This window comes from Vombatus ursinus, unplaced genomic scaffold, assembly GCF_900497805.2.
Source record: "Vombatus ursinus unplaced genomic scaffold, bare-nosed wombat genome assembly UNPS02015175.1, whole genome shotgun sequence".
Classification (NCBI taxonomy): domain Eukaryota; kingdom Metazoa; phylum Chordata; class Mammalia; order Diprotodontia; family Vombatidae; genus Vombatus; species Vombatus ursinus.
This window is the reverse complement of record NW_020954953.1, coordinates 8,491,053-8,765,342: the sequence shown is the minus strand read 5'-3', so window position 1 is coordinate 8,765,342 and position 274,290 is coordinate 8,491,053. Positions and strand designations below refer to the sequence as shown.

Sequence of the window (274,290 nt, the reverse complement as noted above, 5' to 3'; positions counted from 1 at the left end):
CTTGATACGTGATCCCAGTATTCCGTAAATATTTGACTTATTGGCCCAAACTTTGCTTTTATACTAAAGTATCCACATTTTATATTCTACTTAGGCAGATGCGAGAACAAAAGGGTATGTTCGTCATGATCTGAGCAGTCTCTGATAGTAGCTAGCACTTAAAGCACAATAATATTTGCAAAGCACTTTACAAATATTATCTCATTTCATCATGACCACAATCCTGGGAGGCAGGCAATATTGTTTTCTCCATTTTGTAGGTGAGGGAACTGAGGTAAACAGGGTTAAGTGACTTGCCCAGGGTCACACAGCTAGTAAGTGTCTGAGACCAGATTTGAACTCAGGTCTCCCTGATACGGGTCCAGCCCTCTTTCCACTGTGCCACCCAGCTGTCTCTGAGTTCCAGAGAATACTTAACTCACAAGTGTCTTTTGAGACAGTTATTATTATCCCCATTTTACTAATAAGAAAACTGAGGCTCAGAGAGATTTAAGTAATTTGCCAATGGTGACACAGGAAGTCGTAGCATCAGGACTAAAACCCAAGTCTAGTGAATTCAAGGCCAGCACATGATACACTGACTAGCATAGCATCTCTCATGCCAATTTTCTTATTCTAACCACTCAGTTACATCACAGGGATCACAAATCTAGAGCTGAAAGAACCCTCAAAAGCAATCTATTTCAAAGTAATCATTTTAAAGACAAGGACTGAGATCCAGGGAGTTTAAGTGACTCGTCACTTGGACATCTGTGTGACCAAGGTCACATGGGTAGAATGTGTCAGTAGCAGGATTTGAACTCAGTTCCTGGAACTCTAAAGCCAGTATTCTTTCCGCCGCAATATGCTAACACTACTACCCATGCTCTCCCACCTTTTCCTTCCCTCTCTACCTTAAAGGAGCGACTTCATTTAATTAAGAAGCTCCTTGTCTGGTGTCAAGCAATTTTTGGAGAGGTGGAGAGGAAAATAAGACTGAATTTGCTTTCCATGTGATCATCACTGGCCAGCAGAGCCACCACCTTCAAAGAAACAAGACTCATCTCTCAAAGGCTGGCTTAAAGATATGGAACATTCTGGAAGTTCAGCAACATCCTGGCTATTGTTATTTACTCACTGATGCACGCATGGCATCTTGCAAGTCTGCTTGGCAAAGAATAGTTCTCTTGATTGTTCCATCAAACATGCAACTGGAGGCTGGGATTAGCAAAACCAATGCCAGAAACAGATTAATCCAACCCAAACACTCAACTAATTGTGGAATTTATGTGCTGGAAAGGGCAGAGGAGGATACCCACTTAACTCTCGTCACTCAGCCAAACACTGTGAGATGCTATCAGACCCAGTTACGAGGTACTAAATGCTGAAATAGGCAGCAAATCTATTAATAACCATTTACCCCCCTAAAGGCCATTAAATATTTTTACTCTACATCATTTTGACATGTTAGGCCACTCTAAAAGCAACCTGGTACAGTGGATAGAGTGCTGGACTTGGAGAAAGAAGGAAGACTAGGAGAATCAGGCTCCCCAGTGTGCTGATTCCACCCCTACCTCAAGATCTTGGGGAACAATTCCATTTCTTACCCTAGTCTGAAGGGTCCTCCCCAGCAGGATAGAGGAGAGGATGAAGTGAAAAGGGCACCCTAAGTAAAAACATGAATAAGGTATAGAAAAGGCTATTCTATTCCCACCCAGAAAAAAGGAGATGTTTTAAACAATAGTAAGAGAATGATTACAATCACTTGAGAAGCGGGCATTCAAGTTTCCTCTGTACATTTGCTTTTGTTTTTTTTGCTAGGCAATGGGGTTAAGTGACTTGCCCACGGTCACACTGCTGGTAAGTGTCCAGTGTCTGAGGCTGGATTTGAACTCAGGTCCTCCTGACTCCAGGGCTGGTGCTTCTATCCACTACACCACCTAGCTGTCCTTCTCTACATTTGCAACAGAGATACTTGTTAGCTATTTTATATTTCAACTCTACTGCTAAAAGTCTGATCCACACCAAGTGGGCTCTTTTCTTATGGTGGGTTCTCCATCTGAGAGCAATTCCTTCCCCTCCTTGACCAGTCTTCCACTGCCTCTACTGTTGTTGCTCCAACCGCTCCCATAGCCAATATGGCCCCAGAAGTAGGGGGGAGGTGGAGATAGATGCCAGCTGCTGTTTTAATTCTCACAAAGTCTGTACTAAAGGAAAGAACATACAAACAGAAGGCAGCACCAACCCTCCTAGAGGCTTGCCTACAAGACCATGAGCTCATGGGACCAGGAGACTGGAGGGAAGGGCATACCACCCCTCAAGCCTCTATAGCTATGAGAGCCATTCTTACAACTCAAAGTCAGCAGGAAGAAGAAAGACCTGAGGGATAGAGTTTGGCAGCCAAATAAAGATGTCATCGTGCCTGATAAGAGAAAGCAACTCAAGGATATCTACACCTGCTCTGAAGGTACGTCTTGTTCCTTCCCCAACCTATTGGGCAATTGCATCTCTGACACCTTAGAAGGAACTGGAAAATTTATTGTCATTCATAAATGATAGATTTAGAGCAAGACAGGACCTTGGAGGCCACTAAGTGTCAATCCTTCATTTTACAGAGGAGGAAACTGAGGCACAAAGAAGTTAAGTGACTTTCTCAAGGGCACTTAGCTAGTAAGTATCTGAAGCAGGATTAAAACCCATGCTTCTTGCCTCCAAGTCCAATGCTCTATTTACTGGAGCCCCTCTGATGGTGCACTGGGTGACAGTCATAATGCCTGGTACAGTTCTTTGTAGACCTGCATGATTCCCTCTATCTCTGGGTCTCTGACAGCAGCAGCCCCCAGCCACATGTTCTGGTCTATCTTTTAAAGTGCCCCATTTACTGGGATATTTTGGCACCTCTTCGCACTCCGGGATGTTTTCTCTTGTTGCCTTTTGTTTCTGATGTGGAATGCATAGGTCCTGGTCAAAAATGAAAATGGGAGAATAAAAAAAAAAATGAAAATGGGAAGAGAAATTAGCTAGCATTTCTTTATACAGTGATTTAAAGCTTGAGAAGTGTTGTACATAAGGTATCGCATTTGACCTTCACAACAACCTTATAAGGTAGGTGCTATTATTATCTCCATTTTACAAATAAGGAAACTGAGGCTAAGAGAGGTTAAATGACTCGCCCGTGCCCCCTAAGCTAGTAAATGTCTAAGGTAAGATTGAAATTCATTTTACCTTTCTAGTATTCCTATACCTTTGTCCCCTTATGCTACAATAAATGACCGTTGTCAACACTTCATCTTCCAACTCCAAGCATTTTCCTTGGCTGCCCTTATGCTTGGAATTCTCTCTCTCCTCATCTGCGTCTATTGGCCTCTGCGGTTTTAAGTTCTAGCTAAAATTCCACCTTCTACAAGAAGCCTTTCCCAGTCCTCCTTAATCTTGGTGCCTTCCTTCTGGGATCATCTCCAATTTATTCTCTGTATATCTTGTCTCTCCCATCACACTGAGACCTCCTTGAGAACAGAGATTGTTTCTTCACTTTTTTTTTATCCCCAGTATTTAGCACAGTGAGACACATAGACTAATGTCTGACTCCAAATCCAGAACTGTAAGATTTATCCTCTCTGTCTGTCTGTCTGTCTCTGTCTCTCTCCCTCTCTTCTCTCTCCCCCTCTCCTCTCTCTCTCTCTCCTCTCCCTCTCCTCTCCCTCTCCTCTCTCTCTCTCCCTCTCCTCTCTCTCTCCCTCTCCTCTCTCTCTCTCTCTCCCTCTCCTCTCTCTCTCTCCCTCTCCTCTCCTCTCTCTCCTTCTCCTCTCCCTCTCCTCTTTTTCTCTCTCTCTGTCTCTCTGTCTCTCTCTCTCCCTGTCTCTCTGTCTCTCTCTCCCTCTCCTCTCTCTGTCTCTCTGTCTCTCTCTGTCTCTGTCTGTCTCTCTGTCTCTCTGTCTCTCTGTCTCTGTCTCTGTCTCTCTCTCTCTCTCTCTCTCTCACTCTCTCTCTGTCTCCTCTCCTCTCCTCTCCCCCATTTGAATCTCCCCCTAGTCCCATTGTCTTTGCTGAACTCCAGTCATGTATTACCACCTGGCTGCTGGATATCTTCACCTGGATTTCCTCTGGGCATTTCAAATTAAGCATGTCTGAAAGGAAATCAATTCTATTTCTTCTTAAATCTTCCTGTCCTTGGACCATCCCTACTTCTTTTGAGGGTGTTACTGTCCTTTCACTAACCCAAGCTCACAATCTCAAAGTTATCCTTAACTCTTCCCCTCCTCCGTGATCCAAGTAGTTGCTAAGTCTTGTCTATTCTACCTCCACAACATCTCTCCCATATGCCCCTCATTCTTTACTCACAGAACCACTATTTTACTCTAGTACAGGGGTGGGGAACCCGGGGCCTTGAGGCCACCTGTAGCCCTCTAGGTCCTCAAGTGTGGCCCTTATCCAGACTTCACAGAACAAATCACCTTAATAAAAGGATTGGACTCAGTCAAACCTGGACTCAGCCAAAGGATTGCACTTGAGGACCTAGAGGGCCACAGGTGACCTCAAGACCGCAGGTTCCCCACCCCTGCTTTAGGACTTTCTGGGCTGGGCCTGACTCCAGCAAATCCCCTAATAGGTTAAGTTCAATACTGCAACAAAATGAAATACTTAGAATTCATTCCACAGTTAACAAAAGGGGATATTTACTTAGTCCCAAAAGAAGTATATTCAACATTCTGTATCAGTAGAAAGCCAATTGTTCAATTTTCAGTGTGAACATTTACACCTCAGAAGTGCAAATGCTAGATATCAGGGATTCATTCATTTGCTTTGTTGATTGTCTTGATGTAAGAAAGTGATAGAAAAAATACTAAACAATTAAGATTAAACTTAAAAGTGTGTTCATTTTTTTCTGGAGATCTGGTTATTAAATATTTACTAACACACTACTGATAGGCATTGAGGACACACCAAGTGGATTCAGCTGAATGAAAATCACGTGATCCAACAGCCAACCCTCCAAGTGTTTCTCTCCCCTCCATCACAGGTCCTCGTGACTGCTTTGTACTCAAGGAAAGAGGAAGCGACTGCAACAATTTGAATCCTTAGTCCCCTGAGCCAACCAAATCTTGAAGACTGTCTCAATACATTTTCTAAAAATTTAATTTTTATTTAATTCATTTAATTAAACTTTTAATTTAATTAATTGATTAAAAATTTAATTAATTTATGTAAATTTTAATTTAAAAAATTAAAAAACTGGCCTAAGGTGCAGGAGGGGAGATGCTAAGACATTTACTTCTGCCGCATAGGCCCGCATCACTTCTTCCCTAAACTATTGCAGTAGCTTCCAGTATCACCCTTCATGAATCCACAGCTTCACACAACTGCTAACCTGATATTCCCAAAACAGATTTGATCACGTCACTCCCCTACTCTCAACCTTCAACAGGCCCCTATAGTCTCTAAAGTAAAATATAACATCCTCATCTGGCATTGAAAACTATTTACAATCTGGTTCCCACCCTCTTTCTCTACATTGCATCTTCTACCTCTATGATTTTGCACAAGTGGTCCTCCATTTCTGAAATACATTTCCTTTTCATATCTACTTCTCTGACTCTCTAGCTTTCATCAGGTGGTGTCTCCTAAGAGAAACGATTCTTTTTTTGTTTTGTTTTTGGTGAGGCAATCGGGGTTAAGTGACTTGCCCAGAGTCACACAGCTAGTAAGTGTTATGTGTCTGAGTCTGGATTTGAACTCAGGTCCTCCTGACTCCAAGGCCAGAGCTCTATCCACTGCACCACCTAGCTCCCCCAAGAAACTGTTCTTGACTCTTCCCTACTTTCTGGTTGTTTGAGCTCACTCCTTTGAAATTAGTCTTTCACTTTGCAGAACCTTTGAATGTGCTTATTTGAGTATGTATTGTGTATTTGCTTCCTCCTACTACCCCAGCACCACACATACACACTTAGTAGAATGTAAGCTTTTTAATTGGGGGGGGGGTGGCACAGCTAGATGGTACAGTGGATAGAGGGCCAGGCTTGGAGTCAGAAAGAGCTGAGTTCAAATCTGACCTTAGACACTTACTAGCTATATGACCCTGGGCAAGTCACTTAACCCTGTTTGCCTCAGTTTCCTCATTTATAAAATGAGCTGGAGAAGGAAATAGCAAACCACTCCAATATCTTTGCCAAGAAAACCCCAAAAGGGGTCACAAAGAGTCAGATATGACTAAAAAATGACTAAACAGGAGTACTCGTAATATAGAAATCTTGACATTTTCACTAAAAAATGAAACTAGAAGACAAAAGAAAGTTATAGATAAATGGAAAGATGTGCCACAGACTCTTCTTGGAGATATAACTAATGAAGTTGTTGGAGTTGGTTATCTGATGCACCCAAGGTCAACAAGATATCATTTCAAGGGATGTTTTATCATCTCACATTGCAGTGTTTAGGATAAAATTTTACAAGACCACAGTGAAAATAACTGTGGTTTATACACCAAGATCTGCTATAGAAGACAAAGAGGTTAAAAAAAATCTTCAAAGAACTCTGTAAGACCCTCTAAGTTAAATCAACATATACTTTTATAGTGAGCAAAGAGTGATTAGGGACATCAAATCTATTGAGTCAACGAGGTTTTAAGGGCTTTACCCCTTTCAAAATTTGAGTGGTTACATTACAGCTTATATAGGGCATGAAATCTTTCCTAACTCACACCCTTTGTGGCCTATTTATTTACACACTGTAAAGGTCATGAAACTGGGAGTGGCCTATTCAAAAGTTGTAAAGGAGATACAATATTGTGAGTATAATTCATTGCTCATTTACTTGTGAAATCCCTCCATCCAATACGTGGGATTATAGGACAGCTAGACATTGTTTATATGAAGGATCAGCCAGTCAGCTAGTTCTTTACACATTCTAAGGGAATCTCTAAGGGAATCTGGGAAGAGAGAAGGCAGAGGAGGAAGAGGGGAAAGGCAAAGAGAGAAGGAAGGTGAGAGGAGAAAGCAGGGAGGAGAGGGGAAAGGAGAGAATGATTCTTCATTTTTCCTTTTGTACCTCTTCAAGAGTACTGCAATCAGTAGGGGGTTTCTCCTCCATTCTTTCCCCCTCCCCCATTGACCATGGAGCAACTAGAGAACTCTGAGCTATGGAAAAGAATAGCTTCAACATACCAGCAAGAGTTAGAAGGATGACAAGACATGGTACATTCTTTTGTTGTTCAGCCATTCCAGCCACGTCCGACTCTTCTTGACCCTTTTGGGGGTTTTTGGTAGAGATTCTAGAGTAGTTGACCATTTCTGTTTCCAGCTCATCTTACAGATGAGAAAACAGGCAAACAGGGTTAAGTGACTTAACCAGGATCACACAGCTAGTAAGTGTCTGAGGCCAGATTTGAATTCAGGAAGATGAGTCTTCTTGACTGCAGGCCTGGCACTCTATCCACTGGGTCACCTAGCTGCCCTCTCTAGGAGCAACAGAATGAAGAAACCGAAAGACCCTACAAAGCCAGAGGTACAAATTGCATTAACTACATGTATTCCCTGCACGTGTGCCTCTCTGTTTGTAAGATCTCTATTCTACTGATTCCAGGGAGATTGGTGAGAAAATGTATCTCGGGTCCATGGAGATGCTTTGCTACTTCAGTAAATGTCTTCACCTTGAGCTAATTGTGTCTTCTGTCTGACTAGAATAAAGAGAAATGTACTGTTTGGTGCTCATGAGGTTTAATTTTAGGAACACAAAACTATAGAATATCTTAAACCTAGAGTTAGTCATTCCCTGGAAAACCCAAGCTACAAGTGCAGGTTGAAGGTATGAGGAGGTGGAAGAGGAGATCACCAAGAAGAGATGTTTTAATGCTTGATTACTTCATTTCAAGGATAGAAATATGGAAAGAATGGTGAAAAATACATTGGAAACAGCTGTGTGACCCTGGGCAAGTCACTTAACCCCGATCGCCTCACCATAAAGCCAAAAAAAAAAAAAAAATACATTGGAAAACATGGTTTGGGGGTAAGAGCAAATTCAATTCAACAATTCAAGAAACATTAATTAAGTACCTACTATGGCACAGGACTCTGTGTTGGGTGCTAAGAGTATAAAAATGAGAAAATGATACATCTGCAGCCCCCCAAAAAACTTAAATTCGAAATGAAATGAGAGATGTGGGAGGTTTATAGATGATACAGAAACATCTCACCTATATCTCATGATGGGTTACTGATTTGGGAGTCATTTTAGAATCAGGTGTCTGAATGGAGTCACACCACCAATGCATTAGAAAAAAAATAGATTGCCATTGATATCAAAGATGGTCTTCTTCCATTTGGATTCTGCACTGGACAACTTCTATCACAGTGCACATATATTTGTTGAGTATGTCTCCCTGTTTTATGCTTTAACTTGTATTCTGTGTACTTTTCAGTCAAAGGAAAGATGTGTTCTGCTAAAAGGTATAATTTGTGGAAAAACTGTACTTTTCTCATTCCTTTTGTTGATAACAATAAAGTTTGAGATTTTCTCCTAGCCTCTGGTACTGCTGATACCTTAAGTAACTGATCCCTCTAAGCCCTCTGAACGTCACCTCTAACATGCACCTTCCCTGTGAATTCTTGGTTTACCACTACTGCTCTTATCTGTCTTTTTCATTAGTGTCATTTCTACTTTAATCAATCAATCAGTTAATGCCTGCTCAGTACACCTTGCCAAGCACTTGGGATACAAAGACATAAAAGAAAGACTTCCTGCTCTCAGGATCTTACTTTGAAATTTATAACTGGAAAATTCTCCTAAAACTCTTTGATGGCTATGGGCCAGATAGATATTACCTAACTATCTTGTGGATAGCAAAAATTTGGATCTTATTTTATCATTGTGAAGTAGAGGTAGCCTTGTTTGCCGATAACATTGTACCGATTACAACAAGACTTAGAACATTGCCAAGACTACCAAAGAAGAGCCTGAGTCACTCAGAAATAATATATATATTGTACATATTGATATGGTCTTTCAGTCAATAAGCATTATCAAGCACTTAATTGCTGCTAAGTCCTTGGCGAGACAAGAAAAAAAACATTGTGTCTGCCCTCAAGGAGGTCACGTTCTAATGGATGAAAGCAGCATGGAAACTACTATGTACATACAAAATACACACAGTGTAAATGGAAGGTAAGCTCAGAGAGAAAGCACCTTGGTTTGGTTTTTTTGGATTGTTTTTTTTGGGGGGGGATGGTGGGAAGGGTCTTCTGGGGTGGGATTTGAAGTCTGTCTTAAAGAAACTCAGAAATGAGAGATAAGGAAGGAGATCATTCCAGGAATGGAAAACAGCCAGCGGAAAGCTGTAGAGTTGGGAAAGGGTATGCCCTGTGCCAGGAACAGCAAGAGAGCCTATGTTGCTGGATCATAGAATATTATAGAGAGAAGTAAAGTATAAGGAGATAGGAAAGTTAGGAGAGGTACAGGTTATTAAGCACTTACTAAATGCCAGACACTGTGTAAAGAGCTGGGGATACAAATCTGACCTAAGATACTTCCTGGCTCTGGGACCCAGGGCAAATCATTTAATCTATGTTTGCCTCAGTTTCCTCATCTGTAAAAAGAAGGGTAATAATAGCACCTACCTCCCAGGGTTGTAAGGATCCAATGAAGTAGTATTTTTAGTGTTTAGTACAGTGTCTGGCACATAGTAAGTATTACATAAATAGAAGCTGTTATTATTTCAAAATCCTTCTTTTGTCATGAAAGGATATTCTCAGTTGTACAGTCAGCATAATCAATTTTAAGATGAAGACCATTTTCTCTTGTTTTATTGGGGGGGTGGTCTTTTCACCTGTTTGTTTGTTGCTACCTGTCATTTTAGGCTTTCCATTCATTTCTATTTTTCAATAGGAAATCCTGTCTCCTCCAGATGAGTGCTTTTTAATATGTGATTTTTCTTCTTGTATTGCTTAAAAGATTGTCTCTCCGTTTCTGAAGCATTCGAGTTTGATGAGTACATCTCTATGTAAGTTAAATTTAGTGTTCTTCTCTGACAATGTCGCATACACTCTAACTAGTTGTACTTTGCCCTCCATTTTTAACACTTCTAGAATTTTTTTGTGTTCAGATCCTTTGTTTCTTTGTATTTTGGGGAGAACAATAATTCTCAGATTGTCCTATAGAATTCGGTCCTCTTGCCCTCATTTATTTATAAGGACCTTCTTCCACTTATAGTGCCATTTTAAAAAAAATTTTACTTTATTATTTGTTCTATCACCTCTGTGTTTTTGTCTTCTACCTGGGCTATTCAATTCTTCATAAAATTTTAAAATTCATTGAGACTCTTAACAAACTATTCCAAGTTTTCAAATCTCTATTTCTGTTCTTTCAGAACAGATTTTCATTTTATAGGGTTCAGATTTTGCCTGATTTCTCTTGTTGAGTTTATTAGCCACTTTGAAGGCTCTTGTGGCCCATTCCATTTCACTTCCTAGCTCCTTGTTATTGTTCATTCCTTCTGAAGACATATTTTAGCTTTGTTTTATACCTTCAATAGTTATTCAGTGCATTATATATTCATTTTCTTTTTTTTCTTATATCTTCAATATTTCTTCATCTTTCTCCATATTAATTTTTCCTGGGAGAATTCCTCTTCTTTCTTATTTTTGGTTATTATTTTCTTTACTTTATTTCACACATTTGTTTTTGTTTTGAAGTGAGGAAAAGGAACTTGAAATAGTCACAATCACCTACTTGGCATTCTTGCTGAAACTCCTAGAATTATCTCATACTATACCCCTTCACCTACTCTATGTCTAGTCAAATTGTACTACTCTCTTCCAAACCCCACTCTAGCCTTGCCTTCTCACATCTTGATCATGTTGTATTCTACCCTTAAAATGGACTCCCCACAAAGTTCTCTTCTTTCATGGCCCAGCTCAGGTGTAACCTTTTCTGTTCCAGGAAGACTTCTCTAATACTGGCTCTATGTTGCCAGTACAGGTGGAAATCAATTTCTCCACTCTAACTTGCTTGAAATTCTCTTTTGCACTCATCTCATTCTCCCTTCTATCATACTTGCTTGTGTACATGCCTTCCTCCACACACACCCCGTGACTATGGAAGCTCCTTGAGAGAATGGTCTGTATCATATCTATCAATGTCTAGCATTCTGCTTTGCATATAATAAGCTCTTTAAAAAAAATTTAGGAGGAAAAAGAATTAATGAATTCTGGAGATCATAGGAAATAAAAAGAAGTATAAAATATTATCCACAGTCTTTGGGAACTTATAACCTAGCTAGGAAGATCATATACCTACAGAAAAAATTGGATGGCAACACAAAACTGTATACACATTGCATGTCAAATGAATTAACTAGAAATAATAAGTACTATCATATTTCAGAAGAGAGATTCTACAAGCATAAATGATGAGGAAGCCTTTATGGATAAGGTGGGATTTGACCTGCATCTTGAAGTACAGGTAAAACTTGAGGAGGGGGAGGAGATATTCTTGATGATAGGGATGTGGAAATAGAAAGGGAGAAAAATCATGGACAGAATAGTGAATAGAACATTCATATTGCGGAGCTGTAGGGAATTAAGATTTGAAAAGCATGTCAGAACCAGATTATGGAGGGCCTCGAATGCCATGCTAAGATGTCTGAACATTGTCCTGCAGGCAATGTGGAGAAATAGTTTGCTTGCCATTCCTCAAATCCACCTTGTACCTTCCTGGCTCTGTTTTTTGCTAATGACATTCCCTCTGGCTACTATACTCTGCTCATTTCTCTGCCACTTGCTTTTTGTCAAAATTTAATCATTATTAAAGGGCCCAGTTCAAATAACCCCTCCTTCATGAAGGTTTCCTTGATCACCCCAGGCTGCAGTGATGGCACCTTCATGGAAACTTCTAAAATGCCTTTTTAATAATACATATCACATACAACCTTTTATTATTGTAATGCTTCCACTAGAGGGGGCTAAGAATAGTCTGGGCACGCATAGACACTTGGGCTACGGAGGCCTTTCTGTTCACCTCTTGAGGCAAGGAAATATCACATGGAACTAAAACGAGACTCTGAGAAAACAGAGAATGAATGGGGGGGTGGTGGTAGGACTGTCCTTCAGATATGTGGAACACAACCTCAGGAGCAACAGTGGTGATATCAGCAGTGATCTCCTCAAACCCATGCCTCTTCCTGAGACAGGAGGATGCCAAAGGGGACCAGTGGTAAGGTAGAAGATTGTGATTTGTTCTGGTTCTTTTTTTATCACAGACACTCAGGTAGCTGGAGCACTGAGGGGGAAAAACAGACATGGCAGATCAAGTTGTCTTTATCCTCCCCCCTTTTGCTGTACTTCCAATGGGTGGGACCAGCACCCATTTCTAACCTTCTTTTATTCTGTTAAAGACTTCATCTGACTGATCTTTTTTTCTCATAAACTTGTGTGGTTGACCCTGTTCTTCTGTCCCATTGTTCATGGTATAATATTGTAGGACTGCTTTGGGAGCCACAAAAAAGAGAATGACCTTTCCTAGCACAGGGCTAGAATCTCAGCCCCCGCTCCACTGTTAAAGAGTCTTCTCTCTCTAACTGGGGACATAGAAATGTTAGGCGGCTAAGTGGCCCAATGGCTAGAACACTGAACCTGGAGTCATGAAAACCTAAGAAAAATCTAACCTCAGACACTTATTAGTTGTGTGATTTTGGGCAAATCATTTAACCTCTGCTTGCCTCAGTTTCCTTAACTATAAAATGAGACTAATAAGAGCATCTATCTCCTAGAATTGTTGTAAGGATTGAATGACGTATTATTTGCAAAGTGTTCAGCACAGTATCTACATAGTCGATACTATATAAACATTAGCAACTATTGTTGTTGTTATGACGTTTCATTATACTGTTCTTCCGACGGCGGTTATTACAAACTTGACTTTTAAATCTGCCCCATCAGACCATAAGCTTATCATAGTGACCCCCTCGGATTACATTATAGTTATTTTTCTAGGTCATAACTCCTCAACTAGACTAAGCTCTTTAAAAGTCAGAAACTTCATCACATACGTTATCTAGCATGGCGCCCTGTACATGGTAGACACTCAGATATTTGATGAGTACGTGCATGTTTTTGAACAGGACACTGACATGATGAAGGCCACGTCTGAGGAAGATCAATCAGACTGAGCAGGACAGAGCAAGGAAGGAGGAGGTAGAGATAGGAAGGCCAATTTAAGCAGCTGTAGCAATAATCCAGGAATGACGTAATAAAGGCCTGAGGAAGAGTTTTATAGTAAGGATAATATGTATAAATACTGCCATCTCTTCAAGAGAAAGACCAAACACAAAGACTGATGTTCTCCACCTTTTTCCTGTTTTGCTGGCCAATGATTTAATACAAGACCCATGAGTAATTTTATATTGTGAAATTGAATGACTTCAATTATGTTTTGGAAAAGAAAATGACTTAACAAAGTTGCCCTTTTCAAAGCAGATACAACTGCGATTACCTCATTGGACAACTTAGTGTTGGCTGTGTGTTCAAGTTAAAACGTGACTGTCTTCATGCAAAGACAATTTGAAAAGTCTAAATTTAGCCTACCATTTTCTTGGTTGGTTTAATTTTCAAATCTGCAACATCAGTCATCTTTCTCCCTAAACTTTCTCTAAATAAGGGCCGAGTAAATCCCACTTCATTTCTTAAAAAAAAAAAACACCATTTAATAAGAATCTACTAAGTACAAAGCACTGTGCTAGGAGAAACACAAAGTTTAGGTCACAGATAAGGCAGAGATAGGTAAAACAGTCAGTCCTTTCCCTTATGGAGTTTACAGTCTAGCAGGAGCATGAGGTATAAACAGATAACTGCAATACAAAATAATATGGTCAATGTATAAGAGAGAGGCAAGAAAAGTGCTATGTGAGATCTGAAGGGGGAAAAAAACATTGCCCAGTGAAAAGATAGGGAAGGCTATTAACCATAAAAAGAGAATACCGAAACTATAGCAGTATAGTGAAAAGCACACTTGATACTGAGTTAAAACAACATCGGTTTGAATCTTTGATCTGCTTAGTTACCAGGTAACCCTCAACAAGTAGCTTTACCTCCTTAACCCAAGATTCCACGTTTGTAAGTTGAGTCCAATACCAACTAATTCATGGTACCCTTTCAGCACTACTCAAAGTATACCTCTTTTTTGGGGGGAGGGGGGTGAGGCAATGGGGTGAAGTGACTTGCCCAAGGTCACACAGCTAGTAAGTATCAAGTGTCTGAGGCCAGATTTGAACTCAGGTCTTCCTGAATCCAGGGCTGGTGCCTATTCACTGCACTATCTAGCTGCCCCCAAAGTATACCTCTTGGAGAGCTGCCCTAGGGTATAGAAAAGGAATTTGATCTAGAGTCAGGGGAGCTGGGCCTGAATCCTAACTCTGTCACTTGCTACCCCTGTGACTTTGGGCAAATCACTTTCTTGCTCTGAGCTCTCATTTCTTCATCTGTGCAATAAAAAGGTCAGACTTATAACCAGTCCCCTACTGTCTTTCCAATCTTTTTTTTCCCAGCCTCATATTCTTCAATCCAGTGACACTGGCTTCCTGGATGTTTATGAACAAGATACTCCATCATTCGGCTCTAGGCATTTTCTCTGGCATGCTCTCTCTCTTCATCTCTGCCTCCTGGCTTCCCTGGCTTCCTTCAAGTCTCAGTTAAAATCCCACCTTCTACAGGAAACCTTTCCTCACCCTTCTAATTCTAGAGCCTTCCCTCTCTCAATTACTTCCTTATCCCATATATAACTTGTTTTATATTTCTGCTTACTTCTTGTCTCCCTCTTTTGCCTCTCTTTGTATTCCCAGAGTTTAGCACAGTGCCTGGCACATAGCAGGTGCTTAAGAAATGCTTATTGACTGGTTGAATGACTGACAGGCTAGATCACTTCCAACACCCCTTCTAGCTCTAAATCCGGGATCTTAAGTCTCTCTATGACAGGGTATAGTGGCTATGTACCAGATCCCATTATGCAGGTGGTGAGGACACAAGATAGAAATGTTCCATCAGTCTATACCATCTTTTTAAGGGTCCCCCCCCCATTGTAAACCTGGATTCTAATAACCTGTTTTCCCTGGGAGAAGCATTAGCAATTTCCTGGGATGAGGAAGTGGTTCAAACCAGAAAATGAGAGCAGGAACAAGTACCTAATGTACATCCAGGGTGTGTCTGTTGGCTCAGCTTGGCCAATGAACAGGAAGCTCAAGGCAGGTTGCGAGGGTCAGAACTGAAATAGAAGCCCCATCTAAGAGGGCTCAAATTAGGAGTATTAGAATATGAGGCTCAGGGAAAGAGAGGAGCATTGGAATGAATCCCCCTCTAGGTTGGGACCTGTCATTCTTTCCATCCTTTGCCTTCACATTCCTAGGCTTCATAAATTTACTCTGGTCTCTCCATGGTACTCCTGGGGGTTGTGAGTCTGTCCCTGCTATGGGCTTACTTTTTAACTCTTTATGCCTATGTTCTTCATGTGTCCCACTTATCAAAGTGAGAATCTTCTCTCACACACCTTTTCTATCCCTCTAAGAATTGCCTCAAGACAAGGGAATGATACCATAGTGTAGCAGAGAAAACACTGAGCTTGGAATCAGGAGGACTTGAGTCTGAAACACCTTAGGTGTTTATTAACTGTGTGAGCCTGGGCAATTCACTTAAAACTCTGGACCTCATTTCTTGTTCATTTGTTTTTTCTGTAAATGAAGCCATTGTAGTCAACGACCTTTCAACTCCAATATTGAGCTGCCTGTGGGATTTATATGATTTTCTTTTCTTTTCTCAATCATTAGATACTATTCCCAAAATCAGTTCTTCCAGAAGAAATGAGCATCACAGTAAGCAATATGAGAATAAACGAAAGCATTTTGTCAGGTTGTAGTTCTTCACTGTAGTACAGATATTCCCCCTAGAGTCACAGAGTATATGAGCTATTAAAAAAAAAAAAGAAAATTAGTATCTCTTGTTAAAAGAATGAGCTCCCTGCAACTCCAGGTGTTCAAGCCGAGTTTGACTGACCATTTGTAGATGCACTCCTTGCTGGACTAGATACATGGGACCTCTTCTAACACTATGACTCTACTTTTCATCTTCCAGTTTTCTTGATAATGACCCCTTCCAGATCTAGATCATTTATATGAAGAGGCAAAGAGGAGATAAGACACTTACTGTGGTTTCGCTAGCTCCAGAAAGATTCCTCATCAGGGTGAGGTCTTGACTAGCATCTGACTTAGATTTAAGTGAGGCAGAGTTGCACAAAGTCCCCAGCCTCACTCTCCCAGGTTTATCAAAGTCCAGCAGCAAGATAAAAGCCAAGCTAACTGGCAATGGCCCAGAATGCAGTGGATGATCTTGGCATCTTCGATGTCTGACCAAGCTCTAAGCAAATAACTCCAGATTAAGAAACTGAGGATCAGACAAAGTGATTCCTTATCCAACCAAGTTAACTCACTTTCCACATCTCTACCAATCCCATTATTGTATTCCCTTTGTTAGTTTGCCTCTATAGTTTACGAAATATGCTCAGGAGCATCTGGATGTGGTTAATATTTCTTCATCTCTGCTATCTACCTCAGTTGCACCCGTGACTCTCACTTAAAACAACCTCCATATCTCATCGTATTTCACAAAACTAATTTTCATTCTTAAAACTATGCCTGCTGAAAATGAGCTTGCCTAATGAGTCCACACTGAACTCACTCACAGGCTTCTGAGAGATGTAGTCAAAATCAGTCAATCAAGAAACCAAGCATTTAAAAATTCCTGCCTTCAAGAAGTTTACCTTCTAAGGAGGGAGACCATATGTACATACATAGATCCATACCAGATACTTTTAGAGAAATATGAGGTAACTTTAATGAAGAAGACACAAGGAGTTGGGACAACCTGCAGCATATAGACTTTCAGCTGAGTCTTAAAGAAAGCAAGGGATCCTCAGAGGCAGTGGGTGAGAAGAGAGAGACCATTCCAGGAATGACAACTGGCCAGTGTGGAGATGGAAGATGGGATGTTATGTGTGAGAAACAGCAAGGAGGCCAGAATGGTTAGACCATAGAGTGAGTGTAGGGAAATAACATGGAAGAAGACTGGAAAGATGGGGAGGGACCAGATCGTGAAAGGTTCTAAATGTTGTTGTTTTTTTTAATTAATAAACTATTTATTTTTAATTTTCAATAATCACTTCTATAAGATTTTTGAGTTCCAAAATTTCTCCCCATCTCTCCCTTCCCTCCACCCCTACATGGCATATAAATTGATATAGGCTCTACACATACATTCAGATTAAGAAAGGTTTTAAATGTTAAACAGAAGAAATTATATTTGATCTTAGAATCGCTAGAGTTTACTAAGTAGAGAAGGAGGTGATATGGTCAGATCTTCACTTTAGGAAAATTACTATGACAGCTAATAGTGCTAGGCCTGGAATCAGGAAGAACTGAGTTCAAATCTGGCCTCAGACACTTACTAGTTCTATGACTCTGGGCAGGTCACTTAATATCTGCCTACCTCGACTTCCTCAACTGTAATATGGGGATAATAACAACACTTATCTCATAAGGTTGTCATTGTTAGGATCAACTGAAATATTTGCAAAGCACTTTACGTAATATTTTGTACATAATAAGTGCTTAATAAATGTTTCTTTTCTCTCTTCCCTCTTTCCTTCTTTTCCTCTCTTCCTCCTTCCCTCCTTCCCTTTCACCTTCCTTCCTTTGTACAGCACAGATTGGAGTGGAAAGAGACTCAAGTAGGAAGCAACTGAAATAGTCCAGACGAGAGGTGTTGAGAGTTTTAGTTAGGACGTGTGAGTGGAGTGGTTGTGTGAGTGGAGAGAAGGGGATGGATAATGAGGTGGTGTGGAGACAGAAATCACAAAGTTTGGCAACTAATTGAACATGTGACATGTGGGCTGACTAAGAGTAGATGACCATGGATGACCCTGAGGTTTCAAACTTGGGTGACTAGAAAAATGGTGGTTCCCTTGAAAAAAAATTAAAGTTCAGAAGAGGAATAGGTTTGAAAGGAAAGATAACAAGATCTGTGTTGTAGAGAGTAAGGCAACCTCCTCCTCTTGTATGATTTCCTCTTCTTTTTACCAATGAGAAAGCACAGGGAGGTTCAAAGAATCAACCTGTGATGATATCAACTGTAGCTTCGTGGCATGCCCAATTCACTGCAGTCCTGATCCTGCTATCCAGATGCTAATGAATGTTCCTGCTATGAATTATCTAAGTTAGAAATAAGGGATATCATCAATCAGGGAGCCCCATTATGGCAATTTACCATTATGGCATTTTTAAAAAATAATTTTATTTTTTGAGGTACAGCAGAGATGGCATGTGAACCCAGGTTTTCTGACTCAGCTTTAAGTAATAAGTGCTATTCCACCCTTCCTCTCAGTGACTATGGCAGAAACTGGGAGAAAAGATGAGAACTGTGAGCCAAGGCCTGAAGTCACATGGAAATGGGCAGATAAACGCCATGAGAATTAGGAGTTTCAAGCTGGTACCAGCTGATATTTGTGTCCCTTTGCTCTTTGGCAAAACAAACGTCTGTTTCTCAGAAAATGAGGTACGTGGAAAGTTTCCTGAAGATTATTTGACAGTTCTCACAAAATAACATTTTGGGGAGTTGAATATAAATGTCAGAGACATATGATTCAAATTTCCATCTAGGGACATCCAGCCCAAAAAAAAAAAAAAAAAGGAGAAAAGTACTTGGACACAGAACAGTTTAGGCTATTTGCTGAACACTAGCAAGGTCATTGAATTATTTAAAGGCCTTACAGTTTGCAGTTTGTTTCAGTTTCATTATATGTTCATGCACACACACATGTATATATGTGTATGTATATACATATAATATTTTCCCCAATTACATGTAAAAACAATTTTTAACATTCATTTTTTGTAAAGTTTTGAATTCTAAATTCTGTCCCTCCCTCCCGCCCCTCCTCCCTTCCTGAGACAGTAAGCCATTTGATACAGGTTTTACATGTTTTGCTTCAGTTTCTTCATTGTGATTGCTATGCCATGGCCTTATGAATGTAATTTTTTTAATTCTTTATTAGGAGAAAAATGTCTAACAAATAATCAAAACTGAACAGCTCATGAACAATCACTCTTATACCAAGAATAGCTGTGGTACATCACAAGTCTAATTTTAGCTGTGAAAGTGTTTGGATTGCCTCCTTAAGAATGTGACATATGTTGGTTGTGTGGCCCTGAGCAAGTCACTCTCAGTGTCCCAACCTACTGTGCAAGATTCTAGGTGGCAGAGAAGGTGCCAACCTGCATTGGTAGAGGGAGTTTCCTTATTGGATATTACCAAGGAAATGATATGTCCAGTCCAAAAAGTATTTTTGAGAAGTAGACTGGCTAAACTCAGTAAGGAACTCTTGCTAAGTTAATAAGATTTGAATTAAAGGACCACCTCAGACACACACTATCTATGTGACCCTGGGCAAATCACTTAACCTCTCAGCACCCTAGGCAGCTCTCTAACACCAGAAGTCACAAAAGAGCTACTAATCTGGATCAGTAGAAGAAAGTTTTGCAAGACTGGACCCATGAAACCACAGGCCCTAACAATTTTTTAAAAGGCATAGTGTACTAGTGCACCCAAAAACAATATACCATTGAGTATCCTTCCTACATTTATTGTTCATTTGTTTTGGTTATGTCCAACTCTTTGTGACCTCATTTGGGGTTTTCTTGGCAAAGATACTGATTTCCTTCTCCAGTTCATTTTACAAGTGAGGAAACTGAGGCAAACAAGGCTAAGTGACTTGCCTAGGGTCACAGAAGTAGTAAGTGTCTGAGGTTGGATTTGAACTTAGGTCTTCCTGACCCTAGGCCCAGCACTCTATCCACTGACCACCTAGCTGCCTTATCCTTCCAACATAGGGCAAATAAAAATTAAAACATTAAATCATCAATTTCCCTTCTCTCTTTCTCAATTTTCCATTTTTTTCAAGCAATAAGTTAGAGGCAAGGTGCAGGAGCAAAAAGACCTTAGAAGAAGGAGGTAAATCTACCTTGAAATCCTGGCTCTGACCCTTATAAGTTGTTTGATGACCTTGGCCAAATCACTTAACCACTCTTGTCTCATCTGCAAAAATGGAACTGATGCTTGAACTAGCTACCTTACAGTGTTGCTGTGAGGAAAAATGTTAAAGGATTCCAATTCATTATCATCACAGTTAGCTGTAGCTGCTGCCCTCTGCTGCTGACTACATTCCCACTTTGATCACCAGCCCTCTTGATAACCAATGTATCAGGAATCCTTAAATCACTGTGAGTTCATTTTTATTTCACAGCTCCCCTGTGACTCTGAAGCTGAATTTGAACAAACGGTTAGTCACCCTGGCTTCTTTGGAGGAGGGCAAGGAGACGACTCCCTTTGGTACCTGCCACCCAGCAAAGGCCATGGCAAATGAAATATCATGAGTGAGGAACAGAGAGAAAGCCAGTTTGGTCAAATTACATAGTCCGGTAGGAAGAGTAACATCAATGAGGCTGGAAGGATAGGTTGGAGTTAGGTTATCTAGGGCTTTAAAAACTAAACAGAAGAGTTTGTAATTTATCTCAGAAGTAATAAGAAGCCACTGGCGTTGATCAATTAGAGGAACAACATAATCAGATCTGTGCCTAAAGAAAGTTAGTTTGGCAGTATTGTTGGAGGATAGACTGAAGTGAGGAGAGATTTGAAACACGGATTAATTAAAGGAGGATGTTGCAGTAATTTGAGCTAGAGGTGATGAAAGCCTGATAGCTGTGTGTGTGGAAAAGAGTCGGACACGAGACATTTTGAAAGTAGAAATGGCAAGATGTGGCAACAGAGTGGATTAAGCAGGGTCAGGAAGAATGAGGAATCCAGGGTAATGCCAGGGTAATATACCTGTTAGAGAGCAAAATACATGCCCCATTTCTGGGATTTAGAATCACAGTGCCATCATTATAATATGAGGAGGCTGCACAAATATGTGCTCCCTTCAGCTTGTTTCATGCTTGACTTCTTGCCTTTTCCCCCAATCTCTGCATGTCTTCCAAGAAAGAACTTCCTCCAGCCATATCTGGGCTACATTAGCATAATTCTTCCCACTCCTGCCAAATATCACACTCCCCATAGTTAGAGGACTATAAAAAAATTTATGTACATTACATCAACAGTCCAAGACCTCCCTTCCTCTGCCTCCATTCAAAGTACCCAGCAGAGCTCCTTTCCTTACATGCACTGAGCAAAGACATTGAGTTCCCATGCAAGTGATTTAACGGATGGACATCTGTGAAGGAAACACATGCTACTTGAGTTCGAATTTGTTGGCCAAGGGACTCTGTCTTTTTAGTTACATTAGGAAATAGTGTTGAGTCACTCGAACCATTAAGCCCTCCATCCCTAACCTGACTGGATAAAGTGAATTATTTGTTTTATTCATTCAGACCAGTTGATGATAACCTATGCTTGACCAAACATTATTTGAAAATCAGGCTTTAAAATAACTTGCACTTGCTTTCTTCAAGATATTTACAGAAAACAAAACTCTGTGTATTTACAGCGAGGGGGAAATGTCACCTGCGCTGGCTGGGCTTTAACTACGTCAATGGGATTTGGCAAAAAATAGCAAGCAATCTTTCAAACCCCAGAAACTAGACAGAATAAAATTTTATGTGAAAGGGCCTTCCAAGGTTTATTCTGGTGATATAGATGAATAAATATTCTGATGCTTCATTCTGGGGGATTAGAGCTTCAGGGAGACAGACATAATTAATGGACCCCAGAGTTATCCCATGGCCAGGAGATGGGAACCAGGGAAGTACTCTGAAAGCAAACCAGAATTCCAAAGAAATGTGAGCATTAGAAGCCTCTGATAAAGACCAGAGCATGTGAATATTAGTCAACAATCAGCCAACAGTCAAGACAAGTCTCTTTTGGATGTAATTCAATCTACAAGGTAAATTTCACTTTATCTTGGAGAACTTGTAAATAAGCCTCAAGAGAAAGAAAGGATGGCAACACTCACCTCTTGTTTATTTCTCATGTTACCTGGAAGTCTGAAAAGTGTATGGAAGGAAAGGTGGAGGCCCCACCAGGTACTACTATTACCTGGGGTGGCTGTGTAAGGAATTCTATCGTGTGCGTGTGTGTGTGTGTGTGTGTGTGTGTGTGTGTGCGTGTACCGGACAAAACTAAGTAGCTCCTCTCACTGTGTCTTTGTGCAAATAGTATCACAGATTTAGAGCTAGAGAGGATCTTAGAGGACATCAAGTTCTCCTCCCTACTTCATTTTTACAGTTGAGGAAACTGAGGTACAGAGGGGTTGTTGGCAATTGTCAGGTCTTCTTGACTCTGTGTCCTACACAATCCACTACTCCATGTCTTTTCTAAATAGTTTACCAAATTCTAAGGCATTTGGGGACAAGGAACATTTCTTATTTACCTTGGTATCCAGTGGGTTACACATAGTGGGCATTTAAATGTTGTTGAATTCAATAAAGTCAATTCAACAAATGTTTGTTAAATACCTACTATGTGCAAGTGACTGTGTTAGACAGTGGGGCTACAGGGAAAAAATCAGTCCCTGCCCTCCAGGAGTTCATATTCTATTGAACAGATGAATGTACAAATGAAGTGTTTAGTGTACAATTTATAAGTATTAATTTTGCTGTTACTCCTCGACTTCTGATGCCTATAAGTAGAAGTAAAAGAAGATTGCTAAATACCCATCTACACTCAAAACATCAGAATTAGAAAAAAATATTTATAGGTTCTAGTGAGGTTTAGGAACCCAACTTTTCAATGCTGGGAAGGGAAGGAAGCGATTTTGTGAGAATTTTAGTCCTAAATGTTCCCTCACTTCCATCCCCTTGCTGACACCGTGATGTAGTAGACCCAGAAGGGCTTTAGAGGCTATACAATCCAATTCCCTCATTTTACATACGAGGAAGCTAAAGTCCAGGGAATTTAGGTACCTTGCCTGGAGACCCACAGAATATTGCATCAGAGGCAGTTCTTGAAACCAGTCCTGGCCAGCACTCTTTCCAATGTACTGCACTGCCTCCATATTGATGATGGTGTTGACATTTCTTAGGTAGCTTCTCTTTCCTTATGACAGACAGATGAGGCAACTAGTCATTCTAAGGTATGCGGTGTGGGGGAAGGGGGGTCCATAAGTCAGAGCTGGAGTTGAAATTCGATTCCTCAGACCCTTGCAGAGTCCTATGATAATATGATATTAAAAAGCCCACGTGACGAGGAACCATCTGTGTCCAGGAAACCCCTTTGTAGATTGAGAGGAAAGTTTATGTTGCAAAACACATGAATACAGATTCTGTCCATCTGCGTAGGTTAAATGGAGAGTGAGGACTCCAGCCAAGGGGGCTGCCTTGCTCCCAGACTCCCAGAGGAAGGTAAGCCCGGACTGGAGTGATTACAGTTAGTTTGGGGCTTGAGTTTTAAATGCTGTCTCACACAGTTGTCATAAGGGAGTGGTGTGTTGTCTATAATCTTAACTCTCCGCACAGAGGGAGAGCCAACACTAACACTAAAGCAAAGGTTTGATGCCACTACCTTTAAAGCTCTGTTTTTTAAACTGTTACTTTCCTTGTTCCCTTTGGATGACAATATGCAGAATTAGAGGGTCCTCTGTGTAGAAGGGAAAGCCTTAAATTGTCTCAGTCAAAAGGGAAAGAAGACAATGGGTTAAATCCGTTGGCATTTGCAGTGATGCAAAACAGGGAGGGAATCAAACCAATGAAATCTTATCTTCATGGCACAATATTTGGTTGCTGCAGACAACAACCAGTTGATCATAGCCAGTGATAAATGTGAAAAACAATTTAACTGGAACTACTCAAAGTGTGAACTCAGGGAAAGCCTTTGGTGGGGGCCTTTCACAATACTCTCCCATAGGTTTTTGGGTGGCCAATAGAAACAAGCATCATTAAGTGTACTCCAAAAAAGACTGAGATGCTTAACTCCCTCAGAGAAACAGCTGTGCACATGTACACACTCACTTACACACAGAACCATGAACTACTCATCACAGCTTGCTCTAATGATGCTTCCTTCAACTCCCTTAAGACATCTGTGTAAATTAACATTTAAAACCCAAGCCCCAAACTAACTGTAATCACTCCAGTCTGGGCTTACCTTCCTTTGGGAGGCTGGGAGCAAGGCAGCCCCCTTGGCTGGAATCCTCAGGCTCCATTTAACCTACACAGATGCACAGAATCTGTATTCGTGCATTTTGCAACATAAAGCAAGAGAGATTGGGTAACTCCTAAACCACACAGGATCTTGATCCAGGATTGTTTTAATTTAAAAACAAAAAACAGAGGAGGTAAGACAATGTACCCTCAGAGGGCCCACAGGAAGGATTTGTTTTTGGTGAGCTGTGATGTCAGCACAATATACGTGCCACACCACTGAGACAAGGCACTGTCTTCCTACACACATGTCTGGCGTTAATCCAGGATAGCACTTAGCAAGCTCTAATTTTCCTAATTAGGAAATAAATAGTGAAGGTCAGATCCCCACCAACAGACACTGACACATCTATTATCTCAGCCAAAACATTTTTCTCTTTTTAATGAAGAGTATCTCTATTAGATCAAGAAGGTGTTGTTCTGGGTGATATATTTGGGGGGAGTCTAATTTAGGAAGGAAAAAATCTCCAGATAAGAGAACCTTCTGGTCTCCTTTCTAATTCAGCTTTGGTAAGATCTGACGCAAAGATTAGCAGAACCTTTGCTTCTAAAACACCCTGGATATATCAGGGAAAAGGTGTAAGGATAATAGCTAGGTGCTCCCAATTAAATAAAGTCTCATTAAAACTGATCTGTATTTACAGATATTCTTAGTCTCTTTTACTGGGTCTTCATCCACACCCATCCCACTAAACGTGGGTGTACCAGAAGGCTCTATCTTGGGCCCTCTTCTCTTTTCCCTCTCCATTCTCTCTTTTTTTAAATCTCATCACTTCACGTGGGTTTAATTACCAGCTCTATATAGATGACTCACATGTCTATATATCCACTCTTAATCTTACTCGAGATCTAGTCTTGCATAATCACCTTTATGATTGGACTAGGTGCAATCTTCTCAAGGCATCTCAAACTCAATATGTCCAAAACAAAATTTACTATATTTCCTCAAAAACTCAACCCCTTGTGGATAGAGCACAGGCCCTGGAGTCAGAAGGACCTGAGTTCAAATTTGGCCTCGGACACTTGACACTTACTAGCTATGTGACCCTGGTTAAGTTATTTAACCCTGATTGCTTCACCAAAACACACAAACAAACAAAAACAAAAACAAAAACCCCTCAACCCTTCTCTGAACTTACCTATTACTGTCAAAGACACCACCATCTTCCTTGTCAGGTACACAACTTTGAAGTTACCTTGGACTTCTCAGTTTCATTCAATCTACATATCCACCAGATGTCAAATCTTATAATCTCCACGACATTTCTACTGCTCAGTATTCTAGTTTCTGGATTTTTTTTTAAGTTGCTATTTTTTTCATTCAGTTTTATTTTGTTTTTAGTTCTAAATTCTCTCCCTCTTTCTTCTCCCTTTATTTTAATAAATGTTGTAAAAATGAGGTAGGATAAGGAAAAGGATTTACACCTGATAGAATCCAAAATAATCTGTAAAATGAGTATAATAATATTTATACTAGACCTGGGATGAGGAAGACCTGAGTTCAAATCCTTTCCAGACATTTACTAACTATGTGATCCTAGACAAATCACTTAATCTCTATCTGCCTCAGTTTTCTTATCTGCAAAATAGGAATAATAGCACCTACCTCTCAGGGGTGTTGTGAAGATTAGATAACAATTTTAAAGTGTTTTGCAAACCTTAAAGCATTATATAAATGTTAGCTATCATTACTACCACCACCACCACCACCGCCACCACCACCACCACCACCGCTACTATCACCAGCTAGGTAGCACAGTGGTTAAAGCACTAGGCCTAGAGTCAAGAAGATTCATCTTCCTGAGTTCAAACCTAGCCTCAGACATTTACTAGTTACGTTGATGGAATCCTAGTAAAGCTGTTCCCAGCCCCAACATTCTAACTTCGTTATGGTCTCCAATGAACAGCAGTCACGTCCTGATTTAACCACACAATCAGGCTTTAACCACACCTCAGGCCCCTAGACTCAATATAGCCACTGGCCCTAGCTATCTATTGCCCCCATATCTAATTCATGTATTTGAACAGATGTGTCCTTATACTCTACCGCAATCACATCATCCATTTGGCCCAGGTCTGCACAACATTCAGCCCATTTGCTGCACACCATTTGAGCTTGCACAAGGATTTCTGGCGGTCCTGAAAAATGTAGAAGATGTAACTACAAATTAGGTCATCCTCAGGCCCCAAGGCTGTTCTCAGACCGAGCTAATAGGGCACACTGGCCCTTTAAGAAGAAGTGATTAAGAGGCCTAATACCCTTGGGCAGGCCTGCACAACATAACCCCTCGGGTCACTTTGGCCAGCCTCGTGTAGGCCTGTTTTAGCCCAAGACAGGACCACAATAGCTAGGCGATCAGAAAGCAGCAGAGCAGGATGTTTGACCACCAAACCATAGAAGGGACCCCTCCCCATTACCTAAACCCTTAACAAATCCCTCCTGCCTTTTTAATATTCATTGTTTCTGTTGTGTAATCAGCATCACCACACTATAAGTTTGCTTGTGTTGTCTTACCGAGTGGCTGGTCCCTCTTGGAACCTAGCCTGCTTCTGAGGGGCGTCAATCCTCCATAAATGCCTATACTTGGATTAGAGGTGATCTGACTGGATTCTTTGAGAAGGTGCTGCCACAACACACACCATGAAACCACAACAATGTGACCCTGGGCAAGTCACTTAACTCTGCTTACCTCACTTTCCTCATCTATAAAAAATGAGCTGGAGAAGGAAATGGCAAACCACTCCAGTATCTTTGCTAAGAAAACCCCAAATGGGGTCACAAAGAGTCAGACACGGCTAAACAACAGTAAAAATTTAGGGATGAAGTTATTCCTTTCAATTGCCTTGTACTGGCAATATAGTATTAACTCTTTGCCTGTAACTGGAAGATCTGCCTCCAATTTCACTATGACATAGTACTGGCACAGAATATCGGAGGCAAGAAGAAGTGAGTTAAAATTTTGCCTCAGCATCAGTGTCCTGACTAGGTATATAATCCCGGACAAGTCATGTAACTTCTCAGCCTCAGTTTTCTCATTTGTAAAATGGAGCTAATAATAGCACCTACCTCACAGAGTTGTTGCAAGGATGAAATGAGATAACATGTGTGCTTTGCAGACCTTAAAGTGCTACTAGATATAAGCTATTATTAATCATAATAAAGTATTCATGTCTTTAGTCCATGTCATGCATACTTAAGACATGACAGCCTTAGCAGTCATCATCATCTACATTGAAGCATTTCCCCTAGGTGGGAGGGGGGTGGTATTGCTAATTTGTTCCAATGCAGTTTGCCTTCTTGTGGCACTATAACACAAAGGAACAGCACTCCCTCTGCCATCCTCTATGTCAAGCACATCATTAGGACAGATCTGAGTAAGGTCATCCTACACCCCTATGCCCCATCTCAACAAGGTCCTCAACTCTTAGGACCACAACACTTCCTTGGAGGGCTAATGCAATCAGTAATTTCACCTGCGCCAAGTTCACCGATGTTTCAGGGCTCCTGTCAGGCCTTTGGAGCCACCACTCAGTCTCAGGACGCCCTACGTCAATCTGGCTGACATCCTCCTTCGGTGCCATTGCCACATGCCCCACGGCATGAATGCTGAATTGGACTTGGAGCACTTACTATTATTATTATCATTATTATCTTATTTTGAGGATGAAAAGTTCTAATGTCTTTTCAAGGCTTATGAACATAAGGAGAACTGTTTGAGTAATGATCGGACAACAACAATGAACAGCTGTTACTAGGACCCAGGAAGCTAAATAACTTGATGGCCAACAGTGGCAGGAATACGTCATTTCTCTTAGCCATCTCTACACCTGGAAGATAATTTAAATTAACTGGTCAATGCCCTGACCTTTATAAAGATGCCACAGGTGGCTGATAAAACCTGGGCTCATTCTTTCTTTTCACAAAGTTCAAACTAAACCAAATATGGAAATGATGTTAACAATCTTTTCTGTCCTACAAACTTGGACAGAAAATGGAAATTAGGAATATAGCTATAGTTACTCTCAAGAAGCACTTTCTTCTGTGAGAGAGTTTAAAACATTTCAACATTCCTTTTAAAAAATGCAGAAATTATGTCCAATGTCAATGACAGTTGTTATTGCCTGAACTGGTTCAGCCAGAGCAGGTAAACATTAAATCTACTTTCAGCAGCTAAGTAGGGATTTGAATGTGAATGCCGGGAGATAAATTGCAGACCTTGATTTTACAAGCACCCGCTGTTTATCTCAGGGAAAAGTGATTTCGGGCTAAAAACCAGACATAACGGAGACAGACAAGTGAGGGCAAACTGAGAGTCAGAGAAGGGAGCGATCTTTTTAATTCAGTAAGAGAAGACTCCCAATAGGATGGGTAAAAGCAGAAGGAGGTTTTTGTTCATTGAAAGAAATTAAAGCATAATTATTCTAAGGATTTTTCCCCCAATGGGGTATGTTAGAGGAAGAGAAAATAGATTCTGTTAATTGATAAAAATTAAAGTAGAAAACAGAAGTTTTTCAGAAAGAGGGTTATTTGATTTAAAAAACAAAAGCAAAAACAAAAACAAAAACAAAAACCTAACTCCAAAATGGTCCAGAGCCATACTCCCTCAGTTATACCAAAGAATAGATTGACCTCTGAGGGACCTGGGATCAACATATACTCCAGCAAATCCTCCATATGCAGCACCAAGATCTGAGTAATTGGAATCTGTAATGAACAGGGTAATTTGGTTTTACACTAATTAAACTATTGTTATCTCTTTTCCCAGGACTGCATTAAATCCACCCTAACTTGTTCCCCTCCCTCTCCTTTCTCCTCCACCTACCACTTTTCTTCATCCTTTCGTTATTTTTTTTTTTTTGGAGGCAATCAGGGTTAAGTGACTTGCCCAGGGTCACACAGCTAGTAAGTGTCTGAAGCCAGATTTGAACTCAGGTCCTCCCTGGCACTCTATCCACTGTGCCACCTAGCTGCCCCCATCCTTTCATTCTTTAACCATGGTTGTCTTCAAGTGCACACTCACATAAGCACACTCCTTTGCATTTGGATGGGATAAACCCATTCCTAATAGAAAAGGAGCTCATCGTTTGAGAACAGTGATCAGAGACAACATGGTACAGTAGAAATAGCACTGACACTCCCATCACTTTCTACTTCTGTGACTTTGGGTAAGTCATTTAACCTCTCTCTGGGCCTCGGTTTCTTCATCTGCAAAATGATAAGATCGGACTAAATGGCCTACAAGGTCCCTTCTGGCTCTAAATCAAGGATCCCATGTATGGCTTCTCATGAAGATCCAGGTATAACAAATATGGCTCTAAATTTACTATACCTATCCACAGACTTGGACATAGGAGGTAATAGTTTGGGGGTAAGAGCTTTTCTCACACTCCCTCCAATAAGTCTCCTTAGTTCTCCTTAGAAAGATGAGCACCTACAAAAATCCTGGGCATGTGCTATGACATGGGTAACATATTCTCCATTTTTTTAGCACTGCCAGGGAAGTAGATTCTTCTGAATCATTAAATCGAGGGTTCTTAAACTGGGTTCGTGGATTTGTCTTTTTTTTTAATATTTTGATGACTATACTTCAATATAATTAGCTTAGCTTGTAAATCTATGTATTTTATATGATACATTTAAAACATTATTCTGAAAAGGAGTCCAGAGGTTTACCTAGACCATCCAAGGGGTCATGATACAAAAATGGTGAAGAATTCCCCACTCAAATAATTAAATGGGTCCAAGAGAACAGATTGCACCCAATAACAGCCTCATAAATGAGCCTCTATTTGAATATATCTAAAATGTCTGTTTTCCTTTTACAGAAAGGCAAAAAAAAAAGTGATGGACAACTCAGACAAGAACTTGGAGTATGACCAAGAACACTTGTTAAAACTGGAAAGAACAAATCGCAAGTGAGGGCAGGATGCTTGGAACTGTCCCCTGCCGCAGGATCTCTGAACATAACCCAAAGTGAATTGAAGATTCATCTTTGACCCTCCATCAACTGAAATCGCCTTGGGCAAGGTAGAAATTAATCAGCAAGACCTAAAACAGGTTTTAACTACACCAGGCCCTAACAGTTCCTCATTTGGAAAACAATCCACTGAACTGAGTTCAGGCAAATGCTTTATAGGTAGTGGGGATAACAAGGCAAAATACTGAGAATGAGGGGCCAGCCTTTTGAGGAATGCCAACTTCCTGCAAGAAAGTTCTTCCAAGGTCCATTTTTCCATTTGTTTTTTTCAAGTGTTATGTCATCTGTCCATCCTTCCTAGTGCTTCCTGACCATAATGACATATGGACTAAGCATGAGGAAATAGGAGATTTGGGTTGTATTCTGGCTCCGATACTAGGTGCATGACTGTTGGAAAGTTGCGTCCCTCCAGGGAGTCTCAGTTTTCTCATCTGTAAGAAAATAAAAGGGGGCATTTGTACTCCCTGCTTCTATGAGTTGTTAGGAGAGCACTTTGTAAACCTTAAGGAGCTGTATAAATGTTCACTCTTATATCTTTAAAAAAAAAAAACAGGACTTGAGATTTTTTTGTACCTATCAACATTCAGTAACATACAGTCTTAGCATTGACTGCAACACTGATTTGTCTAAAGTTACATTACTAATAGGTGACAAAAGTGAGACTTGAGCCCAGGTCTTCCTGACTCACAAGCCAGTTCTCTATTCCTTCACATCATGTTATATCATACTGGCAAAAAAAAAAAAGATAAGATTTAGGGCTAGAGGGAGCATTAAAATTCATCTAATCCAGGAGTTCTTAGCATCGTTTGAGTTATGGATGCCTTTGGCATGAAGTCCAAGATGCCTTCTCAGAATCATGGGTTTTTTTAGTTTATTTCATTTTTAATTTATGGAATAAAACAAGAATTTTCATAATATAATATAATAATAGAAAGATGATTGTACATGAAACTGCAAATCTGTTAAGTACAACTTGCTATTTGTTTTAAATATATAATGTCATCATGTAAATTTCTTTTTTTTCCTTTTTTTTCTTCCTTTCCATCATCATGTTTCTAAGTCGTTGAAGAAAATGTCAGATTTCAATTAGAAGTTACTGAAAATAAAGACATAAATTTTTCCCCCAAATCCAAGCTCTCAGATTCCCTGAAATCTATACACGGATCCCAGGTTAAGAAGCCCTGACCTAGTCCAGTGACTAAGGATATATATGACTAGAAAAGAATATAGGCCAATCAAGTGGTGAAAGTAATTTGGTCTCCATAGCACTAAGTTGAGTGTATAAGATAAGCATTAGTAGCACTTCCTGCTTCAACCTTAATGGAACTGAGGGTTTGGTTTGGTTTTTTAAATTCACAAAATACATGCTTGAAAAAGAGAAACCTTAGCTTATTTTTTTTTCTATATAACACTAAGAAATAGAAGTAAGGGGAAAAGAAAGTTTATTTAGATCACAAGCAAGGAAGTTCTGGAAGCAAGACCAAATGAGAAATGGGGCCACTGTTTCTCTGAAACCCTTCCATGCCCCTCTCTCTTCTCTACATCTGCCTCTCTCTGTCTCTCTCTCTGTCTCTCTGTCTCTGCCTCTCTGTCTCTGTCTCTGCCTCTGTCTCTCTCTCTCTGTCTCTCTCTCTCTGTCTCTCCCTCCCTTCTCAACTCTTCTTCCCTCTTCACCCTTCTCTCCTCCCACTTTTCTCTCTGCCTCTCTCAAATACACATAATCAGTTCAATTTAAGATTACTCCAAGGACATCGAGGATTATAAATAGGCCATAGTATTATTACAATTATTTGAAATGGCATAAAAGACATCAAAGAGAAGGATGACTGGAAAGGGAGGTGAACCAATCATGTGGCAAGAAAAATGATATCTAAGAGGCCTCAGAGGAAACTAACTTTATTTTGTTTCCCCAATTTCTAACAATCTAGTGAAGATTTCCTGTTGGAGTAGATGGATAGAGATAGATAGATAGATAGATAGACAGAGTGAAAGGGATATAGATGTATATGTAGAGCTATAGATAAAAAGCTTTATGTACATATGTATGAATAAATATATATAAAATGCATACACACAGGCCTATATTGTATGTGTATACACACGTATATGTGTGTATAGATAGATATAATCACAGTGGCCAGAGGCAACCACTCTACTGAGGCCACAAGGGCTGATGAATCCACCAGTACTGGTTTTTTACTGCCCTCTCAGTTTGCCCTAAATTCATCACTCTGGGCTTGCTCTTTTCCATAAGGAGATTTTGTTCCCCGGTACTTCATTCTGACCCTTCCCAACCCTACATACACACACACACACACACACACACACACACCTCATATTCCCAAGGAACAAATCCACCTTTGTCCCAAGTCTAGGACCCTGCCCCCAACGTGAAAAGTAAATTAATTATTCAGTATGGACAAAATGTACCACAAGTCTTAGTGCAGTTTTAAGCTACTAAAGCTTAAATAAGATCTGGAAAGGGGAGTTTATTCCCACACAGAAAGGGAATTCTAAGCAATTAAAAAGTCACAGAATGATTAGAACAGAGTCCAATGACTTATTACTACTAGTATAATTCAGCCTTTATTGGGACACAGTTTCTTTGCAAAGCTGCTAATTAGTCATTTTATATTTCATCTGACTGTAGTACTGTCAAACACCAAAGATATCTTCTTTCCAGTGGTTTTATTTTGTGTGTGTGTGTGTGTGTGTGTGTGTGTGTGAAAGCCAGTCTCTACCCACTTCTGATGGTTCTATTGTGGCTTTGTACGATCCAGGGTTGCTGTGAGGATCAAATAAGAGAATATTTGTAAAGCATTGTGCAAACTGTAAAGGGTTATATAAATGCTAGTTATTAACATCATTGTTATTCTATAAATCCCTTGCAATTTTTCATTATTATGGTTCTATCTAAAGCTCTGGTGCTTTTCATGCCCTCTGATGGCTGTGTCATGAAGCATTTACCACATGAATGTGTAGTTCTTGATAATTGCAGAGAGCCAGATTTCACGTCAATATCATTGGAAGGATTTGCCTGTTTTGGACCCTGACAAATCTGTAGGATATAAGTGGCAAGAAAGAGAGACAATGACATGAAAGGGTAGGATTATTCTGTGTCCCACTTAGATTACATTTGCACCTAAGGCCTTTTGAAGGGTAAATGAATCACTGAACACCTTGGAAAGGTTCCAAGGCTGTTTTCTCACTTCTATCCTTAGGCTTTGAGTCATAATATGCCCGATGCTTTCTTGATTGCACAGGCAGATATTAACTCGTGATCAAAATCTTTTTACAAAAAGAAAACACTTTAACAAGTATCAGACATTCTTTGTTCCACAAAGAACCTCAGTGCATGTTTTTGTTCTGTGCTGAAACATAAGAAATCCTAATGTAAAAACAATGTACAGGAATACTCTGGTCACTTGTCTTAAGTTTTCTTCAGAAATATTGCCAAAACCTAAACAAATTGTGATGTGTGATTGTAGAGGAATATTATTGCACTGTCAAAATAATGAATCTGAAGAACTGAGTAAAGAAAGGAAAGACTCATGTCAACTGATACAGAGTAAAATAAGCAGAACCAGAAAAACATACACATATGGCTGCAACAATATAAATGGAAAAAAACAACAATAAAACTGAACAATGTGCACTTACAATGACCAAACTGGGCCCCAGGGAAGAGTTGAAGAAAATACATTTCCCTCCTTCCTTTGCAAAGAAGGAGAATTATGGTTGTGGAACATCATGTATGCTCTCAGACTCAGTTGATGCCTTGGTTAGTTTTGCTTCGCTATTTTTTTTTCTCTTTCTTTTTGTTTTTAGAAGCATGGCTCACTGGAGAAGAGGAGGGAAGGATATATTTGGAAATGAAGGGAGTGTGAAAACAAAAAAGAATCTATAAAAATGATTAGAGAAATATTCACAAAAAAAATCAAGGTAGCTGAAACTCATTACATATTAGAAAAAAGGCTCCAAAGTTTTGAGTCAAATGTTTATTCTTAACAAAGAAAGACAATCATCAAAGATCAGAAATCCAGAAGCAATGTATGATGGTAAGACCGAGTCTAACAGACCTGCCCTGTTCTTACAAAACTTAACAAAATAGTTGCATGTTCTTCATGTAATCCCATGGGATTTTATGTTTAGGATCATAGGTTTAGTGCTAAAAGGGAACTTTAGACGTCATTTAGAGTCTGAAAAACAAAATAATTTTAAAGAGAAAATTCCATTATATATCCTCAAATGGAAAACCATATTACCGTTGAATCAAGATGTCCATTATCTTTGACTATGAGTTATTCATACCAAAAAATGTCATAATCTAACCACATTTATTTCAAAATACCTACATTTTAGAAGGATTCAAAAGAAGGAAGAAGCCCTAGATTTGGAATTTCATCCTTGGTGTAGAGACCTCAAGAAAAAAACAGCTCTCGTTACCAATGCAGATTGTCATTCCCTCTGGTAATTTATAGACTTAGAGAGTTATCTGGGAGTTATGTGGCTTGCCTGGGTCACAGAGCTAGTGCCTGGTACATAAATGCTTATTAATTGACTGATAATAAAGTTATGATCACAACCCAAAGATCTTGATTTTTTTTTAAGATAAATAGGTAAAAAGTCAGTGCTGACTTCAGTGGGTTAGTGGAAGAACATCAACAAAACCAGAAATGATTTTTTAAAACTGTCACTGCCTTCTGGAGAGCTGAGCAAAAAGCAGATGGGCAAAGTATCAGAGAAGCAACAATAGAGCAAGACTAAAAGGAAATGTGTGCTTCTCATCGTGCATTTCTGATGGTTAGTCAATCTTCCTTGACCCAAAAAACCATTCCGACAAGGCTACATCTCTTTTCGAGGCTACATCTCTTTTAGTTGCCCATTTCCTTGGATTTTTCTATCTGAAGGAAGATCTTGTTTTCTTTGGGCTTCCTCTTCCTGTAGCAACCACACAAAACAAGACAAAATCAATCAACCTATTAGTAAAGGAGTAGTTTAGGAATTAGAAGGAAGAATGAGTCATTCAGGGAGCAAAAAGGAAAGAACTAAAATACAATAGACAAAGCAGAATTCTTAGAATGGCTTTGTAAATGATAATGATAACAGTAACAGCAGCTGACACTGAACTTTAAGGTTTACAAGGCATTTTACATACACTCTCATTTGATTTAATCACAATTTTTTTCAACTGTTTTTCTGCAGAATTCGTAGTATTATCTGCTTTCATCCTATTAAATAGACTAGGGAAAGATATTAATTTAGAAAGGCCAAGGTCACCCGCTGCATCCTGAACCATCACCAGTCATCTTGATTTTTGTCTTGCCACTGGACTTTGATGACTCTGGAGGAGAGAGTAAGGCTGATGACTTTGTGCAGTTCTGCCTCACTGAAATCCGACTCACATAAAAGTCAAGACATCATTTTTGTGATGTCATTTCTCTTCTTCAAGAAGGAAGGACAAACAATAACAATATTAAATATCTTTAAGCACCAGACATTTCTTTGTCCTTTATAAGCGTAATGAGGCATTTTCAGCTGGAACCTGTCCAAAAGGAATGGAATGCCAGAGTATTTTGCATGTTTTCTTATGTCATTGGGGGGGGAGGAACAATTGGAGAAATATTACCATGAATGAATGATAACCAGGACAACATTTAGAAAACTCAACCCTTGAGATGTCAGCACATTGTCACACTGATGGAAAGTGCTCATGTTCAAGGAGAAAGGAAACATAGCCTCAGTTAACTTCCCTTTCAAATCAAATCAACAAATATTTATGTCCTTTCCCTTGGCATTTTCCCTTGAAAGTAGATGAAAAATGGAAAATGATCTCTTTAGCAATGGGTTGAGAAGAATTGATATGGATTCTTTATTCCATTCCTGAATCACTCATTTGGTCCTTTGGGACTGACTGAACGAAATAACTGAAATTGCCATACTAAAACATTAAGAAGTAATGATTGAGTCATTAAAGGAGGAGTAGTACCATGGAAAGGGTGATGAACTTGGGGTCATAAGACCTGACTTTAAATCCTGGTTCTGACATTTACTATCTATGTGACCTTGGTCACTTTAGACACTTTACCTCTTAGTGCCTGATTTTCCATATCTGTAGAATAAAGGGTCTAGACTGGATTATCTCTAAGGTTGCTTTTAGTTCTAGACCTATGATCCAATCTGTGTTCAGATTCTGTCTCTAACACTAGCTGGGTAGTCTTGGGATGGTCATTTAATCTCTCACCCACAGTTTCCTGTCTATCAATGACAGCACCTACTTCCCAGGGTTGTTATGAGGACAAAATGAGACAATATATGTAAAGTGTTTTCCAAACCTCATAGTGATGATATATGTTAGTAATTATCATTAAAAATTATTTTTTAGCTCATACAACAAAAAGACATTAGAACTGAAGAAAGATGTATTAGCAGGAGTTAAGAAGTGAGTTAATCATTAAAATAGACACTCTTCTATTATCATTCTCCTACAACACATCACCATAGAATTTGCATGACCTGCCAATGATATCGTTAGATGCATGTTGTCCTGACAGAAAGGTTGAGAATTTATTGTAGTCTTCCATAAAATACAAGCTGTCAGTTGTAATGAACGACCTCATTTCTAGAGAGCTGATGGTGAAATAGACCTCCTTTTCAAAAGTCGAGTAAAGGATTGAGGTGTGGAATATGATATATGCTATCAGATGTCACTGTATCTGCTGGTTTTTAGTAAATGTTTTTGTTACAAGAAGGTGTTCATTTGTGGGTAAAAGCCATAAAAACAAAAAGTAGTAATAAAGTTTTTTAAAGGAACTCAATCAGTATAGACAAAGGAATCAGAATAACTCTAAAAATTGAAGAAGAACATCGTTTTCAATAATGTGCCCAACTCAGAGTTTTGTAAAACTTTTAAGAATGTAAGCTGCCTGAGGGCAAGGGCTGCTTCATTTTTTTCTTTGAGTCCCTAGTGCCTGGCACGTACTTAATAATAAACGGATGATAATTAATTAATATTATAAATAATATTACATTCAGCTTAATAAATGTTGGTTAATTGATTGATATAATCTCTCAACACTCACAGTCACAGTGTAAATACTGTCTTACTGTCTTTCCCCACTTTGATACATGCATTCTCCTTTGAAACACTAAAACCACCAGGGCTATTAACTACTTTTTCTGGGTCCTGAAAGATAAGCTTCTTTTGAAGATGATAAGAAGTTTTACAAACATTTGGGGTCATTCTCATAGTAGATCAAAGGGTTTTGGTTTTTTCTGCCACAGATTTATAGCCTCCTATAAATCAGGAGGAAACCTATCCCACTTGGACACAACAAAAGTTCCCACTGGGCTTCCTCACCCTGTTGCCTCAATTTCAAAGGATGATTGCCATCAGTAAATATGTTCCTGCCCTGACACAAAGACAGGTCCACCCTCTTTTCTCCCCAACCCCTTACCCCATATCACTAGTGAAATTAGATAAGAGACTCCTATCTCCCTTCTCCACCTGGGAAGCAGAGAACCAAAGATTCAGAACTTAAAGCCTGATCCTTTGCAGATGGCATTTCTGACGAGGGTTTCCTGTCACTGAAGGACCTGAGGACCACTGAAGCAGCATCTCACCCCAGGTTCTCAGCATCTTCAATGGTCTCTGGTAACATCTTCCCCTTTGTCTCTGGTAGGAGCAACACCATTCCACTGGCAAGCACGCCAATCACAGCTTCAAACAAAGCACATTTAAGAGAACTAATGAACAGCAGATATTTCTGAGATCATTCTAGATTTGATGATAAAAATGTGGGTCACATTATGTGAACCATTGTGTTTAGACACTTAAAGCTTTATCATGCCCTTACACTGATTGCATTAAATTAATTAAGATGGGGGCCTGGAACTCACCTCTTGCCAATGAATTAAAGTCAATGAAACAAGGTGTGGGGAGGAGGGTGTGTAGTACATAAGAAAATTGTAGTTGTTCCTTCCCCCCAAAGGAGGCCTTTTTTCACAACACATAGGGGGATAACTGAGATAGTTTTGGGATTAGAAGGGTCAATTTCACGTTCTTTTCTCCCTCCCACATAATGAGGAAGGTCTCTAGCGACCTAAATGCTAGGAAATCAACCCATGGAGTCTGACACCTCACGTGCATCCTTACACAACCAAGGCTGGACAAGCCAATGTCCTCAACCAGATGTAATTCATTACACTCAAGGGCAGCTGAGCATAAAAGGCCTGTCTGAGGCTATGAAAGTTTCTTGCGTGCTTGGCCTTAACATTTAGATAGGCTCAAACCCAGGAGGTTTATGACAGCTCTAAAAAAAGGCTCACCCTTGCTCTCAGCCCCCAGCCTTCTCTGACATTGAAGTAAGTAATTAAAAGGGGCAAAGTCAAGGCTCCAGAACACGGCCCATCGCTTATAAACGTCTTACTTTCCCATTTGTCCTTGGTAAATTTCAGAATCAGGGCTGGGGAGGAGGTTGTAAGGGACCACAGAAGGGATCTCCAAGGCTGTCTAGACCAGCCCACACCTGAAAAACCATCCCTTCTGTGACGCACACAAGAAGTGGCCAGCCTGCCTTTGCTTAAAGACCTCTAAGCAAAAAGAAACCCAAGAAGCAGAGCCCCAAAGCAGCCAATACCACATGTGAATCATTGCAATAGCCGTGAAGTTTTTCCTTCAATCCAGACAAAATTCTTTGCTCCTAATTTTGCCCCCTAGGGCCTAGCAGAACAAAGCTAATCTCTCTCGCACCTTAAGAACCTTTCAGGGGCAGCTAGGTGGCAGTAGATAAAGCTCTGGCCTTAGAATCAGGAGGACCCGAGTTCAAATACAGCCTCAGACACTTGATACTTACTAGCTGTGTGACCCTGGGCAAGTCACTTAACTCCAATTGCCTCCCCCACCAAAAAAAAAAAAGAAGAACCCTTCCCATACTTGAGGATTGCTATCACAGACCCAATATGTCTTCTCATCTCAAGCTAAATATCGCCCCTTCTTTGTACCCCAAACATTTAATAAGTGTGTACTGACAGACTCACAGGTCCTTCTACATCTCCTCATGTTACATGATGTCCAGCCCTTTGGCAGCCTGATCCTCCTCTTCTGACATTCTCTGGCTTATCAGAGACCTTTCCAAAGGCAATAGTGCACAGACCGCTGATGGGAAATGTGGAAGAACTGAGTTTAAGATCTGCCTCTGACAGGCACTGAATGTGTAACCTTGAACAGTTTGGCTAACCTCTTCCCCCAGGCAACTAAGACTGTCAGTTATGTGAAATGAAGAGAAGAGAGGAGAGGACAGGAGAGGAGAGGAGAGGAGAGGAGAGGGGAGAGGGGAGGGGAGGGGAGGAGAGGAGAGGTAGAGCAGAGGACAGACGAGAGGAAAAGAAGAAGGAAGGAAAAGAAGGAAAGCGAGAAAAAGAGAGAGAATAGAAAGAAGAAAGGAATAGATAAGATGACTAAATGAATGAATGAGTGAATAAATTAAGTAAGCTCCATTGGTACTTGCAACTGGATGGAGAAACAGTCCAAAACTACAGACTGGTACTGTCTTCAATTTTAATTAAATCTGCTAACAGGAAAAAAACTTAATACGATAAAGGTTATAACCACAAATGATGATGACTCAATAATAATCTTGGTGGGGAGGACTGGAATATATGCATGGTCCCCTATGTATTGTATTGTTAATAATTCTTTAAATGTGGAGTTGATGCTAGTGCTTTAGCATTTTAATTTATAGATGTCTTAGAAAATACTGGCGTGTTACTTACTATGGTTACCAAATATTTGAATGTAGTGAAGCAAACAGCAAGAATATTGCACAATTGAGAAAAATATCCCAACACTGTTGCCCTCTGCAAGGCCCAGCTCGCTGTAAAATGGTGCTGTGCCTCCCCCGAGTGTTTGCACGTCAGTGAAATCAGGTTAAAACCACCAGGGCAGCTTGACGGAGAAATGAGAAAGTCAAGCAAGGGCAATGTGAAGTCTGAGGGCTGGGTGAACCAGTTAAGGAGAGATCTGCCTGCAGGCTGTGCTTTGGTGGGGACTGTAGGAAAGGCAGGCAAGTGATGCCGAAAGATCAACAGATTTGTCCACAAAGGACGCACCTTATTTTAAAGCCAAACCTGGCTTGTGCCACTCACTCCCTGAGGGACCTTGGGTAACTCATTTCCCTTTAGAGTTGGAGTAGGTGACTTCGAGGTCCTGTCCAGCTCTAAATCTAAACTCCTATGACTTCTGACCCATGTTCCTTCTAGCCAATTCTATTTGCACATGAATCTCAGGTCTCTTCAGCACCAGAGAGCAGGACAGTCAGAAGTAGCTAGGTGGCATAGTGGAACTATCTGTAAAGCAGCTGGGCCAGAAGCAGAAAAACCCAAGTTCAAATCCAGCCTCAAACCCTTACTAATTGTGTGACCTTGGACACGTCAAACAGCTTCTGTCTGCCTCAGTTTCTTCAACTGTAAAAGAGGATGATAATAATGCCATTTACTTTCCTGGGTTATTGTGAGGATCAAGTAAGGTAATATTTGTAAAGGGCTTTGTACGGTGCTTGGCACATATAAATGCTTAATAAATGCTTGCTTCCTTTTTCCCTCCGGCACTGATTGCCTCAATGAATCATTGCCCAAGTAAGGAGGGAGAAGAGTGAGATAGGTTCAACCTATAGGTAATTATAAGATCATACAATTTTAACCCAACCATACTATGTAGTCAGAGGACCTGGGTTTAAATCCCTTACTAGTCATGTGACATTAGGCAACTCACTTAACCCCTCCTGGGCCTCCATTTCAAATGAAGGGGTTGAACTAAAAACCATAACCAGAGAGGTTAAGTAATTTGCCTATGGTCACATAGTTAATTTGTAACAGAGATGAGAATAGAGTCACTCAGTGAAAAAGGTGCTAAATTTGGGATTAGTGGACTTGAGTTCAAATCCTGGCTTTGCCTGTTACTACTTGTGTGCCTGGGCAAGTGATTTAACCTTTCTTAGCCTCAGTTTCCTCATCTGTAAAAGAAGACAATCAAACTAGATGATCTATAAGTCCCCTTCCAGTTCTAAATTGATGATCCCATGAATCCAGATCTCTTAATTCCCAATTCATTACTCTTTGCACCATGATACACTGCCACTTTCTAATATTACTTCTCAGTATCCTAGGGACAACTCTGCCTTTGACCTAATTCACTGTGAGCTTCTAGACCCTTATCCTTTTGTCTTTCGGGGAAGGGAGACAGAAGAAAGAGGGAGAGAGTGAAGGAGATGCCTAAAGGAGGCCTTCCCACCTCTCATCCCTTTTTCCCTGGGCACAGCTAAAAAGACAGTGGAATCCAACTGGGTCACATAACTACCCAATTAGAATTGGTAAATTTCTGATGGCAAAGTTTGTGAGGGCAAAGGGTACTTTCTTGATTGTCCCTCTCTCTGCAAGGACTAGATGTCAAGCCACCTATTAAGAACCAGGGCCTCCCACAAACAAAGCCTATGCAACCAAGATTAGAAGGAAGGTAGAAAATTGGGAAAGAATTTTTACAACCAGTCTCTCTGATAAGGGTCCCATTTCTAAAATACATAGAGAATTAAGTCAGATTTATAAGAATACAAGTCATTCCCCAATTGATAAACGGTCAAAGGATATGAACAGGTAGTTCTCAGATAAAGAAATTAAAGCATCTATAGTGATATGAAAAAATGTTCTAAATCACTATTGATTAGAGAAATGTGAATCAAAACAACTCTGAGGTACCACATCACACCTATCAGATTGGCCAACATGACAAAACAGGAAAATGATAAATGTTGGAGAAAATGTGGGAAAATTGGAACACTAATGCATCGTTGGTGGAGTTGTGAAATGATCCAACCATTTTGGAGAGCAATTTGGAACTACGCCCAAAGGGTTATAAAAATGTGCATACCCTTTGACCCAACAATAGCACTTCTAGGGCTATATCCCAGAGAGATCACACAAATGGGAAAAAGACCCACATCTACAAAAATATTCATAGCAGCTCTTTTTGTGGTGGCCAAGAATTGGAAATTGAGAGGATGCTCATCAATTGGGGAATGGCTGAGCAAGTTGTGAATGTAATGGAATACTACTGTTCTATAAGAAATGATGAACAGGCTGACTTCAGAAAAACCTGGAAAGACTTGTATGGTCTGATGCTGAATGAAGTGAGCAGAATCAGGAGAACATTATACACAGTAACAGCCACATTGTGCAATGACTAATATGACTTAACCTTTCTCAGCAATACAAGGATCTAAGACATCTCCAAAGGCCTCATGATGGAGAATGCTATCCACAAAGAAGAAAGAACTATGGGGTTTGGATGAAGATCCAAGCATACTATTTGCTATTTGTTTTCTTCTGCTGTGTTTTGTTTCCTCTTTCTGGTGGTTCCTCCTATTGGCTCTAATTCTTACTTACAACATCACGAATGTGAAAATATGTTTAATAGGAATGTATATGTATAACCTATATCAGATTTATGCCATCTTGGGGAGGGAGATGGGGAGGGAGAGGGAGAAAATGTTGAAGCTCAGGGGCAGCTAGGTGGTGCAGTGGAAAGAGCACCAGCCCTGAAGTCAGGAGGACCTGAGTTCAAATCTGACCTCAGACCAAACACTTGACCCTTACTAGCTGTGTGACCCAGGGCAAGTCACTTAACCCCAATTGCCTAAAAAAAAATTTAAAGCTCAGAAGCTTATGGAAGTGATTGTTGATAATTCAAAATAAATTAATTAAAAGAAAAGAAAAGAAAAGAACCAGGGCCTCAGGGGTCTAAGAGCTCTCTCTAAGAGCTAAGCCAGCACTCTAGAGTACCCAACATAACACTCAAAGTATAGTTTCTCCACTGGAAAATTGACTGTTCACTTGACTGTTCTTTTCTTTACTGAAGAAACAGTGGCTCTGAGATTTAAGGGATTTGCCCATGGTCTTACAGCCAGGAAGTAACTGAGGTAGGTGTTGAACCCAGTGCTCCTGAAGTCAGGTCTGTCTCTGGATCCATTGCCCCCTGTTTACTTTCACTAAGGTATCACCCATCTTCAAGGCAGTAGCATTGTAAAAGAAGACCACAGACCCAAAGGAAAGAACTGCTCATGGTAGAATTTCACGCACTAGCTGGGAAGATATTTTGTGACAAAGGAGCCCACCTAGAAATACTCAAATCATATCATGGAGTAAGAGGACATGGGTTCAAATTTTGACTCTACTAATTACACTCATGTGACTTTGGACAAGTCACTCAAACCTGTCTGGGCCTCACTTTCCTTATTTTTAAGAACAATGGTAGATAGTAATTTTCATGAAGAAACAACAAGAAAGAAGGTTGGGAATAGTAGTCATGGCATCTGATGTCTCTAAACCAATGTAGAATTATAAGTTAAACTTGGCATTTTAGTAAAAGAAGAATAAATTTGATTTCTTAGGTATCACCAAGTTTTGTGAGATAGGACTCTTAACTGGAATATGGCAATGAAAGAGTATACCTTATTCAAAATAAATTAAGTCAATAAAGGGGGTGAAGGAATAGCACCAGGTCTCATGAATGTTTAGATCTACATGGAAATTCACAAACTTGGCAAAAACAACTGAGCAGGGTGAGGATAAAAGGAAAGAGAAACAGTGTTATTATTGTCAGAGTTTACTACAAACTGTTTAGCCAGATGGAGGAAATAGATGATGCTTTCAGCACTCATACTGGCATAGAGAAAAGAAAGTAAAGATAGGAGACTTCAGTCATCTAAATATCTACTAGGAATTTCATCCCACTAAAAAAAAACTGATCATTGACAAATTCTCCACTTGATATCCTTCAGAAGATTAAATAATCTGTGTTGAACTATAACTCTGTATCTAATTCTAAAAAAGAAAAAATAAGTCAATGAAAAATAATATTAATAGTAACTAGTATTCATATAGTACTTTAAGGTTTGCAAAGTGCTTTACAAATATTATCTCATTTTATCCTTAGAACAAACCTAGGAGGCAGGTATTATTATTGTTATTATTAGCCTCATTTTATTGAAACTGAACCAGGCAAAGGTGAAGTGCCTTGCTCAGGATCACACAGCTAATAAGTACCTGAGGCTGGATTTGAACTCGGGTCTTCCTGATTTTAGGTCCAGCACTCTATCCAATGCACCCCCCAGAAAAGGAAACAACTAGAAACTGGGAAAATTACAGTTTGTTGCTGTAATCTACCAGCTACCAGGCCACTCTCTCCTTTCTCAAGTTCAGTATCTGGTTCACAATCTACTTCTGCATCCCAACTCCTGCCTTTATACTTGGAGATTTCAACAAACACACTGATGTCCCCTCAAATGTACTAGTCCCTCATTTCATCAATGACTTCAGCTTCTATGACCTTGACTCCATCTCAATCACCTATAGATCTGACTATGCTTTAGATAGCACCATAATCAATAAATAACCACGCTAATACTCCCGCCATTCTTAATTCTGAAATTTCCTTTTCTGGCAATAATCTCCTATCTTTCCAACACTCCCTCTGCCTCACTCCTCTAAATATATTTTTCATCCTTGCCACCCTTTTCACCTCTCCCTACTCTCCCACCTATTTCTTTCCTTCATAACCCTAACCTTACACTCAACTATGCATTATCTTCTACCCATGAACTCCTCCCTTTGTCCTGTCACATCCACATCTTACTGAATCCCAATCCTGATTCTTGTTATTATTGTTCAGTTGTGTCCAACTCTTTGTGACGCCATTTGGGGTTTTCTTGGCAAAAATACAGGAGTGATTTGCCATTTCCTTCTCCAGCTCATTTTACAGATGAGGAAACTGAAGCAAACAAGGTTAAGTGACTTGCTCAGGATCACATAGTTAGAAAGTATCTGAGCCCAAATTTGAACTCAGGAAGATGAGTGTTACTGATTCCAGGCCCAGCGCTCTATTCACTATGCCATGTAGCTGTCCCAAAAGTTGCATGCCCTGATTTACCCCCATGAGTTTCTTTCTCTGCTCCTATTCCCATGCTGCTGAACATGTCAGGAGGAAATAATATAATCTAAGATTGGGATTAGATTCACTAGAAATGTTAGTCATCTAACTTCAGCTGGGCCTCATTGCTATATTGTGGTCTTTTTATTCTGAATTACTCCATTTCTCATTTCCAACAGGGTTTGTTCTAAACTTCCTTCACATCAATGTCCTTCTTTCCCATTTCTGGCATCTCAGGACCTCATCTCCAACTTTCCTGGAGAAAACTGAAGCAATTTGCCCTGAGTTTCCTCTTCTCCCTTACTATGCATCTCAAATCTTCTACATCTCCCCTCCCCATCTTCTATTCATTTGCTCCAGTCTCTGAGGAAGAGATGTCCTTTTTGCCACAGCCAATTTGTGACCTTGATCCCTGCCTCTCCCACCTCCTATAGGTATTTATGCTTTCAATAATTCTCTCCCCTTCCTTACTTCTCTCTTGCTCACTTTCTTTCCTTCTCACTCTCTTCTTACTTATTAGTTCTTTCCACAATGCCAACAGACATGCCCAGTTCTTTCTCTTTCTGAAAAAAAACCCTCTACCTATTTATCATTTAATCCTATCTATCCTGTTAAGCTATTGTTCTGCCTTCTTTAACAGCTAAACTCCCAGAAAGAAACATTTAGACTTGCTTCCTTCACCTTCTTACCTCCCATTTGCTTCTCCATTCTTTACAATCTGACTTTCAACCCCAATTGACTGAAACTTCTCTTTCCAAAGTTGCCAGCAGTCTTGTAATAGCTAAATCCAATGACCCTTTATCAATCTTCATCCTTCATGAATTCTTTGCATTTTTTCAGCCATCCTCTGTACCTTGGTTTTTGTTATATTCTTCCTCTCCTGATCTATTTGCCTAATCATTCATCATTTCTCTATATATACTTTCTGTTGGCAATCTAATCTGCTCCCATGATTCAATTATATTATCAATTGAAATAACTCTCAAATTTTTGGTATCCAGCCCTAATCTCTTTCATGAACTTTCTGAACTCCAGCCACACATTGCCACTTTCCTGGTAGACATCTCTATCTGTATAAATCCCAATCAAATTTAAATTGTCCAAAGTAGAACTACAAATGAACTTTCCCCCAAACTTCCCTCTTTCTGTCAAGGACACTATCATTTTAGTCACCCAGTTTCATAGTTTCGGTTTAATCTTTGACTCTTCCATTTCTGTCATGCCCTTGTCCTCTATCCCCTACCCCCCCCCATATCCAACCAATTGCCAAATCTTATTGATTTTGGCAATACAATAAAAAAATTATCCCAAGGAAAGAAAAATAAGAATTCTTGAGCAATGGAAACATTTCTTATTTACATTTCTAATTCCTGTGAAACCCAGAACAAGGTATCATGTGTGACATGCTCTTAATAAATGTTTGTTAAACCAATACTGAACCTAAAGGGAAGACATATAATTGAAGGGATATTCATTGCACATGGTTAGGCTGTACCAATGTAATATATTTTAAAAAGGATAATGACTCAATTAATTTGCTGATTTAGTGCTATACCAAACCACTCTTGGGTTACTTGATAGACCTAGACCAAAAAAATTTATTTGAAACAACCAAAGCTCTTAAATCTTAAGGGAAATAATGGAAAAAAAATAGGAAAGAAGGAGACATAGAACTTCAAGACTTCAAACTTTGTTATAAAGCAATAAACATGATAACTATTTGATAATGATTAAAAATAGGAAAGTAGATCAAAGGAATAGATTAGATAAGTAGGAATTTGAAACTATTTAATAGCAGAGCCCATTGCTCAATAAATGTAATAAAACCAATCTCTAGGGGAAGGACACCTGGAAAATTTGGTAAACAATTTGGAAAAATATGGGTTTAAATCAGCCTCTTATATGTCAAAGTAAGTTCCAAATGGTTACATGATCTAAATATAAAAGGTTATATCATTAAAAAATTAGAGGAGAATGGAAGGCGGTACTTTTCACATCTCTGACTATGAGGAGAATTCTTAATCAAACAAGAGATAGGAGCGATCATAAAAGAGAAAAGAGAAAAAAATTGACTGCATAAAATGTAAAGTTTTGCTTCAACAAATGTAACTGAGACAAAGGAAATTTTCAATTGGGAGAAAAATAATCTTTGCAGCAAATATTTCTGATAAAAGTCTGATATCTAAGACATATAGGGAAATGGCACAAATATATAAGATTGAGAGTCTTTTTCCAAAAGATAAGAAAAAAATATAAAATGTTTTCAAAAAAAACTGCTAACTATCAATAACTAAATGAAATGTTGCTTCAAATAACTATATAAGAGAAATTCAAGTTAAAACAACTCTGAGGTTTCAACTCACAACAAACAAATTGTCAAAGATGGCAAACGTTGGAAATAGCCAGTGTTGGAAAAGTCATCGGAAGATGGGCACACAAATAAACTGTGAAGCAGTCCAACCATTCTAGAAAATAATTTGAAATTACATAAGAAAAGTCACTAAACTGTTGCTTTGATCCAGAAATTCCACAGCTAGGTATATATAGTCCTCTGAATATAATAGAGTATTTTTAATTAAGAACTGATGGACAAGGTGCAGGTAGGTGGTACAGTGAAGAGAGCACCGGCCCTGGAGTTAGGAGGACCTGAGTTCAAATGCGGCCTCAGACACATAATACTCACTAGCTGTGTGACTCCGGGCAAGTCACTTAACCCCAATTGCCTCACCAAAAAAAAAAAAAAAATTTTATGGATATAAGGAATTTAGAGAAGACTTGAATAAATTCATACAGAGTGAAATAAACAGAATCAGGAAAATTATTTACACAATGACTACAACAATATAAATGAAAGGAAGATGGGAGTAAATGTTGAATACTATATAAATGTAATATCTTGATCCATAAGGAAAGTGGGGGAGGGAATGCACACACTTTCTTTTTTTCTTCAGAGATGTGTGGGATTATGGGTTCAAGAAGTAGCACTTACTATCAGATGCTTGCTGTTGTCTTGCTGGCATTTATATGGAAATGAGTGTGATAAAACAAAAGACACCAATAAAACAGACAGACAGACAGACAGATAGATAGATAGATAGATAGATGGATGGATTCTGAAAAATCTAGTGATTGATGATAGCAACTATTTAGTTGCTAATGACAGCAATAGAGGTTGTTACCTGATGTACTCCAATTGTGGAAGGACATGTACATGAGATTCATATAATCAAGGACAAAGACAGAATACTGGCACAATTCTATAAAAATAATACCAGAAGAGCTTTCCAAAATAAACCAAAGCTGTGGAAAATGCTAAGGACAACAAAAGTCTTTTAGAAATTGTTTCTCTTCTATTCCTTAGTAGGACAAATAAGATAAGCCTTTTCTGCCCAAGATAAATGAGAAAGTTGGTGAAAGAAAGTCTTGATGTTTTAAACATATTCACGTCTCTGAAGGTGAATGTATTACATCAAAGAGGACTGAAATACTAGCCAATGTTATTGTTAATCTATTATTTTTAACTTTGAGGAATTAATTATACAGAGAGAGGTACAAAAAGATAAAAGATGGGCAAATTTCCTGATTTTCAAACATGTAAAATAAGTATACAATAGTTCAGAACCCACAGGTTGGTGATCTTACTTCAATTCCTGGGAAAATTCTAGAACAGAAAATTCAAGACCATAGGTAAACACTTAGGAGAGGAGACAATGATTCTCAGGACCCAGAATAGGTTCACTAAAAATAAATAATGCCAACCTCTTCTAATCTTTTGTTTTTTGGATAGGGTTACTAGAATAGCAGATCAGAGAATATTGTAGGCTATCTTAATTTTAGTACATCTTATTAGTACATCTAACTCTCTTATGATATGTTTGTGGACAAAATGTAGAAATATAGACTGAATGAGAATAGTTAAATGGACTTTTAGCTCATTAATCAACTCTACCCAAAAAATTAATAGATCATAGAATAATGATATTTTATAGCTAGCATTCATATAATACTTTAAGTTTTGCAAAGCACTTTGCATATTTAACTCATTTGATCCTCACAACAACCTGTGAGGCAGATAAAGCTATTATTCTCATTTTACAGATGAGGAAACCGAGGCACATATGAGTTGAGTGACTTGCCTTTAAATGTCAAAGGAGTTTGCATCTTATCCAGGGGGTGATAGGAAACTGCTGAAGCACCAAGTGAGTGACATGGTCAGACCTGGACTTTAGGATATCAATTTGGCAGCTGTGTAGAGGATGACATTCAGAGAGAAGAGGCTGCATATGGTAGGACCAATTAGGAGGCCATTGCAATGGTCAGGATGAGAGACGGTGAGGGACTGAATAAAGTTAGTTATGGTATGAGTGAAAAGAAGAGATTGAACACAACAGATTTTGTAGAGGTAGAACTGAGAAAACTCAATAACTGGATAGATGTGGGGATTAAGTGAGAGTAAATAATTGAGCTTAGATTCAAGGCTTTGAATCCAGGGAACTAGAAGAATAGTGGAACACTTCACAGAAATAAGGAAATAAGAAGGAGAGGAAGGTAATAAATTCTGCGTTGGACCTGTTGAGTTGGAGATATTGAGATATCCTCAGGCTCTTCAGATAGAGATGCATGCCATCTGATTAGCTCCTATATTAACAAACTTTTCTTGCTAACTAGGTGCTAGGTTCAGTATTTTTTGCTCTGCTGCTGCAGTATTGCAAATGTTATCAACACCCTCTAAATTTCAATGCACTGAAGAAAAGCCCCTGTCACCTCACCTTAGTTATGATTCTGATGACTGTCCTGGTTACTTGAAACATCCCTAGGCATTGTCAATTGTACTAGGCAGAAGAGAAAGTCCATCTTCCATGGCATTGAATGAAATCTTACCAAATAAAATAAGGGGTAACTTGTACCAAATTTCTGTCAGTCTGAAGACAATAAAAGGGGTTACAATTCCACCCACATCACACAAGGAAGAGCAGACCATCACTCCAAGATTCCTAATAAAAGGAAGAGAACAAAAAAGATTAAGCCCTTAGGTTACCCAAATGTCAAACTTACACAATTAAATAAAATATCTACATCTTTGAAAAGCAGATATGAAAATTAATAGAAAATTGCCAGTAAAATGAGCTGAAAGCTTAGTAAAGAATAGTCACCTAATGATAAAGGAAAGCCTGTTTCCTCATCTGGAAAATGGGAATAATAATAATAATAATAATAATAATAACAATAATAATATATGTGCTACCAAGGCAATAGAATGTACTGGAAAGAGCATTGGATTTGGAATCAAAGGACCTACTCTCAGTTCCCAGCTTTACTACCTGGTGTGACTGAGCAATTCACTTAATCTCTCTGGGCATTACCTTCTTCATTTTTAAAATGAGACAAGCAATTGGACTAGATGAATTTCAAGGTCCCTTCCAGCTCAGCAATCCTATGATCCAACTTCACGGTGGTGTGGTAAAGAGAAAACAAGATTACAGAAGTAACATATTCCCCAAAGCATAAAGTGCTGAAGAAATATGAGCTGTTATTGTTATCATCCTATATTTTTATTTATTTTTTTCATTCTTTATTACCGAAACTTAAATACATAATAAAAAGAAAAAGAAACATTATAATCTTAAATGTTGAAACTTAAATACAAAATAAGAAAAAGAAAAAAAGCATGCCATATGCACAGCAGAACAGAAGAAAGGATTCAAAATATATAGCAATAAATTTCCATTTCAAGAAAGCCTATACAATAAATACTACACATTGTGTAGAGCATCCTATATTTTTAAAAAGAACCCTTGTTAAATCTAGACATCAACAGACTTTATTCACAAATGTTCAAAGGTCCTTTAGGGGACTGTATTACTTGATTTTCCTCCTTATAAGACCAAGCTCTAGGAACCTTTGAATTTTTAAGATTTAAACAAGCCCTTGGGGACCAGTGACCATGACAATGGAATTGTTTTTGCTTTGCTGCTTTTAGACTTCTGGCTCAGATCTTCAAGAGAGGCATTGAATTCAAGAGAGATTTTTTGTCTTCATTTAAACTTTGTAAGTTTCCAGTCAGTCTTCCCTCCCCTTCATAAGCACTTCAGAGAGGAATACGGAGGAGGCAGGAAAATATTAATAATAATAATTCATATTCGTGATACTTTCTAGTTTATGAAATTATTTCCTCCTATCAACTCTGCAAGGTAGCTGGTCAAGTATTATTATTCCCAATTTACAGCCAAGGAAACTGAAACTCAAAAAGGTGAAATAAAAATAATATTATTAATAATAATAAAAGTAGATAACATTTATATGATGCTTAGTAGTTTGTAAAGTCTGTAAATACTATCTCATTAGACATGTACAAAGTCAAAGGGCTGGTAAGCAGCAGAACTCAACATGGACTCAACAGGTCCTACTATACACTATTGCTGTACTAGATGGGAGCTTAGGAGAGGGTTAATAGAAACAAAAATTGAAAGCAGAGATAGCCAAAGAGTTGCCCATTACAAGTTCTCCTGGTTTTCAAGTCAACTCACATTCCAAAAGACTCATGATGGAAAATGTTATCCACAGCCAGAGAAACAATTACTGAGTTTGAATGCAGATTGAAGCATATTATTTTCTCTCTTATTTTTCTTCCTCATGGTTTTTCCCTTTTGTTCTGATTCTTCTTTCACAACATGACTAATATGGAAATATGTTTAATATGATTGTGTGTGTGTATATATATATATGTATATATGTGTGTGTATATATGTGTGTATATATATATATATATGTGTGTGTGTGTGTGTATATATATATATATATAGCTTACATCAGATTGCATGCCATCTTGGGGAGGGGGAAAATTTGAAGAATCAAAATCTTATAAAAGTGAATGTTGAAAAATAAAAATTAATGAATTAATATTTTTTAGAAAAAAGCTCACAGAGTGGTAAGGTAACACAGCAAATGTGAGCCTAGTCAACAATGGTTTTTTTTTAAATGGGTATAAATGGACTTTCCCCAGACTGACAGCCTTATGAATAACAGGATTTTGTTTGTACTTCTCTGGGTCCAAGTCCAAGTTCATTTGCCCAGTCATTTGCTCACTGTGTGGCTTTCCAGGAGTCACTCAGCTTATCTAGGTTTCAGAAATATGGGGGATGATGTTTAAACAACCTGCCTCGCAGGACCACTCTGGAAATTAATTTATTTTGACATAATATAATGCAGTATGGGCACTGTGTAACCTGTTAAAGACTATATATATGCCATCTATTGTGCAGTATAGGTATTGGTGTGACAGGTATAAGTCAACTATGGCACATTTTCAGTGATGGGAGAAGGGTTATACCACAAGATATATATGGTCAGAAAAGGCAGTGGGCTAATCATGGACTGAGATCAAGATATCCGGATGAGCAGCTCAGGCATGGTACTGATGCTCATAACATGTTTAAAAAGAAAAAACCTTGAGAAGACCCTTCAGTAGCTCTATTAAAAAAAAACAACAAACATATGGGAGAATATAGACAAGGGTTATACAAGATGAGAAGGCATGGATGAGTTGCTATCCACAGTAGTAGAAAGAATGCCTGCATAGCTGAGATCATGAATCCATTAAAATATTAAAGTGCATATGCTTTATCTTCCATACTTGATTATGAGGTCCCTCAAAATTGGAACCATGTTTTCTTCAGTATTGTATGCCCCAAGAACACCTATCATTGTGCCCTAGAACATAGTAGGTCCTCAGATTTTATCAAGTGAATTCAATTCTGCCCATTGAAACCATAGACAAACCACCCTACATAAAATACTGTATATATGGGTTAAAAAACAAATATATATGTACATGTATACATACATAAATACATACACATATACATTTATATTATGGAGGGAGAGAGAGAGCATTCAACATCGGCCATCTGTCCTACTTCAGAGAATTACTTCTAAATATCTAAGTACAAATCATTAAACCTGACTAGCACCCATGTTATCTACCAATTTCAGTAGCCACACCTCACTCCACACAGGTTCAAAGAGAGTCACTCACCTGACAAATGTGGGATATAGTTCTGCATTCACTAAACAAATCAACTGAACTGCAATAGTAATTCCCAACCTGCTAAGGCATGCCATAGTCACTTTTAACCAGTGCATATCTGGAAAGAAAATACAAAAAAATTGTTTGAAATGTGAAAAGGGATTCTGCCCTTTGGGTTATGTTAAGAAACCATATTCATCAGGTTTTACTATGAACACTTCATAACTGGTTCAGAAAATCTAAGAATCCATGAACTAAGAAATGACTTCTTTGATTTCTTCAGAAAAATTTCCCTACTGATTCAAAGCTGCTAGGTGGTACATTGCATACTGTTGGATATGAAGTCTGAAAGACCTGAGTTCAAAAACTACATTATAAATTATTTACAAGCTTGTGTGCTTGTGTAGGAGCTACAATTTTGTAGAGACCTTAACGTAAGTCAAATTTTGGTGTTTCTAGAGGAAGCTATAGAGAGACACCAGCCTCAGTTTCCTTATCTATAATATGGGGATGATAATAACACCTACCTCTTAGGGTTGTTGTAAAGCCCAAATGAGATAATGTATATGAATAATAAAAAATCATCAATGTATTAATTATGCTAATCACAATGATTGATTAAGTTAATGAATTACAATAAAAACAATAAATTATAAATTATTATCAATATTATCAGAACTTAAGAGCCAAGTAGCCCTGGGACTATGATCAAACAGATCACTCATAAGATGTAGAGAGGATACCAGACATTATTTTCCCTTGGCCACAGCAACCCACTACTGATATAAAATTTGATTCATTCTGCTCAAGGCTTCATTTGAGAGACGAAATGGTGTCTGAGGAATTTCTTTACTCTGCTGAATTCAATGCACTCTAACTTCATTTGTCTTCTTTCCTCTGCTTTTTATCCAAGAAGAAATTTAGTTAAGAAACCAAGGGCTTGAGAACTCTTGATTGGGACTAGACAAGGACCCAAAACAGCAACCCACTATATCTCTTGTGCCAGAAATAAGATGTTTAAAATCTAGAATCTATGGGGAGATATTTGTTTAGAAAGTCTAGACGATATCGTCTAGAACTGAAAACTCCCTGAATCCTTAATAAAAATACAACCAATGCACTAGAGAAGTAAACAACTCTAGAAGCAGATTCTCTTCTCTGTTACAGAGTTCCCTAATGTGTATTCAGTTCTAAACCTACACTAATTTGTCACCTAGGACAGTAAGGGCCACAAAGGCAGCATGCACCATCTTAACTAACCTTTGTCTTTTCCCCAGCACCTAGCAGAGTACCTGCACACCGTAAGTACTGAGTAAATGTTTGTGCAAAATCCAAGTATTATAATTTCCAAAAAGAGAACTACAATGCCTGCCGAATGATGACATAGGGAAAATTAGTCCCTAATTTTTAAAGAGGGCTTTAATCTCATTCCACTGGGTAATCAACCATTCCAGGACACCCTCTGCTCTGTTTCCTCTCTTTGTGGTGTCTTGCACATAGGAGGTGCTTTATAAATGCTTATTGAATTGTTTCCTTCAACTTATTTTGAAAGGAAGAGAAGAAGGGAATTTGTGACTTTTTAAGGGAAGGAAAGGGGAATAAGCATTTATAAAATGCCTACTATGTTCCAGGCACCATGCTAAGTACTTTACAAGTATTATCTCATTTGATCCTCACAACAACCCTGGGAGGTAAATGCTGTCATTATCCCCATTTACAGTTGAGGAAACTGAGGCAAACAAGGTCAAAGACTTATCTAGGATTACATAGCCAGTGAGGCTAAATTTGAACTCAGGTCTTTCTGACTCTAGGCCTAATGCTCTGCACCACCTAGCTGCCACAGAAGGCTTGAAATTGAATTGAACTAAATTCCCCCACCTCCAAGTTTACCTTTTTTTTTTTGTCTAGGCCTTTGATATCATTCGTATAGGGAGCTTTAGTCAGAAAATTCTCCTACCACGAAATCAGCATCTGCTCTATACCTTCAGCATTAGTGTCTGTGGCATCAGGATCACATAGTCATTATATGTTTAGAGACAAGATTTGAATCAGATCTTTCTCACTCTAAAGCCAGCTCTCTATTTACTATGCCACACTGCCTCTCAAGCCCAAGATAACCAAGATAATGTTGTTCTCAAGAACTCAAATTTTATGGGGCAGTTTCTAGAATACTGTTCACAGAAACTATGTCGAATGACCCAAGGAGCTAATAGGTCCAGTAAACAGTTCATGAAAACTTAGAAAAATAATAAATTTATCTTGATGTTAATTTGAAAGAATTAGAATTGGCAAAGAATGTGGGAGGAGGTTTATTTGCTGTACTTAAATTTGGGAAGAATTTGCCCGGTTCTATTTAGCTTGGATCACAACAGTGTGTAAGATATTACACATTACTTTGTCTCTGTTCTAGTTCCAAAAGCTTATCAAAGATAAAACGTGATTCCCCAAAATGGACAAATGGGACAAGAATGAAAACAGACAACTCACCATCTGGGATAAATATCATGATAAGACAAGCTACCCCTCCAATAAAATTTGAGGTAGCTAAAGGATAGCGGCGGCCAACGCGATCAATGGTGAAGATGATGATGAGGGAAGCTGGGAATTCAACCAAAGAGGAGTAAAAGAAATCCAGGTAAAGGTTAACAGCTGTGGCCCCCATGTACATAATGAGACCCTGATAAAGCACAGCGCCTGAGAACCTGAACAAAAAAGATGCTCCAAGTTAAAGTTAGGCTTCCAGAAAGATGAGAAATTTGTGGTTTTTGTTTTTTAAGAGAATGAAAAGGGAATCAACATTTATGGAGCACCTACTATGCACCATGCAATGTGCTAAGCATTTTACAAAATTATCTCATTTGATCCTCACAATGACCCTGTCTGGTAGGTGCTATCATTATCCCCATTTTACAGTTAAGGAAACTGAGGCAGACAGAGGTTAAGTGACTTGCCCAAGGTCACATAGCTAGTAAGCATGAGAGGCATTTGAACTCAGGTAATTTCAATTCTAGACCCAATGCTCTATCTGCTAGAATGACACCTTGCTCCCTCCTCAAAGAGGAGATAGAGGAGCATTTTATAAACATGATTTATGAGAATAACTGGAGGGAAAATGAGCTTCAGATCCTATTCAGAATATAACAATAATCAGAGAGGAATAACTGTCAGAAATTTTAAAACAATTCTCAATAGAGATAGGAAGGATATGAGATACTCCCAGACTCTCTTTAAGATCAAATGTGTTTTAAAAAGCCATTCTCTCTTTTATCCTGTAGCATTTGCATCCATATTTGTGGTGAATGAGACAGTGGGCTCTAGTCTATGGCACACAGATTTATTATAGAAACAGGTAAGATACTCTAAGCATTAGGGAATTAAGGGAATTAGGGAATTAACATTAAGGAAATTTACCAAGTTATTGTAGGGAGAACCGTATCTGTTTTTTAAAATGTTATTTGGTTAGCTAGATACACACAAAGATACATACATACATAAATATATATGTACACATATACATGCGTACATATATGCACATACACACACATATATATGTTGATTATAGTAAACCTGATAGAAGATTTTCATCAAGAGAAAAATAAATGCCATTTCCAAGCAACCAAATTTCACATCAGCTCCAAGAAAAATTGAGATTCCTATTTTTAAATCTCTCTATTTTGGAAACAAAAATACCTAAAAGTAAGCTCTTCAGAATGTCCAGAAAAGCTCAGAAAAACAAATTCGTTAGGAGCTAGACTAACTTCTACCTCTTGCAAAAGAGTCATAGGAATGGGGAGGAGGCAAAGAGCTCGTCATGACTTAACTCAGGGCTAAGAGCAGGAGCTGTGACAGGTGTACCTGCCACTCAGTTGAGCACAGCTCAACAGAAAGATGAAGTATAGTTACCCCTTCCACATCTCAACTTTCCCTATCATGGTTTCAATGTTTCTCAGGTCAGCATAAAAAATTAAATGGGATTTTTGCGAAAACCACAGATGATGACACACGAAGGCCAGCAAACACAGAAAAAGTATTTCTACATAACATTAACCTACATATAGCCTATACCCAAATACTTAACCCAAATTTTACAATAAGGCACTGTAAACACCCCATTAAAGAAAAAATTCAGACTTCTTCTCTGGGACAGAGGGCCAAAAAATTTTATGTGGATTTTCTAGATCATGGGGGCACTGTACCCATCAGGAAATGGAAAGGAAAGGCTATGGTTCCAACTAAGACTTCAGGGTCAGCTGTGACCCACTGTAAGACAAAGGTAGCAATGGTGGACATAACAGGCAGAAAGATGCCCAGAACTGCCCCACGGAATCTTCTAAGGTTTTTTTGCTAGCTCTTCAAGTGGGTATCGAAGAACACATTAAGGGAAAATGCTAGGATGAAAGTCTCGTCTTGAGCATAAATAAGCTACTTAAATACCATAAACATGAACTCTGAAACAGTAACTCTGATTATTAGTCTTCATCTGAGCTTAGTGAGAGCTCACAACAAAGTCAATGTTACCAATAGAGTTCATTTTGCTAAGACAAAGCTGTTCGTGGCCTTGAATTTTCTCCCAAAGCCTCTCAAGGTTACAGACTTCCAGAGAGGCACAAAACTGAACTTATTCTTCTCCCTACCTCCCACCCATATTTTCTTCAAAAAACAAAAACCAAAACCTGCTCCACTTTCTGGTTTTATCATTTTCGCTGAGTGGTACCACCATTAATGATATCACCCATGCTGGAAATCATGGCATTACTTCTTACTCTTCTCTTTCACCCTAACAATTTTCCAACCTTTGGCCCATGGAGCAGTTTTGGAACTCCTGCCCTGAGGGCTGTCTTGAATGGTGAGATTTTACTGTATCTAGCTGGCCCCAAAGTCAGCCATGATCTCTCAGCCCAGTGATTATCTACTGCTGTTGCTGCCCTTTCTGAACTCCAGCCCTGGGGTCAAGCTGGCCTAAATGAATCATAGGTTCATAGATTTGGGGCTAAAAAGGATGTTAGGGGCAGCTAGGTGGCACAGTGGACAGAGCACCAGCCCTGAAGTCAGGAGGACCTGAGTTGAAATCTGGCCTCAGACCAAACACTTGATACTTACTAGCTGTATGACCCTGAGCAAGCCACTTAACCCCAATTGCCTAAAAAAAAAAAAAAGAAAAAAAAAAAAGAAAGGATCTTAGACTAATTCCCTTATTTTATAGATGAGCAAACTGAGACCAAAAGAGGTTAAATGACTCGTCAGGGTCACACAGTTAGTAAGAGTATGAAGCAGGATTTGAACCTGTCTCCTTTGAACCTTGAGTCCAAATCCAGTACTGCATCCACTACAATGGGGGGCCACTCTTTAATTAATGGTATTTCACTATAGCTAGCCAACCACAGACCTAGTCATAGTCTTTCAACAGCCTCCACTTGCCCACTTGCCAATGCAGGTATCACTTTCTTCCCACCCCCACCCCTGCCCCAACCCCCCCTACACCCACACAGACACACACACACCTTGTCCTATAATCAAATTAACACCACTCAGGGCAGCTAGGTGGCACAGTGGATAGAGCACCAGCCCTGAAGTCAGGAGGACCTGAGTTCAAAACCAGCCTCAGACCAAACACTTGACACTAGCTGTGTGACCCTAGGCAAGTCACTTAACTCCAGTTGTGTAAAAAAAAAAATTAACACCACTATTCCTTCTGGGAAAGGGCACATAAATTGACTGTACCATTTTTCCACCCAACATCCCTGTGAGTTTCCATTTCAAAATTCCCTTCCCTAACCACCTCTCCCTTATATGCATTTTCTCTCCCTATTAGAATAAGCTGACTAAGGGCAGAAACTATTCTGCTTTTCTATTTTTATATCCAGGGCTCAGCACAATGCCTGGCATATAGTAAACATGGCATATAGTAAATGCTTTTTATTCATTCTTATTATCCTATTTTCTAGGTCCTACAGCATTTCTCACATTCCACATCACTCACCAGATCTATTAATTCTGCTCAATATTTCCTAAACGGAGAATAGCCCAACACATACCAATGATAAGAACAGTCACTAGGACCCAAGGGAAAAACAATTCTAGTGGTGGGGGAGGGGGAAGGGAAGAAGGAGGTTGAAGTATTAGCCATGATATTTGAGGCCTTGGGCTCTCTTGCATGGCACACAGTAGATGCTAGCCATTTTTCCTGCTCACTCCATTTTGTGAACATTGCAATGGATTAGCATCCTCATCATGCCCTTACATGGCTTCACCTTGTTGATGATGCCATTGACCCAGACACTATCCCTCCCCAGAACTAAAGACCATGGTTTGGTAGAATAGTATTGGTGGAAGACCTTTAAGACATGCACATGGTGCATTGGCTCCCATGTTCTTTCTTGGGGCCCATACCTTTGTCAGTCTACTTGGTATCAGAGATAGTCTAGTCACTTCTTTGAGCCCGGGATCCTCAGGACAATGTATTTCCTCATGTTCACCCATAATTAGCAAGGGTAGGAAAGAACGTGATTTATGTACTTCAAGGTCAAAGTCATCCTCACAAGCTCCTAGTATGGGGCTTCTGGGGAAGCAAACAACTTGATCATTGGCTGAGCCACAAGTGAGAAAAAAAAATTAGAGGATCAAAATCTGTGCCCCCTAGATTGGGGACGGAGCTAGTGGAATAGGTTATTGATTAAATGATCAGGACCCAACGGATCTGGAGGGAAATAAAGGGTCAAGGTCTGAAGCCTTGCAATCAAAACAAAGTAAACCATATGCCATGCCAGAGTAAACCAAAGTGCGGCTGAGAAGGGAAAAGTAGAGTTCAAAGCAGCAGTCTAAAACGAAGGGACATGACAAATTGGAGAACATATTATGAAGGAGATTAGCAAGTGTCAGCAAAACCACAATTTGCCTTATACGATTTCCTTGCCCAGTGGACCACTCATATGGCAGCCCAATGCTTGTTAGACTCTCTCCTTACCCTGCTGAGTAAAACCAGGCAGATTCTACCTTCATAAAATCCATCCCCTTCCTCGTGGCGACCACCCTAATATAGGCCACCATTATACCCCTCCCCACTTACCACACCAATCTAATACCTGACTTTTCTAACCAGTATTCTCATCTCTAGTCTATTCTTTATATCACTGACAAAATAATTTTACTTATCCATAGGTCTGGTCGTGTTACTCTCTGGCTCAAAATCAATCAATGGCTCCCTATTGCCTGCTAAATAAAGTTCAGACTTTCTAGTCCACTATGCAAATCCCTTTTCAATGTAATATAATCTTTCTTTTCCAGGGCCTTTATTTTATAAAAATTAATAAAACCCCTATTTTTCCTTTTAAAATACTCTATGCTTGGGGGCAGCTAGGTGGTGCAGTGAGTAGAGCACCAGCCCTGGATTCAGGAGGACCCGAGTTCAAATCTGGCCTCAGACATATAACACTTACTAGCTGTGTGACCCTGGGCAAGTCACTTACCCCATTGCCTATCCAAAATAATAATAATAATAATAATAATAATAATAATAATAATAATAATAATAATAATAAAATACTCTATGCTAAAAGCCAACTAGACCATTTGCTTTCCTCAGCACTAGACCCTGGAGTCAGAGGACCCCTGTCAAATTCCCCTGTCATTTATTACCTGTGTGACCTTGGGAAAAATCACTTAACAGCCTTCTGCCTCAGTTTTCTTATCTGTAAAATGAGAGGGGTCTGACTAGATGATCTCACCTAGTCAGTTCTGTGTCTATGATCCTATTTCCTATACTTGAGGCAGCTAGATGGCACAGTGGATAGAGCACTGAGTCTGGTGTTGGGAAGACCTGAGTTCAAGGCCTGCATCAGACACTAACTAGCTGTGATGATCATGTACAAATCATTTAGCATCTTTCAGCCTCTGTTTCCTCATCTGTAAAATGGGGGTAACAAAGGTACTTCCTTCCAGGGTGTTGTTAGGATCGGATGAGCTAAAATATATAAAATGTATGGCAAACCTTAAAGTCCTATATGAATGCTATTATTATTCATTGTCATTATCATTACTTTCCTACCTCTGTCTTTTCTTGAATCCTTTCCCTATTTCTAGAATGATCTTCCAACCCCTCTTTTTGTTTGTTCAAATCCTACCCCTCCTTAAAAGCTTGTCTTAAATGCTTTCTTCTCTGTGACTCCTTATATGATGACCCCTGGCCATCTCTTTCTTCCTCAGGCCTCCTATAGCACTGTGTGTGTGCGTGCCTCTCATACAATCTTAAATACACATGTGGTTTTGTGATCTCATCAATGTGGATGGTCCCTTCAGTGATACAAATGAAATGAAAACCTACCCACACCTGCCCATTCTTTACAACTCTTGTTCATGTTCTCCCATAAATTACCACACACAGTCCACACAATCTACTGGGAGTCTCTTTATGGCTTTAGTCCCCAACCTTCTCACCAGCCACCATACTGCTTGGACAAGAAATCAAACCCCAAAAGACTTCATCCTTGGGACTCCTGCCACAGAGCCTTGTTCTCCTGATTGGTGCCTGCCTAAGACACCCACTATATTAAAGCCTAGTTCTCTCTAGCTATACTACTATATGCTACCTTCTTCCCTCACCCCCACTTTCATTTCTGGAACCATAATCAAATCAGCTTTGTCATTGCTTCTGAAAATCTCTACTCTCATCCCCATAACTTTCTGAATCAAAATATTCTTTACTGGCCACCTTTCTTCTCTATGCCCTGTTTCTCCCTCTTAGAATATAAGCACCTTGAGGGCAGGGACTCTCTTAGCTTTGTTTTTGTCTCCCCTGTGCTTAGCATAGTATTTGGTACATGTTTACATACTTAATAAATGCTGTTTCATTCATTCATTCTTCTAGCAACTTGTGGTTCCAGTAAAGCATTCAGGCTGTTGGCCTATCATCCTTTACTTTTATCGCAGGATCAGCTCTTCTCTTTTCACTTCACTGATAACATTTTTTACTCCATTTCTTCTTCGCTTTTCCTCGTTGGTTATATATTGCAGCCAGCTTACATCAACCATTTGCCCCTCCATTACTCTGTGCATTACTGGACAACTATTCCATCCGTGAAAAAAGTGGGATCAACACATTTTAAAAGGTAGATTTTAAGAAACTCTAAACTATCAACACAAAAAATTGCAAGATCATCAAGTTCCTTAAAGGCAGGGCCTTTCATTCCTATCTTCTTGGCTTAACACAATGCCTGGCATGTTTGAATACCATACTGACCATGTCTAGTTTAGGAACTTGAACCTTGACAAGTTGGCTTTTAAAGCTGTTGATAACCTGGCCCAATCCTACCTTTGCAGCCTTCTTACATCTCACTCCCCTCCACCTACTCTTGAGATCCAGTGACACTGGCCTCTTGGCTGTTCCATTAACAAGACACTCAGGACATTTTCACTGGTTGTCTCCCACGCACTCTCCCTCCTTATCTCTGCCCCCTGACTTCTCTGGTTTCCTTCAACTAACTAAAATCCCCTCTTCTACTCTTTCCTGATCCCCCTTAATTCTAATGCTTTCCTTTGGGGATTATCTCAAGTTAATCCTGTATATAACTTGTTTGTATACAGTTGTTGGCATTTTGTCTCCCACTTTAGACTGTGAGTTCCTTATAAACTAGGACTGTCTTTTGCCTTTCTTTGCATCCCCAGGGCTTAGCACAGTGCCTGACATATAGTAGTCACTTAATAAATCTGTATTGATTGATTGACTGTATTCATTATTTGTGCATCGCCGTGTGCAGGTTGCTGCCCACTCAGACTGTGAGTTCCTTGAGAGTAGGGACTGGTGTTTTTATTTTTTGGCGGGGGAAGGGTACTTTTTTTGCATTCCTAGTATTTAGTATCTTGTGTAAGTGAATGTTAAAAACTAGTATTTAGCACAGTACCTGGCACATAGTAGGTGCTTAATAAATGCCACTCAATTTGACTTAGAGGGTAGCAATACACATAGACAGAAGGGCTAGGGATCTAGAGGCAGAGGAATACAGTAACGAGTGGGAAAACCCATTGATTTGGACTCAGTTCCCTAAAGGGAAGCCATCACATCCCAAAGCCCTTCCAGGGAACAACGTGCATTGAGCAGCCAACCCCAGGTGAAAGAGGGCTGAGCAGAAGAATTTCTGGAACAAACCAGAGCCAGTGCCAAGGAGCAGAAGCAAAGGAGAGAGTCATGATATGGAAGATCAAATTCACACTGGTACTATGAATTCTGTAGACTAAGTCCCGAGGGAGAGTGGAGGGCAGATTAGCTCTATGTTGACCCTGAGTGCTTTCCACACAGGTTACACATATAACCCACATATTTTGCCCACTGAAATGTGATTGTATTTCCTCTTCTTTTTTTTTTTAGGCAATTGGGGTTAAGTGACCTGCCCAGGGTCACACAGCTAGTGTTTGGTCTGAGGCTGGATTTGAACTCTGGTCCTCCTGACTTCAGGGCTGGTGCTCTATCCACTGTGCCACCTAGCTGCCCCTATTTCCTCTTGTTCACTCCTTACAGACTATGAAGAAGAGCTCATTACTGTAATCTTTGTTAGAATAATTCATCCATACAACTTATCAAATCACCACTTAACTTTCTCTTCTTTAGTCTGGAGCATTCTCCTCCCCATATCCTGCTCCCAAAGGGTCATTCCAACCATGAACACTTTGGGTTGAAAAATTTCAGAACTTCGCCTTACCAGATGTACATCAGAATGAAAGTATGTTTCCTTATCTGAGGGGTTAGGAATAGGTCTCCGAAGGAAGGTCGTAGCTTTTCTGTATCATCATCATCATCTTCAAGAGAGAGGGTCTAGGAAAGAGATGTATCATCAGCTCAGGAAAGAAGACTCCTTCCAGAAATCACAAGATCACATGGTAGATGGCTTAGGACTGGAACAAGTTTCAAACCTTTTTCTGATTGGCCCAAGGACCTTTACTCCACCAGGTAAATGCTCCAAATGATCCACGCTGGGAGGCCAGCGCAACACATGGTTTGTACTCAATTGGAAATATGCTCATTGCCTTTGGAAATTTCAAGGCAAGAACTCAAATGTGAAACAAATCTACAACACATACAGGCTATAAGTAGATTATCACTTCATACTCCTAGCCCCATCATCTCCTTTTTCCCTCTCTCTATTACCTTGAGATTGGAGGCAGATAGGTAGCTCAGTGGATAGAGGACTGGGCCTGGAGTTAGGAAGAGTAGAGTTCAAATCCAGCCTCATGTACTTGCTAGCTGGGTGATCCTGGGCAAGTCACTTAATCTTTGTTTGCCCTAATCCACTGGAGCAGGAAATGGCAAACCACTCCAGTATCTTTGCCAAGAAACCCCCATGAACAATAGGGTCCATGGGTTCTTAAAGAATTAAACATGACTGAACAACAATTACCTTGAGATTAGCAGGCAACTGTTTCCCATTCTTTTGAGCAATGTGGTCCATTATCTTTATTGCTTTGGCATTTTTCTTCTGTGATAACAGCCACCGAGGAGATTCAGGCACACACCTGTAGTTATAATCAATGATTTATTAAAAGTAATAATAGGGTTTTTTTTTTGGAGGGAGGAAAGAAAATAGGCCTGTGATTTCATTGTTATGGGGGATTACCATTGAAGAAATTCTCTCTACCAATGAAAATTGATAGCTGCTCTGCAACTTATAGTCTTAAATCAGAGAATTCTTCACCTTTTTTTGTCATGGACTCCTATGGCAGTCTTTGGATCTCTTCTCAGAATAATGTTTTTGAATAATTGAAGTAAACGCTAAAGTTCATTTAGATGTCAGCGAAAATAAAGATGTAATTTTTTAAATCATCCAGCTTCACAAACCCCCTGAAATCTATCCATGGTGGGTCCTTGCCCCCCAGGTTAAGACCTACTGTCTTAGAGAACTACCTCAGGCATTGAGAGGGCCACAAAGCCAGAATGCCAGAGGCACACAGTATAATAATCTACATTGCTATTATATAGAGGGAGCACACACGAAACCTTAAGACAACTCCACTGAATGAGCATTTACTAGGGGCTTACTCTGTGGGAATGTAAAGATGAAAGATAACATCTTCTGTTAACTGAATGATCTGATAGTCTAATGGGCATAGGGGTAAAGTATGACTCGAACCCAAATAAAATAGGACATAACCTAGAATGGGATGGAGGCAAAGGAGACCCCCTCAAACTAGATATATCCCATAGGAGGGAAGGAGGAAGGGAATAAATATTTCTATAATGTCTACTGTGTGCTGGACACTGTGCTAAGTGCTTTTTGCAAATATTATCTCCTTGGATCCTCACAACAACCCTGTCAGGCAGATGCTAGAATATTAGCTCCTCGGGGGTAGACATTCATTCATTTTTGTCTTTGAGTCTCTGGAGCGGTGACTGGAACACCTAGAATAACGCTTAGAACACTATCCCTAGAACATAGTTAAGTGCTTTTACAACGTATGGTGAATTAAATTCAATTAAGAATAAAGAGGAGACCAAGGTATCTCTTGGTCAAGAGGCAGTTTGGTATAACACAAAGGGCTCTGGACATGGAATTAGGAAGACCTGGGTTCAGATCTCACTTCAGACACTTACTGTGTCCCCAGTTTTATCCCTCTCTGGCCTGTACCACCCTCATCTGTAAAAGGAAGGGTACAACTCTAAGGGCCCTTCTAGCTCTCAATCTATGATGCTCTGACAAACCAGATCTGAGAAGCGAGTGAAGAGGCATGAGTGGAGGACATATACATTATTCTTTCCATGAGTTTCACAACAATTATGGAACTTCAGAATTGCAAGAGACTTCAGAGGTCATGTAGTCTAACCCACCCTGGAACAGTAATTCCTCCTCCATCACCTGCAAGTGGTATTAGGAAGTCTCTACCTGGCAACAAGCCTAAACGTTAACTGTGAATTCCACTCACTGTGCCCTGTTCTGCCTCTGAGGCCCAATGAAACAGATATAGTGCCTCTGCCGGGTGATAGCTCTTAAAATAAAGGATTCTATTCTATCTCCCCTAAGTCTTCTCTTTTCCGGGCAAAACTACCATTTCCTTCAACAGGTCCTCATGTGCTGGGAAGCCAAGGCTCTTTCTCCCTCCTGGTTGCCTTCCTCCAGTCAGTTGATCAGTTCCCTTCCTAAAATGTGGGGCCCAGAACTGAACACAATACTCCAGGTGTGCCAGATGGTGGGCAGAGTGTAGCAGGACAATGGTCTCCGAGGCAGTGAAGCAAAAGAAGGGATAATAAGAAAGAATTTGAGCCCATCAATGAGTCAAAGAAAGGGCTTTTATAAAGTATCTAGAGTGGGATGAGGTAGAGGGGAAAAAACAGAGAGATAGAGAGACACAGTGAGAGACAGAGACAGACAGAGACAAAGAGAGAGAAAAAGAGAGGGAGACAGAGAGAGAGATAGTGAGAGACAGAGAGAAAGAGAGAGATAGTGAGAGACAGAGAGAGAAAAAGAGAGAGAGGTAGTGAGAGACAGAGAGAGAGAGAGAGAGAGAGAGAGAGAGAGCTCACATGGATTAGGCCCAGAACAAAGTTATATCACTTCAGTACATTCCCGACCTCTCCCCCTGACCCTGTAAGCCCTGAATTGTTCAAATAAACTGCAGATATTAGTCTATTATAATCATTTACCAGCTTTGGCTCAGTCTTAGGCTTCTTGGCAGGAAAAAAAAAATATCCTTTCTTAACCTCTTTCCTTTAGTCTTTTATTTAGGGAGAATCTGCTGGGTGGCTCAGAGTACTAGACCTGAAGTCAGAAACACCTAACACTTACAAGATGTGTGAACCTGAGTAAGTCACTTAAGCCTATTTGCCTCAGTTTCCTCATCTGTAAAATGAGTTGGAGAAGGAAATGGCAAACCACTCCAGTTATCTTTGCCAAGAAAACCCCAAATGGGGTCATGAAGAGTCGGACACAACTGAACAACAACAACAAGAGTTTGTATTAGCCTATGTTGAGGAGGCAGTCCTCGGAGTTTATTCCACTAGGGAGGGACATGGTCAGAACAGTACTTTAGGAGAATCACCTTGTCAGCTATGTCAATGACGGCTTGCAGAAGGTAGACTTGAGGAAATCGGACCATTCTGGAAGCCATTGAACTGATCCTGGTGAGAGATGCTGAGGGCCTAAATTAGGGTTGTGTCTTCATGAGTAAAGAAAAGGAGATAAAGGTAAGAAATATTGTGGAGGTAGAAACAAGAAGACTTGGTGCTGGTCTCTTAACGGTATTTGGCCCATGTATGATTGGCTCCTGATTAGATACATGGAGTGAGAGCGAGGAGTTAAAATGGCTCCAGAGTCATGAACGGAGGTGACTTAGAAGGAGAGTTCTTCCCTTGAAAGAAATAGAGAAGTACAATGGGAGCATAGGTTTGGGGAAAAGGACAATGCAGCTCCTAACCCATCTGCTCCTGTTCATCCTGTGTGAGTTGCTCTATTGCCATTGAAAATGAAAAGGAGGAAGGCGGTACTTACCAGTAATAGAGCAAAAAGAGGAAGGTTGGTAAAGTAACAGTCAGCTGTAGCCATCGCCAATGGGGAATAGTATAAGCAATTCCTGAGAGTATCAAGAGACCAATTGCAAAATTCGTCTGGAAGAGAATACCCACGGTTCTTCTGTACGCTGCGCCAACAAATTCTGTGACTAGAATAGAGACATTTTGTTGTTCGGTCATTTTCAGTCATGTCCAACTCTTCATGACCCCATTTGGCATTTTCTTGGCAAAGATAATGGGAATAATTTGCCATTTGCTTCTCCAGCTCATTTTACACATAAGGAAACTGAGGCAAACAAGGTTAAGTGACTTGCCTGGGGTCACACAGCCAGTAAATATCTGAAGCAGAATTTGAACTCAGGTTTTCCTGACTCTAGGCACAGCACTCTGTCCACTGTGCCACCTAGCTGCCTGCAAAATAGAGATGTGAATGGTCATCAATGCAGATTATAATCAATAGGAAAATATAGACCCTCTGCTTTCAGAAGCCTTGGGGTTCTGGAATATTTATTTATTTATTTCCTCAGAGTAGGATCATAGTTAGATCACCTCTTCCTAGGAGGCCTGAAATTTCCCCAAATGTCAGGATGCTAAATTGAATTTCCAGGAAGTGGCAAACCCCTGTATCTCCTTCCCTAGAAAATTACACAAAGTATGGATTATCTCCCATCCTTTACCACCCAGAAAATGATTCATGCCTGCTAGTGTCATCCAGCCTTGGATTGAAGCTGGAAAAAGTGAATCTACTTCAGTTGTTTCCCTTTCCCAAAGCCTTGCTGAGTTTGAGAGTCACTACTATGCTGGCTATGGTGGTAGGACAGCTAGGTGGTACAATGGATAGAGCACTGGACCTCGGGTCAGGAAGACCTAAGTTCAAATCCAGCCTCCGACACTTATTACCTGTGTGACCCTGGGCAAGTCACTTAACCCTGTTTGCCTCAGTTTTCTCATCTGTAGAGTGAGCTGGAACAGGAAATGGCAAACTATTCCAGTATCTTTGCCAAGAAAGCCCCAAATGGGATCACAAAGAGCCAGACTCAACTAAAAATGACTGAATAACAACAAATAGCACAGTGGACAGGGCACTGGATTTTAAGTCAGAGGACCTGAATTCAAATCTATCTCCTAATCACTTACTACCTGTGTGACTTTGGGCATGTCACTTAACCTCCCTGGGCCTCAGTTTCCTCACGGATAAAACGAAGGCACTGGACCTAAATCCTTTCCAGCTCCAAATCTATGATCCTATAAAGTCTTACAATTTGGGGGTTTCCCTCTCAATCTTTAAAGTAAACTTGAAAAGTATTAATATATAGCATTCCTCAGATATTTATCCAATCCTTGGTTTTTAGTTGTTGGTTGAAGGTTTTTTTAGGAGTTTTGCTCTCTTTAACAATATTCCTTCTCTTTATCTCCTCCTATGTCTCCATCCTCAAATACTATAAAAATATACAGAGGTTAAGTGACTTACCCAAGGCCACACAGATAGTAAGTGTCTGAAGTTGGATTCAAACTTCGGTCTTTTCCAGTATTCACCATCCTCCATGTCCACCCCTCAGACTGCGCTAAACAGGGGCTCTTTCTACATCCCTCATCGATATCAACAACAATAACCTCTCTGACCTGGTCCCAAATTTATCATATCCCCTAACTACTGTCCTGATTTGAGTTGATGGAACCATGAATAATTACTCAAGATGTATCCAGAGGCCCAGCTTCCCTTGCTGACCAGTCCTTGCAGCAAACGAAAAATGAGCATAGATGTATAGTTGGGTGAGATGGCCATGAGGACTCCAGAGAGAGAATTGATGAAGACTGTGATTAAGAGACACACTTTGCGACCAAACCTGCAGAGAAACAAACACAGTAATGAAATCAAGACCAAGACAAAATATTTTTAAAAACTGAAGCAAGGGCAACATGACTGACCATAACGGAGTGTGTGAACAGAGCTTACAGAACAGAGCTCTATAGGATTTAGTGGTTTTATCTAGAAAAAGTGCATTAGACTTATTGAGAAAATTGTTGGTTTGCTCTGCTTTCAGTGGTATTTGACCCATTGAAAAGGTACCTAATCAAAACTATATTGTTACCATGAAAAGAGTGCTGAACTTGGAATCCTAGCTCTGCCACTCTCTACTACCCATGAAACCACTAAAATCAATGAGATATACATGATATATATTTGTGATATAGTGGTATATGATATATAAATATATGTACATATAGTGATATATACATGTGTGTATGGATACATGTGTGTACTCATACATGTGTACATATATACATGTCCCATCCCAAAGAAACCAGGAATGCATTTCAGTTAGCTTTCTATGACTGCCATGAACCCAGATGACTGGGGCACAAGGAGTGGACTGGGGGATTTTTTTTCTTGTCCATTTCCATGATATTTACGTGTGTGTTGCCCGCCTCATTAGATTGCAAGCTAGGGGCACTTTGCCTCTTTTTGTATCCCCAGGTATTTTGTAACCACAAGACCTAGTGGTGCTTAATAAATGCTTACTGATTGATAGATTTCATCAGCATAGTTTGCTGACGCAGTTCAGCTACTTGGCTGTACCCCCAGAATCTCTGGGAGATGCTGGGGGGACAGAAAGATTCACCTTGGTCCACAAATGCTCAGCTAGTATTAGACGGGATCAAACCCAGTTCTTTCTGATGCCGAGACTGACTCCCTATCTTTGACAGTGTCGTTGTGCCTCATCATAAGGGATGTCAGCAGGAAATGTATTATCAGAAACGAGGGTGGATTAGTCATGTGGCAATTTAATTCAACTCAAAGAAACATTATTAAACAATTACTATGTCCGAGGCATCTGGAGACACGAAGACTAAACCAAGCCAGTCCTTGAAAGAGTTTACACTTTTCTGGCATAAGGGATAAAAAAAGGACAGACCAAAGCTTGCACTGGTATCCCAGAAATGTGACAGACTCAGAGGAACATCTCCCCATGCTGAGTAGGACCATCCCTTAAGAGTCCCCTAGGATGAGGTTGTAACCTATTCCTGTGTAGGGGTGGGTATCCAAACCAAAGTAGTACTATAGAAAAAGTCCTGGACTCAGAAGTTTGTTTATCGGTCAGACGCTTTTCAGTCATGTCTGACTCTTCATGACCCCATTTGGGATTTTCTTGGCAAAGATACTGGAATGGCTCGCCATTTCCTCTTCTAGCTTATTTTACAGATGAGGAAACTGAGGCAAATAGGGTTAAGTGACTTACCCAGGGTCACACAGCTAGTAAGTGTCTAAGGCCAGATTTGAACTCAGGAAGAGGAGTCATCCTGACTAGCTAGATATAGTCTGATATGTATTCTTTTTTAATCTTATCCTAAGCATGCAACTAGCTGGCACAGTGGATGGAGCAGTGGACCTAGAGTCAGGAGTATTTGAATTCAAATGTGGCCTCCAATATTTTTTTTCACTAGTGGTATGACCCTGGGCAAGTCATTTAACGTGTCTACCTCAGGTTTTTCATCTGTAAAATGGGAATAATGATGGCACCTACTTCTGAGAATTGTTGTGAAGATCAAATGAAATAATATTTGGGGTTTTTAAAAATCTTATCCTAAATAAAATTGTTTTTAATTGTATCTTATGGTCCATGAATATTTCATTTCATTGTAGTCCCAGGCCTGAATCACCAACCTGGTCTGAGTTAGTCCTAGCCTAGAATAAAAGCACTTTGTTAACTATAAGGCACTATATTATAAAAATATAACACATTATATTTTTATAATATAGTGACTTCAAATCCATTTTCAAATCCACTGACTTCAAATCCATTATTTTTTTCCACTACTCCATCAACTCCGCTATTTCTGTTTAAAACATAGTAGCCACAAATTCTTGAATTCAGGAACTATATCCAATTTCTTGTGCATTTCTTCATAGCAACTAGGATGGTTCTAAGAAGCAAATATTTCTTTAACTGAATTAGGAAATTGAAGCATTTACATACCTGTCTGCTATATAGCCAATTCCCAGAGAGCCAAGAAAGAATCCCACATTTACACAGGATTGGAATAGGTCCACCTTCCAGGAATCTGCACACACCAGGTTAAACTGAGGAGACAAACCATTGTTAGAAGCAATACAATTCCAAAGAAATGAAAACCATTTTGTAACCCAGAACTCACACAAAGCCAACCTGTTACACATCATTCACGCATATCTTGTGGGTTCCATTGTTATCTTCATCTTTCTTCTCTCTTTGTTACTAGATTTTGTTGGTGGTGGTGTTATTATAAAATGTTTCTTTAAGAATTTCCCTGCTTCAGTCATTCTGTAGAGCAATTTGGAACTATGCCCAAAGAGCTATAAAACCATACAAACCCTTTGACCTAGCAATACCACTGCAAGGTCTGTATCCAAAAGAGATAAAAAACAAAAAGGAAATGGACCTATATGTACAAAAATATCTATAGCAGCGCTTTTCTGGGGGCATAGAATAAGAAATTGAGGAGGTGCCCATTAATTGGGAAATGGCTGAACAAAGTGTGGTGTGTGATTATGATGGAAATGATGAGGAGGATGCTCTTAGAAACACCTGGAAAGACTTACATGAGCTGATGTAAAATGAAATGTACTGTTTACAAAGTAATAGCAATATTGTAAGATGATCAGCTATGAAATGACTAAACTATTCTCAGCAATACAATGATCCAAGGCAACTCTGAAGGACTTAGAATGAAAAATGCTATCCATCCCCAGAGAAAGAACTGAGGGTGTTAGAATACAGATTGAAGCATACTTTTTTCTACTTTCTTTATTTTTCTTGTTGTTGTTGTTGTTTTAGCCTGTTTCCTTTCACAACATGACTATTATGGAAATGTTTTGCATGCCTACACATGTATAACCTATATTGAATCACTTGCCTTCTCAATGTGGGGGAAGAGGGGGAAGGATGAAGGCAGCAAATTTGAAACTCAAAGTTTTAAAAAATGAATGTTAAAAATTGTTTTTACATGTAACTGAGGAAAAATAAAATACTAAATAAGTTTTTTAATTTTAAAAAGAATTTCTCTGTTTCTGGCATATGTGTCATCTTGTGTTTGCCAGACCTGATATTTTCCACAAGATTTTGAATTGGGAGGAATCTTAGCAATCCTCTAACCCAACCCCCTGGTTTTACAGATGAAGAAACCGAACCCCAGAAAAACAAAGGGACCTTCCCAGGATGATATAACTAGTAAGGGGCGAGCCAGGTTTTAAACACAGGTCCTCTGACTCCAAATCCATTGACCTTTCCACTATGTCATAGCACTTATCATGAAGGAAGCACTTTATATTCCAAATGTGTTATCAGAGATAGAAGGACATAGTGTCCTTATTAGAAAAAGCAAGAATAAATTTGGAGCAAGATCAAGTGAACTGCTATTCAAGAGAAAGGCAGAAAAGTAGAAATTGCCCTGATTGTATCTATTACACAATTGGCCTTGACATTGGATGTCCTCTGTGCTTGGTGATATTTTCCTTCTTTACCTTCATAAATCTCTAGTTTCCTTCAAACTCAGTTCAAGTGCCACCTTCTGCATAAGGCCTTTCTTGAGGCCTTCTAGTACCTTCCCACCCCTACTGCAGGTTATCTTATATTTGTTTTGAATGTATTTCATATATGTCTATATATGTGTGTAGTGCTCCATTTGGGCTATCTCTCCATTTATAATTGCAGTTTGTGTCCCAAGGGATGGAGAAGGTTGTGTTGAGTGACTACCCCAAAGTTTAAGGTGAGTTTGTATTCCTAACACTATAAGCCCCCACTAGTGCACTTACCTTTAATAGTCAGCCAGTAGAAAGAATTATCTCAAAGCAGAGACATTTATTAACATAGCTTTACAAGAACAATAACAACAAATGACCACCACCACTTTCAATAAAACTATTGAAGCATTCTCGCGCAACTACACACAGAATGAGTAGAAAGAGTGAGTACATATATGGTGAATACTAGTAGAAAGAAACACACATAGCAATCTCATATGGCCAAGGTAACTCAAAGGCACTATAGGGAACCAATATCCTTTCCCTTTTCATGATATCCTCATACAACTCCTCCTGATATAGTGTCTTTAATGAGCATACCACTCTGCCAGGCTTTATGGACCTGTTCATTTCCAAGCTCAGCTCCCAGGGATGGCTCTCTTCTCATCTCACAGTGGTCATATTCCTCAGAACTATCACCTTGTTTCACTCCTTTTCCATGCTGAGTACATAGATTGCTATTGGGTAAGTAGACCTACTCCAGATCATGGCTGATATGGAGAGCAATTTGGAACTCCAAAGGGCTATAAAACTGCATACTCTTTCATCCATCAATACCACTACTGGGTCTATATACCAAAGAGATCATAAAAAAGGGGAAAGGACCCACATGTACAAAAAACATTTATGGCAGTTCTTTCTGTAGTGGCAAAGAATTGGAGATTGAGGGGATGCCCATCAATTGGGGAATGGCTGAACAAGTTACGGTATATTAATGTAATAGAATACTATTGTTCTATAAAAAATGATGAGCAGGCAGATTTCAAAAAAACCTGCAAAGACTTACGTGAATTGATACTGAGTGAAGTGAGCAGAACCAGGAGAACATTGTACACAGTAACAGCAACATTGTGCGATGATCAGCTTTGATGGACTTGGTTCTTTTCAGCAATACAATGACAAATTATATACAAAGACAATTCCAAAAGACTCGTGATGGAAAATACTATCCACATCCAGAGGACGAGCTATGAAGTCTGAATCCAGATCGGAGCATGCTATTTTCACTTTTTATTTTGTTTTTTTCTTTCTCGTGGTTTTTCCCTTTTGTTCTGATTCTTCTTTCACAGCATTACTAATGTGGAAATGTGTTTAATATGATTGTACATGTATATACTATATCAGATTCCTTGCTGTCTTTGGGAGAGAAGGAGGAAAAACAATTTGGAACTCAAAATCTTATAAAAGTGAATGTTGAAAACTATCTTTACATGTAATTGGAAAAAATAAAATACTAGTAAGTGCAACAAAAAAAAAAAAGATGTCATGGCTGAAGGGGGGAAGAATGGAAGAGAGAGAAAGCCCTTCCCACTAGAGAGGTGAGGAATGATTCCCTTTCCAAAGCAGCCTTCTTAATCTATAGCTGGCTGGCTTTCTTTTCTACTGTCAGAGGTTATGCTCCTTGGAAAAATGTCCTGCCTCAACTGACAATTGAGAAAGTATGAATCACTTTCCAAAGGGTCAATAGCAGTGTGACCAATCTTTAACCAGCCAATGGTTAGCTGCTTTCTAATTCTATTTTTTACTTAAAAACTTCATACCTCATTAGAGTAACAAAATATAAGGTTTTATTTACACTAACCTATGCTTCATTTAAACAAATATCTGTGTTTCCTCTGTTGTCTATCCCCTATCTTATAATATTTTGTCAAATGAACTAAGATATTAGGAGAGAAGCAATTGATCAAGGGTATCCTGATCAACTCTTTCCACACATACTATATGTACACTTTCCAGTTAGAATATAGTTTAGCCCAAAGTTGGACACTGGATGTCTTTTGAGACCAATTGTCAAAACCAGACCAACAGTGTAAAAAAAAATATGACATGATCCAACCTCACTTAGCACTCTCATTTACATCTTTCTACTCTAATTATGATTTATTATTGTGAATAATAGACAACTTTTTATCTCCTCTGTAAGCTCTAGGATAGTAACAGTATCTTCTCTAAACTCTTTATTCTCCCTCATCATCATAGCATAGTAGTCAGGATACAATGGGTATTTAATGTATTTGTTCAATTATCTAAATTTTAAAATTAATCTGTTGACACATATGTGCTTATCCTCATATCAATCTTTAGAAAAAGCAGGAAAGCATAAAGAATTACTCAAAGCCAACCAAAAGAGTTGCACGCTTTGGAAGAGCAGTCTTACAGCTACAAAGCTAAAGATAAGTGAGATGAACCCATCAGTGAAACTCCTTAAAATGTGCTTAGAAATAGGAATTGAGAAGTGGATTCAACTGAAAAGGTAAAGAGAGATGCCATAATTAGCCCGCAATTGGGCAGTGGAGTATTTATTCCCTCTGCAATATTTACCTGGATTTCAACATGTTGTGCCTATCTTTAAAGAACCAGAACCTATCTCTATTTGTTTTCATCTCTCCTGAGTTCTTTTAATCTACTTTTTATTATAGTCATTTGTGTTCATGTCTTATCCTCCTGACTAAATTGTAACAACCAGAAAGCATTTATTAAATGCCTATAGGCTAGGCATTGAGCTTGGTACTAGCAAAGCAAAGACATAAATGAAAGAGTCTGCCCTCAAGGCCTTTACATTCCACCACGATAGAAAACATGTCCACATATCAGTATAAATAAACCACATGTAAAACTAACACAAAGTAAGCGGGGTGGGAGGCAGGGTTTGGGGAGTTAGGAAGGCACTAGCAGTTGAGTGGATGTAGAACAGCCTTATGCATAAGGCAGCAAGAACTGAGTCCTAAAGGAAAGCAGGGGTTCCAAGAGGCAGAAGTGAAGAAGGAGAACATTCCAGACATAGAGGACAGCCTGTGCAAAGGTAGGAGGTGGAGTGTTGCATGTGATGTGGGAAGAGGAGTAATGAAAAAGACTGAAAGGTAGGTCAGGAACAGGTTTAAAGGACTTCAAAAACCAAACAGAAGAATATATAGAGAGAATCTCAAAATTCCTAGTGCAGGTGAAAGCTTCACTAGCTTTAAAATTACTAAAGTACTAAAGCTTTCACCTGCACTAGGAATTTTGGGAAACCCAATATTTGATGCTACAAGCAATAGGGAACCATGGGAGTTTAATGTCATTGTAGTGACGTGGTCAGAACGGTAATTTACAAAAATTAGTTTGGCAGCTATCTGAAGGATAAATTGGAGAGGGGAGACTGAGGCAGAGAGACAAAGTAGGAGACTGTCATAATAGTGTAGGTGAGATAGTCTAGGTGAAAGGTGATATGGGTCCAGACTAGGGCAGCTGCTGTGTGAGTAGAGGGAAAAGTATATATTTAAAGGGCTGTTGTGGGGATCAAAAGGACAAGTCCTGCCGAGAGTGGGAATAATCTAAGGATGGGATTTAATGAGGCAAGAGCCATAATAGGACAAGGGAGCAAGAGATTTGAGAAGAGAGGATGGTATTAAGTTGAGATAGTTAACCAACTATTATTCTGTTGAGAGTGGAAATTGGGAAGGGAGAAGAGAGTAGCCGGAGCAGGGGTGATGGTGTTTTATTTATAATTGAACCTTTCTACATAATTAACACAATGTCTTACATCTACTGTAGTAAACACTTAACATTCATTGAATTGACTGAAACAAATTGAATTGAATGGAAATATTTAAACCCATACTCATAACTGGTGTATAATCAAGAACTGACCATTCTGGACATGTGGAACATTGTTTTGTTATTGAAGAGGCAAATGTCAAATGCTATTAATCCCAAGTAGAGGCTGAGGTCAAACTAGAGTTGTTGGTGTTTATTCTCTTCCATAGTAACTATCCTTGGAATTTAAAAAAAAAAAGTCTACTTTCTCTATTTCTTTTCTCAATTAACAATTAAATATTTCCCAATTGACAATTACATAGTCAGTAGCAGGAGTGGAACCTAAGCCTTGATTCAGAGGTCTTTCCATTAAACCGTTTACTTCTGTCTGGAATAAATTCCGTTTACTATTCAAAGGCTTACTGCACGTTAAAATGATAGATTAATCAATATTGATTTACCATCATTGAGTGGTATTAGTCATATTAGCCATTATTTTTTCTGAGATATTTCTCACATCAGTGACTATATTCCTTTGGAAGTATAATGCAGATAAACATCCAACTGGCTAAACTAATTAGGCAAGAGGCAAAGTGGAAATGGGATTAGATTCTACTCACTTCTGGTCCAGTAGCTGGAGTGCTTTCAATAGAGAGAAAAATTATGTGGGTACAGTGTTTGTAATACTTTCACTAAGAAATAAAAAAATTATTAAGTTTTCAAGCTGTCACAAAAGTGATTCAAATTGTGGAAAATAACAGCTATGGACAAAGGTCGAAAAAACATAGGATTCAATAAAAGACCAGAAGGTAATCTAACCCTTATCTTCAAGAATAACATGGTGGATGTGGGGGATGGTGTAGGTGCTGAGTGCGACTAGGGGAAAAGAAGAAAAATAGAGAACATTTGGGGAGGGATTATGGGTACTTCCCCTGTCCTTCAACCCACCCACCCCAAGGGCTGCACCTCTATTTTTCCTAGTCACATTCCTAACAACAAATTATTAACTAAATAATAGTGTTGTTTTCTGTCTGTACTGAGTGTGGCACAAGACATAATGATATTGAGGAGACAAATGTGGAAAAGAGAGATTAGGTTGCTGGCGGGAATAGGACAAAGGTCACTAATTCTAGGTGGCCCTTTCTTTTCAGTTTTACTATTTTCCAGTATCTTTTCTCCTTTCCCATAACCAAACTCCTAGAAAAATCCATCTACACTCATTGCTTTCTCTTCTTCATCTCTCCCTCATCTCTTTTCAATCTTTCTTTTGACCCTACCACCACTCAGGTAAAACGATGCTCTATAAATTTCAGGATGTTCTCCTATGAAAAGCAATGGCCTAAGGGCAGCTAGGTGGCACAGTGCATAGAGCACCAGCCCTGGAGTCAGGAGGACCTGAGTTCAGATTTGGCTTCAGACAAGTCACTTACTGAGAAAATTACTTAATTTCTCTGAGCCTCAATTTTCTCATCTGTAGAATGAAAGGGTTAGATGGGCCCTTCCTGCTCTGCATCCATGATACGTATGATCACCAACTGCTTCCTCGACATTTCCAATTGGATAGTCTACATGTCCAAAACAAGAGTCAACATGTCCAAAACAGATTCATTTTCTGTCCTACTAATCAGAGGGAACAGTGAAGGTGGGATAGTGGATAGAGTGCCAGAAAAGGACTAGTATTGCTGAGTTCAAATCTGGCCTCAGATACTTATTAGCTGTATGATTCTGGGCAAGTCACTTAACCCTGTTTGCCTCAGTTTCCTCATCTGTAAAATGAGCTTGAGTTGGACACAACTGAAAAATGACTGAACAACAACAAACTAGTCCAAGGTGTCAAAGTTCTCCTGGGGTCAAGGCAAAACTCCCAAGTGCAAGGGGGTGGCGAACTAGACTAAAATATAATTGGGAAATGTTTAACAAAATAAATACAAATACAATACAGTACAGATGTTAACTTGTTGTTTCCTAAGTCAGTATGTCGACAACAGAGATCTATTTCTACTTGAGTTTGACATCAGTGAACCTAGATCATCCCCAATTCCTATCTTCCTTTTTCTGTTGAGCACACCATCATCTACCCAGTCACCCCATTTGAAACCTTACTCATACTCAATTCTTTGTTCTAATTCACTCTCATATAACCAATTAATTGCCAAATCTTATCAGTTTTACCTCCAAAAGATCTCTCTCATCTATCCCCTTCTCTCCACTTACCTTAACTCAAGCCCCTAGCCCTTTTCACCAAGTCAACGGTGGGAAACCTGCAACCTCATGCCGACATGTGGCCTCGAGGCCGCAGGTTCCTCACCCCTGAGTCCAACACCCTAAAACAGACCCCTAATTGGTCTCCCAGACTCAACTCTATTCCCTCACCTCTCTAATCCACCTTCCCTGCAATGGCCAAAAGGATGTTCCTAAATACAGGATAACTGATGTTCCTTCGCATATATCTGAAATGTTCTGTCTCCATACCCCTGCCTCTTCCTACCATAGCTCAGATGCCATCTTCTACAGGAAACCTTTACTGACTCTCCCATCATTAGTGCCATTCCAGCCCCATACACCACTTCCAATGACTTTCTGTTTACTTTGTGTATGCAGGGTGGGACACCCTGTATTTTAAATATACTGATTTATGGATGTGTTATTTTCCCCAAGTGGAAGCTCAAGGAGAGCTTCATTTTCGTTGTATCCCCAGTTCCTAACATGGTGCCTGGAACACGGTAGATGCTTCATTTTGAAGCACAAAACTGCTATACATACATACATAAATATATACATACATACATATATACACACACATATGTGTGTATATATGCACATATATACATGTGTATATATATATATATGTATATGTTCATTTGGTTTTGTTCTTTAAAGTTAAATCTGTTTTTAAAAATTCTTTTAATCCCCATTGGGAAATAAGTCGGAGAGTGCTGTAGTTTCTCTTTCCTCTAACAGTCAATTATTACTAGTCTCTTGGACTCTGTACTCAGGCAGTGGTTATTTCTCTCCAATTAGGTGTCTTGGAATACACCCTGGTACCTTGCAGGGAAATTGTTTTTCTGTGAAAAAAAGGCAAAAAATTAGTAGGGTCTACCAGCTTTTAGCCACTATTAATGAGAGAATAAATGATTCTTTTACTCTCCCCACCTGCCAAGCTTGGACCCCATCTACTACTAACATATTCCCTCAGTGTTATACCATTCATTTCTGCTTGCTGGCTTCCCTTAAGTCCCAACTAAAATCCCATAGTGTACAGGAAGCCTTTTCCAGCCCCTCTTAATTCTAGTGCCTTTTCTCTGTTAATTATTTCCTGTTTATGCTGTCTATAGATTGTGCATATTAATTTACCTATCTTCCCCATTGGATCGCGTGCTCCTTGAGGTCAGGGACTGTCTTTTGCCTCTTTGTTGTAACCCTAGAACTTAGTACAGCACCTGGCACATAGTAAGTGCTTAATAAATATTAATTGACTGACTGACCGTTTCCTATAGCCTATCACAAAATTTCACACAGGCTAAAGTAAAAATTGCCCTCCCTCTTACCCTTATTCTCTACCAATTTGTGGCCCTCCCTTTCTTCAAAGCTCAGTTAAAACCACCTCTTCCAGAAAGCTTGTCCCAATCAACCCATCCTGCGCCTAACATTCCTCTACTCTTTCCCCTAAATTTGAATGAATTGTAACACAAACGAGACACACAACAGGAAATGGTTGACAATGTTGTTTTGCAAGTATGATCCCATTGTTTTGTGTTGGTATTTTCTTTCTACAATAGTAAGAGGATGGAGACTGGGGGTATCTGTTTCCTTTTTACATCTTCCCAACATGGTTTTGGCACTTTAGGACCCTGGTGATTTCAATGTGGGTGCTCTCTCCAACTGCAATGATGCAAATCACAATCCATCCAGGTCTTCTCGCGCTATGTGATTCTTGTCCATGTCATCCCACAAACATGCCACAGGGGGAAGGAGAGGTACCATCTAAACTGCTGGATGCCTTCTTCTTATGCTTTTGACATTAGGTCAATACCAGTGCTCTAGCCACTGTGCCAATGCTGTTCTGCCCAAAGTCAGGAGATGCCAACCAAAGAGGACTCAGAAATGGAGTAAGACTTTTGTTGCTAAGCTCTAGATCTGGACCCAGAAAACCTAGGTGCAGGCCCCAGCTTGGCCACTTAGTGTTTCAGGAGACCTTGAGCAACTTATTTTAATATATTAAAATAATTATTATTAATGCCTATTACTAATAGACAGCTCTAAAGTTTACAAAAATGCTTTACACACATTGTCTCATTTGAGCCTGACGACAATCCTCTGAGTTAGGTATTACAGTATATTCTGATTTCGTGGCTGAGAAATCTGTGGCTCAGCAAGGCTAAGTGACTTACCCACCGCCACACAACAAGGAAGCTACAGAGATGGGATCTGGACCCATGTCTTCCTGACTCCAGGTCCAGCTCTCTATCCACTATGAAACACTGCTTCTCTCTGAACCTCAGTTTCCATATTTGTAAAATGGAGATAATAATATTTATACTAACCACCTCATGGGATTATTGTGAGGAAAGTATTTTGCAAGCCATAAAGCTGCCATGCTGGACAGAGAGAGAGAGTGAGAGAGAAATCAAGTTGATCTCAATTCTACTGTAACCCTTGGTTCCCAGGCTGCTGATCAGAGAGCATTTCCATTGAGATGTCAGACTGGAAATCACTAACAGGCTATTTCAGAAATCTTTGTGAACCTGACCTTAAAGACATGTGGAAGAGAGGTCTTCCAAGAAGAGACAGACCATCTCACTCATATAGTGAGCAAGGTCCAGCAGCCCATCTGACTTCTGGATGTCTGCCTCTTTGCCCCTTCCCTCCGGAGTGCCGACAGACCCCTGCCGCAAGATGGCAATAATCACAGCTGAGGGGACCCTGTCTCTGCTTCCTCAGTAGGGGGATGTTAAAACAGAAAGACAAAGATCGGACTTTCCTGACGCCAGCATTTATTTACATTGTCTGCTCCCTAATGGATTCTTTCATTGCATCGTCATATAAGTTTTTATGTGTGATTATGTACGAAAGTTCTGGTGGCTGCTGATACCCTTGTTGTTTGTAGACTGCTGGCAGAGAGATTTGAAAAGAGTTTTTGGTCCTTTTAGATAGAGAGACATTATCCAGATGAATTGAGATACAGGGGGCAGAGTGGACATTCATCCTGTTTAGATTTCCCATGAGCAAGAAAGATATATTTAAATCATACCAATAAGCAAACACAAGTTTCCCACCAACAGGAGACTACATGAGAAGATGCCATAATTTACATATTTATTTAAATTTACATAGTCTAGACCGAAGAGAGATAAAACTTAAGGCAAATGAGAGCCTAGGCAGGATAAGGTAGTGTTCTAAGCCTACCTCCCCTTGACCAGCCTCCCAGAGGGTTGTTCTGGGGAATCAAGGCATTACCCTCTCTGAGAGTCCCATATTTGTCCTTAGCCCGCTTGTTCCCATTTCTTGCTATTGTAGGAAGTGCACAGGACATCTTTTACGAACTGGAACTCACCTCTACTCACAAGAACTCTGAGGGTCACTCTGAGGGTGCTTGAGAATGATTTTTGTAAAGTTAATCTTTTTCTGTTAGAAGCACTTATGGTTTCATTATTTTTAGGGCTATTTTAATACTTTCTCATGATTGGGAGTTAGTAACGGCTTAGATTTTTAAACTGATTCCTAGCCCAGGTTTGTTGGTGCTGATTGGAAGAAATTTTGTCTCTTTGACTTTTCTTGGACTTTTATATCTCCATTGTTTAATTTTAAGTATGTTGGTACTTATTCACTGGCATTGTTTGCCAATGTGACAATTTAAGTACTGTTTAAATTTTGCTTTGTTTTGTTTCCAATGGGATTTTCCCCTCTCCTCTCTGATAATTTTACTTTACCTTGTCTTTTCTCTGTTTTGAGAAGGTTATTCTAGCTTGCGTCGAATGCATTTCTATTCTGAGGGGGGGGTTGATATATTTTTTTTAAGACTTTCTGATTAGTCAATGTAATTTTTACAATTTTATTTTCCATTTAGTGGTGTTCTCAGGCTCATAGGGACCATCCTTTCTCCCATAATCAATTCACCACTGACGTGGAGATTTTGTTATGTGAAATGTTGTATTGGTGCTATTAATTAATGTATTATGTTGATGTGGCTATGAGCATCAGCAACTGTTTTGGATTTATGGCAAGCTGTTTGCAGTGTTACTTGGCTCTAAGAAGCTATCCCATGTACAGGCCCCACACCCCAGTAAAATCATTTCAGCAGACAAGCTAAACCAGGCAGAGAGTCACCAACAAGCCCCAAACCCACTGGTGAGTTCGGGGAGTGTCTACCCCAAGCATGTGAAAATCTCCCCCAGCAGAATGGGTGGATGAGAACAATTTGTCCCACAGCCATGAAGGCAGCTGAAGCAGACACTGTGGGGAGCTTAGAGCTTGATCAGACATCAAGCACACCAAGGTCATCCACTGTATCCCAGATCATTGCCAGGCATTCTGACTTTTGTCTTGCCACTGGACTTCCATGACTGGAAGAGAGAGTGAGGCTGACGACCTTGTGCAACTCTGCCTCACTTAAATCCAATTCACACTCAAGTCAGGGCATCACTCTGTGGTGTCATTGGTCCTCTTCAAAAACGAAGGACAAACAACAATATTGGCTATATCTCAGAACATGACAAAAGCTGATGTTGTTTTTCATGATCTTGAGTTCATTTCTGTGGCATTGATACCCATTGGCATATTGATTATTGTTTATTCACCATTTATTAAATGCTTACTATGACATGTTTTCTGATTAAGTTAGTACTACTAGTTTTGCTATATCTTCAACATGGAGCAATCTCCTTAAAAGATGAGTGATGAAGCTTAAAAGGTATTATCATATTATAGGTATTGAGATTCATAGAGGCCTCTCACCTAACATTAGGTGACAGTACAAAAAATAATATGGACGATATTATAAAAATATTGTAAAGAAAAGTGAAAGCCTTGGAGAATTGCAGAGTAACATATAGAAATAAAATCATGTGAGGTCACTCAGGAAATGCTCTGTGAATTATCTGGAGTTAATTCTTTCAAACATTTTTTTTTAGGCAATTGGGGTTAAGTGACTTGCCCAGGATCACACAGCTAGTGAGTATCAAGTGTTTGTTCTGAGGCCGGATTTGAACTCAGGTCCTTCTGACTTCAGGGCCAGTGCCCTATCCACTGACCGCCTAGCTTCCCCCAAACATTCTTAATGAACTGACAATAGTCCTGGGAACTGATTATGACCCTCGACTTTAAGAATCAAGTTCATATCTTTCCTCAGATACTCACTAACAATATGAGCAAACCACTTAATCTCCCCATTTCTGTTTCCTCATTTGTAAAAGGAGTTCGGACCCAAAGTCTTCTAGGGTCCCTTTTGTCCCTAAATCTATGATCCTATGAACTACATGCTACCCTCTGAGAAGAAGTGGCTATTTAGACAGTAGAAGGTCTCCTAATCAGAAAAGGCATTCTCACAAAGAAATTGGGTGACATTTAAGTACAAAAGTGATACTTTCACTGTAGGTAAGACCAAAGCCAGATCCCTTGTGCCAGTGAGACACTATGGATTCAAATTAGGGAACTTTTTTTGTGTGTGAGTCAATTGGGATTAAGTGACTTACTTAGGGTCACACAGCTAGTAAGTTTCAAGTGTCTAAGGTTGGATTTGAACTCAGGTTCTCCTGAATCCAGAGCTGGTACTCTATCCATTGTGCCACCTAGCTGCCCCTAGGGAACTTTATTAGAATAGAACCATGCCGCCCAGGCGGAAGGGAAGGGGATAAGCATTTATATAGTGCCTACTACATGCCAGGCATTGTTCTAAGCACTTTTCAGGTATTATCACTTTTGTTCATCCAGGAGAATAATCCTGGGAAGCTTAAATTAACCAAAGGTCAGATATGCTACAGCATTAAAAGGCAACAGAATTAGAAAAGAGAAGTAGATTAAGGGAGAGTCTTACAGGAAAAGCTTTAGCCTTTGTGAAGGGCCTAAAGGCTACATAATTTGGAGTTGAATGGCAAACATATTTACAAAACCTAGAGTCATTATATTGGGCAGCTAGGTGGTATAATGGATAGAGTGACAGGTCTGGAGTCTGGAAGACCTAAGTTCATATCCAGCCTCAGACACTTACTAGCTGTGTGACTCTGGGCAAGTCACTTCACCCTGTTTGCCTCAGTTTCCTTACCTATAAAATGAGCTGGAGAAGAAGATGGCAAACCACTCCAGTATCTTTGCCAAGAAAACCCCAAATGGGGTCATGGAGAGTCAGACATGACTGAAATGACTAAACAACAACAAAGAGTCATTATGTGGTGGTGATGGCGAGACCCTAGAGAAAGCATATACTATATTTATCAATTCTACTGTTCTGCATAAGGAAAAAAAGAAAATCCTTCTCACTTTAAAATTCCCAATTACAAATACTAATACAGAGAGGGACAGTTGTCCCTGAAAAAAATTGATATAGTTAGCAGGAAATATGCAGAGGTCTGATACACAACTCTGATCTATACCTGCACATCGCTAATCATGACTGATGGGTACCATTGCCACAATTAGCCAAGGTGAGGCAAATACCAACAGAAATGAAGGAACACCGTAACTTTTGCAAAGAAAGGCTCCATCTTGATTGACTCAGGAGTATTTTCTCAAGCCATAGAAGCAAAGAAAGGGAGTCTCCCCCCAGAGACATGGTTCTATCCTAAGAAGTTCCCTAATTTGGATACATAGCATCTCACTGGCATAGGGGATCTGGCTTTGGTCTTACCTACAGTAAATGTGTCAGTAAAGATCCTGAGGCAGAAGGCAGGAGCCCACTAAAGATCAAGTAAGGAATGGAACGGCAGAAAAACACGTACCCTTTGGAAAGGTAAAGGTCCGAGGGAACAGAGGCCATAATGACCTGATATATTAAAACCACCACCGGGACCTATCCAGAAAAGCAGGCGCTTCTTCTGTTAAAATTGTGTATTAGATGGTTGTATGTTAGATGTATTTATGGAGAGAACACAACCTTAGTCCTATCGAACCAGAATTGAGAAATGGGGATAGGACCAAGGAAGTAGGTCACCTTGGATCCCCAAACAATTACCATGACCCATTCATCAATTGTTTATGGATCTATCCCATCTGGAATTCATAAAACCCCCTGCTCCAAGGTGATTCTGACACCGAGAATATGAAATGTGGTGCTGTCCTGAACAGCGGGTCTCAAGTTGTCCTCATATTTCAATCATTATTTCAGAGATAACTGAGGAAAATACCTTTACCACCTATGAATGGACTGAGAATTGGTAGATTGAGTGAGAAGGACTACATGTATTTGGGTGATATCCCAGTGAACCTAAAGTTTCCCAAAGAAATTATTGGATTCAATAAAAAGATGGGCACCCTAGCCTGGTACATCCAGAACAAGGGAACTGATTGATACAGGCCAGGGAAGACTAATGTGGATGAAGATGCTCTGTCTTAAAAGCTGTATAACCCTAAAGCCACTTTGATACTGAAAGAAGACGTGAGAACTATATGTGATTTCCAGGCATGGGAGCCACAATCATGTGAAAATTTGGCTGATACCTTGGGACTTCCATGAGATGGCATGCCAGAAGTATAAGTGAAACTCGTTGCTTAGAACCGACTTTCTTTGCCTCAGTTGTCTATAGATGACTGGCAGCAAAAGTAAATGGCAGATGAAGAATTGAGAAAAGCAATACAAACCAAGAAATGAGGAAGTGATGCCAAAGAGCTTAAGTTCCAGCAGTTTGAAGGCTGCTGTTGAGACAATGGCAAAAGTCAGTGCTCTACAATGGAGTGCTGGACTGGACTCAGATTGATCCCACACATGCCACCAGGAAGCCACTCCATGGCCATGAAAGAACATATAACTCTGTAGGATGACCTGAGACATGTAAGTCAAGAGAGGACCTTCGAACTAGTAAGAAACAGATTTACCGACCCAAGATGGTTCATTGTTGTTCAGTGGTTTTTCAGTTGTGTTTGACTTTTCGTGAACCCATCTGGGATTATCTTGGCAAAGATACTGGAGTGGTTTGTCATTTTCTTCTCCATCTCATTTTACAGATGAGGAAACTGAGGGAAACAGGGTTAGGTGACTTGCCCAAGGTCACACAGCTAGTAAGCATCTGAGGCCAGATTTGAACTCAGGAAGATGAGTATTCTTGACTCCAGGCCTAATGCTCTAACCACTACACCACCTAGCTGCCCACGATGGTAGCAAATGTTACTAAGAAGTGTGAAACTTCTGCCTAATACGTGCAAAGAAAAAAAGCTGCCAACATAAGCACTAGCAACCCTTTGGAACTTGGCTTCATCAACTTCTTACTGCTTTAAGAAAATAGTAAGAATGTTAGCCATATCTTAGTAATGCCTGATCATTTCAAAAGGTGTGAAGGTTCTTCAGGAGCTGGAGTGCATTCACTGTTGCTAAAGTATTGTGGGAGAATTATTTCTCAGGGTATGGAATCCCCGCCGGGATCCATTCCTATCAGGGCAAAGACTTTGAGAGCAAGCTATTCAAGGAAGTGGCACCTTTGTCAGGTATCAAGAAGTCTAGGGGTACACATTCCCATATACAAGGAAGGGCAGCTAGGTGGTAAAGTGGATAGAGCGCTGGACTTAGAATCTTCCTAGGTCTTCCTAGACCTGAGTTCAAATCTGCCCTCAGACATTAGCTGTATGACCCTGGGGAAGTCACTTAGCCCTATTTGCCTCATTTTCCTCATCTGTAAAATGAACTGGAGAAGGAAATGGCAAACCACTCCAGGATCTTTGCCAAGAAAACCCCAGATGGGGTCACATAGAGTCAGACACAACTGAAAATGACTGAACAACATACACACCCAAGGAGAACCACTCATAGCCTGAGCATTTCAACTATATGCATGTTAAGAAGTTTGAGATCAGAACAGAAATTTCTGTAGAGTCAACAGGTGATATTTCTAGTGTAAGACACCGGCCCTTTAAGGCACTTCCCTTTCGTGTGGAGAAGTCTGTTGCTAAGTTGTCTGCTTTCCTCAAGCTCTAAACCTGTTACCAAAGTATGTAGCTGCTCTGACGCCAGAGAGCTGAGGCAGTCATTCATGTTGATTATGAAATGAAAAGAACAGATTTCTGAACCTTAAGCTCCTCTGAAACTCGAAGTGATGGATACTAGAGTTACTGTCCAGAAGTAAGTTTCCAGATGAGCAGAAAAATATGTTGGAAGCAAGCAGCTCTATGACTGAGCTATCTGGGACTTCAAAATCTACAAAATGTATTTGCCTTTTAAAGTAGCCACCTTTGGCAAGAAGTCAAATCACATACCTGCACACAGATACAGAAACACATACACACAAACCTGGTCTATCTGTGACTCAGCGTGGTGCTGAATATATCTACTCTTACTAATTCTCATTAATGGTGGAAAGCAGCATGACTCAAGGGGGAAATGTTAGATTCAGGAGATCTGTTTTTCAGTCTGTCTCTGACACTTGACTGGGGGATTGTTAGCAAGTCAACTAACCTCTCTCCTAGTCTCTCTTTTCTCATCTGTAAAATGGGGACAATAAGCCTTGTGCTACCAGCCTCGTTCATTGAGAGGAAAGTATCCTAAAGGAATAGGAACTGAACCTGTGATTTCATTGACATTAAGATCTGCTCTATCAATGCAGATTAACACCTTTCCTGCAACTTTATTCCTTATATAGGTACATTGAGCTCCTGAGTCACTTACTTGGGATTACACAGTTAGTATATATCAAAGGTGGGACTTGAACCCAGGTCTCCCTGGTTCCAATTTCAGCTGTCTAGACACTACACCATACTTCTGTGGTTGTTCTGTCATTTCACTTGTATTTGACTCTGTGACTCTTTCGGGGGTTTTCTCACCATTTCCTTCTCCAGCTCATTTGACAGATGGGGAAACTGAGGCAAACAGGGTTACATGACTTGCCCAGGGTCACACAGCTAGCAAGTGTCTGAGGTCAGATTTGAATTCAGGAAGATGAATCTTCCTGATGTCTATCTACTGCACCATCTAGCTGCCTCTATACCATGCTGCCTCTCTCAAAACCAAACCTAAACAGATAGAATTCATTTTCCCCTCTATCAGAAGACCTGACCCTCCCACTGGTCCCCATAAGCAGACCAGAAAAGGCATGGGGATTCTGGTTTGCTATTACCTCAGTGACAATGGAGGAGCCTGGAGTGTCATATACCCAGCCATCCTGACAGGTGGTAAGAGGGATGTGGCTCCTGTTGCTGGTAAAATTGGCAAAAGGGTCCGTGCAGCTGAGGGCTGTCTGATTCCAGTCCACATCGTATCTCCGGCACTGTCTGGTAAAAGCATCTCCTGGTATGTCCAGGCCTGGCACTGTGTAATTCAGCTCCTCTTCCAAACTCCAGCCACATCGCTTGCTTAATTCTGCAACACCAGGATTGAAGCAGCGGTGATCTGGGGTGAAGCCCAAGAAGACAATTCCCACATAAATGGGGGCAAAAGCAACCGACAGCAGGCATAGGAGGCAAAAGGCTCGTTTCTGGAAGAAGTTAAATTCTCCAATGTGCTCTAAAATGTTATCTAAGGTTGGCATAATTGGATAGGGCAACAACTTTCAGGCAACTAATAAAATGCATTGCTAGATGCGCCCCAAGCTGCAGACTCTAAGTTACCAGTATCAAATAATCTATTTGTGGTCAATTCAGATTGCACCATTTCAAAGCAAGCTCAGACAGGATAAACATGGAACACGACCAAGTAGAAATAATCTTTCACCTCCTTGTGACTCTTTCAGGGCAAGGGTGGGGAAGGGGGAGGCCAGAGGATGACAGTGGGCTGGATTATTTGTTTTATTGGGGGAAAAGTCAATAAGGTAGAGACCTTAAAAAACTTTGTCACCCAGACAACTAACAGAATAATCAATTCTCAAATTACTTTGAGTGTTGCGTTATTTATCAGGATATTTCTTTTTATTATCCAGATGTACCAAAGGTCACTAATTATCAAAGGCTACCCTTGATCCAACCATAGGCTGTCTGCCAAAACTCAGTTCCACATTCACCCTTGGGGCCCCCTATACTCATAACATAGTGAAAAGACCACTGGGGTCGGATAACCTGGGTTCAAATTCAAACTGTTATTCCTTACTTTTTTTTTTAACTATTTGTGTGACTTTGGGCCCCTTAAACTCTCTGGCCCTGAAATTCCTCATCTGTAAAATAAGATTTGCCTAGATTGTCTCTAAACACCCTTCTAGCTCAATTTATGATTTCTTTCATCCCATATTTACTTGTTCAGGGATTTTTTGAATTTTTTTGGTATAAGGGATGAGTCATTGGGGATGAGAAGCACCAAGTGTTATATTGTAAAAGAATAAAGATGATATAAAAACAAAAGATTTTTCTAAAGAAACAAGGCCACATATCCACAGCCATTACTAGAGCAGAACCCCTAGAGCTTTGTCTCAAAAGGCCAAAATTGAGAAGATGGTGGAAGCACTTGCAGTGCCTTGGGTGTCTTAGAAACAATTGAGCATAGCATCTAGTTTTTTCTAGTACATCTAGATCTGGATGTTCTTTGGTGTGGGGAATATCATCTCCCCCTGGGGTTTTGGGTGGAGGTGGGAGGATCTCCACCAACCCCACCACTAATGTAGATTGGCAATTACTCTATAGTCTTAGAGAACTGCTCAAGACACCAACAGGTTAAGTGTTATGAACAGAATCACATAATCAGTATATATACATATATATATATAGAGAGAGAGAGAGAGAGAGATTACTGTAAGAGCACTTCTCTATTAGCTGTGCCACACTTGCCTCTCTTAACAGATTTACATATCACTCATTTACAAACTTCAATTTTGTTAGGTACATATTATGTATGTGCATGAATTCTCTCCAGTGGCTCCCAGTTCTCAGGATTAAATACAAAATCCTCTTTTGGCTTTCAAAGCCCTTCATAATCTTGTTGTTGTTCAGCCATTTTCTACTTGTGTCCTATTCATGACCCCATTTGGGGTTTTCTTGGCAGAGATACTGGAGTGGCTTGCCATTTTCTTCTCCAGTTCATTTTACAGATGAGGAAACTGAGGCAAACAGGGTTAAATGCCTTGCCCAGGGTCACACAGCTAGTAAGTGACTAAGGACAGATTTAAACTGAGGGAGATGAGACTTCCTCACTCAATTCCTTGTACTTTATCCACTGAGCCACCTAGCCCCCTCCAACCTTTCCAGTCTTCTTCCATCTTATTCCCCAGTACATGCTCTTTGATCCCATGACACTCAACTCCTGGCCATTCCATGAATGAGAAACTCCATCCCTCCTCTCTGGGCATTTTCTCTAGCTGTCCCCCATACCTGGAACCCTGTCCTTCCTCAACTTCCCTTACAGGGTTCCCTGGCTTCCTTTAAGTCTCAACTAAAATCCCATCTTTTACAGGAAACCTTTCCCTCTCTAAATTCTAGTGCCTTCTCTCTGTTATTTCCTATTTATCCTATATATAGCTTGTTTGTATATATGTGTTTGCATGTTGTTGCCCCCCCCATTAGACTGTGAGCTCCTTGAGGGCAGGGACTGTCTTTTGTCACTTTGTGTCCCCAGGCTTAGCACAGTGCTGGTACATAGTAGGCATTTAATAAATGTTGATTGATTGATTGATTGATTCTCTTTGGTTTCTGACTAGCTACTGCCAATAAGCCAGTACAGAAGACAGACACAGGAAAAACTGCAGCTTATTTACTCAGTGAGCCACACTCCAGCAGCACATAATGGGACATGTGTGTCTGTTACAATTTGACTAGTGATATTTATTCTTGTCTCTTATTCTTCTACCCATTTGTTAGATGAAACAAAGAGGAAGAGGTACTTTTTGGTCACCCAGGGAGGGTATATGTATTTGTAATAAAAGAGAATGCTTATCACTTGTTAAAAAAGAAGGAATATGTCCTTGTTAGCATAATTATTCATATCGGATGAAAGGGAACCACACATTACCTGCCAAACAAGACAGAGAAGAGAAATAGACTTCTTTGGGCTAGCAAAGTCTTTCTGTGCATGATAAAACATTTTATAGCAATTAGTTGTTGTTTAGTCATATTTTTTTTTTCAGTCGTGTCTGACTCTCTGTGACCCTATTTGGAGTGTTGTTGGTAAATATACTGGAGTGGCTTGCCATTTCCTTCTCCAGCTCATTTTACAGATGAAGAAACTGAGGCAAACAGGGTTAAGTGACTTGTCCAGAGTCACACAACTAGTAGGTACCTGAGGCCAGACTTGAATTCAGGCCTACGAGTCTTCCTGACTCCAGACCCAGAACTCTATGCACTATGGAGCCACCTAGCTGCCCCTATAGCAATTAGAGGGGTAAGGAAATACTCAAGGAAAGAAGCAAACAAGTATTTTTTAAGCACCTATGCACCAAACCCTGTGCCAAGCATTTTAGAAATAATTCATCTGATCACAATAACCTCACAACAACCCTATGAGGTAGGCATTATTATCCCCATTTTACTGTTGAGGACACTGAGGCAGACAAAGGTTAAGTGACTTGCCCAGGGTCACACAGGAAGTGTTTGAGGCATTATCTCAGGTCTTCTGAGTCCAGGCCCAGCATTCCATCCATTACCTCAGCCTGTTATATATTCTAATCATAGATTCCCAATTCGGGGGTGCCGGAACATTGGGGAACAGTGCTAATAGCCTCAGGTGCAACTGGGGGGCATTGAATAAAAATAAGGGGGCAGTGAAAGCATAAGGAAAGAAGAGAAGATAATTTTGAAAAACCATTCATACATGTTTCATCTGTTGTGTAACAGAGTTAAAGTCATAGTGATTACATTGTTTTCCAAATAAACACACAAAATGCAAGTAATAATCCATCGGTGATCAAGTCCACTAATAGGTCTTAACAAACAAGTGTTGGCAGGTGAGCACATCGCACATTGTCAGGAAATTCAGCATGCCTCAGAAGGAATATGTGCATGTAATGACTTGTTTACAAAATGATACTATGTAATCACATGATGCAATATTGCATCATCAAAATTTCAATGCAGGGGAAAAATACAAATTTACAATAAGTTATTAAATTTAAGATGTGTCTTTTTTAATATTTAATTTTTTTAAATGGCACAAATTTTTTTAAAAAATCATCAAAGGGTTAAAGAAAGTAGATTTCCATGGGGGCACTGAGTAACTTTTTTTTAAAGGGGGAGATAGGCCAAATAAGTTTGGGAACCTCTGTTCTAAGGCAATACATAGTCAATTGCTGAATATAGAATAAAATTGAGTTGTATCAACTCTCTACAGACCCACTCAGCTCCCTACAATCCACTTTTGACCCATGGTTATCACTGACAGTGTCATGTTTTCTATAATCATTGAACCACATAGATCTCTGATCTGGAAAGAATTCTCGGGATCATAGTCTCAGAACTCAAAGGACCCTGGGCAGAGGTACACTAAACCAGCTATCTGCAAGCACTGCAAATCAAGGCTTGATTCATTGTTTTGTTGATTGTGTCAATGGAAAAAACGTTAATTAAGCAAATTGAATTTACAAGTGGGTCACGGACATTTTTTTTCCCAGGAGAACAGTGTTAAACTTTTATAAGCACACCTAGGCTTCAGAGTCATCAAGTTCAACCCCCTCAGTTAGGAAACTGAGGCCAAAAGTTACCCAGGTAGGCAGTGATAACATCAGAGCCAGGTTCTCCAATCCCTTCACTTTTTCAGATTTGGAAAATGAGTCTCAGGTAAGAAAGGGGCTTAAGGTCACACAGTTCATGGCAGAGCCAGGACTAAAAGCCAGTACTCCTGACTAGTTTTGCTGCAGCAGCCTTTTTTTTTTTTTTTTTTTTTTGGCTAGGCAATGGGGTTAAGTGACTTGCCCAGGGTCACATAGCTAGTAAATGTTACGTGTCTGAGGCTGCATTTGAACTCAGGTCTTCCTGAATTCAGGGCCGGTGCTCTATCCACTTTGCCACCTAGCTGCCCCTGCAGCGGCCTTCTTGATGCAGGTCATTGTCCTTAATTAAGCTGACAGCAGAGAAGATGAGTGTAAAATTATTTAGGCATTGGTCTTCAGCTCTCTATAGCTATACCAATCTTCTTTTCCTGTGTCTGATAGGGGATGCCAGAAGATGTGAAAGGAGAAGGCTGAGGTGCATGCAGACACCTCCAGAGATGGTTCTTAGCAGTTGAACACAATAGGACCCAACTCCACTTGGCCAACTTAAGGGGAATATGGGATTTCTCATAAATTTTTGTTCTCTGATGTCAGTTCTAGGCCATTTCGTGTCAAATAAAGCAAACAGCTGTTAGGTATTTTTAGGTGTAGCTGGTCATTTGGCATCTCAGTTATCTGATCAATTCAGTTTTGCAAACACATTGTTTCATGCTCCTAGCATATGTTTCTGAGCTCTGGGGCTATGATAAAGCTTTTGGAACCTGGGGGGGGGGGCCAGGGTAAGGAATTAGGTTTAGGTTTGGAAGAGGGAGGGTATTCAAGATAGCCATAAATATCACATATCGCAGATGTGCACAAACAGCCCAAAACAAGTTGGAACATGATTATATGTAGATGAAGAGTCAGAATGTAAAGGGGGATTCAGAGGGAGAGAGGGGTGGGTCAGGAAACCCCTTATGGAACAGATAGTGGGCATGGAAGAAAGAGAATTTCATTTAAGTTTTCAGAAATTAGGGTGGCTGCTTCAGGGAGAAGGGAATGACTTGTGAAAATGCAACGCAGGAGAGGACAAGACAAATTCAGAGAAGAGAGAGTAGTCTAGACTGGTGAAGTACTAAGTATGTAATGAGGAGTAATGTTAAAAAATATATACTGAAAGGGAGGCAGAAAGCAGGTTGTGGCAGGCCTTAAAAGCCGGTCTAATGCACCTCAATTTTATGGCATAGTCAATGGGGACCCACCGAAGGTTTTTGAGTAGGATGCTAAGTAACCATTGAGACACAATCTCTATTTGTCACTAAGTGCTAAAGTTTTTGATATTTGTTTATTAGAAGGTATTATTCTGCCTAGATAACTGCTTCCCCCCCCCAAGCAGTAGGAAGGACACACAATCAGGCTGTCCCATCACATGAGCATACACAAGGGAGCTGACAAACAGTGGGTCAAAACTGACAGATGAGTATTATGTAAGTACCTTATCCTTCTGCTGCTGTAGGTGTTGAGTTGGTGTTTCAACTCCACATTTCCATTCATTGAACTGAAATAAAATTTCTTTTCCAATAAAGAGGAAAAAAACCACAAACCTGAGAATTATTACTTTAATCTTTGAGATCTGTCTTACAGTGCTTAAAGAAAAAACTTTTAAACCTTCCAGAATTTAAGATTCTATATTCTAAGACTCTAGGAGTCTATAAAAGCCATAGTTCTTGAAAGATTTCAGCTTTTGGCAACACTGCTCTGTAACATGTATCAAATCTAAAGATAATGTGGTACAGTGGAAAGACTCGGAGAGTTGCCACTGAACTCAACTTTTTATCTAGGCTCTAGGTCAGTATTACCTGTGTGACCTGTGAGAAGTCACTTAGCCTTTCTGGGCCTTGATTTCCTCATCTGTAAAATGAAGAATTAGTCTAGATGACCTCTAGCCAGACCTCTGAACTAGACTTCCCTTCTAGCTCTATGAGTGTGTCTTCAAAAGCACTTTAGACTGAACAAATAACACACTGGGGATATTAAATGTCTGTCATTTTTAACTGGGTACTAAAGGTGCTGACATGAGTGGAATGTGCCCTTTGATATTTCTTGCTTGGAAAGCCACTGAGGATTGCAAGTGTCCTGTTTTTATGTGTTACAAGTAATAACCAGATCTTCAGTTTCTTCCCCTCTTTCTATTCCAATCCATACATTTCTCAAGAAAAAGAGACCAAAGTCTTAGCAGCTAGTTTTCAATTCACAATTATAATTTACAATATTGTTGTTGTCCAGTCGTGTCTGACTCTTCATGACCCCATTTGGGGTCTTCTTGGCAAAGATACTAGAGTACCATTTCCATATTACCCAGCTTCAAGTGGCCCTTTCTTGCAGCAACGCAATCCTTTTATTCCTTCTCAATTGATTCTCTAACTCACTGCCCACAGAATATACTCCAAATCTTTTCTTCTCTCATCAAACCTTTTCCAACCTTCCTCCTTGCCCCTGCTGCTAGTATTCCCCAACATTGAAAACCTTGACTCTTGCCTCGCTTAGAAAATTGAGACAAGTTGACATGAACTCACTTTTCTCCCCCGCTCCATTTCAAAACCCCTTGGCATCATCACTCTCCTCCCTTACCCCAGTGTCTGACAATGAAATGGTCCATTTTCCTTGCCAAGTTCAACTCCTCTACCTGTGTCCTTGATCCCATCTCCTTGTTTCTTTTCCCGCAGATCACAATCTCAATTTCACACTTCTCTCTAATCTCCAACTTCTTCAGAGCTACCACTGCATTATATGCACTACATGCATACATCTCTTCCCTACTCCATTCAAACACAGGTTTTCCCTATCCTAAAATTCATCAAACCCCACTATCCTATCTCTCCTATTCTCAAACTCCTATTAAAAAAAAAACTACCTGAATTTGTTGTCTCCACTTCACCTCTTCTCATTCACTCCTAAACCCTTTCTGGAGGTCTGAGTCTTCATTCTTCTCAACCTATTGGCTGCTTTTGCCGCTATTGACCACTCTCTTCCTGAACACTCTCTCCTCTCTGGTTTTTTATAAACTGTACTTTCTCCTGGTTCTCCTCCTGACTGCTCCTTCTCAATTTCTTTCCCTGGTTCATCCTCCATATTATACCCCTTAATTACAATCCTAGGCACCCATTCTCTCTCTAAACTCTCTGTGACCTCATCAACTCCCAGGGGTTAACATCTCTTTGTAGATGACTCACAGATCTACACATACTAAAACCCAATCATATCACCAATTGTCTATTGGACATTGCACACTGATCATCCCAGAGACATCTCAAACTCATGATTTCCAAAATAAAATTCATTCCTCTTCTTGCACCCTTCCACCTCCACCTTCCCCAGCTAACTTCCCTCTTTCTGCTGAAGGAAGCATAATTCTCCTAGTCTCCCGTGTTTGTAACTCCAGCAATATCACCAACTTCTCACTCCAGATATTCATCAATTGCAAAATCTTACTGTTTCTACTCCTCTGACCCCTTCTCTCTACTCATGTAGTCATCACTGTGGTTTCATCTCTTATTACCTCCAGCATATATTGTTGCAACACCCTCCCAATTGGTGTCCCTGCCTTAAGACTCTCACCACTCCAGTCTAACTTAAGTGCTGCTGCTAAAGTAATTTTCCTTAGGCACAAATCTGTCACTAAACCTCATTAACTCCCTGCTGACTCCAGGATTGAATATATAACATAAAAGTACTCTTTTTTTGCACTCTGTGATGCCACAAAACTGGCCTGTTCTCTCCTTTGCACGACCGCCATCTATCATCCTCATGCCTTTCAATGGTGGAAAGGCTGCTCAAGCACTGACTTCTACTCACGCCCTTCCTGATCCTCCAATTGCTAGTGCCCTTTCCCCCAAACTACTTTGTATTTATTTGAATATATTTTGATATTTATTTAGCATATGGTACTTGCCTCCAACATTAGAAGATAATTTTATTGAGTACGGATTTTTCATTCATTGTATTTGTAAACCCTTGTGTTTTGAATATAGGAAGCATAATAAATGCTGGATTGATTGATACAGCATTCCAAGAGTTATCCTTCCTAATCATACCTTTGCAGACCAAGCAACTTGCCAACATTTATTTACATGTAGATTTGTCTGGACAAATTATTGATTCGAGATCAGCAAATTGCAAAAGTGAAGCCATTTTTCTTTGCTTTTGTTGTTGTTTTGTTTTAATTTCTTGGTCTTATTCCCACAAATTGAGCTAATGGAAAGGTAGATAAGCACATTCTGGGAAAAAGCAGAATAACTGGAAAAAAAAAAAGCAGAAAAGTAAGCCAACATTTTAGCCAGTGTTATGAGTATTGCCAAGTAAGAGATGTCATTCTCCTCTTCTCAAAGTGTCCATTATAACTCTACTACCAAATGCAAACCCTCTCTAGTCAGTTCCATTCCTACGGCCCTATATATGTTGTTCCTTCCCCTGTTTTGCACATGTTATCATGCTTTTCCCACTCCTGGAATGCTCTCAATTTGACTAAGCTTTCCATCTAATCAATCAACAAACATTTATTAAGAGCTTACTATGTAACAAGCAGGACAGTTAGGTGGCGCAGTGGATAGAGCACCAGGCCTGGAGTCAAGAGGACCTGAGTTCAAATTTGACCTCAGACACTTACTAGCTGTGTGACCCTGGGTAAGTCACTTAACCCTGTTTGCCTCAGTTTCCTAATCTTTAAAATGAGCTGGAGAAGGAAAATGCAAATCACTTGAGTATCTGCCAAGAAAACCCCAAATGAGGTGACAATGAGTCAGTCACTGCTGAAAAACAAAAACAAAAATGACAACATGTAACAAGCATTTATTAAGAGCTCAGTATGCACCAGGCACTCTTCTAAGTGCTAGAAATACAAAGAAAGTCAAAAATAGTACCATTCAAGCAGGAGCTTACATTCTAATTGGGGATACAAGACGTCAGTAAATAGCTACATACAACATACATATACAAAGTCTCTACAAAGTAGTCTTAGAAGACAAGGCTCTAGATGCCTGTGGGGCTTGAGAAAGGCTTTCTGCATTAGGTGGAAGTTTGAGGTGTCTTTAAGGAAGTTAGGGATTCTAAAAGGTAGAGATGAGGAGGAAGAACATTCTGGGCCTAGGAACATTAGTACAAAGGCATGGAGATGAGATGGAGTACCTCATATGAGAAGGTGGCAAATAGGGCAGTATGACTTGAATGGAAGGGTACATGGAGGGAAGTTTAGGAAGAGAGGAATGGTGGATAGGGTGCAGACTATGAAGGGCTTTAAATGCCAAAGAGCATTTGATATTTGATCATTGAGATAACAGGGAGCCTCTGGTTTATTGAGAAGGGATGTGACCTACACTTTAGGAAAAATACTTTTGTCAGCCAATTGTAGGATAGTTTAGAATAGGAATTGATTCATGTCTGTCTTTCCTCTCCTACAGGAGTAGCTCTTTGTAAACTTTAAAGTGCTATATAAATGTGAGTTATGCTTCAGAAAACCTCCTGCATTTTCTATTTGTTACTCATATTATTTTACACAGTGCTCTGCATCCAACAGGTATGCACTATGTTTGTGGAATGAATTTGGTATAACCATGACCCTCAGTGGTTCAGGAATGCAAAATTCATTTTCTTTAGGCTTTTTTAGTTTACAACAAAGATCGTGTGATTTTCCTTTTATATCTGCTTACGTTGACTAAGTGCTGAAAATAATAAAGACAATCACCAATGATCTCTTAATTGCCAACCTAATGGTCTTTATTCAGTTTTCATCTTTCTTGACCTCTCTGTAGCCTTTGACACTGTTAAATCATCTCTTCTTCTAGATATGCTCTTCGAGGCTCTACATTTTTGTGACACTGATCTCTCCTGGTGCTTCCACCTTTCTGGTGGCTCCTTCTCAATTTCCTTCACTGGATCTTCATTCAGGTCATGCCCACTACCCATAGCTGTCCCCAAAGGCCCTGTCCTTGACTCTTTTCTCTTGTTATGAGTTCTATTTTCATATTTATGCAGATGATTTGTAGATCTATACATCTAACCCCAATTTCTCTCGAGTTCCAGTCCCACAAAACAAAACAAAACATTTTGGACACCTCAGCCTGGATGCCTCATATGCATTTCAAACTCAACATGTTCAAAACATTGGCTTTCCCTCCCAGGTCCTTGACTCTTCTCAACTTTCCTAATACTATGAAGGGCACCACTATCCTTCTAGCCAATCTGCAATGACAACTTCAGTGTCATCCTTGATTCTTCTGTTACCCTCACAAATTTGGTGCCACATCTGGTCGTTTCTGCCTTCACATCTCCTGAATATATTCCCTTCTCTTCATTCACACAGCCATCATCCTGGTAGAAGCCCTTATCATTTCATGCCTTTACTATTTTAGCTTTCTGATTGGTCTCCCTCCCTCACATCTCTCCCTACTCCCATCCATTCTCCACTCAGCTGCCAAAGTGATTTCCCTATAGTGCAGCTCTGACCATGTTACCCCCTACCAAATAAACTCCAATGAGTTACCCTATTACCACCAGGATCAAAAATAAAGGCCATTTCACACTCTCATAAGTCCTTCACAACCTGGCCCCTGCCTATCTTTCCAGTCTTTTTACATTTTACTCTCCTCCACACACAGCAAGTATCTGAGGCTGCATCTGAACTAAGATCTTCCTAACTCCAGACCCAATACTCAATCCACTGTGCCACCTAGCCCCAGAGTATTGCCATTTTACTGAAGGGGAAAAAATTCAAGAAAGTCAAAAGTACCCTGCCCAAGATCACAGTCAAATGGTGAAGTAGTTGGTTTATTTTTTTTTTATGACATTGAATTAGGACAAGTGTCAGTTACACAATTACAGACAACTAGAGGTGGAAGATATTACAGATTCTGTAGTTAATTCTGTGATTAAAGAAAATTTAGGCTTCTGAAGTTTGCCTTAACCTACAAGGTCATACACCAGGTTAATGACAGAACTGGGATTAGGCCTCCCAGTGTAGCATTCTTTGCCCTACATTATATGCTGCTTCTCTTACTAAAGAACGTCTTTTTAAACGTACCTTTCCAGCTTTATCATATATCAATCCCCTTCATGTACTCTTTGGTCCAACCAAATTAGACTCCTTTCTCGACTTCCCATACAAAACTCTTGTCTCCTGACTCCACACCTTTGCATTTACGCCTGGAGTGTACTCTCTCCTCACCTCTGCCTCTTAGAATCTCTCACTTCTTTCAAAGCTCAGCTCATATCACCTTCTCCATGAGGTCTTTGCTGAACCCTCAGCCTCTTTCCCCAAGCTCCTTTGTATTTATTTCATACATATAGTATATATTTATGAATTTATGATGTCTCCCCTGATAAAACATAAAGCCATTGGGAGCAGAGGTTGTCATTTTTGTCTTTATATTCTCTGGAACTAACATGGCACCTGGCACATAATAAATGCTTAATGAATGCTTCTTTACTGATTATAGTATTTGCTTTAAAACACATTTCATTGCTTTTTCTAAAGAAATAAACTAAAATAGCCACATAACTAATTTCTACTATACTTTACAAAGTTATACTGAAATAATATAGAAAAAAAAATTAAAGTAAAACAGTCTTTCCCCTAAGGCTCAGCTTTGGCTTTTTTTGAGTGCCCTTTTCTCTGACCTATGAGTTGGCTCACAGATACAGGAAAAAACCTGGGACCTTTGGCCTTTTTCTAACTTCCCAGAAAGCCACCTATAGGTTGGACATTACAAGCTCTCCAGGCTTACTTTTCTCTAGTACAGCTCCAGAAAAAGCTATCCTGCCCCCGGGGAAGTTTCAAAACAATTTTTCCTTAAAATCTTTATAAATCAAACTCAGTAATTCCCTAACCTGCTTAAATCAGTTTGTGTCTGGAAAGGGACCAAACTTTTATTTCTCTAAACATTTGAAAATACAATTGAACCTTCAGTTGCTTTAAAATACTTATAAGAAGACTTCTGTCTACAAGCTGAAGTGTAATTGGCCCCATTCTCCAGTTTTCTGGATGAGTCACATAACCAAGGCTGTTGCTTTAGTATCTCTAGATATTTTATGCAGCACCAAGTCCTACAGAAATAACAAATGAATATATAGTAATAGCCTCATTTTACAACATTTAAAACTATCTCAAAAGCCTTATTAAAAGTAGATTTTTGGGGGAGGGGAACTCACAACAGTAAAAATTATAATTAAGGATGCAGCAAACGTCTTACAAATCACAAGTGGAAAAAAACAAAATATGAAAATTTCTTAATAGAGCAAAATTATTCTATTAAGTCCTTGAACAAGATACTGAAATGTCAACCCAGAAACCACATCCTAGATCTCTTGTATTGATTAAGCCTCTGAATTCAAGTTATCTTTCCATCTTGAGGTAAATATTCCTGAAAGCTAGAAGAATAAGATCCCAAAGTTCTTTCCTTCCCTTTGCTTTTAATGACTATAAGGAACTAAACCACTGATTACTAGCCTTGGTTTTATAGTATCAGAGGTGTCTAAGTATATGAATGCTAATGAGATTCTAAAAGTTAAATTAATCTAATCAAACTATGTTTCTCTTATCTAAGCAAACTAAACAAATCCACTGGGTAAAAGTGAAACAATATCAATCAGCAGGGTAGAAATGTACAGAAAAGGCATTCCAATCTTTTGCTAAGGGGTAAATTATCTCTGATTCAGAGTCTACAATAAGAACCTAGGGCAGAGAGAGGATGAACTTAGAGAAGTCAATATTTGAAATGATCTGGTCTGGTATTCATTTGTTTTGCTGAACTTTTTTCCTTTCTTCTTTTTTTAACCTTTATTTAAAAAGATGGCTTAATGAGTGGGAGCAAGAAGAACCAGGGACATATTTGGAAATAAATGTGATATAAAAACAGAAGGTATCTATAAAAAATAAAATTAAAAGCATCTAATATTTATTTTTAAAATATACATATATTTCCCTTAACCTGAAACAAAGGGGAAAAAAATTCAAGTAATCCTACAAACATAAATACAATTCAAGCATTTACCCTAATGCTGGCTATAGAGAAGAAGAGAAAAATGTAACATTTTTACCCACGTTCCTCTATCATTTTCTAGTTACTAGTTCTTCATATACTTTGAATATGTAACACTCTTTTAAGCTTATCCTAGCAATACTCAAAGTTACTAATTAGAATGACAGCTCCTTTAAGGATTTATAAAATCAAAAATAGCATAGTCTCAAAATAAAATTTACTTGAGTCAATTTTTAGTAGACTGTATTAATTTTGCTTTAATGTTAATATACTCACTCTTGATTTAAAACCAGTCTCTCCTCCTCAGACCAAAAAAAAAAAGAAACCCTACATTTTATACTTTTCCTTCATATCACTGTTACTCATTTTTAATGACTGCTTCTATTAAATTCGGTATAGTCCCACTGTACTGTTATTTGTCTGGGATTCCAGGTCACCATTTGGGAAATTAGAAACATAAAGAGATCTGTTATCTTGGAACTATGATGGATCAGATGGAAATGAAAGAAGGAAAGGGAGCTGATCAGGTCAGGATTTGGTACCCTTCTACAGAGAAAATAGCATCAAGAAAACCAAGACTCATATAAGTTAGAGTCAGAACACTTTACATTTAAAACACAGTATCTTAAAAGCATTTTTCTTTTAAGATAAAAGTTTTAGAAGTTCTCTCTCCACTAAGGGGAATAAATTGCAGTACCAAATTAATAATTTATCTTTTATTGAAATTGCAGAATACTTTATTTATATTACAGTAAATTTTATTGGAAAATGGGGAGAGAAATCAACCTTTAAAAATACACTCACGTTGAAACCAAGTAAGCCAGCCAAACCAGGGGACTTTGCTTTTTCTATTTGTTTTTAAGAATTTGAATACCACATATCTATATACAATTCTACAACATCAGGTTAATCCCCCTGAAGATAATTCAACAAACACTTCCAGAAAGGAGTTAAGAGCTAGAGGAAGAATGCCATAATTTTCACTCTACAGAGGCAACACTATAAGTAATAATTATGACCTCCAAATAGAGGATGAATTGAAGTATGATACTACTGATAAGATTTTGGCCCATCATTTTTCATGCAATTAGTTCCATAAAGATACACATTGTGCAAATTAAGGCTTCTGTAGGTCTGATGGTTTACAAAGTTCTTTTTTTCTTTTTCTTTAAAAAATAAGATTAGACAGACAGTAAAGATGATACTGAGATGACCTATACCCACAATCCTGAGAAACCTGGTTATTTTCTGTGGTATGGCACCAAGTCTCAACTCCATAGGAAATCAATCTTTGGGTCAGTTGTTTGGGTTCACCAGAAGTCTAGCAAAATACTGATAGATTTGCTTCATATGACCAGGACCAAGAATAACATGCAAAGAGCAGCAGCTGTTTTTGGCTAAAGCCATATACAAAATGTGAACCTTTTGAAGCACCCAAGAAACCAAAGAACATTTTGTTTCTTAAAAAAAAAAAATCCAAAGTCCAGAAATGAAATATTTAAACATAAGGGATAAATGATACACCAGGTCCAAAAATTTTACCTCAGACCATCCCAGCATATGGATTAACACCTTTTCTTTCTCCTACAATGGGTGAATCAATAGAATACCCCCCTGCCGGCAGGAAGAAATTTTTACTGTTATTTCAGCAAACCTGAGTAGTCAAAGTCAATAAATAGGGGGTGGAGAGAGAATTAAAATGCTAATAATCAAGTATCTTAAATGGTCTAAAGTGTCAGGGCTTTTTTCCCCTTCATTGAAATCAAACCCTGCCTTTTGGGAGTATATTTGTACTAAATAAGAGCTAATAAGCTTCTAATGGCTATGCTTCTAAATGCAGACATGGACAGAACCCTGGAATCAGAGGACCGACATTATCTGGCTAATTTAGGCAATGACTTTTCCATCACCTGTAAACAAACAGGAATAAGCTAAGCCATCATTCCCCTTCTCCCCGTCACCAGTACAAAAGCTTCTTCCCTTTCGAATGAGTTCTTGTTAAAGGCAAAAATTATAGAAGCATCAAGTTGTGAAGTCTTCATATTTGGTTGGAGATGCTTTTCTGTCCCACTAATAAATTTTCTCTTGTAGGCACGAGAGGGAGTTTTAGACATGGAGCAGATCTTCATCACTGTCATCATGAAATGACATGGAATATGCAAAATCCATTGCTTTCTGCTGTCCTGACTTGGGTTTTCCTTTTCTTTCCTTCTCTCCTTTAAGCAAACCAACTGTGTCATCATTTCCATGCTTGAATGTCTTCCTTTGTAGATTTCTAAACTTGTCTGTTCCTCCTGGCCGTGTGCCTCTCGCTAAATGAATTTTCACATCAGGAATGGTCAGGACTTCGTCTTCACTGTCCTGGTCATCTGCATGCAGAGAAGTTAGGGCATCTGATTTCACAGACTTGGTGGTAATGTGGCCATTTTCTTGCCCTTCCTTTCCAGGTCTTGAAGCTGACAGCTGAATCTCTTCCATAAGCCACTCTGTTTCATTTTCATCTGCCTCTTCTTCTGTGTTTACCTGTCAAAAAAACAGCAGCATAGCAAGAACATATGATGTAAACCCTGTTTACAATTCCAGCATTCCCCCCTCTAAACCTCTTTCCCCCCACCACATTGGATGAAGTGTTCTCAATGTCAGAACACTTCCTTCCTATGCTATTCTTCTAGTTCTAGTCATTATTAATTGGGAGGAGAAGGCAGCAGTTCTTGGGCAAGGGCAAGGGCAAGACTTGGCCCCTTTCTACTGAAGACTGGGTCAGAGCAGGTCAGTGTGACCAGCACAAGTAAGAGTTGTGGCACTTTGGCTTAAAGCTCACAGCAATGTCTGAACAAAACATTCATCACCTGAACAAGCCTTGTGCGTCACATGGGAAAGAAAAAGAGAAAAGCACCTTTCATAACTTGTCTGCATTATTCTTGCCCAAGCCAGAAGCACCTGGAGGGCCTCCCATGAATCCCTGCAGTCAAAATATGCATGTTCTGATCTATATATTAGGAACCTATCTTACAGAATTTTTCCTTTTTAGCAAAAAATATAATTTAGGATAACAGGTATGTATAGTATCGAGGGAAGAAGAGGGTGGCATGAAGTACAATTAAACTAGAGAAAGAAGAATTTCTTTAAGTGTTCAAATCTGAGAATCTAAAGTTCTATTCATAGTAGTCTAGAAAATTACCTTAGTGTATTTGTAAGATACGTTGGAACTTCTCTTACAGCAGTTGCTTATTCTATGCATGACAGTTTCCCTATGGAAAAATACATATTTGTGATGGTAAGAGTAAATAACTTCTCTTTATTCTTAAAAGAAATAGCAGAATAGTGTGGTAGAATGACTAAAGGAATAGTATCCAGGAGATCTAGGTTCTGGTCCCAGCTTTGTGTTAACCCCTCAAAGGATGGGGCATATGACAGCAATGTCATTATCAAATGTATTTACTGCAATTTTATACTTATATTATCTTCAAATACAATTTCTTTGAGTGCTAGGGCTATGTTGCTAGGTATTTCTTTTAAAAAACTAATAGTTTTTTTTTAAGATTTTCAAGCAATAAATAGTTTTAAAATAATAGCATTTGTATAATGCTTGGAAGTTTGCAAAGAGTTTTGCATATGCTATCTCATTTGATCCTCACAACAACCTTTAATCACTGAATAGGTGCTGATTTCCCATTTTTCTAGACCTCATACAACCATCTGAACAAAAAGCTGTTTGTTTAGAAAGGAGAAGATGGTGTTTAATGCCTTTTAAGTCTTAGACATGCAGATAAGATAACTAAAAAAGCTGAAAATGAATTGGAATAATGGTCTATTAAGAAAGTGGTTCATAAAGCTATCACTTCCAACATGCAGGATACCAACAGCTACAATGGGATGTGAATCAGACTCAACAGTGTCCAACTTCTAAATTTCTTCATGTCAACCATTTCTGGCTTCACTGAGTTGATATCAGTACACCCTCATTATAGAAACTACAGAATCTATTATCTTAAATTTTAAGGATTTTTGTACATATATCAACAGCCCAGAGAGATTTTAAAGCTCTGATGTTCCCACTACATTCCTACATGAATGTTACCAGGAATTTTATTTGTCATCTGCTCTCACCTCAAAACCTAATAACCAAATCATACATTTTTCCTTCTCCCCAATTCTTTTCTCCTTACCTTCTTTCTTTTTTATATAGTAACATAATCAAGAGACATGCAGTAAGGACCACCAGAAGCAGGCTAAGAATTGCCCCAACAGCCTGGCTTCTTCCAGAGAGACCCTTGTGATTCAGCACATCTTCATCTTGATCATTAATAACTTCCATCCTAGGAGGAAGAGAAACAGTGACATCACTTCAATATAAATTTTTTGTTCTGCTTTTTAAAAATTCTACCCTAAGGATTTCTACACAACAGCTTCATTTTGATTCCTAAAGGAAATTTTTGTATCCAAGTGATAGCACAAGCCTGACCACGTTACTCCCTTGCTCAAAAACCTTCCATGGTTCCCCTTATCATCAGATAAAATACAAATTCCTTATTTTTTCATTTAAGGTTCTCCATTTTCTAGGTTCCATCTACCTTTCTTTCCTCATTTCTCACTATAGCCCTTTTAACATTTTGATAAGACCATTATTTACTAGGGTTTCCCCTACCTCCATCACATGGGTTAGGTTTTTCCCAGAGGCAATATAAAGCCAGTCCAGGGACTTAACTCTCCCAGGGGGCTAAGGCACCTCTCTTACAGCAGCTTCTTTATAGAATCTAGCCACGTTGATGTGAGGGTTTCTTGGTCACTGACGGGCACCAAAAGGACTACATGGACTCAGTGCCCTTAAGACTATATCAGCCACCGTACCTTGCCCTGCCGACCAGACACATTTCCATATGGAGGCAAGGAGATTATGTTTACCCAAGATAAAAGCTTCAGTATCCTGGTTGAACAGTCTTTTTATGCTATAGCTAAATAAATCTCTTTTTGTTAAACACTGAATCACCTATGACTGTTTCATTTTGTGTGAAAACTGGACCTCAACTAACAGAGAACTCATTTGAATCAAGTCACATATATTCTAACGAAACCGGTCCCCAGTCTTAACTTGTCCTCTCCAGCCCCTGCGCATGTTCACAGGCCTTCATCCATGCTTAGAATGAATTTTCCTCCACATCTATCCCAGCTAAAATCTTTTTCTGTCTTCAAAGCAGAGTTTACATAGTACATAGCTCCTCCCAGATGAAAGCATCCTCTTTTCCTCCTCAAATTTGCTTCTACAGGTACTTTGCTCTTAACACATTATACCTTGCATCATGCTTATCTGTGTTTATGTCTTCTTTGTAGATATTATGTATTTATGTCTAGTTAGTTTCCCTGAGCATTGCCCTATCCCCAAAGGCAGTCTGATTTGGCTCACAAACATCAATCCATTATGTTATAGTCAAGGACCACACAACTACCATCCAAAAATTTGCAACCCATACCTGTGGGTTGAAAGGTACTCTCCCTGTTAAACACTTAAGGAAAGCCTCAGCAAAAGAGAATGCTAAGTACCAAGGTATTTCTTGTCGCCTAAGCAGTTACTGCCATCAGCATTAACAGAGCACAACGAAAAGGTTCTAATCCTCAAGAGACTGCAGTTTACAACAGAGGGAGAATTTTATACAATTAAATCTAAAAAGCAAAGTATGCTCAGAAATTCTGTTTAGAGGCCATTAGGAAAGAAGTCTCGAAAGAAAGCAGGTATCCACATAGTTATTACTCATTTAAAACCCCATTTCCTACAAGAAATAGGGTACTGTGAAAAGATCATTGAATTCGGAGTCTGAAGACCTAGATTCAAATCTTGCTTCTACTTCCCAAATAAAATCACTTGATCTCTCTGTGTCTCGGCTACATATATATAAAACATTTGGATCGGGTGAGATGATTTCTCAGGTACCTTCCATCTCTAAATCCTTTGCTCCTACCTGTACAGAGTTCAAAGCATTTTTTGTAATTATTTCATGATTCCCCCAAAAAAGTCAAGCTGGCAGTCCACTGAAGATCTACTCTAAGGCTTCATGATGGTATGTATAAATCACTCTTTTGGAGGCTTTGTAAACAGAGCACACTTCCAATAAATCCTACTAAGATGGAAAGGCTTCAATAAGTATAGTCTGGAAACAAAATGTATGCCTGTTGTCCAAAGACCAGCCTAATGGAGTTCGGAGCAACTCATTGCCAGATTGACAACTGGATAATGAAGGTTTTGGTCAGAGCATCTCACAAAGACATTCATGGGGACAGCTAGGCGGCACAGTGGCTAGAACACCAGCCCTGAAGTCAGGAAGACCTGAGTTCAAATCCAGCCTCAGACCAAACACTTGACACTTACTAGCTGTGTGACTTGTCAAGTCACTTAGCCCTAATTGCCTAAAAAATAAAATAAATAAATTAAAAAACAAGAGGTTTAAAAAAAAACAAAAACCAAAAGACATTCATGGTTGAACATGATGGCACATGCCTATAGACCCTGTTCCTGGGCAAGCTGAGCTCAGGAGTTCTGAGGTTCAGTGGGTTAAACCACTCAGGTATCTGCACTAAGTCCAGCATCACTAAGATGGTAAGCCCCTGGGAACATGGGGGTTGGGGGAAGGGAAGATAGGACAGATCAGGCAGTTTAGGGGGGCAAACCAGTTGACCAGCAGTGAGGTTGAGCCCATGAGTAGCTACTGCACTTCCAGCTTAGGAAAGACAGAGAAACTCAGAACAGCAGCAGCAACAGCAGTTTTCAAATAGTTTCAGGATTCTCTTAAAAATTACTGAGGATCTCAAAGAGCTTTTATTTGTGTGGGATACAGCTATTGTTACTTACCACATCAGAAATTAAAACTTATACTATATGTTAATGTAAATAGTGTTTTTTATGAAAAATAACTACATTTTCTAAAACAAAAAACATTTAGTGAGACGAGTGGCATTGTTTTATATATTTTTGCAAATCTCTAACGTCTGGCTTAAAAGAAGACAACTAGATTCTCATACTTACTTTTGCATTCAATCTTTTGAAATATTTTGTTTTGGTTACAGTATATGAATAAAATCCTGTTTCACAGAGATATGTAGTTGGAAAAGGGAGGAGCAGTTTAATAGACAAATAACATTTCAGTATCATGATGAAAATAGTTTTGACCTTAGGGATTCCCTAAAGGCATTTCAGGGACTCCCTCGAGTCCTCAGACCACATTTTGAGAACTGCATTAATATCTAGAAAGGTTGCAATCTTCATCTTTTAAGGGAGTAATTACACTGATAAAATGAGATATTTGAAGTTCTTAAGTATGAAGCATATTCAGAGAGAATACAAGATAGGAAGTAGATTCCAGAATATCTAAAAAGACAACTATTCCAGTACCTTCTTCTGATTTCTAATGGTACCATTGTTCTCCTAGTTACCCAAGGTAAAGAACTTGGGGTCATCTTTTGATATGGATGGTAAAGAAAGGAGAGGAGTTAATCACTAAAATCCTGTTGTGTTTTCCTTTATGAAATCTTTACACTTAACCCTCTTCTCTTTCATTTCCTTTCCTTCATTTCTGTCCCACTGCCACCAACCTGGTCCAAGTTTTCAGTGCCAATCATTTGAAGGCCTAACTGGTTCTACCTCCCTCAAGTTTCATCCTATAGTGACTGACATTAACTTTCCTAAAGAATCCCATCTTAACTTAATCATGCCATTCCCCAGCTCAAAAATTCTGACAATTTCAACTGCCCAAACCATGTCTTAAGTCCTTAAATTGGTATTCAAACCTTATTTCCCCACCACACACACACACACATACTTTATTACTTAAACTTGACTACTAGACATTCCCTGAATATACCTTGACTTTTTCTATCTCAGTACCTCTGTCCATACTGTTCTTTCTGCCCAAAATAATCTCTTCTTTGTGCTACCCTATCTTTCAAAGTTCAAAATAAATACTACCTCTCCTCCACTAAGCCATCTCTGATTTTCCCAGGTTCTCGGAAGCAATCTCTTCATCCTTTGAATTCTTAATGCACTGAAAATTTTTTTTATTTATACTTTTATTTATGGTATTTATCATATGATACCTTATAATACATGTAATTCTTGGAAGGAATCAACAAGGGTAGCAACTCATAAGTTTTAGAAATGAGTGGGATGTAGAATAAGACTTGGATATAGTAAGGCAAGTTGTCAGCTTTGGGACAGGGCAGTTGGGATGAGATATGTAACCATACAGCAGGAACAATCAGAAGTAGCAAGTGAAACTTGATTCCTTGTCACATATTCATATCCAATCACAAATATGAAAAATTTTATCAATCTTGGGTCTGGGGGAGTCTAAAAGGGGTCTGCATCCCCCCACTTCCTTGATATGCACTTTTATTGTAGAACAGAAATGGATAAGGGTGAACTGGAGCGATAAAAGTAAAGTATCCCTATCCCACATGTTTGTGTAACACTGAATAGCAAGGATCAGTCAGGAGGACAGATTCCTACTGGTCTTTCAAGGTCCCATAGTAGCTATATTGATTAGGACAAAGACCTAGCTTCTATTCTCTTTTGTATCCTCCAACATTGCCTAGCACAGGGCCTTGCATATGGTAGGTGCTCAGTTATTTACCAACTTTTGTTTCAAAATTAACAAAACTGGAATTACAGAGAAAAAAAAGAAAAAAAATTATACTTACCCCAGAGGGCACACAGCAGAGGTATACCATGAAAAGAGGTATTGACAGTCTGCTGTTTCATGACTAAATTCAGGGATACCCTCCTTCACCAATGGGTCACAATGGAAAAAGATGGTAGAAGAGACATATTTCGTATTATCTTTTCCACACTTAGAGGAAGAGGAAAACACAACATCTAGGTCATCATCTACCAAGAGAAAGGAACACACAATTTGAAATGCCATAACAACCTTCAAAAATAATTTCATTATGCTCACTTTATGTGGTGTAAATTCAAAATAAAAAAAAATAAAATTTATAAAACTAAAATATTATTTCACTAGTCATCTGAAATGTATATTCCAGGTATAAAACTGATGACATCATTTCATGTTTTCCAGCTCTATTGGTTTTTCACAGCTATAATTACAACCCTTCAAAATTACATTCTACTCTGGTTTGTTGCAGGATGTCATCAGTAATTGGAGAGTAATGGCTGAAAAACAAGGCTTGGAATCCATCATCTAGAACTCAGTGGCATGTTAGCTCTTTCAGGGCAGAGACTGTGTCATTTTTTTGTCTATGCTCCCCAGAACCTAACATTAGCTTGGACAATGTTTAATAAATTAAAAAGAAATATGGTATAGGAAAAGACCACTAGAATGGGAATCAAGACCTGCTTCCAGTCTTAGCCTTGTGCAATCTTGGGGACAAATCCCTTAGCTTCTCTTGAGTTGCAATTGCCTCATCTATAAAATTAGATGGCTGAAACCATTCACTAAGATTCAATACAACTCTAAGATTTTATATAGAAAAATATAGTAAAAACATTCCTTTCCACTAGACCCCTAGCCAGTTCAATTGTAGTAGGCATTGTGTTCAAATATGCATTGATACCTGTGAATACCCTGTTAAGGTCATCTGAGCTGTAGTACCAACATTATTCCATTTTTTGGAAACCAAAAAATGTGCCTATTCTAGACCATCCAACTTGGCACTGCTATCTGTGATAGGATCAATGCCAAAACATAATGTCTGCTTCAATAAATAACCTGACAAAAATATATTTTTTTTCATCCCTTTTCCTCTAGGGAAACGTATAAGCCTACACATAAAATACACTTTAGATTAGCTACAGAGCTGGCTGATTTGCTGATAAACAAGTTTTCTTCTGAACATATTACATTAGTGTCAATAGCAAAGTCTTTATTAAGTATTATAATTCTAGTTCACAGGTTTAATGAGAAATTAAGAGAGAACAGAATCCACTTAAGACTTTAAACCTATTTTGGGGAGAAGATATTGAGAAGATTAAGAGTAATTACCTTGAATGTAATATCTAGTTTTATCCGAAGATCCAACTTGCCTACCAAAGCGTTGATCATTTGTTTTAACCTGACATATACTAGCTCCATAACACAATGGATTTGCTGAATTTGTGATAGAAGAAAGCTGGATTTCATACATATAAGCATCCCCATTAGGTCTCATATCCCCAGAGGCACTGAATAACCTGAAATGAAAACAAAATATATCATTATAGCCTCTCTAATTGCTGAAAAACCACACCAACCACACCACAGGGGATGCCTTCTAGTCTTGTTAAGAAGCATACAATGGTTGTGGACAGTTCAGCATATGACCAAGAATCTTTACAGGTTGCTATGTCTTACAACTTTGTCCAAACTTGGTAGTTTGTTCTTTCGTGACCAGCTTCAGGGATACCTCTGTTCCTCCTAATGAAAGTTCAAAATAGAAAAAGATAGCTCCAGAGCCACACGCTTCATTTTGCCTTTTCTACGCTTGGAGGAAGAGGTAAATAGCACCATGGTAAACATATTACCCAAAACATTTCTCTGAAAGCATGAGGTTACTTATAATGTGCTAGCATTGTCACTACATGACCATTTTTAGAGCCTTAAATATATTTGGCAAATGTTATTTATATTCTTTCTTCCCTCACTCTGGCCAGTGCTTTGACCATTGTTAATTAACTCCAGAAGACTAATATCTCAGACCAAAATAGACCACAGAAATAAAAATTTTCTATGAACTATTAAGCATAAAGGATTAATCCTCTTCTTCTAGCATCCCAATAGACTATGCGACAGATTATTTTAAAAATCTTCTGTTCCTCAATTCTACTAAGGGAAATATTTTTGTTATATGAGATTGTTCTCTGAGGAGAGAGGAAAAGACTGGGCAGGGGGTGGGGTGAATTTAGGTGATATAAAAACAAAAGATATCAATAAAATTTATTTTTAAAAAAACTGAAGGAGGGAGGAAAAGAGGGGGAAAATTTTGCACACTGAAGAATTCACCATCTTTGGTGTTAGACTTAATAGTTCAGTGATGCTTTCTCCCATAATAAGAGAAAATATAACTACCCCTAGCTACAGTAACTAAAACACAACACTAAATTTATCTTGCTTTGCTCCATGCTGGTGAATTAGTGGTTTAATTTTAAACACATTTTGGTACTCAAAAGAAAAATATTTTACTTACTTAAAATAAATATCTCCTAGGCTGAGACGCTTGTCATTGACAGGATTGATGATGGTCCCATTCACCATTTCCACCTCCTGTGGCTTCACTGCACAGGCTGCTCGAGTTTCCCACATAATGTAATATGTACAGCTCTCTCTATCAAACCTATAAAGGAGAATGAATATATCATGAACTCTAATGATCACATTATCCTTGGGGATTGTTGACTCTTAAAATATAGTTTATTGAATGCCTAAATCAAACATTTGTTTTCAAAAACATACTAAGCAACAAGTCAGTTCTCAGTGTTCAGGCACAGAATTGTCTTTCGTCATCATATCCCTTTCACGTACTAATGCTCCCAGACAATCTCCAAAGTTTCCTATGCCAATTCATAACTTTGACATCAAAATGAAGTCAAATTAATGATAGATTGTTAAAACCTCTTAGTGACACAATATCTCTGCTGTAAAAGTAAGAGGTATTTAGGGAAAGAGACCACCCAGTATGATGGCATTATTATAAAATATGCAAACATTTTAAAAAACTATTAAAATACATATCTTAAAATTTTTAAAGTAGTACAAAATTTAAAAGATAAAGTCTATTTGCTTTTAGAATTTTTGGTTTTGGTTTTTGCAAACTTTTCAGAAATTTGAATCCTTTGAATTTGTTTAATTCTTTCCCAGTTTCTTAATTTTTCCCTTTCCCAAACCCACAGAAATTCAAGGCATGGCAACCTCAAGTTATTTGACTTTACTTTTTCCAGCTTCTTGGAAGCAAAGACACACAAACATTAGCTAACATACTCCCTCTGGTGGCCAACTTCCTTTTGACACAATTCATACATGGTAAATCAATCATTCAAAAAGCATTTAAGTACTTACTCTGTACCAGGCACTGTAAAGAGAAAGACAAAAACCCTACAGCAGTCCAGGGCCTCAAGGAAATTATACTTTATTGGCAGATACAGTCTGTACATGCGCATACTTAAGACTATATAAGACTTATTCAAAGTAAATACATGGTGATTTTAGAGGATGGGGAGACAGGCAATCCTAGCTACAAAGAATCAAGAAAGACTTCTTCATGTAAGAGGCAGCATTTAAACTAAGCTTTAAAAGAAGTTAGTGATTCTAAAAGGCAGAGGTGAACAGGGAATATATTCCAGGCATAAGGGATAGCCTTTGTAAAGGTACAGAGACAGGAGATGAAATATAGTTTACAAAGACAAGCAAGAAAGCTAATTTGGCTGAACTCCAGAGTAAGTGAAGTGATGTCTAAATAAAGATAGAGGAAACAGGCCACAAAAGACTTTAAATGGCAAACGAAAGAATTTGTATTGGATCCTTGAGGAAATAGGGAACACCGATTCCTACGTCAGACTTTTTGTAATTCTTCCCCTACTCCCACTTTCACCTCCACCAAATCCCAGCTGCTAGTATCTTCCTCATAAAAAAATTACCTTGTATTCATTTTGTATGTATTTTAGTTTATACTCATGTGTGTATCCCCTGATAGAATGTGACCTTATTGAAGGTAGGGAACAACTTTTTTTTTGGTCTTTGTATCCCCAGAACCTGGAACACAGTAGGCATTTAATAAATGCTTGGTTTTTTGTTTATTTTATTTATCCAATCTACAAATGATTGGATATAGGAGTAGGGGAGGAGAGAAAGTAAGAGTTAGAGATGTCTGTAAAATTATGAACCTGAGAGACTGGACGATGGTGCCCTTAACAAAAATAAAGATATTAAGAAGAGGAATGGGGTGGGTTTGGGAAAAACATGAGTTCTGCCTTGAGAATGTTGATTTTGAGATGCCAATCATCTAATGGGAAATGTCCAATATGCAGCTGGTATCATAGGCCTGGAGCTCAGGAGAAAGACAAGAGCTAGGTATATAGAACTGTGCATGATCTACATAAAACTCATAGGATCATAGAGGAAGAATTGGAAAGCAATCTATTTCTAGTCCAGCTCTCTCATTTTATAGATCAGTAAGCTTAGAGAATCATATCATTAATTACCTAAAAGAACTCTCTGCCTCAATGCCCCACTGACACTTCAACACAGTATCACAGATATAAGGCTAGGAGCTACTTCAGAGGCCATGTTACCTATTTTACAGAAGAAAAAAACTGAGACCCAAGGAAGTTAAGTGACTTGCCCAGTGTCACAAAGGTCAGATCAAGTCAACAAGCATTTATTAAGCACCTACTATGCGCTACTGGCTCTATGCTAAGCACTGGTAGTATAAGAGGTAGGATTTGAACCTGAGGTGCTTTCCTACACACAGCTTTTGTGCATATTTCCTAATTAAATCCAGGGTTTGAAACTTTATTTCTCACAAAAGTTATTTAAGCAACACGTGCCTTCACACCCAGAACTTTGGCGGGGGGTGCCTAATATGTCTAGATATGAACTAGATAAACTTCACAAAGTATAAAATATTTTACAGAAATAAAATTATAAGATTTATTATTTTCTGGGCCCAGCTGCCTTGGGTCCAGAATTACTGAGAAAATTCTTGTCAGTATACAATTTCCACAATCTTATTCTGATAAACAATTCAAATCAAAGCAATCCCCACCTTTTCAGCGTGGGCTTGCCAACTGTCTTCGCACATTTCAGCTCTATAACTGTGGTTGCAGTCTTATTTCGCCTGCACTCATAGCCATTTGAATAAGTTACAAGGACTTTGTCACCTGCAATACATAAATAATTTAATTATACAATATTTCTAGTACACTGAAGAAAAAGGATTTTAGTGAAATATATACAATACTAAAGTCCAAAACAAAATTCTGGTATGCTAAAGAGAAACTTCATAACCACTTGCCTAATATTTAAGTTTAAAAAGTCCCACTTAACATAATACTAATAACTCTTACAACACTATACCATACTGAAATATTTACTAAAGATGCAAAAATTGATTCTTCATTTTGAAGAATCTTGGGGAACTAAACTATTTTTAACATGTGGTCCTTGACTCATTCATTTATATAGAGAAAAGGTTCACGTCAATGATCTGAACTGAGTTCAAATATTCTCTAAATGCATGCAATATGTTAAAAACCTAAAATCTCTGCCTTTCTTTATTTAAAAAATTACAACATTCTCTATTGGCTATGATTATTTGATGCCTCTTTGAAAAAGGTCCAGCTTTAATGGTCTTGACAAATTAACGAATCACATTTTTTTTCAGATTTACATAAAACATTTAATCTGCATTACATCCCTGCTCTACTGGATAATACATATGTGAGCCTCACTTACAGTGGTATCTATGCTTCCTAATCTAAATTTGCTTACACTAAAGTGAGCTTCTCTGATTACAACCATCCAAACCTCAATACAAATACTGGAGGGTTCTTAACCTTTTTACTGCCATGGACATATTTATCAGGCTGGTGAAACCCATGGACCTCTTCTCAGAATAATGTTTTTAAGTGAAATAAAGTAAAATACATAAAATTATCAAAGAAACCAATCATATTAAAATGCAGTTATCAAAATACTTAAAAAGTAAGTTCAGGGACCCAAGGGTAAGAAACCTTGTAGAGTTAAAGGAAATTATTTTAGGTATATAGTAAGGTAGTTCTCTCCTTTGCAGTCCTCTTCTGATGATGTATCACAGTATCAGAAGTGACTTGACTCTCAAAGACTGTATCAGTGGAATGCAAACTCTGGCAGGGCCTACACAGTTGGAAAGGATCAAGTGCAGACCCAGCAATGGGAGGTCATTTGAAGATCAGCTTAGCTAAGTTTGAAGAGGCTCATCACAGAAGGGAGAGTTGGTTCACACGTGATTGATTTTTTTTTTTTTTGTCACAGCAACTCAAATGTAGAGAGGTAGAAGGGTTACGATCTACATTGGTAGAAGAAGCTTTTACACAGTAAAAATCATAGAACTTTTGAAGTAACTAAGTTGAAAAAAAGTAAGACAATACAAAAATATATCTTGAAATAAATGTTTAGTAGGTTTCTGGGCAATTTTGTAAATTACTTGTTTGCAAAACCGTTCTGGGACTTCTACATCAAGTACACATCCAATTAAGCAAGTGGAACCAATATGGATTTCAGATAAGCAGCAAACAGCATGTGTCATTTATGGGACAATTCCAGCTCCTACTGCCTCTGGACTAAAGTCAGTTTCCAAGATACTTGGGGCTACTAAACTTCAGGCATGGGCCCTGATTGGAACAGAATCTCAAAAGGGCTAGAAGACAACAATGGTTCATTTGATGTGCAAATGGGGTATTCATAAGTGTATAACTTTTAGAAGCAGTCGGTCAAATCCTTCCTAGACCTAAGAGACTGTCACAGACTCAGAGAGTCATCGCATTTTACAAAGACAGATGACCAGAACAATCACTATAAGGATACAATACGATTACCTGTCACATCTAGTTTCTGTGTATGAACAAGTCCCAAAACCTGGACAGTACCAGTTATACTCTTTTTGCAAATGCTAGCCCTTTCAGGGCAGCCAGAAGGTCCTTTATATATGCTCTGACACAAATTAATATAGTACCTAGAAATCAATAGAAGAAGAACATTGGGGAAAATGCAATATGATTATTCTAAAGACATTAATGCTCTATTCTAATGCATTGAGAAATGGACAAAATGTTACTCTCGTGAATTTTCAGAAAACTAAAATTCTTATAAATATCGTAAATTATAAATTCATTATAAGTGAAAATTATTCAATAAAATGAATTAGGATTCAAACTTTTGAACTCAATATATTGGTATTCCCACATGAAATTGGAATAAAATACTCAGTTTTAGAAGTAGATTAATATTAGGACATCATACAACTGACATAAAACACACACACACACATACATATACATATACACTTTTTCAAAGTCAGCTTGGCACCCTAGAGGATAGTAAAAGTTAAAATACCTTCATTAAAACTAAGCGATCCCCTCCAGGTGATTCAGAACTGCTTGCTTTCATTTAAGAACAATGGTTCATATTCTACCTACTAGAACAGCTCCCCCATTAATTTAAGGAGCATTTATTTCCAACAATATGATGAACAGAAACTATAACTCAAGCACTGTATCCACCAGCAGACAGTATAGTACTTTGGACATACCAGGCGATTAATAAATATTTGTCATATCTGAAGTTACCTAAACCCAAAGACTAGAATTACAGTCGAAGCTGAAAACAAACATTCTCCATTACCAATGAATGAACTTGAGATCAAGCGGTTTTAAAACCCACCTAACACTCTCCTGCTACTACTGTCTGGCCTATGTTAAACAGAAACTTCTACTCACGAGGTACCATCATGAACAAACAACCAGGACCCAGTAAGAGAAGAAAGCAGCCGCAGGTCATAGGTTTTGTGTTTCTGAATGAATTTACAATCCATCTTCTTTGGGGGACAGACAACTTTTGTTTTCCATTCAAAAGTCACCTCGCATCCACGGGTCTCACTGAAAACTTGTGGCGTCCCAATATCAATATTTTCATCACAGCTGAATATAATAGTAGATGATCGATAGCTATTTGCTGTGGAGAATAATGTTCATGAAATAGATTACATTTTGGGCTCTCCTGATTTAAAAAAAAAAAAAACATCTAAAGTTTCGTATAAAATTCAGAATTTCTCTTGAAATTCCAAAGACACAAAAGTCTGTGTCATTAATCTGGCAGGGAAATATATAGTCTCCCTATTCTTCATCATGTGCTCTTGTATTATATATTTAACTTTATTATTTAACTTTTCTTAGTAGATTTAATGGCATAAAAAAGATAGTTTGGGTTTTTTTGTAAAAGTATATGCAGGGGTAGCTGTGGGCATAGTAGATAGAGCACTGGCCCTGGAGTCAGGAGGACCTGAGTTCAAAATCCAGCCTCAGACACATAACACTTACTAGCTGTGTGATCCTGGGCAAGTCACTTAACCCCATTGCCTAGCCCGAAAAAAAAAAATTGAAAAAAAAAAGTATATGTAGATTAATGTGGAAATATGTTTAATATGATTGTACATATATGTCTAAAGATCACCAACGTTCTTTCATGGCCACACCCAACATTTCTACTTACAAGCTCTGCAATATCCCCATTTCTGATCATTGTCATAGTTTCCTGTTGTGGCACACCAAAGTTTTGATTTATCTTCTCTAATACAATCATCATAGCTCTTTCCACGATAGATGAAAGGAAAGATGCAGGGATCACCTTGTTCAGTTTCTGAAAATAAGTACCACATATGCAATTAATATCATACAAGTAGTACATTGCCCATGCCAAGGGGTTAGGCGTAGATTAGAACATAAGGCAGGAAATAATAATGTAACCACCCATTACATAAATCACTGACTTGGATAGTAATAATTACAAGTCATGGTCATTAAATGTAAAACATTCTTCTGCATATAGTGCTATTAAGTTTATTTTTAAAGTCTATATTAATTATGACTATTCCAAGGAGTTATACGTTTTGTCTTCCAATTTAAAAAAAAAATTTTAATGGGTTTGGCAGCTTTCAGTGTCTGGTGTTTTAAGCTCCCAGTTTTTCTAGTAATTTCCAAAATTCATATTTAACTTATAATATACCCCCATTATAATGACTCACCTGGAGGACACTGATCACCATTTAGATATTTTAAAATGACCGTTTCATCCTGATGTCTGTAATCCAAACTCATCGATGCCAGCCGTCCAAAGGAAGAGGCCTTACTCCCTGAGAGCAAACACACCCCTCCATCTTTACAGCTCCCTTGAGGATCACTATTTGCTGCAGAACACACACCCACATTGTAAGTATGGGGTCCATGAGTTACCTAGATGGACAAATACTTTATGGATTATTATGAATATAAATCATCTGTTATTTGTACCTCACTGTTAAATAATCTGTCTTTAAATAAGGTCACATATTTTGAACTGTCTTAACATATGCATCCCTCTCACCTTTGTCACAGTTTTGCTGAGATCACACCTTTGTACCCTCCTGCCAGATGTTCACCTAGGTATATTATTGCTATTGACATGCCCTTGGTCTAATGAGTCATCCCCCCCCCCCCGCCTCCCTGAGAGTCTGTAAAGAACCTCTATTTATTTAGGATCTCTGCCTCCACTTTTATCACTCAGATTTCTCCTCTTTTCCTCTGCTCTGTTTCCAGTTCATCACCTAGCCTTCATAAATCCTGCAACGGAGGCAGACTTATCCACAACCAAGGCCTTAAGTCTGCTTCTTGTATTGTCTCTTTTACCCTGAGCTTTCACACACTGGCTAAGAGTGTTCCACCTTCTAAGTCCCACTGTACCTAACTGAGGCTCCTTATGGGTGGAGGCTACGTACAGACTCAGACCTCAAAGAAACTTAGACGTCTGCTCCAAAAGCTTATCCTAACTTTGCAAACTTTAGGTCAATGGACTTGATTACAACACTCAAGGCCCCCAAGGGGCAGATACATCACTTAGAAGACATAGCTGCAACCTAAACATCAATGATACTGCCAAACCACAGCAGGGCTTACATAGTACAGTCTGTCCAGGCACAGGTGCTTCTCAAGTTGGATTCCCCTTCCCTCACTTCACCTTTCTGGTGAACTAATTGTTATCTATTTAATCATTTTCAGCAAATTGGGCAAGAGGCCAGAGAGTCAAAGAATTTAATATATTAAGCTGCTGGCTAACATTTGACATACTCCACATTGACATTAAATATATGCAGTACCATCTAATGAACAATTAAAATTTTATAGCATACAAAGAGTGGCATTAATTTGGACACACACACACACACACACACATATTTCAAAAGAACTGACTAGTAATTTATTGAGAAGAGCAGTATATTCAAATGAAAACATGTAAACAGATACACCTAATTCCACATCAAACTGGTGCCTATCATGGGCCATTATATTTAGAAAGGGCAGGAAACTGCCTTTATTCCTCAAAATCCTGACACCTTTGTAGTAGCTTGACTTCCACAGACCCTACATAAAGATTAGCCACTACCCTCACAAACACAGAAAGTCATCTAACAGGGAAAACTATTCCATGTCTGGAGCAAAGGAATAATGAAAAGTTTTGCTACCTATGGTGACTTATTTGTTCAAAAATACTAAATACATTATGGTACAGAGGACACTAAAAATTCCAAAAAAATGTTATAGTAGAATTATAGCTCTTTCAAAAAAATACTTCAGTGCATAATGCATGTACACACATGTGTCTGTATATATATGCATATACGTGTGTATGTGTGTGTGTGTGTGTGTGTGTGTGTGTGTTGATAATGCCAAAGATCAAGAATATTACCTTAACTGGTCTTTTAGAAAGACTAGACAAGTTAAAGCTATAGTACAGCTGCTCATCTGTCACTGAACAGCCCACAGTTTTTACATCATCTGGACATACGACTGGAGTTTCCCATTCAAACACATAATCACAACCACTGGTTCTTATCATCTTTGGTGATCCCTATTTTAAAAAAAACAAAACAGAAAATTTTAATTTCATAGGAAATGTCATAATTTTCTTAAAATACCACCATTATCCTAGATGACACAAAATGTGTAATATGATTATCAAGAGATCCTAACCATATCCTGAGATACGCCATACATAGGGTTAAAAAGTAGTATAGTGCATTACCTACCAGAAGGTACTACACACCTGTACTTCTGGGTACCAACAGTACCTGTCTGGCATATCAATAATAGCAAGATGTCACTGGGGACAAGGACTCTGAAGATGCAGACATAAGGAATGTTCCATGGCTGCAGGTAACCTGGAATAGGCCTTTTCTGAATCCCAGAAAATCAGCCATGACAAGTGTAAAGGGCTCCATAAGAGCCCCTTTGGAACAATTCTGTAGTCCCCTGGAACTGCCTATATAACTCCAGGGAATGATCGCTAATAATAATTTTTAAATGCCACTTTATATTTATATTTATATATACAGTGCATTATGAATAGAAAGGGCTTTCACAAACATCTCAATGGATTCTTAAAACAATTCTATGAAGTAGACATGCCATCACCTTGAAGAAGGAAAAAAAATGGCACTGAATTACTTATCCAATATCAACTCAGCTATGGAGGGAAGCAGTGCTCCAACCCAGCTCCTCCGAATCCTCAGAGAGCAATGGCCTTTCCATTACATCACACTGCCCCAGAAACTCTACAAGTCTGCATCAAGATATTAAGATTTTAAGTAGCCATTGAAGGGCCTTAGAGGTTGTCATTGCAAAGGATAGAAACAGCTTACTTCTGTTTACAGCTAAAGTTCACTCCTCTGCCAAAACATATGCATTCGTTATTTCTAGAATCTGAAGCCAATTAAAACAGGAGAAAGGGGTAAAATATATTCATTAGGCCAAATAGTCTATTTCTGTCTGATGTTAAAGATTTCTTTTGCACATGGTCTATATTCAATTGCTCCTACATGGTACATACCATTCAGGAAGGAAAGAAACCACAAGGGGAAAAGTATTTCAAATAAGCCCCACAAACCTGGAATATTCAGTCTCCAGATTTCTAAAGGCAAGTAAACACTAACTTGTTGCCACCACGTAGCTACTCCAAGACTCAACCATGGTGTGCAGTACACTGTCTTCCTACATGTAATCCTAAATGAAGCATAAAGCCTCACTTATCTAACACTATGAGGGAAAGAAGTGTTCCACATAAAGGAACTTTTCAGATTTATCTCTTCAAATACCATTTGAAAAATTCTAACCATTTGATAGAAATCTTTCTATAATATTCTGTGTGGTTCATCTTCTTAGAATACGCTAAACATAATTGAACCTTTTCTTAATTATCCATCATTATAAATGACAATTTTTGAAATAAGTTGAAATATACTGAGAACCTCAGGAGTTATGTGAGGCTATCTGTCCCTACCCTAAATGGACCCTAAACTATTCTGTTTTTCAGGTTTTTTTAATGGGATTTTGGGGGGGGGGCAGGGGGAATCTCTTTTCTCATTATTACTGTATCTCCCTCTGGAAGTCTTGCTAACCTCCTCATCCTTACCACCACCTCACCCCACCCCACCTTGCTTGAATCCACTCTGGATTTCTGGTAAATAACCAAACTTGTTTAAAATGGGTATAAAGGATGAAATGACAGATCTACATCAACAGGCCAGAGGCCCTCTCCTGAGAAAAAAGTACATGGACTTTGACTGCAAATTCTGCCATTCAGAGTGGTCTTTTTTCTTACTTTTGGGTCTGTGGATTTATTCCATAAGCTTATTCCCTGTGAGCAAGTCAATTAACTCAAGCATCAGTTTCCTCATGTGCAAAATAGGAATAATAGAACCATTTCCCATGGTTGTTGTGAGGAATATTTTGTAAATCTCAAAGTTCTTTATAAATGTTTATTATTATTATTATTATTATTATTATTATTATTGCAAATGGCTAAGGCTGCTCAAGGCTGTCCACTGGCTAAGTAGTACCACTAGGTATTGGCTATTTAGGGGCATAAAAATCATAGAATTAGAGATGGAAGGGATGTTAAAGGTAATCTAATTTAATCCCTAAGCAAAACATGAATTCTAAGAACATCCTTGAAAAGTAGTACTACAGTTTCCATAGGTAGCCCACCAGTGATGGAAAACTCTCAAATTTTTTCAGTGCTGTAATTTTTTAAAGTATTTCTTTATGTTGCTATTTAGTCATGTTTGACTCTCTGCAGCCCCATCTAGGGTTTTCTTGGCAAAGATTCTAGAGTGGTTTGCCACTTCCTTCTCCAGCTCATTTTACAGATGAGGAACCAAGGCAAACAGGGATAAGTGACTTGCGCAGGGTCACACAGGTAGTAAGTATCTGAGGCTGGATTTGAACTAATAAAAAAGAGTCTTCCTGATTCCAAGCCCAGTGCTCTATCTACTGTACCACCTGGCTAGCCTATTTCCTTATACTGGGCTAAAATTAAACCCCTTAGTTTTATACTCAAGAGTTCTAAAATACACTGCCACTACTTTACTTATAATTTACAAATTATTACAAAGTTTTCGGCATGTAAAGAGTGATATTTGTATTTCTATTGTTAACTTTCATTGTTGGCTTCCTAATTATTCTTTCCATCCTTGAATTAAAATCATAAATTTTGGGAACCGGAAGAGATTTTAAAGATCATCTAGTTCAATTCTCTCATTTTACAAAGAGACTGAGGAGCAGAGGCTAAATGACCTGCCAATCAACTTGCCCAGAATCAGATTTGGAGCTGGCAGAGAACTTAGAGGTCTTCTTATCCAATACCTTCATCTTACAGATAAAGAAACTGAGGCCCAGAGACTGTACTCTAGGTTACTCACAATTGTAACACGACCCTAGGTTCTCTGACTCCAGCTCTAATACTCATTCCACTGCCCTCCCAGCGGCTACAGAGCTGATTGGTAGCAGTGTTTATCAGGTCTGCAAACTCCCAGTCATTGGTCTGGGACTAGACTTATCCAAAGCAGAGCAGTTTTATTGGGTTCTTTTTTTTAAATAAGGGGAAGAATAACATCCTTACACTGTAAATATACACTATACCATGCATTTGCCACACCAATAAATGAAATGTTAATGTTTAGGCCATGAAAAGAAGTTGCTTACCATATTTATTCCTCTCTTACAATGAAACAAAATAATTGAGGAATAGTTAGCATTTCTGTCTAAAGGACATGGGGTAGAACTATCAAAAGTGACATAAATTTCATTAGTTGCACGATTAAGTTGTGGAGGTCCCGTGACACGGCCAACATCCTAAGAGATAAAAGAAAAAACAACTGGCTGAAGAAAACAATTTTTCAAGAGATAGCCGATTAAGTATTTAAATAAAATAACAAAAAAGTATACATCTATGAACCCACAAGCAATTCAGACCAAAATGTTTGCCATATGGAAGTTATATGCTACCAGAATATGAATTTATCAGTAATGATCAAAAAAGTTCTGATAACTGTCAATCATTTCCATTTATATCTTATTCTCAAAGAATCTAAGTTATTGAATATTACCTCCAGTGAGCTCATAGCTCCTATTCATCTGGCCTCCCAGAAAGGGGTCGAGTTACAAAAGGGCTTAAAAGGCAAACAGAGGAGTTTATTATTTGGTCCTGAAGGAACCAGTTGAGTTCACTGAATGGGGGAAGGCATGTGCCTCTGAGTGTGAGTGTGAGAGTGTGTGTGTGTGTGTGTGCACGTGTACGTACAGTGCAAGCACAATAGGGAGAGACAAGGTCATACCCTGACCTGCCTTTTAGAAGATCATTTTGATAGCTGACTAGATGATGGACTAGAATGGGGAGAGACTTTAGGCAGGGAGCCCCAAAACCAGCGGACTATTGCAATAGTCCATCTGTGAGGAGATGAGAGCTGGCACCAGGATGGCAGTGTCAGAAAGGGGAGTATGTGAGAGATGCTGTGAAAGTAGCACAAATGTCACAGTAAGGAGCCAAAGATGGTACCTAGGTTATAAGCTAAGGTGATTGGGAGGGAGGTGGTGCCTTCGACAGTAGAAGGGCAGTTAAGAAGAGGTACAAGTTTGGTGGAAAAGATAAGAGTTCAGTTTTGAACCTATGGAGTATACAATTCAGTTCACAAATGAATCTATCTTTTACATCCATCTCTTACAATAGTATTTAGTATCTCAAACACATGACTGCAAAAATATAGAAATAAAATGTTTTTGAGACTTTTTTCCAGAAATCACAACCTGAAATAAGTGAATATAATTATTAAAAATGTTTTCAATATTAAAAACCCATACACTCACAACACTGTAGAAAATCAAAATATATGATATTCACTTTCCTACAAGATTTATTTATTAAAAGGTCTTATTAAGAGTTCTTAGCTAATAAAAAGATACACTTGCATTTCACAAGTGTTTTGAATTGCACAAGTCTTGTACTTCACACTAAGAAGCTAGGCTCAGGAAATATACTTTCCAGCCCCTCTGCCTCTGATACAGAAGTCTGTACTCAGGGATAATGACACGTGAGACACACACACATATGTATATGTATACAAAGATATACACATATAAACAGTATTTGACTCCTTAGCCTTCTCCCCATGTCAAAAGACACAGTATGCATAACACCAGTTTTATTTCCATAAAGGCTATTGTCAAAATTATTTTTCAAACTTGTATATATGATACTTACTATGGGAGAGCCATCAACAGGAACCTTACATACTGCTGCTCCAGCAGGACAAGAAACTCCATGGATGGGATTTAGAGCCTGACAGATGTTAATATAGAAATCTGGCGTGGTATCAGATAGATCATCATTTTCATTATAAGCTTCATAGCCACCAGTTCGATGGATCAAAGGGCTGAGGTCAATAACAGAGCTTCCATTTTTCACTGAACACTGTTCCTGTTACAGGAAATTTGAGTCATGTTACATATCAGCATATCCAAAGGCACAAAGCAGCATTTATGCCAGGACTTGAAAACTCTACAACATAAGCACAACTGCTGAGCTAATTTTTTTTTAGAAAGTTTCATCATATCATTCTTATATTTTCCATCAAGTTGTTTTACGGCTAGCACAACCTGGGTACATTCAGATACCTTCAATGTCAGTGATACAATTGTAATACGAAAGACAAGACACTGAAATCCAGAACAGATATATCAAAAGTCAAAGCAAAATCTCTTTCAGAGTTGACACAGAGTTCAACGGACTCACCTCTTTCTCACAAGCCAGTGGGGTGTGCCAGGAAAAGTAAAGAGTACATGTCTGTTTATTCAAGGAAACAAACACAGGCTTATTGGTTGCCCCAGAATTGTGTGTGCACACAAAGCTAATTACACTCTTATATTTCAGGCCATTCTTGGAAGGGCAAGGAGCTCCATCATCATAAACAAGCTGTAAGACTTGATCTACATACATTAGCCTATCGTTCCAACTTCCAGCGTTAATTTGGGTCAATCCAAAGCAAACACCTGAAACAAATGGAGAGGAAAAAAATTAATGATGTAAGGTACCTATTTTTCATTAGATTATTCCTTAAATTCAGATCATATTTAAACCTCATGCTTATTTTTAAATGGCTTACTGTAACACTGCACATTTAAGACTGTATCCCTCATTTATCCATCAGCTTCTAAAGTGTGATAAACCTCCATCAATGGATTTGCAACATCATTGATTATGACACTCCTTCCAATGGTACCAGTTGTAATCTTCCACACATTCTCATCCTGTATGACTCTTACCTTACACCTTTATGTCCTCTTTTACGTCCTCCACAGGGGCTCTGAGAAACATATTGAGGCATTTTTCTCTGGGTCTTCCAACATGCCGTGCATATCAATGGAGCACATGAGCCACCCGATTATCTCTCACTCTACTGCTTGACCATTATAGATCTCTAACAGTGTCTTTGATGCTACTTCTTTGTGCAATCCTTTGTTGGTAACATGTCAAGGCCACAACTACCTATTCATAGCGTTTTGGGTGACCCACAATTTCAATTTTTGGTCAACTGTTATTGCATGACTCTCAAACAGCATTATAAGAAAAATATTTATATCTTCTAAAAGATGGGTCTTCATTTCAGAGAGAAGCCTGCATAACTTCTCAGAGATAATTCTGTCTATCCTTCTTTTCATTCTTTGCCTACCTCATTGTCTTGTCATGGTGTCCATTACATCTATATGTATTAATGGTCATCTGACTCTGATTTCCTTATGTGGATAGTTAGGTCAAACCATTCTGAGTGACTAGGGATATCATTGAGGAAACTCTGCAATGTTCTGGAGTTTGATGTCATAGGGGCAAAGGAACCCACAAAAAACATCTAAGTCACTACATATGCTATAGAGATTTACTCTTCCATCTGGACTCTTCCATCTGGGCATCCTTTAGTAATTTAGGCAAGTGTACATCACTGAGAATTAAAAGTATAGTTTGAGGGGCAGCTAGGTGGCGAAGTGGATAGAACATCAGCTCTGGAGTCAGGAGGACCTGAGTTCAAATCCGGACTCAGACACTTGACACTTACTAGCTGTGTGACCCTGGGCAAGTCACTTAACCCCATTGCCTAGCACTCTCCCCAAAATAAAGATTAATATTTGGGGTAGCTAGGTGGTACAGTGGATACACCACTGGCCCTAGAGTCAGGAGGACCTGAATTCAAAGCTGGCCTCAGACACATAACATTCACTAGCTGTGTGACCGTGGGCAAGTCGCTTAACTCCATTGCCTAGCCAAAAAAAAGGTACAGTTCGACTTAATTTAAAAGCTCTTCTCAAATTCTCTTAAATTTTCAGTGCCTCTAGGAAACCTAACACTAAATTGCAGGCAGATGCCAATCCGCATTGTACACATTGAGATACAAAAAAAGAAAGAAATGAGAATTAAAAAAATTTTTAAAATACACAGATAAAAACAAAAATAGTTGCCTGTGACACTGAATGATTAAGTCTCCTGATTTCTTTCTCTTTCCTTTATACCAGGGCTCACACTCAAGATGTTTAAGTTCAGAATTTAATTTTCAGCAAAATTGGTAAAATAGCAGGATGAAAATATATTTTACTTTCCTATTTTCCTCACAGAGTTTCAGCACAGGAAGATCTTGATTTGTTAAGGCATTAGGACTTTAATAAGGAAACCTATTTTGGCACTTACCAACTCCAGAAGGGCAGTTTTTAGTCCCTCCACAAATGCCCACATACATTAATCCCTTTTCACTGTAGGAAACTGAGTAACCAGAATCATTCTTTAAAGAGTTCAGATCAAATAGATGGCCTGTAAGAAAAGGGAAAACTTTAGTGCTTTAAATAACAAACAGACATTCTGAAGGATTGGGAATCACAATGTTTCCAGCACAGGTTTCTATTCTTATTCTATTCTTACATTCTGTTGCCATCAGTGCTGAACTTAACAATCTATCAACACTCTTCTACTGAAATGGCATTAAAAATGTGACTGACAAGATAGATGTCCTTGTCTAGGTTGTACCACTTAATCCCTGAATTTCTAATTGAAAGCCTTGATATTTCCCTGGAGGCAAATGACTCAGGATATGCTCTTCTTCCAGTTACTGCACAATAAGCACCGTCTCTAGCTGCGTCACTTACTCCCAAATGAATAATCCTGAAGGCCTAGTTTCTTGAAGGACTCTTCCAACTGTAGCCCTCTTAGTTTCCAGAAATGAGGACCTTTTGAGAACCTCCAAGGTTCCTTTTCCTTCAATCCATACTGCAGAAGCCTGTGTCCCACATTCAGATATGCTTACTGAGGCAGCCCTCCCAATACAAGAAGAAGAAGAGGAAAACATTGAGCCCGGAACCCAAAAAATTAGACCTGTGTCACTACAACACAGGCACTTACTAGTATGTCTACTGCTTCTTCTAAGTCTAAACAGTCAACGTGGTCCATTCTCGAGAAAAGATATACACACAAAGACAAGGGGATGTATTCAAGTCAGACTCCTCTGCTCTTAAGTGTATCTCACAGAATCTCTCTGAGTCTTTACCTGTAGCAGGATTGGTGACTTGACAGTTGTCCTGTACATTGCTCCTTAAAGGACATGCAGCTGAGGTTTGCCATGAGAAAGTATATTCACAGTCTTCCACCGCACTTATAAACATGGGCTTAGAATCCTACAGGCAAAGTACAGAAAGAGTCCAGCATTATGGGGAGTTGTGACAATACCAGCCTGTATCAAATTGCTCTGAACATTTAAAAAACGTTCTCAATGCCTCTATGGGAGAAAGGGTAGTGTTATGTCATGATTACAGAGTGGGGAAAGAATTTGTTGCTAAAACACAGCAGAGGTCAAGTATCAAACTCTAGGGTTGAACTACCTTTCTGGAAGAATCTATGCAAGTTTAAAAAAAAATTAGCTACTTCCAGAGTGGCAGCTTCCAAGAAGGGTTATCTCTCAAGCAAGAAGTACTTACTTAATGCCTCCCTATGTACCATGTTCTGTGGTGCCTAAGGTTGCTGTAGGAGGCCAAGTAATAATCACAAGGCATTATATCCTTTGATCTGGTAGACCAAAACAACTCCAAACAAACTAAAAAAGTCTTTATACTATTACTGCTAATAACAATGATAATGACATATAAAATTTGCAAAAGTATTTTATGAATATCACCTCATTTTATGCTTACAATCCTGTGATGTGGGTACTATTATTATTCCCATTTTTACAGATGAGAAAACTGAGCTTGAGAGATATTAAGTGACTTGCCCAAGGTTGCAGAGCTTATAAGAAAGGTCTTGAGGTGGGATTACAACTCAGGTTTTCCTGACTCCCAAATCATCTTTCTTATATATATAGTACCTTATTCTTTTCAAAGCAAATTGCCACAGAACCTTAAAAGGTTCTCTTCTGCAGTATGCTTACTCGGAGGTCAAATTCCTACTCACCCTACATATTCCTTCTTTCCCTATTTCTCATTAGACACTCATCTATGCACTCTCCCAAAGGTATACTATACTTCTCCCTCCCTTCCTCCCCCTTCCTTCTTTCCTAATCTTCTGAGTTGATGTTCATGACTCCATACAAAGACACAGGGCACAGAAATCAGCGATATATTTGAAGGCTTCTAGGTGCCTGCGCCACTCCCTCCTCCACAAGCAGTTCTAATTTCTATTCAAGTAGAGCAGACAAACTTCATGATTAAGGGCCTCCTCATACATCAGTCTTCAGGACATCAGGACTATGACTTCTCAAGAACAAAAATTAGTTGCCTACCATAGCTTCTTTGCCCTCATAACCAAAAGGCTAGTTCAACCTGGCCTGACTCTGGGCTCCCTGTCTACCGCCTCACACAGGCAGTTAGAACAATGCTTATTTAAGCCTCTAGGGCATAGAACTGCCCCACAATCTGGAAGGTACTCAAAAAAAAAATCAGCTTATTAAGAAACTAATCAGATGCCATATACCAATTAATTGCAAAAGGCAATTATGGATATGAATAAAGGTAATGACAGGGAATCACTATACATGTGGATTTTATACAGTGGTTTTTTTTTTAATTTTATACAATATCTTAAAGATAAGAGTTAAACACAAACATGATCAAATAATTTAAAGCATTCAGAATAGATATTTTTTGAGCCAGAGAAGAAATCTTGGTCACTGATTACAACACTATACGACCTTTAGCCACCTTGGAAGTAGTTATGTGAGATAGCTAGCCGGCATAGTGGACAGTATGCCGAGTGCAGATCCTGCCTCTAAATGCTGGTTGGCTATGTTACTCACTCACTTACCCTATCTTGGCTTCAGTTTCCTCCTCTATAAAAAGGAGATAGTAGCATCTACTTCACTAGATTGTGAGAATCAAAAGATATGCGTAAAGCCCTCTGCAGAGTGCTATATGAAGTGCTTTGTCAGGGTTCTACCCACTAAAGAAAGGGCTATTTGATCACTCTAGCTTAGAAATTCCCATCCACAAGAGGATGCAGTTGGCAGCTGTTAACATAGTAATGGCACTCACTACATGACTCTCACTGCATGTCAGGAGGATTGTTGTCATCTTTCTACGAATCTTATCGGGGCACAGGTCTCCGTTGAGATACGTCAGAATGGAAGTGCCTTCACTACTCCACTGAGGACCATCGCTGACCCTGCCCAGGGCTGTGCATTTAGAGTCCTCCACCAAGCAGACAGCTGCATCAGGAGGGCAGGATCCTGAAACACAAATCAGAGAATGGTCTTTCTTCTTTTCCATCAACCACATGGTACAATACTGAGATTTCCAATAAAGCAGTAAAATGTCCAAGGACAAGGACACCAAACTAGGGTTCCCACAGCACTCTACGCCTTCTCCTAGCTTAGTAATCAGAAGATTACCAGCTTTTGCTTTGGCTTCTGCTGCTATTACTACTTATCCCCATGCATTCATATCTATAAAGGAGTTTATAAGCATTATTATGTTTGAGCCTTAGTTTTACCTAGCAGTGACAACACATTAAAGGCCACTATGAAAAAAACTGTTTCCAAACAATATTTGTTTTCTCTTCTTTCTATTAAATGACCAAACCTACCAATCACTGCAAGAAACAAGTTCCTCAGTTTTATAAGTTTCATTCTCCTTCAGTGTTGTCTAACCTAACATAATGATGAAAATAATGAAGACCATCAGTTCTTGACAACTCATGACCAAAAAAGTAACCCTTTGCTCACCAATGCCGGCCTGTGGGGCCAAGGACCTGCAGATGTTGATGAAGTAACGCTCTGTAGCACCAGTTCTTGTAACTGCTTCCCAGTTGTCATTGTATCGTGATAGAGGAGAAAAGTCAAAGGAGTTTCCTTCGTGATCTCTAAATTGAAGGAGAGGAGTTCAGTTCAGCTACAATTCAGTCACATATCCACCACATGCTAAATCAAACATTAGCATTACACTTAACACCGTAAACATCCTATCCACCTGTGCTTTAGTCCATACCAGCAACAATATAGAGTGTTGATGTCTCAAAATCTCATGACTATTTCATGATGGCAAGTGTTCAAAAATGATTGGGATTGAGAGGGTTCAGGACGGACATGATCATTTCAATTCTTGACCAGAAAAATACCCAACACATGGCATCACTGCTTCTCAAGGTTATTTGAAAGGTATCATAACATATACACTCTATATGTCTATAAGCCGCCTCAATATACACCAATGGTGAGAAGAATGTACTTAGCTGACCATACAACTCCTGACAGTGACTCTCAGCCTAATCATTTATTATCTGATGGCTACTGTCCACATTAAAGGCTATGAGCCTCTAAAAATGTATGAACATTACAAATTAACTTGGAGATAAGAATAAATTTAAGTATGATTTTATCTGTTGATCCAGAAGAGTAAAAGTATAAACTAACTTACCTGAATGAACATTCAATGGACTCAAAAGGTGGGCAAGCATATTGGGTTCGCCACTCAAACAAGTAAGAACAATCTAAAGTTTCCTTCAAGAACACTGGCTAAAGAAGATTAAAAATAAATATGTGTGTCACTATGAGGACGTAAAATTGGATGCAGTCATTTTAAAATCTGGACTTTAAAATAAAAAATTATTTTTATAGGGGTGTTTTTTCTCTCTCCTCTAATAACAGAACATACTCCCTGGATGGCATCCTGCAGCTCTTTTACTATGTAAAATATACTCACCTTTTGAGTGATGCGATCACAGTAAAAAAATATGGTTGTAGATCTTTGATATATTTTATGGCATGTGTCCCCACCAGTGTAATTAATCTTTATCAATCCATTTTCATAAGTCAGCTTCTGGGTAAGTAACCCTATTTTAAGGGGGAATCAGAAGAACAGAGAAAAGTAAAACACTCAGATACATTATCTAACCTATACTTGCACTAAACCAACCTTTTTTTTAAATAACAATAATCACTGCAAATTACTTTTATATAGTGCTTTATGGTTTACAATGTGCTTTTCATATATTTAAGCCTCAGTCTTCCACATGTTCACATAGCTAGTGTCAAAAGAAAGATTTGAATACAGCTCTTCCTCAATCCAAAAACAGTGATCTCTCCATTATGCCATACTGTCATTCTTAAATATAAATGACCACCCTGAAAACCTCTTGGTCATCTCAGTGTTCGATGATTATAGTGGCCAAACAAAAGAAGTGAATGCTTTTCATTTAACCACTTCAAAGAATGACCACAAAAAATTGATTCTCCAAGCTCTTGGTTCTTTAACTGAGTACCTCTCCAAATTTGTTTAAACTAGTTATCAAGCTCATTATCAACAAGCAATCTACTGACACAGTGGAGGTATTACATGCCATAGTTTCAAATAACATTTCTAGTCATTCTGTGAATCAACTCTATTTAGTACTGCTACAGGCAATAGCTTCCCTAGTTTGCCATTGAACTACCTAAATAGTTCGAAGAAAAGTCATTATCTTTCATTGCTAACAATGAATGAAAATTTTTAAAAAGTCACCATAAGATCAAACGAGATAATATTTGTAAAAGCACTTAGCAGTGTCTGGCATATAGTGGGTGCTATATAAATGATTATTTTCTTCCCCTCCCCTCAAAAGAATAAATTAGGATGTCAGAGAAACATAGAAAGATTTATGTGAAGTGAATAAGAGTAAGACAATATCCACAATACCTAAAATAATTTAAATGAAGACATAATTTAAAAGGCAACCACAAAGAAATCAATTGGAGTAAATAATCTTGGTGTCAGAGAACAGATGACGAACTATACTTCCTTGATTTTGATAGAGAAGTGGAGGATTATGGGATTATTATGTATACAGAATATTGTATATATCATCAGCTTTGCAGACTTGTTTTTCTGTTACACAATACGTTCTGATGCTAGGAAACAACTGTTGTATACACAAATACACCACATCTCTAAAAGCCACCAATAAAACTTTTAAAGAAAACAGAAAGTAAAATCAATCTAACATTTTGTCAGTGATTTTCTGGATGAAAAAGTCAAATGAAATCTATGAAAGAAAAGAAGTAAGAGGTAGTTTATCCAACTCAAAGATGTAACTTAGCATCATGCCTTAAGTTCTACTTAACATTATAAGATGCAAATGCACCCTACCTGCAGTTTTCTGGAAACCCTGAGGCCCCTTCTTTTTCTGACATGCGGATACTTTCTTAGAGCTGTCTGCAGGCTTGCATACATCTGAGGACAGGCTTCCACAGACCCGGAAGTAATAGCTGTATTCACCGTCTATCACTATTGTGTCATTTACAGCAAGGGCCTTCAGGTTATAAATGTGGCCATGCTTTGGATCTTTCACCTCACAGTTGTCTCCTTTGAGGTCACATGTGGGAAAAAAAATTTTAAGTGACAGAGCAAAAAGGAAAATATGTAACACTCACACACATACATACATTATGTCTTCCTTACGATTTAAAAACTGAATAAAAAGATCATGCAGAACTTTATAAAACGCATTTGATACTATTTTACCTTTATAAAAATTAAAAATCAATTTTAGAAAAAAGCAGTTTGGGCAATGAATTAAATTTTCTCTAAGAATCTGCTCTAAAGTTCTGTCTCTCAAAGGTTCTTTACATTAAAGAACTGTGAAACAAAGGATTAACTAGGGGACATTAAAAGGTATCGCAATAATATATTTGAAATGATTAACATGAACTTTTAGATCAATGGAAAAGAAAAGTAAAAGGCCACCAGATCTCACCTTCTGCTTTGCGAATAGGACAAGCTTCTATGGTTCTCCAGACAAATACATATTCACAATCTTCCTTATGCTGAAACACCGGTGATCCCTTAAAACATAAGCAGACAGCTCATTTGGGTGCATGCTGTTCTTTTTATATTTATCAAAAGCAGTTAACCATAACATGGTAGCTTCAAACAAGTAACCGAGAAAGCATTAATCAAAAGACCTAAGATTTAACTGCTACAAAATTAGCTTGGGCACAAATACATGGCTGTTCCTTAGTACCTAGGAATTAGTGTTTGACCTTTCTTGGTATACTCAAAAGCATTACACCAATTATTTTCCCCATCTGTAACATTAAATTCCTGGGGGGAGAAAGATATCTTATATGTGAAGGCCTTTCCATTAAGTTCCCCAAAATGTAAAAAAAAAAAAAAATGCAGAAAGACTAAAACATATAGAAATGTAATTAAGAATAAGATAAAGTGTTTATCTAGAAACTTACAGGTGTCTGATCACATTCAAAGATGATACGTGTGGAGAAACGTTGATTTTCACATTTATCACCATTCACATAAACAATACTCAGGGATCCATTAGCAGCAGTTTGAGGACTGATCTGTACAACACCTAGGTTTGTGCCTTTGTCATCAGATTTTACACAAGATCCCATCGCACTGCCTGGAGGAATAAGAAAGACTAGCATTTCAGTAGAGTTTTTTTAAAATCCTAAGCCAAATGTTTTTAAAATTTCTTTATCTAATGACTTAAGAAAACCAAAATAAAAAGATAAAAGGGAATTCACCATGACATCCAGGAATATAAGGCAGAGGATTGCAAACATTTAAGTAGAAAGTTCTTTTTTTTCCTTCTGTTGAAGTATCAAGTGCAGTCCAAGGTTCTCTTGTTTTGCTCAGGCCACTTAGATCATATTCGTTGCCCGCAAGGTCTGAAAAGATATTTTGAAAAACACTGTACTTTCTTGTTCAGAATGCACTGCCTTAATGGATTAAAGAATATTCTCTTGTAGTTATGATTTTCATTTAATTTAGGTTTTCAGAATTAAAGCAAATTCACAAAAAGCTATTTTGAAAAAAGATCATAGATTCAGGGCTTAAAGGGTCCTTAAGGCCATCCATGACCTACTCCCTCACTTTGAAGATTAGGAAATTGAGGCTCAGAAAGCCTAAGTGACTTGTGGAAGGTTACACAGGTAGTAAGCAACAGATGCTGGAGAGACAATCATCCTTTGCTTTTAGTATGCCACAGTATAGCATTTATATGGACTACGTAATATGGTCACATATAACATATATATTTACATAAGGAAAGATACAGTTCCTGTTCCTTTGGCATCTTAAACGTTTTTAGTGCATATTTCTGAAATGAAAAGTGGTGAGATGGGTAAACTAACTTCTCAGGGCCTTGAACACATCCATCGAATACATAAGATTCTCTCTAGTTTTCTGATCTTTCTAGCCTAAGTGTTAAGTAGACATAAGTCTGTTCTTTTTATGTGAAGACTCATGTTCTTTCCATACTCCAGACTGATGGAGCCCAGTATCTTTCATCATACAAGCTTTTATTGATGATGATGATTTTCTTTCCCCCTAAAATTATCCCTTTTATATAAAAAGATGGGACTATATAAATATATCAAATAAAAATTAATTGAAAATAATTTGTATATGGTGATTCTAAACACTACTGCTTATGAAACTTCCTATATTTTCCCCTACCATTCTGTTTTCCAATCAAGAACTGATCTTAAAATACATTTTCATGCTACTAATAAATAAGATATACTCAACTTTTGCAAGATATAAGCAGGCAAATTTCTTTATCTTCATAAATAGGAAAACTTTAGTGGAAACTACTAACATAATAGGGGACTAACATGGTATACCTGCCTTCCTTCAAAATAAAACACACTCTCACATGCGCACGTGCACGCGCGCACGCACACACACACACACACACACACACACACTATTTCCCTTACCTCAGGAACTTACCAGTAACTTGGCAATCCACTGGAGAAGGTACACAGGCTAAAGCTGTTTCAAACTCAAAGAAAGTATCATAGATTCCTAGTTCAGAATTAATGTCTTGACGTAGGAATTTGGGTGTTCCTGGATAGATATCATCATTGCAGATAAAACGTATGATGAAAGCATCTGAAGCACCTGTAGAAAAAAAAAGGTCAAATTTCAAAAAACAGAAAGAGATACAAATATATGCTAGTAAAAACAATGGAACTCCTTTAGGAGACTGATAATGGGAAATGAAACTAATCTTACAGATTATACTAGGTTATCCATCATGCTTCAGGGGGATATGATTTTGATCATTTGTATAACAATGTACCGTATTATGACTGGTTTCAAGCTATAAACAAATTACATTTTTTGTTAACATTCTGAATATTCCAGGATGTTCTACTTCTTTCAATTACTCCCTTCAACTTATCTGGCTCCTTTAAATAAAATTTAAGTATCATTCAGATATCTTACAGATAATATCAATACATAGAATTCTTAACATTACAAAACAAAAAAATTCTAATAGAGAATATTTAAAGTTCTTTGATTTAAACTTGGCACATAATAACTAAAAATAACTAATATTTATAGAACACTTTGTTCTCCAAAGTGATTTACACATGTCATCTCATTAGATATTCACAATAGACTTGTGAAGCGGGTGCAGCTATCATTCCATTTCAAAGACAAAGAAGCTAAGGCAGGATGAAGTTAAGTGATGAGGCCAGGGTCACAGGCTAGTAAATATCTAGGTAGGATTGGAATTTGGGTCTCTCTAAGTCTAGTTAGTGCTCTATCCATTACAATAAATTGTACCTACATAAAAAAGGGAAGAGTGGGGGAAAAAAATCTAACTTCTATGGAGGGGGCACTGAGTATATTAATTGAGTGTGAAAAGCAAGGGAGGTGTGGTAGGACGTTGTAGTTACAAAAACTACAGGAATGCAATGGAGATCAAATGATCGAATGAATCAGTTTATCTTGTAACAGATGCTGAGGGAAGTTGCAGAAGAATTTGAAATTCATAAATAAACCAATTAACAAAAAAATCCTTTAAGCTTTGTTGTTTTGTTGGGAGGTTTTCTGGGGAGGGGAGGTTAGCTCCTGAGATACAAGTCATTTGCTGATAATTCCAAACTGTCACAAAGAAAAAGGGATAGGGGTTGTGACAGACATGGAAGAATAGAGGTTCAGAATATACACCAATTGTATGTGAAAAAATGCCCTGAAATAGAATATCAGAGAAAATATAAAAAGGATAGTGAAGTAACTTTCTAGATTACTTGAGTCAAACCAAAAGCTCATACTAGAACCAAGTGTTTGAAAAAGCTAGGCTAGCCAAAAATCTAATAATCCTCATTTCTTCAAACCAGATTTCAAGTAAGTAAAAAGTAAAGGCTATAGGATAATTCTGTTCTCACAAGAGAAGAGATTTAATAGAAGGGCTGGTAGTTGCAGACTTTGCCTAGAAAGAGTTAGAACTGATTGTATAGAAATATCAGGACTTTTGACAAAAATTTTGGTCATTTGACATACTGTGAAGCTCCATTTCACAGTACTTTAAGTTCTGAGTTAGTTGGGCACTCTGAGGCAAGAGCGCTGCTAAGAGAAGCCCTGAAAAGAAGTGTGATGTAATGAATAAAGTGCTGGCCTCAGACTCAAGAAGACCTAAGATCAGGTCCTGTCTCTAATCTTGCCAGGCTAGGTGACACTGAAGAAGCCTGAAAGAGTTTAATTTGCAGAGCAGGGGCTACCTTGATAAAAATAAGTTCTTCACTGGGTGGTGTCTATACCAATGAAAGCACAGGTCCAGTTATAAAAATAAAAAAAGAATTAGTGACTTCCAAAGCCACCAACCCTTAGGTGAGTGGAATAGTTCTAAAACAATGCTTTGAAAATGGCAGCAAGAGCACAGCCCTGATGAAGATGCCCTAATTCAGAATGACTTCCATTCATGTCTTAACATGGAATAGAGTATTACTCTTGGCATCCAAAGAGTACGGATTGCAGGGAATACTGCAAGAACTGCAATAGCATTGTCTACCTAACTTTCATCATAGCATCATGTTTCTCAAGAGGAAGTAATATAACAGTATCCCCTAACAGAACTGCTAAACTGTACCCCCAAAAGAATAAGAAAAAAGTAAGAAAACAGCTATTAATAGGTTTTGAGATAGAAAGACAGAGTATATTGTCTATTTGGGCAGGAAAATGTTAAAAACAACTATTTTCTTTTAGTTCAGCAAGAGACAGAAAGAACTACAATGTAATATATCCTTTCAGGTTAAATAATCTTTATCAGTATCCTTGGTGTGGCCCCTTATAACACCTAAGAATAAAACAAAACAAAAACTATAGGCCTTGAAAATGAGAAACACAGACTACAAGTCAAAGGTGAGAAGATTGAGGGAGGGATGAGGGGAAGAGGAATTGGAAAGCAAAACAATATCTTTAGATTTAATAAAAGACAATGACTTTTTAAAAATATCCTCATAATTTTTATCAGAGAACAAAGGTACATTTTCTTTTAAGAATACAAAAAATAAAAATAAAAAAGAGGCCTACAAGATATACACAAACAGGGTTTGCCCAAAGAGTTCACTTCTTATGTCAACAATCAAGATACATTTGGCTTTTAAGCTTACCTGTAGATAGTGAAAGGGGTCCTCTGTAGATAAGTGTTATAAAACCCTCTGTGGTTAAGTGAAGACTTTTCTTAGCTCCAACTTGCCTTTCTGGTTTCAGATTATTTGGGTCTCCTGATTTCATCTCTCCTTCACATCCAGCAGCCTCCTTCCCTTCTATAGTCCCACAGACAGGCAGTGTTCCACAGATATTAAACTGGAAAGAAGGAGACATTTTATAAAAACAGCAACCAACTTCACCTACATGATGCTATTTATTGTTGCATTACTTTCTCATAAGGTATTCTAAATAAAATATCCACCTCCTAAAACAAAGCACTCTGAGCTTAAAAAAAAAAAGTTTAGTGATTTTGCAGTTTTTAGTACTGACAATTTAGAGATTTTTAAACTGTTTTTGATCCCACTGTTTCATGAGTTGCAGGGTCGTATGGTTGAGATATATAGAGCACAACTAGTTGTCACTAAAGAACTAAGAATATCACACAGAGGGCAAAGAAGCAGTACATGGGGAGGGTGAGAAGGAAAACTATTTTTTTTCAAAGAAAGACTAGAGTTAAGTTAGTCTTCAGGGAAAGACATGTTTCCAGAAAAAAGGGGGGGGGGGGACATGGTGGATGGTCATATAATAAGAATGAGAGATAATGAGTACACAACCTGAGTGCTCCTCTGGTATATTCATGTCAAAAATCAACTGAGGGAGGTCTTTGGCCCATTGGGTGGTCCTCCCTTTGGTGAATTTACAGAATAACATGGACAAGAATTTGGTCAGGCACAGAGAGGTTGTGATTTGTACTACTGGAACCAAATCAATAAGATCACAGATTCATCTGCATGAATTGGTCCTACTATCCTACTTTAAGTATTGGTTGAATTTGCAGAAATGCATGCATTGAATATATTACCCTTCACCCTTGATAAAGGATATGATCTTAGGTATTAAAATACAGAAGTCAATCATTTCCCCAAAGTTTGACAACAATTTCACTAAAAGCTTGCACACTAAAAAGCAAGACATAGAGAAAAAATAGTTTTTAAGTCTCAGACTTCTGTTTGAGCACACTGTTTGAGCACTACAAATAGGAGCATCTTTTTTAAAAAAATAATAATGTTTTTATTTTTTTCTTTTTATTTGGTATTTTTTTCCCAGTTACATGTAAAAAAACAATTTTTAACATTAGTTTTTAAAACTTTATAGTTCCAAATTCTCTCCTTTCCTCCCTCCCTCATCGAGAAGGCAATCAATTCGATATAGGTTATACATGTATAGTCATACAAAAGACTTCCATAATAGTCATGTTGTGAAAGGTTAACTATATTTCCCCCTCCATCCTATCTCACCCCACATTTATTCTATTCTCTCCTTTCACCCTGTCCCTCCTTAAAAATGTCTGCTTCTAAATATCCTCTCCCCCAATCTGCCATCCCTTCTATTAACTCCCCTCTTCTCTTATCATCTTCCCCACTACTTTCCTCTAGGGTAAGATAGATTTCTATTCCCAATTGAATGTGTATGTTATTCCCTCTTTAAGTCAATTCTGATGAGAGTAAGGTTCAGACATTCCCTCTCACCTCTCCCCTCTTCCCCTTCACTGTAAAATCTTTTTCTTGTCTCTTTAATGAGAGATAATTACCCTATTCTACCTCTCCCTTTCTCTTTCTCCCAGTCCATTCCTCTCTTACCCCTTCATTTTATTTTTTAGATATCATCCCTTCATATTCAACTCACACCCATGCCCTCTATCTATATATACCCCTTCTAGCTACCCTAATAAGAAAGGTCTTATGAGTTACAAATATCTTTCCATGTAAGAATGGAAACAGTTTAATTTTAATAAGTCCCTTATAACTTCTCTTTCCTATTTACCTTTTCATGTTTCCCTTGAGTCTTCTATTTAAAAGTCAAATTTTCTATTTAGCTCTGGTATTTTCTCAAGAATGTATTAAATTCCTCTGACTCATTGAATATCAATTTTATCCCCTCATGGATTAACCTCAGTTTTGCTGGGTAGGTGATTCTTGGTTTTAATCCTAGCTCTTCTGACCTCTAGAATATCATATTCCAAGCCCTCTGATCTTTTCATGTAGAAGTTGCTAAATCTTGTGCTATCCTGATTGTGGTTCCACAATACTTGAATTGTTTCTTTCTGGCTGCTTGCACTATTTTCTCTATTATCTGGGAACTCTGGAATTTGGCTATAGTCTTCCTGGGAGTTTTCCTTTTGGGATCTCTTTCAGGAAGTGATCAATGGATTCTTTCAATTTCTATTTGACCCTCTGATTCTAGAACATCAGGGCAGTTTTCCTTAATTTCTTAAAAGTTGCTCTTTTTTGGATCATGGCTTTCAGGTAGTTCAATAATTTTTAAAAGATCTCTCCTGTATCTATTTTTCAGGTTAGTTGTTTTTCCAACAAGATATTTCACATTGTCTTCTATTTTTCTTCTGGTTTTGTGTTACAATTTCTTGATTTCTCATAGAATTATTAGCTTCCATTTGCTCCATTCTAATTTTTAAGGAATTCTTTTCTTCAATGAGCTTTTGTATCTCCTTTTCCATTTGGCCAATTCTGCTTTTTAAGACATCCTCATTGGCTTTTTGGACTTCTTTTGCCATTTGGTCTAGTCAATTTTTTAAGGTGTTATTTTCTTCAGTATTTTTTGGGTCTCCTTTACCAAGCTGTTGACTCGTTTTTCAAGATTTTCTTGCATCACTCTCATTTCTCTTCCCAAGTTTTCCTCGACTTCTCTTACTTGATTTTCAAAATCTTTTTTGAGCTCTTCCATGTCCTGAGACCAATTCATATCTTTCCTGCAGACTTTGGATGTGGGAGCTTTGACTTTGTTGTCTTCTTCTGAGTATATGTTTTGATCTTCCTTGTCACCAAAGTAAGTTTCTATAGTCAGATTTTTTTTTTCCATTATTTGCTCATTTTTCCAGCCTATTACATGACTTTTTAATTATTTGTTAAGGTGGGGCTCTGCTTCCAGTGTGGAAGGTGAACTGTCCCAAGCTTCAGGGGTTTTGTTCAGCTATTTTCAGAGATACTTCTAGGGACCTGTAAGTTTTTAGTTCTTCCAAGGGAGTATGATCTGAGGAGAGGTGTTTACTCCTTTCCTGGCCTGTGTTCTGGTCTGTGAGTGTCCACAAGCACTCTTTTCTGCCCTGGAACTGCCACTCTTTTCTGCCACTCCTGCCACAAGCTCTGCTATGCCAGTGCTCCTCCTCACCCCAGGACTGCCATCCAGGACAGCCACCCAGATCCAAGTATGGGCAAATCAACTAAGTCCTGCCTCAGTGCTAACAAAAAGACCCCTGTGATCTTCTTCTGACCAGTTGTTCAATCCCCTTACTGTCTATGGGCTGGGAGTCCCAGAAGCAGCTATTGCTGCTGCCTCTGCAAATGCAGTCACTCCCAAGGCCTGCTCCTGGCCTGCTGGGGTCAGTCTGTGCTGTTGCCATTTGCACTGGACTGCACTACTCTCTCACTCAGGTCTGACAGACCTTTCCTACTGACCTTCTAAGTTGTCTTTGGCATTTGTGGGTTGAGAAGTATGGAAACCGCCACTGTTGCCAGTGATTTAGTCCCCTGAGGCCTGCTCTGGGTTTGCCGGGGTTTGGTCTGCGCTGGCACAGCCTGCACTCCCCTCTCAACCTAGTGCAACAGACCTTTCCTGTCAACCTTCCAGGTTGACTTGGATTGCAAATTTGTTTTCCTCTGTCTTTTTTGTGGGCTCTGCTGCTCTAGAATTTATTTAGAGTCATTTTTTAAGGCATTTGGAGGGGTTTAGGGGAGAGCTCAGGTGAGTTCTTGCCTTTACTCTGCCATCTTGGCTCCACCCCACCCCACCCCCAAAACAGGAGCATTTTAAGGAACTCATCATCTTAGGAAATCCCTCTTCCATTTGGACTCTGCATTGGACATCTTCCATGACAATAGCAAATATATCAGGCTGTGTTCCTAATTCTACAATGCCCTAGAAACCTCTTCACCCTGGAAGCTCACTCCATCCTTGATTTTATACATTGGAAGTATCCTTAGTTCCTGTGGCTGGTTCCCCTTTGATTGGCTGGTTCCTCCCAGAACCACCATTTTAAGGAGGAAGTCCACATCAGCATGCCTTCAATCCTCTCTAGGCAACATTCTGACTCCCCTGGATTTTGTCTACCATACTCCACTGGAAGCTCACTCCAACCCTATGCTTCACACAATGGAGGTATTCTCTGCCCCTGTAGCTTCTTTCTTTGATTAGGGGTGGGAGAAAAGGGCTCCTCCCAGAATTTCCATTTAAAGGAGAAGGAGGGTAGTCATGTCTTCATTCCTCTCCAAACTGCCCTCTTGATACTCCCTGACTTTCACTATAATGCTAGGTACTTTCATCTCTTTCTACCCCCGCCCCCCATCTATCTTCTAGTTTTTCAGTTCTCTTTTATTTGTTGTCTTCTTCTATTAGGATGTCAGCTCCTTAAGGTCAGGGTCTATCTTGCTATTTATATTTATATTTCCAGAGTTTAGCACAGTGCCTGACATATCATAGGCACTTAAATGTTTGTTGATTTGACTTGTATCTCTTAAGAAAAGATCAATAGGAACTAAACATCAAACAAAATCATAATCACTTCCTTTGACTTGTATAAAAGAGTTCCTTGTGCCTCCCTATTCAACAGTGATTTAAAATTTTATGATATAAAAAGTTTCCTCGCCTCACAGCTTTGTGGAAGTGGGAGATTCACAGGTGTCAAACATCACATATACCTTCAGGGGTTTTTTTTTTCCCATTACATTGATGTAAAGGCAAATGATATCAATACATTTTATTTCAAAAAATATGTAAAATTGTTAGTTCAACCAAAAGAAAGGGGAAAAAATAAATTTATTAAAGTTTTTTCCTTTCCTTAACAAATTACTATCCTTCAGGTAGACTGATCTAAGACAAAGGTTTTTAACCTGGGGTTCATGGATAGATTTCAAGGGGTCTGTAAATTTTTAAAAAATATTTTGAACTGTATTTCAATGTAATCATTTTCCTTTGTAATCCTATGTACTGTTCTATGCATTTTAAAAAATATTATTCTGAGATGGATTCCGTATAAGTAGGCGTTGCCTGACTGCCCTAGTGGTCCATGACACAAAAAAGGTGAAGAACTCCTCTATGAAGTCACAGGTACTTTATTCTATTACATTCTAAAAACCTCCTTTTGTCCTATTCCTTAATTAAATTAAATCCTTAATGTGCTTTCTAGCATGTTAAGCTGCATTAGTATCTATATATCCCCTCCTCTATTTATTGGCAATCAAGGTATATAAGAGTTACCTTGCATCTCAGAATTTCTCTGTTTGCTAAACTGTCCTGTACACAGCCTTAATGCCTTAAAAAGTCTTCTATGTTAACACCTACATTCCCTGCTGGGGGGAAGGTGGCAGGCACAGCTTTAGCTGAAGGCACAGCTTTAGATGGAAGCCCCAGAAGGGCTACCCTTTAAGCTGTCACTATTTCACAAGCTTGTTGTAAGCTCTCCCCTATTCTCACTTGGTATAGCAATGGCATTCTTATTTTGCTTCAGGCTTTTATTAAACCATCTTATCAAATAAGTTCACTTATTTTCAAACAGAAACTTCTCTCTTCTGGACATCTGGTTTTGCTAGTTGTATTAAAAATGTAGAGCTAGAAGAAGTCCAAATGTGGGTGGTTATTTTTCTCCTTTTAATTAAATCCCAGTTTCCAATGGAAATATAAATAAACCTTGATCCTTTTCTCCAGTTATAACATCATGCACATACATTTGGGAAGCATATTCAGGAGGTTCTATGGCACATAATCAACCAGGGTGTTTCCTTTTTCTCCTTAACTGAGTAACATAACCACTGTTTCCTTTGGACTCTACAGTTTCTCAGTAACAGAACACTGGATCAGACATGAACGTGCTAGAAGAAAGACAAACTTTGCAAATGAAAGACATAAAGTGCAAGACTAGGTCTTTCTATCTTGGCCAGACTTGAAGTGAAATGGCTACTATTAGGCCTACTCCCATTACTGATTAGCACAGCAGCTTTGACCCCTTCCACCCTGACCCAGACTGGTTCTCTCCGCCTTCGTCAGCCTGGCTATCCTCTCCTCCAAGGGCTCACTATACTCATGCCAGGCTTTGTTTGAACACTGGAATGTCTACTAATGTTCAGAATTCCTGAGCTCAAGTGATTCAGTAGCCCAACTGAAATAGCTCTTTCTAAAGCCAAACATTACTTTCCTAATAAAAACATAGCCAAAATGCCAATTACATATTTTTTTCCTCTCTGGATTCTCCTTTCTGCTTGCAGATAAAAAGTCATCCTTCTAATAGGCAAGGTTTGCCTGTGTGGAAGGGACTGTAATAGCAGCTACTTGTAGGAAACTGTGTGACAAAGCGTATAGAGCACTGGACCTGGAGTCAAGAAGACCAGAGTTCACACCCAAAGGGTTAGAAAACTGTGCCTAACCTTTGACCTGGAAATATCACTACTAGATCTGCATTCCAAAGAGATGAAAGAAAAGGGAAAAGGACCTATGTGTACAAAAATATTTATAGCAACTCTTTTTGTGGTGGCAAAAAAATTGGAAATTGAGGGAATGCTCACCAATTGGGGTATGGTTGAACAAGCTGTGGTATATGATTTTGGTGGAATACTACTGTGGTATAAGAAATGATAAGCAGAATGCTTTCAGAAAAACCTGGGAAGACTTATATGAACTGATGCAAAGTGAAGTGAGGAAAACCAAGAGAAGATTATACACAGTGACAATAATATTCTAAGAATGATCAAGTGTAAAAGATTTAGCTACTCTGATCAAGATAATGATCCAACATGGTTCCAAAGGACACATGATGAAAAATGCTATCCACTTCCAGAGAGAGAATTGATGAACTCTGAATATTAATTGAAGTATACATTTTTCACTTTATTTTTCTTGGTTTTGCTCATGAATGTTTTCTGTGGCAATATGGTTAATATGGAAATATGTTTTGCATGACCTCACATGCTTTCTCAAGAGATGAGGAAGGAGCACAGGGAGGGAGAGAATTTGGAACTCAAAATTCTAAAAAATGAATGTTAAACATATTTACATGTAATTGGGAAATATTTAATGAAATAAATTTTTAAAAATTTTAAAAAGTGGGGGGAGGAGAAGACCTAAGTTCAAATCTGGCCTTAGACTCTTACTATCTATGTGACCTAAGCAAGTCACTTAACTGCTGGTTGCCTCAGTTTTCTCATCTGCAAAATGGGCATAATAATAGCATCTACCTCTCAGGGTTGCTGTGAGCCATCAAATAAGATAATATTTGTAAAGTGCTTTGCAGATGTAAAGTATTACATAAATGCTAGCTATCATCATTTTAAAACAATTCAATAATTCATAATTAAATGAAACTTTGGCATAACTCTTACCATAAAAGACTTTCCAACACCATAGAGGACATGTCCATTTGGTTTATTTAGGGGGTCAAAATTAAACACAAATCCACTGTCTGGATCCTTTATAGAGCAGGCCTAAAAAAAGAGACAAAGATGCACATATGCATACAAAAATTCCATAGAAACAAAGTACAAAGTCCCTTGTAAAGAATTAGTCACCAACATGTTATAAAGTTGTTTGTTTCCTCACAATCAGTAGTGAGATGAGTCAATAGGTGGCAGGAAGGAAGTTAACTTTAAAATTACAATAGAGTACAAAATACATTTGCCTGTGCAGTATTAAGAGCCATGGAATCTACTTCCTGACTTTTCAATGACATCCAAGGAATATTCTTATTGACCCCTTTGCGGTAACATATCATTAGTATATATAGATGACCTTGTAGATTTCTCTTAACAATAAACTACAGGGTTAGCATATTTATGTGACCTAAGAGTTTGTTACCAAATGCCTACAGAAAAGTACATGGGATGTATTAGGGAAACAAAGTTGGTTCTTTAACAAAAAATTAGGCATAAATTATTTTTCTAATAAATTTTAAGAAATCTCATGTCTAATATCTCTTCCTCAACCCTTTTGTAACTTGACCTATTTTCCCATTACACAAAATATTACATTCCAAAAGATGAAGCTACCTATGTCCTTTGGCCTCTTGTTCTCCAGGTTTATTACTCATTCCACTTTGCTCACCACATGCAGGCCCTGTCAGAAATCAGTAACTGAGCAGGAGCCATGTAAATTGCACTCCATCATAACTAGCCAACAAAGGATTCAGATTTTCCCTTTCTAGCTTCCAGTTCACTTGACACACAGCCAAGCTCCTGGAAAATAAACCTCTGAGATGTGAGCAATGAAGTGCTGGATTTAGGCTGCACTATATTTATATAGTAGGCAAGACAGAAAAAATATGAACAACTCTAGGATTGTCATTTCTGATCCTACTTAAAGAGCTTTACCCATTTCTTTGCCTAGCTAAAAGCAAACAATCTCCGATGGTTGTGGTAGACAAAGGCAGACCACAGCATACTGTCTACTCACAGGAACGTGGATACTTCAAAAGTTCAAACACTGTAGCATATCATACAAAGTTAAACATGGGATAGGCATTCCAATTTTAATGCATGGGAGATATTCCAGAGATCGGGCCACAAAAGAACAAGAAAAAGAGCAGACATAGTACTTTAAAAAACATTATGACAAAACTGGCTTCCTCTATGAATTAAATTTGATGTTTTCAATACTTGGGTTCTGGGTCCAAGAATACCTCCTGTAATTTTGATATGTTGCTACTCAGTGTTGGGCAGGGAATCTGAATGACAAGTATAGTTTTCCTAAATTCAAGACAGCAGTTTTCTGTCCGACTTTTATGTCAAATTATAATTATTGATTTTCAAACTATAGTTTTGTGGTACAATACAGCTCTTTGTTAAGTCTTGGGCTACTTCTTCAGAACAATTTTACAAAAAGGAATCCAGGACACAGAATATCTTTTATTTCCTAACTCTTGACTGCTCCTAAAATAGTCCTAATAGCCTATGAATACTAAATTAAAATTCAGGGTGAATTTTTAAAAGTAAGAAATGAATTTATTAACTTCTCCAAGAGAAGATAACAATCTTAAAACTGCTTTCTGCTACTTAAAAGACACATATCTGCCTGCTTATAAACTCAATTGAATTTTCCAGCCACAAGTCTTCCTGCCCCTTTTCTGTATACTTCCAGAATGATTTTCCATCCTTTTTTCTTAGCTCTGTCTCAACATATATGTTTAAAAACACAGGCTTTTAGCTGAAAGAGCAAAATAGAGCTTAACCCTAAATTTATCTTCCATCAGTATACATTCAATATATACTCAATATACTCAACAAGAATTCTCATTATCACCTACTAATCCACTCTTGGGGGTAGGGTACCTGATTGACTGAATCTGTTTATAATGATTTAAGTTACTGATTTTACAAACCTTCTAACAATTTCTATAAGACATTGATTCAGACAGAATTAAAAACAACTTCCCTTATAATTTTTAAACTAGCTTTATAACAAATGTTGCAACTACTTCTTTCCTTTCCATGTTCTCTGATTTAAGGCAGAAAAAACACTCACCTGATTTTCATCAGTTGTTTTGATTGGACAGGCAGCTTCTGTATTCCACAGGAAAGTGGCAGTGCATTCCCGAAAGATAGAAAATACCGGGTGGGTGTTCTGAGAAATCAAATCCAAGAGAGCAGAAAACATAAAGACTGCCGTGTGACAGAAAGGATGCTGAACAGTCCTAGTTCTCAATCCCTTTGACTATGAACTACATGGCACTGGAAAAGTCCCTTCCCTTGTCTGAATTCTACTTCTCCCATGTACAAAAATGGGAAAATGACATCCCCACCCTTCTCCTTAGGATTAATGTAAGACTCAAATGAAATCATATGTGCTTCAAAATTATAAGGTGCTATTGTCAATATAGAATGCAACTGCCTAGATGGAAGGAACTGTTGATGGTTTTTTCCTTTGTCACCACTGCACGCAGCAGAGCCTTGCACAAGGTCAATACATGGTAAATGCTTACTGAACTGAACTGAAATGTAAGGTATTATACCAAACCTTAAAAAGAACAGTTTTGAGGAATACCAAAATTATTTCTCAGAATTAACTTTTCATGTTATAGATAATTGCAAAAGCCACTCAAAGAAATGAGGGAAAACTAAGTTAGATGACAGATTCTTAGATTTACTTCCTTCCTGCAGAGCAGGATATTGCTCAACTTGTACATAATATTTACCTGCTCATACTTTTGTAATTTGACAAGAAAGAAGTAAAGAAGAGATTCAAGAGGCATTAATCAACAAGCACTGACTAAACACCTACTATGTACCAGGGCTGGGAATACAGATTAAAAATAAAGGTAAAAATCCATACTCTCATGGACCTTACCTTCTATGAGGGGAAAAAAACATGTACATACCCAAATTAATCGAAAATAAATACAAGATATAGAAGTTAAAGGGACATTAAGACCTCATGTAGTCCAATCTTATCATTCTACAGCTCAGGAAACTAACACAAATGGAAGTCAAGAGACTTGCCCAAACAGCAAGCAACAGGGCTTGTTGTTCAAAAGATTGAAACCAAGGTATTCTGACTCCAAATCAAGTGTTATTTCCACTATTAAATACTGTCATTTCTGTTTGGTACTACCGGTGTGAGAGTCAACAGTACAGGAAGAGGCCAGAAAGAGCAGGAGCAAGGAGCTATATAACACTCCTATGGGATCACAACTGAAAGTAGTAAACAAATGGGAGATATATCACACTCAGGGCAAATAAAGTAAAAGGGCCCTTTCCTGTTGTATCTATAATAAAAAGCACAGCCACATGCCAATCTAGTGAATGGGTTTTACCTTTCCCTTCTGTAATACACACAACTGAGCATCAAGGAAATAAAATTCAGGAAAAGGCTACTTGGCCTAAAAACCAAAATACACTCTTGATTTTCCTATACTAAGTCCAGTGAGCATTTTAGTATAACTTACTGTTAATTATACTGTTGAAGCACAACTGAATTTTTATTTTGAAATAACTTTTGACACAGAGCTCAAACATAGATTTTTATTCTTATTTCTTTATGAAAATAAAAATTACTGATTTATCAAATATCCCAGATTTTAACTTATCTAAATATTTAATTAATGGAAACCATTTCTGGACTAGTTATGACGCAAAATACTTTATCCTTCGGAATGAAAGAGTTCTTAAGGACCAGGAAAAAAATCTCAGACAATGTACCAAATTCCTTGAGTTTTATAGTTTCTATCATTTTACAAATGAAGACATTGAAGCTTATGGGTGACTTGCCCACAGAGATTGTGGAATCTCAGAAAAATCACCAAGACTTTCTTTATATGTAAAATGAAAGGGTTGGACTACAAGAATTGTAAAATTCTTGCAAGCTCTGACATTCTGTGTCTTTAACATTCTGAAGCCAAGCTTTAATGATCAGTACACACAGCAGCCACAATGAAGATACTGAATATTTTATTTAAAATTTGATGAATCTTTACCATCGCATGAGAACTGTTATTGAGAGTCCCATATTACTATGCTGCACATACGATACACACTTGATGCTTCTATAGAACATTAGAAAATTAATGATGCTCTTATAGAAGTAACTTTGAAATTTAAGCTTCATGAATTAGTTTTTCCTCTCAGTGAGCTCATATCATTCCGAGTTCACTCTTCTCACCTTTTCTACATTTCAACTTCCCTCCCCATTAGCACCATGCCTCATTCTTTCCTTTTATTCCAGTCTTTGAAGAAGTGACCCTTTTTCTCCCAAAGGTCAAGCCACCTACATTTCCCTTGTTCATACCCTATTCATCAGATTGCCCCCATAATCACATCCTGCTTCCCCCAACCTTCAATCTTTTCCTATCTACTGGTTCCTTTCATGATGCCTGAAAAAACACCCAAGTCTTCTTCATTCTAAAAACCTCTCAAGAGACTGTACAATTCCTTCAAGCTATCATCCTATATCTCACCTCTCCTACATTTAGAAAAGGCTATCTAAACCCACTATCTCCATTTCCACCCCTCATTGTAACCCAGTTTTTTTGTAATTTGCATCACAACCTCATCACAATCTGATATAGTTGATGGTCTTTTCTTCCTAGATATTCTCTTCTATGTTTTCATGACATTTTATTCCCCTACCTGTTTGATTGCTCCTTATCAGTCACTTTTCCTGGTTCAACATCCTTATCATACCACACCTACTGGTTGTGACTATGCTCCAAAGATGCTGGGCCATTTATTGTCAATATATTCTCTCACTTGGTGACCATCAACTCCCACTCATCAACTGTCATCTCTATGCTAAGGATTCCCAGACACGTGGGCATATACGCATGTACACATATACATGTATATGTAAATATACACAGATTTACACACACACATATGTACACACATACATAGATATTTAAAAATCAAGTTCCTGTGCCCCAGATTCATTTCACCAACTGTCTATTAGACATTTCAAACTGCACAATCTAACCTATGCTCCTGCCAAAGTGACCTATCTACTGTATCTTAGAAATGACATTCTGTCTCCCATCTTCATACCATTGCTCTCTCCAGGAAGCTTAGAATACACTCCCTTCTTACTTCCATCTCTTATAATCCCTTATTTTGCCCAAAATTCTGCTCCAAGGTCATCTTCCACATAAAACCTTTCCTAAACCCTCCTCCAGCAGCTAGTGCCCTCCCCACAAAAAATATTTACCTTGTCTTTATTTAGTATAATAGCTATGTACATGCCATCTCCCCCAAAAGAATATAGGCTCTTTGAGGGCAGGGATGATTTTATTGTTGTCTCTGTATCCCCAGGACCTAGCACACAGTAGATACTTAAGGCACAGACTGCTTTAAAGAGAATTACCCTAATTTCTCTACTTAGCAATCTCCCAGTGAAGTCAATGCCTGTGTGACCTTGGAAAAAGAAAATTCAACTCTCAGGGTCCCAATTTCCTTATTTGTAAAATGATGGGGTTGTAGTAAGTAATCAAAATAGCATTTCAGTGACCACATAGTATTCTAGTTTTGTTTTTTAAACTACTAATAAAAAATCATTAAAATTCATTACACCTTACCAGACTTCCTCTAGAACAGATAAGATGGATTCTTGTGGAATAAGTAGTGGTCTTTCCTTCACTATTAACACATGAAGAGCCATTCACATACTCTAAAATGAGGTTACCACGGCCATCAATTACAGGACCTGTTTTTGCAACACCTAAATTGCTGATTGCCACTGTTTCAGAAAATGAATCCTAGGAAGAAAACAAAAAGCTTTGTTAAGTAGTTTGTTTGTTTCCATAAAAGAAAACAACAAATCTAGCTCATCAGTACCACTCTAGAATAATGTATTTTAAAAACTACACTGAAGGGTGGAATTAAGATGGCTGAGTAAAGGCAGGGACTTGCCTGAGCTCTCCCCCACACCCTTCCAAATACCTCTACATAATTACTCTAAACAAATTCTGGAGTGGCAGAACCCACAAAAAGACAGAGTGAAACAATTTCCCAGCCCAAGACAACTTAGAAAGTCAACAGGAAAGGTCTGTTGCACCAGGGTGGGAGATGAGTGCAGTCCAGCACAGGCTGCACCAGTGCAGAGCAGGCCCCAGAAAGCCAGAAGCAGACCTTGAGAGTGACTCAGTCAGCAGCAGCAGTGCCATTTTCCAGACCTTTCAGCCCACAGATGATAAGGAGATCTGACAACAGATCAGAAAGAGATTTACAGGGGTCCCGCTGCTGGCACCAGGGGCAGGACTCTGTTTCATTGCCTATGCTTGGATCTAGGTTGCAGTCCTGGATCTTAATCCCAGTGTGAGGAAGAGCAATAGCACAGCAGGGCTTGTGGCTGAGGGAGAGTGGAGACCCTGGTCACAGTTCCAGGGCTGAAAAGAGTGCTTGCGGTCACTCACAAACCAGTGCACAGTACAGGAGAGTAGTAAATACACCTCTTACTAGAATCCTAGAACATACCATCATGGAAGAATTAAAAATTTACAGGTCCCAAGAATTACCTCTGAAAACAGCTACACAAAAAGCCTGAAGCTTGGGACAGTGCCCCTCCATCTGGGAAGCAGAGTCCCACTTTAGCACAGAGTTAAAAGTTAAGAAATAGACTGGAAATGAGCAAACAAAAGGAAAAAAAAAATCTGACCACAGAAAATTACTATAAAACACACACACTGAGAAGAAGACAACAAAGCCAAAATTTCTGCTTCCAAAAGAATCCACCCATCACCTGCTGAAAGAAGTCCCAAAATTAAAACTCCCAGGAATACTATAACCAAATTCTAGACTTCCCAGATCAAGGAGAAAATACTACAAGCACTCAAAAAAAAAAGCAATTCAAATATTATGGAGCCACAGTCAAGATAACACAAGATTTAGCAGCTTCTACACTAAAGAATCAGAGAACTTAGAAAGTGATATTTCAGAGGGCAAAAGAGCTAGGATTACAACCAAGAATCACCGACCCAGCAAAACGGAGTATAATCATTCAGGGAGAAAAAAACAGACATTCAATGAAATAGAGGACATTCAAGCATTCCTGATGAAAAGACCAGAGCTGAATAGACAATCTGACTTTCAAATACAAGATGCAAAAGAAGCATAAAAAGGTAAACAGGAAAGAGAAATCCATAAGAGATTCAATAAGGTCAAACTGTTTATATTCCTACATGAGAAAATGATATTTATAACTCCTAAAAACTTTCTCATTATTAGGGCAGTTAGGGGCATACATAGACAGAAAGCAGAGTGTGAGCTGAATGTGATGGTATAATTATCTAAAAAAATAAAATTAAGGGATGAGAAAGAAGAATGCACTAGGAGAAGGGGAAAGGGAGAGGTAGAATGTGATAAATTATCTGACATAAAATGGGCCTGAAAAAGAATTTACAGTGAAGGAGGAAATGGGGGAAATGGGGAGAGGAGAACATGAACCTTACTTTCATCAAAATAAGTTCAAAGAGGGAATAATTCTACACTCAATTGGGTATAGAAATCTATCTTGCCATAGAGGAAAGTAGGAAGGGAAGGGGATAAGAGAATGTGGGGGTTTCGGGGAGAGATGATAGCAGGGAAGGCAGTTTGGGGGAGGTAAAAGTCAGAAGCAAAACACTTTTCAGAATGGACAGGGTAAAAGGAGAGAGAGTAGGATAAATAGGGGTGAAATAGAATGGAGGGAAATATATAGTTGGTAATCATTACTGTGAAAAAAATGTTTTTACAGTGAGTTTCTCTGATAAGGACTTCATTTCTCAAACATATTATATTTCTGAATTCAAAATCTGCCATGTCCCTTTTCAGAGCCTCTGTTTTGAAGAAATTTTCCTGCCTTAAGTTCTAAATTGTTGATTTTCATTTTTTTATTTCTTGAGTGTTCTGATTTCTACCCTAATTTCCATCCTTATTTTCTTCTTTTATGCCTAATTCTTCTTTACTTCTAATTCTTTTATTTCTCTTCTAAATCATTCTAGAATTTCTATTTGTAGCTCCATTATCATGGTGGTAGGGGGAGGAAATTATTGCTTCATTTCCCTTTTATCCAGGATTTGAAACACTCTCTCTCATTCTGTAGTATTTCCTCATTATTGTGCTCTTCTCTGGATTGCTTTATTCCATCTGGTCCACTATGATGTCTGGTTGGTTTCAATGCCCTCCTCTTATTAAAGGTGGGGAAGGCTCACCATAGAGGGAGAAAGCATCAGCTGGATCACTACAGAAGAAAGACACCCAAAGGAAAAACTGCTGCTGCAACTAAGCTTATACCTCATCTTTCCTTCACGCTCTTAGAAGACCCTCCTCTTCTGTACTATATAACCATCTAAATGGCTCTATACTGCTGACCCCTCTCACAGTTCTCCCACCCAAGACACCAGGGCTGGCCAAGTTCAATGCTCTCCCCTTATTATTGGGCAGGGATGAGCAAAGGGACAAGGGGAAATTCCAACAAGAGAGGAGAAATGCTGCCGCAACCACACAAAGCTACAAGTCCAAGTACAGCCACACAAATAGCCCGTGGGGCAGTGCATTGATCAAATGCTTGTTTTGGTTTGGTTTTTTTTTTTCCAGTAGGATTTATATTATGTAAAAGTGTCTCCCTTCTTTCTCTTGCTATTTGCATCACTTTCTTTTGTACCTTTTTCACTTTGAAGTGGTGACAGAAGCTAGGCTTAGAATCAGCCTTTCACATTACCACCCCTACTGGACATTCCTCCTTCTTTAAACAACCTTCAAGCTACCACATAAAGAAAGCCAAGAAAAGTAAATCGCCAAAGACCTAGAAAAAACTTTTTACAGGAGCACAAATGTATCTTTTTACAGGAGCACAAATGTATCTTTCATGCAAGAATTAGCATATTCAAACAACCATGGAAAAATATACAGAAGTTCTTCCAGCAACTGAATTTATTTAATGCTAAATTACTAATTAGCCTCCTTAAAAAAAGCAATTATCTAAATTTCAGATTTGTTAATTAATCCAGAACCAAGACTGTTTGGTAGTAATGCTGAAATAATTCTTCATGTATTCCAGAAAATAATGCTGAATCATTCAAAAGTCTTTGAGTTAAATTAGAAAGAGTCACTAAGTACCTCCATTCCTACAAAATCAAGTCACCAGCATGATTTTTAATTTAATTTTTTACATTTTAAATCTGAATAATGACACAAAATCCCCTCAGCCAGCAAGTTGATGTGATTCAAAGTCTACACCTATGATCAGTAGTCACACTCTTGCGACTACATCATTGTATGCATATTTACAGTGATGCTGAGCTTACCAGATACTGACCCATATCCACAGAGAAATAAAATAGCCAGTAGAAGACAAGACTTACATGATCCTTTTCGTATTTCATCTGACAAGCTGAAGCAATTCGATCACAGCCTGGAATTGGGTTCAAAGGTCGACATATATTTATATAGTATTTCTTCCATGTGCTATGTTCCCCCGAGCTGTCCATTGCATGCCAGTTTCTGCCACTACTATCTTCAGACTTAGCTAAACTAAAATTTCAAAATAAAACATGCCTTTAAACATCACATATAACACACATCTCCTAAGTATTTGAAATAAGCAGGAAAATATATGCCCAATTTCAGACAAAAAGTCCCCTATCATTCAAAGTTAATAAAATTTGCTTAAATTATATGCTACTACATTAGCTACTGATCCCTATCACTACAAATAACTGTTTTTATTATAAAGTTTCATGAGGACATAATGAAGCTCTAAAAACCAACTGACCTGAAAATATACAAAAAATCATTGAGCATGTCCATCCTATGAAGCTAATTCAATTACAATCAACAATTTATTAAGTACCTCCTATACTTGATGGGTCGAAGATAAAAACTTTAGACCTTGTTCTAACGTTCACAATCAAATAACAGAGAGGTGAAGAGGAAAAAGGTACATAGACAAATTTTTTACTAATGATACAAGGGAGAATATGTTGGAAACAAATGAGAGGTCTAGGCAAAATGCTAAGAAAAAACTGTTGAGGGAGATATCACTTTCAGCTGAGGGGCAGAAGTAAGGCTTTAAAGGGAAGCAATGGTACTCAAGTCGTTCCTTAAAGGAAGGGAACAACTTTATACAGAGATAGGAAATGGATTCTAACACTGAATCTTCATTGTGACACAAAACAGCTATTAATATAACAATTCTCCTACCATATGTCATATCTACCTATTTTATAGTAAGAAAATAGGGCCTGGATTTAGAGCCAGGAAGTCTGGGTTCAAATTTCAACTCAGATGTTAGCTAGATTATTAGCCTCACTATGCCTCACTTTCCTAAGCTTTAAAAATTTGGGGGTTGCACTCTATGGCCTCAAAGTCCTTTTAGCTCTAAACCCTCGAACTTTTGATCCAAATCCCCATTTTGTTCATGTACATGCAAAATTAACTACTTCTGTACATTGACTCAGGTGCATACTCATTGATGATTTCTAAAAGACCAGACATAGTTACCTGCACCCATTCTAGTGAGTAATGGAAAGCCATGAACTACCCTACCTGGATAAATCATATTGCTCCAGAGTATCAGGATCTGTCACCATACATTCCAGTGGTTCCTCTGGGCATGCATAACTAGTATACCACCTAAAATTATAGGTGGAATTATCTTCTTCCTAAAAAAGTATAATGGGGATAACAAATGGAAGATGATACAAAAACCTTTCAGAGTGAGGCACAGCAAAAAGGAACATGACCAAGCTTCCTATTAATTTACAAAAAAGCAAAATCTATTTTATTCTTAAATTATCACAAATTAAGCAAGGATTCCAGGGTTTTCTTCATATCATCATTGCTAAAGGAGAATGAGAACATAAGAGCCTTATGTTTTGTGCTATAAAATTCTGTAGCATTCCATACTGTGTACACTGTACTAACACCATCTGGAGCTTAAGTAAAGGCATTCATGACACCAAACGATTTAGAAAATGAATGGCACTAGTGTACTCTGGCAAAACTAAAAGAAGCAATTCAGAGCCATAGCAGACAAGACTTTGGCCAGGAAACCAGACTAATAGCTCTACTTCTAAGAAAAACATCATGACAGCTTCCTGGATAAGTTTAGGGAAAAAATATACAGCAGTTAGCATCACAGGTTATATGTAAAGAACTTCGTGGTTCATACTTTCCCTACTATTCATGACATTTCACTTGTAACTCAGAAATGTTATAGTAATTTCATTAAACATAGTACTTAGCCTTCCCCCTCTTTAGCTTTACTTTACTTTTCATATATAAGATGCACTTCTTACCTGGTACTCTGGGACACCTACTCCAGCATCTCTATCACAAAGGAAAGTGATAAGTGTAGCTCGTAGTGTGTGTTTTTCATCATTGTAAGGTGTACCACCTTTGTAGCTCAACTGAATCATCCCATCATAATAAGAAAGGGCAGAACTATTCATTCCCAGATTCCAAACTTTCATTTGACTAAAAGAAAGGCATAAAGCTCTCTCAAAAGAACAATTAAAAGCAATAACATTTTTGCAAAAGAAACATTAATTGTTCAAGGTACTGCTCTCTTTAGGTAAAGAGATACTGCCCACTCAACAGTAAGGAAATATACATTAAATGCACATTAGTTACCTATCCTGAGCTGTTGAGGTATCTAAAATAGAATTTCACTAATCATAATGATGATAATAACCAACAACTTACAATTATTATCAATTTTCTAAGTTTTTTTTTTTCCTTACCACAACTCTACGAGGTAACAGTTTCAGACCTTCACACCAAGACCAGTGCCTGAACCATGCATCTCTTCAAGGAGTTTTATTTGCAATATTAAAAAATAAGTTATTGTCATACTCTAGTCATCATATCAGATTTTCCTAGTACAACCAAAATAAAGGTTTTAAACATAAGGTAGGCTTCAGTTTTTACCAGGAGATTACAACTGACTCCTGCTCTAAAGTATATTTTGTAGTATAAAACACTCAAGAAGCATCAATTGCTTAAAAGCACACTGAACAGAACAGAAGCTACTTACCTTTTTTCTACCTGGCATGCTCCTGAATTAGACTGACAAATATCTTGATGAGAGACAGCATCACAAACATTTATATAGAAGTTATAGTCATCTGTTCCAACAGAATAGTCCCCATTTTTCTTAGTCAAAGGTGACAAATCAAAAGAAAATCCTAAGTGTAAATAAAAAGTGAAGACACGTGTAATAATTAAGATAGATATTCCTTTCAGTGATTCCACTTTTATGCTCAACTACCACTTTTGTCAAAAGAACTAATCCTATGGGCAAAGTTTAAAGCAAAGTAGCCATCAAATTTACAAAATTATGTGTTTAATGGGTTTATTTTTTTCAGTTAACCCTGATGTGAAATGATCGCAAAGACTATATTCAATTGCCTTTCCTTGATTCAGCACTTTATACATAGTAGGCAGGTGAATGAAAACAATTTATTAAGTGCTTACTATTTGGCAAAAATTGTGCTTGCTAAGTGCTTGCGATACAAATAGAAAAAGACAGTCATTGCTGTCAAAGAGTGCACACTCTAACTCTAACTGGGAAAGACAACACTGTCCAGAAGACCTTAGCTGCAGGCAGATGGAAAAAGAGTGGGAGTGTTTAGGATACAGGAGGATGCCTGACCCACCAGAGCAGACCACCACCTTTGGCAGGTAGAGTGGACCTACTTACTGGCCAGAGTGGAGAGGTGATTCTCTCTGGAAGGACTTGGGATGAAGTATCAGGCCAGGAAGGAATGGCAAAAGGAAGCACTGCCAGGAAGATTGGGAATGAACTCTAGAGTAGGAAGAAAGTTGGGTCCCATTTGGGTACTACTTAAGTAGAGCAAAACTGAAGTTAGGTTTTGACAGAAATTACATCCTCCATACCTTAGAGACAAGCCCTTATTTCCAACATCACAAAGAGCAAGAAGTCACAATCATATAATTTCACTGGATTTCCAAAAATCTAGATCTCATATTTTAGGGTTTTAAATGTCGTTCCATCTAAAATGTACTCACATGGATCAAAAAGGGAGGAAACTATAAATATTCCTTACACAAAACTAATTGAGTAGGTAAATGTTATCTGGATCTTACATTAAGATAATTGCAAACCAATATTCACAATAATGTGGATTCTGCTTAGTACAGACCTGCCTGTGAATCAGTAACTCTGCAGTTATCTCCTTCAGTCTTAGACAAAACACAAGCAGCAGCTGTATGCCACTCAAATTCGTATAAACAGCCATTATCCCCCGAGTTTCTCAAAACCGGAGCACTTTCTAGATCACCTATCAGTAAGAAACAAGAGAGAGTAATCACCATTGTCAATAAACTTTCCTTTATTCATCCTGATAAACCAGATAAACCAGAATGACCTATCACCTCCAAATCAGGGTAAGGATCAAAAAGAGTTTTACTCTCATACTCATCAATTTACATTATTTCTAGTTTATTAAATTATCTGGAAAATTATAGAAGCTTTCCACTTCAAATGATAAGCTTTCACTGTTTCAAGATATATCAAAAGGGAATAACTATCAGGGCAGTATTAAAAGGGAAAATATGCATAATCAAAATGTCTGAGCCCAACCAAAAATTCCACCTATGGACCATTACTCCCAAATCTCAATAACCATGTATTCTGAGATTACTAGGCATCAACTGCTAAGCTAGAGGCTGGATAAAAGTTAAAACAAAATTGAAACAAACACTCCCTGCCCTTAAGTACTTGACATTCCAAAGACAGAGACATTGACACATAGAAGGAAGTCAAATACATACAAAATAACTACAAGGTGGGGGATGGAGGGGGTGGAAATCAGATAAGGCCTCATGAAGGATGAGGTCCCTAGCTAAGCCACTGAAGAAACAGGGTCAGACTGCTACACAATGAATGGCTAAGAGAAAAAAAGTATATGCAGGAAATGCGTAAGTTCTACAAAAGCCAAGAGAACTAATTAAAATGTTGTTTTTACCAGGCTTGCATTTAAGCGTTATGATGGTTGTGATTTTCTTGCTTTGGCCACAGTTATCACCATCAGAGTAAAAAAGTTGAATGTTTTCCTTATTCTTTATTGGAGAAGACACAAACTTGCCCAGATTTTTAAAACCTTGATCACCTGAGGAGAGAGAGGGAAGAAGAACTGGTCCAGTGTATCTTAAACAAAAGTAAAATGGAAAATAAAAAATTAAGTTAATATATTGTATTAATCAAATATTCTAATGAATGTAAGTAGAATGTACTAGTGGTATTTCCTCATCATTCAATGCCTACCTTACCAGTAAACCAACTCTTTTTTTTTGCAGTGAGGTGATACTCCAAGTGGAGTGATAGAGTTAAGGAGACGCAAGTTCAAATCGCACCTCAGAAACTTACTGCGTGTCACTGGGCAAAAACCACCACCTTTGTCTGCCTCAGTTTCCTCAGCTGTGAAATGGGTCAAACAATAGCACCCACCTCCCAGGATTATGTGCAGTGAGAATCACAAGAGTCAATATTGATAAAGCACTTTGCAAACCTAAAAGTGATATATAAATACTACCTAATATCGTAGCTCCTTTACCATTATATGTTGCAGTACAAACAAAAATAAAGACCCAAGGACTTTCCCAATGCTGGGTGTGTGTTTGGTTTTATTAGGGCCTCAGTTCTTTCAAAGTGAAGCAGAGAACCTGTAACTTTTTTGGTTATATATAAAGTGGAAATAGACAATAGGATAATTGCTTTGGGGGGGAGGGGGGAAGAAAACGGACCAGGATTCAAATCATGCCTGTCGTTGTCACATCTTGGCCAAGTTAGGCAACCTCTCTGTGCCTCATTATCTTCATCTGTAAAATTCGGGGTGGTATATATTAGAGTCTCTAAGATCCCTTCCAAGTCTTAATCTAGGGACATCATCTTCAAAAGGAGGGCGCTGTACCCCTTCCAACTCTAAATCCATGAACCACATCTTCATCTGTAAAATGACGGGGGATGTAGACACCACCCGGGGTCCAAGGTCCCTTCCGATTCTAAATCTAGGAACGTATTACTAGGCCAGATGTCCACACAATACGGTATAGCCGTTTGTCCTATTCTCTTTCCCGAGATTCACGGCCTTAGAAGTGTTACACATATGCCAAGAATCCTCATTAAGATGACCGTGCGTGCACGCACTGTGTTTAAGCAGTAGGGAGGAAAGCGAGGAAGTCGGCGCGGCAGGGGGCTCCCCCGGCGTTTAGAGCGGGCGGCCTTCAGGCGCGGAGCCAGAGCGCCTCCCAGTGGTCGCGCGCCTGTATGTGTGTATGTGTCCGCGTGTGTACGTGTGTGTATGTGTGTGCGTGGGGACGTTCGTATGTATATTGAACATGTATGAACGCGTCTTGAGCAGTAAATGTTTAAGACGACGGTGCTTAAGGAAGGTCATCAAGTTTTCCCAAAAGGGCAGGGGCTTCACTAGGAACCTTTGGTCACAATCTCTGTCCCAAAGCGTGCACCAAGCGCGTAACATCCGGTGGTCCGCTGATGGTATCAAAAAGCGCCGCCACCACGCCGAGGACAAGAAAACGAGATAGGCCGATGACTAGTCATGGACCGAACGCCGCAAAGAAACGGGCGGCCGTCGGATGAGCTTCTGCGCCTGGGGCTACGCCTAAATTGGAGTCTGTTCTGGGGGATCGTGAAAGTCCACACCAGGGTCCGCATTCGTATCGCCCCTTGGCGGGCGACCCACCGGGCCGCGACATACCACGTGGTCCGCCGTCACATCCGCACGCGACAACCTTCTGAGGGGATTCACCGTAGCCACGTCACCACGGACCCCACAGCTCTCCAAAGTTCGAAGGGGGAGGGGCGAGCCCGTGAATTCTGGCTGAATCCCCACGTCGGAAGGGCCGGGCTTTGGCCACGAGGAGGCGCTATGGCCTAGGACATTCCCGGAGACAGTGCTTTTAGGAGTGTCATAGCGAGACTGCGCAGTGCGTGTTTTATCGCTAGCCCGTTCGCCTTCTTCCATACCATTTAACTAGCGGATAGAAAGCTCTAAGAACGACTCCCGGTTTTTTTCTGTCTTATGTAGCCTGAGATTGTTGGGGGCTTAGGGGAAGGTAGGGGGCGAAAAGAAAAGATATTATAAAGATATCCATAATAGTAATATCTGTTGGAAAATTTTATCTTCCATATCTGATACCTGTCTTTCAGATAGATCTTATAGATACACTTGGAAATCTATGTATCTACATTTATCTTTCCATTAGATCCCAGCACTATATAAAACTTTTTCTGCTCACCCTTCCATCCCACGTTATGTGTAACAGCAGAGACGCAGCCCATTCAAAAGGCGTCACACTAAACTACTTTTTTATTAAGAGAACCTGGATTCCAATATAAGCCTCTCTTTGCATAGTCCAGAATTTCAGTGGGTATCATTGCTTGTGCGGGTTAAGCCATGGGGCTGCTGAGATAATTTCTAATACAATGGCTTCAACTTAAGCTTGACTTGCTCAATTATCCTAAAAGTGACTTATGATAACGAGAAACGTTTTGGCCAAGTTCATTTTGAATTATCAGAGGAAAATTCTACTGGAAGACAGGTCGAATAGGTATATAAATGTGATAGGAGTATGGATTGCACCTGATACAGTGAAGTCCATTAACGAAGAAACCCCTTCTCTGCAACTTAACTTTAGATTGTTGCTTGAGGCACTGAGGTTAAATGACTTGCCCAGTATCACAAAGCCAGTACACAATCCAAGGGCAAAATTGCAGCAAATATTCTGGGCACCAAGATGGATTATCTGCCCACTATTCCATTCAGTTTCTCTCATATAAATGTTATTAACATGAGTTTGGAGACAATGGTCAGCAACTTGGAAAAGAGGGACTAGAGAAGTACTTTGTGCAATTGTTTGCCAAAAGAAAAAAAAAATTGAACTCATCAGAGTGACAGAACACCACTTTGAAAATTCAGGAAGAAGAAAGGAACTAGGAAATGGAAGCTGTCAGGAGAATGAGCACAGGGGCTATATAGAGGAGGCATTCTAAGCCATGTCAAAATTTTCAAGAAGAGCTTACAAAGAGGATGAGGAAAAATGGGGATAAGGCAAACGCTGGTAACCTTCTAGGTAGCCTTAGAAAGGTGGGAGTAGTGATCACATTCCAAAACATGCAAGATTAAGTGGATGATGAAGTGGAGACATTAGTATAGATTACTTTTACAAGTTTAAAAGTAAAAAAGAAGTAGAAATGGGATTGGTAGCAAATTACTATATATCAGCTGGCTACTATTAGTGAAACTTACCTTAAAGAGGAAGATTAAGAATATTTTTAAAGCAAATTACTATACTCCAACAATGGACAATGTTTCTCCTCCCCTCTGAACCTCACTCTCCCCTAAAAAAACAAAACACATGGCACCCAGAAGTGGACAAAAACTCTAGATCTGTAATGACCAAGGCAGGGAACATCAAGATCTCTCCATGTTCTGGACTCTGGGTGGGCTTTTACACCAATCCATATTAAATAGCCTAGAAGCTAACAAGGTTTGTCTTTCTAAGGTTTCTATAATTCATGGGGGGACTAAGGGTATGGAACTATAAAATGGGGAAAGCATGACAATATGGTGTATAAGAAATATTTTAACTTTAAAACTTTAAATTTAATCTCTAAATCATCTGCTTAGTTTTATAAACAATTCCACTGGGACAGCAAAGACTTAAAATAGCTTAGTCTAAAGAAAAATAGAATTCTATTTAAAGTAGACACATTATGAATTATAGTTTTCTAACAACTTTTCATCCATTAGATGCAATTTATGTTTTATACCTCAGAAAAAAAATTTAGAGGCTCCCCAAAATTTTTACATTAAACAAGAAGAATCAATGTAGGATAAAAAAAAAAGTAAAAGGACTGAACCGGGAAATGTACATTTTCCACCATGGAAGAACAACAACCAAGATAAGATTCTAAAAGCCAGAAACTATCATCTTTGAACTGCTATTTCCTAAAGGGATTTCCTTCTCTGTCTCCTTAAAGCCTTTTAAAAGTCACAACCAACTTCACTATGACAGGTAACAAATGACCTGAATAAACAGAGCCCAGAGAAGACCTTCAACCTTTCATTTTAACTGTTCCAATTTCATTGCTTCCTCCCTTCTCCTCAACATGTTGCCAAGAAAGTAAAGGGCTCCTGGATTTTACTTTATACTTGGTGAGAGCCACAAAATAAGTATAACCCATCCTTCGAAAATCTGCCAAAACGCTTGACAGTAGGAGTAGAGGGTGGGGTAAGGACTGCTTGCTAATTTCCCCACAGTTCTCAAAGTGCCAGAAGATTTCATACTTTACCTCAGGGTAAACTATGCAGAGTGTCTTAGACCCTGACCTTGACAGAGGCATGTGTTAAAATAAAAGTAAAACATCACAGGCTGTGGCTCTACCACCACAATTTTTTTTTTAATTCTAGAGTTTGGACAATTAAGTTGTTGTATGTTATCTTGTGGGCATCTTTAGATGTTCAAAGACGACAGAAGAATCTATAAAATGTATTGAAAATATTTTCAATAATAAGCCCAGATCTATGGCATGTATTTCATAGTGTCTCTATGTGTACGTGTGCTTGTGTGTTCATAAGTATCTGGATGAATAAAGTACTAAAAAAAAAAAAAAGTTTGAATAAACTGAAGGTCAAACTAAATGAGCACAACCTAGTTCCAACAAGCAAATGAACGTAGGCAGTGTCCACAATGCAGAGATCCTTGCTGTACTCTTCCCTAGATTGGTGCCACATTTCAGAAAGGACAATGACAAACTAGAACATCCAGAGGAGGGTGACCTGGATAGTGAGTAGACTACAGAACCTGTCACATGAGGGTAAGCACTGACTGAAGGAATAGAGGATATTTATAAACATGGAGAAGAGAAGGCTAAGAGTAAACATGACAACTGTCTTCAAATATCTGAAAGGGTGTCAATACTTCTTAGCCTCACATTAGAATTCAGGAGCTGTGCTTACAAGTCGCAAAGAAACAGACATTTTTAAGAATAATTTTTATTTTTTATTCCAAATCCAATACAAGCATTTCCACATGCAAAGAAAAAAGAATTTACATATATATATATATGTGAGAAACCATGAATCTCTAATGTTTACAGCTTGCTTTTTAAAAAATATGTATTTAATTCATCACATTAGTTTCAAAGCTGTCTTTCTTGACCGACTTCTTCTGAGCTTCTTTTTTTTGTTTTGTTTTACTTACCCTCTTTTCTTTTGGCATTACTACTGCTAGTTCTTTCTTCTACGGTCCCTCTCCAATCCCCTCCACAAATTTTTCTTCCACAATTCTCTGAGAAACAAAAGGTCTAACTTTTTTTTTTAATTCACATATAAACATACATTCATATGCAGCTTTTGGTGCCAATACAGAACTGGTCCTCCATTTAAAAAATATAATAGATATTGATGGCAACATTGTTTAAGAACCAAAAGTAAAATTCTGAGGATCCCAAAATTTCAGAATATCAGGGATATTATCACCAGAAAAAATAATAATAATAAGCTTAATGTGGCTAAAACACTTGTATCAAAGAAATTAAAAGTTTAAAACTGTACTAAGACTTTTGGCACACTCTGTATATTTCCATCCACTGAGGAACAGCTAAACAAATGGTAGTAAGTGAATATAATGCCATAAGAATCAACAACGGCACATCACTAATGTAAAATGAAATAAGCAGAATCAGGATGAAACACACAGTGACTACAGTAACTAAGTGCAAAGAACAAGAAGAAAACAATAAAAACTGAATGCTATGAAATGATGATGAGCACTCCTGGCTCCAAAGAAGACATAGAAGAAGGCACCACCCCTCCTTTTTCAGACATGGTGGGACTATGGGAGTGGAATACTGTATATGATATTGGAGTCAGATGTGTTGACTGATATTCCTGAATTGTTTCCCTTTTTTTCCTTTGGGTTTTGTGTTACCATGGATGATTTTCAGGGGAGGAGAAAAAGGGGGGAGGGTAATAGGAGGGTGGAATGTTAGGATATGTAGATAAAAACAAAAGCTACCAATAAAAAGATAACATTGATGACGATAAAAATTCCATCAGAATAGCTGATAATTCCACTGAGTTTCAACCTTTTTCGACCCCTCCTTTTTTTTATTTTTATTCTTTACTAAGAGGGATAGTTTGCAGGTAAAGGAAAGGGATATACACAGAAACAAAGGTGATATACAAATAAGGGAGAGATAAAATATATGTTTAAAACAAACTTCTTATTTCAAAAACAGGCATTCTGTAATATAGTATGCTCAAGTGGAAGGGTATAATCCCCTTCACAATGTAAAAATATGGAAAAAAGTACTTTTATAACTCCACGTTATTTGGAAGTACATCATCTACATCTAAATCTATTTGAATTTGACACCATCGATCTACTAAATGCAAGTGTCACAAATATGCACCATATGACCAATTCCTGCTAAAATTCTCTTTCACTTAGCCAACACTTTCCAGAAGATTCTCTGAAACTGGATTAGTATTCTCAGTTGATATATCAACAATCCAATTAACATATCAACAATCTTTTTAATAAATATACCACAGCACTAAACAAAGAAAAGCAAGTAGTTGTTCAAAAACTTTGGCATTTACTCCAGTATATTTTTTTTTAAGTTTTACTAAGATGTAAAGTTTTCAATCTTTGGGGTTAGATGAGGCACCATTACAGAGTCCTACTTAATAAAAATTTGTCCATAATTGCTTTATTTTTTGTTCTTATTGATCAAAGTTTGGGTCCAAACAATGCATATATTACAATGTGGTTATAATCTAAAGATATAAAACTCTGTGTCTTCCTAGTGTGATATGCAAATACCATTCCACTTGTGACATGTTTCATCGTCAAAGAACCATCTTTTTTGTGGTGAAGATTGTGTCTCCTAATCTTGCCCAGGACAGAAGTACAGTGGCCACTCGTAAGCCTGATCCTAATGCTAATCAGTATGGAAGCTTTCATCTGATCCATTTCTCACCCCCTCCTTAAGCAGCCTAGTGGTTGCCCCTCATCCCAACCCTCCCACTTCCAAGGACTCCACCACACTGTTGTTTGGCCTGAGTGCAGACAACCAACTGACTTTAGCTCCAGTGTAGCTCAGAACTCCCTAGCTCCACCAAGCTCCACCAGCCTCAGCCTCCTGGGAGCAGGGATTATAGGCACATACCACTACACCCAGCTAAGAAGTCATCTTTAAAAGGAAATATACAATATTGTTGATAAAGACAACTGACCATGAAGTGATGGTCAGTTTTCTTCCCATGAATAATGCCTATATTTACCTTTTTCTGTGGTCCAGACCTATGACTCAGTGTGGAAACTACATCCACTGATACAAATGTTTGACATTCAAGAACCAATCAACAATTACTTCTGGATAACTCAGAATACTGTACATACCCTCTACCAGTTCATCAATGTAGATGAGTAACTCAGTCTTAGAGTATCTGGGGCACTGAGACGTTAAAGGATAATTACACTGACAACATGTAAAAATAAGTTCTTCTAGGGTAGGAGCGTTGGCATCTCATTACTTATTACTGTGCTGACACAGAAAACATTTAGAAATGCTTAAAAAATGAATTAAATGTGAGAGGCAGGTCTTTCTTAGGTCTTCTCAACCCCAAGGTTGGCTCTTTACCCACTATACCATTTTGCCCCTCATTGTAGTCAATTTATTTTGCCTTACAGCCATAATAACCCAGGCCTTTATGTATTAATACATGAAATAATGTTCAGAGGTTTTATCCTGGGAAAAGTAGTAGCCGATTTTTCCTACCACTTTGCCAACACCACCACAAACATTCATATTACACACATATACAGCCATAAACCTATAAAATGCCAGACAATTTGGCTAGATATCTCTGAGAAGTTATAGAGTTTTCTCCATCTATAATTTAAAATAGAAAATCTTTTCTTTTGGCTTTATGAATATTTTGATTAAAATTCAGCCTTGACTCAACCAGTTCCTAATTGCTGAAACACTGGAATTTGTAGGCCAGACCTGGTTTTAGGTGACAATGGGACACACTATTTGAAACTGTGCCTGTCCCACACAAATCCAGGTGATCATCTGGATAAAGGCTCTTATATTTGGCTTTTTCTTAGACCACAATTTAAGAAAAAATCTGAGTGATTAACTGTAAAAGCACAGTTAATTTATAGAACTGTCAACAATAGTATCTTAAGATCACATAACACAACAGTATTCAGGGACAGAACGTTTTCTTTGTGGTTCTTCATGTTAACAGCCTTGCCCAATACTTCTTCCATCTACAGCCAATCTTTATCAGCTTTATTTTTGACTCTCAACTGAAGCCTCAGTCAGACAAGCTTTCTCTGAAACTCAAAGTTCACTGAGCATCACAACCATATGGCTTATGAATAAGATATTTATGTCTCTGAAAAAACAGCCAAACCCTTTTAAAGTGATAAAGTTTTATAAGCCCTAGAAGAAAACTACCACAGTGTTTTCTCTGGATGTTATACTCACCAACAGAACATATAGCTGCATCTTCTGGGCAACCTTTAGCCTTCCCTTCCTGAAGTACTTTATGACAAATATTGATGAAAATGTGTTTCTTTCCTGATTCTATGAGGCTACTGTCCACAACTTCCCAATTTTTCTCCAATTCTAAAACAGAAAAATTTACCTTCAGTCAAAAACAATAGTCTTACTAAGTCACCACCACCAATAACAATTAATCTAAACAATTAGAGTTAACTTTCAGTAACCTAAACTAGAAAATTAATCCATATAAAAAACAGATGAGATTTTCATGATTCTACTTTAATGTAATTGAAATATATCATGTCACTGGAATAGGCTTTTAAAAAGGGGGGGGCGGCGGGGAGGGGGAAGCAACTCAACATGGTTCTTCAGAGTCCCGTAATAAGGTAGCTACTATGTAAGAAACCCAAACAGCAAGGAAGAAGCTACATGGAAATTAAAAATTCAGCCTGTTTTTTTTTTAACAAGTCTAGAGGAAAAAAAAAAAAAGAAATGTGATACATGAACATGCCATCAAGTTTTAAACCTGACTCTTCAGTAGCAGTTTTCAACCTTTTACATCTCCAAGAAAGTTATTAAGTGCCAAGAAGTTCTTTTGGATATGGGGGGGAAAAAGTATGAGACATAGTCCTACCCTCAAGGGGCTTACAATATAGATGAGGGCAAAGGATCTGTATGAAATGTGGACCCACTCCTTGGTAGGGATGTTACTGGTTAGGGCTGCATTTTCAGACAAGGCCAGTGACTATGCTTAGCTGTTACTAGACAAGGCTATTTGTGGTGGGTGGGTGGGTGTGAATGTGTGTGTGTGGGTGTGTGTGTGTGTGTGTGTGTGTGTGTGTGTGTGTGTGTGTGTGTGTGAACATGTGAGTGAGAGAGACAGAGACAGAATGGGGGAAGAAGGGGAGAGTGAGAAGGAAGTAAGAGGTTTAAAATTTTGTTTAAAGAGCATCACTAAAACATTTTAAAAATATACAGAAGCTCAGAAGGAGCACAAACTAACAGTAATTTGTTAGTACCATGTTAAAATTAGCATCCACTTTTTTTTTAAAAAGTTATGTAACAGGGGTTTGTGGTTTTATCTACAATCCCTTTTTCCCCTTTGTATACTGAAATGTTCTGCTGGGTAAGTTTTAAGTTTATAATAAAAAGGGCAATTTTTAAATAAGGTCTGTACATAAAAATATAAAACAATATAAGATGCCAGATGTCAACAATAAATGAGTGGCAAAGACAGTGTGCCCTTCATCAAAACAAAACCTCTGACATAGAACCAAAGACTGCAATAATCTGGCAAGAAGTCAATCGTTCTGGGCCACAAATCCAAGTGTGACAGAAACAAAAATGGTCCCCACTTTATTAAGCACTTTCGAGGTTTAGAAAGTGCTCTCTTCACAAGCTTGTGAGGTCAGTTATCATTCCCATTTTACAGATAAGGACACTAAGACTCACAGAGTTTAAATGAACTACTGTCAAAGGTCATCTAGCTAATTAAGTGATGATGTGGAAAGGTTTATTATTTCCACAGTGCTCTGATAATCACATAGAAATAACCACAACCAATGTTGCAATAATCTTGAAATAAAAAGATCAGCAGTACACACACTGCAGATAAAATGATATGCTGATGGATATGTGGCCAGCACATTTCTGAACAGGTTAGAAAACTAGATAAACGTTCACAAGAAGAAAGGAGGCCCTTCAAGCCAACAAAAGTATGTAAGTTTAAACACTTCACTATACACTTTAGAAAGCGAGTTATATTAGAGGAATCTAATGTGACAATAAAATACACCAGTTATACACCTCACTGGAGGGATAGAATAAGAAATATAGGATATGTGCATACATACAAAGGACTCCTGATTTGCATACTACTTTAATGCATACGCACAAATACATATATGCAGACATGTTATACAATGCATGGGTTTAGATATATACATATAAAAGAATGAGGAATCAGGCTTCATTTCAAAAAGTAACATTTCTTTTTCAAAAATAGTAACTTTAAAAAAGAAACCAAGGGTTTCTGGTCCAAACCTATGATTAGCCATGTATGGAGTTTCAGACAATTCACTTTATGTCTGCTTCTGTTTATTCATTTTTTTTAAACTGCAATAATGTCTACTCTATTTTATAGAGTTTTGTGAAGATAGTAAAAAATGAAATAAAGGTGAAAATCTGAGTAGTGACAAAATCTGTATAAACCTAAGACCACAAGACAAGAAGCTATGGAAGGTGCTTTAAAGGGCAATTTCTTCTCAATTTAATTATCCAAAGCACTAAGTGACCTTGGGCAGATGACTTAGCCTCTCTGGACCTAATTCCTCCCTATAACATGTGGAACCTGGATTTTCTACTCTCTAAGGTCCTTTTCCATTCCTAAAATTCAATATAATTCAATTATCAGACAACTATGGGAAAAGAGGCAAGAGTCAGAAATATCTCCAACCAGCCACTTGAAAGAATTGGGGGGAGGGGAAGGGAAGAGTACAAATGCCAAAAGAACCATACCTGAGTGACGAACCAACGAGGACAAATCATATCGCTTCTTCCCATCAGTAACTCTACAAAGAAGATCTTCTTTCTCTTTGACACAAGCATATTTTGTATCCCACGTGAAAAAGTAGGTGCAATCAACCTCACCCATGAACACAGGAGTTCCTTTTCCATCATTGCCTAAAGAGGTAAACAGACACACCACACACACACACACACACACACACACACACACAAAATATGTGATTATTATGGTCAAAATCTTAGGGATCTTAAATAGTGAGGGAAAACACTAAGGTATTTCTTGCCCAGTCACAAATCCATTATCTAGGTATTTCTACCAAGTGACGAATGGCATAGATATGCATATGACACAAATACAGAAAAACACAAGTTACGTATTTTTAGAAAATGTTCAGTGAAGAAATCTGAAAGAAGACTAAAGGGTAACCAGCAGACATCATACTAAGGCCAACCCTACTGCCAATACTAATGTTGTCAAAGGTATACTTTCATCATATACACTCTTCAAACCTCTTCACTGCCCAATGCAGACAATGCTTCCTGAAAGCCTCAATTTGCACTCTTCAAGGCCACCCTATCCACACCATTCATGATTTTAAAAACTTCCATCATATCTGCTCTTTGGTAAAGAAGCTTACCTCCAGTATAGTTCCTTCAACTCCCTTCATTATTTCAGTTTATCTTATCCAGATTGTTTATGGCTTCATTATTTCCTTCAGGCTCAAAGACTAGAATAATACACAGTATTGTAGGTGTGAATACAGTACAGTTTTGCCTCATAACACTTTCTTCCAAGCTCTCTCCTGATGATGCACGGTATGTTGTTGGCAAGTTGTACATTGTGCCAATGTCTTCACAAAACAGTCTGACTCCTAGTTCATTTTTTTGAAAGATTAACAGGAAATTTGGAGCCTATCATCCTGAAGTTAGTCTAAAGCATTTTTCTCTGACCCAGTAATACCACTGTTAGGTCTGTTTCCCAAAGTAATCAGGGAAAAAGGAAAAGGACCTATGTATTCTAGAATATTTATAGCAGCTCTCTTTGTGCTGACAAGAAATTGGAAACTGAGAGGATGCCCATCAATTGGGGAATAGATGAATGGGTATGTATGTGATGAAATACTACTGTGTCATAAGAAATGATGAGCAGGTTGATTTTAGGAAAACATGGAAAGATTTGCATGAAATAATGAAAGTGAAACAAGCAGAACCAAGATAACACCAATATTGTTAGAAGAATAACTGAATGACTAAGTTATTCTAAGATATATGAATGTTTAAATCAACTACAAACAACCTATGAAGGAAGATGCTATCCACCTCCAGAGAAAGAACTGATATATGCAACTATGTATTATAAAGGGTGTGTGTGTATGTAGAGGTAAGGGGGGCCGCCTGCATGTATGAAATGTTGGCCTTCTGTAGTTCCGGTTTGGGAGAGAGGGAAACAGTTTGGAACTCAAATGTAACAAAAATATATATATATATTTCCCCTCTGTTTGTCTGCTACATTTTTATTAATATAAAAAGTCTTGTGAAATCTTCCTCTGACTTACAAACACTGGATGGACACTTTACTAATTTGAAAAAGCTTTTGCAAAAAAATCTTTGCAAAGTTAAACTTTTCACCACATAACACTCTTTTTCAAATGATTTACAAAAATGCTAAGTGAGAGCTTTAGTACTCAACACTAAGAGACCCTACTGTTAACACTTCTCCATACATAGAATTCATTTATCTCTATTTTTTATTTCCTGTTTCTAAGCTAGTTTCTTATCCACCAAGATAAATACTTTCAACTAATTTCATATTAACTTAATTATAATAATTTGTTATTTTCTCTGGTGTGATTTACTCCTGCTATGAATTTTGATAAATAAATCATGTAAGATTTTTCCTTTTTCCCTTATGCAAACCATACTAACTTCTTCTCTATGTTTATTTTTCACACCCTTCACTTTTTCCTTAAGTCATCTCCTATAATTACTCCCTTTCAAGGTTGGGAAGTGGGTGAAGGCTTTGGAAGGTGGCACAGAGAAAACAGATAACTTTGACCTAGTAAGTTTACCTTGTAGTTGACATGAAAGAAATGAGGGGGATATTGTGGAAAGTAGTAAGATGACCAGACCAGACGGGTAAAGGGATATGTTGTATGAAAAGGCAGAAAGGTGGGAAAGAGAGTATCACATGGAAAAGATAGCTAAAGCATGAAACTTTATAAGGTCAAATGATCCAAAGAGAAATAACAAAGGGATTGAACTTCCTAAAAAGAAATACATTGATTAGGAAACACAGTGTTTCTTATAGCCAATTAATAGTCATACATTTATATAACATATTGGCACATAATATTTGTTGTATTAAAGTGACAATTGGTTCATGTGAACTACAAAAGCCTACTGGTAAATACAACAGTAGTAATGGTACTGACTGAAAAAGATAACAATAAATTAGACCTCTCTGCCAAGGACACTTTCATCTGGAGCTTTACTGTAAATCTAAGCCTGGCCTCACTACACAGCAAATTATTATCATTATTATTATCCTTGTCCTATTTATTATTAACCGCATAAAGCCAGAAATATTGACCTCACTTCTTCATCCACATTACTCACAAAGGTTTCTAAAGCATAGGCCCCTTACCTCAAGACTGATATTCAAAATACCCTGTTCTTTACTTGAAATATAAACACAGAACAGATTTCTATAGGAAGTTTCATATATGAACTACACACAAAAAGTAAGCTGCTATATTAGAATATTGCAGAAAGGTTATTTGTTGTTTTTTGAAATGCCACAGTCCATGTGATTTCAAAAAGCTTTCCCTAATTATGTGAATAGGAAGCAAGAGGAGCTGCATGAAAACCAACAAAAGCTCAGTCTGAACTTCTGTTGTGTGTCCTATAACAAGAAACTGCAGAAATGTCTGTTTACCAAGAGGTTCATCTCCTATGAACATAAGGCAATATGGCACAGTGGAAAGAATGCTGGACCTGAGAGTGTTGGCTGGGGTCCAAATATTGCAGTAGATACTTAATACCATCTAGTATCTTCCTACAATCCATTTCCATTAAAGTTTCCTTAAAGCCAATTTCTATGCCACAGAGTTTGGACATTTATTCCTAAATCTGGGGTGACTATCATGCCAATGACAGTACAAATTTATACTGCACATTAAGGTTTGCAAAGGCTTTACAAATATCTCATCTGTCTTCACATCCACCTTGGGAGGAAGATGCTATTATCATCCCCATTTTACAGATGAGGAAACCAAGGCAGAAAGAGATCTGCCTTCCCCAGGGTCACACAGCTAATAAATATCTGAGGCCAGATTTGAACTTAGATTTTCCTGACTGTAAGCCCAATGCTCTATCCATTGCAGGACCTAAGTGCCTGAGTTAACCTATAAAGGTAACTTTTAATTTTTTTAAAAATCCCATGATGGAATAACCATTTATTTATTCAACATTAAGTGTCAGTGTTAAATGTCTTCCATGTAAAAGGTGCTAAAGCTAGGTATTAAATGAAGGGGAGAAAATACAAACATAGAAAAGACAGTCAATGCTTCCTGAGATTTATCATCAACCAAGAGAAACAAGACAGAAATGTACAAAAATGATAAAATTAACACAAAGTAGACTATAAGTACATAACAAAAGTGGAAAATGCTGAGTGATTAGAGAAAAATCACTACCACCAGGTTAATACCAGGAGAGGCTTGTAGAAGAAATATTTGAGATGAGCCTTGAATGATGAAGATTTGAAGAAGATCAAGATAGTAGGATTTACTTTTATATCCATTACATCATCGAGGAACAAAATGAAAGCAAAACAACAGTTTCTAATAAGCTGCTGGCACAGCAGCCATAAAAGTTTAGCGTCACCGAACAGAATGCCTAGAGAAATACTCCTACCCATTAGGCAATAGAAAAAAAGGTCATCTTGCCATAGTGAATATGGGGCTGCCTAGTTCCCAAGGAAAATTTACCACTCTATTAAGCTCTCTCCTTTTAACACAAGATCATGAATTCAAATGCAGCGAGTACAGTAAATAAAACTGTAACTTCACCTGCTGTTTTGTTGCATTCAAAGTTGATGATCGTCATTCGCTGAAAGCCTGATCTGCATGCATCTCCATCAGGATAGATTAAGGTGAGGTCTCCATCGGAGTATCTAAAATTCATTAACATAAATGCATTTTACAATCAAAATTCTCTTTCTCTCCTTCCTTCTCTCCCTCCCTCCATTAAGAACCAATCAGCCTTCAAATAAGACAGCAAGTTATTTACTGACTGTGAAATTTTTAAAGAAGTGGGTATCAAGTAAATCAAGTCTTTTAATCATTTTAGCCTCGGTTAAGAATTAGATTTAAGACAAAAAAATTCAAAGATATTTTGCCACAAGAGTTAGAACAGTTTTCCTCTTTGTAAATAAAATTTCTGGGTTTAGTTATGTGAGAAAATGAACCAGATGAAAACATAACAGATATGGAAATTATGTCAACTACAGCAGTTCCCAAACAACAGTCTATGAAACCCAAATATTCTAGAAAAGATTGTGATGCCAGTGATTATTTCTAGGAGACAAGAAAAGAAAGGAATCACCAACTCTCAAAATTGGAAGAGACCTCAGAAGGTATCTAATAAAACCATTAACTCAAGAATCTAGTCCGTAATATACCCTACAAGAAAGAAGTCATTCAACCTTTGCTTGAAGGCCTTTAAGTAACAATCAACTACCTTCCAAGGCAAGCCATTCCATTTTGAAATTTCTAAATGTTAAGAAATTCTCTCACATCAAGCCTAAATCTGCCTCCCTGAAACTTCCACCCATGCTCTTAGTTATTCCCTCTAGGGCCAAGAGAACTAGCCTAATAATACTTCTTTACTTCACAGCCATCAAAATACTACAAGATAGCTATTATACCTTTCTCATCCCCTCTCCCTCACAATGTTTTCTCTCTACCCAATTAAACACAGCCTGTTTCTCCAACTAATCCTTCTGCTTCATGTTCAAGGACTTCATCAAGCCGGCTGCCCTCCTTTGAACACCCTCCAGTTTATCAATGTGCTTCCATTAAAATGTGTTGCCTAGAATTGATACTATATGCCAAATATGGTCTCCCTAAGACACACTACAATGAGACTACCACCTCCTTAATCTGGATACTACGAATTAGTTTTATTGGCTGTATTACCAAATTAATGACTCATAGTGAGCACGCAGTCCACTAAAACATCCAAATCTTTTTCTGAAGAGGTATCTAAACACATCCTCCCATCTTACACTTAAGACACTGATTTTTTTAAACTTAATTATAAGACTTTATGTTTACCCCTGTTAAACTTCACCTGAATTGATCCAGATCAATATTCTCTATCATGTTAAGATATCTGCCTTTCTTGGAATCCCCTGTGCTTAGTACAGTGCCTTACATGTGGTAAGTGCTTAATAAATGCTTGTCAACTTGACTGTCTTATCCTCCAACAGATTAGCAAGGAAGACTCAAGACTTCTTAAGCAGCATAGTAGAAAATAAGGTTGGAGGGTAAGAGTTAAGAGTAAGCAAGGGCTAGAGTGCCTTTCCATTTCTTCCTTCAGTTGTAGAATATGAGTTGCTCAGAGTAAGTAAGGCATAGAGGTGAGTACATCCTAGAGTCCTGCTAACGGGCCAATATAGGAAATTGTGATACTACTGACTTCAGACAAGACAAAAGTATTGGCATAAGTCAAAGACAGAGATGTGGCCAAATTTAAGTAAAGAATCTCACAGACAAGCAAAGCAGGCTGTTTCTAGACAACACACCATGAGAACAGAACCCAAACATGTTAGTATCAATATCAATCTAGAGAAGTATGTGCAGCACTAAAATCTTTGCTCAATGTTTGATAACGCTACTACTCCTAAAATCTGAAACAAGTCATTAAGGCTACGCTTCCCTAAGTCATGGTAGCTCACGGCTATGGCAACTGAAATGTGAAAAATGACATGTGGCAGTTATGAAAATTGGCCTAATTTCCTTTATTTTGCTTCCAGGTTTCCCTAATACACTTTAATAATTACATTCCACACCCCCAAATCTAGGTCACTAGACCAGCATTTGTGAACTCTATAAACATATTTCAAACCTAAAAATATCACATGGCCAAATTAATTTGGAAACTTAACTAGGTGGTAAAAGTCAGTACTTATTCTCACATAATCACACAGGTACATTTTTAAAGATTAAAAAAAGCACTCATTTAAATGTCAAGAGTTGCACTGAAGCTATCTTTGAGAAGTTATCTTTTCCCTATAGTTACTTACAAGCTTCCATCACACTACAGTGTCATCAGACATTAGAGTTGTCATAGAAAAACCAAGATATCTCAAAAAAAAACCCCAGATTTGAATTTACTGAAATAATTACATGCCAATGTAATTATATTACTAATGTAATGCAAATTTCATACTAATATAATTAATATTTGTGAGACTTCTATAGAAATGATACCATTTATAATAAATGCCAATTTTAACACAAGATCACTCAACCATACTACAAAGATAGAATTCCAGCTTAATAGTATGTAATCATTTGGGTAATTTGATATCAAAACAGTCCTACAAAAACCACAAGCCTAGTTGCAGCAGGGAGGAATGCTGGCTCAAGGTCATTTTTCTGTCTACTTTATAGGATTGAGGAGGAAGAGAGGAGAGAGAATAAGGTTCTCAGGTTTATTTTTTTTTTTAAGCAAATAAGCAGAGGTATGCATCAGCACTGCACAAAAGCCACGATTAACACACCGGAGGGTCTGGTTCTGGTATTTTCCTGCCACTTTGACTTGTTCTCGATCTTCCTTCTTCACCTGGCAAACAGCAGCTTCTCTTTTACTACTGCAAACGGGGACTTCCGTGCCTCCACAAACATTCATATAATAAAAATATTCTTTTCCATCTGTAGCAGAGTATGGTGATTCATAACCTAAAAATAAAACCAAAACGAAATACATCTTTAGTTCCAAGTAAGAGTTCCCTCACATTACTAGGGATCAGAAACATTTTTTTCCTCACTTCATTTCATTCAAAATTCCTCATTTAAGTACCAAACTAAGCTCAACATGATATACCTGATGATTATACAACTTTCTTGCCAGGAAATTTCTTATTAATAAACAAGAGGAAGGCATAAGGGGGAGACTATGGCACACATACCTTTCTTCCGGGTGAGAGGGGTAAGGTCAATAGAGATATCATGTTGCTCACTATTCAAAATACAGGTTTTACTTTCCAAATAATCTCTGTGGCAAGCATACTCTGTGACCCATTCAATTTCATATCGGCAATTGGATTTAGCAGTAAGCTTAGGAACCGTGCCCTAATAAAACCAAACAGAAAAGAACAGTTATTTAAAAGCACAAAGCTCCATTCATGTTTGATGAGCACACCACAGGAAAAAATGGAAGATTTGCTTTGTTCTCTGACAGCTCAACAGGCAAAAGGTCAAACATACAAAGGAGATTAATTTGGAGATAATAACTCACTTTACAGGAGGACTCCCTAAATACTCATCTCCCTAACTGCATTTAAAACGTTATGACTCAGTAACAATTCAATTTATACACAACTTTCCAGGAAAGGAATAAATTATGAGAAAGTACCTTGTACTACATAAATAGGTTTTGTATTAGAGAAGACCTACTAAAAACATAAAGTGGATTACTTCTGATACTTGCTGGGGAGATAAGAATTTAAACTAGAGTCATAGGTCACATATACACACGCACACATGCATGCACCTCAGAACATTAACTAGTATCAGAAAATTAAATAATCACCCCAAAATAGAAACACATTTGAACAAATACTAGCCAAATTTGAATAAATACTAGGAAAGGTAGAGGAAGCATTTTTTGGTGACCAACATGATATCAATAAATAAACAAAAGCATTATCTAAAGAGTAGCTAACTAAAACTGCATAAGGATATGCTGAAGAGAGTTGCATTACACCCCACATTTGCAAAGCCCAGAAAACTGCAGTTAACTTGCCCTTGCCCCAGATGTCAGCTATCCTCTCCGAGCCTCAACTTTCTCATCTGTAAAGGAGGGGGGAGGGAGGAATGGTGTGTATGCGTGCACCACACACTACATTATCTCAAAAGGACCTTCTAGCTCTTTAAGTCTACAAATCCATAATCCAAAATCTGAAGACTAAAAAGAGGTTACTTAAATCACTCTAAAATCAAAAGGTCTTATAGCTTCATGTACCCATCATATGCTTCCCATATATAGAGCTTTCAGAGGAAACTTATACCTCAAGAAATATTTAAATAAGGTCAGTCACCTAAAAACCTAAATAAGCCCTTAAAATTATTATAAACTTTGAAAACATTAATCAAGCACCTAAAAGTGCCAATGAACTAGACTAAATATAAAGATTCAACATGAATGCTGGCCAGTGAATTTAACTATAATAAGCTTAAAATTAAATTTCTCTAATGATTGGCTGCTGCCTCAAAAGATGCTGCATCAAAGTATCAATAATCACACTAAAAAGTTCAAGAATGCTAATAAAAGAAATTAAAATTAAATAATCATGAGATTCTACAAAACTGGCAAAGATGATGAGATGACAAAACTCAATACTGGTGCAACAGACATGGAAATATACTGCAGGAAGAGTTGTGAACTAGTCCCAAGCACACTGGAGAGTAATATGGAAATATAAAATTTTTAAATATACATACATTTTTGACTCAACAATCTCCACCAGTTGGGTTATATCCCAAGAAGATTACTGATGAGGCTTAAAAAAAAAATTCCTCTCAGAATGAAAATAATCCTACTCTTTTTTTTTAATAAAATAAAAAAATTGGAAACAAACTAGGTGACAAGTAATGGCTGAATAAATAAAATTATATACCTATAATGGCATATCATTTCATCAGAAGTAACAATGAATATTAAGAATTCAAAAAAATATGAAGAGATTGTTAAACAAATGAAAGTTCAATCAAAATAACAATAAATACACTGACTAGAACTACGTGGTCAAAGTTAACAATAACCACAAAAATTTTAGTACATATGGTAATGGAGATCAAGAGAATAAGGAAAATACAGGCATTACAAAATTAAAGTCAATATACACTAATTTTGAAGAGGAGTTAACAATTGGAAAATAAGTCACAGACATGTAAAATACCATCTTCATTGATTTCAACTTACATACCTGTTTCTGTTACACCTTTCTTATTCATTTATTATCTGTAATTGCCAATAGAAGTCAAAATAACATTCATACACGTATGTTAAATGTCTCTACCCAATAAATGGTGAGGCCTCCTCTGCCATCTCTCGGTTATACAAAGACCCAGGTTGCACATAGTAAGTGCATAATAAATGCTTGATGAATTGAACTAGCATAAAAACCAACTGCTTCTTGCTAAACACAGAGGACATTACTGTTACTTAAAAGATAATGCCACAGGATTACTTTAATATTGTAAAGATTGTTACTTTTATGGATGTGGGCACTCAGTCAAATCATTCTATACCGCATTCATTTGCCTTGATGAGTTCTTGGAGTAAAAAACACACACAAATACAAAAACAAAAAAAAAACCAACAGGAACACATCTAATGGTCAACTTTCTGGAGAAGACCCCCTTCCTAACTTACTCTGGCTACTCCTCACACACAACAGGACAATGTGGCACCTCATACCATATTATAATTCAGTTTTTTTTTAAAAGAAAAAATTACCACCACCACCACCCCCATCAATTAAGTTCCCTTAATTAGGTCTTAAGCCCAGTATTACATCTTTACCTACAAAATGAAAATAAGGATATAATGAAGTACTTAGGATGAGGGCTACTTTTAAAAAGGAATGTATTCAGTATTTTCATAAAAGGCAAAAATAAGTGATGTATAAATCTGGGTGTGTTAACAGCAAACCAGCCTTGATTAAACTGTATTCTTGTTATCTTATATAAACAGTACCTTGCTGAAGAACTTATTAGATTCAGCACAAGTCAGAGCCAAGCAAATAAGATTTCCTAATCCATAATAAAATTCCCTACATAAAAGTCTCTCAGGTTAATAAAAATAAAAACCAAATAGTAAGCTGCTTGCAATGGCTTACTGTTTAGCCAAACTAAACTCTACAGGTCTCATCTCAATTTTACATATTTACTTATGCAGAAACTTAACCTTTTACTGCTCTTCCCTTTACATCCAATGACACAGAAACACAACCACTCCCACGCTATTTAAGGTGTATGATAATTTAGCAGCAGTTCTACAGAACAGGTGGCGCAGTGGATAGAGCACTGGCCCTGAAGTCAGGAGGACCTAAGTTCAAGTCCAGCCTCAGACCAAACACTTGACACTTACTAGCTGTGTGACACAAGTCACTTAACCCCAATTGTCTAAAAGAAAGAAAAAAAAAGAAGAAGAAAAAGCCATGTCACAGAATAACTTACTTCTCTTCTCTCTGATGGACAAATAAATGTAATAGTCACTGCTGGAGTATGACCATCACAGAAAGTGGGCTGATCTTCACCTTCTTTCACATAACTAAGGACAAGCCTAAGAAACAAATTAAACAGAAGTTATCAGATTAAAAGTCAAATTTACATTTTAAATGCATCATTTGCCTCCAGAGTCTAGAACATTTACTCTTGTTAGGGTTTAATGAAAAAAATTATAAATAACTTTCATTAAAAAATAATTTATTCTCTTTATTTCCAAAAAATAAAACCCAATGGAGACTCTGAATGAATACTGTGTGGCTCAAGCATTTAATTGTCTCTTTAAAAAATAAAAAGTAACTCTCCTGCCACAGACATAATATAAATCTTAAGAACAGAAACAGCTATTCAACTTTAAACCTTTAATAGTACATACACCCTATCCCATAACCAAGCAAAAAAAACCCAAACAAGATAACCGATTTTTAAGCCAATAATCTATACTACCACTTCCTCTTCAAAATCAACAGTAAATGGCTGCCAAGACCAAAGCAAGCCTCCTGCTTTTTTTTTTTTTTTTTTTTTAACTAAAAGACAGCACCACTGGTTTAGAAGCTCTAGGTTCTCCAGTGGGATTTTTCAGGGAAAGACCCCACATGATTTCACACAATGCCATTAAATGGCCAGATTTATTTATAACCCAAGTTAAATATCTTAATTGGAAATCTGAAAAATATTCTGAGGAACCCTTCTACTGAAGATCTGAATACAATTTATAAATAAAACTGAAAAGGCAGAAGCCTGTCTTTTTGTAATGTGTTTCCAAGCTTTTGTCTTTCTACCTCAACTTTCGTCATGCAATACTCTCGAAATCCTTTCAGAAACAATCTGAGAAACAGATAGCAGCAAATAACAAATCGGTTTTTTTTTTAAACATATACCTAATATACCACCAATCCCAAACTGCTGCAAAGTCCTCAAAGTCCACTATCTGTATGTAACACGTTGAAAACTCAATCCATAGACTTGGACTGAATCTAGGAACTTTTTACAAAAATCAGATCACCAGTAAAATTATCCCCCCGCCAAGGTACAATATAAGCAGAAAGTATAATCAGTAGAGTAATACTAAAATACTACAACATTTTCTACATTGGATATTGTTCACCCCCTCTTCTTTGATACTATTCTCAATCAACTCCAATGACTCCCCTCTTGCCTGTGTCTAGCTTCTAAAGTCCCTCATATCTTTCCAGACTCACTGTACCTCAATCCCCTTCCTGCCCTATGCAAATCCAGTCAAACTGGCTGTCACTGTTTCTCATGTATAATAGTCTATCTTCTGTCTGCAGGTCTTTGTGCTGGTTGTCTCACATTTCTGAAATACACTCTTTCCTTACCTCCATTTCAAAGAATCCCTTCTTCCCTTCAAGATGCAGCTCAACTACTGCCTTCTACATAATGCCTTACCTGAGTCTCCCAAACTGCTAGCACTCTCCCCTCCCTCCCATTTGCTTGTATTTTTTGTGCATGTGCTTCTACTTATGGACACTTACTTAATGTCTCCCTCACAGAACTTAGGCCAACATGAGAGTAGATATTGTTTCATTCTTTACATCCACTGTAACCCTCATACAGTTAAGAGCTCAATAAATGATTGGTGATGGTGGTGGTGGTGGGATACAAATTCAATAAACAAGAAAGCACTAGCTCAAAAACTGAACCTACTTAGTTTTGGATTCTGAAAAAAATTGTTTCCTACAGAGTAAAGGAAGGCAGAGAGAAAAAAAGGAGATGACTTCTTGGTACTGTTTGCTTTTTTAAATGCTCTCTTCCTCAAGGGGGACATGCACGTACACAAGGCTCAACTTCAAAAACCCCACACAACTATATCACTTATATGAATGTCTCGGACCTCAGCAAATTATCCACTCCTGCAGGCAGCAATGGGATAAAGGTAGCTCAGGAGATTTACACCATCAGAACAATCACTGATGAGCATAAAAGCAATGGCAGTTTTTGGTGTTGCAACCTAAGCACCAGGTGAACAAGATGTCAATGATTTTGAGTTTCAAATGGAGGCAGAATTATTAACTCATATCTTCCTCAGGTAATAACACAATGGGGAAGACTGCTATAGTAGCAGACTGACCTGTCTCCGTCCATTAATTTCAGTCCTTCTTTTGGCCTTCCAACATCATAACCTTGATTCCCCTTCACCAGGCATGCTGCACTACCAGAGGGACAAAAGCGTGTCTCTTGACTTGAACCACCTAGTTTAAAAGAAAAACAATCAAGTGACGGATTATATTACAGAAGCAGTAGGTCAACGAACAAGGTCAAGTTTGGAAATCAAGGTTTTTTTCATGCAGGTTGTATTTGTTACCATCAGATTTCTTGTCTTTACCATACTCATACTACAACTACTCTAGGTAGACCACTCTGCCCATTTCAAGAAATCAATGACCTGAGAGTTTGGTACAGGAATTCTCTCCCCTGATGTAGACTGTAATTCAGTCATAATTTACAGCAGTGGCATCAAACTCCAATAAAAACAGATCCATTAATATTTCCCAATTAAATTTTAGTATGATCAGGACCACACTCTCCAGCCCTCAGGATTGTTGCTGGCCCCAACATGACCTATGGCTGTGGTTTAACACCTCTGACTTACAGTCTTAAACATCAAAGACCTTAACTGGCTTTCCCATGGTTACATGGTTAATAAGTGTTAGAGACAGATTTTGAACCAGATCTTCCTGACTACAGGAACTCTATCCATAACTTACAAAATATTATTGGCTGATTATGAAGGAATTTTAGTTTTTAATGAATTTAAGAAAAAGTCCTAATCTATAAAGAACTGTTTTTCTCCAAAGGAATACATTTGAACAGGATGCCATTGGGAGCAACAAAAATCTCCTGACATAAACTGATACCAAAAAAGGAAAATTTTCTTGGATTAGTTTAGATAAAATATTATTCCATACAACTGGTGGAATAATTTTCAAAATTTCTTTTTAAAACTTTCCTAGGTCCAAAACCTGAAACACCAAGTATAGAAATGGAAAATTAAGGGTAGAAATATCAATCTTTTTAAAAATTGCTTTGCAGTTTATAATTTAATAAACGGTACAACTTAAAGAACACAAAAGTACTCAGCTAACACGAGAGAATGTCTTTTCACTAGATCACCAGCAGAATATATCAGTCCCAACATGTCTAACTGAAGACTTAGTATAGGAGGAAATTGGCACTATCTTTGTTCTCCTTGATACCTGTGCCACAGAAAGCCTTGGCCTGAAGGACTGACCATGCTGCCCTTGGTGGAAGAGCATAATACTCATCTTTAAGAATTAAGACGGAGTCAAGTACAAGACTACACTAGGAACTTGGGCCTTTAGTCTTCTAAGAGCTATTGAACTGGCCTAAGACTTTTCACAACTACTATTTGGGAAAAATCCCAGGGCTTCTGTCAACAGGTTCTGGAAAGTCTCAGGACACAGACACTCACAGACACACACAGAGACACACAGACAGACACACAGACACAGACAGACACACACACACAACTAGAAAATGAAGCACTACATGGGTTAGCAGATGCAAAACTCCCCCAGGGTTTTCCCCTAAAACACAAAGGAGTCACAGCTGTGCCTACTCGTATGTTCTCCACTCAGGGCACATCCAAGAGATCTAATATCATCCATCTCTGGATCAGTGATTCAAACGGTTACCTAGGGCTAAATCTCTATTTGATACTCTACCTTCCCTCTTGCCCAATATCCAACAACACATAACAGAGCTAGTCTTGGGTTAAGATCAACCCTTGGGAGTACTGTTAGGCAGAAAGCTAACACAGCACAAGGGTTTCAGTTTGATCAGTAATATGTACTGCCTGAAATAAAGGACAGAAAATCACTAGATTATGAATAGGGAGGCAGGGTAAAACACCTATTTAGAAGATAAAAATGGTAGGGTGTTTTGCTAGGACAATTATAAATGTCAATTTCAAACCAGAAAAGAAACAAAGTAGCTTCAGAAACTCAAGACTTGAGTCTTCAGAAAATCCCAAACAACAGTAGTTCCCCACACACAAACACAGATTCAGACCTATGTCTCTACAAATGTTGATGAACAAGGAAGCATCATGATCGGAGTCATCCACCAAGTAGCTACCAGAGGTATTGATCAATGGATTCAAATCATGCTTTCTTAATTCTTGATCAAACACATAGCAAGGCACCTAGAAAAAAGAAAAAAGGTCATCAAGTAAGTGTTTGTAATGTATGCACCAAGTACATTTCATTTAGGAAACTGGTATTAAGAATTTTACATATTACAGCACCCAGGTTACTTTGATTTATTATCATCAATTATCAGCATAAATATTACTTTACTTTGCAATTATAATAGCTATGGACATAAATTCAAGCAAATCTGAAATAAATTATATGAATAGGTCTAAGCAAAAAAGCACACACCAACTCCATATGAACTTTTGGTCACTTTGTAATATAAGGAAAACAAATCTGTCAAGTTGCGCAGGCGTGCGCGCGCACACACACACACACCTCTTAATGCAATCAACATAAAACTAAAATAGTGTGTGTGTGCGCTTGCTATGATTTCGCTGGCATAGGGAACTCAGGATGACTTAACTTTCCTCTTCCAATGCAGATTAGCATGTGCTTAGCATCTTACCATCTTAGAGAGTTGCCTGGGAGCACTGAAAAGGTAAGTAACTTGCTCAAGGCCACACATGAGAACACCTCAGAGGCAGGCCCTAAACAAATGCCATCTGTAACTTAAAAGCCAGCCCTTTATCCACTGTGACAAAACTGCCTCTTTATAACACCATATTTATATAGCATATAAAAGATTACTTCTGTTAACATCATACAGAGAAAGAACAAAGGGTAGTAACATAAGTTTTTCACATAAGTCTTATATGAAATTGGTGGATAATCAGTTGTTTTTTACATAAGGCTACTCTCGTCTTGGCCGTGATATTTAGAAGTTTTTCTCTGAAAAACTATGAACTCAGACCCTGAAGACTTTTTATTAACATGAAGATAGGTTTTTCTCATCCACACATATTAATTTCTCTTTTCTTAGGAACAACATATGACCTCACTCACAATTCTCTCAGCAGATGAACTCTGACAAAAATGTCATTAAACTCATTAGACAATGCAAGTCTCCAAGATCTAGAAGAGGTTTTTTATTTCTAAAGTGTCAGGATCATCTGGATACCATTACCTATCTATAATTACACCTTTGCTTGAAACCAAATGCCAAGTTTTCATTTGTAGACATTGTATTTTTAAATGCATTAGCATCTTTGTAGCCCTACCCTTCCAAGGAATAAATAATAGATTCATCTTCTCTGACAAGTCACGCCCATTCTGATGATAGTAAAGCAAAACTGCTGGTATACAATCCTGATCACTTTCAACTACTGTGATCATAATGTCCAATCTCCCATTGTTGTTGTTGTCATTCAGTCATTTTTCAGTTGTGTCCAACTCTTTGTGGCAAAGATGCTGCAGTGGTTTGCCATTCCTTCTCCAGGTCATTTTACAGATGAGGAAACTGAGGCAAACAGGGTAAAGTGACTTGCCCAGGGCCACAGAGCGAGGACGTGTCGGAGGCTAGATTTGAACTCAAGAAGATTAGTTTTCCTGACTGCAGGCCTGGCGCTCTACCCATTGTGCCATCTAGCTGCCCCTAATATCCCATTATCACCTTTGTAAAAAATATTTTTTTCTGTCCTTTTAACCAAAGTTAAGTTCACTGGCAGGCCTATTTTTAAAATCCAGTTACTTAAAGTTACACTTGACTTTCATAACTTAGACATGGGAAATTTCTAATCTATTAACCTTTTTTTCTACTGTTTTTTTCAGAGATTTCATTTAGATTTGCCATAGATAGGGTCACAACTTCATAGTACTGTATTTCTCAATGTATGGAATCATTTCAACCATATCATTAAAGCAAAGACCTCACAAATTTGCCTTTCACTTTGCCAACTAATTAATTCCGTGTGTGTGTCTCTATGTATGTACACATACATCAGGAATCTACTAAAGGAGTTTGGACCTGTAAGTGCTTGAGGCTTATAGTCACACATAGAGCCAACCACCTAGTAAAAAAAGAGTCTTATTCACTGTGCCCATAATATGAACAAATTAAAGTAAAATATCTGTTTTATTTATGAAGTCATTGTGACTCCTTTTAAAACGTTCTATCAATTCAGGAAAGCAATGTAAAGGTTGGACTGTCTGGAAAGGGAACTAAAAGAGAGAAAGAAGTAATCACAAAAGATAAAATAAAGCCACTTCAATCGGACAAAATTAAAAAGCTTTTTGCAAAATACAAAACTGTTTCAGTCAGAATGATGACAAGAGAACTGTGAAGTTAGGGAAACATCTTTATATCAAATACCCTGGATATAGAAATTTGACATCAATTAGTAAGATCATGAACCACTGACCCATTATAAGCTGTCAAAAGAACAAAGTTTCCTAAAGAATTGCAAACTATCAGCAACCATATAAAAATGTTCCCAATTACTAATAAGAAAAATGCGTATGGAAACTGAGGTTTTACCTCACATTAAAGTGGCAACAATGATAAAAGATAAAAATTCAATGTTGGAGGGAAGGCAGAAAAATACATTTAAATACAGTTGGTAGAGCAGTGAACTGGTCCAACCAGAATGGAGAACAACCTGGCTAGAACTACATAAAAAATGCCCTTCAACTGTTCACTCTTAGATCCAGAGATCCCACACTACAGCAGGAGTTCTTAAACATTCTTTGTGTTACAATCTCCTTTTGCAATCTGGTAAAGCCTATGGACTCCTCAAAATAATGTTTCTGGAAAAATGTTATAAAAAAAAGAAATGCTATGTTTGAGTTAGATGTTAGTAAAAATAAAGATGTAATTTTTTTTTTCCCTCATCTAAGTTCACAGACCTCCTGAAATTTAGAGCACATGAAGCATTGATTAAGAACTCTTATTCTATAGTACCTTTCCCAACAAGGTCAAAGACAGACAGAGAAGCTTAGCATATGCTTAAATACTGAAACACTTTCTAAGGAAGCAAAAAATTGGAAAGGAAGTACATAATGATCAATTGGGGAATAACTGAACAAATTATGGTATGGTACCACAACTTAGCCATTCCCAAATCAATGGGTATCTACTTTGTCTCCAGTTCTTTGATACTACAAGAAGTGCGGCTAGAAATATTCTGGTGTATACATGATCTTTTTTTGTTGTTGACTGATTCAGCTTGCTGTCCACCAAAATTTCTAGAATTTTTTCAGACAAATCTGCTCTCTTACCATGCCTTTCCCATCTTGTACCTGGGAAAATGATTTTTTGAATCCTAGTGTCTACCTTATATTTATATCCATGAAATGTCTTCATATTAAATCTGGCTAACCATTCTAGGCTGCTGAAATATTTTTGGATCCTGAATTTATTACCCACTGTGTTAGCCTTTCCAGCTTTGTGACATATGCCATCTATGCCTGAAAGAAGTCATTCATAAGAAAAATTTCAGGGGCAGCTAGGTGGCGCAGTGGATAGAGCACCAGCCCTGAAGTCAGAAGGACCTGAGTTCAAATCCAGCCTCAGACCAAACACTTGACACTTACTAGCTGTGTGACCCTGGGCAAGTCACTTAACCCCAATTGCCTAAAAAAAAAAAAAAAAATCAACAACATAGGGCCAAGGATTGATCAATGGGACTCTCCATTAGAGATCTGCTCTGAGCTGGCATCACATTGTTTGAAGACACCTCTTTACTTTAAGTCATTCAAACCAGTTCCCAATATACCTAACTGTATTGTCATTTAGTACACATCTCCCTATCCTGTCCACAAGGATAGCATAAGACTCTGCTAAATGTTTTGTTAAATCCGGAGAGACTCTATCTCTAGCATGATTTTGATCTAGTAATACTGTCAAAGGGGTGGGGGAAGTTGGAGGTGGAGAGGAAGGAGGAGTTAGTCTGGTATGACCTGTTCTTGATGAAGCCATGATGGTTCTGAGTAACCTTCCTTTTCTAAAGGTTCACAAAAATCTCAACTTTACCAGGAATTGACTCAAAACTCACTCAGTTCAAATTTTCGGGGCCCCTCTTTCCCTTTTCCCTTCTCCTCATCAGGCTTTTGCCTTTCTTCTATATACTTTCTTTTCCTCTTGTACAAGGTTTTTTAAAGCTCACTGACAACAGATCAGCAATTACATTCGTCATCTCTTTCAGTACCCGGGGAGGAAGACTCAGTCAGTATTAATGTACTAACTTAGATTAATATTTTAAAGTCAATTTTAAAACAATTATCCAATGCTGACTAGGTTATTTAATACTATGGTGAAACTGTTCTTTCTAAAAGGAAATTGAGATTTATACCTTAGGGAAATAAAAACAAAAAAAAATCATCTAGACAAACAGGAAAAGAAAATAAAATTAGTGTTTACCTATCTTTGAATTTTTTTTTCCTCAGCAGAAGGAAGTCATACAATAGTCAAAATAGCAAAGCAAGATAAGTGGGATAGTTAGATAATAAAAACCAGTGGCAGGTATCAGAGTAAAATGGAAAAACAAAACACAAAAAGGAGGACTGTGTGGCCAAAAAAGGTCAGAAGTCCAAAAAAGGAAATCAAAGACCAGTTAAACCAGCTTGCTAAAGGACACAGTCTGAGACTTCATTTCTAAAGTAACTTGAAGAATGCCTCAATTAGTTGCTTTAAAAGGAAATTTATTCCCCTTTTCAGAAAATAGTTGAACTCCTAGTGCAGTAGAAAGATGACTGGACTGGGAGCCTAGATCTAGACCTAGGTTGTAATGCTAGATATTCCTCCCACCTGTGTGATCTCGTAAGCCAGTCATGAACTCTCTCAAACTCCAGGTTTCTCTAAATCAAGGATACTGGATTAGAATCAGGTCTCGAGGCTGTAGGGTCCCCACCCCTGGATTAGATGATTTCTAAGGACCCATCCAGCTCTAAGATTCTTTACTCAAGCACTCATTTCCTATTAAATTGTTTAAAAATTGACAGTAAAAATGGGTGTGATATATAGGCTTTGGTTGGGGTGAGGGGAATATCACTTGTGTATTCCCCTCAGATAAGGTAAGGAAACTCAAATTTAACATCAATTTCCACCTGAGAATATTGTCTGCCAAAAAATTCACAAGCTTTGTCACTCCCAATCAATATTTTCCCCCCTTCGGCTGAATCTCCTCTACTCCATTCCAGAAGGGAGCTATTTATCTCTCTTCTCTGCCTCTCTATTGTCATGGTTTTTGTTTTTTTTTTTTTGTCTTCTCTTACTGCTTTAAAAGTTTGAAATACATAGCATTAAATTACCTGATAGTATCTATAGCATTCATTACTACTTAAGGCATAGTTCTTCAATGTATGGTACTAAAAGAAAAACAAACAGTATCTCTTTAAAAAAAAAAAATAAATAAAGGAGGGCAGCTAGGTGGCGCAGTGGATAGAGCACCAGCCCTGGAGTCAGGAGGACCTCAATTCAAATCCAGACTCTAACACGTAACACTTACTAGCGGTGTGAACCTGGGCAAGTCACTTAACCCTCATTGCCCCCAAATAAATAAATAAATAAATAAAGAATAAACATATTTTGTGTAGTAGTAAAACAAGGCAGAATCAAGGGAATTAGAAATAAGGGATTAATAATAGCTCACATTTTTCTAGTCCTTTAAGGTATGCACAGTACATATCTCACTACAGCCTTATAGTAGGCAGGTAGTATAAGTTTTTTTCTCTCTCTCTAACTACACAGGTAGATCCCTGGTGAGGAAAACCTACAATTTCTAGTCTTGGACAGCTGTGTGAGATACTGAGAGGTTCAGTGATTTCCTGAGGGTATGTTTCTAAGGTGGGGCTTAAAACTAGGTCTTTCATGGCCCACTTTCTATACACTAATCCATTCTAAAGAACCTGAAGCTGAGACAAGTGAAGTCACTAGCTCAAAGTCATACAGCTAGTAAGTGTGAAAACCACAATGTGAACCAAGGTCCCCAGACATCAGTCATCATTTATCTTTCGTTTTCAAAAAAGGCAGATTTCAGAGGCTATTAGATAAATAAAAAGGAGAGCAAGATTACAAAACACTAGCAAAGAATGTGTACTCTCTAGAAAAGTAAGAGCAGGATGATATGACACAGGGGGTTCAAGTAAGTTTGCCTGAAAGAAAAAACTGGAAGACCAGTAAGAAACAGAAGAGAAGAGGCCAATATCAAGTGACCTGAAGAAGAATCTAGAAGCAACAGGTGAGAATATTAGGGCCATTATACACAGTTCAGTAAGAAATGGTTGTGTTAAAAAAAAAAAACGAAACGGTCAAGACATGCGGAGAAGGCAACTGTGCTTTTCATGTATTCCTTATGAATACATCATCGAGGAGGTAAATTCAATGCAGAGACATAGGTAATAATCCAGGATCTTTATCCTGTTGGCTCACTTATTTAAATTGCATAATCTAGTCATAATTAGGGCAACATCTAGCCCACAGAGCTTGAAAAGGTAATTTATTAAATAATGTCCAGGAAGAATTATGGTCTGCTTCATATATGTAAACAGGTTAAAAACATCTAATCTAAGCATCATGACCTTTAAAATTTAGGATCTCTTGTTCTTAACTTAGATACTGCCCAAAATTATTTTAAACAAGCAACTAAGCTGTATAGTAACTTTGTTAAACTGAGGTTCAATAATCAAAATGTTCCTTGTCTCTCAAAACCAGTATTTCAATCCTTGAATATCACCACAGCTTATCTGGTAAACATGTAAAAATTCACTTACCTCTTTGTTAGCTTTAAATGTGTCTTTCTTGCAAGCCACAGTGGTCCTCCATTCAAAGTAATGCACACATTCTGTTGAGGTTACAAATTCAGGCGTCCCCTATTTGAAAAAATTATAGAAATTAAAATCACAATTGTAGAATGTCTTTAGAGATTCTTTAAGAATTTTAAAGTTTCTTTAAAATAAAATCTAGATATCCAAAATTCAGTCAAGCAAATGAACATGCACATTCCTGTATCAAAGGGTTACTGGCTTTGTCTTAAGTCACCTTGAGATATGACCTTCAGTGCATATGAATTTTTCAACTGTACCGTTGTTATCATGTTAACATGCAACTATGTGATAATCAAACCATAAAGTGTTCTCTATTCTCAAATTCTAGATTTTTCCTCTTAATCAAATACCATTTATGTCAAAGCTAAGGGCATACCAAAACATGTGATCTGAGTTAGAAGACTCTAATCTTTCCAAAGTGTCATCCATCTGAGCTCAATTCAAATTTAGCTTCCTTCCCTAGAGAATTACTTATGTTGATATTCAATTTCTGAATAAATGCAAATATAGTTGATTTTTGGATGTGCTAGAAGATAACAGATCTCAGGATGGTCAACTCCAAATGGCCTAGTAACATGTCTCAGAAGAAGGAGGTACGAGAGACTAGATGCACCTCCTATTTATTGACTACTAGTTTCTTGTGCACCGAAGATGGAATTAATTAAATGAAGGTAATTAGCTAAAATTTAAACCCTGGCTACTTTTCACTGTTAAGCATGCACTTTATTGTTTCACAGCATTTCAAACCAACCGAGTAATCCAGACTGATCAAAAATTAACACTAAAAGTTCTATTTTCAAATTTCTTCAGGTGAAAAATTATGGCATCAGTACTTTATATAGAGTTTTAAAACAGTGTTTGAACACTGAGGTACTTGTTCTGTTTTGGGCAGATTTAAATTGGTTGCGTATGTCAACAGGTAATCAGAACATTATGACACTTACTCAATAAAACAAGTTCAGGGGACTCCTTAACAGCCTTTAACACCCCTAAATGCTAAAAGCTGTTTCCTAAAAGGACAATCATGTTAATTACTAGTGATAGCAACTGACTAATCAAATGACTATGTTCAGTTTCTTTTTTTTTTTTAATTTCATTACTTTACACATTAGTTTACACTTTAACATTTAGTAGTTTCTTAGGGTTATCAGCTCTACTCCTTACTAGTGGGTGATGTTTCTCTAAATAGCTCCTCTTACTATTGCTCAAGTGTAGTATAAAATGGGTGAATTATAAAACACACACATACATTCTCTCTCTCTCTCTCTCTCTCTCTGAAAAAGGAACTTGCTAAGAATACAAAAATCACCGTATAACTAACTTAACTATTCTAAACTTGTCGCTCTCTATATAGTATTTCAAGTCTCACTGAAAACATTGTAAATATAGACTTGAGGTAGTTTAGGATTCATATGCTTTATTTTTAGGTTTGTTTTTTCACTTGTGGCCAAAACACACAACTAACAAGACATTTGTTACCAGATACCAGACAACATGAAGAATGAATCCACATTGACTAACCAGAGTTTTCCCACATAAGAAGGCAATACTACTATGTACTGTTGTACTTGTTCCTTGCTGGAAACAGGGATCCCCTGTGTTGAATTCCATCAAGGATTTGGTTCCATTTTTCAAAGATAAGTCTCCTATGAAGGGGAAAAAGAAAAAGCCAACTATAAAATAGATATACTTCAAAGCTAATTCCAGTGGAATACAAAAAAGGTTGCTGGTTTTTCAATAGAGTATTTTATTTAGCAGCTTAGAGACATACAATCAAACTATACAACAAAGCATTTCTACGTGGAATGTTACTGCGCAAGTATTATCTGTAATGAGGATAAAGAGAAGCCTTCTCAATACAATCAGGGGTGAAACAAAGATGCCCATTATTACCTCTATTATTCAATATTGTATTAAAAATGTCAGTTACAGCAATAAGGGAAGAAAAAAAACTTAAGGAATTAGAATAGGCAATGAGGAAACAAAACTATCACTTCTTTGCAGATGACATGTTATACTTAAAGAATCCTAGAGTATCAACTAAAAAGCTACTTCAGCAAAGTTGCAGGATACAAAATAAAGCCACATAAATCATCCATATCTCTATATATTACCAACAAAGTCCAGTAGCAAGAGACAGAAAGAGAAATTCCATTTAAAATAACTGCAGACAATATACGATACCTGGGAACCTACCTGCCAAGACAAACCCAGGAACTATATGAACACAACTATAAAACACTTTTCACACAAATAAAGTCAGATCTAAACAACTGGAAAAATATTAATTGTTCATGGGTAGACTGAGCCAATATAATAAAAATTATAATTCTACCTAAATTAATCTATCTATTCAGTGCCATACCAATCAAACTATCAAAAAAAGTAGGTTACAGCACTAGAAAAAATAACAATCTAGAACAAAAAAATCAAGGATATCAAGGGAATTGATGAAAAAAAGTGAAGGAAGGCATACCAAATCTCAAACAGTATTATAAAGCGGTAAATATCAAGACAATTTGGTACTGGCTAAGAAATAGAGTGGTGAATCGGTAGAATAGATTCGGTGCAAATTACATTATAGTAAATGACCATAGCAATCTGGTATATGATAAATCGAACGATCCAAGTTTTTGGAAATATTACTCACTATTTCACAAAAACTGCTAGGAAAACTGGAAAACAGTATGGCAGAAACTAGGTATAGAGCAACATCTCACATCATATACCAAGATAAGGTAAAAATGGACACATGATTTACACATAAAAAATGATACCACAAACAAATTAGGAAAGCATGGAATAGTTTATGTAAGATTTATAGATAAGGGAAGAATTCATGACCAAATAAGAGATAGAGAGCATTACAAAATATAAAATAGATAATTTTGATTATATAAAATTCAAAAGGTTTTGCACAAACAAAACCCATGCAACCAAAATTATAACGAAAGCAGAAACCTGGGAAAAATTTTTGCAACAAGTTATCTCTCATGAAGGCCTAATTTCTCAAACATATAGAGAACTGAGCCAAATTTGTAAAAATACATGTCATTCCCCAATTGATAAATGGTCAAAGAATATGAACAGCCAGTTTTCAGAGAAAGAAATCAAAGCTAACTACAGTCATATGAAAAAATGCTCTCAATCACTACTGATTATAGAAATGCAAATTAAAACAACTCTGAGGTACCACCTCACACCTATCAGATTGACTAATATGACAAAAAAAAGATAAATGATGGATGCTGGAGGGGATACTGGAAAACTGGGCCATTAATATAGTATTGGTTATGAACTGATATCCAACCATTGTGAGGAGTAATTTGGAGCTATGCTCAAAAGGCTATAAAACTGTGCATACCCTTTGAACCAGCAATACTGCTGCTAGGCCTATATCCCAAAGACATCCCAAAAAAAGGGGGGGGGGGAAGACACCTATATGCACAAAAATATTTTTAGCAGCTCTTTTTGTGGTGGCTGAGAATTGGAAATCAAAGGGATGCCCATCAACTAGGAAACAGCTAAACAACCTGTGGTATATGACTGTAATGGAATATTATTGTGTTTTAAGAAATGACAAGCAGGATAATTTTGGAAAAACCCAGACTTACATGAACTGATGCAAAGTGAAATGAACAGAACCAGGAGAACATTATACACAGTAATAGCAATACTGTTTGATGAAGAACTGTGAAGGACTTAGCTATTCTCAGCAATACAATGATCCGAGAAAATCCCAAAGGACTAATGATGAAGTATACTATCCCCCTCCAGAGAAAGAACTGATACTGTTTGAATACAGACTTAAGGATACTATTTTTCACTTTCATTCTTTCTCTTTTGCTCGACTCTTGCTATGCAAAATTACTAATTTGGAAATGTTTTATATAATTTCACATGTATAACCTATATATGATTGCTTACCATCTCAGTGAGTGGAAAGGGGATGGAAGGAAGGATAGAACTTAGAATGCAAAACTTTTTTAAAAAATGTTTTAAAAAATTGTTTTAACATGGAATTGGGGAGAAAACAAACTATTAAAAATGTTACTGTTACAGCCTACTGCTTGTCATCCCTCCTCAAAGCATTTGTATTTTTTGCTTTTTATTAAATGTTTTTGCATATGTCTTTACCAAGCTAAGGCCTCTTGGGGCTGCCTTATTGTGGCACGGAGTTGACTCTGGTTTCTTAAAGGCTACACCAACAAAACTCAAGCTCTGGTAGGTCCTTACCAAACTAGAAAGTTAATTACAGATCTGGCCATGAATTGTATGCTTGCTGTCTGAGAACCAAAGTTCAAAGAGTCTATCACTATGGTAGTCTCCGAGTGGTGAATATTATGAATACAGCAACTCTTGAAGGCTATCTACCAAATCAAAAGGATTATGAGTTAAAATGTTGAAAAGGGTATGCTGCCAAAATCATAAACTCTTTAAGTGGCCAAGAAATTGCCAAGTCTTATTTCTCTCAAATGAGATAAAGTTCCTTAAGAATAGTGATAAATGCTTGAACAATTTTGAACCTTGGTACAGTGCGGTGTTATAGGGGCAATGAGAACCATTTTAGGTGCTCAATGAATCAGTTAGTTGTAACTGAATTGTAGGGATCCATTGGATTTCACCCATCCACAAAATAGCCTACTTTCAAGATCATCTCAGGATCCAACTTTTGCTATCAAGCTCCCCAGGCAATGAAAAATAAGGTGAGGAAACCTCATTAAGTGCTTTAGGAACAAATTTACTTTGATCTTCTCTGGAGATAAACAAATAAAGTCACTTAAATGCAAAAAAACAAAAGCCGATTCAAAAAATTTTTAATGCTTTAACATTCATTAAACTTCTGCTTTTCTTTTTTCATAGCATCCAGCAGACTTTTTTGTTCATTCAGAAGCAATCTGGAATCAAGAAGGTCTGGATTCAAATCCTCCCAGCATGACCATGGTCTACTTACTTAGCCTCCAGACAACTCCTTAAAACTGTAAATGATACATCTGAACTGGAACCGTTTTCAAATGTGAGCATTCCCCATCCCCATCTCCAGATCACAAATCCTGACACCTCCCCCTGCAAAGAGCCACAATAATTCAGAAACGTCTCTGAGAGTCCAGAAGTTGGCAAGCATGAGGAAGAGTCTTATTTTCATTGTGATATGACTACCAACCCTAAAGAAGACAGCCTCACTAAAATACAAAGATTCCAACAATACTATATAGAAAACAACAGGAGCAGCTAGGTGGCGCAGTGGATAGAGCACCGGCCCTGAAGTCAGGAGGACCTGAGTTCAAATCCGACCTCAGACCAAACACTTGACGTGTACTAGCTGTGTGACCCTGGGCAAGTCCCTTAACCCCAATCTCCTAAAAAATAAAAAAATAAAAAAATTTTAAAAAACAACAATTACTCATTACATCATATTTAGAACTTGAGAGTATAAACATTTACTATTAAAGATTTTCCATCATTTTCCTTTCATATTTCATATTCCTTTATTTCTCTTAAAGACAGAAATAAGACTATATCAAAGATTACTAAAGTATAAATAATAAAGTCTTAATTTATCCTTGTGATTGCAACTGTAGTGATTGAAGTATGTCAGGCAAAGCATATCAGATCTGTTAAGCAAAACTGACAAATGAAATGCTTGACACATATTCAAGCAAGGCTTGGGGGGTGGGATGGGATGAGGAATAAGGAAATATCAAGGACAAGAAATTCAGACAGGCAGAAGAAGAGTTTTAAAAAAGATAGTAAAGAGTGTGCACTGAGCAGTCACCCAACTAGACATCAGACAAATGAAGATGCTCAAAAGGACAGATTTAGTTCATCCAAACAGATGAAAATGACAGCTGATGAGTTTAATTTTCATAAATAATCTTGTGCTAAAAGCAAATAAACATTTCTGAAAAGAATGTCAGATATTAAATTATGAAAGAAACATCAAACATCTTACATTTGTTCTAGTCTTTCTCATTTTGGAGAAGAATGTAACTAGTGATGAGACACAGTGTTTCCAGTATGACACAGAAATGAAACATCAAAGCTGACACTGGAAAATGCCAGCATCTCTGAAACTCATGTCAAAAAACATAAGAGAAGACCATGTCGATTTATTTCTTTGTCAGCATGACACTGCCTACAGAAAATTCATCCATGGGGTCAAAAAGTCAATGCAGTTTACTGTACAGAAATTCTTCAGCTTCAGTCCAATGCAAAAAAAAAAAAAAAAAATTATATATGGCCCAATGACTGATTTTATACAGAAAATGCCACAGTTCACAGTATACATTTTTTAACAGGTTTAAATTCAAAATAATCACTCACCCATTATTTACCACATACTTAGACTTCTACTTAATAGTGGTTGTTTCCAAAAATTCAATTCCCCCTTAAAAGATGAAGATTTGATGCCACAGTCAATAATCAGATCTCACGGAGTTATTAGCTTCATTTGGCCGATAATTTTCAAGGTGTAATTTTCTTCAGTAAGGTTTTCTACCTCTTTTTCCTTTTTTTCTTCCCTAGCTCTTGCTTCTTTTTTCATTTTTTTCTCTACTGTTTTCTTTTGGCTTTTTTTCAAATCTTGCTCTTAACTCTTCCAGAAATTCCTGTTGGACTTGTATCTAAACAGAATTTTTCTTTGAGGCTTTGCCTGTAGATTTTTTAAAAAGTCATTCTTTTCTGCGTTTGTATCTTGAACTTCCCTGTCACCATAGTAACTTTTTACCTTGGGATTCTTTTTGTTTGTTTGGTCAGTCTTCCAGCCTTCTTCTTAACTTTGAAATTTATATTAGTCCTGGCTCATACACTCCATGGGTGTAGGTGGAATGTCTAATTCTGTCCCTTTGCATCCTTCTTTTGCTTTCACAGCCCAGTCTAGGGGCCTGCAAGATTTCAACCCTCCCAAAGTTGTGTGATCTAGGAAGATGTCTGTTTGCTGTCCTCACCGAGTATAAGTTCCTGACCCAGGTTTGGGTCTATTGGTTTCTCCCTGGTTGGAAGTTTCAGTAAATTGCTGCTGGAGTCAGTCACTGTTAGCCTACTGCGATGCTGGGCAAGTTCAGAGTGTGTGAACCGCTGGTTCCCCTTAGGTCTGGGGCTCCAGTCCTGGTCATTCACACTGAGCTAAAGGCTAGAACTGAGTCGCTGCTCTGTTCCTGGGATCAAAGCCACATAGCTACATTTGCTTCCAGAGCTTGTTCCCCACTCAGTACGCAGCTAGAGACCACACTCACAACTCCCCCCTCCCATCCTATATATAACCCAGACTGGGGTGACAGGTGACAGAGCTGCCAGATGGAACCTGCTCTCAGACCCAGAGCTAGGTTCAGGGTTCTCCAGTCTCTCTAACAGGGTACTTCCTGTCCTGGTGCTTCTCTCAGCTTCCTATCAGTCCCTGAATAACTGAACGCACGCTTCTGACGAGCCCCAGACACCAGTGTCCACAGACCTCTCTGTCTCTCTCTCTCGGGTAGGAAAAACGACGGTGACTTTTTCCTTGCTTTGCCAGAGAGAATCTGGTACGAGGCATTTTTCCAGATCATTGTGGAGCCGTTCTACTACTTCCTCTTACTCCACTATCTTGACTCTGCCTCCACAGACAATATTCAAGAGGATGCAAAGTTCTAAAGATGATTTCAAAGGGGTGAACCCAAAGAAACATTTTGTGCAAAGTAGCATTTTTGGAATAAAAGTATAGTGTTGACAAGGGCATTCATTAGGATGTGTGGAATAGCAAGCAGTGCCTTAGGCATAAAAGCCTCCCTACCTTGTTTTTCCAATGCTTTCATCTCTATCCAGCTGAATTATAATCCTCTCCAGATTTATTCCATCATTGTTCAACCCTTGGCTAGCCCCTTCTAGTGAGCCTTATGAAAGCCTGGTTCTATTTTTTTCTTTTCTTATTGCTCATTGACAGGAATACACCCATGATGTGAAGTAGTATGATAAATCAAACAACCATGTATTTGCTAAATGCCTACCATAACTACATGCTAGGCTGTAAGGATACAAAGAAAAAAATTAAATAGCTCCTACTCCCAGGAGTTCAATATGATCAGGGAATCCAACATGTACACATATAAGTATATAAGGAATACAAAATAGATACAAAGCATTATGTACACAAAACAAATAAAAGTTATGACCAAGTGTTCCATGTTCTGGTAGTATCAGCTTCGGTGGAATATTTCCAATTTCTCTCTCCTAGCTGCTAAATCTGAAAGAGATAAGAAACAAAGGCCTCCTATACAATGTATAGTTCTCATCATCTTTCTTTGTTTTAAGTAATATTTGATGTATGGTTATTTTTTATTTGCATATTTCTTTCCTTGGAAGCTTATTCCTGGAGAACTATCTTCTGTTCCATTGGACCTAGTCAACAATTTTGTAGCCTGCGTCAGTAGAAGTTTCCTCACTATGTGTTCCCTTATATCAATGAAAATACAGTTTGACTCTCCCAAAAACATAAGAAAATGGAGAGCTATAGGTTCTTAAGAAGAACGATACAATAAAAATTGAAAATTAGCTTGGCAGGCAACAAATATGTAGGATGGACTAGATAGAATAAAGAAGATGCGTTAGGAGGCTGATGGTGGCAAAAGGTGATGGGGGCCTCATCTACAATGAAAGGCAGGAAACAGTAGATGCTGGTAGCTAACCACTAACCTATAAAAAGGAGGACTGTAGGAATTAGGGCTAAAAGGGACTTTAGAGGTGATATAAATCATCATTTTCATGCTACGGGTTCACATTACTAATCCTTGGATCACAAATTCACAATAAATATAGCCATTTCTAAAGCTAGAAACCACAGCTGGAGATCTGAAACCAGACCTCTAACCCCAAGGACAACCAAGAAATACAATCTCTTAAGAAAATCAATGCATTTCTTTCCTAGCAAATTCTTGAGTCATAGGCAATAATACAGAGGATCCATGTTTTCCAAGGATCTGCACACCCTCCCACACATGCACATATTTCTGAAATTGGTACAACACCATCAGCTGAATAAAAATGAATTTTACAAATACATACTTGGGCTGTATAGAAAAGGGGAAAGCCCAAGAGTATTATACATGCTCTTACAGAGACTGGATGACAGATAATTTTTATTCTACTAACCCTCTCCTACATGTTCTTCTGAAAAGTATTCGAGAATTTAATTTTCGCCTACACCTTCTCAGCAAATTAGGAAGTTCTCTCTACAGAACTGTTCACCATGACAGATTCAATCTTTACTTCACTCAGGAGACCATTATTTGGAATTTCTCCTTTATGCAAAGGGCAAAGAATTTTATATATTCCTGAGAGACATGTACAAAAACCAAGTTTTTATAACTCAAATCTTACTTAAAAGCACTAGAAGATCTGGCTGTCAAGACAGAAAGGTGAGATATGTATTTTTTTTTTTTTTACTGTGTCACCTTTTGTGACAGCAAGGATCCCAATGTCTAAGGAATTTGGCTTTCAGACAAGACCGACTGTTTCACTGGCTTAGAGAAGTTCCAAAGGGAAACTTAGCAATGCAGGATATGCTTACCACTCTGCAATTAATATTCTTAAAGAGAGCTTCCTAATGGCACTGTGAGGTTAAGAAGCTAACCCCAAGATTACTATGTGTTAGAGGAAGGAATTGAACCCACTGAAGACTGACTTGTAAATTTCTGTCCCCTATGCCAAAAAGCCTCTCATTTGTGGTACGCGAAGAATTCAGAAAAGCAAAGAGAGCCTTATATGAATTGACTCAAACTAAAAAAACAAAAACAAAAACAAAAAAACAGGAAAAAATACACGCGGCAATAAAGCAAAAAGAAAAATAATGAAACAAAACTAAAACTGAATGTAGTGCAACTATTTTGACCAAGAAAGCAATTTGGGACTATTCCCCCCACTCAAGTCACTAAACTGTACACGCTCCTTGACGCAGTGATACCCCTATTAGGCTTTTACCCCGAGGAAATCAAAGAAAGAGGAAAAAAGACACGTATGTACAAAAGTATTTGTAGTAGCAAAGAATCAAAAACAAAGGGGAACCAACTATAAGGAAACGACTAAACAAATTATGTTTTATGAATGTAAACGAATATTAGTATACAGTAAGGAATGAGGACAAGGATGCTTCAGAGAAATCTGGGAAGACCAGTATGAAATGATGCTGAGTGAACAGAACCAGGATCACAATTTATACATTAACATTATACAGATAAACAACTTTCCTTGAAAACTCTAAATTACACAATGACCAACTAAAATTTGAGAGAGCGTGTAATGAAGCATGCTATACACTTAATCAGAGAGGTGACAGACTCAAGATGCAGAACAAGACATCTATTTTCAGATTATATATTCTTTTTTTGAGGGGGCGAGGTGGGCAAAGGTTGGTAAAGAAGACAAAGGGAGATAATACAGCAGGAAAGTGAAAAGAAAAGAGCAAAGTCATTGAGCCTAAAGTAGGTGAGCCAGACAGCTTTAAAAGCTATAGGCTGAACTTATTAATAGCAAGTTGTTCACAATAAATGTAAATTTTCATATACATTTCTTTTTTTGTTCTACTACATATATGAAAATGTCCATTTTATTTGGTGTTTATTAAGAATAAAAATAAAAAGTGATAACTTAAGTGGGGCACTATATATGATATAACACATTCACTGTCAGATAAACACTTTACTAAACTTCTCTTTTTACTCTTTCTTTTCCAATTTCTTTTGAAAGAGATGACTCTCTTGAGCTGCGGAGCAGGATATATTTGAAAATGAGTGAATAAAAAGGATATCAATTAAAAATTTTTTAACAAAGAATCCTGTAGTTCATCCATCTGTACAGAGAAAAATCCAGTTATAAAGCAAATCATCATCTAATTTTCTCTTTTACAGAAATCTGAATTTTCATACATTAGTTTTGCTGAGAGTTGAAAAACTAGCAGTGGCCTATATGTAGATCAAAAAAAAAAAGAGGTTTGCAGAATACTACTTGAAGGTTCATGATCACCTTTTCTTGTTCTGCATAACCACTGTGAGATTATGTATAAGTACAATTTCTAGTGTTACCAGAAACATCAAAGTCTTTGGACATAAATGTTGGGATATTTTATTTTCATGTAATTGGTTACTCAAATAAATAGTAATCTGGAAAAAGACACAAGTAATTAATTTATAAATTGATATTTTTAAAGGCCAATTCAATAAATTAAATCATTTGTTCTTCATCTTTTATACTACTTTGATCAGAAAGTAGAACTCAATGCATTTCAATTCAAAAGGTACTCTAAATTATTAAACACTTCACTTACAACTTATTCAGTCATACAATAGGCACTGTGAGGGGTACAATAGCAATATTACATGATGTCCCTGACCTATATACCTCATGTCAAAGATAGAAAGAAAGGTCCCATTTACAATAATTGTTCATAGTTGTCCTTTTTGTAGTACCAAATAACTGGAAACAAAGTTGATGCCCATCAACTGGGGAATAGCTTTAGATACTGTGGCCTATATGTGCCCCATGTAATAGTATGGAGTCATAGTATTAAGAAATAATGAATATATGAAATGCAAAGAAGTATGAGAAGACTTGTGAATTAATACAAAGTGAAGCAAACAGCACCAAAAAATAAAATATGCAACAACATTGTCAAAACAAAAAACACAGTAGTAAGAATGATCAAACTTGGACTCTCCAAAGTTATTTACCTCTTAATTGCCAAATCTGGCAGTATTTTCTCAACACTCATCCTCCTTCATTCTCTTTGCTGAATATGACACCACTGGCCACTCTCTGAACCTAGAGACTCTCTCTTCCAAAACTGTTCTTTCCTGGTTCTGCTCCTCCCAATCAGATCTTGTCTTTCTCAATCTCCTTTACTACATCATCATCCATATCAAACACCATGACTGGATGTACCGCGAGAGTCTATCTTAGGTTTTCTTCTCCCTTCTCACTAGATCATCTCACCAGCCCCCATGAGTTTAATTATCCTGCAAATAACTCCCAGGTGCACTAATCAAGTTAATATAATCAAATGCCTGTTAAGACTTTTCAAAATGGGGGCAGCTAGGTAGCATAGTGAATAGAGCTCTGGCCTTGGAGTCAGGAGGACCTGAGTTAAAATCCAGCCTCAGACATTTAATACTAGCTGTGTGACCCTGGGCAAGTCACTTAACCCGATCTACTCACCAAAAAGCAAAAAGTAAAAAATAAAAAATAAAAATAATAAAAAAAAATCGATGTCCTACATCCACCTCAAATTCAACATGAGAAAAGGGAAGTCCAAATGTCCCCATTTACATCCATGGCACCATCATTCTTCTAGTCTCTCAGGTACACAACCAAAAATCAGTGCTTGATTCCTCAGCCTTCTTTAACCCTCTCAAGCCATTTGCCAAACCTTGCCATCTCTTCCCTGTGATCTCTGATCACATAGGCACTACACTAGTTCAAAACTTATCAGCATTAGTTTCCTTGTCAAGAGCTTCTAACCAGCCTAATCCACCCTCCAGAACTACCAAAGTGATTTTTCCCTAAGCGCAAGTCTTAGCATGACACATTCACTTGGTCCTTATATATATCTAGGTTAAAATATAAACTCCTCTGCTTGGCAATTAAAGTCCTTCCCACAAGCCAGTCCCAACCTACTTTTCCAGTCTCATTATACATTACCCATCAGATGTACAGACAAGATAAAGAGTTCATTACTAAACAAGAGAAAGGGTCACAGAAGGTAAAATGGACAATTTTGATTACATAACATTAAAAAGAAGAGAAGCAGGTAAATAGGGGGGAAAGTTTCTCTGAAAAAGGTATCATTTCTAAGCTACACAGCAAACTGACTCAAATCTAGAAGGATAAGAGCCACTACCAACTGATAAATGGTCAAAGAATATGAAGAGGCCATTTTCAGAGGAAGAACTCCAATCTATCAATAGCCACATGGGGGAAGAAATGCTCTGAATCACTAATAATTTTTGTTGTTCTTCAGTCATTTCAGTCGTGTCTGACTCTGTGACCCCATTTGAGGTTTTCTTGGCAAAGATACTGGAGTGGTTTGCCATTTCCTTCTCCAGCTTGTTTTAACAGATGAGAACACTGAGGCAAACAGGGTTAAGTGATGTGCCCAGAGCACACAGCTAGTAAGTATCTGAGGCTGGATTTTAATTCAAGTGTTCCCGATTCCAGGCCTGGCACTCCATCCACAGAACTACCTACCTATTCTTTACTAATAATCAGAGAAATGCAAATTTTAATAACTCTGATGTTCTACCTCATACCAATTAGAATGGTAAAGTTTATAAAAAAGAAAAATGACAAATGCTAGAAGGGCTTTGGGAAAATAGGTACGTTAAAGCACAGTTGGTGGAGCGTGAACTGGTCCAGCTGTTCCGGAAAGAAATTTGGAACTATGCCCCAAAACTCAAAATATTATTAAACTGTGCATACCCTCTGACCCAGAAATACCATTGGGTCAATACTCCCAAAGAGATTCAAAAAAAAAAAAAAGAGGAAAAGGACCCACATGTACAAAAATATATGTAACAGCTCTTTTTGTGGTGGCAAAGAACTGGAGATTGAGGAAGTGCCCATCAATTGGAGAATGGCTGAACAACTTATGGTATGTATGAATGCAACAGAATACTTTATGCTGCAAGAAACTATGGTGGGGATGATTTTGGAAAAACCTGGGAAGATTTTTATGAACTAATGCAAAGTGAAGTGAGCAGAACCAGAAGAATAATTTATATAATAACAATATTGTAAAGACAAACAACTTTGAAAAACTTAGGAACTCTGATTAACACAATGACCAACCAAAATTACAGAGGACTCATGATGAACCATGGTACCCACTGCCTGAGTTAGGTGACACACTCAAGAGCATAGTTTGTTTTGTTTTGGGTTTTTTGGACATGACCAAGGTGGCAATTTGTTTTGCTTTTCTTGCATTCTCAGTGGGGGGGGAGTAAAGAAGGAGGAAGAAAAGGCAGTTTCATGAAAATAAAATAAAATTTAATTTTGAAAATGCAGTTATGATATAAAGTATTCTATTATCTATTATTATTAAATAATATATATTATGCAGCTGTGATAAAGTATTCTATTATCTATTAAATGATTTAATCTATCAAATAATATATATTATTATCTACTATCTATTAAAGAATGTTAGTGAAATGTTCAAAAATCTTACAAAGTTAGACTTTTTTAAAAGGACCATCTCTTAGCTTTTCTAACCCAATGACAGATGTAACAAACAAAAAATCCTAAGAACCTTAATTTTTAAGTAGTTACAGAAATACAGAAGCCAATGAAGGAATGAACAACTTTACATTTAAGATACAACCACTTCAAATGTTTATAATGGAGAGGAGACTTTAGAACTTATTTTAAACAGGTTAAAACTTAGTACCAAACATTTAAAAAAAAACAACTCAAAAAAGAGTGGATTAACTTACCTACTGAATGATAAGATGAATTCTTCAAATCATATGCACAGATGGCACTAGACTCACATTTGGGAAAAGACATATTTCCACAGAGGTTTATTTTATAAAGTATACGTTTTTCAATATCAACTGCTTCCCATGTATAACTACAAAAAAGAAAAAATAATCATTATATTCTAGTAAAAGAGAGTGAGACAATTTTACATGTCAATTCTGTTTAAGAAATTCACTATAATTGATAAACATTTAATTCTTCCAAAGTTACCATACTGTTCTGACTGCAAGTATACACCAAATAAAAACCACATTCCTTAAAATGATAAATTTTAGGAGGGAAAAAGCACTTAAGTATACATGGAAAAATTCTACCAATTATAAACCACATTCAAGTTTTATAACAGCTAGATTTAAGAGAAAAGCACAGCCTATATTAAGACTATTATGATAGGCCCTCCAAAGTCATATTCTGTACCATTCTAGCTCATCTAATTATTTTCATCTCCAGGATCTAATATACAACTATCACAGAACCAAAAACTGATAGAGTTGGAAGGAACTTGTAAGGAAATCTAGCCAACTGCCTTCATTTTGCAGTGAGAAAAGTAAGACTCATTTAAGCTAAATGACTTCCCCAAGATCACAAAGAAAGGTTAAGGGCAAAACCAAGATTAGAATCTAGTTTTTCTTGACTCTCCGTTCAGTGTTTTTGCTAAACAACAAATATCTTACTTGGTATCTACTGTGTATGGAGCCCAGTAATATGTGCTTGAGGGGGAGAGAGGGAGAGAATTAAGTGGAAATACAAAGAAAATACTATCTAAGTAGGGAAACAAAGAATACTTATATAATAAAATAATACCTTAGAATTAGGCAAAAAAAATAACAGTAATGATATCTTGAATGAAATGCTAAATAACAATAAAGTAATAGTAATATTTTAAATCTGAGTTTAGACAAAAGTGTAAGACATGCCACAAGATTGACAAATAAGAGATATAGACTAGTGATAAATTACATGATTAGTTTAAGTCATGGTACTCATCTGTTTTTATTACTACTCCATAACACCACAATCTAAATTTTTGCTTCCCTTCACAAAGTATTAATCAATTACATATTTACATCAATTACAACTACAAAAAAAAAAACTATTTCCTACCCCACACTGCCACCACCTTAGTTCAGACCCTCATCACTTCACTCTTTATCCATTACAAGAGCCTTCTAGTTGATCCACCTGCTTCTCTCCATTCAGTACATCCTCCACTGATTTTTACAAGAGCCTTCTAGAGTTGATCCACCTACCTCTCTCCATTCAGTACATCCTTCACAGAGCTACCAAAATGGTCTTCATAAAGCACAAAATCTGACCATGCCATCCTTCTCCTGTAAAAACTCCAGTGACCCCCTATATTACCTTCAGGATCAAATATAAAATCTTGTTTGGCTTTTAAACCTTCTATAACCCTAACCACTTCCTACTTTCCCAGTCTTCTTGCACTTAACTCTCTACATACACTGAAATCCAGTGACATTGGCCTCCCCACTATTGTTCAAACAACTATGTCTTCCAACTGTGTGTTTTTACTAGCTATTCCCTGTGACTGGAATATCTCTTCCTCCTCATCTCTAGCCCCTATCTTCCTTGAAGTCTCAGCTAAAATCCCACCTCCTACCTGAGGCCTTTCCTCTCCGCATAATGCTAGTGGCCTTCCATGTGTTGATTACCTCCAATTTACCCTCTGTATAATTTCTCAGTATATAGTTAAAGTTTGCATGTTGTCTCCCCCATTAGACTGTGAGTTCCTTGAGAGCAGGGACTATGGTTCTGCCTTTCTTCGTATGCCCAAAGCTTATTAGCACAGTGCCTGGCAGGTACTTAATGCTTGCTGACATAACAGGTTCATTAGAACAAAGTTGACAAAAAGCTGGACAACAGGCCTTGGAAACCACCAAGCTGCCCAATCAAAGTAAGCATATGTGAATTTACCAGAGGGAAGGAACACTGAAAGAGAATAGCAAAAGCAGGAAAAATGGGAAAACACAAGGAATGTTCAAATAATGAGTTAGAGAAAACCCATTTTTAATAGTTAAAAGTGAAGTTAAAGCCCCCCTGCCACATTCCTCTGCAGAAGGGCAAAGTCCACAGGTCTGATTCACTGTATATATCTTCAGATTTTTTCAGTGTATTGATTGGTTTTGCCTACTTTTTCTATACTTTCTTTTCTTTAAAAAATATTTGTTATATGGCTCTCAGGAAGAGACAGAAGGGAGACTCGGAAAAATTCTGGTGATCTACAAAACAAAATATACAAAAAAAAAATTAAGAACTTTAAAATCTAGTTTGACTATCAAATCATAGTAAGAAAACAAGCCCAATCGGCCTTCCAAACTCATCACTCAACTGAAATTGCTGTCTCCAAAGTTACCAACAATATCTTAATTACCGAATCTACTGGCACTTTTTCTCCATCCTCATCCCTCTTGATCTGTCTTCAATACTGTATACCATCAATCACCCTCTCTTCCTGGATACTCTCGCCTCTCCAGGTTTTCATGACAGGGCTCACTCTGAGTTCTCCTACCTACCTAATTGCACTCCTCAGTTTTTTTTTTGTTACAAATGCCATCACACATTGGGGTATCCCCCTGGACCCTCTCTTCTTTATATATACTATTTTTCCTGGTGATCTCTCATTTGCTCCCATGGAATCAGTTATCATCTCTATGCTGATAATTCTCAGTTCTACTTATCCAGCTCTAACCTCAAGACTCACATTTCCAACTAACTATTGGACATCTCAAAATGTATGTACCACAGCATCTCAGACTCAACGTATACAAAGCAGAATTATCTTTCTCTCCAAATCTACTCTTTTCCTATTTCAAATCCTATCTCCTCTTCTCCACTCACCTCTCATCTGAGCAATTGCAATAGTTTTTTATTTGCTCTCCCCACCTCTAACTTCTCCTCTTTACAGTGAAGCCTCCACAAAGCCAAAATCATTAATCATTAATTTTACACTTAACCAATTCCAGGAGCTTCCTCTTATTTCTAAGAACAAATATAAACTCCTATGTCTGACATTTAAATCTCTTCATAATCTTGGTCCATTTCTACCTTTCCTTACACAGCAAGATCCAGACATACCAGCTTACCTGTTGTTCCACACACATGACACTCTCTCCCACCTCTGAGCATTTGTACTGGCTGTTCTCCTTTGACTCAGCCTGTCATAATCCCCAGTTTGCTTCAAGACTCAGCTCATGAACCACCTTCTAGATGAAGACTTTCTTGATCCTTGCAACAGTTAATGTATTCCCATACCTAAACCACCTTTAGTTGTTTTTATTTATTCTATATATACCCATCTTTGTACATGTTGTCTCTGCCCTATACAATACACATGGTCCTTAAGAGAAGAGACTGTTTCAATTTTGGTTTTGTGTTCCCCACATTTAACATAGTGTCCTTCATAAGGAAAGTGTTAAATGATTGCGTGTTATTTGATTAGTCCAAAGCTCCTTCCATTATACCACTCTGCCTCACAAAACTGAATATATCTTTCAGAAGGGAAAAGTTCAGAATCTTTATTGTCATTTTTAGATAGAACAATCACAATTCAATCTGAGCAACGTAATAGCCATGACAAAGTTTTTCAGAAACTTAAAGATACTGTCATCTTGATATAAAGTATCTTAAAGTCCAAATCCTATGTTATGAAGAGAGAAAACTAGCAATCTGACTCTGATTCATATTGGGAATGCGGCTTTAGATGGGTACAGAACTGTCCCAGAGATTTTTCTTCTGTTCATAGTGGTAAAAGTTGTAGATCATTCCCAGGTCTGTACCAGAAAAGAAGTGAACAACTGGTTGGGAAGACGGTGTCTAAGACAGCAGCTTTTATGAAAAGATGGTGGGATTTTAGTGTATCATAAGGCTGTTACCAGCAAAAAGGGTAATGAGACAGTCAAAACAGCTAATCAATTAAAATAATCACTGTGTTGATTGAGCTACACCTTCATTCAGTTCTTATCATCATGTTTTAGGAAGAATACTGATAAACTTAAGAACATCCAAAGGAAATTACAATGGTAAAAGGTCTCAAGATCATTCCATATGAGAAAAATTGAAGTGGGGGTTGTTTAGCCTGAGAAGAAAAGGCATAGTTGGGTACATCTTTACAAATGAAAAAACTGAGACCCCAACAAGGCTGAACTGCCAAAGATCACACAGGTATTAAAAGGCAGGTGCATGTGCCAGGTACCAAGAAACACAAGAATAAAAGCACAATCAGTCTCTGCCCTAGGGAAGCTTACAATGTAAGCAGGAGATAACTTGTACATCATGGGCATGCGCAAAATAGATACAAGATGACTGGGGGATTCAGAAAAGCAGAGGAGAAAAAGAAAGATTTTAAGGAACCAGAGACTCTAAAAGGCAAGGATAAAGTAGAAATGCATTCCAATTAATGGGAAAAGCACTTTGTCAAATGCAAAGGCATAGAAATGGGAAATGGAATGCCATGTTGAAGAAACAGTGAGAAGGCTATATTGACTGCATTACAGAATACAGAAAGAGGAATAATTAAGAAAAAGGAAATTTGTTTTGCTTGTCCCCAGAGGGTAGAACTTGGAGCCACATGCACAAGCCACAGAGAGGCATATGTAGGCTTGATTTAAGGGAAAACTGAACAATACAAGCTGTCTCAAATGTAATGGATCTCCAAGGAGCTGGTAGCTCACCTCTCACTGGAGATTTTCAAATAAAGGCTAGTTCACCACTTGTCAAGGATGCTGCTGCAGAAAGGACTCTGGTTCACAAAATGGGTCTGAAATTCTATAATCTGGAGTCAAAAGACTTGGCTTTAAGGCCTGGCTGATATTTATGATCTGTATGACCCTGGGCAAGTCACTTAACCTCTCTGAGTTGGATTAATTATTAAAAGTTGCTCCCACTTCCTTGATTCTAACAAGGTTCTTCTGGTAACCAGAGGCCCTTAAAGGATCCAAAACTGGCTAATTTCATATTGAGTTCCCTCCTAATTAAATATGCTTTGAAACCAGTATGTTGGCAAGGATTTTTCTCATTGAAACGATAAAATTTGATCATTAATAGCATTCGAGACCAGAAAAAAAAACCCCACAAACCTCTAGATTTTTAGTGCAGTTTCTGAAGTTAGAACAGCAAGCTCATTTCTTTATAAATTATAGGTTCAGGTATTGGCAATAACACATTTAGGGAATGGTCTAGACTCAACTGCCATTTTTAAGATATGTTTTAAATATTTCTATATGACCTTAGATTTAGAGCTAAAGGTGCCTTAGGCGCTCTAGTCCAAGCCTTTACTTTACAAAAGAAACTGCGCCCCAGAGATATTAAGAGATTTCCTTCAAGTCTCACAGAACGCAAATAGGAGGTTTGGGATTGAAATCTGGGTCACCTGATTCTTTCCACTGCTTTGTTTAGTGGAGGTAGGGGTGGGGGGAGTTTTGTTTTTGTTTTTGTTTTTAACCTAAGAAGTTCTATCTTTGACTCTGTCTTTTTATCAGTTTCGAGTCAGACCTGAATTGACAAAATAGAAAGCAAGAACTGAAGGCAAATAATTTCTGAACACAAAACAAGACAAAATTATCAATTTCACCAAAAATCATCTGGATAATCATCTTCACTTCTCTTCAGGGCTGTCTGACTTGAATTGCATTACCCTCTTTATAAAATGTGCTTCATCTTCCTGAACTTAAAAACATCTTCAGAAAAAAAGATTCTGTTCTACCAAGATTAATTAAACTTACCTACCAATAGCAGAGAGAAGATAGGGTATCAAATTCAATTAGAGAAAAAAGTAAGGCAGTCCTACCCAAAGGTAGAAGTAGATGAATAAAGGTGGAGTGTGATACCTATTCCAATTTATCCTATATATAGCTGTGTTTGTAGTTATTTGCATGTTGTCTCCCCAATTAGATCCAGAGCTCCTTGAGGGCAGGGATTGCCTTTTTCTTTGTATCCCCAGTGCTTGGCACAGGGCCTAGTGCATAGTAGGCGCTTAACAAATGTTTACTGAACGACAACTTGAGATTTCTTCAAGCCCTCTAATTTACAACCTTCCTCTTCCAGATACCAGAGTACAGTAAAGGTCAGTCATCTAATTGTGCTTTTTATTAGGACTTGTGATCTTATCAGCCTATGCAACTCCCAACTAGGAAAGAACAGAAGCCAAGCTGCATCTTACAGAGTTGCCTGAGGCATCGAGAGATTGACTTAAATGCCCAGGGTCATACCTAGTATCTGGGGTGGTACTACATATGAACTCCTCCTGACTCAAATACTGATGGCTCTCTATCTACTACCCCATACCATTTTTTTTAACCTAAAGCCTAAAAATAGAACAGATTTCCCATTGCATCCCACCTTTATTCAGCATCAAGCTCTGTGCAATGCTACCAGGCAACAGGCCCCTCACCACCTAGAAGCCTACTTCCCTGGTCTGCATCAACATATTTGGCAGTGAGTTTAAACATCAATAGTCAAACTAGGCAGGACTCCAGGCATTCCTCCTGGGGCCAAGAAGAATTAGGTGCCAATCAAAAAAATACATTATGAGCAAAGTTTTAAGGAAGCAATATACACTCTAAGACAGTGACAAAACATTCACCCAATTAGCTTTGAGCTTAACCAAATGTTACAAACGTGACATTCAGTAATCCTCAACCAAGCACCAGAACTAATATTCAAAAGCTTGTGTGCACTCTAGGAAAATTAAGGCTGTGTTTTTGTTAAGAGCAACATCAAAGCTTATAAACTAAGGGGGGGGGGGGAATCTGTTTCCTACCTAACAATGAAATTTTAGAGGTGGAATCACTAAATTGTTTTATACAACTTAAAGTACATGAGGGGTTTTTAATGGGGATGGGGGAGTAAGTAGGGGAGACGGGTAGCAATAGTGATGTGAAAAAAAGGGACAGTAAAATTGTTTTAATGCTCAGAACAGAAGGAAGCACAGATAAGCAGGACAGTTTTGAAAGTAATATGCATTTATTACATATTTTTTAAAAAGCAAGAAATATAAAATTCACAGTTTCAGATACATTCCTTTTTATGTTGTGCCATATATATGGAAATACTCTTTTGACATTTAAGTTCAGAATAAAAAAAAATTTTTTTTTTTTTTTAAGAAAGTGGATGGTGCAGCTAGGTGAACAGTGGACAGAGCACCGGCCCTGGAGTCAGAAGGACTTGAGCTCAAGTCTGGCCCCACACACAACCCTCACTAGTTGTATGACTCTGGGCAAGTCACTTAACCCCAACTGCCTCATCCAAAAAAAAAAAAAAAAAGTGGATAATGATAGAGGAAAGAAAAAATGGATACATATTCTCTCTTTTTTGCCAACTTACAATCTTGATGTGTTATGCATAGCCCCAAATTCTCTTTGATCAATACACAAATATTCCCTCGTGGCATCATCCACATCCTTTTTAATTGGGTATAACATATACATATTATTTTAAGTATATGACAACAGAACAAGTGGCAACCTTTCAGAACTGAGTAGGTAGAATTCCATTTTAAAGATCTTCAGGACATCCAAAGTGCTATACTATATTCAAACTCCATTAAAATAGAAGCTCATTGCTACTGTTTCCAGAAAGGTAATATTTTACTGTTTTATTTAAACAAATAAACATTCATTTAAACAAATAAAGTAAATAATCAGTGTACACAGCTGGGGAGGCAGAAGGCAATAAAGATTTTCCTGACTGGATGGGGGAGGGGATGGCAAGAAATCTGAATCCAATCATAGAAAATGAGCAGTAGCTCCCAGAAGAATAAACATTTCCTACTGCTATCTGAATTTAAAACACTCTTAAACTGTGATGTCACAAACACTTTTTGGAAGCAGACAGGGTATATATATATAATGTCCCGACTGATAAATTGTCAAAGGATATGAATAGGTAGTTCTCAGATGAAGAAATCAAAGCTATCTATAATCATATGAAAAAATGCTTTAAATCACTATTGATTAGAGAAACACAAATTAAAACAACTCTGAGGAACCACCTTACACCTATCAGATTGGTTAATATGACAGAAAAGGAAAATAATAAATGGTGGAGGGAATATGTGGGAAAATTGGGACGCTAAGGCACTGCTGATGGAGTTATGAACTGATTCAATCATTCTGGAAAGCAATAATGCCTCAGACACTAGCTGTGCAACCCTGGTTAAGTCATTTAATGGGTCAGTCTCAGTTTAGGGAAAGGTGGGAGAATTTAAAGGGGAGATTTCAAAGTGACAAGCTGCTTACTGTAACCTAGCAACGTTTCCTGGTTGAATGGATATGCATTGGGGAAATGGCTGCTTCAGTTTTTCTCCACTACCCTTTTTTCATTGGATTATTTCTTTATTTTCCTGGTCCCCTGGCTAGCTCATTAAAAGACCAGTAACTTCAACAACTTACTTCACCTCTCTTGAGCCTCAATTTCCTCCAATCTGGAAAAATGGGAGAACTGAACTTGCTGAGCCTTCCAGTTCTAAATCCTATCCCTATGATATATGCAAATCTTTCAATCTGGCTGTTTATCAGCCAATGGTGTCAAGCTGCATAGATGACATGAACATCAACAAAAGAAGCTAAATTCTGGACTTAAACTTTAATAAGTTATCTGAGTCACATCATGAGCAGGCAAAAGGGAAATGATAGGAAAAATATCTAAACCAACATATAAAGGAACTGAAACATGATAAGAGAAACTAATTAAACGCCACAGCAAGAAGCAAAACCCTGAAACTATTAACAATATATTTTGAATTTTTTAATGTTAAGTTAAAGTTTTTAATTTTATTAATTTATTTAATTTATGTTATTTATATAATTATATAATTTATATAATATATAATGTTATTCAACCTCCAAATCCTTAATGAAAAAAAAAATTAACTTTTTTTTTTTAATTAGAAGAAAAATATTAGAACAGCAATATCCCAAACATATATCCATTCACACAGGAAACACTGCTAGGCTACAGTAAGCAGCTTGTCATTTTAAAATCTCCCTTTCCATCTCTCACTCCTCCCCCAAACCCTGCCCAGTGACCGAGGATTGTGAAATTTTGCTTAATCTACTCAGAAGTAGTAGTTCAATCCTGGTTAGAACTGCACTCCTGAGCACAAAACAGCCTATTCAAGGAGTTGGTAGGTGAGCCTGGCTTTGGAATTCACAAAGGTAAGCAAAATTTTTTGCTGCCTAGCATCACTATTTGATGTACTGAACACAGTTAAGCATACAAAAACAAGCCTATTCCAAAAACTGAACCTGAGTATTCCAAACAGATATAACTGGCCACATAAACCTCTCCGGGTCACCTGAATTTTCCTTTTTCTATAGCACTTGCTGACTAAATACCTCTCACTATTAGACATTTATCTCATGTACTCATAATTATCTTTCCCATGTATATACACAAGACTGTAAGCTCCTTGAAGGTAGGGCAACATCATTTCTTTTTTTATCCCACGACACCCAGAACACAGTAGTTGTTCAATAAATGTCTGTTGACACTAAATTGAAAAAGAAATAGCTGAGTCACTTAGAATGACAAAAGGTGCCAGCCACCAGTTCTTACTATATCAAAGCATTGGACAGATTCCAAATGGCAATTCATACTATAATTTAGGTGAGATGTCATTAAAAGAAAAAAATTTCACAAGATCTTAATCTTGGAGCAGGAAAGAATCACAGAGCCCAGGACCTAGAACATAGCAGGCATTTAATAAACATTTGTTGATGAATCACCTGGTCCAAAATCATTTTATAGAGCTAGAATTTGAACTCAGGTCCACTTACTCTGAATCCAGCACTCTTTCCACAACACCATGATAACTTTCTACACGGAAAAAGAATTTTCCACCTTGTTGACAGGCTGTTTGTAGTGAATGGTCACTACAACAAAGTTTCTATGTAATACAAAAATTACGCCAATCCTTCAGAGTTCTTTATCATGGTATATAATCATCTCTATCCTTTCAATGTGAGTTCATCATAGATTGCCAATAACACTGGCTTGGTTCAAAGTGGCTAAGCCTCTCTGATGGTGTCTCAGAGAAGAGCTATGGATTTTTAAAAAGGGTAACCTTACATCAGATCCTATTGACCAAGAGATCACATGCTATTTTGTGCTCAAGTTCTTCCCTACCCAGAAAGCAGATTTCTACTATTGGCTCCTGAGGCAGTTCTGCTTTCTTCTTCTTACAACTCAAATGACCAAATCCGAGAGACCTTTATTACTAAGCCATGACTGCCCTCTCTAAAATAACTATCAGTTTACTCCCCTCCTCTCACATCCAAATTTAGGCTCTGAGCCCCAGAGAGAACACATCTATATTTACCTTAGTCATCTCAAATTCACACTTTGCAGAAAGATAACTGGTTAGCTACCAAATGACAAGTCTAAGCTAATGGGCCAAGTTACAACTGTCTTCACTAAATTTGGAGCCTTTCTTTTGGCTAATACATCAAGCACAGGAAGCAAAAGTTAAAAAGAAAAAGAAAAAAAGCTGCATGTAACTAAAAGCCCCTCGAATATCCAGAAGTCTTGTGGTTTAAAAGCTATTCTAGGTATCAAGTTGTATGCATCCTAAGCCAACAAGCTTTCCCTGTATCTTGCTAGCTCTGAAGCAACACCTTTTCCCCTCCAATTCCAACTTCCTTACTCCTGCTGAAACTGCCAGTAGGTGTGACCAACAATCAACATCTGCATGCAGAGCACAAGGGTTTCATTTTAATCTTATTTAGTTTAAGTTTCATAACATCCTGAAGATGTTGGCAGATTACCAAGTAGATGGAAATACACAAGTCCTACACTTTCAACCAACTCCGAGGAAGGAAGAAGTTGCTCCCTTCCTGATACTGCAACAACTTGGATGCCACATTTAATATAAAAACATAGCTGGTTCCATAATCAGGCTCATCTAATATAAGGGAAAGAAAAAGGGAAAAGGCATTTAGTAAGTGTCTACTATGTGCCAGGCACTATGCTAAGCACTTTATAAAGGCTATTGGATATTCAACACAGGATTTTACATCAGATCCTGGAGGTGATACGGAACCACTGGAGTTTATCGAATATGGGGTGGTGACATGGTCATATCTACACTTTAGGAAGATTATTTTAAGAGGTGAGTGGAAGATGGAAGGGAGTAGGGAGAGACTTAAGGCAGGCAAACCTACCAGTAGCCTAGCTATGATGTGATGAGAAGAACCCGAAGAGTAGTGGCCATGTCAAAGGAGAAAAGGGGATGTACACTAGAGACTTGGAAAAGGTAAAATCAACAAGACTTGGCAACAGTCTGGACATCACCACTCATAGTTGTAAAAACTCAGATAAACACGGGTTTTCCCAAAGATCTGTGAAAAAGACCCAAATGTATATTATGCCTCCCAACTTGTGTTCTCTTACTCCACCAATATGCAGAGCAAGAAAAGAAAAACGAGATAAGACAGAGGGAAACATTACTGAGTCGATACAGAATGTCAAAGTGTGAACATTTAGGTCAAAAAACAACCTACAATCCAGGGTGTTTATTAATAACTAAATTCACGTAATAGAAGGCACTCTCCATGTGCCTAGACCACCTTTTGTCATCTTATTTAAGTAATCTAAATGTTTAGAATTTTTTTTTAATTTTCCACTTGAATATCTCCTAAGGTTCTGACACTCCTTATTACACAGGCTAGTGAAATAAATTACTCATCAAATCCATCTGCTTAGTGCTGTCATTTTCTACAGTTAGTTTTCCAGGTCATAAACCTAGGGGAGAGGGAGAGGAAAGGAGAGAGAAAAAGAGAGTGAGAGAAAGGAAGGAAGAGAGAAGGAGGGAGAGGGAGGTAGAAAGAGAAGAGGAGAGAGAGAGAGAGAGAGAGATAGGAAAAGACAGCACACATGAATCTTCCAAATCCAGGGAAAGAATGGAAATGGGGAAGAGAACTGGAATGGACATTTACAGCAGTGTATTTACTTCATGATATATCCAACGTTGTCCACAAAGTGCAAAGACGGAAGCGAATATCCAGGGAGGGGGAAAAATCCACCTTATTGGGAATGATGGATTTCTGCCCTGATCTGGGGGTTATGAAAAACAATGCAACACAGCAGCTAACACTCATACAGGAAATAATTCACTTCCTATTTTAACAAACCCACAAAGCTGAGTATAGAGATATATGACCTAGACAGAAAGGCAAGGAAACATAAGACATTAATCTTCAATTTCTACGGATAGTTTTACGCACTGTCAGGAATCAGGATGTAAACATAAGTCGTGTAAGCTACTATAAACCAGGATTTGAAATCCTAAGTAAGAAATTACCCTCAAATATAGAACGAGAACAAAGAGGTGAAAATCTTTTTTCTTCTTTTTAAATACTGACCAAAGACATAGTTTATTATATAATTTTAATGGTACTATATTTCCAAAAGTGATCATAAAGTGAGTGTTTTATCATTTCAAAACATTTATTAAGCACCTGCTAAGGGTCTGGGTTAAGCAATTGGGACACAAAGGCAAACGTGACATAAACCACAGTATCAAGGACTTTAACATCTAATGGAGAGGAAAGACAGATAACAATAACATAAAAGAGGATATGATAAATAAAGGAGAGATCTAGGGGAAATGCTACAATAAATCTGTAAAGAAAAATTAATTTCAAGTGGGGTGGAATCAGGAAAGACTTCATGGAGAAGCTCGGCATCTGAACTGGATGTCAAGGGAGGGAAACACCTTCAAAAAGCAGGAATGGGGGAGGATAAGAATAGAGAAAGCTTCTTCCAGACTGTAGAAGAGAAGATGCAAGGTAAACAAAGGCTCAAAGATGGAATAGGACTGGATGAGAAAAGAAGATGAAGAACCCCATTTTGGTTAGATCTGGAAAGTTAGAGTGCATTCATATATAATGAAGCAACTTGAATGTCAAGATGCAAAATTCCTATTTCACTTGGTAGGCAAACACGGAAGGTTTTTAGAAAAAAAGAGTTAAGTGATCATAGTGGTATATTATAAAGCTTACACCAGTGTTGTGTAAAAGATAAACTTAAAAGAGAAAACAATTGAGGCAGGAAGATTCACATGGAGGCTATACCTATCTAGATAAGAAGAAAGTAGATGAATTAAGTTGACTGCAGTGGAAATGGAAAAGAGAAGAATGACATGAGCAAACAACAGACTTTGGAAATGTAAAGTGAGGGAAAAGGAAGAGTCAAATATAATTCTAAGGTTATCAGCTGGTCAAACGGAAAGACAGTCAAGGGAAAAGCAAGATTTGAGGAGAAGATAATGAGCTCAAAGTGCCTAAGGGACCAACAACATCCAAGCAGAAATGTTTATTTGGCAGCAAGAAATATGGCACTGGTGTTCGAGCCAGCTAGCAAAGTGGAACACTGGACTTGGAGTAGGGAAAATCTGAGTTCAAATCTGGCCTTGACACTTAGTAGCTATGTGACCATGAGCAAGTCACTTAACCTCCCTGTGTGTCAGTTTCCTGATCTGTAAAAGGGAGATAATGATACTTACTTCATAGGATTGTTGTGTAAATCATTAGTTAAAAATTGTATTTTGCAAATCTTAAAATAAAAATGCTAGCTGTTATTATCACAATAATATAGGGGTCCTGACCATCTCTCTTTCCTCACTTCAGTAATCTAAATAACTCCAGTTTTTCCTTTGAGTAGATAGAAAGTTCCAACAACTTAAGAAAGGAACACACAAGAAACTAATTTGGCCCAGTGGCCAAAGATACCCCAGGGTGCCAATAAAAGCATTGAGGCAAAGGATAATAACGACCAATCTGATAAAAAATCATAAGAGAAAGATGAGGGCCTTTTCTGTGACACAGCCTTTCCATTAGCTTTTCTGTTTTTCATGTCTAATACCAGGTTTAGTTATCTCTCTGGACCAGCTGGCTCCCTCAGAGTGATGTTAATGAGGCCCAGGTCAGGTGCTCTACCTCCATAAAGGCCAATTAGCTTCACAGAGAAAAACCAGGCAAGCAGGTTTTTCACAAGGGGAATTAGACAAGACAACATGGATGGCTAGCCACTGGAAAATACAACAGTAGATGCTTTGATGGTAGATAGATATCACAGTTTAATTTGATGACTGCTTTAAAACATACATACGCACTCACACATACCCACCCTAAGAAGTCTTTAGATGGACAAATACTAACTTATAATAAACCTTAATAGAAAAGCATGTACTGGATTGCTAATAGATCCGTTCTTAGAAGGCAGCAAAGGGCACAGGTTTTGGAGTTGGAAGACCCAAGTTCATACGCTATACTGCCACTTACTACTTTTGTGACCAGTTACTTCATCTTTCTGGGCCTCAGTAGCTTCATCTGTAAAATGAGGATACTGAACTAGGTAATTTAAGGATACTTCTAAGCTCTGAATCTATAATTCAATCCTAAAAGTTATTTAAGTGATTTGGTGGCAACTAGGCGGTACAGTGGATAGGGCACTGGACTTGGGAGTCTGAAAGACTTGATTTCAAAACTTGCCTCAAACACTAGCTGTGTGACTGAGAGCAAGTGGTTAACCTCTCAGCTTCAATTTCCTCATCTATAAAATGGGGGTGATAGTATCACCTACCTCACAGAGTTGCTGTAATGATCAAATGACATGACATAAATAAAATGTTTTACGAATCTTAATGTGCTACATAAATACTAGCTATTATTATTATTATTATTATTATTTCTATTATTAAATGTATAATGCAAAGGTCAAAAACCAACTGGTTCCTTGAATTGAGCCAGAGGAATTCTAAAAAGTCAAGAGTCTGAAAAGCCACAGCTGAGCTTGCTCTAAAAAGAACACCAAGAGAAGGCTTAAAGTCTGCATCTGTCTTGTGGTGAGTGAAATATTTAAAGGACAGGTGGAAAAACTACGTCAAAAGAGTCCTCACACCAACAAAAAAGATGACTAATTTTAGCTAGAATGGATTTGAGAGAAACACTTCCTCCTCACTTTTTTTTATAGAAAATATTTAAGTTCTAATGAAAAAAAATCAAAAAATTAAAACTAAGGCTAAAATAAAGACCACTTTTCCAAAATTACTCTTATCAAAATCCAATAGTTAATTCAGACCGAGTTATCTCAAGTTAAAATCCACTTCCATCCAATTAACTTTAAATAAATTTGCCCATTTTAAAGAGGACAAAAGTTACATACTTCCTCTTGCACTTCCTAAATTTTCAGCCGAAGTCACTCATGGGTATCTGAATTACAAAGGTCCCCTTTGGTTGCATTGTTATAGGTTTCCCCTTGTCTCAAAACAATGATTCATTAACACAAACTCCAGGTCTAGATTTCCTATATAACCTTTTTTGTATCAAGGGACACTTCTAGTCTCCTCTGCTACCCCCTAGTCTGGTGTTTCTAAATGCATAAAATAAAATACAAAGGATTACAAGGAAATCAAAGGTGAGTGAAAATAAAAATAAAAATTTTTCCCATTCAAATACAGTGATTCCCTAAAGTATGTCAGTTAAAAACTTGTCTCAGGCTCTTACCCTTCCCCCCAATTCGATGAATACCATTAACTAAATGCATCTGCTCTTCCCCACAACAGAATACTCTCCCTATTTTTAACTGTCAAACTATAGAAGACTCAAAAGGTCCCAGACCACACATAGGGAAAAGTCCTATTTAGGAGTTTCTCTTCAAAGGGAAGACTTCTAACAAGTTCCCAATCTGCATGACAGGCACAAAGCTAACCAAAGCACTCCACCGAATATAAGAAAAGTGTCCAACTATTCATCACTCAAAACACTAGTACTACCAGCCAAGAGCTTCTGTATTCTCTAAAATTTTATGGCTAATTTGGAAGAGGACTAGATTCATAGATGAGAAAACCAAGACTCAGAAAGGGGTGATTTAAAATCATTAGAATGCCAGAACTGGAAGGAACCTTGGGTACACAGGCCCTAAGAGATGAAGTGATTTGTCCAAGGTCACAGTGCTAAGACAAGGTTTCCAGATTCCCAGTACACTTCTCTTTGCACTATATTCAATCAATCAACAAGCATTTATGACTGCTAGGCCCTGTGCCTGACATTAGACATAAAAAAAAAAAAGAAAGAAAAACATTCTTTACTCTAAAGGACCTTAATATTCTACCAAGGGAGACTATGTACCTATGTAAGTATATAAAGAATATGATTGTTTAATATAAGGTAATTAGGGAGAAAGGCCACCAGAAGTCGGGATTATCAAGAAAGGTTTCAAGTTAAGGCAATGGTGCTTTAGTAAAGTCTTGAAGGAAAGAGTGATTCTATGAGGTGAATGAGAAGACAGTGCACTCCAGATATGAGATGGCCAGCACAAAGGTATGGACATGAGAAATAGAGGGCCATGTGTGAGGAATGGAGAGAAAGTCAGTTTGGCTAGACAGTACAGTGAGGGAAAAGAAGTAAAGTATTAAGAGACTGGAAAAATAGGTTGGGGCCACGGTATGAAGAGCTTAAAAAAAGAAAAAAAAAAGTTTATATATAGTTATCCCAAGGTTATTTAAGGATGAAAATGGAAAGAAAACAAACAGAAGAAAAATGAAAAAGATCTGCAAAGATTCTGACTTTGCAGACTCTTAACTTTTTAGAATTCCCCTGGCTCAATTCAAAGGACCAGAGGGAAGTCTCATGAACCCCAAAGGTTATTTGCATTTTGAAATAGGATCCATAGCACCAGATCTACCAAGATCCTCACCCAGCTAAACCCCTTTCATATTCTGTCACATGATCAATGTGATAAGATAAAAATCAATTTCTTTAAATACTACAGATTTTTTTTCCTACAGAAGAAAGCCATCTCCCCTGGGATTTGAATTAGAGTCTGGTCAGCCCTAAAGTAAAGTTCACCAACACTTAATGGTTTTACCATTTTGTTTTTACATAGCCTAATATTATTCACTATACTTTTATGATCCGTCATTCAACAAATTTTTATTATATGTCTATTATGTTCAAGTAATCACAGTGGAAATATATGTAATGCCCCACCAACTAAACTCTAAGTTTCTTGAGGAAAGGGACTGTCTTATATTTCTTTGTATCCTCCCACTGTTTCCAGTGTACGATAGTAAATATTCAATAAACACTTACTAAAGAAAAAAGGAAAAGGACCTATATGTACAAAAATATTTATAGCAACTCTTGTTATGGTGACAAAGAATTGGAAATTGAGAGGATGTCTATCAATCGGGGAACAGCTAAACAAGCTGCAGTATATGATTGTGAAGCAATTCTATTGTTTTATAAGGAATGATGAGCTGGATGGTTTCAGAAAAACTTGGGAAGATGCATACAAACTGATGCAAAGTGAACTGAGCAGAATCAAGAGAACATTGTACATAGCAAACAATATTGTAACCATGATCAACAATGAATGACAGACTTTGCTACTCTGATCAATACAATGATACAAGATAATTCCAAAGGACTTATGATGAAAAATGTAAGAGCACTGATGAACTCTATGTGCAGGTTTGAAGTATATTTTTTTCACCTTTTTCTTTTTCGGCAACATGGCTAATAAGGAAATGTTTCATATGACTTCACATGTATTAATGGGTGTCATATTTCTTGCCTTTTCAATGGACAGGCGAGGGGTTGGAGTGGTAGAGAATTTGGACAATTTTTTTTTAAATGCTGAAAAATAACTGGGAGGGATAGGGGTTGTATTTTATCCTAGAGGCAATAAGGAGCCATCAAAATTGAGCAGGGAAGTGAATGATCAAGCTACACTTAGGGAAAATCACTTTTGAAGATGTATTGAGTAGAGACTTGAGGAAGAGAGAATAAACTGGAGCCCCACTATAATAGTCCAGGCAAGAAATGAATGTCTGAACTATGGTACAAAAGAGGAAGGATATAAAAGATTTTGCAGAGGTAGTAGCAAGATTTTGCAATTAATTGTAAATGTTTAGTAAAGGAGAATGAGAAGTTGAAAACAAAACTGGTTACAAACCTGGGAGGCTGAAAGATTGGTAATGCCTTCAACAGAAATAATAGAGTTGTTTGGTTGGGGGCAGAGGTGGTTAGGGAAAGGAGGTAATGAATTTGGTTTTGGACTTGTGGGATTTGATATGACATTGTGTGTGTATATATACATACATTTATATACACACACATACACTATATACACATACATACATATATAAAAAATACTTCAGTTGATGTAGATAAATCAAACATTTTTTTCCAAGACTTGTATTGATATCTTGTTTTTACAACACCTAGCATTCTTCCCCCTTCACAGGGAGCCATCTCTTATAACACTTTTTTAAAAAAAAAGGGGGGGGGGACCCAATCCAATTCATACATCCAAAAAATCTAAAATTATCTTCAATATGTCATGTCCATTGACCCCCAGGTCTATGCAAGGAGGTGTCTTTTTGAAACTCTTCTTTGGGGCCAACCTTGTTCTTTGTAGTCTTGCAGCATTTGTCTTCAGCAGATCTGGTTGCTGCTCCTTCCATTACCCTGATGTAGTCACTGTGCACACTATTTCCTTGGCTCTGCTTACTTCATTTTGCAATACTTCACGTAAGTCTTTCCATGCTTCTCTGTAATCATCATTAATAATCACTTATTAAGCACCAACTATGTGCTAAGCACTGCTAGGTACTAGAGACAAAAAGAGTTTTTCTTTTATCCTTACTGTCAAAGAGATTACATTATATTATGAAGGGGGAAAAACATGTATCCGTAAAAGTATATGCAGAATAAATAAAAATAAATATAAAGTCAATAAATACGAAGTAGTTAGGAAAGAAGAATTGCATTAGCATTGGTGGGGAGCACAAAAAGGGAGGAGAAAGAATCAGGTCACTAGCTCAAATGGACTTATCCCCAAACAGCTGCTGCCTATGGAGTGGGCACTTTGGTATAGAGAATCTCTCAGATCTAATGTGGTCTTTCCATCTTGAGATTCTCAATCTCAAGATTATCAACACTGAAATGTACAACAGACTGCACAGAGCTCTGCTTGTCTCAGTAAAACTGACTACAGTTTGAAAACCAGCAACTTAACCTAATGAAAACACACAACAATTATAAAGCATTACACCTGAACAGCATTGTTGCCATTCATTATTTGACATTCATTAACTCACTGGAGCCTCAGAACACTCATAACTCCACAAAATACAGGCCTCTAGGCCTGAGGCAAAAGCCTAGGACTTCTGCCTTCGGGGGGAGGGAGTCCCCACATCAGGAGTTACTGATGAAATTCACAGATCCTTCATGTGTTCATGTATGCACACATTCCAGTTACGCTGAGATAGTTAACCTTCTAATTTGCTCACCCCTTGAAAAATGAAATTTGAGATGAAAGAACATACACTAGAATGGAATTAGAAAAGAATCCACATGGCATATTCACTTGTGGCCAATAAAGAAAATTCAGGTTTATTTTGTAGATTAAGTTCTAAACAAGGGTAGAGGAGGAGTAAGAAAACCTGTTTGTAAATAAGTACATGCTGACTCCACTCCAAAGTACTAAATTACTAAGGTATCCTCTAACCTGGGGGAGAAACAAGCTACTATGGCTGGCCTTCATTTATTACCAGATAACTGAGGCAGGCACTACTGCTACAAAGCTGTAGTGGAAAAGGAGTGGAGTTTGAGTCAGAGGAGCTGGATTTGAAGCCTGGCCATGCTACTTACTAGCTAGGCCTCAGTTTTCTCATCTACAAAACAAAAGGGGCTGGACCAAATTATCTTTTTGAACCCACTAGTCTGAAGTTTAAGATCTGGTAATCCCTCACCTGCACAAAGGGAAATTAGAGAAATCCCAGACCCACCCCAATGACTCAGAGGATCACTCCTCAATCCTCCCCAGCCTCCACCTACCAGTCACCACCAAGCAAAAGAGGAGCCAGATTTTTGGGGGGACAAAGGAGGAAGAGAAAAATGAAGAAGTAGCATTTTGTATCTTCTAACTAGTCCTTAATTTATTCCACAAACAACAAATACAAGCACTTCCTGAAGAATAATTTCACATTCTGCCTTCCCTTTCAAACCCTAAAGATTCTTTCTGACATCAACTAAACTGTCTTGGATCAACACTACCAACTTCTGACCGATATAAAAATTGTTCTATCCACATCAAGAGCTGGAAAGGATAGCATACAGTCCCAGAGGGTCATTTAAGATAGGAAACTAAGGCAGATCTTTTTCTACTACTTGCTTTCTCCCCACATTTTCCTATGGTTTTCCAGTGCTTACAACTCAGTTAATCCTTCTCCCTAGCCCTTCAAGGCAAACCAGAGAGGTCCTTAAAGGAAAATATAGAGTGCCCTAGTCAACAAACAAGAAAATAACAAAGAATTTCAAAATTAAAAAGTACCTTAGAAACTATCAAATCCAACCCCTTTATTTTGCAGATGAGAAAGCTAAAGTGGGGCAGCTAGGTGGCGTAGTGGATAGAGCTCCGGCCTTGGAGTCAGGAGGACCTGAGTTCAAATCTGACCTCAGACACTTAACATTTACTAGTTGTGTGACCCTGGGCAAGTCACTTAACCCCAATTGCCTAGCCAAAAAAAAAAAAAGAGGCAAAAAAAGCTAAGGAACAGAAAGGTTAAATAATTTGCCCAAGGTTATACAGCTAGTTGCTAATAAAAGTGGAATGAGAATGATGACAAAAATAATGGCTCATATTTATATAGTTCTTTAAAGTTTTCAAAGTGATTTCTTCACTGAGGCTGGTTTAGGTATATTATCCCGGTTTTGCAAATGAAAAAATTGAAGCTGAGAGCAGTAAAGCAACTAGCTCAGAGTAAAACAGCCAGCAGACTTCCAAAGCAGCACTCCAACCCAAGCCAAATTCCACTACTCTACCTCACCTCCTATATTAGACAGAACCCATTAGGCCTCTTCTCAATTACTACCCCATCCCCTTAACTAGAAATTTCCAATTCTACTTCATTTCATGTCCTTATGGCAAATACATAATGTTCTTGATAAACTCATTATCCAAAATTCAGCTTTGGAGGAGAATCTAAACCCCAATACCTTTTTGCTAGAACTCGTCCAAAATCAGTACAATTTAAAATACCTACACTTGGATAGAATAAAAATACTTTAAATTATAAAATAAGACCCTAGTAAAATACTAGAGGAAGAGCTGAAAAACATCATACATTAACATTTACACACTTACTCAAATACTGCACTGCAGACATAATTCCAAAGTAATATGTAATTAGATATTCTCATGTCTTCTCTTATAAACCCAGAGTTATCTTTTATCCAGTAGTTAAATCCCAGAGATTAGGAGGATCCTCCAAAATTGAGCATTTATCATTGCTTCCATTAACTGTAGGAAGTAACTTTCTTTCATATTCTTTATAAGTGTTTTAAAAGAAACAGAAAAATTCTCCAATTCACCATGTACCTAAGTGAAATGCTAGGTGCAGAGCCAGTAAAGAGAATGACCAGAGGGAGACAAGCCCTTTCTGAATTCCAAAGGGATTATTACATAAGTCTAAGAAACCAGATGGCAGCTGGTGAAGAGATACTAAGGCAATACCTCGGTTATAATACAAAAACACTTACCCACAATGAATTCTGGCACCAGGATTTTAAAGGGCCAACTTAGTGGTATTTAAATTTACTCAGTATCACAGAATATAATTTGTAGAAATCAAAAAACATCCTCCTCCAAAACCCAATTAGGTTTCAGATTATTAATCAATTCTCTACCATGCCCCAAAAACCTCTTCAATCAGCAAGATTACTTCAGCCCAGGATTTCAAAAATACCCTCTGCCCCAGGCCCCTCCCTTTGACTGGAGGGCTCAACCCAGACCCATTTAATCCATTTAAGGAGAATGCTTAAGTAGCCCATCCATCCTTTCATTTCCCACCAGCTAGCAACTTGGGATAAATTCCCCTCTCCTCCCCTCATTTCCTTTTATGTGTTATCTTCCCCATTCAAATGTAAACTCCCAGAGAGCAGAAGATACTAGAGTGACTTGCCATTTCTTTCTCTAGAGTGTCCCCATTTTACAGATGAGGAACTGAGGCAAAAAAAAAAATACATTATTTGCCTAAAGTCACACATAAGTGATTGAAGCAGGATTTAAACTCAGCTACTCCCAACTCCAGGCCAAGCCTCTATCCACTGCACCATCTAGCTGCCCCTGACTAGCACATAGTAAGGGCTTAATAAATATTTTTACTGACTAATCAATCAATAAGGATTTGGGGGGAGGGGGGAGAAGAGATGTGTTTATTTATATTAAGTCAAGCACTATGCTAAATACTTTATAAATATTACCTCATCTGATCCTTAAAACAATCCTGAGAAGTTAATGATTATCCTTATTTTACAGTTGAGGAAACTGAGGTAGAGAATGATTTGCCCAGGGTCACAGAGCTAATAAGTACCTGAGGCCAAATCTGAACTCAGGTCTTCCAGTGTCCAGGCCCAGGTGCTTTACTCACCTAGCTCATCATGGAGTACTTTGACATTCAACCTGACATTCAGAGAGTGCTAAAAGCTCACAGTCTAGTTGGGGAGATAAAATCATAAGCAGCATCATGAAACAGAAAGGACCTGGGAGATCATCTAGCCCAAATGTCTTATTTTACCAACGAGGAATCTGAAGTCACAAAGTAGGAAATTACGTGAGTAAGGTCACAGAAAAAGTAAACAGCAGAAGCCAAGGAACCTCCAACTTCCAAAGGTTCTCCAATTTCCAAATCCAGGGCCCTTTCCATTAAACTGCCCTGAGAGCAATTTGACAATTCATCCACACATAATTAAATGTTAGCAAACTGTACTAGAGGTCAGAGAACCTTAACGTTTGGGTACATTAAGAACTAGACAGGTAGAGAAGGAATGACATTTTTGACAAGGGATACAATATAGACAAGTGCATCGATACAATGTGAAACAACAAGGAGCTTGGCATAAAACAAAGTATACTGGAAGGCAAGGGGGGTGGTTAGAAGCAACCTTTGGATTGGTTAAATGGTGCCAGACTATGATTGACCTTGAAAACCAAACAGAGGAGTTTGGACTTCATGTGGTACATAAAGGTGGGATGCCACGCACTTTAAGACAAACAAGCCAAATCCTCATTTTCCAAAAAGAATGCTCAATTATACATGGGAAAACTTTTTAAAATATGCTCTCCAACAATTATGCATTTTTAAGAACTAGAAATATGACCATTTTAGTAACAATAAAAAAAAATTTTTTAAATCAAGGTATTTACCAAATCTTCCTTTTCTCCAAGAATGAAAAAAAAGCATCACTTGGCAACTCTGAAAATATTTGTCTGTGTAAAATTATATCCTTCACAATAGCATGACAATTTTCACTGTTTCAACTGCTTGCCCTGGCAAAAATGACTAAGCCAATTTAGAAGTGGGTTAGAAGGTTTATTAAAAGTGACTCTATAGCAAAGTCTGAAACCAAACAGGTATTTTTGAGAACTACCCAAATAAAGCTTTCTGATTGCTTTAGCCTCTTTGTGACTATCACTATTTCCTTCCCAATGCCAATGGAATCTCACAAAAATGAGAACATTTTTGTGGTTATTCTCTCTTACTTTCATCACAGGAGCTTTATGTTCAAAAGGTATAGAATACAAATAATTATTAACATATTACTTCCCCAGTTCAAGAACCTAAAACGGCACCCAATTATTCTTTGTCCTTATTACTATCTTTAATCACTCCATCCTTCCCCTCTCCCCTAGTTGTGGCCATCACTCTCGCTCTATCGTCAGGCTCCTTCAGTCCTAACAAAATGGTTAATTAAACTATACAAGATACTCAACCCTTGAGTCCCTTGTCCCCTTTCCCTAGCGTGACTTATGTCACAGCAAACTCCAACATTTGAATTACCTCTACTTCATCCCTTCTCTGACCCTCTCCTAAAGACAATGGAAGAGGTCAATTGCCAACTGGATCCATACAAGTTTATCTGACTTCAACTGGGCCTTCTCTACTTCACAGAAATAATTTATTCTTGTTTATTTGACTCTGCCAGAGGCTGTTCCAAATCTTCCTCCTCTTGCCCCTCTTCCCTACCAGTAAAGGATTTTGCTTCCTACTTTACTGAGAAAAATGGAGTCATCCATCCCTCCTATTGTGAGCTCTCTCTTTATTACATTCTTCAAAACATCCATCCTGCTCTTCCTCTGAGCCAGTCTAAAAGAGATGGATGGCCCTTTTCTTTATGAAGGCCAACCCTCTACTTAGATAACTGATCACTCCTCCTCTCATCTCCTCAGGGTGTCATTCAAGTTCCCTTGATCACCTCAACTCTTTCTTCTTCAATTTCTCTTTATCTGTTAGCACAATACCTACAAACAGGGTCAGTTCTTTAAAAACCTCAAGTTGGAATCATTATTGATTAGAGAAATGCAAACTAAAACAATTTTCAGGTACCACCTCACACTTATCAGATTGGCTAACTTGACAAAATAGGAAAACGGTAAATGTTAGAGATGTGGGAAAATTACAACACTAATACATTGTTGATGGAGTTGTGAACTGACCCAACCATTCTGGAGAACAATTGAGAACTGTGCCCAAAAGGCTATAAAACTGTGCATATCCTTTGATCCAGTAATGCCACTACTAGGTCTGTATCCCAAAGGGATCATAAAAAAGGGAAAAGGACCAACATGCACAAAAATATTTGTAGTACCTCTTTTTGTGGTGACAAAGAATTGGAAGTTGAGGGGATGCCCATCAACTGAGGAATACCTGAACAAGTTGTGGTATATGAATGTAAAGGAATGCTATTGTGCTATGAGAAATGGTAAGCAGGCAAATTTCTGAAAAACCTGGAAAAACTTACATGAAGTGATGCTAAGTGAAGTGAGTAGAACCAGGACATTGTACATGGTTAACAGCAACATTGTGTGATGACCGATTTTGATAGACTTAGCTCTTCTCAGCAAAGCAAGGATCTAAGACAACTCCAAAAGCCTCATGATGGAAAATGCTATCCACATCCAGAAAAAGAACTATGGAGTCTGAATGCAGATTGAAGCATACTATTTGCTCTTTTTTTGTTGTTGTTTTTACTTTCTTGAGGTTTTTCCCTTTTGTTCTGATTCTTCTTTTACAACATAACTAATGTAGAAATATGTTTAATATGATTGTACATGTATAGCCTATATCAGATTGCATGCCATCATAGGGAGGGGAGATGGAAGGATGGGAAAATTTTAGAACTCAAAATCTTACAAAAGTGAATGTTGAAAACTAATAATAAGTAAATAAGTATTTTTTTAAATGGTTAAAAAAAAAACACCAAAGTTGGCCTGGCCATCCCAACAAGATCTTGTCTGAAACCTCTCCACTCATTCACTGCCAAATTCCTCTTTTTCCTCACATATCACACACTTCTCAGCTCCAATGTGACTTCTAACCCCACCAATGAACTTTATAAAATAGCTTTGTCCAGAGTTACCAAAGGATCTTTTAACTGCTAAACCCAATAGTCTTTTCTACCCCAAAAATGTCAAAGGCAGAAAGCTCCCATATATACCAAAATACTCAAAACAATACTTTCTGCAATATCAAAGAACTTTAATCAAAGTGGGGTCCACAGATTCGGGAATGATTAAATAAACTATGATGTATGACTGCTATGGAATATTATGGTGCAGTAAGAAATGATGAATATAAGGAATTTGGAGACATACAGGAGGATGTGTATGAACTGGGAAAGACTGAAAAAATCAGAACTAATAGAATATACATAATGTCATCAAAAATGTAAATGAAGGGAAAAACTAAAAGGAAGCTAAGTAACTCCAAGAATCAATATTGACTCTAGAGAATAGCACCTCCCTCCTAGCAGCCAAGAAGTGGAACATTACACACATTAGATGAGGTCACTTTGTCAGTTGATTTTGAGGGTGGGCACCAGGAGCTTAGAAATAATTTTTTTTTTAATCACCAGTACAAGTTGTTTTAAAAAATAAGTAAATCCAATGGCCTCTTAATCTTCATCTTCCTTGATCTCTATTCAGCTTTTGACACAGTGTGGAATTGCAGGGAAAAAAAACATATCTGAAGTCAGAGGACATGGGCTCAAATCCCACTTTACGACCTCTGTGACCTTGGTCCACCCTCTTCCCTGTGCCTCAATCTATTAAATGAAGGGTTGGTTTAGACAGCCTCTAAAATATATTCCCCTTCCTTCTTGAATATTAACAATTTTTAGAAAGCACAGATCTGGTCATGTCACCTCCTCTCCTATTCAAACTAGTTCCCTATTACCTCTAGGATCAAACCTAAAACCCTATTTGTCATGTGAAGCCCTTTACATCCTGGTCCGTTCCTATATTTTTACCCTTCTCACACTCTTTACTGCCCTCTCCACACACTAAATCCAGCTACACTGGATTAACTTGCTGTTCCTCACACACTACACTCTATCTTGTGATTCCATGCCTTCACAGTGGCTGTCCACAATGCCTCCTGGCTTTCCCGGTTTACTTATACCTGGTTTCCTTCAAGATTCAGCTCAAATCCCACCTTCTACAGGAACTCTCTTCCACTTCCCGTCATCTCTATAGTCAATCAGTTGTCAAGTATTGTTCATTCTATTTTCATGACATCTTTCACATCCATCCCATGCTCTCCACTCACATGGCTGCCAACCTAGTTCAAGCTTTCATCACCTCTTACCAGGACTACCGCACCAGCCTACTTGTTCAGTCTTCTTACAATTACTCCCCTCTGTACACTTTACAATCCAACACTGGCACTCTTATCTCCATACTCTGCCTTTTCACTGGCTATCCCCATGTCTGAAGTGTTCTCGCTCTCCTCACCTTTGCAGGATTCCTGGCTTCCTTTGAGATTTGGCTTATATCCAACTTTTGGCAGGAGGTCTTTCTCAGTTTCCTCTCCCCTAAAAGACATCCCTCTGAGATCCCCTTCCATCTACTTTGTATATCTCTTTTATGTGCATAGTTATTTGCATGTTGTCTCCCCTATTAGACTATGGGCTCCTTGGATGCTGAGAAAATGTATTTGTCTTTCTTTGTATCCCTGACATTTAGCACAATGCCTGACATATAATAAGCATTTAATAAATGCTTGTTGGCTAACTGGACTACTGGTCTCCTTGCTTCCTGTATCTCTCTTATCCAATCTATTCTCACCTTTGACAATCTTAGTACTGCCTTTCCAGGCTTATTGTATGTTATTCCCCTTTACAAACTCCATATTCCAGATAAACTGGCCTATTTGCTCTTTGCCAAACTCTGTATCTCCCACTTCTGTGCCTGTACAGGCTGTCCCTCATAACTGATACACATACCCTCCTCATTTTAGAATCTTTATCTTCCTTCCAAAAACTCAGCTCAGATGCCTCTGCCTATGGCTTTCCTGATCACCTTAGTTTAAGGTGATCTATTCCTCCTCAAAATAACTTGTATCCACTTATTGTTATACTCCTCCTTGTCCAAGGATGAAAGTTTCTTGAGGTCTTTTTTTGTCTTTTTTTTTTTTGTATCCCCAAAGTAGGCACTTTGTACAATGTAGGCCCTTAATAAATGCTTGTTCAACTGACAATTAATTGAATCTACGTAATCACATCCAAATTACTTTCCCATAACATATAACCATCACCCTGTTATTATTTTGCAGAGCATTATTTTAGAAGCAGCTGGGTGGTACAGTGGATAGAACTGTGGGCCTGAAGTCACAAAAACCTGGGGAGCCAGCCTCAAATACTTAGTAGCTGTGTGACCCTGCACAACTCACTTAATCTTTGCCTGCCTCCGTTTTCTGAACTGTAAAATAAAGATAACAGCACCTACTTCCCAGGATGTTGTGACGATCAAATGAGATATTTGTAAAGTGGTTAGCATAGTCCCCTTGCTTGTTCCTTCCCTTTTTTCTCTACTGCTGCCCATCAAAAACCTCCTATCCTAGTCAAACTAGCCTGCTCACTACACCTATCATGTTCTCTTCTGGATCTGTGCACCTGCTGTTCCCTTTAACTAGATACAGGGGTGGGGAACCTTCGGAAGGGTCTTGAGGCTACAGGAGACCCTCTAGGTCCTCAAGTGTGGACCTTTGACTGAACTTGTTCTATGAAGTTTGGATTCAGTCAAAGGCTGCAATTGAGGACCTAGAGGACCACATGTGACCTCAAGGCCGCAGGTTCCCTACTCCTGAACTAGGATGTTCTCCCTCCACCCTCACATTCATTTCTTAGAACCCTTACTTTCTTCCGGAGCTCAACTCAAGTACTGCCTACATGTATGTGGCCTTCCATGATCTTCCCCAACTAACAGTGCTTCCTCCTCAACATTACCTTATATTTATCTATATGTACATATTGTCTCTTCCACAGAATGTAAACTCCTTGAGGGTAGAAGCTGTTTCATTCCTTGTTATCTCTGACACCTAAGCACAAAGGAGCTGCTAACTAAATGTTTATAAACTGAGTGTTCAAAATTCTCTCCCCACCGTGCATGGAAAATCAGGAGACTCTAATTGAAATCCCAACCCTACCATTAACCAGCTAGTCACTTAGCCTTACTGAGTCACCATCAGGGGACAGCATAGACAGTTTCAAAAGGTACCTTCCAACTCTAGCATTTCATGATTCTATTCAGCCCACACTGAATTCTCCTTCTTCTTGGAACACCTATTAAACTGTGTGGCACTCAATTATGTACTAGTTTGGACTGCCCTAATTGTTCATCTTGTCTTCCTGACTAGTATGTGCTCCTGACAATTAGAGACTTTACACTTTTCCTTTTTTTATCTCTGACCCCTATCCTACTCCTCCACCACCACACACAGAGCAAGTGTTGAGCATGCTGCTGATCCCATAGCAGGCATTAAAGATACATGTTGCTTAGTCATTATCATTCTCTTCAAGGGCACAGTATTTAGCATTAAGGACTACAGAATGTTTACTTTATTTACTTTTAAAAGATTAAATACATTCAAAATGGCAATACAAAGTTAGGTATACTCTGGGAAACCTTTGTTTTTATTTCCCATTACTCATAATGTACTCCCCCCACCCCCAAAAAGAGTCAAGTCCAGGTAACATGAGAAAAGTCAAAAAAAAAGGGAGAATGTTTAGCTCAAAGAAGAGAAGGCTCAGGAAAGAATATGACAGCCACCTTCAAGTATACGAAGGGCTGTCATCTGGCATTGAATGAGACTTGTTCTGCTTTGTCCCAAAGGGCAGAGCCAAGAACAATGTGGGAAGTTTCAAAAAGGCAAATTTATGTTTCATGTCAGAAAAAATTCTCTCAACAATTAGAGTTATCCACAAGTGTAATGGGTACTTCCAAAGGGCTTCAGGAGGCTCCCTCTCTTCGATGGTCTTCAACCAAAGGTTGGTTACTTGTCAACTACATTATGGAAGTAACCTAAGTGGTCCCCCCTTCCAACTCTAAAATTCAATCATTCACCAACATCTGTTATTGATAAACTGGCCAGGGACATGGTTGTGAGAACTCCTCTTCAGTAGCATGATCTATTTTCCTCCACAGGAACAGGAAACTATAGTTCTATTAGTAAAGCTCAATTACAGTATGAGTTTAGGTGTTGAATAAGCAGGAGGAAAGAATAAAGAAGGTAGGGTTGCACAGGTACAAGAAGGTTAGCCAAATGTGGAGAAGTCGTCCCTAAAGGGTTATATAGTTAGAAGAGATTACAAACTAAGAGCTCTGTCTTAAGAAGGAGCTGGAGAAGGAAAAGTTTAAAATCAAATACTAGCGAAGAACAAAGGCCAACCTTGTGGAGCAGAACATCTCTGTGGATGACAACAGATATAAATAAGTATTGGCCAGTTCCACGAACCCAAAGAATGAGGAACTGGCAAAACCAGTCCTGTCCAGAACAAGGGCAAACCATGAGGGGCTCCCAGGCTCCAAGTTCTCAGGGCACTCAGGTGTATGATTATGTTTTCTTAACCAGAGGGCATGCTGGGGGCTGAGCAGTTATAACTCTCTCCTCTTCTTCTCTCCTGCCTAGTATTACCGCGGCATTTCCTCTTCTCCCAAGGACAAGACATTTTGTTTATATGCAAGACATGCAGTATTATTGTAAAACACAAAATAATGACTCTAAATAATGAGGGGAAGGGAGAGACTTCTTGATTGCATGGTTCCTGGAGTCATATAGGACATGTCCGATCTGTTTCCCCCTGGAGAGGGAGCAAAGGCCTGCCCAACCAAGGCTTAGATTCCCAGCCTTAAGAATTCAGCCAATCAGTCTATTTTTTTTTTTTTAAGGCAATTGGGGTTAAGTGACTTGCCCAGGGTCACACAGCTAGTAAGTGTCAAGTGTTTGGTCTGAAGCCGGATTTGAACTCAGGTCCTCCTGACTTCAGGGCCGGTGCTCTAATCACTGCAACACCTAGCTGCCCCAGCCAGTCAGTCTAAAGGTGTAATTCGTATGTACAGAAAGGGACAATCCAGGGACCATTTAGAAAGCAGTATACTACTGAAGTACTATAACTCTGGAGATCCCCTCCCCTCCCACACCAACACTGTCATCTGAACCCACACACAGCTGGTTGTGGATCATCAGCCCCAGAACACCTGCACCCAGCTCCCTGCATTTTAGTGACTAAAAAATTGTATTTTATAAACTCAGAAAATATAGTACTATGCATCCTTCAATATCGAATTCAAGTCCCATCTCCTCTATGAATACAGTGTGCCACAACATAAAGATTAATAACCTGCAAGTGAGGAGATGTCAGGTCTAATGCCAGCTCTACTATTTACCTGTTCGAAGTTACAGAGCTAGCAACCTAACCTTACTGTGCCTCAGTAAGGCAATGGAGAAGGACTGTAAGGTAACATGACGACTAATGATTAAGTATGACTCTGAGAGATCATATATACTAAGGGCCAAGCAAATTACCTAGCTTTTAGACTATATTAATAAACTAGAAACAGATTATAATTGAAAAGCTGCAGAAACAACTCAGGCATCTGCAGAGTTTAAGATACCTTTCCATTCATAGTCAGTAGCTAGTTTGGGGGGGAGGGAGATAGTGCAAGTATGAATATTTTAATGTCAACTATAAATGCTGTACCACCATACCAAATAGCTATCTTACCACATCCTGCTTTAGCAGTACAGTAAACACTCAGCACTGCCACCTGGATTAAAAAAAAAAAAAAACCTGATCTGATCACATTCTTCAAAAATATACCACATTCTTATTGTTCTACAACGTGAAGGTCACACATTTCTTAACAGAATCAAAATATTATACAGGCATGAAATATGTGTATTGGAGGAGGGGGATAAAGAGCAACACAAAATATCGTATGAATTTATACAACATTATAAAGCAACTTTGACAAACTTCAGCACTCTGATCCATACAGTAACAATCCTCATTTATTTCCAGAGAACAGAAGATAAAACGTGCTCCCCATTGCTTGTCAAGGAGGTGATGGACTCAGAATGAGACATACACTTTTGGACATAGCTAATAAAGGAATCTGCTTTGTTTGACTAGGCATATTTGTTACAAAGTTTTTATTTTTCTTCTTTTTTAGACACAATAAATACTTGTTAGCTGAAAAATAACAAAATTAATTTTTGAAAAAAATGGTGTATGTATCCAAAGCTAAGGGAAGAGAGAGAGATGATAATCACTATAGTAAGTATAGAGAAGACATATAATTTAGAATAAGGGCAAACCTGAGACATCATCTTAGTTAACGCCCTCATTTAACAGGTGAGAAAAATATAGGAAGTCAGTGCCAACAGGTCACCACCAAAGTAAGTTAATCTTTAATTACAACTCTTTGAAGGTTGTCTTTTATATAAAATGGATAACCCTCATCTTTCACAGAGTTATGTTCCCATAACCCCAGGGCCTATAACAAATAATGTAGACTAAATATGCATTCAACTAAATTCAGCTAAATATAGCTGAAGGGTGGAAAAATGTCAGAAGGATTGTTGTTTTCTTTTTCACAGAAGGTGAACTTGCAGAAAAGCATGAACACCTCTCCCTCTACTATACTCTAAGATTACAATAGCAGATCTTACCCAATTTTGATTTAATATTTTTAAACTTTCATTTAACTTTCATTATGAACACTTTAATAAAACTATTATCTGCAGCACAGTTTGATCTGTAATTTAGGCACAAGTGTGATTGTAACTATAAGTCTTTAAAGACACACAAAAAAAAATTACTTCCTACTTACTGAAACATTAGCAGAGTATGAGCTAATACACTCATGTGACTATCACAATGTAAAATCAAGTGTCTCATTTACCAGAGACACATGGTACTATCACAAAGTAAAACCAACTGTCTCATTCACCAGAGGCACATGTACACTGATTTACCTTTAAAATCCACCTATAAACTTATAAGATAATGGGTATAATTATCAGGCCTGAGGATTCAAAGTGATTAGCATATTCTCAAATTCAAACTCTGAACGTTCATCTGAGTGAACAAGTCTTAAGTAGTTTTTCGGGGCTCCGTTTCTCCTTTTGACAGGTTATAATACCTTTGTTTTTGTTCATCTCCTTTTAGGTCACAGAATCACAGGGGAAGGGGCCTAAGAGATGACTGAGTCTGACCCTCTCATTGAACTGAGGAGAAAACTGGGGTCCAGAGAGGTGAAGTAATTGGCCAAAGTTGCCCAGCTGATAAGTGACAAAGCTGGTCAATTTCTTCTAAGTTTGAGGCTCTTACCACTATGAATCCAATGATATCATGACCTTGCTTCAGAAGTCATCCTGTACAGTATTTCAGGATATCTTCTGTACAGTACATAATGCATTTTAGTGCCAGCAAGGAGCTACTCCTCTATATGATAATATAAGCTCAATAAAATGATGGCCCCTAACAGAAATGAACCTCTCCATAGTATTTTTGCTACTCTTTCTAAAATAGAAATCAGTCCGTGAACAAAAATATCTTAAGCTCCTACTATGTGCTAAGTACCTTGCCAAGTGCTGGGGATACAAAAACAAAAAACAGTCCCTGGTCTCAATGAGCTCACAGTGTAATGGAGGAAATAAGATATAATCAACTACGTACAAACAAGATATACAAAAGATAAATCATAAATTGACAGAGTTAAGAGGGATCAGGAAAGATTTCTTGTAGAAGGTGGGACTGAAAGCTCCTACAAATACTAACTTTATGGTTCCTCAACAAAAAATTCAACCAAAATTTTAGTAAGCATTTACAATGAGCGATGTACTATGCCAGAAGACAAACAGAAATAGGGACACCAGTGATTTCATCGATGTAGGGAACTCCCTGGTGGAGCAAATTCTATCTACCAATGCTAGTCAGCAACTTCTCTGCAATTTTTAATCTTAGAAAGCTGACAAGAGCACTGATAAATTAAGTGACTCGCCCAGGATCACACAGCCAGTATGTGTGGGGAAACAAGACTTGAACACAGGTCTTCCCAAGCAGTTAGTTCCCTATCCGCTATACCAACAGCTACCCCTTAAGAAAGTGAGCCAATTACCCAAACCAAAAAAGAAAAGGAGAAATAGTCCTTTCCCTCGAGGAATTTACATTCTACAAGAGTAATAAATGGTCATAGATAAATATATACCGGCTCAATAATAATAAACTAATATTTCTGAAGCATTTAACATATTCCAGACACAAATATCTCAATGTGATCCTCACAACAATTCTGGGAGTTAGATGCTGTTATTATCCACATTTATAGATAAGCAAACTCATCATATACAAAATAAAAACACAGAGAGGGGCTAACAACTGGAGAAATAAGGAAAGACCTTTTGTAGGAGATGGCACTTGAATTGAGCCCAGAAAGGAGCTAGGTATCCCAGGAGGCTGTAGGACAGTCTTTACTGGCAAGCAGTTTATAATCCACTAGAGTGGGAGGCAAGAGCAACATAGATGAGTATACAATCCAGGATCTAACAGGCATTCATAAAATTTCTATTATGTTCAGGGTTGGGAACACAAATGGGCGAGATGATTCAGTTCAGAATGTCTATGGAGATTCAAGCAGGGAAGAACCACTTCTAGATGAGGATCTCAGCTGAAAAACCTTAAGATCCCAGAAGGAAGGAAAAGATGATATCAACTGATTGAAATGAAGGAAGCCATTCCAGGCAAGAAAGATGGTCCAAAAAAAAAAAAAAAAGCACTGTATTAAGAGAGAGCAGGACAATATCTGGAAATGAGTAGTGGTACAATTTGGCTGGAACACAGTGTGTAATGGGTAATATTGGGGAGAGAAAAAAGCTAGAAAAAGTAGGTTGGAGCCAGCTAATATAACTTGAATACTAATATGATGAAAATTAATAACACCTAACATAAGTTTAGAGTAAAAGTTCTTCCAGACTGGGTCTTACACATCTTTGTATTCTGCTCAGTTCCTAGCACTGTCTTTATATTTATAGCCAGCCTTCCATCTCCTTTTCAAATAACATAAACACAAAAGTGTACCTAATTGCACACAAAAGGTGCCCAATAAGTGTTTGCTGAATAAACAGAACGGATCTTATATATTCAAAGTCTCATTTGTAGGTCCAACTACATACAGCCTTTTGGAACTCTTCATACTACTTTGTTTTAATAAGTTTAAAAAAAATCTGAGTTTCACTGTTTATTTTACATAGCCCCAAAAGGGAAATACGATTTAAAAGACCTTGCCAAAAGAATATCCTACCAATATGAGTCATTTAACATCACACAACAGATGCAGCAATAATACATTGTGGTTCCTGGGGCAAATAGCCCCTAACTGGAATAATCCTCATCTAAGCAAGTGACTGACTTATCGACCATGATACAAGAAAATAGCTACCAGTTGGGTGAAGGTCAATTTCTGAAACTCAGAGTTCAGATACATTAATTCCTCTCTTCCTGCCCTCCTTCACCCATTTCACACCTAGAGCAGGAAACCCACCAGTTACTTGAGAAAAAAAAAAAAATCCATGGTGCAACGGGCAAGTGAAACAAAAAGCAGTTATTACGAATTTCTGGTGGGGCAACTTGTTCTGTCTTAGGAGACTCACTAGGAGAGCCTCTACTTAACAACACTGAAAAGAAGTTTCTATCTTCTTTCTACACACACACCCCCACACACCCACCCACCCCTTCTCCTTGCCTCCCCATTCCTTCTTCCCACTCCTACACACACCCCTCCCTTCTGCTTGTCTACCCTTTCCTTCTTCCCACCCCTCCTATACACACACACACACACACACACACACACACACGCACACCCTTCCCTTCGCCTTGCCTCCCCCTTCCTTCTTCCCACCCCTCCTACACACAGTGACACACGCACACAAAGAAACAACTTTCCCAGATGCGCCGTGATGCAAAGCAGGCGCTACACGGCGGTCGCCTGTCATCCAGATGGGCCACGGCAGCCGGGCGAAAGTGCCCCTCCGCCTTCACACAAAGCAGCCCCACACTTAATGACAGCCACAAGTGGTCAGGGCCCCAGGGCTGCTAGTCCCAGCACTCCGCTTCCTCTCCAGGCCAGGTGAAAGAAATCCTCAGGGTCCGTCCCCCCCCCCCAAAAGGTAACAACTTAAAGGGAAAAAAGGTGAGTGAGCCCGAGCAGGGCCCGCGGCGGGGTGGAAAGGAAGGGGGGGCGCTACCCGCGCCCCCCCGCCCCGGGGAGCCAGAGGCGGGGGCTGGCGCAAAGGTGGGGGCGGGTGGAGGAGGAGAGCTCGGGGAGACGCCGCCGCCCTGGAAGCAGGCCCCCACCCCCCACCTCCCTACCTGCACAGCTCCGGGAACTCCAAGCTCTGGGCCTCGGCGACCTCTCCGGCTGAGAGAAGCAGCAGGAGCAGCAGCAGCAGTGGAGGCGGCGGCGGTAGCGGCCGGGGCGGACGCCGCGTCCAGGGCCGCAGGTGGGCGCTGGGCGCCGGGGCGGCGGCGGCGGCGAGGGCGACAGCGGCGGCGGCGGCACCTCCCATCGTGCTCAGGTCTCCGGCCGGACTGAGGACTGGACGCGCGAGCGAGGGGCTAGCGGTGCGCGGCGGCTCCAGGCTGCTCCTGGGTCATGCTCGCGCCGCCAGGGCCGGAAAGGGAGGGAAGGAGGAAAAGGAGGAGGAGGAGGAGGAGGAGAGCGCGGCTCCAGCAGCTGCAGCGAAGACCCAGTAACTGCGCGTCACATGACCCGCAGCCGTCCGGGCACCGCCCCCTCCCCTTCGCCTCCTCCCCTGTCCCCCCTCCTTCCCATCAACCTCACGTGACCGTCTTATTCAGGTGATGCGCTCCCCTCGTTCGTGCTGGGCCTCCCTGGTCACTAGGGGCGGAGCTTTCGGGAGCGGGGAGAGGTCCTGCGCGGCGTGGGCGGCCGGGCCGCGTGGGACCGGCCACCTGGTCACCCGTGGCGTCCTCGTCGGGACCTCCTGGGCCCCGCAGTGAGGGAGGGCGGAACGGCGTGGCGGCTGCCGCGCTGCTGGGAAATAATGACCCCTGGCCCCAGGCTTCCCAGGATGCCTCACGGACGCCGGACGGACGGGTTTAAATGGCCCAGGCTTCCAAGTGGAAACTAGCCCTTGCTTTTGTTACCTTCCCCGCCCGTCAAGTTTGAATTGTCGTTTGGGGCTTTTTTGGCCATTCTAGCACCTGCCTCACAGCGATGTTAGGAGGAGGAGATAAGATAACTAGTGGAAACCCTTAAAGCGCAACATAAATGCGCCCTTTGTATCAACAATGCCTGCCACGCAGCAATCTCTTAAATGTTTGTTGACTGGCTGGATCTCTTTCACCCGCCCTTTGACCTGTAGCCCCTGTGTGCAAATGTCCTGATAATCGAAGCTTCTCAAGAATACCCTGGTCCACTCATCAAACAGTTACTGAAAGCCAGCTTTGAAGAAAAACAAATGGATAACAGAATCAGGAATCCAAAAGATAATATAAGCACACGTTATGTGCTACCTGTGTGATATTGGGCAAGATAGGTATTATCTCCGAGAACCCTGGCAAGTCACTTAATCTCTCTAGGCCTCTCCTCATTATCGAGTGATAGGTTTGAGTTAGATGGCCTCTCAGTGTTCTTCCAGTTTTAAAAATGAGTTTACAAACCTTTAAAAAAAATAGTTTAACAGAAATATATGTGAAACTCTTCAACTGAGTAACAAACAAAAACAAAAAAACCAGCTTCCTAAGGCAAGCATAGAGAAGACAGCCTAGAGTTTTGTTTTGATTTGTTTTGGGTTTTTTTTTTTGTTTTGTGTTTTTTATGTAAAAGATCTGGGGATTTTAGCGGTCTGCCCCCTGAGTCAACAGCTTGGCATGTTAGCCAAAAATATTAATGTGAACTTAGGCTTCAATGACAGAAACAGTGTCCAGAACAAGAATGGTGACAGTGGCCTACTTTGTTCAAACAGCATCCTGGAGTATTGTGTTCAACGAACAATTCAATTTAATAAGCTTGTACTACTTAAAGCCATATTGGGGAAAAGAGGAGGAACAAAGAAGGGAAAGAGCCATTGTTGGATTAGGACAACAATAACATGAAGGAGAAGAGGCAGAGCTGCTCCACTGTTATTTTGTTTCTGCTTCTGTGCCAACAAGAATGCTCTTTGGACCAGACAAGAGAATTTTAAAAAATGGATATTGGGAGTTAATAGCCAAGATAAGTAAGGAGATAGTATGACTACCTAGATATCCTTGATGAGTTTGTCACCTGATCCAGATAAACTGCACCCTTGATGCAGAAAGAATTGGCAAATGTTATTGCTGAAACGTTGTCAGTGAACTTGGAAAGATCTTAGAAGGTGGGAGAGATACCAAGGATTAAAGAAAAGCAGAAAAGATGCAGCAGTTGTTCCTTCAGCCTCCCACTCTGCAGTGTGGCAAGGGGGGGGGGGGGGGGGGGGCGTGTTTTTCTGTTTTTAGGTATCAGAGCGAAATGGAAGTGTGAGTTAGAAAAGGCTTTGGGATGTGGTAAAGGACACCTGTTAGATCATGTTTTATTGCTTGGTAAAACTTTTAAAAAGAGCAGATTCGTGTCCTTGTGGCTCATAGTGCTAGAGGCATTTTTCTCTTGCTAACTGGGGTGGGGTGTGAGGAGGCAGCAGCAGCACTGAGAGAAGTCTCAGGCATTTGACCACAGGGGAGGCCCGAATCAGGAAATTTCCTGGGAGCCAGTTCATGGAATTACCAAGCAAATGAGAAGCCCATGTGCTTCCAGCTTGATTAGTTAAATACGACTTAATCTAAAGTTCAGTTAAGATGTTTGGGGGAGAGGGAAGGAAAGCAAGTTGTCTGAATCTGACTCAAGGGCAGTCTGGTGCTTCAGCTTCAGGAGTGGAATGAGAGGAGACACTTGCAGACCATTGAGAAGCTGACAAAAAGGACCTTTATTTAGCCTGTGGCATGGAAAGGATGCTCAGCAAGGATATAGTACTGATTCAGTTGAACACAGTTTCCCTGTTTCCGTGTTGGATATGCTAGAGTGCTGTCTCAGAGTAACTCTTGCAGGCTGGCTTTTGTATTTGAGCAACCAGGAAACTGTGTCAATGCCCCAAGCCTTAGTCCCATGAGCCAATAAAGTCTTGAGGATATTTTCAATTCCTCTTAAGGAAAATTTAACTTAAAGTACAAGGCAGATATTTTTCTTACCACAGGGACTGTGTTGAGTAGGAAAGAAATATTTAGATTCAATAGGTAAGGGCAGTGAGCCAAGTGAATTATGAATTATTATAGGGATATCTGTGTAGTGCCCTCTCTGTGTTACTCCTCAACTCATAATCTCAGATTGAGTAGCCTGGGTAACAAACTACCCAAGCTTCAAGGTACTCTGTGGATCCAGACTCTTGAAACTATAGCTCACAAGTTGCACTGATAGGTCTGCCTTTCTACTAGCTAGCCAGAAGACACAATGAGCTCATAACAAAGGTATTTATTAAAATAGCATATTATAAAAAGTAGCAGTAAAAACATGTTTCCATAACCTGGGGCTCACTCTCAAATAAAATACATCTAGCATCAGTAAGAAAAGCTGTTACTCAGAAAGGTGACAAGTAGAGAGGCACCTATGTAGGGAACACATGTGACTAAGGTATATTTCAAGGTATAGTCTAGGAGGGCTAACTCACTCCTCTGATGCTGCAGGGCTGCAGGGCCACAAATGTTTTTATACTTTTCTGATAGACCTTGATCTCAAAGTTTCCATTGGGTGCTATTCTACTAGTCACTGCTAGAAACTGTTCCCCTGGATGCTGCTATATGCCACTCCCATGGATTCTGCTTCATTTTTTGGCTGTGGTCATAACTATTGGCTTAGCTGAAATCCTTCATAGTTTTCTGCTTCAAGTAGAACGCTGCACAGGAACTATGTCAACTGTCTTCTTCCTTCTCCAAGGAACAGGACACATTAAGAATTTTCTCCCTAGAACAGGAGTTCTTAACCTAGGATCTGGGAACTTTTTTTTTTTAATATTATGATAACTATTTCAATATAATGGATAAAACATTGGGCCTGAAATCAGGAAGACTTGAGTTCAAATTTGGCCTCAGGCACTTACTAGCTGTGTTTGCTTCAGTTTCCTCAGGTGTAAAATGGGGATAATAATAGCATCTACACCCCAGCGTTGTTGTGAGGATCAAATGAGATAATTTTTGTAAAATGCTTAGCACAGTGCCTGGCACATAGTAGGAGCTATATAAATACTAGCTATTGTTATGAATATTATTGTTACATAATTGGTTTCCTTTGTAAGTCTATATATTTTATTTTATGCATTTAAAAATATTATTCTGATAACAGGTCCATAGGCTTTACCTGACTGATAAAAGGGTCATGTCATGACACAACAATGTTAAGAACTCCTGGTCTAGAAGATCTAATACTTGGAACTTGAGTTACAGAACTCTTGAACTTGGAGTTACCTATGAAGCAGTTCTCAAATCTGGTACTTCCCTGGAAATCTCCTCTTTTTACCACTATCTAAAGAATTCAGAGTCCTCCCTCCCCTGCAGGGAAGACTGTAGTTCAGGAAGTAATGTCTTCAAAGTCTCTCTCAAGCTTCGTGTAAGCACATGTCTCCTGAAGCCATGTGTTTTTACTGTAAGATTCAATTGACAGTGTAATAGAAGAAGGAAAAGAGAAATCCCCTTTCCTTTTCCCCACCTCACCTCCCAGGTTGCTAAATTTTCCAGGAGACACAGGGGAAAAAATGAGAGACAAACTCTTTGGACCTGACTCTTGCTTTTTAAAAACTTTAAAAGATAAAGTCAATCCTTCAGCCAGCCAACTGGTAGGCATTCCCTTGTCATGTCAGTTGCCTTCATCCAGTGGTGAATGCTTTATAATTGCTCAGGCTTACTGAGGAACTTCTTCAATTTGGTCAGTGTTTTGCAATGGCTAATATGTGAGTATAGAGTTGTTTAGGGTTATTTAAGAGAATTCCTAAACACCTCCTTTATAGCCTTGCCCATATATAGGCCCCCAGAAGCATAAAGGAATTTATAGAGATTTGGAAGATTTAGAAAACTAGTGCTATCTGGTATGTGTAGAGTGAATGAGCTCATAGCTCAAGGATGAAGACATCCTTGTGTTGCACAAGCCCAACTGAGCGAGCTGGCACAGCTCAAATTTGGAGTATCACCTGATAGCTTACCAAGATATAGCACCCTGAGAGGCTACTACAGGCATGCTCTCTAGTACTAGGTGAACCACTGGCCTATGAGGGAGTGTTTAGCAATTTTGGTGCCCCAGGCAATCACCACAAGAGGAAGTATGAAAGGTGCCCTAATATTAACTTAAGACAAACATTGTTGAGGAGAAAGGAGACCTTGAGAAGATACCTCAGAAGTCAGGACATCATGCCCTATCAAGCCAGAGATCCAGGGAAACAGTAAAGCAACTACTGGGGAGCTGCTGCTGAAGGAGGGAGAAGGGCATGACCTGGTTGGGAAATGACCCAAATGTAGTTTGGGAAGATCCCTAGCACCCACCCTCTGCCAGTATGCTTTCACCTTCATTGCAATAAATGGCTTTTATACAACTTCTTGACTCACATATGTTAGATTCCTTGGCTAGCAATTGCAGATGGATATTGTTGACAACTGCTGAAATTCTCAATAGCCCCGTCTTTGGGTCCCCAGGAACTAGCAGCACAATAAGATCAAGGAGCATAGAAAAGAATAGCTAGGCAGCTCTTTGAAAAAGATTTGGGGGGTTTAGTGGACTACAAACTCAACATGAGTCAGCAATGTGATGTGGCAGCCAAAAAAGCTAATGCTAATGAGATCTTAGGATGCATTAAGAGAAGCAAAGCTTCCAGGAATAAGGAGGTGATAGTCTCTCTGGAACCTGCCTTGGTCAAACCACATCTGGATTAGTCCAGTTCTGGGCACTATGTTTAATAAGGACATCAATAAGCTTGAGAGCATCCAGAGGAGGGCAACAAGGACAGGTGAAAGGTCTTGAGTTTGTCACATGAGGATAAATGAAAAGAACTGGAAAAGTTTCGCTCAGGGAAAAGAAGACTTAGGGGAGACATCTAGCTATCTTCAAGTGTTTGATAAGCTATTATATAAAAGAGAGGTTCAAATTGCTTTGTTTGGTCCCAGAGGACAGACCAAGAGCAAAGGGTGAAAACTACAAAAGGGCAAATTTTGGTTTGATGTTAGGTAAAACCCTCTAACAATTAGAAATGTCCAAAAGTGAATGGGCTGCCTGTAGAGGTGGTGGGTTGCCCCAGATGTTTGAGCGGAGGCTGGCCATTTGTCAGATGAGTTATAGAAAGGATTCCTTTCCTGCTGTGGTGTAAATTAGATAGCCTCTGAGGTCCCTTCCAACTCTAAAATCTAGACTCTCATGCTTTTTCGATTCTGTTATTTGCAGACAGATGTGGTTTTGCAGCAGCACCCTTCAAATCATACCTCATAGATTTCTGACTGCTCTGCTCATGCCTTTGAAGTAGTCAAAAGAAGAGCCTGCCAATGAGAACAAAAATCAAGAGATAATCCGCATAGATGTTTAATCTACGTTGAAATAAACAAATTGGACCCACGTGTACAAAAATGTTCATAGCAGCTCTTTTTGTGGTGGCAAAGAATTGGAAATTGAGGGGATGCCCATCGATTGGGGAATGGCTGAGCAAGTTGTGGTATATGAATGTAATGGAATACTATTGTGCTGTAAGAAATGATGAGCAGACAGACTTCAGAAAAACCTGGAAAGGCTTGTATGGTCTGATGCTGAGTGAAGTGAGCAGAACCAGAAGAACATTGTACACAGTAACAGCCACGTTGTGAAAGGACTAATATTGATAGACTTAACCCTTCTCAGCAATACAAGGATCTAAGACATCTCCAAAGGCCTCATGATGGAAAATGCTGTCCACATCCAAAGAAAGAACTATGGAGTTTGAATGCAGATCAAAGCATACTATTTGTTATTTTTTTCTTCTGTTGTGTTTTGTTTCCTCTTTCTGGTGCTTCCTCCTATTGGTTCTAATTCTTCCTTACAACATCACTAATGTGAAAATAAGTTTAATAGGAATGTATATGTATAGTCTATATCAGATTACACACCATCTTGGGGAGGGAGGTGGAGAGGGAAGGGGAGAAAAATTTAAAACTCAAAAGCTTATGGAAGTGATTGTTGATAATTCAAAATTAATTAATTGAAAAAAAAGAAATAAACAAGTTGGCTCTGCTGACCTGCATTATTTAGAGGTGGTGATTATATTATTTGTAACATGCTTTGAAAATATGAAGACTGGTTATGAGTTTTGCGGAACTCCTTTTTCCCTCTTTTCAGTATTCTTTGTTACAAGGGTGACTCTGGGAAGGGTAGATAAATTTGAAAAAGAAAGTGATAAAAAATGCCAAAAAATATTTTTCAATAAAATATTTTTTAAATAAAATATGAAGAAAATAATTGTAAAGGATTAGCTACATTTGAGAAATATTAATGACAAAGATATGGCTGTAGACTTCACCTAAGAGAAATGTAAAAAGCTGGACCTTGCTCAGAAGGACATATATAGGGTTGCTATGATAAAGGATTTTGAAAAGCTTCTCTCCTTAGGGCTTCCAGTTTTGAAACCAGGTATGATCTCCGGTTGGAGAGAGGACAAATACCACTGAAGTCAGAGGGAGAATTCCCAAGAGGTTTCTATCCTGATAAGCATACTCCATAACTAGCCCAATCCAAACCAACTACATTCATTGCTTACTGCTCTCCAGCTATCTTCAAGCAATGTCTTCTAGCCTCCAACAAGACTCTACCAGCTCCTGCCCTGGGGCTCTACTTTCTCCTAATTTATGAGAGTTCTCTATAATTAGCCCCACCCAGACCCACAACTTCTGCCAGCTATTCTCCAACCATCTTCATGTTGAATATTCTTGCACATACTTCCTTCCCTCCTTTCCCCTCCTAGCTCAGGGAACAGATATTAAATTAATATTACCATTCCTGGAGAGGACATATTAATCAGTTTCCTTATAATTTAACTCACCATCCCTTTAACTTCCCAGTCCAAAACACTTCCTCTTTTCCATTCCTCCCTGGTATGTATTGGCTTCTCCTATAGAATAGAAGCTCCTTGAGAGCAGAGACTGTCTTGATTTTTTAAAAATATTATTCCCATCACTTAGTACAGCCCCTGGCACATGAGCAGGTCTCTCCTTATGAAAATAAGTCTGAGAAAATATAGACACACTTAGCAGCTAAGAAAATGGAGACCTGAAGTAGGGAATGTATAAAGTGTGGAAAGTATAAAGTAGCTTTAGAAGCATCCAGTCCCCCATTCCCCTACTGTAGAATTATTCCTTCTTTGCCCTGACATGCTTGGAAAACCTGACAGGAATTGAGATTCTTTGTCATCAACACCTTTATTAAGCTCTTAAAATGCATGGAGCTCTGTGCTAGGCACTATGGAAATGCAAAGGTTTTAAGTTGATCATCTATTTTACCCTCATAATTTTATAAATGAAGAGACTGAGGCCTAGAGAGATTGTGACTTTCTCAAGGTCATACTGGTGGTAAACATCATTGCCAGGATTTGAAACAGATCCTATGACCCCAAATCCAATTTTCAATAAACCTAACCATCTAGTTGTTATTGGATTCACTTTGGAGGCTGTCTTTCTGAGTCTTTATGCAATACGCAGCACACCATGAGGATCCTTACTGAATCTTCATCACTTTGATACAGGAGTTCAGGAGGATTGGTGGTCTTCTTCTTCTTCTTCTTCTTCTTCTTCTTTCTTTGGAAGAGGATCAGAGGGTGCTGTCTTGGCTCACTAGTGAATTGGATTTAAGTGAGGCAGAGTTGCACAGCCTCACTCTCGCTTCCAGAGTCATTAAAGCATAGTGGCAAGATAAAAGTCAAGATGATCCAGGATGCAGTGCAACCTTGGCATCTTTGATGTCTGACCAAGCTCTGAGCACTCCACAGTGCCTTCTTCAGCCTTCTTCATGACCATTAGAACAAATTGTTCTCATTTGCCCATTCTGCCAGGGGAAGTCTTCCCATGCTTGGAATAGATCCAAGACCCCCTCCTCCCAACTCACTGATGGTTTTGAGGCCTGGCAGTTACCCTTAAACTGGTTTATTAGTCTATCTGCTTGAGACAGGTTTACTGGGGTGTGGCTGCTTTGAATGTTGTAGCTTCTTGGAGCCACAGGTGAGAGTTGGGTGAAGGTGGACACCAAAGGTGAATGAACAGCCCTATAAAGGGCTCGGCAAACCCTCACACCAGACTTGCAAATCTTTCCTGAACACCCTATACACCTCATTGGTGGTTTTAGAACACTGGCATCAGAGGTCTCTCCTCAACCCCACCCAGTCACTGGGGAGCAAATAGTCACATTATATGTTTCATGCCTATATTCCACTAAGATATTTAACATCTTGTTTCTCCAATTACAAAAACAAAGTCACAAAATTGTCTTTATTATGTATCTTAGTTTGAGTTTCCTAACCCACACCAAAGAAAAACCAGTGTGTGGGGGAAGTAGTAGTGATTATTAACCTGTCAAAATGATGTGGCAACAGTATTCTAATAGTCATTGTGGGTGTGATGAGATTCCACATGCTGGGAAATAGTTGAGTGGGTTAAGGATGAAATTGTGGGATGAGGATTTTCAGGAGAAAGTAGGCCTTCCATAAATGTCCATCAGTTCTGTCCCTAACATCTAAAAAATGTAAATAGAAACTTGTGTATTATTATTTACTAAAACCAACAATAGTAGGTGTATTGGTCATACCTCTTGGAAGAGGACAGGTCTTTAACAAAGTTTAGAGCTCAGGGTAGAGGGAAATGAGTCATTTAGAGGTAGCAACAATCCTGCCAGCTGCACAGGGTCCTTGTCCCAGGCAACATACCTCATAAGAATGGAAATACAAGCAGTTATCATGTTGCATTTATGGCCTCCAAAAGTATTAGCTGGCAATATGTAGGGTTTTACATAAACCTTACATGGACATTTGTGGCTATCCATTAGCACCATCAGAGGAATGTATAAATATGAAGACAGGTATAGGAGCTCCTAAGAAGCTGACTTTCTTCTGTATGTGTATTCCAGCTTTAAGTTCAGATAGAACTGGTATTGGCCCAATTTCCAGGAAGTCTGAAGGTGCTCCAGGTTTTTATTATTGGTGTTAGATGCTAATGAGATATCATACTCCTTCAAGATGGTGACCTCAAAGCAGTCGAGTGTTTCCTTCTCCTGTATTGTGTATTTAATTTCTGTGGTAACTGCAGAAGTACACAGGACTAGGGCATAAAAGAAGGCAAGAAGGCCCATGGGAAGATGGCTCCAAAGCTGACACTAGATTATTATGGCTTTAAGATGAACCATTAATATGGGTTTGGGTAGATTCAATTAAATTCAGTCCTCTTTAACAAGCATTTATTAGGCACCTGCCCTTTGCTAGGCACTATCCTAGACTCTAGTGATAAGCCAACAAAAGAAAAGCTACCCCTGCCCTCAAAGAACTTACATTCTACTGGGGGAAAATAACATCAAGTTAAAATGTAAATTCAAAATGTATATAAAATAACTGGTGGGGGTGGGGGGTAGAGTATTAACAATTGAAGGGATCAAGATGAGGCCTAAAGGCATATCTGTAATTGAGCTAATGGAAAGTGCCTTCTGCCTCCAGTATCCACTGAAAAGTCTTGGAGCATTTCAGCTGGTCGATGAGAAACACTTCCACAGTGGAAAACTGTGGAAGGAACAGCAGGAACACTAAAACTTGAGAAACCACTACAGTTATTTTACAGATCTCAGGGGTACTCAGCAGTGAGGAACAGCCGGTGAGAGAAGGACAATGACATCACCAGACAACATGGATGGCCCTGCAGGATGGGAGGAATGAGTTATTCCCTCCTCGAAGGTGTCCTGGCCTCATATGTTCCCCACATGTATGCCCTACAACATCTGCGATATTTATGTGTGCCACTTTGCCCCTTAATGACGTGTATATTGGTTGGATAGTACCTCCCAGATTTATGGAGGGAGTGTTCTATTGTGGCTTTTATTGTTACACTACTTCATTAAATGTCTTTTCTATGGACTTTATGTGTCCTTTGGTTAACTAGAAAAAAAATAGTAAACACACAGTGGGAGTTCATGAGTTATAATTTTGAGTGGATTCAGACCCACAAGCATACTTTGAATTTGGGGCAGCTCATCTGGAGGTGCCACAGATGACGAGAGTGCTCAGGGCCTACGTTATGTATTACCCTCAATTTTACAACTACCTTCTTGAAAGTACTGCATAATTTGATCCCTCCGTATATGTTTTTGGCCCTTTTAAAAGGGGGTCACTTTATTTTCTATAGGCAGCAGGTGGCACTATCAAGCAAATCAAGCAAAAGCAAGCTAAGCTGCCAATGTGCTGGGGAGAGGGGAGAATTTTCTTCTCTAATTGCTCCCTTGTAGCCTGTCACTCTTACCAGCTCATATTTACTTCTAGGAGTACGTGAATCCCAAATTCATATACCAGCCTTTTATGGTCCTGTATCACTCTTGTCCTAGTAGATCCAAGCCCCAGGTCAGCTACCACTGACCAAACCTTTTGTCTCCCTTATCTTTTCTCTATATATGACCTTTAAAGAAAATACACATATAAAGCTGATGTGTCTGCAGTCCTACAGTATTTTATAGCAAGTAAATAAGTTCTATAATGAAAGCAACAGAAACAGATCAGACCAGCTAGCACACCTGGATATCCAGAAAAGAGAAAAAGTGACCTTGCTAGGAAGGAGAAAGGACACCCAGAACAGTCTTCTCCCATTGGACTGGCTCTCACCACCCCAGAGTTGTGCATCCTCTGACTGCTGTTGCTTCCACTCTCACTATATCATGGGATAGAATCAGGCCAGATTTTCAAATAGGTGTCTCTCATAGCTTAATTCCCAGCATCTGCTTACTTTCATCTCAGATCTCTAGTACTCTCTTCCTGCTTGGACATAAAGGTTAATCCTTCCCCTCAACTCTCTCAACCCCAAGGTAGGTTACATCTTCCATATCACGGAAAAGCTGCCAGTCAAATCCCCTTAGCCTTATTGGAGATTTTAAGCTAATGTGAGGTAGTTCAATGTAACAAAAAGGGCACTGACTTGAATAAAAATTGTCAAAAGACCTATTTTCTAGTCCAGTATCCATGATTTATGGACCTTAGGAAAGTCAGTTGTCAATAGTCCATGAACATTTATTAAGCACCTACAATGTGCCAGGCATTGTACTAAACTCTGGGGATACAAATATGAAAAAAGAAAGACAGTCCCTGTTCTCAAGGAGTTTACAGCCTAAAGGGGAAAGACAGTACACAAAAGGAGGCAGAAAAGGCAGAAAGGGCAGAAAAGGGGGAAAGTATCCCAGGAGAGGCATGATGGAGAAGTCAGAGAAGTCTCAAAGTAGTAAAGCCTGGTGGAAAATAAAGAGATTTCTGTATTGCCTCCTCCTTAAATGGAGATTTTGGAGTTCATGGCTCTCCCCTCCAACCACAGGAGCAGAAAACAATGATGAGGTATGAGTACCAGCTAGGTGGTACAATGGATAGAGTCAGGAAGACTGATCTTCCTGAGTTCAAATCCGACCTCAGATACTTACTAGCTTTGTGACCCTGGGCAAGTCACTTAACCCTGTTTGCCTTAGTTTCTTCATCTGTAAAAAGAAGGGGCTAGACTAGGTGACCTCTAAGGTCCCTTCCAGGTCTAAATCTATTACCCGACGACTATATGATATCTGAACTCCCTTTTAGTTCTGACATACGATTCTAGACACATTCATTATACTTCTTAGGTACAAGAATCTTCTACCAGGATTGTTCTAGCAAAGAGCTAGGAAATACTTACATATGAAATCAACCAGTATTCACATTCCTTCACATCAATACTTGTATTTTCTGTAATATTTTTATTTTCTAAGCTATTATGTATAATGAAGGAAAAGGTAAGGATGTCCTCTGACATTAAACAATGTATGATTCAGATATGTTGCCTACAGTGATACAACTTAAGCCTGTTACCATTCCTTTTTAAAATTTAATTTGCTCCACAGTTAAAACATCTGTCCCCAACACCTCCTGAAAGTTCAGTCTCTCCTTTAAGCATCTTAATAAATACATTGAGTCCTGGCCTTGCTTCTCCTTCAGGGGAAACTAAGGGAGTGAAGGCCTACAAATGCTAGAGTTTAGCAGCACTTCTTAATTAGCCTAGAGTGAGAGGGTGCCTGGTTATAGAAAGAGCACTGTCCGAGCCAGGATCCCAGGGAGTAAACAAAAAACCAGGTCAAGGTCAAAGTCAGGAGCTCACAAAGGGGCCAATCCACAGAGCTAGGTGTAAAGTCATGAACTGCGTTAGAAAGAAACAGTTCCAATGCTAAGAGGAGGTTGGCATGGAGAGAGATCAGGAAAAAAAAGCCATGGAGTAGGAGCTGCACAAAGTGGCTTACAGTTTGTCTCAAACAAAGAATTAGGCAGGACAATGCCTTTGTATGACAGTGGTATGCTAACCTCATGGGACTGTTGCAAAAAAAAGCATTTCATTAGCCTTCAAATGCTATCCAAATGTGAGCCCTTATTATCAACTATGCCCCCTTTTAGCATCATAGGATTTAACCCCCTCATTTTACTAATGAAGAAACTGAGTCCCAGAGTGTAATTCTACTCCTAAGGTCACATAGGTAGAATACACAGTCAAACCAGGAATCAAATGGGGGTCTTCTGAATCCAGTTCCTGGGCCAGCCTGTTTGGCTGCATATGCCCAGCTGTGAGCTTGATGTTCACAAAGTGTTCACAATCACAGGCTTCCATTGCACAGTAAAACCACTGGAAACCAGCTGTTTTAATTGTTTTTCCTATCTGGGCACTTATTCTCCTTGCCATAGATAGAAGTTGTACTTTACTTCTCTTAGGAGCTTGTGAAATATTTATGATCTAATTATGGGGTAGCAGTTATAGTGACTTCCTCTTTCCCAAGGGTTTTCTCCAGCAACTGTGGTTATAGATGTTAGAAAAGACTGGGTGGAGTTTGGGAGTATTGTCTGTGGGTTATTGCATCATAATTGTCTGCTGACTCAATGCAGAACATGTGGACTTCCATGCTTCATGGACAAGTATGCAAAGGAAAAGGCAGGAAATTTAGGACTAGGTTCATAGGCACACATGGTGTATACTTATAAATGAGGGAAGGAGGCCATCCCATGACATTCTCAATACAGAAATGGGCATAGGTTATTGTTGAAGGCAGAAACACCAGCATCCCCAAGATAGTTTTTTTTTTTTAAACCTTAACCCAGGTTAGGTTTTTAAAAATTAGGTACATCCCAAGAGAAAATAATTCTAAGTCTGTCCTAGAGGTTTCATTGATTATTCAGTCAGAGATCGAAATCAACCAAGATTGTGTTTAGGAGGGGGAAAGGGGTATTGAGTTTTCCCCATTCTACTTGATGAAATGACAGTTTGTAAGAGGAAGGTGGCAGAGTCAATGAGGTTTTATAGTTTTAAAGGAAATGTGAAGAAGTTTTTACACTAAATTACTCTTTAGGAAAAGTGTTAATCTTTAATCAACTTCTTGAAAGAATTGTAGGACTACTAGCCATGGGCTGGCTGAAGGATCTGTCACACCCCAGGACCCATAAAAAGGTAGAACACAGTTCTGAAGAGAGTGAGCTCAGGCAATGGAAGAAAATGAGGGAAGCAGTAAGGGTGAGATTCCCCATTGCCTCTGCCTCCCCAAAATCAGTGGTGTCTTGCTTGGGAAATACTTGCAAAGACTGGGCCCCAGAAGTCTAGGTGCAGAGTCAGTCCAGGAGGAGCTCTGTGAATCAAGAATTAGCCTAGCAGTCAGGAATTGAGCTGCACAGAGGAGCAGGCTCTGGGACCAATACTTGCACATCCTGTCAAACAGTCACAGCACCTAGAGGGGAGAAGAGAAGGCATCAAAGGCCCAGCAGCATTGGAGGCATCAGTTTCTTTGGCCAACGTTCCTTTGAGCTAAATGTATTCCTCTCACACAGATGTATTCTACATGTGTGCCTGCCCTTTCCACTGCTGCTGTGTGTATTTACAGCATAGTACTCCCAGATTTATGAAAGAATACTTTCTTATTATTGTTCATGCTGTGCCATTTTCATAAATGCTTTTGCTTTGAGCTAATTATATCAACTGGCTGACTATTGAAGGTAAAACCAACTGTGGGTGCTCATGAGCTATAGTTTTAGGAGTGTGGACCACAGAATACTTTGAACCTGAGGTACTTAGCCCCCAGAGGACCCAACCTGCAAATCCAGTTAGGACAGTATCCCAGAAGGGAAACTATATTTACAAAATATATTTAACATTTTTTCAACTATTTATTGACATTAATCAAAAGCTGGGAGGGAAGACTAGCATTTTAGGGAAACAGAATAGAATTCAAAATGACCTTGAAAAGATGAGAAACAGCATACACTGAGGTAAGAGTAATTCACTTAGGGAGGGGAAATGAACTTTACGGCTATAAGACAGGGATTGCACAAGTAAGGCAGAAAAAAAAAGGGACATCTTAGTTAAATATCAATCTGGAGTATGCAAGCACATTCTCATTTGATAATGGCGATTGGTTCTATTAAAATACATTAGTGGGCAGAACGATGTTATAAACGGATGATTAGCTGAAAAATATCATAGCAGGTTTCATACTACCATACTTTGGTAAGAATGCTATTGTAAAATGATACCAACTGGGGCAATGGCAGATCTCTTCAGGTATCTTTGTAGTACCACTAATAGAGGAAATGTGATCCAGAGATATTTAAATAGGTATAAAAAGTGGTTGACAATTCATTAATGAGTAATGAATTAATTATAAGAGTAAAATGAAATTATTACTCTTCCATTGAATCATTATATTGTTATATAGCTATATATTTATTATAGCTATCATAAAATTGAACATATTAGGGAAAATAGCAAATAATCACATGGGCAAATTAGAGTATGATTTACTTCTAATGAAGTTAGAGTATTGTGGAAACTGCACAATGATTTTGTTCTATTAGTTTGTGGGGCAGTTATCTTTAAAAAGCAATGTTACCAAGTTTCTCAGATAAAGGATTGAAATGAATGTTATAGAGAATAAGGAAAAGTACATAATAACAAAGGAAGAGGAAACAAAAACTATTCAAATAGAGGGGGCTGATTGCCCCAGACAGAGAAATTTTATGGAAAAAAAATATTAGTATGGCAAAGTCATAAACAAAACTTACAGGAAATTTTTACATAAAATGATCCAATAAAATGGAGTTCTCTGAGGATTTCAGCAGGCATGTAACTAAAGCTGCTTTATCTCTGCAATTCCTCTACTCCCCCTTACTGTAACCAGGGTTTGCCTCCAGTCTACATGAGCTTTAGGTCATCAGGTAAATAACCCTGTATAAAAATGTATGAATAAATGAATGAGTGTATGTCATTGTATGAACGTTATTATTTTTGTGAGTGGAGCAAGGACTATTTCCCCACATATAAATCATGCTCAGAGATGTTCTTACTAGTTCCAGTCCTTACTAGTTCCTTACGGTTCCATGGATGACTCATTACTGAGGAGTAGATATTCCTCTACAACTGAATGGCTTGCTCAGTTATGGATAGATAGATAGATAGACAGATAGATAATATAACTCTGTTTTATTGATCTATGTATCTATCTATCTGTACACACACAAGGTATGACTGATTCTCTTAGCCAATTACAAGGTATTTCCTTTGTGACGTTAGTCACTTTCATCCAATGACCAAGCTTCTAATAATCCTCTCAAGCTAACAGAAGGAATTTCTTCATGCATTGTGGTGTTGTGGGAAAATTCTTTTTTTTTATTAATTTATTTTGATTTATCAACAATTACTTCCATATGCTTTCGAGTTTTAAATTTTTCTTCCCCTCCCATCCCCCATCCCTCTCCAAGACAACGTGCAATCTGATATTGGCTATACATATACATTCCTATTAAACACATTTTCACATTAGTGATGTTGTAAGGAAGAATTAGAACCAATAAGAGAAACCACAAGAAAGAGAAAACAGAACAAAACAGAAGAAAAAAATAGCAAATAGTATGCTTCGATCTGAATTCAGACTCCATAGTTCTTTCTTTGGATGTGGATAGGATTTTCCATCATGAGACCTTTGGAGATGTCTTAGATCCTTGAATTGCTGAGAAGGGGAAAAATTCTTTAATATCTTCTTCATACTTTTTAATTACTTTCTAGCTCTTTGACCATCTCAGCTGAAGTGGGGAGGGGAACTCCATCTCCTCAGATAAATATTTGCTATTCCAAGCAAATCACCTGGAGTACTTTTGGCAAAGTCCATAATTTCAAGTTCTGGATAGATCTCAATTGACTCAGGAAGGCTTAAGCATTGTCTGTTAGGAGTGTTAGGAGTGCTTTCCCCCAGAGCTTTGTAGTAAAGAGTCTCAAAAGAATCCATGTGGAACTGTTCACAAATAATTAGAAATTTACATTCTTCCATACTCCCAAACACATTGTGTTACAACTTAACAAACAGATGTCAAATGCCTCTCCTGGGGTTTGCAAAAGCCTTCCCTAACCCAAAGACAATGAAAAAAAGAAAAAGGAAATGAAAATCGAACTTCCCCACTCAGAGAGAAAGCCAGGATCCTACAGAGCTCTGAGAATGCATGGAGCTCTTCCATGGGGATTAGAGACCCATGTGCCTCACTCTAAGGTGAGAAACCAAACTCTTACGCATGAAAATTCTTCAGTGGTTCTCTTTAGCATACAGGGAGGTCCAACCAGAGATCTAGATAAAACATCTTCAGGTGTCTCACGCAGGGCACACCAAAATGTCTCCAGGGATCCCTGAAAACAGAAGGCAATCCCCCTGGAGGTACAAACAATCATTGCCTCTGGGTCCCTGTACCACAGGGCATCTGAAATATCCCTAGGGCATTTCTGCCAATGCCGAGACCAATCCAGATGGCGTTCCTAACATGCATCATTAGGATAAGCAGTTAACTCAAAAAGAAAACCAACTTAGACCCCAAAGAGATATAGGACTCTCCAAAAGGGATTAAGCAGTTGGGGTTGATCACTTGGGGTTTCTAGGTCAGCAGGCAAACTTTATTCTATAGATCTGACATTCATAAAGATATCAGAGAAACCATCTGAATTCCTATCATAAATAAGGTAAAGTCTAGTTCTACACAAAAATAATATTAATGAGCTTCCAAAGTATTTTTTGAGTAAATTACTAGGTACTAGTATTCTAGGGATGCAATTCATGCTGCTCATATTAGCTTCCATATTACTAAGTAATACAACAGACATCAGTACATAAACATTCAAATAAAAGTTGTCTCAAAGAAACTTCTCTTACTTAAAGAGGAAACACAATTTTTGTTGTTGTTCAGGTGTTTCAGTCAAGTTGGACTCTTCATGACCCCATTTGGGGTTTTCTTGGCAGAGATACTGGAGTGGTTTGCCATTTCCTTCTCCAACTCATTTTACAGATGAGGAAACTGAGGCAAATAAGGTTAAGTGACTTGCTTAGGGTCACACAGCTGTTACGTGTCTGAGGCAAGATTTGAACTTAGGAAGATGAGTCTTCCTGACTTCAGGCCTGGTGCTTTATCCCTTGTGCCACCCAGCTGCCCCAGGAAGACAATTATAGTTTTTGTAAAAGAAGAAAAAAGTGTGATTCTGCTCCAATGGATCCCTGAAAAGTTAAAGTATCCAAGAGCAAGAATCCTAGATGGAAAATTTCTCTAGTGGGCACCTGCAAAGATATAGGAGATTCCAATATATCCCAGATGAACCCCCATAGGGTAGCATTGAGTGAGCACTATAGGGACAACAGCAGCTAGGGAATTAAGCCTCTCTCTGTACTATACTCAGGCATATGATACAGTCCTAGAAAACATGCCTCTACTTAAAGGAATGAAGCTCCCTTTTCTAACACTCTTTGGCTTATTAAGAAACCCCACTTTGATGACCTCAGGGATGGTTTTCATTTATAGCTTCAGTTATGGTTCACAGGTCAAGGATTTCCCCAAAATGGGGGAATACAAAGGTATAATGCAAATCAGATGTGGAACAGGTAATTTATCCTCACACACAAAAGAGAAGCTAACAGAAAAAACTCATGTGTCTAAATTTAACCAGAATTAACAGGATTCAGTAACTTAATTTATAACTATTGTTACAGTCTTCTTGAGGCTAATATTTAAAGCTCATTAGAACATAGAGCAGTTTGCAGAACTGCTAATTAGTGATTTTACATTTCACCTCAACTCAGCATTGTCTGATCAAAGTGAAATAGTAAAGAGCAAGGTTTCCTTATTTAGGGTTCATTGAACCCATCCCCTCAAGGGGTCTGTGAAGTTTGATGGGGGAAAAAATTACATCTTTCTTTTCTCAAGCTTCTTTTTGAAATTTAGCATTCCTTCAATTGTTTAAAAAAATTCTGAGAATGGGTCCATAGGCTCCACCAGACTGCTAAAGGGGTCCATGATACACAATGAAATTAAGAACCACTGGTATAAAGTGAAAAGAGAAAGAGGCCCACGACAGAGCTTTACGGAATATCCACCATTAAGGGCCATGACATGGATGAAAAACCACAAAGGAGACTGAGAAGAAATGATTAGAGGGATAGGTTGAGAACTAGAAGAGAGTAGTCTCATTAAAACCTAGAGAGGAGAGATGATCCAGCAGAGAGGGTGATCAACAGTGTCAAACGTTGCAGAGAAATCAAAAAGTATTAAGACAGGAAAAAGGCCATTAGATTTCATAATTAAGAGATTGCTGGTAACTTTGGAGAGGCAGTGATAATAGAATGATGAGGTTCTAAGTCTTATTTCAGAGGATTTAGAAGAGAGGAAATGGAGGTACCAATTGTAGACAGCTTTGAAATATGGGCTCTACAGATGTTCCCATTTATGAAGGTGTTGGAAGTAGCCCTAATGCCAACACCCTGTTAGTTCAGGTTCAACTTTAGGACAGAATGAGGTACTCATAAATCATTGAGTAGTTAATAAAAGGAGGTTTAATATGCCCCAACACAGTAAGGATATGCAACATGGATACAGTGTCACTTAGGTTCCCTGGACCTGGTTCCCTTTGACTTCATATGGAAATGCATCTGCTCAGTAGGCAGAATAGAGTGATTTATATAGTCTTCAGATACCTACCAAGTCAGAAGTGCCCTGACTCAATTTTGATGTTACCTTTTATATCCTTAGGTAAACTGGAGTTGTATCAAGGAAGGTAGGGGCTAATCAAGAACCAGGGACAACTTTCTTGACTTTTAGGGAAAACTCAAGGTGGCCCAGTTGATGAGTGCCAGGCCTGAAGTCGGAAAGACTCAACTTCCTGGAACAAATCTGGCCTTACACTTAGTATCTGTGTGACTCTAGGCAAGTAATTTAATCTTGTTTGCCTCAGTTTCATCATATGTAAAATGAGCTAGAGAAAGAAATGGCAAACCACTCCGGGATCTTTGCCAAGAAAACCCCAAATGAGGTCATGAAGAGACGGACAAAATTGAAATGACTGAACTACAACAACAATCTCTCTAGTGGGGAAATGGAGAACACTAGTGCTATTGCGGAAGTATATTGTGTCAGAGAAAATATACAAGTAATTATAGCTTGGAATGTGAATGGGATGAATTTACCCATAAAATGGAAACTGATAGCAGATTAAAAATATGAATTCAACAATATCTTGCTTTCAGGAAATGCTATAAAAAGGAGGGATATACACACAAATAAAATAAAGGTCAGGAGTGGAATTTATTATATAAAAAAAGCAGGGGTAGTAAACATGATTTCAGAAAAAAGTTAAAGCTAAAGTAGATTTAATCAAAAGAAAAAAACAGGGAAACTACACTGTGTCAGCCATATTATTCAATATTGTTTTAGACCATTTAAAACAACTAGGCAGTATAAAATACCTGAGAGTATACCTGCCAAAATAGGTACAAGAACTATATGAATATAAACATAAAATACTTTTTATACAAATAAAGTAACTGAAATAATATTTATTTTTCATGGGTAGGTAAAGCCAATATAATAAAAAAAATGATAATTTTACCTAGCTAATCTATTTATGTAATGCCGCCCCAATTAGCTTACTAAAAACTTTCTTAGTGAGTTAGAAAAAATAATAACAAAGTTCATTTAAAAGAACAAAAGGTCAGGAACTTCAAAGAAACCAGGGGAAAAAAGATGTAAAGGAGGCAGATTCAGTAATATCAGACCTTAAACCATATTATAAGGTAGGTGAGAGCACTGTTGAAGTATAAAATGGATAATTTTGATTATTTTAAATTAAAATTTTTTTATATAAATAAAACCTATGCAGCCAAGAAAAGAAGGACTGCAGAAAATGGGGGGGGGGGGGGGGGAGGAACTTCCATAGATAATCTCTCAGAATGTGATTTGGTTGGAATATTGCTGTGGTATAGGAAATGATGAGCTGGTTGATTTAGAAAAACATGGAAAGACTTGGACTTATGAAAAAATATGCTCTCCATCTTCAGAAAAAGAAATGACAAGTAGAAATAAGCATACATATGTGTATGAGTATATGTATATATATTTATAGATATCTGTATATATCTATGTATATAAATGTGTGTATGTATATATGGGTGTGTGTGTGTGTGTGTGTGTGTGTGTGTGTTTATCCACACTTAATTATAGCTTTCTTGGGGGGAGCGAGAAGATGGAGGGGAAAAAAATATAAAGTAATAAGTGCACAGCAGAGAACAAAAGAAAACCTATAAGAAAGCAAAGGAAAGCTGGATAGCTTTGAAAACAATGTGTATTATTTATTATATGGGTTTTCTTTAAATAGAAATTTATTGCTTTATAGTGAATCCTCTCATGTTCTGCTGTGTACATGGCAGTGATTTTTTTTTCTTTTCTTATTTTGTACTCAAGTTTAAAATAAATTTAAAAAGAAAGAAAGAAAGAAGTATATAGTGTTCACTTCATTGTGTTCCAGAACATTGTAGGGTCTTCTCAATAAAGTATATAATCACTCAAAAGAAATTAGCTTAACCATCCACAAGGAAAAAACAAAATGACTAAAGAACATGTATTGCTCAGATTATGATATATAGCTGTAATGTCTGATCATTGAATTAGTCTATCAATATATATACCATAGACAGGCATATATCAATAGATATACCCTATATACCATAGACAGGACAATCAGATGAACGAGAATTAAACAAGAGGAAGAGACTGGGCCGGCTTGCTTTTGGGAAATTTTCTAGCCATGTCAATGATCCCAGGTTGCTTAGGTCTGCTAAAGCCTTTCTTTTTAATACCTATAATATTCTGGTGATGTCACATGGCAACAAATCATGGGATACTATCATCTCAGAAAAAGTATAATTGCTGGTGATTGAAAGGGAAATGCTAGTGTTAAAAGACATGAATATTCCACCATGAGGGATTTAGAATAAGCATTTGAAAGAATTTTTTTACTTTAAGGATTGGTCTATATTAGGATTGCTGGAATAATCTTTTATGATGTATCTATTACAGAGTTGAGATTGTCAATCAGGAAAGTATTTAACGAGATTTTCCTTAGTCTAGATAAATGAATTTGGCCAATCTATAAATATTTATTGAGTCTACTCAGTTTCCAACACTGTTGAGCACTATGCAGAAATAAAAAAAAGTACAAGGCATGTTGTCTGCCCTCAGATAATTTAATTGGAGAGACAAAATCAACACATATGAAACAATCAAAGAACAATGAGATGTAGTCTATAATTATTTTGAGGACAACACCCTATTCTTGTTTTTTCAAGTTCATGACTCCTTCCTCTTCCCTCCCCACCCTCAAACATTAATGTTGTATTGTGTTTAACTGAACTGAAATTAATTTCATCTTGAGAATTTCACAATATCTCATGCAATAAATAACTGGAGGTACTCTAAAGTGTCTCTAAAAAGCAAAATTGTCAATTTATTGAATTTAAGTACAATTTGGAAGAAGTATGGCTAGATAGCAGTTTGTCTAAAAACATCTGGGGGTAGGAGGAGTTAATAGATTACAAGCTTAATATTATACAACAGTGTGCTAGAGAGTCAGAAGATCTACTGTAATCATAGACTGCATTTAGAGAAGCATAATTTACAAGAAAAAGGGGATAATAATCCTGTTGTACTCTATCCTGGTCAGATCATATCTGGAGTATTGTGCCGAGTTCTGAGTACCACATTTTAGGAAAGGTCTTCATCTTGATGCTGATAAAACTTATTAAGGATGTGGTATAGGGTTAGTCAGATATAAGTTGAACTAAAAAGCCACAAAGGTCATGTCTAACTTGGGATTCCATGATTTAATAATAATAATATCTATCATTTATATAGCACTTGAAGGCATTTTACAAATATTATAGCATGTGATCTTCATAACAATCATAACAATCTTCATAACATAACACTGGAGGTAGGTGCTATTATTATCCTCACTTTTACAAATAAGGAAATTGAGGCAGAGGTTAAGTGACTTGCCTGGGTCATACAACATAGTAAGTGTCTGAGGTAGGATTTAGAACTCAAGTCTTCCTGACTACAAGTCCAGCACTCTATCCACTGTGCCACCTAGCTAATCTAAACCCACCTAGCTAAACCCCTGATCTCTAAATATAAATCTCACGGATCTCTAGGTAATGAAATTCCTAAGTTGCTCCCCAAGCCTATTTGAGTCTCTGGTTTAGAGGTCTACCACACATGACTCCTAATTACTTTTCTCTTTTCTATTGTTGCATTTTTGAGCTCATTTCTAACATAAAATGGTGCCCAAAACTTGGCAGCTCATCTATTCTTTAGCTAAATTTCAATTGACCTCACTTGGTCTATGATTTTCCCTAGCCCCCTTTGCCACTGCTTTGTGGCTTCAAAATCAAAATGGCAACCTTCATTTCAAAGCATCATTCACTAATTTGGGTTTCACTCACAAGGGAATGTTAGACCGAGATGATTTGTTTTATTATACAAGCTGACTTTCAGCCAATCAACTCTCCCAATTGCTAGAGGACTTTAGTTGATTCTCCTATATTCCTGTTTTGTTCAGTCATTCCCAGTCATGTCCAACTCTTTGTGACCCCATTTGGGGTTTTCTTACCAAAGACACTAGAATGATTTGCCATTTCCTTCTCTAGCTCATTTTACAGACAAGGAACTAAGGCAAACAGGGTTAAGTGACTTGCCTAGGGTCACACAGGTAGTAAGTGTCTGAAGCCAGAGGTGAACTCAAGAAGATGAGTCTTCCTGACTTCAGGCCCAGCACACTATCCTCTGCACCATACCACCTAGCTGCCTAACCACTATGTCACATTCTTTCCTCTTTCAAGATTGTAAAGTATATAATGTGTCTAAATGTATAGACATGACTTGAGGGTGACTTGAATAGGTATGATCTGAGGCCTAGTCCATTTCTTTGGAAGGTGAGCCAAGGACAGTGCTTATACCACCAGCACAATAGCTGGGCAAGAACAGGTAAGCTCCAGGAAGTCCCCAGAGGCTAAGCATTCTTTTCTCCTTCAAGAGTGTATCAGTTAGAATGATATCTATCTGCCACACCCTACATCTGTTTAGTTTAGGGTTACAAAGTTTAGGACAAAGGAGGCACTGTTCCTCAAGGGATAAAACTTGTTATTAATATAATATAACTTGTTATTAGCAACAACAAATCATTATTATAAACATGATTATGTAATTATATAATATAAATTATAAGTATAATATAAATATAAATTTTATAAAATATGTATTATGTAATATATGTAATTATATAATATATTATGTAATATAAATTATATATCACATTATATAATATATTCATTATTATATAATATAATTAATCACTATGAATAATTATTATTATTATTAATACCTTAAGGAAGAGGGTAGCACTTAATTTACACCAGTTCAGATTCTTCCCACTAAATTCTGGTTACACAAAAGACCATTACAAAGAGCAAATAGTGAGCAAACACATTTACTGAAGCAAAAAGTAAACAGAAACTGGAGATGTTACACAGATTAGACTACAACCAAAGAATATCCAAGAATGAACAAGCTCTTCCGCTAGGAAGGAGATGACAACTTGGCTCAAGGAAAGGGAAAAGAAGTAACCTCATCCAAAGGAGAACCATTCTAGCAGCCTCTAGAATTTCAAGCAAGTCCAAAGACATGATGGGACCAGTCTCCCATACATATCTGCTATTCCAAAGTCCTTCTCTCCTCCTTGGAGTAGCCTCTGTCCTAGTTTTTTATTTTTTATTTTTATTTTTGTTGTTGTTGTTGTTGTTGTTTTCCAAGAAATGCCTCCAAGGAACGTTTTAGGAACCAGCTCAGTACCTGCCTCATGCAGGTATCCAGTGTTTCAGTCAACATTGTCTCCACCAATCAGGAGTCATGTCTGCCTCTTCATTCATAACAGCACAACAAAACGCCACAAGTTCAGGTGGAAACCAGCATCTATGAGAAAGAATAATACAAATGCTAACCTAACCCAGTAAAATGAATAATTCAACCTAACCCTCATTTTCCTCTGATGCTCATAAAAGATAATCTTTTTCACTATGGGCCCCCCAAGCAATAAAATTTAACAAGGATTTTGTCCTTTCTTACTGGGTAAATAAACAAATCTCCAGACCCTTTATGAAGCAGTCTCTTTAAGTAACATTTATACTTATGCAGAGAGAAAAAGGAGGCAGCAGCCAGGATAGTCTACCTTGCTCTGACTCTACCTTTTTCTCCATTGCCTTTTGCTTGTTGACCACAAAGATCAGGCCTCTACATAATTAATCAGATAATCCTGTCTGGGTTCATTTCAGCCGATGTGAGATTCTTTCGGGTATTATAACAGAGGATGGGACATCCAGGCACTTTTGGTAGCCTAGAGAAAGTTGTTTTTGGCTAGCAGATCTTTTGGTACACCCCAAACATGTCTAATAGCAGCAGTTGTAATTATGTAGGGGTTCAGCCCTATTGCCACCGTCCAATACATCTCCTTCTACATTTCTTCTCCCCTACTAATTCTATTTTTCAATCTCTGGTTTCTTTTCTCATCAGTACTCTTCTGTGATCCATTTTCCAATTAATCAGTCTTTTTGGTTGTACTAGCTAAGTTCCTTTCATCCATTCAGGGGCCTTTGGCATGTAAGTTCATTTTTATCAAAAATCATTTTCAATCATTTCTCACTCAAATACCTTATCCCAACTGTCTTCATTTCCTAATTCTTTTTATTTGGGGGTTGGGAAGGGGAGCTAATTTGGCCTGCTTACTGGCTGATGAGTTGGGCTTAGGGTATGCTATAGGAGAGCAAGTTTTGAATTCTGGTAAGAGAAGCACATAGTAACAATAACAGCAATAACAACAATGATAATCTCTGACATGAATATTGCGCTTTAAGGTTTGCAAAGCCTATCATCTTATTTGATTTTCACAATAGCTATGTGAGACTAGGTGAAGTAGCAAACATCTGGAATTTCTGCTAGTGGGATGGCAGCACCAATATGGTGAGCTCCTGGGAACCATAGTCCAGGTCAGAAACAGAACAGGCTGGAAGGTATGTAAGCCTCCTGCCTCCTCCCTCCCCTTCTTTCTTGCTCTTCAGTTGGGGTCACTCTCCAAGCACCAAGGCTTGAAGGTGCCTTTTGGGCAGACGGTTACGAGGCTGTCTCGCACTTGGCCTGATGCTCTCAGGCTCTTGGTCCACTGGGTCAGTTCAAGGCCATGGACCTGGGTATACCTTCCGCAGCATAGAGGACAAGGACAGATGCCCCATCTATTAATTCCCTCGGCACTAGGGAATTGGGGAAAACTGCAGTTGCTTTTTGGTTCCCTGAGGCTTACTTACTCCCTTCCCTCTGCACCTCTGAATCCTCCTTCATGGAGGTTACAGGGAAAGTTAGAACAGCTAAAAATAAGATTCTGGAGGTTTTGTGATTGATCATTATGGAGTTTTGAAACACCTTTGATTTTGCCCTCCTCCACCTGGGAAAGGAAGGAGCGGGAAGGGGCAGCAGCTACAGCATGGGCCCCCCTGGCAATGGCCTTGGGCTCTGGGGCAACCTTTGCCTGGAAGCATCACCCAGGTTCAGCACATCCTGCTCAAGGTAAAGAAGCTGGCCTTCGAACTTAGGTAAGCATGCTCTTTTAAATTTGTAGTTTTAACTGTTAAGATGTTGATTCTCTGTGTAAAGTAATTCTGAAGTGCATTTAACAAAACTGAAGTCACCTGATTGGCAATGGGTTTGTTTCAAGTTTCAAATTGGTGAATTTTCTGTATCAGTTATGTCAAACAACTTTTCATAATTTGGTTACCGCTAAAATAATTTAGCTATTGTTGGTTATTGTTTCAATGTGTAAACTAGCCAAAAAGCTTGTTTGGGTTATGTATGGCTTGCTGAGAATTTGCAAGTGTATAGAAATCTCTAATGATTGGCTTTTTACATTAGGATAAATTAAGTTTGAGATGTAAATCCTGGAAAAGTTTTTCCTAAACTGCGATTAGTAAAACTTGCTGTTTGAGGTAAAAGCTCATAGGATTTTGAGTTGTTTGATGGGTCATAATCCATCGATAATCAATAATCCACCATCTGAGAAATGCCACAAGCTACTCAGAGAAGGTGATACTGGTGGGAAGTCAGCATTGGGAAAAGCTGAGAGGACAATTTTAGCCTCAGTCTAAGATGGGGTCCTCCTGGCTCAGTTTCCCCATTATGTTCCTTTGAAAAGGAATGTTACCCACCTGGCTATTCCTGAGTCTGGCTATGAGGTGGATTTGATACTGCATGGTTGGAAAACTGAATTACCTGAATCCAAACAGAGCTAAGGATGTTTTATCCTCTCAAAGTTGGGCCCTAAATCTAGTCCTTGCTTTATATCTGGGCCCTGAAGTTTTTTCTGTCAGATTTGTGTCTTCCAGACTATGGGCCATTCACCTACAGTTGGTAGCAAACAGTAAGTACCAGCCAAAGTCCCCACATGGTTCCCTGGATGCAGCCTGTGCTCAGTTCCAGTCAACCTCCTCTTTGGGACCCCCTCGAAGCAGGGACAGCTCTACGCCCCTTGCCAGCAGGAAGCAGTTTCAGAAGCCGAGACCTTCGCCTCTTACTCCAAAAGAATTTGGGTCCCATTTGTTTGGGGGGGAATGATGGGGTTGGGATCTGGGCCCCAGAAAAGAAAAACCCTGGACTTTCCCACATGGCAGAATCTCTGGTGGTCCCCTGAGGCTATAATCCCATCAACTGGCCTTTCATTGTGGACCTCCCTATGGCCCCAGGCCACTTCTCCATTCTCCCTTGGCCGTGTGGTCCAGGTCTCTGGAATTCTGTTACTTCACAGACTACTTGGCCCCTCCTAGATCCCTCCCACAGTCTTTCTGTATATAAGGTCCATCTGGTCTCCATTAAGATGCTTAGATAATTATAATCGAGCCACTGCTTAGATTCTTAGAATCTAGCCACAGCTTAGATTTTTAAAATCTAGCCATAGCTTGCTAATGTTCAGACTCCTTAAGAGTTTGCCCAATATGATAGATGTTCCAATAAACCTTGTCTTTGGCTGCAAGAAGGCTTGGGTCAAATTCATTTGGGCAGGACCTATGTGTTGTGATTTTGGGGTCCCAGCACCTCTGAACCCCTAAGCCGCATCATTCCTACTCTGCAAGAACAGTGTTGAGTGGTGCTAGGACCCCAAAATCACAACATGTAGGTCCTGGCCCAAATGAATTTGACCCAAGGCTTCATTCAGCCAAAGACAAGGTTTATTAGAACATCGATGAGGGAAGGGTGAGATTTAAAGAATCCGCCATATTGGCCAGATTCTTAAGGAATCTAAGCATTTGTACCACTAATTTAAGTGGGCCAGATCTTAAGAATCTGAGCATTGGCTAGACTTTAAGAATCTCAGCACCTGAATGGGGACAAGATGAATCTTATATAGAAAAGACTGTGGGAGGGATCTAGGAGTGGCTGAGTAGTCTAGGGTGACTGGAGGAGGGGGCTAAGCAGGATCTGGATGGGAGTGGCCGGCAAGCTGGGGTGATCAGAACTTCAAGGACCTGGACCATGTGGCCAAAGGAGAATGGAGTCTAGGTAGGATTAAGGGTGGGAAGTGGAGCAATGGGGAGGTAACAGAACAGAATTGGGAGATTAGTAGCCACAATGAAAGGCCAGTTGAGTGGATTACAGCCTCCCTAAAACTCCAGAGATTTGGGAAAAGTCCAGGGATTTTCTTTTTTGGGTTCCAGATCCCAAAGACACGGTATGTGTCTTTTAGGGGTTCGGATCCCATCCCCATCAATAGTATTAATAAAAGATTTACATGGAGTTTTAAGATTTACAAAGTACTTTCCTCCCAAGAGCCCTCCGAGGCTAGTAGTCTAGATAGTATTTATCCTCATTTTACAAATGAGAAAAGGAGACTCAACAACACAAGGGAGTTACCTACAGACACGCAGCTGCTAAGTGTTAGAGCTGTGATTTGAACACAGGTCAAGTCAAATCAGGTTAAATCAACAAGCAGTCATTAAATGCTTACTATTTACTGTGCTAAGGTCTTCTGACTCCAAGTGAATTATCATTCCTAGAACATATACTATAGGACAGAACATTAAAAAAAAATTCATAGACCACAAGGTGGCAGAATTATAACACT

At 38.4% G+C, this 274,290-nt stretch overlaps 2 protein-coding genes across 2 annotated transcripts; both read right to left on the bottom strand.

Annotated features, from left to right (window-relative positions):
* Positions 1–34,169: 34,169 nt before the first annotated feature.
* On the bottom strand, positions 34,170–89,722 carry LOC114031416 (solute carrier family 22 member 1-like). The gene is made up of 11 exons (XM_027846484.1): positions 89,221–89,722; positions 71,649–71,752; positions 69,361–69,515; positions 67,649–67,817; positions 64,568–64,682; positions 63,872–63,984; positions 55,668–55,882; positions 53,190–53,298; positions 50,036–50,148; positions 37,798–37,894; positions 34,170–35,115 (listed from the first exon to the last, which is right to left on the bottom strand). The coding sequence occupies exons 1-11, from the start codon at positions 89,629–89,631 to the stop codon at positions 35,049–35,051; spliced, it is 1,668 nt and encodes a 555-aa protein (XP_027702285.1). The 5' UTR covers positions 89,632–89,722; the 3' UTR covers positions 34,170–35,048.
* Positions 89,723–102,685: 12,963 nt separating this feature from the next.
* Positions 102,686–245,081, bottom strand: LOC114031529 (cation-independent mannose-6-phosphate receptor-like). Its single transcript, XM_027846659.1, has 48 exons — positions 244,885–245,081; positions 209,107–209,243; positions 196,175–196,299; positions 194,600–194,698; positions 187,869–188,001; positions 185,908–186,028; positions 183,768–183,873; positions 180,494–180,656; positions 180,086–180,263; positions 177,369–177,472; positions 173,290–173,454; positions 170,755–170,895; positions 162,194–162,337; positions 161,369–161,506; positions 160,240–160,390; positions 159,503–159,680; positions 158,751–158,866; positions 157,568–157,736; positions 153,803–153,982; positions 150,265–150,363; positions 148,131–148,232; positions 140,706–140,901; positions 138,034–138,204; positions 136,824–136,967; positions 136,524–136,699; positions 136,037–136,124; positions 135,430–135,645; positions 134,008–134,138; positions 133,723–133,820; positions 133,032–133,168; positions 132,343–132,536; positions 130,368–130,494; positions 129,518–129,637; positions 127,574–127,830; positions 127,043–127,258; positions 125,488–125,637; positions 122,195–122,356; positions 120,498–120,705; positions 119,966–120,112; positions 119,194–119,428; positions 118,294–118,430; positions 116,484–116,598; positions 113,910–114,056; positions 112,730–112,917; positions 111,426–111,612; positions 106,907–107,056; positions 105,919–105,988; positions 102,686–105,260 (listed from the first exon to the last, which is right to left on the bottom strand). Exons 1-48 carry the CDS (start codon positions 245,079–245,081, stop codon positions 104,844–104,846), a joined length of 7,530 nt encoding a protein of 2,509 aa, XP_027702460.1. The 3' UTR covers positions 102,686–104,843.
* Positions 245,082–274,290: the final 29,209 nt, after the last annotated feature.

Excerpts from the sequence above, each read along its gene's own strand:
- LOC114031416 (XM_027846484.1), bottom strand. The coding sequence starts at position 89,631 with ATGCCAACCTTAGATAACATTTTAGAGCACATTGGAGAATTTAACTTC. Across the intron at positions 37,895-50,035 it reads GTTACCCCTTATTTTATTTG|CTGTGATTGGCGTGCTTGCC; the intron begins GTAAGATTTCAT and ends CTTTGTTTGAAG. Across the intron at positions 35,116-37,797 it reads GAAGATGCTGAGAACCTGGG|GAAGAGGAAGCCCAAAGAAA; the intron begins GTGAGATGCTGC and ends TGGTTGCTACAG.
- LOC114031529 (XM_027846659.1), bottom strand. The coding sequence starts at position 245,081 with ATGGGAGGTGCCGCCGCCGCCGCTGTCGCCCTCGCCGCCGCCGCCGCC. Across the intron at positions 196,300-209,106 it reads TTCATCTTATCATTCAGTAG|GAGACTTATCTTTGAAAAAT; the intron begins GTAAGTTAATCC and ends TCCCCTTCATAG. Across the intron at positions 159,681-160,239 it reads GCATGCCAGGTAGAAAAAAG|TCAAATGAAAGTTTGGAATC; the intron begins GTAAGTAGCTTC and ends CCTTTCTTTTAG.